Source organism: Tenrec ecaudatus, chromosome 12, assembly GCF_050624435.1.
Source record: "Tenrec ecaudatus isolate mTenEca1 chromosome 12, mTenEca1.hap1, whole genome shotgun sequence".
Lineage (NCBI taxonomy): Eukaryota > Metazoa > Chordata > Mammalia > Afrosoricida > Tenrecidae > Tenrec > Tenrec ecaudatus.
This window is the reverse complement of record NC_134541.1, coordinates 34,355,924-34,644,281: the sequence shown is the minus strand read 5'-3', so window position 1 is coordinate 34,644,281 and position 288,358 is coordinate 34,355,924. Positions and strand designations below refer to the sequence as shown.

The 288,358-nt window shown below is 45.5% G+C and overlaps 1 protein-coding gene and 1 pseudogene across 2 annotated transcripts; both read left to right on the top strand.

The window, feature by feature from the left end:
* The first annotated feature begins 52,210 nt into the window (after positions 1–52,210).
* LOC142422432 (non-homologous end-joining factor 1 pseudogene) lies at positions 52,211–53,135 on the top strand (annotated as a pseudogene).
* Positions 53,136–140,892: 87,757 nt separating this feature from the next.
* On the top strand, positions 140,893–273,478 carry DNAAF9 (dynein axonemal assembly factor 9). 2 transcript variants are annotated; one of them, XM_075563923.1, is made up of 37 exons: positions 140,893–141,078; positions 170,964–171,043; positions 174,516–174,635; positions 178,466–178,590; positions 179,237–179,333; positions 180,195–180,301; positions 185,451–185,528; positions 190,682–190,780; positions 191,385–191,440; positions 193,497–193,632; positions 197,899–197,980; positions 198,896–198,932; positions 202,851–202,935; positions 204,468–204,544; positions 206,441–206,485; positions 206,884–206,929; positions 208,258–208,369; positions 209,297–209,367; positions 210,120–210,170; positions 211,010–211,097; positions 219,318–219,421; positions 223,419–223,565; positions 224,734–224,822; positions 225,352–225,453; positions 225,702–225,819; positions 227,580–227,668; positions 229,913–230,071; positions 239,887–240,012; positions 248,722–248,759; positions 256,533–256,668; positions 258,876–258,962; positions 262,734–262,840; positions 263,220–263,294; positions 267,142–267,347; positions 268,434–268,499; positions 269,590–269,683; positions 270,216–273,478. In XM_075563923.1, exons 1-37 carry the CDS (start codon positions 140,996–140,998, stop codon positions 270,326–270,328), a joined length of 3,531 nt encoding a protein of 1,176 aa, XP_075420038.1. In that variant the 5' UTR covers positions 140,893–140,995; the 3' UTR covers positions 270,329–273,478. The 2 variants fall into 2 exon arrangements, with proteins under 2 accessions (XP_075420038.1, XP_075420037.1); XM_075563922.1 differs by having other exon boundaries at positions 202,848–202,935.
* Positions 273,479–288,358: the final 14,880 nt, after the last annotated feature.

The following is a 288,358-nucleotide window of genomic DNA, read 5'->3' as shown; positions in this document are numbered from 1 at the left end:
ATATCCCATTTATCAAGTTGTGCTTCCTCTCTGTTTGTGTCCTCTATTTCCAAAAGCCTAGGTATTCCCTACGTCAAAGTTCTTAAGTTTGTCCCAATTCGCCTACAGATGGCCCTAAGGTCTTGGGATTTTACCTCGAGGTCTGTGATCCATCTTGAGTTTAATCTTGTGCATGGAGGGAGGTAAGGGTTTCTTCAATTTTCTGCAGGGAGATATCCAATTTTTCTAGTAACACTTGTTGAAGAGGGCATCAGCTTCCCATTTGATAATTTTGGGGTCCTTATCAAAGATCAGTTGTCTCTGTGCTGATGATTTCATTTTTAGGTTTTCGTTCTATTCAATTGGTCTGAAGATCTGTCATTATAACAGTACCATGCGGTTTTCACCATGGTGGTTCAATCGTAGGTGCTAAAGTCAGGTGATGCAAGCCCTTCGAATTTATCCTTCTTCTTGAAGAGTTCCCTGAGAATTCTGGCCTTCTTCCCTTTCCATATGAAATTGCTAGTCAGTGCTTTCCAATTCATTGAAAAAGGATGTTGGTACATGTAGTAGGATACCATTACATTTGTCTAGTACCTTGGGCATGACAGAAATCTTTGCTATACTAAGTGTTCTGTTCCATGACCATGGGATATCCTTCCATTTCTGGAGGTCACTTTGAGGTTTCTTGTAAAAGTGTTCTGTAGTTCTCTGCATTCAAATCGTTTTGGGTTTTCTGGTTAGGTATATCCCTAGGTATTTAAATTTGTCAGTGTATCCAGCCCTTAACACATCATCAGGGGTTCAGGAGCAGGTCCATGGGTTGTGTTTGCTAAGCCTGTCCACTAGTCTCTTTTAATGGCTTAATTCAGTCCATTGATATTCTGTGATGTCAACTCATATTGTTTGTCTTGCTTATTTTCCTACTTTCCTTCTTGTCATTGCATTGTGTGAATGAGTGTATGGTTCATACTTGGCTTCTTTTCACCATTGAGGCCAGGATACCGTCTGGGCTATTTCAATGTGTGACCCCTGGGTGGAGTTTCCCTATGTGGTGGTCTCCTATTTCTGATTGGTGAGTGTTGTTCTTTTGACAACACTGGGTTGGCAAGGATTTTTTTTTTTTTTTGTAGAGGTGGGTTTCTTTGACTATGTTCTTTGAGTTATTTCTTATCTGGGAAAACAGTTACTTTACTATGTATCACGTTAATTTGGCTATTCAGAGGAAACTTGGTTTGCATGGTTTTCCTTCAACTCTCAGAAAATGGTACTCCACTCTCTCCTAGTTCTCATGGTGTCTGCTAATATGTCTGAGCATATTCTTATTTGGGGACCTTTATAGGTGACTCCCTTTTTTGATCTAACTGCGACAGATGGGGTTGCTGAAGAAGGTGAGAAAGCCCCACCGCTACTTGTGAATGTACAGTCCTACCAAGGGAACAGCCTTTCTGCTGTGGGCGGAGGTGTTAGGAGAAACCAAGAAAGGGCTCTCTGCCACAGGAGGGGGCTCCAGGCAACATTGGAAAAGCCTCGTTGTACTGGTGAAGGTTCCGGGTCACCATGGGGAAAGCCTGGTTCCTGTGTGAGTAGGTGATGGTGAAATGGGAGGGGTGACCTCTTGCCGTAGAAAAGGGTGTTAGATAACAGTAGGGAAAGCCCAACTGCTATAGGCGGGGCTGTGAGCACAAATGAGGGCAGCTGCGAGAGCCATGGACAGAAAATATGTGAGGGGATAGGTGAGCCCGCTGTCACACAGTGTAGGCTTGGGAGAGTAGGGAGCAGTTCATTGGGGAGACTACTAAGGGAGGACAGTGGGAGTACCACAGTAGTTGCAAGGGATTCAGTTGGACAGCTAGCTATCTCCTGCCACAGTGACCCAGCTCTGGGGGTTATTGGTGAGGGGTGGGAAAAATCTGCTATTGGTGACCTTGGTGGCATCTGAAATAGAGCGCCAATAGGGGCCTGGTTATCCCTGGGACACGGGCACAGAACCCCCAGGCTCTAGATCGAGTCTATAGGTGGGGAAATTGCATCCCAGAATAAGGAAGTACTGAGGTTGACATGGGGTGTTTTCACTTACCAGAACCTCTCCACTCGTCCTCCTGGACAGCAGGTTCACTCATCGCCATGGAGCTTCAATGTGGGCTTCTCACCAGGGCATCATGTGCCTGGACCACCTGCTGCCTTTTTATTCATTCTTTGCAGATGGGAAACACTATCTTTTTCTTAAAGCTCACTGGTTTGGCTTTCTTTTGCTTGACTCCTACTTTGTGAGTGATGTCTAATTCTGTTAGCTTAGTGTTAACCTCCTGGGTTTATATTTTTCTATTTTGTTCTTGAACGCGTTCAAATCTTTCATGTGATTTCAAAAGATTTCTTTCCATTATTTTCCCGTATTTCTATCAATCCTTAATGCATCCATTGAATGTATCTCAATTTGTTTTCTGAATGGACTTTATTGTAGTTGCAATATCTTTTCTTCCAGTGTGAGTTATGTTTTCATAATGGCAGGCTGTGTTTCAACCACAGTAGTTGACATTTCCCTGTCCGTATATGGATAACCTCTTCCAGTTGGAGGGTCTATTCCCATTTTAAACTCATCAATTCTTATCATGGTGGATCTCGAAGCAGTGATCTGTAGTCAATGCAAAGAGCTAGTGGAGTTGGAATCATTTTTATGGGGTCTATTTAAACTGTGGAGTAGGCTGAAAGGGACATTGAGGAAGTACTTCTTCAATGTAAGAGTTCTCCAAAGTAGCGACCTGTGTTCCTAGGAGATTCCCATGAGTGAATTGTAGCAGGCTGTGATCTGTCCTCCAAGAGGCCTATCACTGTGAATACATGGGGCCATGAGGAAAACATCAAATTATCTGGCAGATTGAGCGCTGAATGAGGAGTGATATAGATGCTCTCATGGTGAGAAGTGAAGTCTTTGCTATCCCCATGAAGGCCTTCCAAACAGGGCTTGGGAAGCTGAAGGAAGCTCATTTGAAAGGGTATGTATTGGATTGGGCCATTAACTCCTGAGGGTCTTCAGAGACCCTTTTTAATGCTCATCTCCAGATGGTGAAGTAAACAGGGCATCCCTTCAAAGAGGCATTCTGTGAGTCAAGAGATGTTCCGCGTGATGGAACAGATCAAACTTGAAAGTTTTCTGATAGATCCCAGATCTGCATTATTTAGGTTGTCATAAGTGATTCTTCGGAGGACTTGATTATTGTTCCGGGGACCTGAGTCACCAGTATGGCCTGTTGTAGCAGCAGTAGTATTGTCACTCATTACTTGGGGTGGGGGCCAAGCTTGCTTAGTCTCATAGAGGAGCCAGCCATAGGCAGGGCAGGGCAGAATATGTGGCCCCGATAGAAGTTAGTGAAAGGCCACTGAAATCACTGTGCCAATTGGCATAAGGTCTTGAGTCCTGTAGAACCAGAACCACAGTCAGCATGCAGACAACCAATGTGGGGGACTGGTGCATCAAGAGCATCTGGTACTGATTTACCTTCTGTAAGTGCCCCTCCAGGAAGGTGGAGTACACCTATCAGCAGAGATCTGATGTTTGTCATCGATTAGGTGTGAGAGTACTTCTTCAGGGTTTGAGGTCTCCAAAGTAGCCACAGTGGTTTCTAGGAGATTCCCATGAGTGAAGGGTAGCATGCTGTGATCTCTCCTCCATCAGTTTTATCACTGTGAATACATGGACCAATGCAGAAAACATCAGGGTTCATTGGGAGGCATGATTTATGCGTTGCCACTGCTGTGAGTTCATCATGGGAAAAAAGAGGGCCTCTGTAAGACTGGACACATATCCTGGCCTGGCATTGATTAAGAGGTATGACACAAGAAAGTAGATCCGGCGACATTGTGGTTCCCAAGGGACTTTGCTCCAATGGCCAAAGTGCCTGGCTTTCCTGTGGGGACCATGACGACTGCCAGTGGCCACCACCTGAGAATTATTGGATACAAGATTTTAAGGGAAGCTAAGCTGGAGGGTCACAGTTGAGTAAGGAATACAGCCCAAAGTGCAGCTTATGGTGCCAAGCAGAGGGCCTATGGGTACCGAGCTCGAGTGGACATGCATGCTCCCCAAAGTTTGCCAACATGTATGCTAGCAAACCTAGTTCAGTAAGGGACAATTTTGGTGATGTACTGCTCCCTGAGAGAGGGCAATAGGTGAAGAGCTTGTCCCTAGAGAGAGAGAGGGAGAGAGAGAGAAAGTAAAGAGAGGCCAGAGACCATTGCATGGGTGACAGTGGAAGTGTGTAGGTGTGAAAATGAGAGTCAGAGAGAGTGGTAGTGAGTGTGGCAGAAGACAGGAATGAGAGTGAGAGTGGAAGATATTGGGAGACTTGATCTCACGAGATAATGGGAGGGGCCCATTCAAGAACCCTAGTGCTATTCCTTTATGCACGATTAAATTCCTTGCACATATAAGGAATACAGGGGGGTACCATGCACATCAGCTCTACATCCCTGTCCAGCTGGAAGTAGCTACAGAAGTCAGACCTTTGCCCCTCAACTTCCCAAAGAATTTGGATGGTATCGTTTGAGGGGCTTGGTGGGTTGTAGTTGTGGGAGTGTGTGGGGTTTGTATGAGTGAGGGCTGAGGAGGGTAGTTGAGGGGTGGGATAAACAGGTGGAGGGTGGGAGGTAATAAACTCATTTAAAATATATCAAAACATGTCAGCCCATTTTTCAGAGATACAAATGACAATGAAAGTTGGAATGGTCATAAGGGAAATTACTAAGTTTCTGGAATAAAGACGATTTCACTTCCAAATTTATATAAGCCAGGAACAGAATAAAAAATAACATTTCATCAGAAGACAAAGTATTCAAAGCCTTAGATAGACTTTAATTGATGCATATTAACAATCAGATGTGAATATACTACCTACTCCATTTGAATGACAAAGATAGTAAGCTGGATCAAAGGAAAAAAATTTTTTAAGAGTCTATAGTATAACTAAGAGATACATATAAAATAGAAGTCTATATAAAAGTTGAAGTCAAAGGCTCAGAAATACATATTATGCATACGATGACCAAAATATTATAGCTAGGGTACTCATGAAGCTTTCAGACAGTGGAAGCCCTCATCATTTTCTCTCACAGTAGCTGGTGGTTTAGAACAGTTTTGCAGTGAGCAACCTAACACGAAAACCAGTAGGCCCATTTCTATGATGCCACCGTGAGAGGTAAACAAAAGTAAATATATAGGAGACCTTGTTGTATGTAAAGGATCCCTGATGACAGTGAGGGATCGGTATTGAGCTGTTTTCTTCAAGATGGGATGTTCACCTCATCAGATGTTCCACTGAAGATGAGTCTGTTGGGTCTCACATAGATCTGCAGACTTAGAAACCACATAAAGGGTTGATATGAGTCAGAATGAACACAAGGACCTTGTCGTTGGTTCAGTTGGTTGGCTTTTATGTAGTAGATAAAGGCCATATAAAAACTAAAAAACCCAATCTCACAGCTGTTCAGTTTATTTTAACTCATAGAGATCCTGCAAGATACGGTAAAAATGTCTCTGTTGGTTTCAAAGAATCTAAGTCTTTAGAAGAATAGATAGGCTCAGTAAAAAGAATCAACTAAAATTATTTATCAATAAACTGTACTACCACATGAAGTGGTTGTCTTAAAAATTTTCGTAGGTGGGGTAATGTATTCATAGGATTATAGGATAAAGGTATAGGTGTTACTTAACTGCAATGGTTAGAAATAGTGTATTTTTGTTTTGTTCACTTATAAAATGTTATGTTTAAATGAGGCTGGCTATGTTGAATTGCATGCATTTTAGTTTTATCCTGTTGGATACAGATATGATTTTATAGTTATTTATTTGAAAATAACATATGGTTACTGAGTTATGTGAATGTGTAAAATGGACTAGGGGTGGTCTGTGGTAGTTATGTAATTGTCAATGTAAGGATTAAGTGTGTAGGGTTGGAGTCTAGCCTGTCAATCAGGATAGAGCAAATGAGGCTTCTGTGTGCACATAGCTTTCCCCTACAGATTCTGGGAATTCAGGTATTTCCTCTTTGGAGGTGGAGACTGTCTGCTCACACCCTGGGTGTCATAGCAGCTGAGAAGACACATGGACCCATCCTGATGCAGCCCTGGGAAACCATGCAGAGACCCCTGCCAGCGCTGAGATGTTTCCACTCCCACTGGATCCAAACATTTTCTACCCACTGGCCTGTGATCATCTACATTTGGTGTCATTTCATGTGTTTCATGAGTCTAGGCTCATATCAGACTTATGGATTGATCTGGACTGGGCTGGGCTGGGATGTTTTCTCAATGTTTAATTGCTCTTTTATATAAATCTCTTTTTTATACACATGTGTGTCGTGTATTTGTTCCTCTATTCTACCCACAATAACACAATAACTAAGAAAAGGAATAATATTTTACAAGAAAAAAATCAGAAACATATTGTCTCAAAACTGTGTGTACCAAGTATTCTGAGAACATGCTAAACCAGTGGCAGTGTCTCCAGCATCACACCAACACACACGCCACCCCAGTAGCACAAAGTGACACACCAATGGTGGATAGCCATGCTACAACGTGGTTCTACTGGAAAATAGGATGTTAAAGGAAAGAAGTTATTTAGCATTCTAGTTAGCATCCCACTGATACCACAGTTAGGAAAATACTCAAAAATCTTGAGGGCAGATACGCATGCACCAATATTGAGAGTGGCATTAGCTATGGTTGCTTTATTATTCCATTCCTAGGCAAGTCCAAAGTAAGGTAAATTATAGAGGCAGAAACGAGATGACTAAGACTGTGAAAGGCTGGTGGATGCTGACGGAGATACGACTCCATTGATCATTTGACTTCTGTAAGCTCCACTGACTTCTGGGAACTCAAAACATTGTGTTCACCTGGAACTACGTGTCAATTCCCAAGCAGTGTCCAGTTATCCACCCGAAATATGACTCTTTCTGTTCCCCAGGAATACTCCTGAGTGTGAGAGGCTGTTGATCCATTTGAGGAAAGCTAGGAGAAAGACTAACAGTGTAAGCCACTGGTAGCACAGAGGGATCATTTCTCAATGGCACTTGACCTCCTCTTCACTCAAGAGTTTGAGAGTCTATAATGTGATTCAATTCTGGTACTTGATGGAGGAATCTTGACCTTTTTCTGGCGATTCCTGTTAGCCTTCTTTCACCTGATACAGAATTTTTCTGTGTGTGTAGTTCAAGTAACTATTTAATTTCCTCCCATCTATTTCCCAACTAGGCAATGCATAAGTCCATATCCATCAGGTTATTCTGCTTTTATTGAGGGAATATATTTCCCAACACCATTCTATATACCCTCAGAGCGTGCATGCATCCCTAACCACAGGTACCCAAGTGGGCTGTACTTTTACCCTAAAGATGCCTAGGTTCACTGGATGGATATATTCACATCAGTGCTGGGGACAGGTAGCGGGGAGTGACTATCTCCAGAGACTAGAGAGCAATAGCCCATTTCTGCTCCTGTAGCTTCAGCTTCACAACACTGAAGGAATTCACAGGGTAGAAGCACATTTGTAAATCCAAGTAACTCTTATGAAGGAAAGGAAAGTTTCAGGTATAACAGTCTGAAAAGTACGGGCTGCCTATGGAAGGCTTGCAAGCCCACATGGTGGGAGCCTTGGCAAAGTTCTTGATGGAAAATGGCTGGTTCAGGGGAGGGTGGACAAACACCTGGAAGGAATATTGGAACAGGATCAAGGAGTCATGGTGGGGAGCCATGACAGGGGATTCCCCAGAGATTGAGGGTGCCTCAGGTGGGAACCAGACCAGCACATGCCTACACATGTCCAGAGTGTCACCCTCAGATCTGCAAGCGTGTAACTGACTAAAACAGGCTGTGGCCTGCTTTTTTACCCTCCTGTCTTTACTGGATGGGGAGGCATGGTTGAAGGCACAGGTTGGTCTTTTTGGCTGAATTTAGGCTCACCTTTGTGAACCCATGTTGCTGGTGCCTAATTGGTGCTCCCAGGTCGACCTCCCTCTTGGGCATAGGGGACAGGTGTGAGCCTGCTCACCTTTTTGATTTTCCGAAAGATGTCTAATTAGTGTGCCTGATTTCTTTGCAACTCTTTATTGAGTTCCTGACAGCCAATTTCCACTAGGACAGGCATCAGGGTAGACAAAGCCCACTTTGTCCCTCTTCAAGTGATCTGTCAGGTCTGGTACTTCAACTTGACTTACTGTAGAGCATCTCCCAACTCATGATGCAGCCAATTAATCAAATAATTGACTACATCCTCTTCTAACCACACTAGCGAACACTCTGCACTCAGTAGGTGCATATCAATAAACTCAGACTTCTGAAAACTTAGAATTTTATACCATTAACCCACACCTTTACTCCCCATTGGCACACATATTCTCCAGGTGTCTGTGTGTACATTTTAGGAAAACCTAGCTGCTCTTTAGGAGTAGAGCAGACCTCTTTCTAGGTCAACACCTGGACCTCACTTTTGAAAATTCACTCTGACTTCAGTGTGGTTACAGGTCTATAGGCCACAAGGGGTGGGGAAGGTGTTTCCTGGGGCCATGCAGCTAATCTTGAAAGGCATCTGCATCAGGCAATGCCCCAGATACTGCCCCATATCAGCAAGCATCCTTATTCATGACCAGTGAGCCAATCTGAATCTTCAACATCCTTTCAGTCACAGTATAACTGCTCCTTTGTGTTTCTGAGACTATGATGCCTCATATTTTAGTGTAATACTTTTATTGACACAAATTTACACATCATAAATTAGATAGTTCAGTTGTTCAACTATGTCAAGGAGAACTGTATAATTATTACCATTTCCACTTTAGGACATTCACCCCACAGGCTGCCCCAGAGGTGAAATTGCCTTGACACTTAGTTGTGTAATCACAGTTCTAGTGATTCCCCACCCTGTCCTACCTTCACTTTTTATTCCTGAAATCACCTTTCCTTCCCTACCGTCCCCCTACCTCTGCATGGACAATCAATCCTCATATCTGTTATTAGACATCCACTTTTCCTGGCCATCACACACTGCAAAACCCAACAGAATCCATTTTAAAAATTGAAATAAAGCAGTAAGGATAAAATGATCATAATGTAAAGGTCAAAATCCAAATAATGAGGAAGAAAACTACAAATCAACGTTAAAAATGCCAGGGGGAAATTTCTGTCGTGGAATAAGTAAGGGATACTTTCACAAGGAACCAATTCAGATCGTGTCTATAGGAAGGTCTCTGGCCAAATATCGAGTTCCATTCAGCAAGTTCAAGATTAAATAGTCTCTGCCTGATAGTAAGGCTGTTGGATGCTCTTGCCTGTGGCTACAGTGGATCTGCCAGTGGCTCAGTGTGAATACATACTCTGCAGATGGGTTTTTGGTTCTTAATGTTCTCCATAGCATTCTGCAAATTGTGCGTTCATAATTTTAGATCTGATTCCTTTCCCTTTGCCATATTTGAATTTTGTACATGTCATTGGTGGATCACGCAAGCTGGTGTGCTTCATTTGTGTGGACTTAGTTGACTCCTCACCTATATATCTCTTTGTTTGAACACAAACCAGTAAGACCCCAGACACTATTCCCCAGACATTCTTCCAATTGATAGACAGGCACCACCTTTTTTCTTCACCACACTTTTGTAGCACCCTTATCTTCAGTGAGCCATTCATGAAGGTGAGTATCCAGCAGGTCTATGTTATCACAACTAAGTGTTCTTGAATTGGGGCTGCAGTTAAGTGGGAGCCCAGACTCCATCTGCTTGTTCAATGTGTTTGCACATCTCAGGTTAACTTTGGTGGTCTTAACATTGACAAAATCACAACCCTGTAATATTAACAGCATCAATAGAAGCCCATAAGTCAAGCTGCAGCTAAACAATAAGAAAACAAACACCCCCAAAGTAAAAACAAGTGAAAAAGCAAAGTATGCTACAAGAGGGAAACACAAAGACCCATAGAAACAAATACAGTGTTGTCAGTCAGCCCCCGGGTATGAGCTGCTTGCACTGTCGTCATCAACTTTCCCAAGGACCACGCACTCCAGACAGTGTCTGCAGGGGAGTCTATGCGAGTACAGTTCCACCTTGTCCTACACAGTTCGACCTCCCATTCGATTGGGCTCTGTTGACCCTAAGTCTGGGGGTTGACACCAGTGGGGGCCTACCCGGGTCAATGTTTCCAAGTGTCTACCCTGCTTGACGAGACTGTAACTCTGCATGGTACAACGCCTCATCGTTCTCCAGGGCTGTGTTTGTAACTGCTGCCGTGTTGGGGGCTGAAGGAGTAAGCACTGGCCTGTAGTGCTCCTCTCAGCGGCAGAGTCTGCTGAATCTCCTCAGACGTGTGTGCAGAGGGTGATGGTTGTATGGAGAGTGGATTCATCTTCGTATAGGGAGGACTAGTGCTGGTGGCTGGATGGGTCAATGCAGTCTAGGGGCTCAAAGCCCCATCTTCTGGATGCTCAGTCTATAGATCCCTAAGACACTGCTGCATGTTCCCTGTTCCAAGGTTCCATTTCTTTCCAACCAGTGTCCCCACTTTAATATCTGGCCTTTTCTAGTCTGAGGATTCGGGGGTGGGGGGGGTACTTCAGTCTCCGTGAGGATGACTCTGGGTTTGGTTTTCGGCAACATCAGTTTTGTTACTATAAGAATTCCTGACACAAGTAGACGCTGTGCGGTCTTTTCGGCTACATTTCAAGGAGCATTCCTTCATTCTGATTCTTTATTTTCCCGCCTAACCTAGAAGGACTCCTTGGGGCAAGTTTTCCAAACAAAATCTGTTCATTGACACTCTCATTCCACTCCAGTCAGTAATTTCTGTCATAATGGTGTCCAGACTGCAGCAGTGCACAGAAGCTGGGGATTGTAGCAGCACTGGGTTAAGCCAATCAACTTCTCAGCTGTGCCCTTCGCGGACCTGGTCAAGTGAGAGTCTGAAAGGGAACTTGTATGTCTATTGACATGAATCCACCAGCCCAGCGCGTCCAAAAGTCTGGTCGAGTCTATCACAGCTCGCACCATTGAGTCTTCTGTTCGTCTATCTCTGATCTTTAATGGTCCTAGGCTCAAAAGTTTAGCACAAAGTCACACCACTCTCTTGGACCACAGGGCCTGGGAGGCATTCAGTGGGAGAATGTATTCTTGTTCTGTAAACGCACTTCTTCCCTTTGGGATTTGACATTTTTTTAGGCTATTTGAGGAAGCTCCTTAAGTCTGTTAAGTCTGTCCAGAGACCGAATTTCACTCACCCTCCTACCATGGGTATATCCAGTCTAAACCACCCCAGTTTTCGCTTCTGAACGGTTTAATAGCAAATCTTAACCCAATGTGTCTCAAATCAATTATTGAACAAAACTGAAGATCTTCTGTAACGTTATCTGGACTGCGTACAAATTGTATGATAACAAAAAATGGCCATAAGATGGGATGCTCAATTTAAAAATCCAACAAGATCTTAACAATTTCTGCTAATGTAACAGCAGGTATTTCAGAATTCCCTGTTTGCAAACTCAGAATTCCCTGTTTGCGAACTTCTGTGTTCTTGAAAGAATTTAAATATCTCACTCAGCCATACGATTTTACCAGCATGATATCTATATAATTCTCACAACCACGTTAACCCCAGAATACAGGGAGAGAGCCTGGATAGCGGCACAACAGAGAGGGGATGAAATTCATGCCCCATCGCTGGAAAAAAGCAGTGGGTTCTGATGCTGTCCTCCACGAGACCCTAATTGGAACCATCAGCTCGGTCATGGGGACCTCACTCTCTAAGAGGACATGGCTAGTCATGTCATTTGCGACTTACAAAACACCGCGAATAAGGCAGTCAATTATGACAAAATCAGAGAAATCCTTCAGGAGCCCAAAGAAACCCCTGCTCAATTGTTATTTTGGCTTTCAGAGGGTCTGTCTATATAAGTACTCCCGAGTGGACCCTCGACACCAGCTGGGACTACTTGATGTCATTCACACCACATTCCACAGTCAGGACCTGACATAAAGAGAAGACTTGAGCAATCGCAGCCTGGCCCTGAGTCACCACAGCGAGACCTTCAAAGGGCAACGTTCACATTTTCAGTAACAGGGAGGATCACGAAAAGTTCAACCAACCACAAAGGGACAAACGTAAATATCAGATGCTGGCTAAAGACCTTACAGGTAGGATAAGTGTGTCCAAATCAACCGGACCCTCATTGAAGGATTTCCTGGTGGGACAATGAGCCCATCCTCCTTTTCTGCCAAAGCCTTGCCCACATTGCAGACAAGGAGGACATTGGGAATTGACTGCCCTCTCTGAAAGAAGGCGGGAAGGATCCCCTCTTCCATATCACATGAAGGACGTTCTGCTCAGGGCTGCTAGGACTGGCAATGGAGGATAGACAGTGCCCAGGGCTGAAGGGCCCCACTGAGATCACCCATCTCAAGCCCAGGGAAACTATCATCATCTCAGGTAAGCCGATTTCTTTACGTTTGACACATATTCCACTTCTTCAACCTGCCTTAACTTCAGGACACATTTCTTAGCACCCACTTCTCTAGTAGGAGTCTCAAGTATAATTTCACTACCCCTCATTACAGGACCACATTTTTTAAGGCCACATTGATGCAGTCTTTATAAGGTACCATTCTCACATCAGTTTCTAGTCATCTCCAAGTGCCCAGAGATATTCTGGGCAAGATATTCTTACTAACTTCACAACAGTGATAATTTTCATTCAGCAGAAGCTTCACAGACTTCAGGGTGGTTGCTTTTCTTCCAATCTGGGCCAGACACACTACTCGCCTCCATCTCTCCTCAAGATAATTCTAGGGGCCAGACAGCCTCCAATGATTCCTTTCTTTAAGACTTGCTCTAGTTAACCCACATGTTTCCGATGTCACCCGACCCTCCGTTATTTAGCACCACCAATTATTTACATCTGATTGAAAGGCTGTGTAGGTCCAGGTTGACCAGAGAAACAAATCCATGGATAGTTATATGTGCATACGAAAGTGGTGTACATCTAAAAGTGATTGTATACTAAGAAAACACCCAGCCCAATCCAGATCAAGTCCCTAAGTCCAATATTAGCCCATATGTCTGATACAAGTCTATAAATTCCTCTTCAGGTTCATGCAACATTGCAATAGCAGCAAATGCAGGAAGATCACAGGCCAGTGGTGGAAAATCTTGAGGATCCACTGGCAGTGGAAGTATCTCAGTGCTTTGTGGGTCTCCAATGGCTCCCCAAGCTCCAGGGCTCTGGCTCCATTTGGCTTGTCAAGAGGAATGTCTCCCAGGGAGAGTATGTGTCCCCACTCCAGGGAGGGAGATGGGAATTCCCAGAAACCCCAAAACAGAGGTAATATTGGGTCTGACCTGATTGACAGGAGAGTGTATAACTGCCACACCTAACTCTCCATTACCCTGATTTGTCGATGATGTAACTGCCACAAAGGACCTTCTACATTTCCTAAGTAACCCTAATACCTTACAGTTCTTCAATTCTTGAGAGGCCTTAAAACCATAATTCAGGTAAAACTGATGAAGCACCAAACAGATGGGGAAAACAGTAAAAACATGAATGATTGGTTTTCGAGGCCACTAGACTCACATAGCTCCAATGTCAGGGGCCCCATGGAAAAGCATTACGAAATGACACTGTCACAATCATTGACTGTGGGCCCCATGGAGATGTGATGAAACAATTAGTAGATGGTTTGGAGGGACGTGACCCACGTGTCTTGTTCAAACAGTTTGCATAGTGTAGGACCTAGGCTAACTGTGGTACTCTTGGTCATCGTTCTGTGCTTATAATGACATGCTCTTGCCATAGAACGCTTAGGTGGTTAAATAAGAATATTTAGCCTCAGCAGTGCTTTTCAATATTAGGCATTGGGCCTCAATTCATGAAATCCCTCAACACAAGAACACTTTGTTCTAAAAATTCGGCATTCTGTTCCTTCCCAACACAGTCACGGAAGACAAAATGGGTGCATAAGCAAATGTAGTGAAGGAAGCTGATGGTGCCCGACTATCAAAAGATACAACATCTGGGGTCTTAAAGCCTTGAAGGTAAACAAGCATCCACCTAGCTGAGAAGCAACAAAGCCCACATGGAAGAAGCACACCAGCCTGTATGATTACGCGGTATCGATGGGATCAAGTATCAGGCATCTAAGACCCAGAACAGAACCATGCCAATGTGAATGGGGTATTTGCCTGTGTGTGCAGTGGAGACCCAAAGTCCATCTGTAGATAATTGGACATCCCCTTACATAAGGGTCACAAGCAAGAGATGAGCCAGTCAGGGTGCAGTATAGCACTGATGAAACATACAACTGTCCTCCAGCTTTTTAATGCTTTCTCCACCCCACTATCATGTCCTCAATTATCCCTTACAAATCAGACTCAACCAGAACATGCACAGTGCTACAGATAAGAACCGCAACACAGGGAATTTAGGATAGATAAAGCCCACAGGACCAACAATGAGAATAGAGATACCAAGAGAATAAGGGGAAAGTGGGGGAAGAAAGGGGGAATCAAGCACAAGGATCAACATATAGCCCCCTCCTGGGGGATGAACAACAGAAAAGTGGGTGAAGGGTGACAGAGGACAATGTAAGATATGAAAATAATAATCTATAACTTAACAAAGGTTCATAAGGAAGGGAGAGAGGGGGATTATGAGGAGCTGATATCCAGGGCTCAAGTAGAGAAAAATGCTTTGAAAATGATGACAGACAGCAACATATGTATAAGTGTGCTTGACAATAATGGAAGAATGTGCAGACTGTGAGAAGAGAGGTAAGAGCCCCAATTAAAGTATTTAATTTTTAAAATATATGAACATAATAATTTATAATTTATCAAATATTCATGAGGAAGGGAGGTTGGGATAGGGAGGGAAAAAAGAGAAGCTGATACCAAAGGCTCAAGTAGAAGGAAAATGTATTGAAAAGGACAACAGCAACATATGTATGAATGTGCTTGATGCAATTACTGTATCTATTGTTATAAGACCTGTAAGATTCCCCTCACGTGAGCTGGAGGCACAGAGATTCCAGGGTGGACGATACCTTCAGGACCAGGGGTGTGAGGGGCGATGCTGGGAGAGTGGAAGGTGAGCGGGTTGGAAAAGGGGAACGGATTACAAGGATCCACATGTGACCTCCTCCCTGGGAGATGGAGGGCAGAGAAGGGGGGGAAGGGAGACTCCGGATAGGGCAAGAAATGACAAAATAACAATCTATAAATTATCAAGGGCTCATGAGGGAAGGGGTAGGGGGGAGGGAGGGGAAAAAAAGAGGACCTGATGCAAAGGGCTTAAGTAGAGAGCAAATGCTTTGAGAGTGATTAGGGTGAAGAATGTATAGATGTACTTTATACAATTGATGTATGTATATGTATGGATTGTGATAAGAGTTATATGAGCCCCTAATAAAATGTAAAAAAAAAAAGTAAATGTCTAGTAAAGAACAATGGCAATGTTTGTACAAATATGTCTGATAAAATTGATGTATGGATTGTAACAAGAGCTATAAGAGCCCCCAATAAAATGATCTTTAATTTAAAAAATAAAGATTCCCCTCATGCAATGATTTATAAAAAATAAAATAAAATTCTTTTAACTGAACTACTTCTTGCCTCTTTTATTATTTTTTCTTTTCTGAATCATTTATTTTGTTCTCATATTGATCATTTCTTTTCTTCTGTTGACTAAATGTTTTGCTGTTCTTATTCCAATTGATATAGATTTGTGGATAAGGTATTGATTTTGGTTTGTTCTTCTTTGATATGTGCATTTATTACTATTAATTGCCATTGATTTCTTTAAATACCCAGTGGATTTCAAGTAAGATGATGTGTAATTTCTATTTTGTTGATTGTTTTTGTGTGATCTTGTACTGATGTTTCTGGATTCTGCTTGCACGGGCACTGATTCTAGATGTAAGTAAAATGAAACTGTGGACAACTTCAGGCTTTCTTCTGTGTATCAAGATTTTGTCTATTAGGCTGTATCATCAAGATTTTGAATATTTCTTTCCTGGTTGATGTTGGGAACTTGAAATGGTTTTGATGCATGAAAATAGTTTCTTCCTGAAATTCTGCTTTCTGAACTTCATTCAGCTAAACTCTAGGATACATATAAAATGCCACCTTCTAAACAAGAGGTTAGAGGGATTGGCAACAGTAACATACTTGAGATGTACTCGCAACTAATTGGCATTTTATGAATGACACCAATAGAAATATCAGATTTTTGATGTTTAAAAAGGAATTATTTAAAATTCTTTATATGTTGTTTAGAAGGTACCGAGTATTGTTGAAGAAACATGTTACCAATATTACCTGCCTCCTGGGTTTTGTATATTTTATAGGCTAATCCACTGCTTGGCTGAAGGGTGACCTCTGGGAGTGACTTTGTCACTCAGTGCTATCAAGTCAATGCTGACTCATAGAAACCCCTGTGGATTAAACGCTGCAACTGTTTACAGGAGTAGAAAGCTCCAGCTTTCTCCCAAGCTGTTGGTGAACTACCAACCATGGGCAGCTTTAGTTCTACAATAAAGCATGTCTATGAGTGACAGTCTTAAAGATTTCTCCATTTCTATAAATCTGGTGAGTCAGGTCTTTCTTAATGAACTGGAGGTCATTCTACATTTTTCTCCCATTCTAACTAGGACTTGCTATTGGTTCTTAAATATATTGAATATCAGTTTTTGCACCATGCTTTTGAAATTCAAAATCAACAAATATCTTCTGCCTGCACTGGGGGAGTTGCTCTTCTGCTACCACCCTGATTTAATGAGTCTGTGAGAACTGGACTTCCCCCTGAATAGGTGTAGACAAGAATCATGACAGAGCTAATCCCTCATAAGAAAACGTTAACCAGCGAAAGATGAGATATAAGAAGAAGACAATAAATAATCTCCTTTACCTTTCACCAGTTAGATAACCATTCAAAAATAATGGTTTATTTTGCAAAACTTTCTGTAATACTCTTGTGGAACTAGACAAGCAGACAAGGTTGCTTGTGAAACTGTGGTCAGCTTAATAATGAACTATCTTGCAGTAATAATGAACCATCTTGTGATTGCTTTCCCTCCCAGTCTCGATACCTACCCTTTATTGCTCTCTCAGGAGCCCTAGTGGTGTTGTAATTATGCACTGGGCTGCTAACCACAAGGTCAGCAATTTGAAACCATCAGCCACAGAGAGAGAGAAAGACGAGGGTTTCTACTCCCACAGAGATTTACGGTCTTGGAAACACACAGGGGCAGTGCTGTCTTGTTGAAGGGCTGCTGGGAGTGGGAATCCACTCAATGGCTGTGAGATTATAGCTTTCATTGTCCTTGGATCCTAACTATCAATGAGAATTCACCATGACATTTTGTGACATAATTTTATTGCTAGTGAATTTAGATAGACCGTTTTCCAAGATCCTTTTCTTCAAAAAGGTGAAAAGCAGGGTTGGAAATGTATGTATTAATAAGAACTCCACTTGATTCTTAACACAGTAAAGATCTTCTCTACTGCTACCATAACGCAAATACCACAGTGGATGATGGCTTTCATAAACAAATTTATTTTCTCATGATTGGGGAGACTAGAACTCCAAATCCACCATTTGTCTGTTGGCTTGCCATACTGTGATTGCTGTACGTTGCTGTGATGCTGGAAACGATGCTACTGGTTCTTCAAAATACCAGCAGGATGCACCAGGGTGAACAAGTTTCAGCTGAGCTTCCAGACTAAGAACATATGACAAAGAAGAAATAGGCTCCCTACTTTTGAGAAGTTTGCCAATGAAAACGTTATGAATCCATCAGAACAGTGTCAGGCATGGAAAACCTCAGGAATAGCAGGGGAACCCTGTCAGCTGTGGTGACAGAAGATAAACCCTCCAAGTTTGAAGGCATTGAAAAGATAAGTGAGGAAGAATGGTTTTCTCAAAACAGAGTGCACCATAGTGCCATGGATGGAGTCAAGTTTGGGGACTGTCATCTGATGATAGAGCATAGCTCAAAAGTATAAGAAAGAGCTGCCAATAAAATGAGTAAAAAAGAAAGAGCTAAATATATTTATTATCAATTAAAATCTATTAACAAGTGGAAGGTATGAAGTATGAAGCCAGAAAAATTGGAAGTCATCAATAAATGAAAGGGAATGCATAACGATCAATATCCTAGGGATCAGTGAACTGAAATGGATTAGCATGGGTCATTTTGAATCACATAAACAGATGGGTGACTATTCCAGGGACGAGAAATTCAAGAGGAATGGTATTGCATTCACTATCACAGAGGACATTCAGAGATCTACCGGAAGTCTGGGAAGCAAGTTACCAGAGTAAAGCGGTTGTTGGCTGGCTGGTTTCGAAAGCAGAGCCATGGGGGGGTGGACGTGGTCCCTGATTTGGCCCATCTTAGAGCCTGTGCCTGCCCAAAGTGACTGGGATTTACACTCAAAGCAATCTTTTCCTTTGCTCAACATTTAAAAGAAGCACTTTTCATTGCTATCCCTTTTTGGGTCTTTCCTCATGAAACTTGCAAAGACATTTTAGGGCTGTCCACCTTTTCATTGACGGGGGTAGAGTATTTCAGCCAGTATTGCCACTTAAGTCACTGTAAGCATCATTTTCTGATAATAGTATAGATAGATAGATAGATAGAGGAAACTCCCATTTCTGCAATTTATTGGCAGAAGATGAGTATAGGACATTAAGACACTGTGACTAATCCGTCAGGTAGAGGTGGGAGTTGGCAGGACAGACAGGTGAAAAGATACTCAGAGCTGGTGATGGCACTTCAGGGATGCCGAAAGAGACCAGGCCTCCCAGACCCCTTCGGTGGCCTACTCAGCTCAGATGCAAGTGGCTGGCCATTGCAGATATCATTGAACATGGTTGCTTAGCTCAGGATCTGCAGACAACAAAGTTGCAGTGGAAAATCCCCCAGCTACTCCCTTCCCCAGACATGTGCTATAAAACCCTTTGCCCCTAGCCTGGATGACGTGACTTGTCAGGTCTCACGACCTCAGTTGGGAGCTCAGGATACCCTCGTCCTTTTCTCTGCTCTCCCTTCCCTCCCTGGTCACAGACCTTCTCTGGCCCCAAATTCAGGACCCATGAACCTCTCTCGGGAGCTCTGAAACACACCTTTGAAACTCTTTTCTATCTTCTTTCTTTCTTTCCCATGCCAAATCAACCTTACAAAATCAATACAATGATCAAATAGACCTGACGACCTATCAAGGATGTTTCCTTCTCCTGTTCTACAGAAGAAAAGACTGAGGGGCTCAATAGAATTACATTTCTTGTCCAAGGACCCATCTTCAGAAATGGGTAGAGGCAGGAAAGAGCAGGGGTTCTCTGGAACCCTGGAACCATTGATGCACATGGCCTGTGCCTGTCTGGGTGCACACTGCCAAGCCGAGGGCCACCAAAATCGGCTTGGTTTTTGAAGGCAGGATGCTCCATTGATGAGCAGCCAGTGGAGAGAGCAGGGAGGTCCTCTGCAGACAGGCTCAAAGGGGGCTCCCACCAAAAGGCAGGGCTGGAGGGGTGGAGCCAGATGGTTGAGGCGGGGCTTGAATATAACCACGCCCCTGATGCCCTCTGGTTCCTGGCTAGGGGCGTGGCACAGAATCTCCCATCAACAAGCTGAATCTGCAGGCCAGGCTGAACGACTGTTAACCGTCAATAACCGTCACTTTCCAGAACTGCTCTTGCTTCTCCTGGCCTGGAAGCCCCACAGTGAGAAGACAGCACAGATGGGCTGCAGGCCTGATCCCAGTTTTACCCATCTTGACCTCATGCTCCCAACCTCCGCGTTTCTGGCTCCAGTTAGCTTCTTCTCTTTGCTATGTCCCCTCTTCACCCTGGCCAGCCTCAACCCCACCTGCTTATCTCTCCTAAACCGCTGACCTTTGAGCATCTCTCCAGGCCACGGGTCCCCTCCTCCAACAGCCACCATGAATGCGGACCCCACACTGTCTGGCCTCACCTTGCTTGTGGCCCCCTGCAACCACCTGAAATTGCTAGCCCAGAATCAGGTAAGCGGGGCTCAGGTTGGGCTGGGCAGCCAGGACTGGGTGGTGGGAGGGCGGGGTTGGGTGAGGGTTCCTGCACAGGGTGAGGATCCACGGGGCTTCCTTGGTGGCAGTGGCCCAGGACACTGCTATGGGGACGTTCCCCTAACAACTGGGGCCTTTGCAGACGAGATAGACCACCTTACCAGGACTCCCTTGTCGAGACCCCCCTGACATCCTCACCTTGTAGAAAGATCATGGATGCTTCCCTGGGTACCCCGCCGACCGCCCCCATCCTGGTAGTACAGGAAGGATTCTACATCCGTGTGCATGGGGGATTGATCTGCAGACTCTTTCTTTCTTTCGTGTACTTTGTTGTTGGGATCAGGTGTGAGATTGGGAAGGCCTGAGGTAAGGCAGGGCTAGGGATCCCTGAGTCCCGAACTGAATGCCTTGAGGGAGATGGAAAGGAATCAGGAGCCGGAGGGGGGAGTCCTGGGACAGGAACAGCGCTGTGAGGATGAGTCAAGGCCAGTGTCCCGGGACAATGTCAGGGAGCTGGAGGAGCAAAGGCTGATGATGGCGCCTGGACCGTTAGTACTCCGCCTGAAGAGGATCCTGATGGATAACCATCAGGGAAGGCTGGGAATACGTTGGTTCTAAAGAAAATATTAAATATAGACATGTTAGGGAATGAAGAGTGAAGTCAGATTTGGGTTCTAGTTGGTGGAATCAGCCCTGAACAAGAAATTGGGCACCTCCCTGGGGTTGCTGGGCAGGAGAAAGGGCTCGTGGAGAGACTTGCGGGGCTCCTCAACCTACTGCCGGGGCCACATGCGGCCCACCGGGGACAGTGATCTGAACTGCCGTGTGTTTTTGCCCCGTTTTGTTTTTTATTTCAAAATAAGATATGTGCAAATTGGCACAAGAATTTGTTCATAGTGTTTTTTTAAATTATAGTCTGGCCCTCCAATGGGTCAGAGGGACCGTGAATTGGCCCCCTGTTTAAAAGTTTGAGGACCCCTGGTACAGAGCTTAGTGAGAGGACATGGCATTAGTGTCGGGGTTGGCTCTACTCAAACTTTGCGTGTCAGGAAGAGTCATACATGTGGGCTAATGGAATGTGGAGAGCTGCATGGAAATAGGAGAAAGCACTCTCTTGTGGACAGTCAGTCAACCGTGAGCCAGAACTTTCCTTCATTTAGGTCAGAGGTTCCCAAAGGAATTTGGCCTACTGCCAAATTTTCAGAAAAATACTAAATGTGTCCCAGCCTCCCCTGGCAATTACAAACATTTCTACTATAGGCCACAATCTGAGACACAACATAGCCACCTGCTTTTGAGGTTCCCTAAACAGTTACAGCATCCCCTCGGGGCCATTTGTCCCAATCTGGGAAACACAGCTTTAGCTCTCCAGACTAAGTTCTCTTTATTGTGTATTTTGTTGTTGTTGTCATTGCTTTTGAGAAACTCTGATGAGGACCACAGTGGAGGCAAATCGGTTTGGACAATATGCTGCTTTTAAAAAAATAATAGTTCTATAGAAATATCTTCCAAAATCCAATGTCTATTTATATACAATTCCATATTTCAATCCCATCCAGTGGAGTTATACAATCATCAATACTATCTGCTCCCCACTCCTCTCCCCTGTCCCCGCCCCCTCCTGTACCCTTAGGAAACCATTACTCCTGTAACTGTTTCTGCAGCTTTATCTATCCTGAGCTTCATGTACCGAAGGATCTTAAATACACAAATGAACATACACGAATCTAACATGATTAATGAGATAAAACAAATCACAGCCTGTCCTCTAAGGGAAGGAAATATTAACGAACCAGTGGATAAGCACGTGGTTCATGAGTACCATACCTTATCCTGACTTAATCATCCTTTCCCCTTTTAGTGTCTCCTTCTGAGAGGTACTGTGGGATTACTACTGGACAGGTGAGTTTTGCATCTCTAGTGCACCCATGCCGCTTCACATCAAGTTGGATGTGTGTTTCTGAACTTTTTTTACCTCCTCCCTTCGACATCTCATGGTCACACAGGCTGGTATGTTTCTTCTATGGGGCTTTTTCCCTCCCCTGCTAGATGACTGCTTGTTTAATTACCAGCCTTTAAGACCCCAGATGCTATATCTTTTGATAGCCAGGCATCATCAGCTTCCTTCACCACATTTGCTATGTGCTTATGCACCATTATGTGCTTATGCACCAATTTGTCTTCAGGGATCTTGGACACTCTTCGTGATAGTGCAAAAGATAAGATGCTAAAAGTCCTTCAAGCCAGGTGATAAGGCCCAGTCCTGCTCAGAATTGACCTGACCTTCCTATGCTCTGTTGACCCAGGACACCATTAACTATCTGATTGTGGTGTGTGTGTGTTTGTGTGTGTGTGTGTGCATGAACATGTGTGTGCGATTTTCTTATGACTGAGTGAAGTTTTACAAGGAAAATTAGTGTCCCACTTTACAGTTGATGAGCATTTAGTGTCCTGCATTGTTTGTAATCACTTCAGTGTAAGTTCACTTTTGCCAATTCATCTCTGTGTTCGAATTTATATTGCTCCACTTTCGTAACCCTTCTGAACACTGTCCCTGTGTAAATGCTGCCATTTTGACCTCACATGGTTGATTGTTCTATAGAATCCCTACTTCCCTGAAATTATTGTGACCCCCTAGAGACCTATTTTTATTTGGCTAAAAATCGAGCTTTTTCCAGATATCAAGGATTGCGAACGGCCATGGTGGAGTAGTGGTTATGCCTTGGGTTGCCATCTACAAGGCCAGCAGTTTGGAACCACTAGGGGTAAAGAGGGGCTTTCTACTCCTACAATTAGTTACACTTGGAAATTCACAGAGCAGTTCTACCCTGCCCTACTGGGTCACTATGAGTGAGAATTGACTTGATGGCAGCAAGTTTGTTTTGTTTTATTTTGTTAAAAATGGAGGCACATGAGTAAAATCCGCTCTAGACCTCAAGGATTTCTAAGGAGCACAATCGCCATAGTCCTGGGGCTTCAGTACTCTTTATCCAAGAAGTAAGCCTGTTTCCTGTGTTTGTTTGGGATCGTTAGTTTTATTTCACATTTGTATCTTGTTCTATCGAGGACCTTGACTATAATTCCTTCCAGAGCAGTTTGTTGTGTTAGTAGGACATCATCTAATCCTTCCGGACTCAGAGATGAGAAAGCTGATGTTCTGGGCCTTTACTCCATTGGGGTAATTGTTTCTCTATATCTTCAGTTTTCTTTAGTATCTTTACCTGGAGATGAGGAGAAACCAATCATGACACTTCAGTTGCTGCTCTCCAGCTATGAAGACCCCAGTCACTCTTGACCAAAGTAGGATGTAGGACATTGTCAAGTTTGCTATGCCTGTTGACCTTGGGTGTCCCCCAGGGATACATTTTCAGTAAAGGTATGTATACACGTAGAAGTATCTGTCAAATATATGTATGCACGTATGTACAATCCTACTCTCCCTCCACACTGGTTTTCCCATGTGTGTTGATCCATTCATTTACTGGGAAATCACTATAGTTGAATGATGTATATAACAATGTACCTCTATTACTGGTAACAGTTGCACTCCTGCCAGTGTTTTCTCTTGACTCCATCACTTTTGCTGACTTCACGCTTAATTGTATCTTGCCTTCTACTTCACCCAAGTTTATATAAGCATAACCTCTCATTAGTAATTTGCATTCCCACCACTTTTAACCCTAGCAACACTTGAAAGTTATTCTTTGAGTGTGAAAAGCTTTCCTTTTTATAACGTATCATCTAATAATGTTCCTCCAGGGTTGATTTATTTCATTCTGGAATATATATCTAGCAGTGGGATTCCTGGGTCCTATTGACAATCTGTTTTGTAATCAGCAGTTCATAGACTTAGTGTCAGACCAATCCTGAGACTAAGTTCACTCTCTACTAGAATATAGAAGAGAAGGAGCAATTACCAGTTTATTTATGGTTCAGACACCAAAACCAGACCAGGACTAGTTTCTACCCCTTCAGAAGGTGTTCCTCTTCCTGGTACCACCATTGTGCATCACAGGACACTACTCATCTTGCAGGGCTGTGTTGGCGCTCAAGGAGCTGGTTTCTGTTGTCATTGCAGCTGCAGCTAACTCTGCTGGGACTGAGCATCCTGATCCAAAGCAGCAAGTCTTGGCCAGATGGGACCCTCTGCATCCTAGGTTAGTGCTGTTCCACAAGATGGGACTCAGGGCTGGGGCATCCTGGCTTCCTAGTCACTGGGAAACATTGATAATAGTCTTGTCATGAGACCATGGTAAATTAGTGTCTTCCTGTCTCTTTCTGAAATTGTTTGCTGTTTTAATGAAGTTGAATGAGATTTCAGTGAGATAGGGAGCCTCTTCGTGGGGCCAATGCTTCGAACATGGGGTTTCACTTATTCTCACAGCCATCTTACAAGAAGCAGTGTTGCTCGCGTTTCACAGGTGAAGAAACTGAGTCTCTGAGAGATGATGTGGAGTTGATTAGGGCTACAAAGGAGAAGAATTTGGGACTTATTTGTTCTTTAAAATGGTTTTATTATTAGGAAGATCCATCACATAATTTGAAAACTAAAAATTTAAAGGAACAATTCCAGGCAATACAGGAGTATATCCTGGAAACCAACTTCTAGCATATCAAGTACCCTGTTCCCTCCAAGAGATAACATTGTCTTAGAATCCTTTCTTTAAAATAATAATAACAATCCAAACGGGAACCTGCTCTGCATACCATTGTTAACCTCGTGTTTGTCTGTTTTTGCTCCACAGTAACAGTAAATCTTGGAGGTGTTTGCCTTTGTTGGGTTTACATTGATCACATTCTTGATCTGCCTTTCACTTAGGTTCTCAGTATTGAGTAGTAGAAGTACAGTGGTTCGGGTAGGTGGTTTGTCCTCGGTCACCCAGTTTCCTTCTCAGAGCAAATGCCGCCATGAGTTTTTTGTGTCCTTCCTCAGATTCGTGTCAATTCATGGGAGGCAATGAGCAGGGTGGTTAAAACATGGACCCTGGCTGTTACAAAGAAAAAAATCAAGACAAAGGTTTTCATACCCAAGGAAACAACTTTGATGGTTACCAAGGGGATGAGAAGGAACGATGAAACATGGTGCCTGGCTATCAAAAGAGATAGTCTGGGGTCTTAAAGGCTTGAAGCTAAACAAGTGGTCATCTAGCTGAGAAGCAACAAAGCCCACATGGAAGAAACACATCAGCCTGTGTGATCATGAATTGTTAATGGGATCAAGTATCAGGCAGCTAAGCCCCAGAACAAAATCCTACCCAATGTGAATGGCGGGGAGGTTCACAATTGTACACACTTTCACGGAGGGGTCACAGGGAAGAGATGAGGCAGTATGGGTGCAGTATAGCACTGATGAAACACAGGACTTCCCTCTCATTTTTTGTGCTTCCTTCCCCCACTATCATGACTTCAATTCTACCTCACAAATCGGATTAGACCAGAGCATGCACACTGCTACAGATGAGAGCCCACAACACAAGGAATCCAGGACAGATCAACCCCTCAGGGCCAACAATGAGAGTAGAGATACTAGGAGGACTAGGGGCGGGTGGTCGGGAGAAAAGGAATTGATCACAAGGATCAACCTATAATCCCCTCCAAGTGGGATGAACAACAGGAAAATAGGTGATGGCTGACAGCAGAGGATGTAAGATATGAAAATAATATTCTATTAATTATCAACGGTTAGTGAGGGAGGGGAGGAGGGGAAGAAATGGGGACCTGATATCAAGGGCTCGAGTGGGAAGAGAATGCTTTGAAAATGGTGATGGCAGCATATGTGCAAATGTGCTTGACTCGTTGGATGAATCGTGGATTGTGATGAGATGCAAGAGCCCCCAATAAAAGTTTTTTTTTTTTAAAGAAAGAAGGAAAGAAGCAACAAGAGGTAGAAAAGTGTTCACTTGGGCAAGTGGAAGATAGCATTCCATAAGAGGGAGGGGAGAAATCAAATGAGGACAGCAGGGCAAGCTACTGCGTGTTTTGGTAAACAGTTTAAGTTGTTATGTACCAATCAGATGATCTGAAATGTAAATCTCCACTTAATTTACATTGAAAAATATTAAAAGAAAGAAAGAAACATGGACTCTGCAGCCAGATAATTTTAGGTTTGGAGGCTGCCTCCGTTACTCTTTTAACCCAGAAATTGGTGAGCCTTTGTAGAGATCGTTAGTGGGAAAGATTGTATTCAAGCCACGGACTTCAAAGTTCCTAAGCAGGAGGCTTTCTGACCCACTGAATTGCCTCTCTCTCTCCTGCTTTTGCATCCAGCAAGATAAAGGCGCTTTGGCTCTTATTTACCCCATAACTCACTCCCATCAAGTGCATTCCTGACCATAGTAACCCTTCAGGACAGAGTAGTGCTGCTCCTTAAGGTTTCTGAGACTGGATCTTTACAGGAAGAGAGCCGCATCTTTCTGCCATAGATTGGCTGGTGAGGTTGAACCTCTAAGCTGTGGTTATCAGCCCAATGCATAACCCACTGTGTCGTGAATTTATCTTAAATAAGAGCCCTTGTTGGTTACTGTGCATTACTATTAGCTCATTTACATAAAGCCTCACATAATAAAAATAACTAGCTGAAAATTCATTTAAATTCAAAAGCATTGAGAAAAGTTAAACCGAAAAGATTATTACATGGTCAAAGGTGTTTTTGTTGTTTGCTTTAAAACAAGTCAAGTATACTAAAGTTGCAGGCATTTTTTTGTGGTTAAACTTGGATGTGAAGGTGGAGATAAAAAGCTCATAAAATCCATGGACACAGGCTGCCAGCCGAGCTCAGCCGGACAGCTCTGGCCACGTGGCATAGTCACAACCAGCCTGGGTCCCGACAGCAGAAGGCCATCTGTCAACTGCAAATGTCTGTGTCACAGTAGAGACAGTTCAGGGTGACAAACTGCACGGCATGCACACATAGGCGCGTGTGCACACATGTACACACGCACAGGCACACAAATTTAATACAAACCAAAAGCCTAAAATAAACTCTAGTTCTTCAAAAAAAAAGCTCATAAAATCATGGACAAGGGGTGTGTTATATGAAAGTGAAGCAAGATCCTAGTGAGGGACTTGGATATTTTAACTTTCATCTGAGAAATATTAATGTCTATTTCTCTAAGTAATTAGAATTTATAAAACATTCAGATGCTACTGTAAATAGCCACGTGCCTCACTGGCCTCTTCTTCCAGCTCCGTGCTGCACTTTCATAGAAAAATCTCTTGATTAATAATAGCATATGTCCATCTTTGTTCTTGTTTCATTCGTATTCCTGTTTTAGAAAAGCCCCTTTGGTCCTGTGACAATCCTGTGAGCGGAAGGAGAAGGTTACGGCCTGCTGTGGAGAGTCAGCTTCAGGAACCCAGGGGTCATTCTACCTTGTCCTGTCGGATTGCCAGCAGGTGGAATCACCTCAATGGCAGTGATGCTGGTTTTCAGTCATGAGAATTGGCGTTGAGGTTCTTTGGTTCCTCTAACCTTCTAGACTCTGGGGGCCCCATTGCAACTGAAACCCAACTTGCCACCAATGTGTGTCATTTGGTTGTTCTGTTATAGAAAATGTTTGAACTGATCAGTGCCCAACACTATGCTGAATTTAAGAAAAAAAAACTTTTGGGTGGCCTAATTTATATATAATAAAGCAAATATGTTTCAAGTGTGGGAAGAGAGCTCAGCCTTTGGTTGGCTACACCTGCAGTCTCTTCTTTACCTTGGCCTTTGCTGGTTCAGAGCCGTCCCTCTCTCACCCATTAGTGTGCTTCAGCATTGCTGCCTGCTATTAACCACTTCTCTATCACAAGGAATTGATGAAGGGTTTCTGGCCAACTTACTCATTTAGTGGCTGAGTGGCACAAATGGTCCACCTCGTAGCCACAAGGTTTGTGAGCAATCCTCCAAAGACAGACCTGGTGACTTGGTCTTGAAAGGACAGACTTTTGATAGCCCTGTAGACCAGTTCTGCTCCACATGTGAGTTGCCGTGAGTTGGAATCAACTCCACAGAAATTGACAAGAGCAACCTGTAGGTCAGATAGATGCCAAACCTGGGTTCAGTCAGCTGTGGCCAGGATGACAGTTAAGATAACGTATGTCAATTTATGTCCCTAGATCTTTCAACAGGAGAAAGATTTGGTGGTCTCAGCTGTTGTAAAGACTCAGTCTCCGTTACTCCATATGGCATTAACCATAAACCCTAATCTAAGAACTGTTATTACACTGTGGCTCCATCCTTAAACTCATGAAGTGATCACTGAAGAGTTGGGTGCTAGAGAAAAGTGTGGGGAAGAAATCAGCTAGAGCCCTGCTATCAGCAACAATAGTCTCTAGCATGTAGTGTCTTAACAACTTGTCTTAGCAAGCAACCATCTAAGTGAAGTGCCAAAGTAGTCGTGCGATCCAAGGATTTTGAATAGTAGACTCTAAGATTAGAGGAGGGAATTATATTAGAGTTTAAATTCTGAAAACCTGGTTAGCAGAAGGCTAAGGATGACCGTGAAAGCCCCTCCATTTGCGTAGACCTCCTGTGCATTAAGCCTCTAGTTAATTCCCTCAGGTGATTGAACACCCGTGTAAACAATCTGGTCCACAGACAGGGTGAATTGGAAGGTGAATCGATGCAGATCAGGCATCAACAAATTTTTTTATATGCATGAGCCATCGCGGTACAAAACAATAATTTAAAAATTATTCAAGAGCTCTAAAATGTATTTCTAAATAAGGAAACATTTTAAGTAATATTATAAATGAAAGTATGATAGATTCATCTTCATTTTCAATTTTACATCATAGTCACATATCCATGCTGAACGAGCTGCATAGAACTTATAAGTTAGAGTTTTCTGACCCCTGCTGCAGGTATCGTTTGCTTTAATTATTTTAAATATTAACATTTTCCCCTTTTGATCCATTTTTTAATACTTTATTGGGGCTCTTAAATCTCTTATCACAATCCATACATTTCTCCAGTGTGTCAGGCACATTTGCACATAAAAATGCCATCGTCATTTTTAAATCTCTTCCCACCTGAGCCTCTGATATCTGCTCCCCATTTATTCCCCCACCTTCTCCTGGGAACCCTCCTTCATGAGCCCTTGATAAGTTACAGATCATTTTGTCCAAATCTTATATCGTCCTCCGTCGCCCCTCACCCACTTTTCTGTTCTTTGTCTCCCTGGGAGGCGGGTTCAAGGTTGATCCTTGCTTTTGACCCATTTTTAACCTGTCCTAGTTTTTATTACTTTTGCAATGAGACTGTTCTGTTCTATTTTATGGTTGCTATATTTTCCCATTTTGTATGATTTTCATAAGAAATTCAGGATAGGTAAACATATAGCTCAATAGGTTTTTTCTGACTACACTAGAAGACACAGTGGGACAGGAGATGCTAGTACTGATGGATGCAAAATGTAGAAAATACTCCAACATGGATTGTGGCAAAGATCGCACAATTCTTGATGTTTGAATCACTAATGTGTGTGATGTATGAGTTATATGATAATAAAATGTTAAAAGTACTAAAAGTAAAAGATAAAGAAATAATCTTATAAATTAAAAACATTAAAAATTAAATACATATTTCATTGATTTAGAAAAATGAGAGTTGGACATGCACTTTGAACTGTAGCACTGACTCAAGAATCTACAGTGAAGAATTATTTATAAAATATTTATTTGGACTTGTTACTTTTTTCAAAAGAAATTTGAAGAGATTTCAAAAAGTCATAGACATCAGAAAACTTCAAAGAAAGATCAGCATTTTCCTTCTTAATCACGCATACTTTCAGTTCCCTTTTCTAAAGCTGGTCAATGTTTTGAATTATTTCTCTATTTATGTAGGTTGTGGGCTTGTATTTTAATTTTTCATATTGGTATAAAATTTATATTGCCTAGTGTTATTTGCTTAGGAGAAACAAAATATATATGAACTGTTTTGAAAACTTGTTCTTATTTAAATATTCCTGAAACCAACCACCTCATCTCTCTCCACTGGAGTGAGGCACTATCCTGCCATTTCTAATAATCACTGAGTGTAGATGGATGCCTCTCTGATGTAGATTTTTGGTCCGATTTTGAAGGTTACATAAATGAACCCATACTTTTCTTCAATACGTGTTTGAGAGATGGATCTGTAGTTGATGTTACTGTCAGGGGCCATCAAGTTCATTCCTACTCCCAGCTCCCCAGAAGGAAACACACCACCTGGTCCTTCCTGTACCATCCTCCCACTTGTTCTTAGGGTGGAGTTCCCAGTGACACAGCTACTGTCAATCAATCTCGCCTACGGCCTTCCTCGTTTTGACAAAGACTCACCATCCTTGCCTCTAAGGAGCATTGTGGCTGTCCTTCTTCCAAGACTGGTCTGTTTGTTCTTCTGGCAGTCCATATATTCTCAGTACTCTTCTCCAACACCGTGGTTCAAGGGCACTGGATTTTCTTTGGTCTTCCTTTTTCAATGTGCAACTTTCACATGCATATTGGGCCACTGGAAAGACCATGGCTGAGGCCAAGCACACCTTAGTCCTCAGAGTAAAATCCTTGCTTCTCAATGCTTTAAACAGGGGTTGTATAGACTGACCCAATACAGCGTGTCGTTTGGTCTCTTGACGGATGCTTCCATGAGCATTGATTATGGATCCAAGCAAGATGAAATCCTTACCCACTTCAAATTTTATTCCATTTATTCCCTACTACCTATTGGTCCAGTTGTGAAGATTTGGGTTTTCCTTTCATAGAGTTGTAACCCATGCTGAAGGCTGCAGCCCTTGAACTTCATCAGCAAGTGTTTTAATCCCCCTCACTTTCGGCAAACAAGGTTGTCACCTGCATATCACAGGTTATTAATAAAGATTCCTCCAGTCCTGATGTGCATGCTTATTCAGTTAATCTAGCCTCTCTGAGTGCTTGCTCAGCATACAGATTGAGTAAGTACGGTTAGAGGAAGCAGGCCTGACACAAACCTTTGATGATGTTAAAGCACACAGTGTGCCCTTGTTCTCTCTCGTGACTTCCTCTTGAACCAGGCACAGGTTCTGCATGAGCACAGGGCAGTGTTCTGGAATTCCCATTCTTCACGGTGCGACCCATAATTTGTTATGATCAAGTATGTTTTTTTCTGTTGGACTTCTCATATAGTCTTTCAGAGTTCTAGCTCAATTCAACAAGTTTGATTTGGGGTGTCTGGGTTTGTTTTTGGTTTTGTTTCTTAGATTCTTAATGCTAAACAGCTCTATGCCTCTAGTTCTGCCCCCATGATTTCAACACTTGATATGGGCTTCTCACCCCTGGGCTTAAGTAATATCACCACATAGCGTTTTCATTAGCTCTTAGGGATGGTAACCACTTCTTACTACAACGGAACTCTTGGTCATCTCTACTAATTTAAATTTTTTTTCTTACATCTCTACTAATTTAATTTTTTTCCTGCTTTGCATTGAACTATATTGCCTGAGATTTTCCTATCTAAAACTCTCATTCAAATAAATGAGGGAAAATTAACCTACTAAAAAATAATAAATAAAATGGACATAGTAGCCTGTTCCTCTAATTATTTTGGTATATATCACCAATTTTTCATCTTCTTTTGGATTTTTTCTTCCCAGCAGTTTCTTTTAATATCTTTTCTTTTTATAAGCTTCTGCATAACGTTAAAATTTCCAAAAATCTCGTTCCTGGATGGCAGTGTATTGGTTTCTTTCCTGGTAGAAGGAACCTTGTTTATGTCCTCAGTATTGACCTCTGATTTTAGAGGGATGCACTTAGCTCTAATCTCCAGATATTTCTGGAGGTTTGCAACACAAATGGACTTTCTTCTTGTTGACTCGCCCACAACTATTGACAGAGCTGAGGAAAAAAATGAAAAATGCCACTTTTCATGAAAATTCTCATTTGAGGCAAATGTGAGCATTCAGTTAAGTTGTGCTTAATGAATGAAAGAAGAATCGGGGGTCAACAAAAGAAGGTGCTTTCGCAGTGCAAACAGATTGTGGGTGTTTGTGTGAATAGATCAACACACAGAGTAATAAGGTTAATCAAATTAATTTGCTAGTAAAGATTCCAAACGGGATCTTATAACCATAAGCTCTTTGTGCTTCCCTACTTGTAACCAAGTTACAAGATCACAGCACCTTGCAGGTTTCTAACACTGAACAATAATATTTTTGGAACAATAATTTCAAACGACCATCAACTATCTACTCCGTCATCAGTTGTGGATTCATCAGATACATTTATAGAGAGAGTTACATCACTCAGAAGTGCCAGCTGGGGTCAATTCCTGATACACAAAGTTCTGCTCTTATCAGAAAAGACTATGAGAAAACATTGTGTCTTATGAGGAATGAGGCGGTCCTCATTTTCCTTTTGTGCGCCACATTTGAACGTTCTCTTTCTCATCTGTGATCATTAGAATTTCTGTCAGCTGGACCTGTTTGGGTGAAGGTAGGGTTGGAGTTCAACCTACCAATCAGGCGTAAGTCCCATGAGCCCTCTTCTGGGTTGTGCTCTCTTTTATAAGAAGGATCCGATGCAGAAGCCAGCTTTGTCTTGCCCATTTCCCTTTGTCCACTTTTGGATTCTACATCTGGTTTGTCAGTTTCCTGTTATGTCATTTACACTAACCATCAGTAGAATGTCAACTTGGATTTATTCATCCAACCTCAGATTCACACAGCTCTACATTCTCCACCTGACACCATCATCCTGCATCTTCCTCTTTCCTGTCCATCAGTTCCTGTACCTCTATGAGTTAGGAGAAGCCTCAGGCTTATATATGACCTATGGACTTGAACCAAATTGGACTTACATGCTTCTACAAATGTTTAAGCCATTGTGGATATATATCTCTTCTTGGCATACATGTATAATACAAGTATCATTGGTCTTGCTTCCCTAGAGAACATTAGTGACATTGTTCAAAACCATGTGTTACACAACAGAAAAAGGAAGAAAATTTCTAATCCAGTAATAAATTACAGTCTCTGAAACCCACAGGAGAAGTTTACCCAGTTGTAGAGGGTTGCTACTGATCACAATTGACTTGAAGTGACCAAGAGGGGTTCTAAAGAAACAGAATGAGAAAAGAGGAGTTTTCTAAATTGGTTCTGATGTCTGATACAAGCCCTAAAGGGTACTGTATATACCCCATATCTGTCTTGGTAAGTTTTGATAAATTTATCACTACTAACCAAGAAGGTGTTTTTCATCCCTGGCCCTGATGGCACAGTGATCATCCTCAAAACACAAGAGCAGAAAGGTGAAACCAAGGGCAAAAAAACACAAGAGCAGAAAGGTGAAACCAAGGGCAGCTCCCCTAATGAAAGATGAGGTTTTCTTCTCTCATGAAGAATTACAATCTCAGAACCCACAGGAGCAGGTCTACTCTGTCCTGTAGGGTCCCCATGCATCCAAATGGACTCCATGACGGTGGGTTTGGGATGTGGGACGACAATGACAATGGTGCTTAGGCTGTATCTGGAGCATTTCCTGAGACAGATGCCTTACAAGACACCGCTGCATGGCCCTAGGAAACACCTCCCACCGATTATGGCCTCCAGACCTCTACCTAGACTTAACTCATAGCAAGTCCCCAAAGTGAAGCCCAGGTGTTGGGCGAGGAACAGCTATGCTCTACCCCGAACACTATTCTAGAACTCCTTAACTTGTACAGACAGAAAACTGGAGAATATGTGTCAAGGTGGTTATTAAGATAGTGCGTTAAGTGTGCAAGGAACATAAACTCTGTTAAGTCTCAGTTTATTAATGTGGTCCACTTAACACAGATTCTCTGTCCAGTATTTGAGCTTGCGGGGTTGATGTAGTCATTCATTGGTTGGACATCTACAGTAACTCCAGCGGAAGTATCAGACCTACCGTAGAATACTCTAGGAGAGGGATCCAAAGGCTCAGGGAAATTGGCATGGGAGAGTGGACTTCTCAGAACAAAGCCATAGATGCAAAATCTGAGAGCCATGAGGGCACACCTGTGAGCAGAACTGTAAGGAGCATATTTATGGAAGCAGCCCCAGCAGGGGGTCTGCAAAGGTAAGGCAAACAATTAAGCTGAGTGTGGTTTTCTGTTTGTCTGTTTTCCTTCAGCAAACCTCTGCAGGCAAGAAGGCAACGTGACAACATATATGAAACTTTAAAAGAAATAACTGCCAAGCAAGGATCTTACATCCAGCAAAATACAAAGGAGAAATAAGGGCATTTTCAGTCAAGGAGAATTCCAGAAATCTGAAAAGTGGAATGAGCTTTTAAAAAATACTAAGGATATTCTTTAGAATCAAAAGGAAGAGCAAACATAAACCTGTGATCAATGAGCAAGGCACTACCCACCAGATAGTAATGAAGGTAAAGCAGTTCTGCCAATATGACACAAGACGGAAAAGAGAGAGCTACAGATAACAATCTGCAATGGAGACAAACATGAAGCAAACAGGGGGAGAAAAGTACTTGCAAAGAAACTGTATGAAGAGAAAGGCAAGTAGTACACAAGAGAATAATGACCATCTTACACTATCTAAGAAAATAAAGATCGAGGGAATTTCATAGAAACAGAAACCCTAATCAAAATGAAGAAAATCCAAGTCAGTAGTAAAATAACAGCAAACCAAGAAGGACAAGAAAACCCACAAACAAAAGGAATCCAGCACAGAAATTTATGTAAAATAAACATACATAGACATCCTCTCCAAATGACTCCAGGTGGCTCTCAGGGTGCAGAAACCAAGTCAGCACCGCCCAGGCACGTGCTTGCTGTGCCTGAACTAAACCTTCGAGGCTTGTAAGGCTCTGCAGTCCAGTAGCCTCTGAGTCAAATTGTAACCAGGGTCACTAAGGGCTGCTGCATATTACATAATGATCTTTCGCCCTCCTCATGACTCTGGTTAGCTACTTTGGAAGGCTGCCCCCTATCCAAGCAGAGTGTCCTCCAGAATATTAGCCCAAGGGCTCTTCTCTGGAAAGACATCTCAAGAGTCTTCATCTGAAGACATCGCCACTGGAAAGGACCAAGAACCAGTTTACCTACCACCTGCCAGAGGGGTCTGTGCTAAGCTTTCCACACACACGTCATTCTGCTCCTCCATCTCGGATTCTAACCCCTTGATCTCGTGTGCCGATTGGCATCAGTTTTATGCCTCAGAATATTTTTACCCAGGAACAGGCATCTTGGGGGAAACCCTGCCTCACTTGAACCCCTCTTCACAACAGTTAGTACCCACGTGACAGGTGGCCCTATGGCACTTGGTGCCAACAAACTCTGGAAAGCAGGACACTCCCTTCTTAAGACCTTCTCATGTCACACCACCAGGACTCCAGATGTGCTGTCCCGTGTCACTACCCCCAGCCTGCTGTCCGCCCTCATCTCTGTGCAGTACAAACAGCTCTCCAACTCCTGTTGACCACTTACCACCCCATCATCACCCGCCCCGCCTACCTCACTCTCTTTGCAGACTCATGAACACTCCCTGTCTCCTTTCTCTAGACTCCCTTACTTTGCTGCTCCATCACCTACAGACACAGCTGATTGTTGTGACCCCTCTGAAAATCTACCGCCCTTTAAAATCTTTACTGCTGAAAACAAGACCCACATTTCTGACCCACTGAACCTACCTCCATGCAGACTCAGCCGTTGCCACCATTCACCGATTCCTTTCCTGAGCACACAGAAGCCTAAGGCAGCCTTGTGACTAGCGTCATCTCCTGAATATCCTCCTGAAGCTCTTTCCTCGCACTTGCACATGCTGACTCGCCACCATGGAGGGGCACTGGTTGCCTTTGCTCTGGAATCAGTAGCACCTGGTCCACACTCCATCACCCATGTGTCAGCACCCCTGTGGACAAATAACCTCAAAGCCACCACTCACTGACTCCATGCCATGCAGTCGATTGTGACCCAGAGCAACAGATTGAAACAGAGTAGACCTGCCCCTGTAGTTTCCAAGGCTCTGAATCTTTCCTGGACCTGAAGGCCTATCTTGCCGCACATAGTGGCGAGTGGGTTTGAACTCCTCACACTGAGGTTAGCAGCTCAATATGAACCCACTACAGCACCAGGTCTCCTGAGTTCGTGGTGGCTTCCACATGGATTTTCATTATGTAACCACTTTGAACCTCTGATTCAACCAAAGACGATTTTAGCCTCACCACCTTCCATGGCACTACGGCTTCACATGTCAGCCTTTGGAAGGAAATCAGCCCACTGTGCCACATAGACTCTATCAGCAATGAGTATTCCTCACTGGCCTGATGGAGCTCACTGTGACCACCACTGCCACCAGCCTTGGCTTCAGTATGGCCAACCAGTGAAACAGAACAAGTTATCCTACCTAGTCAACAACCACTAGAAACTCTGTGTTGACATGCTGAAAATGTGCACAAGGCCTTGAGTCACAACGATGGAAATCCCTGGAGGAGATGGTGCTGTTCCCTAACAAAGGAAGAGGAGTCTGTGTGTCTGGGTGATTCCTGCGGCACTCATGGGGAGAAGCTGAGCAGGGGAAGCCCTGTGGAAGAGCCATGGGCCCCTGTGGTTAAGTACTGTGCCGGGAACACAGGTCAGAGCTGCCAACCCACTGGCGGTCCAGCAGGAGAAAGCTGGTCCTCGGCTGTGGGGAAGTTATCCACTGAGTAGCCTGTGTAGTGGTGGAACCATGTCTCATAGGGTCTCTAAGTCAGAATTGACCTAACGGTATCTGCTTTTGTTTCCTTTGAACGACCACAGTCAAAGAGAAAGAGGACGGAGCCTTTTTGTGGGGGAGGAAAGCCTCTGGACCCATGTCACTCACTCCATGTTGTTCTGACTATTTGGGCTAGAAGTAACTTTACTTGAGGATAATTTTTTATTCAGAATCCACACCCACCCACTTGACAATCCACCACTCCCTCTGTCAGCAAGCATTCTTGGTGCTCATCCTCCTCTGTGGACGGAGTTGACACCAGGTCTCCTCAATCTGTTGGAGGGCACTTGTCTGTTCTTCCGCTGCTCCAGGACTGTGGGGGACAGCAGGAGCTTTGTGGATATGGCCCACACAGAGTGCACCAAAGGCCATCCTGGGAGGACGTCCATGCCGGGTAATCCTGTGAGCCCCAGCTTCAGGAGCCTGAGGCAGAGGAAATGGAACTGGTGGATGATCAGACAATTCCATCTGCTAAGCGGTTCTCTGCAGATGAGGAGCAGGATGCTTCCTCTTTGCTCTAGCCTTGCTTGGAAGCTTATGATTTTAGCACTCACAGGGATGTTGCCTGGATCAGCACTCTGGCTTTCCCTGGTATGCGGCCGTCAACCTGCCATCAAGTGATCCTGAATGGGTGAACTCCAGGGAATCTGCTGTGAGCGAGAGGACGCTGTGCCTCCGGGGTTAGGACATCTTAGGGTGGGTGCAGCATAGCCTGCGACTCATCTCATTGGCCTGGCTTTTCTGGGTCCCCCAACACTGACGGGTGCTTTGGCTCTGGGCGGCCCTGGTGTTCATTCTGAAGCCATTCTCTGTGCTTCTGAGTACTAGGGAACCCCTTTTGCCGGCCCGGGCTCACTATTCCTTAGAGGAAGCAGAAATGTGCGACTGGCTGTCTGCTTCTTAACCCCATGAGAGCAGCTGAAAGCCTCCATGTGGAGCGGCCAGTTTGGCAGTATTGCCTCCACGTGGGTCTCCCAAGGGTAATGGAGCTGGCCATGGCAGTGGTGAGGCGAGAGGCAGTGAAGGTCCAGAGGGAAGGACCGTGGGTCTAGCACTCAAGGTTACTGTTTGGTAGCAGATGTGCCTCAGTTGGATGTGGTGGCTAGACCTCTCCTGATGCTGACCTCATGATAGTCCTTGGGGTTGGCTCACCTCTCGTGGGCCTGGAGCCTGAGCCTGATGCTGGAACTGCCAGAGCCACTGTCTGCAGGGAGCTGTTGGAGCTGGTCGCTCCAGGCTCCTTGGAGGGGCTGGAGGGGCTGGGACTGGCAACCTGGGACTGCTCCAAGATGAATTGTATGGTCAGATGTGGGCTTTGAGCTGTAGAAGCCCAGCCCAAGCAGACTGGGGGCGTCTGTAGCAGGGGAGTGCTAGCCCTGATAGTGTCAGACCTTCTGAGCGAATGCTAGGCCCTGCTGCTGCTCAGAAGGAGCTGCTCAGAAGGGGCCGCATGCCTCGCGGTGACCCCTGGATGAGCCTCAGGATTCAGGGTTGGGGCTGTGTCACTACGACCCCTCAGCGAGCAGGTGGCTGGAAAGGAGGGGTCAGTGGACTTGGGTGTGACTTCACTGTAAACAGCAGGCTGGGGAGAAGCCTGCGGATGTACTGGTGGAGAACCTAATCCTGGGGGACGCAGATATTCCAGGCCAGAGCCTGCGGAAAGCTCAGCCCCCTGGTATGAAGAAGGAGGCCTGAGGAGGAGCCGGCAGAATTCACAGGTATTGATTTGGGTCGCTCTGACCTGCAGTGTGGGGAGGAGAGCTGCAGGAGCAGGCAGGTGAGAAGCTGGGTTTACCATTGTAGCATCCCCACTTGGTGCCCTGAGGTAGGTGCATCAGAGACTGGAGGCCCCACACACCAGGCAGCCCTGAGCCAGGGTGACAGTGGGATGACTGTAGGTACCACCAGAAAGAAAGGAGCTGAGAGGGGTGGTGGCCCTTATGAGAGGGGATTGCTGGACGTGGCATTTCCACAAGGCTTCAAGTCAAGCAATGGACCTTGAGCATCATTGAGGCCTTGGGAGGGGATTTCTGGACGGGGCGTGTCCACAAGACTTCAAGTCAACCAATGGACCTTGAACATCATTGAGGCCTTAGGAGGGGATTTCTGGACGGGGCATGTCCACAAGGCTTCAAGTCAACCAATGGACCTTGAATGTCATTGAGGCCTTGGGAGGGGATTTCTAGATGGGGCGTGTCCACAAGGCTTCAAGTCAACCAATGGACCTTGAATGTCATTGAGGCCTTGGGAGGGGAATGCTGGACGGGGCGTATCCACAGGCATCAAGTCAACCAATGGACCTTGAACGGCATTGAGGCCTTGGGAGGGGATTCCTGGAGGGGGCGTGTCCACAAGGCTTCAAGTCAAGCAATGGACCATGGGGGTCAATGAGGCCTTGGAGGGCTGGGTATCAGGCAGGAGGGCAGTGGCTGAAGGCTGCAGAGTGGTCCCCAGGTTCGCCTCCTGTGTCTGGTGGATGCGCTGGAGTACAGCCCTCTGATCCTCATCCCGGCGTTCCACAGAGACAGGATCACCTAGATCAGGAGCTGCAGGCAGCACCGGAGGGTCCCCTGTCCTCTGTCTCAGCAGGGCAAAACTGAGCTTCTTGGGCCTGGATGTTAGGGGTGTGGCTGAGCAGCCCTTGAGGTCTGTGTCTGCCTTGAGGTCATGTCTGACAATGGTTCAGCCAGGACGTTGCTCCCAAAAAGATTGCTCAGGAAAAACTATTTTGAGCTTGCTCATTTGTTTCACTGCTGTGGTAGAGAAACGTTGAGTGCAGATTTTCAATGAGGATCATTTGATTAGTAACTTGTTTCATTGGACCTAACCCGTTGTCGACATGGTCCCCCAGTGGGTAAGTCCTCAGCTATGACCTCAAAGGTCAGAGCTGCCAACCCACTGGCGGCCCCGCAGGAGAAAGGTGGTCGTCGGCTGCCGTGATGATATCCAGTAATGCCTGTGTCGTCAGTGTCCATGTCTCCTGGGGCTGTGAGTCGTCAGGATTGACCCAGTGGGTTCTGCTTTTGTGTGTCTTTTGTTGACCATCGAAGAAGGCAAAGAGAAAGAGGACAGAGCCTTTTGGAGTGGGGTAGGAAAGCCTCTGGACTCATGCCACTTACTCCATGCTTTCTGACTAGTTGGTCACAGAAGTAACTTCATGTGAGGACATTTTTTACTGAGAAACACCCCCCACCCCCCACACACATTTCCCATTCCCACCACTCACTCGGACTGCCAGCATTCTTCCCACTCATCCTTCTCTGTGGACTGAGTTGACACCAGGTCTCCTCGATCTGTTAGCGGGTACTTGTGTGTCCCTCCGGCTGCTCCAGGACTGTGGGGGACAGCAGGAGCTTTGTGGATGTGGCCCACACAGACTGCACAAAAGGCCATCCTGGCAGGAAGTCCATGCCGAGTAATCCTGTGAGCCCAGCTTCATGGAGCCTGAGGCAGAGGAAATGGAACTGGTGGATGATCCAACAATTCCATCTGCTAAATGATTCTCAGCAGAGGAGGGAGCCAGATGTTTCCTCTTTGCTCTAGCCTTGCTTGGAAGCTTATGATTTTGAGCACTAACAGAGATGTCTGGATCAGAACTCTGGCTTTCACTGTTACCTGGTGATCCACCTGCCATCAAGGAATCTGCTCAGAGGAATCTTGGTGAGCCCACGAGGAATCTGCTGTAACGTACAGGAAGTCTTTTTCTCCAAAGTTAGGACAATTTAGGATGTGTTCAAGATAGCCTGGCTTTTCTGGGTCCCCCAACTCTACTGGGGTGGTCTGGCCGTGGGCAAGCCCAATGTTCATTCCCAAGCCATTTTTTCCTTTTGTTGTTGTTGTTTTAAAGTGACACAGGCCCCCTTTGCCCAGGTTAACTGTTTCAGAGTGAAAGCAGAGATGGGAGACTAGCTGTCTGCTCCCCAAACCCATCAGGCCAGCTGAAAGCCACCACCTGGAATGGCTAGTTTGGCAGTATTGCCTCCTAGTCATCTCCAAATGGTAATGGAGCCAGCCATGGGGGTGGGGAGCCAGATGCCGTGATGGGTCCAGAGTGGAGGACCGCTAGTTAAAACTCAGTGTGCACTGTGGGAGCATATGTGTCCAACTTGGATGTGGTGACTAAGGCCTATACTGATGCTGACCTTGTGATAGCACTCGTGGTTGGCTGACCTCTAGTGTCGTTCGAGGCTGGGCCTGATGCTGGAGCTGCCAGCATTGCTGTCTGGAGTGGGATGTTGGAACTGGTGCTCCAGGCTGCTGTCCGTGGAGGACAGGGAATGTCGGTTGCGCGTGGCTCCAGGATGAGCGGCTAGGTTGGAGATGGTGTTTGAGCTGGGTACGCCCAGCACAGGCCCACTGTTGGCATGTGTGGCAGGGGCAGTGCTGCCAGTGATGAGTGTCTGAACTGTCTGAGTGAATGCCAGAGGTCCACTGCTGCTCAGAAGTGGCCTCAGAAGGAGAGGCTGGGGCTGCGGGATGGATCTCTTCCTGTGACCTGCATGTGAGCAGCAGAATGCAGGGATGGAGCAGTTTCCATGGGTGTGACCTCACTACCAGCATCAGGCTTTGGAGCAAGCCTGGAGATGTGCTGCTGGAGGACCTAGCCCTGGGGGAAGCAGCAGCAAACTTCAGGGCCAGAGCCGGAGGAGAGCTCTGCCTCCTGGATGGAGGAGGGAGGCCTGAGCAGGAGCCAGCAGGATCCATAGGCATTGCTTTGGGCAGCGCCATCCTGCAGGTGTGGAGCGGTGGGGAGGCAGGCGCAGGCAGGTGAGAAGCTGGGATTCCCATGGTCGAAACCACACTTGCTGCAGATGATGCAGGTGTGTCAGAGACTGAAGTCCCAAACAGCAGGAATCCCTGAGCTAGGGTGAGAGTGGGATGGCAGCAGGCAACCCCAGAATGTCTTGGCATAATAACAGTGAATAGATACCAGTGTCTGAGGGATGTGGTGGCCATGAGGGGAGAGGATTGCTTGACCAGGCATGTCCAGAACTCTTCAAGTCAGCCAGTGAGTCTTGGGGGTCCCACTTCTTCCTCCTAGTCTCCTGCTGCTACCTTGGGTGGGGCTGGGAGGGGCAGTGCTGGGGAGGTAGCCTGGGCAATCAGGCAGGAGGGCAGTACCTGAAGGCTGCCGTGCATGGCAGCCTGAGTTGCCCAGGCTCACCTTCACTGCCCGGTGGATGCGCTGGAGCACAGCCCTCTTGTCCTCATCCAGGTGTTCCTCAGAGACGGGTTAGCCAGGATCAGGAGCTGGAGGCAGCACCAGAGGCTCCCCTGTCCTCGGTCTCAGCAGGGGAATCCTGCGCTTCATCGGCCCCCATGTTTCATGCCTGAGTGTGCAGCCCCTCAGAGCGTGTGTCTGCCTTGAGGCCATGTCTGACAATAGTTCAGATGGGTCATTCCTGCCCAAAAGATTGTTAAACCAAAATTAATGCTGTGCTTTAACTGCTATTGTAGATACATGTTGTGAGTGTTATTTGAAAATAGGGTATCGTTCGATTACTCCCTTGCTTCTAAAGAGCCTTACCGCGTGTCCACAGGGCTCATTGGATTTGCCTTTTGACTTGGAGCCTTTGGAGATGATTTGTCGTCCTTGCTTGATTTCAACTGTGTCCCTTTCAACTAGGAAAATAGAACAGTGAGGGAGAGAATCGCACATGGAAGATTTTAGGGCAACATGGCTGTCAAAGTAGAAGGAAGACAGAATAACTGCTAGATGTGTACACACATTTCTTCAGAAGAAAACAAGTGCATTGTCTTAAAGCAGGATGTCTAGTTGTACCAGAATGTGAACCACTGCCAAAGCTGACTTATACGTGGGCAGTAAGATGTAGAAAGAAAGGAAAAATGAACTTTGCTTACATGTAGAAAACCAACAATGTAATGGTTTAAAACTTTTGTGATAGTAGATCAAATTTAGTATTTTCTTAAAATGGAAAAAGCCAGTCACCTCAAAATATTGCAGGATTGATGATAGGTTTTAATGGTAACCGTGAATTATATTTAATATATTTTCCAGTAGAAATACAGTTGAGCAGAGCTTGAAAACATACCCTTTCTAAAATATTCTCAGATGATAGACATTGTGTATCTGATAAACAATGACAGTTTTAATGTTTCACTTTTGTTAGTTAGGTGATATTATGTGAACTGGAAGATATATGAAAGTCTTGGGGTAGAATCCAAACTGTCAGTCAGGTCATAGCCTGATGATGCGTCCTTGGTGATGTGGACTCACTACAAAAGGAAAACCGAGAACCTCCCTCTCTCTCTGCCACTTTGCCTTCCTGCGTGCTGGGGCTGTGCCACTGACCTTCAGAGCTGCAGTCGTCCTGCCATGGCTCCTCCAACCTTGGATTCACCTGACTGCACCCACTGCCCCGAGACCTTCCTGCATTCTCTCTCCATCACTGCACGTGGCTGCAGGAGGAAGGACTTTGGGACTCGTATTGGGATTCAGGCCTTGAGTAGGCCTGGTCTGCGATGCCTTCTTCTATATAATTGCTTCTTGATATAAGGATCTGGGTTGTACACAGATGAGAGTCGCTGGCTTTGTTTCTCTAGACAAACCAGCCTAATGCAATATTCTGTAATGTAAGCGTTGTATTGTAAAGATATTTCCTCTGAGTCCAATGATATTCCTGACTTTTGATTGATGTTGTTTGGCTTTGCATTGTTTGGGGAATTTTTCAATGGAATCTTTCCGATCAGAGGTATGTACCATGTCTATCTGTAGTATATATGTAACCAGTCCCTGTGGTCATGGACTCCGGTCTCCCAGGGGCCTCACCCCCAGCTCTTCAGCCCACTGGTGAGGAAGCAAAGACCTGCTGGGTGTCAAGGGAATGTGGGTCCCGCTCCAGCAGCTCTCGCTGAACCACCCAAAGGGTTTGAAAGCTCAGAAGCGTGGGTTTCCCCGATGTCAGCTGTAGAGCCTCACCATGCTGCCGCCTTTCTCCCAAAGATGAATCATCCTACTCTGCTTACCTTACAGACAGCAGCATCTGCCAGACTCCTCCTTTCACTTTCACTTTGTCTCCTTCTAAAGTCCTTCCCAGAAATACATCCCCCTGAGAAGGCAGAGTGATTAGGTATCTGGTGATGGGAGAGAGATACAGCTAGGGTATAAATTCACCTCTGACATAGCCGGGTTTTACTTTGATAGGTGAGGTTTGTTCCTGATTCCCATAGTGTAAAATACACAATAATTGTAATAGTACTTGCCTCATGCATTCAGTTTGAGATTTGAAGCCATTAACACCAAGTGTTCAGAAAATTATCTGGTACATTAGGAATAATAAACAACCAATTATTATTATCTATTGAACTTAGTGAGACCTGCTTTTGTTTGTATTGGTTTCCAAGTTGCTTAACACAATGCCTGCAACCTCGACCAAGCTTAATTCATGATGGCTCATTGGCTGGCTAGATAAATTCAGCATGCATGAATGGTTGGAGAGTGACCTTCTCACATGTCTCCTATGCCCGTAGCTGGCACATGGCTTGAGGATGGACTTGAGGACAAGAGTACTTCTTGGTTGAGGCTTCTAGCCTCAGAGAACTAACCCTGATCTTGGCCAGAGGTGTCAAGCCTCAGTGTAGACTCTGCTTCCAGGCATATACCTCGCACAGATTGACAAGCTGGTTTATTTTCATTTCTTCCCCAGTCCATGACTCCACACTTTGTTGCCTATGAAATGGCCATGACAGTCGTCCTTTCCCAACACGAAGGAGCACAATCGTCAGAGAGTCTGTAGGTTTGTTGTTGTGTTTGCTCCTCAGGATAAAACAGACGCTAGAGGGGTACAAAGCCATAAAGCTGCTTGAAGTTTCTATCGTCTCTAATTGTTTTTGTTCTGAAAGTACAAATATTCTCTAATGGTTGATGTACTTATCTCAATGTGTAATACTTTATCATTTAATCTCTTTTCACCCATTTTAAAGTTGTTTCAGTTTAAAAATCAAATAGTTAAGGGAAAACATAGTGGTCTTCAGACCCCAACTTAAATCTTACCTCAGTTCAAGAACAGTTTGTTGTAAATCGTGTGGCCTTGTATAATACTCACTTCCCTGACACAATTGCCGAAGACAAAATTGGTGAAAAACCAAATGTGTTGAAAAGCTAAGGGTGCTGTGTTAGGGTTCTCTACAGAAACAAAAGCGGAATGCTAATAATTATATATATATATATAATAGATATATAACACAAAAATAAACAGTTAAATTATAAAGTAGTACAAATGGCTCAGTGCAACTCACATGAGACAGTTGTGAGACACTGGCAGTCCTTCTAGTTTGAGTCCTCTGTAGAGCAATTCAGTCTATCCGGGCACAGGCAGCAAACAGGTACAAGGCAGGTCACGAACAGTCAGCCAGATGACAGGGTTCAACTGTCCCCAGCTCAAGAGATGTAAATTCCAATGGTGTGGCGAAGCAGGTCTTGAAGGAACCTCAATTTTCACTGACACAGTCCACGGGTTATGTGTCTCACAAGTAGTGTAGCTTGCAAACTGAGGCAAAGAACAAGCAAGGTGCTGCACACTGGTCTGACGATCAAAGCGCAAGAGAGAAGAAAGGAAAAGCTCGCCGAGCCGTTTATCTCTCCGCCCTTCCATTAATCCCACATGGTTTTATCGGCCAGGTTGGCACAATAAACTAACTACCTCAGGTGCCCAGTTATTAAAAGATATAGCATCAGGCATCTTAAAGGCGTGTAGTTAAACATGGGCCATCTGGCAGGGAAGCAACAGCCCACGTGGAAGAAGCACACCAGCTTGTATGTTCATGAGATGTCGACGGGAAGTGGTGTCAAAAGTTTGCAAACAAATCAATGTGAAGAGATGTGGATGTAGTGGAGACCCAAAACTCACCTGTAAGATAAAAGGACAGTCCCTTTCAGAAAGGCCACGGAGAAGGGATGCTAAAGCTAGAGGGCGGGAAAGCACTGATGAGCCACGTAACTATCCTCTAGTTCTTTAATATTTCCTCCCCTTACTACTATGGCTTTTGTGCATTTTACCCCATTAATCATGTTACATTTGCATATGTACATATGTATATTTAAGATTGTTTGGGACATGAAAACTAAGAGAGATAACCCTTCAGAAACAGTAACAGAAATAATGATTCCCTGAGCATACGGGAAGGGGGTGGGCAGGGAGTAGGGAGTGGATTGCATTGATGGCAATACTAAACCACTCGATGGGTTCAAACAACAGAATTGTATGTGAATGGATATATTGAATTGTGTAAGATATGGCACACACAAAGAAGTATAGAGGAAAAAATCATAAGGGTTCCCAGGGGGTCGATGGGTAGTGAAGGGATAAAGGGGAGATGATATCAAAAGTTCAAGAAGAAAATGGTTTGAAACTGATTGTGGCAGCAATTGTACATTACTTCTTGATGTGATTGAACTACAGAATGTTAAGATATCTGTAAGAGCTCCCAATAAAATGATTAATAAGTTTTAAAAGAATTGTGTGCAAATTGTATATAAAGTCTCTGTACTGATCACAAAACAACCAATAAATCACCAGTTACAAACAGATTTTTTGAACATTTTGTGCTTCAAATAGCACTTAAGAAAAGAAAACCCATAGAATGAGAGAATTGGATGCATTTTCCAGATGAAAGCCCAAAGAATGGGGGAAAATGTTTGCAAATTATATACCTGATCGAGAATTTGTATGTAGAATATAGAAAGACCTACAAGTCAATGATGAAACACACAACTTTCCTATAGTTCCTAAATGCTTCCTCCCCTACCCCATGATCATGATCCCAATTCTACCTTATAAATCTGGCTAGACCAGAGGATGTACACAGGTACAGATAGGAACTTTAAACACAGGGAATCCAGGACGGATGATCATCCCTTCAGGACCAGTGGTGAGAGTGGCGATACCAGGAGGGTGGAGGGAGGGTGGGGTAGAAAGGGGGAACTGATTACAAAGATCTACATATAACCTCCTCCCTGGGGGATGGGCAACAGAAAAGTGGGCGAAGGAAGACAGTGCAAGATATGACAAAATAACTTGTAAATTATCAAGGGTTCATGAGGGAGGGGGGAACAGGGAGGAAGGGGAAAAAATGAGGAGCTAATGCCAGGGGCTTAACTGGAGAGCAAATGTATTGAGAATGATGAGGGCAATGAATGTGCTAATGTGCTTTACACAATTGATGTATTTATGGATTGTGATAAGAGTTGTATAAGCCCCTAATACAATGATTTTTTTAATTTAAAAAGACAAGACATGGAACAGAATGGGCAATACGCAACTTGAAATGATGTCCAACATCATTAGGCATCAGGAAAACACAAACCTAAACTAAGAGCTACCACTTCCCACTCACTTGGATGGCTGCAATCACGTGGACATGTGTACTGTTTGGTGAGGATGTGAAGGAACTGGAAAAATCCTACAATGAGGGAAGGAAAGGAAAACAGTGGAGTTGTTTTGGGAAAAGGGCTGGCAGCTCCTCAAAGGTTAAACAAAGACATATGTGTTAGTCCAGGTAGACTAGAGAAACAAATTCATAAACACACATATGTGTATAAGAATTTTATATAAAGGGTAATAGCAAATTAAGAAAGCCTCCCAACCCAGTCCAGTCCAAGCCCATAAGTCTGATATTAGCCTATATGTCCAATACCAATCTATAAAGTCCTCTTCAGACTCACGAAACACATGCAATGACGCTGTATGTAGGACGATCACATCCCAGTGAGTAGAAAGTCTTTGGATCCAGTGGCGTTGTAAGCACCTCAGCACTGACAGGGGTCTCTATGTGGCTTCTCCGGCTTCAGAGGCCTGGTTGCATCCAGGAAGGTCTATGTGGTTTCTCCAGTTCAGGGCACTAGCATACTTCCATGTGGCTTTTCATCTGCAATGTCTCCCAGGTAGTAAGCTGAGAGAGAACAAAATATCTCCCACCTCCTGGGAAGAAATACAGGATTTCCCAGAATTCTCAGGAGAAGGCAATACCCACAAGGAGGCCTCATTGGCTGTGCTCTGGTTCACAGGCTACACTCTACCCCTATACTCTTAATCCTCAAACTGACAAAGGATTATACAACTACCACAATATATGACTCAGAAATACCATGCATTTGAATATAACAACACATATGTCCACAAAAAAATTTGTATGTGAATGCTCATTGCTGCATTAGTCATAATAGTAAAACCTAGTACCAACTCATATGAATTCATAAATGAATAGTATTAGCAACTAAAGAAATTAAATGCTGACACATACTATAAAAAAGATGCCAGTCACCCAAGACCACAGCCCTATTTCGTTTCTGTCAACGTCTAGAAGCGGGAAATGCAAACAGATGAGTGCTAGTCTAGGACTGCAGTGATGGGAGCCAGGATGGCCAATGGGCGTTGAGTGTCACGTTGGAGGGATAAAAATGCCCCAAACTTGGTGATCAGGATGGCTGTACAGCCCCTGGATTATTTCTTTGGAAATAGTGATCCTAGAATGGAAAGATTTAATTGGATACTCCCATGGGTGCTCTTTGGGTCCATCTACAAATACAAATCACAATTGATATCAATCAGGAGCTCAATCGTTTAAAAGGTTGCAAACTTGCAATATATTGAACAGTCAATGACCAGAGGCCAAAATGAAAACCGAAAGGTGAGTTTCTGAGCTGCCTGCAAAGGAGAACTGTTCTGGTAGGGCGCAGTCCCTGAAGACAGACAGAGCGGATCCCATGTGAGGTTTTGAGATGCTTCAGGGTGGGTGGACTTTCAGAAAGAATGTGTTCTGCCATGGACAGCCCTGTGGCTCAGAGACCGTGGTCACTGGAGTGCTGTGCTGGAGGATAGCTGACGTGCAGAAGCTTAGCGCTGTTGGTGATTTACTAAGTGTGGGAAGCACAGTTACCAGAGTGAAGCTGTTGTTGGCGGGCTGGATTCAGAAGCAGAGTCATGAGAGGGAGGCGGTCCCTGCTCTGGATCGTATCAGAGCTTCCGCTGACCTAAAGGGATTGGGATTTAACCAGGAACCAAACGTTTCCTTTCCTAAATATTTAAAAGGAGTAGTTCCTATCCCCTCTTTGGGTATTTCCTCAGAGAACCCTGCAGGAGACAGCTTTGGACTTTCTGAATACTTATTGATGGAAGATTTAAGAAGCATTTTCAGCAAGTGTTGCCATTTAATTCATTTTAGTACCTCTTTCTAATACTCGTGAAAAACAGCTGGAAGTAATTTCTGTAATAGGGGCAGCAAATGATTACGGGACAGTTATGATATCCTGACAAAGACAGAACTCAGACAAGACCATCCAATAAGCCTGGCAACCCCATCTGCAGAGGAAACGACTGAGGCTGGTGGAATTACATGTCTTGTCGAAGACCCCGCCCTAGCAAATGGGTCCAGGCAATAAACAGCATGGGTCCTTAGGGACCCTGTGGTTCTTAATGTCCGTGACCCGCGCAGGCCTGGATGCACACTAAGCAGAGGGCCCCCCAAATGGACTGGGATTTTGAAGACAGGATGCTCCATTGATTAGCAGCTAGCGGGAGACAGGGAGGAGGTCCTTGGACCTTTGCAGAACATGACTAAGGCGGGGCTGGAGGTCTCCAGCCTGCTGCCTGGGGCCAGGCTTGAGCGAGGGCACGCCGGAGAGCGGGAACGCGTCCCTGGCAGAGCGTCCCCAGCACAGTGGGGACCCTGCTGGCGCGGCGGGCAGGCTGTGGGCAACCATCACTGGCCCGGAGGCCCCGCAGCGTCCAGAGGGCACCGCTGAGCCACAGCCCAGATCCCAGCTGGACCCCCGGCGCCCACCCGCGGCGTTCCCGGTGCAGGTCGGGTTCCGCTCTCGGCCCCGCCCATGGCCCCGCCCACCCTGCCAGCCCCGCCCCCGCCCGTCTCTCCGGAGCCGCGGGCCCGAGAGCGCCTCCTAGCGGCTCGGCGTCCTCCGCCAACAGCCACCGTGGATGTGGACCCCGCACCACCTGGGGTCGCCTCGCCTGTGGCCCCGGGTCAGCCCCGCATGGCTCTCCCTGGGTCAGGTACGCGGCGCCCGGGCCGGATGGGCAGCCACCCCCAGGGCAATGCCCTACAGGGCTTCCTCAGGGGCAGTGGTCCAGGATACGGGGCACTTTATAGACGAGAGGGACCACCTCACCAGGACTCTCTAGAAAGACCGACGCTGATTCCCTGGGTACCCCGCTGACCACCCCCATCCCGGTAGTACAGGAAAGACTTGTACATCCAGGTGCATGGTGGGGTTGATCTGCAGGACTCTATTTTGTGTACTTTGTTGTTGGGATCAGGTGTGAGCTTGGGAAGGCCTGAGGTAAGGCAGGGCTAGGGATCCCTGAGTCCTGAGCTGAATGCCTTGAGGGAGATGGAAGGGAATCAGGAGCCGGAGGGGAGAGTCCTGGGACAGGAACAGCGCTGTGAGGATGAGTGAAGGCCAGTGTCCCGGGACAGTGTCAGGGAGCTGGAGGAGCAAAGGCTGATGGTGGCGCCTGGAACCGTTAGTACTCCGCCTGAAGAGGATCCTGATGGATAGCCATCGGGGAAGGCTGACTCTCAGGCAAATATTAAATATAGAAACGTTAGGGAATGAAGAGTGAAGTCAGATCCCAGGCCTGGAAGTGGCAGAGATAGGCACGGTGGTAGGCTCAGTCCTGAGCAAGGAATACACCGTCTCTCTCTGGGGCTGCTGGGCAGGAGAGAGGGCTAGTGTAGGGAGGTTAATGAAGAGACACGACTCAGACTTTGCCTGGCAGGAAGAGTCATAGAAAGCGCTGAGGGAATATAGAGATCTGCATGGAAATGGGAGCATACACTCTCTGTGGACACTGCCCACAATGAATCACAGCTTCATTTAGGCCACAGGTTCCAAAGCTAATTTGGCCTAGACCCTGATTCAGGGGAAAAAAAAAAAAAGACTTTACTAACCTTTTCCCTCTCCCACCGATCAAATATCTTGTACTATATATCCCATAATCCCAAACAAAGTGTAGCCATCTGCCTTTTCAACTCCCCTGGGTGGTGTGTGCAGATCCCCAGAGGCAGCATGGCCCACTGTCAAAAACACTGATTTAGATGCCTAAACTAATTATTGTTTATTGTGTATTTTTTGCTTGCTTGTTTTTCAGAAAGATTGATAAGCCCCTCCCCCACGAGTCAAATAAATTTGGACACTCGTTGTTAATCCAGGAAATTGAGATGTTAGGTGTCCTGGAAGCCAGCTGATGAGGCCCAGCCTGCTCAGCCTTGACAGTGAGGTCTTTCATTCTAACCTCTGTTGAGCCAGAATAAATTGACTTGACTTTCTGTTTGTTTTCGTGTGTGTGTGTGTGTGTGTGTGTGTGTGCATTCAGATTCTTGTTATGAATTGGGTAGATGTTTACAAAGGAAAGTTGTTTTCCTTCAAAAGTTCATATACATTTTGTTTCGAATATTGTGTTTACCACAAGTAACCCCACTTATGTCACTTCCTCCCGGTATGTCGGTGTGTCCCACCATCCAGGGTCATAAGGTAAACATTAGGGTTTTGTTTATGCTTTAAAATTGCTTTGTTAAAAAAAATTGCTTTGTTATTGGGGAACTGATATCAGGGGCTCAAGTGGGAAGGGAATGCTTTGAAAATGATGATGGTGGCATGTGTGCAAATGTGCTTGACACACTGGATGAATGTATGGATTGTGATAGAGATGTAAGAGCCCCAATAAAAGTATTTTAATTGTTTTATTACTATGGAGATGTCACATAATTTATAATAGAAACATTTTAATGCACATTCACAATTTTGGATAATAGGTGAGTGCATCATGAAAGCATTTCCTAACCATGCCAGGAAGCCGGTTACCCCCAGATGGCATTGCCAGCTGTACCCTGTTTGCCTTGCATTCTTATCTTTTTTTAACACAAATGGGAATGTGTTCTGTGTACTATTGTTTATCTTGAGTTTGTCTATTTTTGCTCCACCGTGACAATTAATCTTGGAGATTTTTCCATGTTGGACTTAGATTAACCACAAATTTTATGCCCCATTTTATTTATACTTTTAGTGTAACATAATAGAAATGTAGTAGTCAGGTCAGAGGTTTGTCCTCAGCCACCCAATTTCTTTCTCAGAAGCAAATGCCACCATTCATTTCTGTTTCTTTGTTCCTCCAGCACATGTAAATTTAGCAGAGGCAACGTCCAGGCTGGTTATCAACATGGACTCTGAGCGTTGCAAAGAAAATAATCAAGTCAAAACTTTTCACATCCAACGAAAAAGACTAGGTGGCGCCCGTGGGGGAGGGGTGGGGAGCATGCCGCCACTCTAGGCCTTTCGGTCAGCCCGGGCGACTGCGGCGGGGAGGGTGGGAGATCTCGCGGCCGCTCACGAGCTGTGTTTCAGAAACTATGTTCTGGTTAGAAGAATCGCTTAGGCCGGGACAATGACTGGAAGAACAGCAAGAGGCTAATCAGACGGACGTTTTTCCTAAGGCTCCTCCCCAACACACATGGAGGAAGTGGAACAAGGCCTGTTGATGCAGCCATGGGCGTGGCTCCAGCTCGCAGAGAACTCCATCTTGGCTAAGGCGCATATCACCAAGCATGGCTAAGCCTTGCTGGTTTCTGATCTTCACCAAGTGTGGCACGAACAGGTGGATGTTGGTGCGGTAAACCAGCGAGCCAAGGAGCTGAACAAGCCCCGACGGCACCCCCAGAAGCTCTTCTCTGTCATTTGGAAGATCTGCTTTGCCCCTTGTTGAAGAATTCGCCACCCCCCAGTGAAGCCACCTTCTCCTGTGAGCATGTGGCAGAGACATTGACACTAAGAGTGCAGAGTCAGATCTCTGGTCTCCCCTTCTATTGGAATTTTCATTGCAACCTAGCTGGTCCTTCACTGGTCTCTCAACACTTGATTCGTCCTCTGATGGGCATGAGTCTGGCCCTGCAGTGCCAAGTAGGGAACTGGCGACATTGCTGCATATGAAAGACGCGGAGCTCCAGGACTACCGTGAGAGCGGGGCGACCCTGAGCCGAGATTGATTAAAGACAGAGCCGTTCGAAGACCAGTCCTTCTTGGAACAATTCATGGCAGAGAAACTACCAGAGGCATGCAGTGTTGGCAATGGAAGGCCTTTTGTCACAAATCTGCAGAGTCTGTATGTGGCAGTCACCAAGCAAGAGATCCAAATGGAGCAGAAGCATCAAGGCACTGGAGATCCTCACGCCTCAAGCAGCACAGCCCCACAAGGAGCTGAGAGCCACCTCCCGAACCACCCAGAAGAGCCAGTCCCAACGCCATGCCTCTCGGTACCTGAGACAGAGCCCACAGGCACTTCAGGCTCGGTGCCAAGGCCTCGGCTGTCAAAGGCCAAGAGGAAGAAGCCAATGGGGCTCTTCAGTTAATCTGACACTGCCTCGTTACTGAGGATGGACTTGGAGAGCAACTTCCTAAGGCCCTTGGAAGGAGCCTGTGTGGAAGTAGCATTCCTGTGACAGAGGGCACCACTGTAGGGCAAGATGACTACGTTTATGGTGAGGAGTCACCTGAGAGAGGACAGTCAGCCAAGGGAATCCTGACTCCAGCTTCTTACACACTGAATGGAAGCCAGCCTGTGGGAATCCCATACCCTTCTCTGTCTTCATGGAGATTCTCTGGATCCAGGCTCCTACCATGGACTTGGAGTCTGTCAGCTAAATCTGTCAGCAAAAAGGCACCCACAAGCTCAAGACACCTTGTCTACCTTCTCCCAGAGCTCCTAGCCAGGACTACATGTTCCGCAGAGACCCGTTTCTTCTCCTTCTGGAATGAAATAAAAAGTACTCGCAGCCCCCTAAAAAAAAAAAAAGACTTGGTGGCTGATAGAAATTACAGACTGGAATGGAAAGTGAGCATCTATGACCATGCTTTATTTGGAAAACTGGACCTGCGGACTAGTCCCTTCCGGACTAGAAGGGAGATCAGCGAATCAGAGTGAGGGAAGGTTAGGGTAGCAGAGTGAAAGGGGATTGGGGATGGAAGAGACAGGGTGGAGTGAATAGCCGGAGGCCAGGATGAGTATTGTGGAAACGGAGAAGAGAATAAGAAAGAGAAATAAAAGCCATGAGCAATAAGTGACAAAGAGAAGGAAACAAAGAAGTCGCACACTAATATACCCTCAGGGCTGTGAATACTAATGAGGTTTGTGTGTCTTCCTGATTGGGAAGTTTGAAGGTGCCTGGGCTGAGGTAAACTCAGGGATGCCTGGAAAGTCTTGGTGCTTGCTGAAGATGAAAGGGGTTATAGGAAAGAGACACTTGTAATCACTGGGAGCTGCTTCATGCTCACCTGGACCTATTATTCCTCCCTTTTGATAATAGGGACTAGAGCCAAAGGTCTCAGCTTCTTTAATTGCTTCCTGCAGGACAGGAGTGACGTCAGACCTATAGCAGCCTTGTCTCTGCATGGTCCAATGAGCGCCTTAGTGGTTGGCACCCAGCCAAATACAGCTCTGCGTGAGTTTGATTGGTGATGGCATGCGTGTGTTCCTGTGAAAAATTGTGAAAATGGCAAAACAGCAAAACACAGAACTATGCATATTAAACTAAGGGGTCCCGTGAATGGCAGGATCCATGGGGCCCAAGATTCCCAAGAGCCAAAGATATTTTCCCTTGTGGGTCCCAGGTCTCCTGATTTCTTTACATGATGTTGGATTTGTCTCTCAATTCCTCACATTTCCCTTTTCTGCATTATGCATATTATTGAAAAGAGCTGCTGAGACTAAATGACTTTTTAAAATCCACCGAAGCTTTCTATAGAAAGAGCATGTAATTATAAGGAGAAAAATGATGAGCAAGAGTAGCACAGGCTAGATCCTACATTATGCAAAATACTTTGAACCCTCCAAACCATCTACTAATTGTTTAATCACATCAAAGCTGGGGTATGCCTCTAACCCGCCCTAAATGTACTGAAATTTTCATTTTTTTAGCTGAATACCGTCTTAAGAAAAATTCCCCTAAATCCCTCCAAATGATTCCTAATTAAAACCAAATCATGTAAGATTGCAGTATATCTATAAGGAGTTACACAGAAATCAGTAACATTCCAATCACATGTTAGCTTTAATTGATGCTACAGTTCCATGATTTGACGTCCCAGCCACAGGCCAGTTTGTTAAAATTTAGGCACGGTCCCTTCTAGTTCGTCGTCTGTGTTTGTTGGCGTTCCCACAGTTGGTGTGAGTCCTCTCGCCACTTTTGCACAATGTGCTCAGTTTTAATAGGTTCCTGCGGGGCCGCTCCCGCCACCGGGCAGCAGTGGCAATCACTATGAGTCCAATGATGGCTGCAATGATCATACCCACGAGTCGACGAGATCTCTGTGTCATCTCCGACACTATCTGCAACACAGGGGATGGCTCTGCACTGCTTTCCCATCTGCGGCTCATCTGAACCAGGAGCCACACTCGCAGCTGGCTCTTGAAGATGAGGCGCTATCTTTAGAGAGGTTGATAAGCAGAGTGTGGTTAAGTCAAGTGTTCACTTCACAATTAGAGCATGTGGCACTGAGGGTAGCCTCGTCTATTATGATGTTTCCAACAGCAGCCACGTAAGGCATCCTTTCACCGGAAACTATATGTACCATACTTTTTATGGTAAGTGTATAGAGAACTAGACTGGTTGGTAATGGTAAACATTCCTATATCTCCTATTGAAGAGTTGGTGGCAAGAGGTATTTTCCATAAGCCCCACAGCTTGGTTCTTTTCCTAGGTTTTAACATCCAAGGAAGAAGAGGTGCAAATCCCCCTTCCTGCCACACCAGTAATTGTGACCACATGGCAACAATACCATCAGCGGATTCAAGCTATCTGCAGTTACTGACATAGTCACATGACATAAAATAAGATTCTTCATTGAAATTTGTTAGTAATTTTCCATGAGACCCCCCCACTCAATGATTGTGACAGTGTCATTTGTTTCTTTATACTTTTAAGTCTAGTGGCTTCAGGATGCCAATACCGTGTTTCCATTAAGTAAGACATTCCCCAAAAATAAGACCTATTTACAGTTTTGCCTTTTGCTGAAATATAAGGGCTCTCCCCAAAATAAGACCTCCCTGAAAATAAGCCCCCCCCCCAAGCTACCATAACTCTGGACCATAGCGGTGGGTGCCACCACGCAACTCACTGTTGGCTGCAGAGCAGACAGGAAGTGCAAGTTCTCTTTTAATAAAACAATAAATGTGTACCGTATTCTTCATGGAAAAATAAGATATCCCCTGAAAATAAGACTTAGCACATCTTTGGGAGCAAAATATTAATATAAGACACTGTCTTATTTTCGAGGAAACAGGGTAACTCGTGATTTTACAGGTTTCTGCATCTGCTCTGCCCTTCAAGGTAGTGAAGTTCTCCTATACTGTAAATGCATCTCCTACTATCATATTGAAGCCAAGGTCAGTCAGTGCTATTAAACATTAGCCAGTTATTTCAAGCTTCTGGTTTAAACAGTTAAACAGCTAGGGCTGGCACCTACACATAAAGGTAACACCTCAAAGCCTAGGGTAAAAGTAAATTCCCTGCCTCCTTCCTCATGATGCATGGCTACTCCATTTCCCACCAAGGGTCTGGGGTCCACACCAAGTCACTGACACATATGACAGGGCCTGTTTGAGTTCACTCCACAATTTCCAGCAGGCGCGGATGAGGAACATAAGCCCGATAAGCATAAGTAGCACATACCGTAGTGGTGCCAGATATAACTGTACTTACTGCTACAAACATACTTTGAGGGTCCATCAGTCTTCCAGTACTTTCTAGTATCACCTGTGTTCTGTGCTTCATCAGTTTTACATGTATTATGGTTTTAAGACATCTTACGTCTTAGACACCTGTAGAGTATTAGGAAACACTAGCAAATCTAGAAGGGTCTTTGTGGCAGTTACATAATCTGTCAACTTGAGGGAAGGGGTGGAGTCTAGCCTGTCAATCAGGTCATAGCCAATGAGGCCTTGGTGTGGGCATGGCCTTCTCCTAAGGATTCTGGAAAATCCTGTCTTACTCACTGGTTGCTAGACACACACTCTCACTGTGAGACATTGCTGTTGACAAGCCAGAGGGAGCTACACTGATGGAGCCAGAACCCTGGAACTGGAGGAACCACAGAGAAACCCACACCAGCACTGAGATGCTTCCACTGCCTGTGGGTCCACAAGATTTTCCTCCCACTGGTCTGTGATCTTCCTGCATTTGGCATCATTACATGTGTTGCATGGATCTGAAGAGGAATTGATGGACTGGTATGGGACATATGGGCTAATATCAGACTTATGGACTTGATCTGGACTGAGCTAAGATGTTCTGAATTTTTTAAGTTTTCTCTTTATGTCAGAAACTTACTGTGAAATGAAATGTGGATGAAGTAAAGTAGTCATAGTTGCTGTAGAGAGTTCTACTCTGGTGTACTTATATAGACCCTCTGAGAGTCGAGATAAAAATTAGGCAGGATTTTCTTTGGGGTCATGAAGGATTACTCTAATTTTGTCATAATTGACTGCCTTCTTGGCAGTTTTTGTAAGCCCACAATGAGATGAATAACCATGTCATGTCAGAGAGTGTGGTCACCATGACCAAGCTGATAATTCCAATTAGGGTCTCACTGGGGAACTGCATCAGAACCCACTGCTTTATCCCAATTCTGGGCATGAATTTCATCACATCTCTGTTGTACCGCTATCCAGACTCTCTCCCTGTAATCAGGGGTTAAAGTGGTTGTGAGAATTATATAGCTATCGTGTCAGGTTAATTCATATAACTGAATGAGATATTGGAACTCTTTAATAGAAGTGAATCAAAAGAAAAGCATCCCAGGCATTTTCTAGAGCAAATAAATCAGAAAGAGAGAAAGGGATATGTACTTTTAATTCTTCAGCGCCAGAAAACCCCACCTAGATGAAGGAGAGGGTTGGAATCTGAACATAGAAATCTTAGATACAAAGTAGCAGCTTTTGAGGAAGATGGCTGACCAGAGAAGAGAGAGAAGACAGGGTAGTGACAGATATCTTACAGAATGTGGCCTCTGAGGGTTTGGGAGGAGCTGGAGAGGTTGGGGATGGAGCAGGAAGAGGTTTGTAAAGGGGTAGTGAGAAGACTGATGCAGATAGAGGTGGAACTGTGATGACAGACATAGCTGCAAGCAGCTGAGTTTGATCTGAAGGGTGGAAGGTGATTCACTGTTTGGAAGGAGGAATTGATGGGTGGGACAATCTTGACATAAGTGGGGATGGGAAGGAAGAAAAAAGAAAGCTTGCAAATAGGGACTTTATAGATACTGATATGTTAGCAGAAATTGTTAAGATCTTGTTGGATTTTTAAATCAAGACTTCTATCGTGTGGCTTTTTTGAGTTATTATCCAAATTGCACAGAGGCCAGATTTTGTTGCATAAGAATATCAGATGATCTCATTCAATAATTGGTTCGAGATGCAGCACTTTAAGGTTTGTTATTAAACAGTCCAGAGGCAAATACTGGGGTGGTTTAGACTGAGTACACTCCATGGTAGTATGGTGTGGTGGCTACATAATCTGGTGTCAGTTTGAGGATTCAGAGTGAAGGGGTGAAGTCTAGCCTGTCAAACAGGTAGTAGCTTGATGACCTCATTTGGAGGTGCTAAGGAGATGACATCTTGCTGGAGGCAGGACACAGGCTAACTCCTTTGGAGACTCTACTAACAAGGCCCACTCTCTGGGAGACATTTCTGAGGACAACCCACATGAAGTTACCCAGAGGCAGAGTTTATCTTCTTCTGATAGTCTAATTATTGTCATGTTGTTCCTCTTCATAGCATCTAACATTGTTCTCAAGTATTCTTCAGTTTCATTGATTATCTTGTTTGACTGTCCTTCCCATTTGTGGAAGTCTGCCTAGCTATCCTCAAGGTCACTGATATGATTCTCAGCTTCTTTTAATCTAGTGTTGAAGCCTGTTAATTTGTTATTTGCTTTTGTTGCCTTATCCCTTAACTCTTGTATTTCCCTTTGGTCTGTGGCCTTTATTTCACCTATCATGTCATCCTTTTGTGTGTGTGTGGTTTATTCATCTCAGCATGTTACAAGATTCATCCATATTGTAACATGTATCATGACCCCATCCCTTTTTGTGATCTCATACTGTTGCGTTACAGGAGCTTGATGATGTAGTGGTTACTCCTGTAAGCAGTTACAGTCTTGGAATCTCATAGGGCCGTCCTACCCTGTCTTATAGGGTCACTATGAGTCGGCATCAACTCAATGTCAGTGAATATGGCTTTTTTTGGTTTGGAATATTCCACTGTTTGTTCAACCATATACCACATTATTGTTCATCAATTTGTCCATTGATGGGCACTTGGGTTGTTCCCACCCTTGGCCTGTCGTGACTAGAGCTGTTATGAACATTGGTGTAAAGATATCCATTGGAGCCCCACCTCCTGGGGGGATGGAGGTAGGGATAGCTCTCGGCACGGAGTGAGCTGGTTCAAGAGGTTCTCGGTTTAACTTTGTAAGGAACTGCCACAGGGGCCACACCGATGGAGGCACAGTCAAGGCAGCCACGGGGATTCCAGCTTGTCAGCCTCCTCACCAATCCTTCCTACTTCTGCATTGTGATGATAGTCTTCCCAGTGGGTGGGGAACTGGGATCCAACCACTGGCCGTGGCTTTGATTTGCATCTCCCTAAGGACCTGGGAAGGAGCCCTGGTGACGTAGTAAGTAAAAACCACCAGCCTCTCCAGGGGAGGACAACCAAGGCCTGTATTCCTGTAAAGATTCCATCTGGGAAACCCACGGGGCAGTTCTACTCAGTCTGATAGAGTCACTGTGAGTCAGAACCTACTCGGTGGCCTTGCAGTTAGCAACCTAACAGGAAACCCAGTAGACCCATTTCTTTGATGCCGTCATGAGAGGTAACCAAAACTAAATATATAGGAAACATTGTTGTGTGCAAAGGAGCCCTGATGACAGTGAGGGATCAGTATTGAGCTGTTTTCTTCAAGGTGGGATGTTCAAACCCATCAGATGGTTCCACTGGAAAAAGATGAGTCTGTTGGGTCTCACATAGATATACAGTCTTAGAAACCAAATAGAGGGTTGATGAGTCAGTGAATTCAATGACAGTATCTTTGGTTTAGTTGGTTTGCTTGTTTTGTGTGTAGTAAAGACCAAATTAAAAAAAAACAAATCCAAACTCACAGCCATTAAGTCTATTTCAACTCATAGAGATCCTGTAAGATAGGGTTAAAATGTCTGTCTGTTTCAGAGACCCAAACTCCTTATTTGTAGATAGACAGTAAAAAAAATCAATTAAAATTATTTATCAATAAATTGTGTTTTTTATGTAGAAAAAATAAATCCAATCATGTGGCATCATTTATAAAATATGAAAATAAGTTGAAATTATTTGAGAATATATGGCTAAGAGAAGGGAAGAATTTTTTACAAGAAAGAAATCAGAAAACTATTGCCTCAAAACTTGTCTACCCAATCGCTAAAGACAAAGCAGGTGCATAAGCAAATGTGAAGAAAGCTGATGGTTCTCGGCTATCAAAATATATAGTGCCTGGGGTCTTAAAGGCTTGAAGGTAAACAAGCAGCCATCTAGCTCAGAAGCAAAAAAAAAAAAACCCACAAGGAAGAAGCACACCAACCTGTGGGCTCACGAGGTGCCAAAGGGATAAGTTATCGGCCATCAAAGAACAAAAAAACAATATCATTGTATGCTCACCTCCCTAATACTATCGCTGAAGACAAATAGGTGCCTAAGCAAAGGTGCCTGGCTATCAAAAGATATAGCATCTAGGGCCTTAAAGACTTGAAGGTAAACAAGCGGCCATCTGGCTTGGAAGCAACAAAGCTCACATGGAAGAAGCACTAGCCTGTGCAATCATGAGATGTCGAAGGAATCAGGCATCATCAGAACAAAAAAATCATATCCTAGTGAATGAGGGGGAGTACGGAGGGAGACCCAAAGCCCATCTGAAGGCAACTGTACATCCCCTTACAGAAGGGTCGCAAGGAGGAGATGAGCCAGTCAAGGTACAATGTAGCAATGATGAAATGCAACTTTCCTTTAGTTCCTAAATGCTTCCCCACCTCACCCCACCCCCACTATCATGATCCCAATTCTACCTTACAAAGCTAGCTAGACAAGAGGATGTACACTGGTACAGATAGAAACTGGAAACACAGGGAATCCAGGACAGATGATCCCTTCAGGACCAGTGGTGAGAGTGGTGATACCTGGAGGGTGGAGGGGAAAGGGAGCACCGATTATAATGATTTACATATAACCTCCTCTCTTAGGGATGGACAACAGAAACGTGGGTAAAGGGAGATGTCAGACAGTGCAAGATATTAAAAAATAATAATTTATAAATTATCAAGGGTTCATGAGGGAGGGGAGAGCAGGGAGGGAAGGGAAAAAATGAGGAGCTGATTCCAGGAGCTTAAGTGGAGAGCAAATGTTTTGAAAATGATGAAAGCAATGAATGTACAAATGTGCTTTACACAATTGATGTATGTATGGATTGTGATTTTTTGGGGGGGGGTGGAGGGAGTGTCTGAATATGAACCAAGATCATGATTTTTTTTTAAAAAGAAATATCCATATTGTATCAAGTAGAAAGATAATGTTTTGAAGATGATGATGGCAACATGTGCACCAGTTTGCTTGATATAACTGATTTATGGATTGTTTTAACATCTGTAAGAACCACCAATAAAAAAAAAAAAGAACCACCAATAAAATGGTATTTTAATTGGAAAAAAACCACGTGTACCAACTATTCTTATAAACATACTAAACCAATGGCATAACTTCCAGCATCACAGCAACACACAAGCCACCCCAGTAGCACAAACTGACACACCAGTGGTGGATAGCCATGGTACAACATGGTTCTACTGGAAAATGGAATGCTAAATGAAAGAAGTTACTTTGGCATTCTGCTTAGCATCCCACCGGTTCCACTCTTAGAAATATACACAAAAGGCTTGAGAGCAGATACTCATGCACCAATATTGAGAGTGGCATTACCTACGAGTATTCCTAGGCAAGTTCAAATTAGGGTAAATAATAGAGACATAAAGTACATGACTATTTGCTAAGGGTTGGTGGATGCTGATGGAGCTATAACTCCATTGATCATTGGACTTCTGTAAGCTCCCACTGACTTATCAAATTTCAAATCACTTTTGTTCTCCTGGAATTAAGTGACAACTCCCAAGCAGTGTCCAGTCATCTGCCCAAAGTATGACTCTTTCCTGTTCCCCAGTGGAAAATCAGGAGTGTGAGAGGCTGTTGATCCATTTGGGAAATGCTAGGAGAAAGACTAACAGTATAAACCTTTGGTAGTACGGTGGGGTCCTTCCTCAAAGGCACTTGACCTCCTCTTCATTCCGGAGCTTGAGGGTCTATAACCTTCAAGTCTGGTGCTTGAGTCAGGAATCCTGACTGTTTTGTCTATTCTAATTAGTCTTCCCCTAACACAGAATTTTTCTGCTTGTATAGTTCAAGTAACTCTTTGTTTCTTCCCATCTATTTCACTCTTAGGACACGCTGCCCAAATAGTCAATGGCATAAGTCCATATCCATCAGGTTATTCTGCTTTAAATGTTCTGTTCATTAGGTTCATCAAGCTCACCTTGTCTCTGTTGAATGAGTGCTTCCACTTGGACCCCACACCCTTAGCCACTCTGTCCCGTGGCAGGAAAATGTGGAGTACCAACCCCCACAACCAAATATCTCCAAGGGGGAGGTTGTGTAATTGAGGGGTAAATTAAAGAGATATCAGGCAAGATAAAGCATGCAAGGGTTCACCTCAGCTGCCATGACTTCAGGAGCCAGATCCGTGCAGTTAGAGAGAAAATATTTCCCAACAATTTGTATACTCTCAGTGTGTGCAAACCACCCTAATTGCAAGTACAACCAAATGGGCTGTACTTTAATCTGAACGGTCCCTGAGTTCAGTGACGGAGTAACCGAACACCAGTGCTGGGGGCCGGTAAGGGGGAATGACTGGCTCTAGAGCCTAGAGAGCAATCGCACATTTCTGCTCCTGTAGCTTCAGCTTCGAAATGCTGAAAGGATCCACGCGTCAGAAACACATTTGTCAAATCCAAGTACCGGTAATTTTTATGGGGTTAAGGAAAGTTTCAGGTATTACTTCTCAAAAGTACACTATCTATGGAAGGCGTGCAAGGCCGCATTCTAGGGGTCGTGGGAAAGTTCTCAGCTCAAAATGGCTATTTCGGGGCTGCGGGGAACACTCGTGGAAGGAATGCTGAAAGAGCATCAAGGAACCAGACTGGGGAGCCAAGAGTAGAAAATCCCAAGAGAGTGAGCAGGCCACAAGCGGGCATGCGGGCATGTGGGCATTCTCACCCTCAGACCTGCAGGAGTGTACCTGCCAAGAGAAGAGGCTGTGGCCCGCCTGCAGCTTGTTTTTATCCACTCATCTCCACTGGCTGGGGAGACGTGGTTAAGGGTACTGGCTGATCTTATTGGCTGAGTTTAGACTCACCTGTGTGATTTCATGTCGCTGGTGCCTAGTCTGTATCTCCAGATGGACCTTCCTCTTGGGCCCAGGTGACTTGGGTGTGAGCATGCTCACCGATGGATTTCCCCATAGGTTTCTAATTAGTTTGCCTGATTTCTTTGCAACTCCTTTATTAAGGCCCTGCCAGCTGATTTCCACTAGGGCAGACATTCGGAGGACAACCCCAGTTTATCCCTAATCTAGTGACTTGTCGGGTCTGGTACTTCACCTTGATTTACTGTAGAGCATCTCCCAACCCATGATGCAGCCAACCAGTCAAATATTGGACTACATCCTCTTCTAACCTCACCAGCTCAAACACGGGGTGAACAATCTGTGCTGCATGGGTGCATATCAATATACTCAGAGTTTTGCAAATTTAGATTCTTATACCATTAACCCACACCTTTACTCCCCATTGGCACACATATTCTCCAGGTGTCTGGATTACACCAGTTGGTGTGCCTCTTCTGTGTGCACTTAGTTAACTCCTGGTCTACATGACTGCTTGTTTGTAGTCTTACACGTTTAGGTCTGAAACAAAGCTTTAAGACCCCAGATAGTATTCCCCACACACTTCTTCCAATGGATGGCCGGACATCATCTACTTTCTTCACCATGCTTTGCTATAGCACCCTTATCTTCAGTGGTCCTTTCATGAAGGTGAATATCAAGCAGGACCATGTTATCAGAACTTTTCCCAGTGACCCAGCACTCCAGACAGTGTCTGTATGAGGAGCCTATGCAAGCACAGTTCCACCTTGAGCCACGAGTTTTTGTTTTACACAATCTGATCGCTCATTTGATTGGGCTCTGTTAATCCTAAGTAATGGAATTGATACCAGTGAGGGCCTTCCTGGGTCATATCTTCCAAGTGTCAATCCTGCTCAATGAGACTCTTTACTGGAGCAAAAAGCTTCATCTTTCTCATAGACCAGGTTTGAAACTGCTGCGCTGGTTTGGAGCTCAGGGAGTAACCACTAGGCCTGCAGTGCTCCTCTCAGCAGGCAGAGTTGGCTGATTCACCTCAGACGTGTGTGCAGAGGGTGATGGCTGTAAGGAGAGTGGATTCATCTTCGCATAGGGAGGGCTAGTGCTGGTGACTGGATGGGTCGATGCAGTCTAGGGGCTACAAGCCCCATCTTCTGGATGCTCAGTCTATAGATCCCCAATATACTGCTGTATGTTTCAAGTTTCAGGTTTCATTTCTTTCCAACCAGTGCCCCCACTTTAATATCAGGCCCCTTTCTAGTCTGAGAAATAGGCTGGTATACTTCTGGGAGGATAAGAGTCTGTATTTGGCTTTCAGTACTATCAGTTTTGGTCTATAAGAAATGAGGCTTTCATTCATGGCACAACTGAAAGCTTTTAAGTGTTTTATGCTACATTTTCAGGGAGCCTTCCTTCACGTTCATTTTTTAACCTCCCTTCCAGTCTGGAAGGACTCCTCTGGTCACATTTTCCAAACAAAGGCTATTAATTGATACTCGCTTTCTGTTCCAGTCTGTAATTTCTGTCTTGATGGTGCCTAACTTGGGAAGTGGACATGGGCTGGGATAGCAGCACCACTGTTAAGTCAATTGACTTCCCAGCTGCACCCTTCCCAAACCTGACCAAGCGAGTATCTTAAAGGGACCTTCTATAGCAGATGGACATTGGTTCTCCACTCTAGTACTCCCTTAATGCAGGAACACTTTGCTCTATTAAATTGTCACTCCACAATGCTCACTTTTCTGATATGATCACTGAAGACAAAAAACATTGTATATAAGCACGTGTGGTGAAGAAAGCTGATGGTGCCTGGCTATCAAAGATACAACATCTGGGGGTCTTAAAGGCTTGAAGGTAAACAAGCGGCCATCTATCTCAGAAGCAACAAAGCCCACATGGAGAAGCACACCAGCCTGTGTGATCACGAGGTATCGAAGGGATCAGGTATCAGGCATCAAAGAACAAAAAATCATATCATTGTCAATGAGGGGGAGTGCAGGGTGGGGACCCAAAACCCATCTGTAGGCAACTGAACATCCCCTTACAGAAGGGTCGCGGGGAGGAGACGAGCCAGTCAGGGTGCAATGATGAAACATACAACTTTCCTCTAGTTCTTAAATTCTTCCTCTGCACCCCCCGGAACCCCCTACTATCATGATCCCAATTCTACCTTAAAAATCTGGCTAGACCAGAGGATGGATGTACACTGGTACAGATAGGAACCTGAAACACAGGGAATCTAGGACAGATGATTCCCTTCAGGACCAATAGTGAAAGTGGCGATACTGGGAGGGTAGAGAAGAAAGGTGGGGTAGAAAGGGGGAACTGGTTATAAGGATCTACATATAACCTCCTCCCTGGGGGATGGACAACAGAAAAATGGGTGAAGGGAGACATCGGACAGAGTAAGATATGACAAAATAATAATTTATAAATTATCAAGGGTACATGAGGGAGAGAGGAGCAGGGAGAAAGGGGGAAAATGGGGAACTGCTACCAAGGGCTCAAGTAGAAAGCAAATATTTTGAGAATGATGAGGGCAGCAAATGTACAAATGTGCTTGACATACAATGATGGATGTATTGATTGTGATGAGTTGTATGAGCCCCCAATAAAATGATTATTAAAAAGGGGGGACCTTCTATGACGCTGATATGAACCCACCATCCTAGCACTGGCAAAAATCTGAGACTATTTAAGCTCACACTCTTGCATCTTCTGTTCATCTTTCTACAGCATTTAAAGTTCCTTGAATGGAACATCTTAGCACTGAGTGGGATGACTCTCTCAGCCTCTAGGACCTGGGGGCCTTCCATGGGAGGATGCTTTCCTGTTTTTCCACCCCACTTTTTCTTTTTTTTTTTTTTGTATTTATTTATTTTATTTATTTTTTTAATATAAAGATCTTAATTATTCTTTTTTTTGAATTTTTTTTAATTTTTTTTATTTTAACAATTTATTGGGGCTCATACAATTCTTTTCACAGTTCATACATATACATACATCAATTGTATAAAGCACATCTGTACAGTCTTTGCCCTAATCATTTTTTTCTCTTTTCTTCTTTTACATTTTATTAGGGACTCAAACAACTCTTACCACAATCCATACATATACATACATCAATTGTATAAAGCACATCCATACATTCCCTGCCCCAATCATTCTCAAGGCATTTGCTCTCCACTTAAGCCCCTTGCATCAGGTCCTCTTTTTTTCCCCCCTCCCTCCCCATTCCCCCCTCCCTCATATGCCCTTGGTAATTTATACATCGTTATTTTGTCATATCTTGCCCTATCCGGAGTCTCCCTTCCCCCCTTCTCTGCTGTCCCTCTCCCAGGGAAGAGGTCACATGTGGATCCTTGTAATCAGTTCCCCCTTTCCAACCCACTCACCCTCCACTCTCCCAGCATCGTCCCTCACACCCTTGGTCCTGAAGGTATCATCCACCCTGGATTCCCTGTACCTCCAACCCTCATATGTACCAGTGTACAGCCTCTGTCCTATCCAGCCCTGCAAGGTAGAATTCGGATCATGGTAGTTGGGGGGAGGAAGCATCCAGGATCTGGGGGAAAGCTGTGTTCTTCATCGATACTACCTCACACCCTAATTAACCCATCTCCTCTCCTAAACCCCTCTATGAGGGGATCTCCATTGGCCGACACTTGGGCCTTGGGTCTCCACTCTGCACTTCCCCCTTTATTTAATGATATATATACATATATACACATACATATATACATATACACATATATACACATACATACACACACTTATATCTTTTTTTTTTTGCATGATGCCTTATATCTGGTACCTTGGGCACCTCGTGATCGCACTGGCCGGTGTGCTTCTTCCATGTGGGCTTATTTGCTTCTGAGCTAGATGGCCGCTTGTTCACCTTCAAGCCTTTAAGACCCCAGTCACTATCTCTTTTGATAGCCGGGCACCATCAGCTTTCTTCACCACATTTACTTGTTCACCCACTTTGGCTCCAGCCGTTGTGTCGGGAGAGTGAGCATCATAGAGTTCCAATTTAATAAAAGAAGGTATTCATGCATTGAGGGAGTGTTTGAGTAGAGGCCCAAGGTCCTTCCGCCACCTTAATACTTGACCTATAAATATAGACACATAGATCTATTTCCCCATCCTCCTATATATATTTGCATGTACATGTCTTTGTCTAGACCTCCATGAATGCCCTTTGACTCCTAGCTCTTTCCTCCATCTCCCTTGACCTTCCTCCTGCCCTACTACCATGCTTCATCGCCACCTGGGCTAGAGTATACCTCTTCTCTAAGCAACCTTACCCTTGATCATTTCCCACCAGGCCTGCCACTCCCCCTTCTCTACCATTTGGGGTCCCATGTTTTTCCCTTGTCCCTGGGTTTGTTAACACCACTTCCGTACCCCCCCTACCCCCCCCCACCCCAAGTCCCCCCGGAACTGTCGGTCCCGTTGTTTTTCCTCCAGATAGTTCATCCAGCCTGTCCTATTCAGACAGACCTGTGGAGTCACTAACATGCACGAAAACTAGACAGAGGGACGCAAAGCAACAGTATACAACCAGACAACAAAACAACCAAAACAAAGCACTGAAAAAGAACAGAACAAAACAGTTCACAAGAGAAAAGCTTGTAGTTAGTTCAGGGATCGTTTGCTGGCCCTTAGGAGCGTTTTCCAGTCCAGTCTGTTGGGGCACCACGCCCTGGCCCCAAAGTCCACTTTCAGCATTCCCTGGGGACCTTGCCACTCCATTCCCTTGCTGTTCCGCTGCACTCCCCCAGTGATTTGCCTCGGTCCCCACTTTTTCTTTTGGAATTAAATTTTATGGTCTTGTCGATGACACTCCATAAGTCTGTTAATTCTGTCAGGAGTTCAAAATTCACTCACCATCTATGTTAGTTCAGGTAGACTAAAGAAAGAAATCCATAGACACTCATATGTTTATAAGAAAAAGGTTTATATACAATAGCAATAGAATATTAAGATAACATCCCAGCCCAGTCCAGATCAAGTCCATAAGTCTGATATTAGCTCATATGTCCAATACCATTCTATAAAGTCCCTTTCAGACTCACTGAACACATGCAATAACACCAAATTCAGGAAGATCACAAGCCAGTGGGTTGGAAGTCTTGTAGATCCAGTGGCTATGGACGCATCTCAGCACTGGCATGGGTCTCCATGTGGCTCCTCCAGGTCCAGGATTCAACTCCATCAGTGTCTCCATGGGGCTTGTCAACAGGAAAACTCATAGGGAGTGTGTGTCCTGCCTGCAGGGAGCTATTTATCTCTTTAGCACCTCCAAATGAGGTTATCAAGCTGCAACCTGATTGACAGGCCAGACTCCACCCCTTCACTCTTAACTCTCAAATTGACAACAGATTATGTAACTACCACAGACCACCCCTTGTCAATTTGACACTTTCACACAACTCTTTAGCCATATATAATTTTCAAACAAACAATAATAAAATCACATCTGTTCCTAACAGGATAAAACTAAAATGCATACAATTTAATATGTGCCACACTCATTTAAACATAACCTATAAGTGAACAAAACAAAATATCATATGCCTAACAATTGCAGTTAAGTAACATCTACACCTTAATCCTATAATCCTAAACATATATTCCAACACCTATGAAAGTTTGTAAGCCAACCACTTCATGCCTTTATCCCCCCATTTTGGGTATCCAATTTCTATACTGCCCACTTACAGCAACCAGTGCTCTGAGGAGACAACCATATTATTTGATGTGAAGAATCTTCATTCCACTTGGAACCTTGTGAGTCTGCATCCATAAGCAAAGTCAAATCAGCACAGGCCGTCCATCGAATCTGCAGCAATATGCACCAATTCACAGGCTAAAAAATCTTCTCTTCATCTGGTCTGGTTCTGGCCAACTCAATACAAGCTGCATCAGCCTCACCAGGGTGCCCATTGGCTGCCTCGCCTTTAGACCATGGGCCCCATCACAAATGCTCAATAACTCTATCCCACTTGGGCTCTGTCATGAACTTCAGACCAGTCAACTGGCTCTCATCTTCTCCTCTAATTCCTGTAAACCACGTCCACAGGTGTCAGTGGCCACATTCAACCCGTCTTTTATTGAGCATTTCTCTCACTTCCACTCAACAAGTGGATCCCAGGTGTCACCTAACAGACATTTCAGCCTGCCCAGGGGCTCCCTTTATCAGTTCAGTCCTAGAGCAAAGAGTTTCTTCAGGGCTCCATATTTTTCTAACTTCTGGGGGAAAGCCACTAATTCAAACTTCAAAAATTCAAAGAACTCCTTTTTTCCCCCCTTCAATCTGTCAACAGCCCTTAGCATGCTTCTTTACTTTTGAATATCCTGAGTACTGAAGACACTGGTTGAGACTTATCTTTTCAGAGCCTTCTTTGCAGGCATACCCTAAACCCATTTAAAGATCAAATTTTAATGGCTCAAGGCAAGTGGACTTACAAGCTCCCTATTTTCATATTTACCAATAATCACTTCTATCAGTATATCAACAATAATAAGCAGAAGAAATCAGTATAAACTACGTAGGATCAGATACAGAATTCATTTCTTAAAACAGTCTAATTCAATTCTTATTTATATTATCTTAATCCTTATCTAAACTATTCAAACTATACAAAATTTTGCCTTAGGCTTCTACTGAATCAAGCCAGGCGTTCTGTCAGCCATTTTGACCTTCTGTCAGCAATTTTCCCTAAGAAACTCTGAGAAATTCAAGGGGTGATTTTTGTCCCCTGAGCACAAAATATGCATTAATCACATTCATCTTCATCATTTCACACAGGAATAACCAAAAACAACAACTAAACAAAATAATCAGAACTTTAACTTCCCACATTCTTTCCAGAAAACAACCCAGTAAACTGTATGGACATATCTGACCTCTGGCTAGACAAAGAAGAAAAACTACATGAGGCAGTGGTCAAAGAAGGATCCATTCACCATCTTTATTATTTATTTCCCTAGTACCTCACTACCAATGTACCATAATGGGTTCCTCCATGTGGCTTGTTATCAGCAATACCTCACAAGGGGGTGAGCGTGTGCCCCACCTCCAGAGAGATATTTATCTCCTTAGAGCCTCCAAATGAGGTCATCAAACTGTGACCTGATCGATAGGCCAGGCTCCACTCCTTCACACTTAAATTTCAAATTGACAACAGATTATGTAACTACCACATGGCCCCAATTACAAAAAGAAAGCAAGAATGAACCACACGCTCATTCACACAATGCACTGATAAGAAGGGAGGTAGGAAAACTCCCAGCCCAAAAGGTACCAGATAACACCAGAGTCCACTGATGGATGTTATACTTCTGAATATCAATGGACTGAACTCACCCAGTAAAAGAGAGAGACTAGCGGACTAGCTTAGAAAACACAACCCATTAATCTGCTGCTTACAAGAGACACATCTCAAGCATGCAGACAGACATAGGCTGAGAATACAAGGTTGTAGAAATATATACCAAGCAAGCAGCAATTTTTTAAAAAGTGGGTTGCAATCTAATCTCTGACAAAATTGATCTTAAGATGAAAGTCATAACAAGAGTTAAGGAGGGACACTTTATAATGCTCAAGAGATCAGTAGACCAAGAACCAGTCAGCATCATGAACATTTTCACACCCATTGATGGACCCCCTAAATTTGTCAATCGAATGCTCCAAAAGATTTTTTTTTAGAGAAATCACAGACTCAACAATCATAGTAGGTAACTTTAATACACCACTCTCTGAGAAAGATAGATCACAGGGAAAAAAGCTTAATAAGAAGCTACAGAATAAACTCTACAATTAGGTGACTTGACCTGATAGACAATTTGAGAGCTCTCCACCCAAATGGAGATAATTCACATTCTTTTTAAGTCCGCATGGCACATATTCAAAGATAGAACACATGCTGGGACACATGTGAAGTCTATGGAAATTCAAACACATAGAGGTCATTCAGACTTCGCTCTTAGATCACTATGCCATAAGGCTGAAGATCAACAAAAAAGAGGATTAAAAAAAACAAAAGCAAACAATTGGAGGGTGAATAAATCTCTACTGCAAAAGGAATGAGTATTGAACCAGATCACAGATGAAATCAGGAAGTTTCTAGAAACCGAGGAGAATTTGACATACCAAAATATTTGGGATATAGCAAAAGGGGTTATCAGAGGAAGTCTAATGGTGATAATAGTGATAAATGCACACATGAAAAAGAGAGGCTTATGATTGTTACGCTGACACAAAACTGCCAGTCATTAGAGCAGACTCAACAGGACAATCCTACGAATAGCAAAAGAAATAAAAATTAGGGGAACAGTCAACGAGTGGGAAAACAAGAAAACAATGCAAAAAAAAATGATGCAGCAAAAAGCTGGTTCTTTGAAAGGATTAACAGAATTGATAGACACTGTGAAATCTAACCAAAGAAAGAAAGGAACAAATATCAATAGTCAGGATGAGTGATGAAACAGGGGAAATTACGGTGGAACTTAACGAAGTTTAAAAGCTAATTACACAGTACTATGAAGACCAGAACCCCAAAGAATTCAACAACTTGGAAGACATGGACAAATCGTTGGAAAAACAATGCCTCCTTAGGCCCAGAGCAATAGAGGGAATAGATAAGGTTATTAAGGAAATGCCCACTAAAAATCCCCTGGGCCAGATGGCTTCACAGAAGAATTCTAGCAAGCATACAGGGAATATTTGATACCGACCCTCCACAAACTCTTTCAAAGCATGCAAAAAGGTGGAAAACTCTAAAACTCTTTCTATGATACTAGTATAACACTGATACTTAAAGTGGGCAATGATCTGACAAGATTTGATAACTACAGACTGATATATCTAATGCAATAAGGATGCATTATATCTAATCTATAAGGATGCACAATTCCTTAACAAAATACTGGCCCACAGAGTACAAAAGTTTATAAAATGAATAATTCACCATGACCAAATGGGATTCATTCTAAGGATGCCAGGATGGTTCAACATCTGAAATTCCATCAGCACTAGTTGGCACATTGGTAAGAAAGAGGGAAAAAAATCACATGATAATATCAATAGATGGAGAAAAAGCATTCGACAACATCCAACACCCATTCCTGTTTAAGACACTCAAGAAGATAGGAATGGAAGGAAATTTCCTCAATATAATACAAGTGATATATGAAAAGCCAATGGGCAACATGATAGTCAATGAGGAAACGATGAAAACAATCCCGCTGAAAAAGGGGACCAGACAAGGATCACCCTTGTCCCACTTTTATATAACATTGTACTGGAGGTCCTATTTAAGAACATAAAACAAAGGAAGACATCAATGGTATGTGTCTGAGGAAAGAAGAGATGAAATTATCTTTATTCGCAGATGATATGATTTTATACATGGAAAACCCCAAAAGCTACACAGAGGAGTGCTGAAAGTGATAGAGGAATGTGGCAGAGTGGAAGGATACAAGATCAACAAACAGAAGACTATCAGAATGCTGTAAACATCGAATGAGGCCATGCAAGAGGAGATCAGAAAGATAGTAACCTTCACAATAGCCCAGGGCAAATTGAAATATCTAGAAATATACCTAGCCAAACAAACAAAAGTTTTGTATTAGGAGAAACTATTGGACATAGTTACAAGAAACCAAAAGTGACCTCCAGAAATGGAAGGATATAGCATGCTTGAAGATCAGAAGACTTAATATAGTAAAGATGTCAGTCCTGCCCAAGGCACTATACAAGTTTAATGCTATCCTGATACAAATACCAACATCCTACTTCAAAGAATTGGGAAAAACTACTAACTTCATATGGAGAGAGAAGAACATATGGAGAGGGAAGAAGCCCAGAATTAGCAGAGAACTCCTCAAGAAGAAGGACAAAGTTGGAGGGCTTGTTTACCTGACTTTAGCGCCTACTATACAGTCACAGCGGTACTGGTATAATGACAGAACTTCAGACCAGTGGAAAAGATAAAGCCCCCCAAAATATCAATGGACAGCTGATGCCCTCTCTAACAAGTGGTGCGAGGAGAGATGGATATCTGCCTCCAAAAAAGTGAGTCAAGACCCTTGCCTCACTCCATGCATAAGAAAAAACTCAAGGTGGATCACAGACCTTGAGGTAAAACCCCAAACTATTAGGGCCATCAATGAAAGTATTGGGACAAACCTAAGAACTTTAGCGCAGGGAATACATAGGCTATCGGAAATAGGGAAAGACACAAATACAGAGGAGGCACAGATTGACAAGTGGGATATACTGAAGACAAAACACCTATGCGCATCAAAAGAATTCCCCAACTAATAAGTAATAAGAAAGCCCATAGAGGGGAAAACATCTTTAGCAATGGCATATCAGATAAAGGCCTTATTAATAAAATCTATAATACTCATCTAGCTACAATAAGAAAAAAAGAAATAACCCATTGAGGAGATGGGCAAAAGACCTGAACAGAAGTTTCACAAGGGCAGAAATCCAAATGGCCAACAAACATAGGAGAAAATGTTCCCGATCATTAGCCATAAGGGAAATGCAAATGAAAACAACTATGAGATACCACCTAACACCCTCAAAGATAGCCCGATTAAAAAATACAGAAAGCAACAAGTGTTTGAAGGGATGTCTCACCCACTGCTGGTGATCCTGTAAGTATGTGCAGCCATTATGGAAATCGATATGGTGATACCTAAAACAAATGGAAATTGGATTACCAGATGTCCCAACATTCCCCTATGGTCACATACCCAGAAGAAGTAAGAAACAGACCATGGCCACACATCTGTGTTCCAATGCAGTTCACACTCACAAAGAACTGGAAACAGCCTAAATTTCCATCAGTTGACAAATGCATTAAAAAACTGGTATATACATACAATGGAGTACTGTGCGCATTAAAGCACATTGACACATGGGAAGAGTTAGAGGAAATTATGCTAAGTGAAGTAAGTCAAGCACAAAAGGACAAGTACAACATGAGTCCACTGAGGTAAGCTTAAAAAGTACAACAGGCATAGGGGTAAAACCACCAAGTGCATAAATTCTTGGGCCGAGGTCCAGGCACTCTGGCAGGTGTTGGACCCATCCCAGGGATGCATATGGCAGCCAACTAAAGAGGAGGAGGAAAGGTGTGTTGGGGGGACAAATGGAGGATATGGATAGTGGGGAAGCAGGGCACTAACCCACACAAGGGGAGGGTATTGTTTATGTCTCCACAGGTAAGGGAGAGCTGGATTAGATCTCAACCTGGGGCACCAAGCCTCCAGGGCAACCTACCAGCATGAAGTAGTGAACTAACAGAAAAGTCTGAGGGAGCGGCTCCAGTCCTAGCTACTTCAAACCCCTCCCCAGAATTATGCCCTACAGAGGACAGCACTGAAGATACAGCCCATAAAGAGTGTCGGGCCTGCCCACACCACATGGGAGCAAACTAAACGGGAAAGAGAGGGACAGAGGACCACATCCTGGCCCACCAAACCTCAAGAATGACATTCCTGCTCAGAGCAGTCAATGCACAGAGAAGACTGTGGGACTGGCCCTACCACCAGACACAATGCACCCTCACTGACTTTCAGGGTGACATGGGACAGAAGTGGAGACAGAGTGGAAATTGTGCCACGTCTGATCCCCTACACCAGAGTGAAACATGAAGGGACTACAGAAGAACAGCAAGGGGGGCAAAACAATGAAGTTCCTAAAGAATCCCGAAAATCCACCTCAGAATCAGTGAGTAGGGTGTGGCACTTCACCAGAGCAGGTTCGAAAACATTCAGAAAGGTCAACAAGACAGACCTGTAACTATTTATAGGGTTGTTTGGGTTTTTATTTATTTATTTTAATTTTTTCCTTTCTTTTTTAATTTTCTTTTTCTCATGTCTATCCATATAGGATAGGCAGGATAACCAATCCCGAGGGGAAAACAATGGGGCCTACAGCTCTGAGGGGACATTGGAGAGAAAGAGGTGGGAGAAAGGGAGAGGGGAACCAACAACAAACCCAGGACAAGGGACAAATAAGAGATCTAAAATTGATGGTGAGGAGGGCTTGGAATGCCTGATGGTGTTTGATCAAGTGCAATGTAGATGAGAGAAAGTACTTAGAGTGGAATGAAGGTCGAACATGATAGTGAGACAGGAGGAAAGTAAAAAGAAATAGAGGGAAAAACTAGGAGACAAAAGACATTTATAGAGGTATAAATATAAGCATGCACATATGTAAATATATTAATATATAACGATAGGGATATAGCTCTATGTACATATAGCTAATTGTTAAGTATTAAGGTAGCAGATGGTCATTGGGTCTCTACTCAAGTACCCCCTCAATACAAGAACATTTTGTTCTAATAACCTGGCATTTTGCGATGCTCACCTTCCCAACACAATAGCTGGCATCAACAAATCATAAACAAATATGGTGAAGAAAGTTGATGGTGCCTGGACAGTAAAAGATATCATATCCAGAGTCTTAAAGGCTTGAAGTAAAACAAGCAATAATCTAGCAGGGAAGCAACAAAGCACACATGGAAGAAGCACACCATCATTGAATGAGGTGTCAACAGGATAAACTATCAGGTATCAGAAGACCCAGAATAAACAAATATACCAATGCAAATAATGGGGGTCAAAGTGGAGATCCAAAGCCCATCAGTAGACAATTGGACATTCCCTCACAGAAGGGTAACAAGGCAAGAAGGAGACAGCCAGTGTGCAGCATAACACCGGTGGAACACACAACATTCCTCTAGTTAGTTAATGCTTCCTCTCCCGCACTATCATGACCCAGTTCCACCTTACAATCTGGGTAAACTGGAGCATGTACCCTCATAGAGATAAGAGCTCTTGACGCAAGGAATCCAGGATAGATAAACATCTCAAAAATAATAATGAGAGTATCAATACCATGAGCTTCGGGGGAAGGTAGGGAACCAACTACAATGATCAATGTATAACTCTCCCTACTCCCCACGGGATGGACAATAGTAACGTGGGCAAAGGGAGACAGAGGATTGTGAGGAGCTAACACCAAGGGCTCAGACGGAAAGATAATACTTTGAAAATAATGATGGTGACATATGTATAAATGTGCTTGATACAATCGATGTACGGATTGTTGTAAGAGCCCCGAATAAAATGATTTGTTTTTAAAAAGCAGATAAGGCAAGATGAGGAAAGACAGATGCCAAGCCAAAAGGAGAACCTAAAAATAAGGTGAAAAGGAAGGTCCTGCACCCAGAATAACAGAGAGAAATGGCCTTGACCTAGAACTAATGCCCTGAATTCAGACTTCTAGCTTCTTAAACTGTGAGAAAATAAATTCCTGTTTGCTAGAGCCTTCCACTTATGGTCTTTCTGTTATGCGAACACTAGATAACTGAGACACTCCTCTTTTCCCTTGCAATTTATTTCTTGAAATAAAGATTGATCATCAGCCCCCAAAAAAGTATGCTGATGTAATGTGAAACACGTAGCCAATGTCATTGAATAATATGTATAGAGATTGTTTAATGGGATCTTAATTTGCTATGTAAATTCCCAACAAAACGCAATTACATATATTATATATAATTATATAACACAACTATATAAGATATATATCTTAAAGGTCAACAAACTGATGAAAGCATGAGAATTCTGTGGGACTATGCCTGATAGGCATTCCAGAACAGGAAAAAACAACAAAAATCCACCAAGCAAATAGTCCAGGAACTTCTGGAAGAAAACTTCCTTAACACCATAAAGTGGAGAAAATAACTATTCAAGAAGCTCAAAGGATGTCAAACAGGGCAGAACCCAAGAGAAAATCAAGATGACATATCTAATCCAACGGTCCAATATCAATCATAAGGAGAAAATCCAAAGAGCAGCTCGGAGGAACAAAGAAAAGTTACCTTTAATGGGAAAGCAAAAAGATTAAGTTCAGACTTTGTTTCTCTCAATAAAGCCAGGCAGGCAAGAAGGAAATAGGAGAACATATATGAAACTCTGGAAGAAAATAATTGCCAACCAAGAATCATATGTCCAGCAAAGTAGTCTCTGTTTGAAAGGGAAAGAAAGGTATTTTCAGAAAGGAGATATGAAAGGAATATGTACAAACCTGAGGAGCTTTACCCCAAAAAAGTATGAAAGAGGAGCTGTTTAGATAAAAAATCATGAACAGCAGCAAATGTAAACCTCAGACCAATGGACAAGACACCACCAGCCATATATCAATCCATTTGAAGTAATGCTCCAAATAAAACAAACTTTCAAAAGTGAAAATAGGTAGTAGAGATATCAATCTGTGATGGAGACAAACACACACAAAAAATTAGAGCGGGAAAAGTAGACACAAAGCAGTTGGATGGAGAGAAACGCAAGAGTACACAAGAAAGAACACATGATCTTAAACTAAAATGTGGGGGTGGGGGATAAAGAAGAAACTAAATAAACAGTTAATCACAAAGAAAATGGAAAACCTTCACGAAATCACAAAAGTCAGGTCAATAAAATTAAATAAGCCAGGTCAGTAAAATAAGAGCAAACAAGAGAGGAAAAAAAACCTCACAAACAAAAGGAATTCAGCACCGAAATGTATGTCAAACAAAGAAACCAAAAACACTACAAGGAACCATAGTAAAATGACAGCAACAAATCCCCACATATCAATATCAATGACATTAAATATATATGGTTTAAATACATCAGTTGACTGACGGTAGCAGACTACACAAAGAAGCAGGACCCATCAGTATACTGCATACAAGAAACAGACCTAAGACACAGTCAAAAATAAACTGAAACTCAAAAGACAGGAGAAAAAAATAAAGCTAATGGCAATCATAAAAGAACCTCCCCTTCAATTAGCAATCTAGGCAACTGTGCTCAAAGTGAGTCTCAAAATGAGTTCTTCGGGCTTTAAGAACTAAGACTTCTAAAGATCAGTCCTATAGGAGAACGCAGCTTCTTCCTGGCAGCTTCCTTCAGCCTCCTAAGCATTGTTTACAAGTCACCAAGGAGCATACTAAAGATTATACTCTGCAACAAGCAGACGTAGCTGGATGCTTAGGAGGAAGTGATCATGGCCCAAGCCATCCTAAATGATACACTTCCCATTCCTCACAGACTTTTCACCGAGCATGAATAAACAGACTCGGGTCAGTGGATCATCACTTCCCCATCTCAAGGCACAATCTGACAAGCTTGTTTAAATCAACCTGCTTTGAATTCAACAAGCCAACAACCTTGACAGGCTCTCAATCTGCACATATGTTTTCCTTTTGCCCTAAATTAAGATACAGATTCTAGCATTTCCATCATCAAGCATCTGAGAAAGTTTTGGGAAATAAGCTACTTCTTTGTGTCGAATACAGGGAACCACCAAGAAAGTTCCGTGGGAATGCTCTCCTAAGGACTCCAGGTGGAGGCCCACAAGCATGCAATGCAAGTCACAACAACCCAGACATGTGCTTGCTGTCACTAGATCAGCCTCCCAGGCTGGTAAACCCCTGCATGTCCAGTAGCCAACGAATCACATGGTTAACTAGGTCACAGAGGGCCACCATGGGTTATAGAATGTCCTTGCATCCTCAGCATCCCTCTGTGAGCTTCTCAGGGTGGGGTGGGGATGGGGGTGTCCACTAACCCAGCCGAGTATCCAGTGAAACCTCAGCCTCGCCCAAGAGCTCGTCGTTTTAAAACACATCTCAACACTTCACCTCAAGACATTGCTTCACCTTGAGACATCATCACTGGAAATGTCCAAGAGCCCGCTTACCACCCCCTGACCTGCTCGTTTTCCCAGGACTCGCCAATGACCTCTAGAGCAGGCTTTGGCACACATGTCATTCTGCGGCTCCACCTTCAATCCTGACCTCTGATCTTCTGTAACTGTTGACACCAGTTTGTGTCTCAGAGTAATCTTACCTAGAAACAGTTCAGCATCTTGAGGTCAAGCTCACTATTCACTCCCACAACGACCATTCTTTGTGCTCATCTTCCTCTCTGGACTCGGTTTACACCAGGTCTCCTCGATCAGTTAGATCGTACATGTCTGGCCCCTAGATTGCACCAGGATCAGAGTGTTCAGCAGGAGGTTTTAGGATATGGCTTAGACAGAGTACAAGAACGTCCCCCTGGGAGGAAGTACATACTGGCTACTTCCTCTTCGCCCCGCCTTCATGTATCTGAGTCGTCAGAGTAACTGGACCTGGTGCGAGGTCGCTTGTTGCCATCGGATAAGTGTTTCTTAGCAGCGGGTGAGGTAGCAGGAGTAGATAAGAGATGCTTGGTCTGTGTTTTGGACTTGTGAGGAGGCCCAGGATTTTGAGCATTAGCAGAGCTTGTGCTGGAACCAGAAGCCTGACTGTCACTGGTAGCCAGCCCTCCACCTGCAACCAAGGCGCCCTGCTTGGGCGAGCTCCCAGGAAGCTGCTGTCTGTTGGAGGTAGCTGTGGCTCCGGGGTGCTGGTGTTTTAGGGTGGGTGCAGAGGAGCCTGCAACCGCAGGGCTTGGCTTGCCTGGGCTGGATCCCACCTTCATTGTGGAGTGGCTCTGTGTACCAGTAGCTCTGGTGCTCATTCCCAAGCCTGTTCCGCTGCATTTTTGAAGGGGCCTCTTTGTGTCTGCCCCCAGGCTTATTGCCCCAAAGAGGGAGCAGAAATGTGAAATTGACTCTTTTCCCTGATCCCTTTAAAGCCAATGAAAGGCACCACCTGGTGCTCAAGTTGGATGTGGTGGCTAAAGTCCGTCCTGATGCTGACCTTGTGAGAGTGCTCAGGGCTGGCTGACCACTAGTGGAGCTTGATCCTGGGCCTGATGCTGGAGCTGCTGTCTGGAGTGAGTAGCTGGAGCTGGTTGGGCCAGGCAGCCCGTGGAGGGCTGAGGATGTCAGCCTGCGAGTGGCTCCACCATGAGTGCCTACTTTGGATGTGGTGATTGATCTGTAGGTGGTGGCATGTGTCACAGGGCCAATGCTGCCACTCATGGGCGTGTAAACCACCGGAGCAAATGATAGGGGCCCGCTGCTGCTTGAGTGGCCTCAGAAGGAGAGGCTGGGGGCACCTGGGATGTACCCATTGCTATGGCCCCATGCGAGCAGCAGGATGCAAGGATAGAAATATGTCCATCGCTATGACCCATGCATGAGCAGCTAGCTGGAGGATAGACCAGTTTCCATGGGAGTTACCTCACTGCCAGCAGCGAGCAAGGGGAGCAAGCTTACAGATGTACTGGTAGTAGATCCACCCCTGGGGAAGCAGCAGCAATTTTCAGGGCCAGACCACGATGAGCTCTCAGCATCCTAGTTGGAGGGGAGAGGCCTGAGGTGGAGGCAGCAGTATACACAGGCATTGCCTTGAGCAGCTCCGTCCTGCAGGTGTGGGGAGCCATGGAGAGGAGAGCTGCAGGACCAGGCAGGTAAGAAGGTGGGCTTCCCATGGTAGCACCACACTTGGTGCCGTGGGAGCAGGTGTGTGAGAGACTGGAGGCCCTGCAGACCAGGCAGCCCGGAGCCAGGATGACAGTGGGATGGCAGCAGGAATCACAGGATGAAAGGGGCAGAGGGCAGCGAGTACAAACCAGTGGCTGAGAGAAGTGGCCATGAGGAGAGGGGATTGCTGGAGCGGGCCAGTCCAGAAGGCTTCAAGTCAGCCCGTGGGTCTTGGGGATCCTGCTTCTTTCTAATCTCCTGTTGATGACTTGGGTGGGTGGGTGGCTTGCAGGGCTGGTGCTGGAGGAGCAGTCTGATCTTCAGGCAGAAGGGTAGTGCCTGAAGGCAGCAGGGCACTGCAGTCTGAGTTGGCACCTCTGTCACCCTCCAGTGGATATGCTGGAGTGCAGCCCTCTGTCCAAGTGTTCCACAGAGACGGGATAGCCTGAATCAGCAGCTGGAGGCAACACCAGAGGGTCCTCTGTCCTGATCTCAGCAGGGGAATCCTGTGCTGGTTGGGCCTGGATATTTCTGGGCGTGGGTGAGGACCCCTCAATGTTTGTGTCTGCCTTGAGGTCACTTATGACAATGGTTCACACCTATGATCCATCACTGGCCCCTAAAAGGCTGATTCCTGGGTATCCTCTTGAGCTTTTTGGGGGGACCTTGGTGGCAGCAACAGGGAATGTGGTGTGGCAGGAACCCTCTTGAGGGGTGAGAAGCCTCGGGAGGAGCTATAGGAGCTGTTGATGGTATTTCTTGTAGAGTAGAAGCTCAGGAAAAACGGGGTATGACTTATTGGAATAGCATCTTGTCCTGAGTTCCTGGGATGGAGGTGTCTTTTCCTGGACTCAGACCTGGAACAGGAGGAATGGTCCCCACCCGGCCATGCCAAGGCTGACAGAGGGAACACATCCTCCTGGTGCCACCAGGGCCCCTATTCCCACCAGCTGGCCCCTCTGGGATGGTGAGGTCTGTCTGCTGCCTGGACCTTTCCAACCTGCTCTCCCTCTGTACCCCTTCTGTGCTAGGACCTTGGACACCCCGGGGGCTTGGTGGCCGCAGAGATGTGACAGCCTGCTCGGGGACCCAAGATAGAATCCATTGACTCACGGCCCTGATGAAGCTGCGGGACACGTTGCGGTGGGGTGCAGCCCTCCCACGATTCCTCCAAGGGTGAAGACAGCCTACAGAGGTGTAGACCCTTAAGAAGGACCACAAGGTCTGAAAGATCACAGCCTTCGCCTCCAGATCGCTGGGATAAAGCGCCTAAGCAGGCGCCATGCTGGCACGGAGGATGGCCTGTGAGGCTGTCCACTGGCAGCCACAGCTGGGGGCCCTGGGCCATCCCAGACCCAGATGCCAACTCCGGGTGCCACCTGCAGGCTCCTGGGGCCCTGGAAGAGACCTGAGCACCTAGCACAGGGCACTGAGCCCAGTTTGCCCAGGGAGCTTCCCATTGGAGCGCTAGTCAAGAGGGCAGGTGGCAGCCCTTGATTAGAGGGCTGAGACTCAATACCCTTGGCTGGGGTCTCTAGAGTTTAGCCGAGAGTCCATATCTGAGCATACTCCTCTCGCTGCCAGGTCAGGCAAAGGTGGAGCACGCGCAGCTAGACCAGAGTCCAGGAATCATCGGTTAAATTAGTCCTCCTTGAAGGGGCGCGCGCGAGAAACGTTATCTGAGAGAGGGAATGTGCGCATGCGCTGTGTACTGTGACCCCCACCCCCGCCCAAGGCTGGAGGCCGCTGGAGTCTCGAGGACCAGGTGAGCTCTGGAGAACAGGCAGCGTGGTGAGAAGGATGCTCCCTGTGCAGGGGCGCGGCGACCAGGAGCATGAAACAAGGAACTTCAAGTCACAGGCTCTATAGCAAAGCTGACTCCTGGCCTGGGCCAGCTGGCTCTCCTGCATCCCCACCAGGTTGAAGAAGTGAGGCTTCCAGCAAAGGAGCATGTTTGCAGAGCAGGGCGTCTTCTCCCCCATCAGGCAGGAATTGTCAAGGACCAGCATATTTAATTGAACAGACATGAGAGAATGAGCTGGATGCTTCGCTCCAGGGACCCTAGTTCCTGCCAAGGAGGCAGCTTTGGGGTCAGTGCCTGTGTGACCCCGCCCACATCTTTCCACCGGGGACCCTGAAGGTGGGTGGCTGCTAAGCAGAAAAGGGGGAAGTAAGCTGATGCACTGGTACTGAGCACATGGTGGCCCCCAAGCCACGATGGGAGGAAAGGACTCCCCACAGATCCCAGCGAACCCACTCCTAGACAGTTCCCCAAGGGCAGGCAACATTTATGCTCCCACAGCACGCTGCATGCCCAGGTTCCCCGCCGCTCTATTCCTGCCTCCTGCAGGGCTTGGGGAAGGGGTCCGGTGCCTCTGATGGAGGTGATCTGCTTTTCACTGTTAACTATGCCTTTCCCAGCATAGACGGATCATTTCCAAGTGAATTATGAAGGTGTCCGGTGCCTCTGATCGAGTTCATTGTTGCTTTTTATTTCTTTTCTGGGGTTAACATAATGTATAGTAATAATTTCATGATCCAATTAAAGTGAACATTTTGCCAATTCTCATCAATGTTTGCATGTGGAGTTCTTTCTTTGTGTGCTTCTTTGTTTGATCGAAGGGATGAGATAGCATGTCACTGTAGACTAATTTTCATCTCTCCCTTGACTATTTATTGCATTCATTGTCCTGTATTTACTGTCTGGCTGAGTGTTGTCTATAGTTTATTGCCTATTCATCTCCGTTGACTCTTTTTAATACATGATATTTGAATGAGTTTTTTGACGCTAGTTTGTTGAGAAAGTTGAACTCCCATTTGACAGAATCTACTCACATTGTTCAGGGACATGAATCCCATGTAGCCCTCATTGTCCCTTCCATCTAGCTGGGGTCAACTCACATCAACCTGGGCAGTTGAGAACAGCTCTGTGGGTTTCCGAAACTGTAACTGTTAAGGGATTAGAAAGCCTCTCCCCAAGCCGCACACACCCTGGAAGGGGGCTAGTTTTAAACTGCCTACCTTGAAGATCACAGGCCAACTTATAAGCACTATATCACCAGGGCTCTATGGAACCAGTATGTTAATGTGCAACTGCCTCAGCGGGACCTCATTTTCTAGGATTACAGTTTGCCTGTGCTTTTGTATTTTTTTGTTTTTTGTTTGCTTTTTCAATAAGAATTTTGAGTCCTGCTGCACATTTTGCTGCCGTTCTATCCAGGAACAACTGTCTTGGTTATGGTGAGAATGGTCCATGGAGGTTGTGGGGCACCATCGAGTTTTGGATTTTACATAGCCAGGGCTGTGACTTGTGTCGATTTGTTTCTCCTGAGACTTCATTTAAGTTGACAGTGTGTGGAAACTGGCAGACCTCTACTGCTAGATTTGGATCTTGCACCTGGTTGGTCCAGCTCCTGTTATCTTGGCAGCAGCTCTCAGGAGCCATCCCAAGAGTACTGACCTTGGGTTCTCTGGGCTCATCTCTGCTTCATTCTGCTGGGCTTCCACCAACCTGTGCTCTACTTGCTTCATCTGCCTGTTTCCCTGTGTCAGTCCCTGCAGCTGCAGGTGTCAGGATAGGCCAGTAGCTTACATTGACCACCAGACTTGAGCCACCAGACTGGACGTCTCCACTTCAGCAACCACTTCGATATCACTCTCTGTCTGTTCACATGCACTGTCAAGCACCACGGGTCCTTCTCTAGAGTAGCCAGCTGAACACGTTTGGTCATAAGAATCATTTGAGAGAGAGCAAGTCATGAAGATGAGGTTTCTAAATTGCCTCTCAGTCTGATTAGGTCTAAATGCACTGAGAACTGAAATGCTCTATCTGTCAACAGATTATTTTGTGACTCTTCAGAAAGACGGGACTGTTAAACTTTGGCATGAGGTGGCAAGTTAATACCCAAATAGCACCACCAATACATGACATGTTGATTAGAGATTCTGGGTGATCTAAGTCTATTGTTTTCTTTTTTCTTTTTTAATCATTTTGGGGGGGCTCTTACTACTCTTATCACAATCTATACATCCATCCATTGTGTCAAGCTTATTTGTACATTTGTTGCCATCATCATTTTCAAAACATTTTCCTTCCACTTGAGTCCTTGGCATCAGCTTCTCATTTCCCCCCATCCATTCCCTATCCTCCCTCCATCAGCAATCCTTGATAATTTATAATTTTTTTCATGTCTTGCACTGTCTGATGCCTCCCTTCACCCACTTGTCTGTTGTCTGTCCCCCAGGGAGGACTTATATATACATCATTGTGATCAGTTCCTCCTATCTCCCCCAACTTTCCCTTACCCTCCTGGTATTGCTACTCTCATTATTGGTCCTGGGGGGTTATCTGTCCTAGATTCCCTGTGCTTCCAGTTCTTATCTGTACCAGAGTACGTCTTCTAGTCTAGCTGGATGTGTGAGGTAGAATTAGGATCATGAGAGTGGGGGAAAAGGAAGCATTCAAGAACTAGAGGAAAGTGGTAGGTTTCATTGTTGCTACGCTGCACCCTGGCTGGCTCATCTCCTCCCGGAGACCCTTCTGTAAGGGGATGTCCAGTTGCCTACAGATGGGCTTTGGGTCTCCACTCCACACTCCCCTCATTCACAATGATATGGTTTTTTTGTTCTGGGTCTTTGTTCCTACCTGATTCTTGATCCTATCAACACCTCATGATCACACAGGTCAGTGTGCTTCATCTATGTGGGCTTTGTTGATTCTCAGTTAGATGGCCGCTTGTTTATCTTCAAGCCTATATACATGCCTGTATTTAGACCTCTTTAAATGCCTTTTGACTCCTAGTTCTTTCCTCAATTTCCTTTTACTTTCCTCTTGTCCCTCTATCATGTTCAGGCTTCATTTGGATTTCACTAATTCCTCTCAGTTACATTGCCCTTGATCAAGCCCTACCAGGCATCCTGTGCCCCCATCATCATCAATCTTAGACCACTGGTTGTTCCTTTGCCCCTGGGTATGTTAACACCCACTTCCTTTCCCACACCTCCTCCTCTCCCATGGCCCCTGGAACCTCTGATCCAATTGTTTTATCCTCTGAATTGTTTATCCCACCTACCTTATCTAGGTAGACAATAATAAGCACAAAAACAAGACAGAGCAAAGCAAAACAGCAAAAAAACAACAACAACAAAGAAAACAACTAACGACATAAAAAAAAGTCTATAAATAGGTCAAGGTCTGTTTGTTGACATGTTTTCCAGTCATTTGCTGGGGTGCCGCACCCTGACCCAAAACTCTATTTTTGGTATTCCCTGGGGATGTCATTACTCTGCTCCCCTTGCTGTTCTTTTACACACTCTTAACGTTTTGCCCCAGTGTGGTAGGGTCAGATCAGGCACAATTCCTGCACTGTGTCTCCAGTGTTGTCCCTCATAGTGCTATGGGTTAGTGAGGGACGTCGTGTCTTGTAGCCGGTCCTAAGGTCCTCTCTGTGCATTGGCTGTTCTGAGCGGGGATATCGTCCTTAAGGCTTGGTGGCCCAGGATGTGCCCCACTCTCTCCGTCCCCCTTCATTTGCTCCTGTGTGCTCAGATCAGACATGTCCCTCTCCCTGAGCTGCAGCTTCAGTGCTGTCCTCTGAAGTGAATTCTTCTGGGGGGATGGGGGTGTGATATGGCTGTTTTACTAGAGGGTCTGTACCTCTCACCAAATGATTCCGTATGTCTATGTAAACAGGTTGTGTGTAAGTACCACTAAAGCCAGGACTGGTCAGCTTTCTTGACCACCTCCTTGGCTATCAGGGGCAGTTAGGCATCTTGGAAGAGCAAAGGGGAAAATCCAAGGACGTTTGAAGAGCACATTCAAGATCTGTGCCTGATGTGGCCGAGAACTGTGAAACCAGATGCATCAAAATCTGTTGCAGAGAGACTCAGAGGAGCAATGCGCAGACAGTGGTGGGAGGGGCTTGTCCTCAACTGGCCCTAGAGTATGGCACTGTGGGACAGGACAGCTCCCTTCCTGTCCCATGGAGGCAAAGGCCAAGGAACCATGTGGCTGAGCGACTGAGGTTCAAAGAGAGACTTGGCTGCCATGTAGCTGAGCGACTGAGTGGCTGAGAAGCAGAAAAAGAGAGATTTCATTTCTGCCTGAGGAGACCTGTGACTATAGCCTCACTAGTTGTTGATCCTGACTTGTGGTTTCTGATTAACTTCCCTAATAAACCCACTGAAGTGTGAAACAAGCAAACATCCTGTTCTTGGAGTAGCTGGGTAGTAAAAATATTTGAGGAACTCGGCAGCTAAGTAGGACACTGAGAAGGCAAGTGCACCCAGAGGCACCTTGGAAAAAAATACCTGGTAACTTCTTTCAGAAAAATCATCTGTTGAAAATATGCGGAGCATGGTTTTACTTAGACACCCACGGGGTCACCTTGAGTGGAACTTGACTTCATGAGAGTGGGAAGGGAAGGGAAACTTTACTTAGCATCTCCCATCTCCTGTCCCATAGGCAACCTCACTCACCCCTGAGCCCATAGCAAGTATTCGTCTACTTTGTCTTTAAGCAATAGTCATGTATTTTTTCCAAGTCCTGGAGGCTAACCAAGCTCAAATCAGGGTCTTAGCCATGTTAAGTCCTTATTGGCAATATTGGTCATCTTTGGTTCCTTGGCCATCCTCAGGGGGCATCTGCCACCCCCCTTGTGTGCTTGTCTCTGTCTATAACTCTATTTATGACTCTGATGCAATTATACTTAAAATCCAAACTCTTTAGCCATGCTCTAATTCATATAACTCAGAAACCTCTATTTCCAAGAAGCAATGCAGCCACAGGGATAACAGATACTACAGCTTAGTATCCTAACGTGAATTTTAGGACACAATTTAATTCATCACTACTAGTTTATAAAACTGGTCATCTATTTCTGATTAAGTTTATATATGACTACTCAATGGCCTCTTAGGTATTTACTCAGAAGAAATGTGTGTGTGTACATATAGCTACCAAAAGGAGTTGGAAAATCAAGTTTCTCACAGCTTTATTCATTAGAGTAAAACCCTGGAAATCATCAATAGTAGAATAGAAAAACTATGAATAGCATATGAATAGACAAAATAGGATAGTAGAATAGACATACTATGATATATTTATATAATTAAATATGACAACAAAAATCAATGAACTACTGGTATGCAACCACTAAGATGAATCTAGAAAACAATATAGACACTTTCTAGATTCATAGAGAATCTAGAAAATGATATCGAGTTTTCATTCATACGCATGAGCACCCCCTTTCCTCCAGCCTGCAAAGAACCCTGAATCTCAGGCAGTATCTCTAGCTCCAATGTGAAATTCCTTTGGTTCTTGTCAACTTGTCTTCTTCCTGGCTGCATTTCTATAAAAGAGGCTGTAGCCCAGTACAGCTGTGACTTCAGTCTCCCTTAGCCACTGTCTATTTCTTTTCCCTTCTGGCCAACTGAGATGCTCTTCTTGCTTGCAAGCACAGCTATTCCCTTTTTGAGGTTCACGGGTGGTCCGAGTGGTTAATGCCCTTGGCTGCTAACTGGAATGCTGTAGGCTGGAGTCTACCCAGAACTGCAGAAACATTGCTTGGTGATCTACTTCCAAAACACCAGCCACTGAAATCCCTGTGGAGCACGGTTCTGCTTTGACATGCCAAGTTGTCATCGACTGCATGGAGACCTGCTGGTTATTTCATTTTTAAGAATTGTGAACAATTGCTGTCTGATTTTATATTGATGACAAATGACTCATTTTTTATCATATCTTGCAAATGTTTCCATTTGTATAACCTTGAGATAGCAGGATCGAAAAGGTCAAGGGAAGGCAGAGAGTATGCGTCTCCCAAGTGGTGGAAAACAGCAATGCTGACAAGAGGGAGAGTCAACGTTAAAGGACCTGAAGACACAGCAGAGAAGCCAGGGACAAGATATAATGAACAAAGGAAGCAAAAAACAAACCACGACCAACAGGTGACAGTGGTGGACAGCAGACTCCAACACCCAACGCACAAAACGAAGAGAAGAGGATGACACTAATTCATGGAGCCCACAGTTCACTTTGTTATTGTTGTTTGTTCCCACTGACTTCCACCAGGATTATGTCATGAGGGCTGCAAGGGCAGGGAACGATTCAGCGTGGCTCTTCTTGCCAAAGTCGCTGACTCCCACCAGAGGACCTGTTCCTGCTTGGTCTAGAGAAGATGCTGATAGGACTCACCTGTGAGTAATTGCGGACTGAATTCCCTGGCAAGCCATCGGCTGTGTATGAAATGAGCCCTCAAGGAAGCAGGAAGAGAGTTCCTTACCAGAAAGAGGCAGGAGTGGGGTGCTTCCTGTGCCCCTTTGAAGCCTGCGCAGTGAACCTCCTGGATCCAGAAGACTATCACCTCAGAGGATCAGCAGAAGTAGGACCAGTAGCCAGAACATGAATCAGAAAGATGTATCCCCCAACCCACTAAATAAGTAAAACTGAGTGCTGCAGGACAGGAGGTTGGTTTGTGGCATGTGGTAACTCTGGACACTTAATTGGGAAGCTGGGTTGGATGACCCACAGGAGTGGAGCTGACTGTCTTTGGGATGATGCTTCCCTGACTGGGGCGCACCTCATCGCTTAATCCAGGGAGCTGGGTTTGCTGAGTCACAAAGCTTGAACTGAATGCCTTTGCGTTGCATTTTTTGCTCCTGCAGGTTAAGTGGAATGCCCCCCTTGGGCCTTTATTAGCAGCCCTGAAAGAATTTAATGACAAGTCCTGATTGACATCTGTAGTCTGACCATTTTCACTTGCATTACAAGGTGTCCGTTTCCATGATAAACCCTTTAGTCCTGAATATTGTATGTAATGTGTAGGCTGTACAATGGATATTAGAACTCAGAGAGAAAAAGAATACAAATGAAGATACTACAATGACTTCCTGAGTACCAGGACAAAACATAGCTGGTCTCGGAGCATCTTCATGATCATTGTATGCTTGAGTCCACTGCTGTGGGTGTTATGGTTTAATATTATATGTCACCTCATGTAGTGTTTCCCTCATTTCCCATGACCTTCTAATCTACCAAAGATGGTGTCTTTTTCTAGCAACTGGTCTTTCCTGATGTTGTGTTCAAACTAAGCAAACCAAAGGGTCACCACCTCCCTTATGAGGAACATATAGATTGTATTTCTCTCACGGTAGACCATCTGGGATACAACGAGCTTCCTAAGTTTCCATGTCCGAGAAAGAGCAAAAAGGAAAGATGCTACAGGGGTATACTGGCCAGGCCTGCTAGTGCCATGCGTCCTTTTACTAGAATTACTCACCTAGCCACACTTACATGGAGAGAATGCTGCACCACTTCTTTTTTTTTGTTTTTTTTTAAACATTTTATTAGGGGCTCATACAAGTCTTATCACAATCCATACATATACATACATCAATTGTATAAAGCACATCTGTACAGTCTTTGCCCTAATCATTTTTTTCCTTTTCTTTTTTTACATTTTATTAGGGGCTCATACAACTCTTATCACAATCCATACATGTACATACATCAATTGTATAAAGCACATCCGCACATTCCCTGCCCCAGCTGCACCACTTCTAAGCAACAGTTCTACCTCCTCAGGGAGGAGCATATGCCTTTGGTGAATACCTGGTTTCTTTTTTAACCAATGTGGGTGATTGATGGACTGGGGAAAAGTAAGCCTGCCATTAATCAAACCTGGAAATTTAGCGTAGCTCGGGATTTGGTCTCTTGAGATTCACGTTTTTAAAAGGGACCAAGGATGTGACAGCCCCATCCCCTAGTGTAAAAAATTCCCTATCATAAAAAATATTTCTTTTGAAACTGTTAATTATTCAAGGCCTGAACCTATTGCAAAACCCATTAATTACTTAAAGATGCGCTACTTCAGGGAAAGAGAAGCTGTGCCATTTACATAAGCAGTGGAGCATGAAACCTTAGTGGGTCCTGGTCTGGCAATCTGTGGAGTAATAAAGACAGGAATCCATGGTCTGATAAGTCCTTGGGGAAATTTCACCTATAAACCTTGCTCAGTTTTTCATTTGGGGTAGGAAAGGGAAAGGACCAAGCCATTTCTACCATATAATATTGTCCTGTGGTCACCCTAATTTAATAGACATTTCTACAACAATGTTTACTGAATTTTCTGGAAATTCATAACCAGAGAAGGTGGATTTAAGTCTGTTTCTGGGAAAGTAATTTCACTTCTATGGTTGGACAACCTGACTTTAGGTAAAACCTAACACTACTAGTATGGATCTTCCATCTAAAATCTACTCTGTATAGAGTTACTAATCATGCATTTCTAACTTAATTTGATGGTCTGGACTTTGGACTATAGGCTGTCTGAATTTTATCATTTGTCTTTTCAAAGTGTATAACCTAGAGGGCACTGGACTCCTTTTGGAAACCTAAATGAACTGGAAATTACCTTAAACACATCCATTTCAGGGGCAGGAAGGGAGAGGGAAAAACTGAGGAACTGCTGCCAAGGGCTCAAGTAGAAAGCAAATGTTCTGGGAATGTTGGTGGCAACAAATGTACAAATATGCTTGAAATAATGGATGAATGGATGGATGGATGGATGGATGGATGGATGGATGGATGGATGGATGGATTGTGATAAGAGCTGTACGAGCCCCCAATAAAATGATTTTTTAAAAGATACTGGTGCATGGAGAAGCGTGGTAAAGAAATCAGATGCCGGCCACCAGAAAGCATAGGGTCGGGGTTCTGAAAGGCTCGTCTCGAAACAAGTAGCTGACTCAGTGATGTGTCCACCAAGTCCACATGGAAGAAGCAGTCTACTGATCAAAGGATTATTAATAGGATAATCTATAATCAGAAGAAATAATTGTATTTGAGCTTAAATTATGACACTTCAGAAAGCTATGAGAGTGGGGCACAAATTACATTTAGAGTGTCCCCACATAAACTGACCTCTCTAGTGAGTTTCTTTGATCAGTAACTAAGGATGTAGCATTTAAACCAATCTTTTAGATATAATTTAGATAAGGAGTAAGGAGTCAAAGAGTTTGTTAGTAAGCAAACACTGAAAATGTAACATAGTTTTGGATTTGGTCTGTTGAGGTTTAGTTTGTCATAAGGGACCCAATGTGTAACAGTCCCAGCCCTAGAGTAAAAAAATTTTTATAGTGAAAAAACTTTTGAACCTGTTAATTATTCAAGACGTGGACCTTTTGGAAAACCTCTTAGTTATTCAAGGATGCTCTAATTCAGGAAAGGAGAAGCAGTGCCATTGAGATAAGCATGGAGCCTGGAACCTCACAGGACACTGGTCTAGAGAAACCTTGGCAGTGTGTACCGGTGTGAGAACCCTGGAGTAATGAAGACATGTATTGATAGTCTGATAATCCCTCAGTAAAATGTAAACTTACTCTGAATCTTACTCTCTTTTGTCCCATTGTTTGGCAGTCATCTCATCATTGAAAAACCTTTTCATTACCTCTGGGACTATTGAAAAATGTGTTTCTTGTCACAGTGTAAGGTATATAATTTGCTTGAATTGGACTGAATTTTTGAAGTTCTGTGTTGGTCTGGGTTGACTAGAGAAACAAATTAATAGACACTCATGTGTATAAGAAATAGCTTTATATAAAAGAGTAATTATATGTTAAGAAAACATCCTAGCCCAGTCCAGATCAAGTCCTTAAGTTTGATATTAGCCCATGTGTCCAATACCAGTCTAGAAACTCCTCTTCAGACTCGCATAACACATGCAATGATGCCGAATGCAGGAAGTTCACAGGCCAGTGGGTGGAAGTCTTGTGGATCCAGTGGCTGTGGAAGCATCTCAGTACTGGCATCTCCACGTGGTTCTTCCAGCTCCAGGGCTCTGGCTCCATCAATATAGCTCCAGGTGGCTTGTCAACAGGAATGTGTAGCAGAGAGTGTGGGTCTGTCCTCCCGTGAGCTCTTTATCTCAGAAGCAGCTCCAAATGTGGTCATCAAGCTGTGACGTGATTGAAAGGTTGAACTCCACCCCATTCACTCTTAATAGTCTCAAGTTGACACCAGATTATATAACTACCACAGGTTCAGTGGTAGTAAACCCAACTGTTTCATTTTGTCAGTACTTGTAGACATTAACTTGGAATTTCTTGAATTAACCTGGCCTCTGTCTTTTGCTGTAACAGTGGCAGGTTCTCCCGGACCTGTTGACAGTTAGCAACATAGTAGCATGTTCTTGGAGCTGTCTACCAAGGTAAGCAGGTACTAACAGAGAGGAATTCTGACAGACAGTATCTGAGCCCTGAATCCAAGCCTATGAAATGTTATCTGATGCCTTGTAGGTGTCATCAAGGCAATGTGTCCAAAGTTCAACTCACTTCCAAACCATCTTCTTCTGGGACATTTCTCTCTCTTCCATATTAGTTGAGAATTACCAATTGTAACAGCTATAGTAGCTGTGTAACAAATGACACCAAAACTTAGTGGTTTTGAGTAAGGATTTACTTTATTCCCATGTGTAAGTCATCAATTTAGGTTGTTGTAGCCTTGACTGGGCTTCCACACCCAACTGTGATCACTTGAGGTATAAGTAGGTGCGTTTTCTGAACTTACCTGGATTCTCTCACATGGAGCATCAGCTGGGATAGTTGGACCAGCTTGACTCTGCTCCACGTGGTCTCTCATCCTCCAGCAGGATAGCCTGGGCTTGATGGTGGTAACTGCAAAATTCCAAGAGTGAGTAACCCAAAGAATCTAATTGCCAGGAGGTCGATTCTGACACATAGCAACTCTATAGAACCCAGATAATTGCTAAAGCTGCAAATCTTTATGGAAATAGACTACTACATCCTTTTCCCACAGAGTGGTGGTGAGATTGAACTGCTGATCATTCAACTATCAGCCAAGCAGTGTAACCATGGTACCAGCATGACTCCTCAAGAAAGAGCTGAGATTTGCAAAACCTCTTGATGCCCAGACTGGAAGCAGACACAGTGTTACTTCTGCCCATCCTATTGACAATAGCGGTCAGAAATTTCTGGGTAGTGAATTTTTTTATGAACAAGGTTTATATAATATGATTTCCTGACCAAGGTCTTATAATTCTCACAAAATGATTGACTGGGACATGCAAACCAGGTGACTATGGGCCACAAATGAGATTGGTTAGTTTTGCCAGCTTTCTAGCCTTACAAAGAGTCAGTCCTAGAGATTGCAGAAGAATCTCACCAGCAGCAAAAAGAAGCACAGAGAGCAGAGCATGTCCTTTGGACCCAGGGTCCTTGTGTTGAGCACCTCCTAGAAGCAGGAGACAGGGAGCTAAAACACTGGAGAATTTTAACATTAGAGGGAGCAGCAGCATGGGGGAACCAGACAGCTGCAATGGATTGCCCAATCCCACTGAGCAATAGAAAGGTGAATGGGGTGAATCTGAGCACTCATAAGACAACTAACGAGCTGTAATGCTTGCGTGGGCAGGCCAGAAGCCAAGTCCTTAACAGAAACATGTCTACAGGTGTGGCCAAGATGTTGTCTTGATGGCAGAATTATATCATGAGCAATGGCTGTTGATCTTGATCTCGAATTGTACCTTGTTACTCCCCCAACCAACTCCAGAATTGTGACTGTGGTCTGTGAGTTCGGTATGACCGTTGCAAAGCATTATTCAACCTACCAAAGAAGTAGAGAGTGCCATGGAAGGGACAGCTGATATCAGATCAGATCTTTTTGTTTACAGGTCAAAAGTAGAATTATGTCTGGCTTCCACTTCGTAGTAATCAACTTTGCATTGAACTTGAGTCTCTTTTCTCCTGTAGAAACAGGATGAGGTTAAACACCAACATTTTCTAGAAGGCCAGCTCAGATGGAGTGGGGAATAGATTCCACTTCTTTATGGGGAAACTATAGAGTCACGTTGCAATGGGGCCAGGAGTGGTGGGCAATTCAAAGTGTTTTTCACTGGACCACACCAATTAACAAAAGCCTATATCTGAGGGTGTTTTTTTTTTTTTTCAATTTTTGCATGTTCCCTTTACCCAATTTCCACCCAACCCCCCTACACACACACACACACACACACACACACACACACACAAACTGTATCATGTCAGACACTAATTCAAATGAATTTCAAATTCCTTTCCATCTCCTGTGCTCTCATTCTTAGGGTTTTTTGGGAAAAGATGGAACATGAGGGAAAAATAGAAGAGGCTCAGGGAGGTCTGAGAAGTTACATTTTGATGTGATAATTTTTTTTTTGCTGTGCCATTAAAGATCACAATAACATTTAACTTATTTCTCACAAGAAAATACCTGCCCTGGTGCTTATTAAGCAAAGTCTGTTAATCTTTCTGTGCCTCCATTTCCTTATGTCTATAGTGGGGAATCTACCTAATTTCTACTTTACAGAACTATTGTAAGAATGTGTTTGCTCTCCACTGCAGCATCACAAATAGCCCCTGAATTTAGGGGCTTACAACAGCAATAACAACCCAAACCATTTATTTATTACCTTGTATAGATGTTGTGCATCTGGAATTTGGAAGCAGCTGAGCTGACTGAGTCTTGTTCAGGGTCTCTTCTGAGGCCCCAGTCAAGATGTGAACTGGAGCTGCAGCCCTCTGGAGGCTTGACTGAAATTGGAGGATCTGCTTCTAAAACAAGTCTGGGTAGTTGGTTCTAGTTTGGGCCAAGCGTCTCAGTATCTCACTACACAGGCCTCTCAATGGAACTGCTTGAGTGTTGTTATAAAATAAAAAGTTGCCTTTCCCCAGAGCAGGTGATTAAAGTAGTAGCAAAGTGAAAACTGTGTTTTTTTATGAGCAAGCTTATGAAGTCATACATTGAACTCCATGTGGGACTCCATACAGCCTCTCTTGGTTACAGTGCAGGCAAGATTCACTGTAAGAAGAGATGAAACAAAGGCATTACTACAAGAGGTGAAACTTATTGGGGAGCATCTTGGAATTTGACTGTCACAACAGATTAAATGAAAAGTGCTTAGAACACAGTGTTTCCAAACAATAGTTTTGCTTACTACCTTCCACTGGAAATGTGACTGAGACAGATCTGCTTTCTCTGAGTGGAGTTGACCATGATGACTTGAGTCAGGTAAAGCCTGTGGGAATGGAGTCCCACAGGATCTTCATTTGATGATTGATCAGAACTCAAGGTAAAGAGAAACAACTTTAAAAGTTTGCTAATAATCAATAGTTGGAGTGTGCAAAGTATAAATCTAGCAAAATTGGAAATTATCAAAAATGAAATGGAAATCATAAAAATCTATATCCTAGGTCTTAAGGATGGATAGTATTGACCATTTTTAATCAGAGAAAAATATGACTTACTATGCCAAGAATAACAATCAAGAGGCATGGCATGGCACTCATTGTTAAAAGAAGATATTGCAAAATCAATTTTGAAGAACAATGCTGTCTGTAGTATGATTATAGCTACCTTCCTTCAAAGAAATCCAATCAATATAATTATTATTCAAATTTATGCAGTAACCACAAAAACAAGTGATGTACAAATTGAAGAATTCTTCCCCAAACCTCAATCTGAAAATGATCAAAGATGCAATCAGGAGGCATTGGTAAGTATCAGTGATGGGAATGCAAAAGTTGGAATCAAAGAAGAACGGACAGCAGTTGGGAAATATTGAGCTATGATAGGAAATTGGCAATTGCCTGGAAGAATTTCATGAAGCTAAGGGCTTGTTCATAGTGATTACATTTTTCAACAGCGAGTCTACACAGGGACTACTCCAGATGGATCCATAGAAACAAAATGGACCGTCTCTGTGGGAAGACACGGGAGAAACTCAATAGCAGCAGCTAAAACCAGGCCGTAGGTTGACTGTGGAACAGACCACAAACTGATCGCCTGTAAGTTCAGGTTAAAGCAGAAGAAAATGAAAACAAATATATGTGAGCCGTATATTTGAGTCTGTCCCACCTGACTGATGAGCACATCTCCAGAACAGATTTGCCACAGTGAACACTAAGGAAAAAAGACCTGATGGGATGCGGGAGGACATCAAGACCATCATTCTTGACGAAAGCAAAAGGTCACTGAAAAGACAAAAATGAAACAGATGAAAGTAGATGTCAGAAGAAGCTCTGAAACTTGCTCTTACAGGTAGAGTAGCTAAAACAAATGAAGGAAATGATGACGTCAGAGGGCCACGTGAAGCATTTCAAAGGTCAGTGCAAACAGGAAAAGCCAAATATTCTAATGAAATGTGCGAAGACCTAGCATTAGAAAAGGGAAAGAACAGATAGTCCATCTTAAACTGAAAGAACTCAAGGAAAAAATTCAATTCTTGAGCTGCAATCTTGAAAGGGCCTTTGAGCAAACTATTGAGTGATGCCTGAAGCGTCAAAGGAAGATGGAGAGAGTCGTTTGTCGAGTCACTAGACCAAAAACAACTAGTGGACGTCCCACCAGTTCAAGATGTAGCATATGAGCAAACCCAATGGTGCTGAAAGAAGAAGTTCATGCTGCCCGGAGACAAAAGAAGCCTCCAGGAATTGATCGAATAGTACATGAAATGTCTCAACAAGCTGACGAAGCACTGGTCTATGCCAGGAAATTTAGAAGACAACTGCTTGGCCAACTGACTGGAAGAGATCTATATTTGTGCCCATTCCAAAGAAAGGGGAACCAACAGAATGTTCAAACTACAGAATAATATCGTTGATATTACGTGCCAGTTAATTTGTTCTGGCGCTCACCCAACAACTGTTGCAGCAGTCCATTGACTGGGAGCTGCTAGGGGTCCAGGCTGGATTCAGCAGAGAATGTGGACCAAGGACTATCCTTGTTGATGTCAGCTGTATCTTGGCTGAAAGCAGAGACTATCAGAAAGGTGTTTACTTGTGTTTTATTTACTATGTCAAGGCATAACATGGTCCATAACAAACTATGAATAACCTTGAGAAGACCCCAAAAAATGGAGACCCTCCATTGTGCCTTCTAGCAAGTACACATGGATCAAGAGGCCATTGTGCAAACAGAACAAGGGAATACTTCATGCTTTCAAAGAAGGAAAGGTATGAACCAGGGCTGTATCATTTTCACCATAATTATTCAAACTGTGTATTTTTATTTTAGTTTCTTATTTTGTTTCATGCTTTGTTCTCTAGTGAATTCAAATAAAAACAGTTTCCCGGGATCCTTTCCTTCAATAAGGTGAAAAAACAGAGGTGGAAATATATGTACCAATAAGAACTCCAAATGATTCTTAAGACAGTCAGTGTCTCAGTTACCTCCTTCTATATCTACAAGTGGATGATGACTTTAATGAACAAATTTATTTTCTCGCGTTTGTGGAGACTAGAAGTCCAAATCCATCACTTGTCTGTCAGATTGCCATACTGTGACTGCTGTGTGTTGTGAGGCTGGAAACGATGCTACTGGTTTTTTCAAAATACCAGCAGGATCACGCAGAGTAAACAAGTTTCAGCTGAGCTTCCAAAGATCATACGACAAAGAAGAAATAGGCTGTCTACTTTTGCAAAGTTTGCCAATGAAAACCTTATGAATCCATCAGAACAGTGTCAGGCATGGAAAACCTCAGGAATAGCAGGAGACCTTGTCAGCTGTGGTGACAGAAGATGAACCTTCAAGTTTGAAGGCATTTAAACTATAAGTGAGGAAGAACGGCTTTCTCAAAACAGAGCGCACCACAATGACATGGATGGAGTCAAGTTTGGGGACTGTCATCTGATGATACAGCATAGCTCCAAATTATAAGAAAGAGCTGAAAACATCTATTAATGACTGAAATCTATTAACAAGTGGAGTATGAATCTAGAACAATTGGACGTCATCACAAAATGAAAGAGAATGCATAACGATCGATATCCTAGGTATCAGTGAACTGAAATGGATTGGCATGGGCCATTTTGAATCAGATAAACAGATGGGTGACTATGCCAGGGACGAGGAATTCAAGAGGAATGGCATCGCATTCACGGTAACTGAGGACACTCGGACATCTACCCTGAAGTCTGGGAAGCACAGTTACCAGAGTGAAGCTGCTGTTGGCTGGCTGGCTTCAGAAGCAGAGCCCTGGGAGGGACGTGGTCCCTGATCTGGCCCATCTTAGAGCCTGTGCCTGCCTAAAGTGACTGGGATTTACACTCAAAGCAATCTTTTCCTTTGCTCAACATTTAAAAGAAGCACTTTTAATTGCTACCCCTTGAGTCTTTCCTCAGTGACCTGCACAGACATCTGAGGGCTGTCCACCTTTTCATTGACGGGGGTAGAATATTTCAGCCAGTATTGCCACTTAAGTCATTGTAAGCATCATTTTCCCATAATAGTAAGATAGATAGATAGATAGATAGATAGATAGATAGATAGATAGATAGATAGATAGATAGATAGATAGATAGATAAAACTCCAGTTTTTGTAATTTATTGGCAGAAGATGAGTACAGGACATTTAAGACATCCTGATAAAGTCAATACAGGATTCACATCAAATTGATCAAATAGACCTGACAACCTATCAAGGAAATGTCATTCTCTTGTTCTGCAGAAGAAAAGACTGAGGGGCTCAGTGGAATCACATTTCTTGTCCAAGGACCCACCTTCAGAAATGGGTAGAGGCAGGAAAGAACAGACGTTTCTCTGGAACCCTGTACCCTTTAAGGCACACAGCCTGCGCCTGTCTGGGTGTACACTGCCAACCAGAGGGCCACCAAAATCTGTTTGTTTGCTTGTTTGTTTGTTTCAAAATCTGGTTTTGTGAAGACAGGATGCTACATGGATTAGCGGCTAGTGGGGAGGCTGGAGGAGGTCCTCCGCAGAGACTCACAGGGCTCCCACCACAAGGTGGGGCTCGAGGCCTGGAGCCCGATGGTGGGGCGGGGCCTGAGCGTGACCACGCCCCCGATACGTCCGGGTCCCTGGCTGAGGGGCTGCGGAGAACGTGCCGTCGGCACGAGGAACCTGCACCGTTAGGCTGAGCGACCGTTAGGCAACCGTCACCGTCCAGAACTGCGCTTGCTTTTCCTGCTCTGGACGCCCGGCAACGAAAAGAGGGCACGGGTGGGTTGCCGCCCGTTCAGAGCACGACCCCACTCTCCCAACCCGCCCCCCGAGTTTCCTCTCCACTGTGCCAGCCTCCCGCCCCGCTCGCGCCTGTCCGCCCGTCTCTCCGGAGCCGCGGGCCCGAGAGCGCCTCCTAGCGGCTCGGCGTCCTCCGCCAACAGCCACCGTGGATGTGGACCCCGCACCACCTGGGGTCGCCTCGCCTGTGGCCCCGGGTCAGCCCCGCATGGCTCTCCCTGGGTCAGGTACGCGGCGCCCGGGCCGGATGGGCAGCCGGGAGACTTCCAGCCCCGGGGCGAGGTCCGACAGGGCTTCCTCCAGGGCAGTGGTCCAGGACACTGCGATGGGGACGTTTCCCTGACAACCGGGGACCTTTGTAGACAAACTGGACCGGCTTCCCAGGACTCCCTAGTGGAGACCCCCCTGACATCCTCACCGCGTAGAAAGCCCGACGCCACTTCCCTGGGCACCGCACTGGCCGCCCCCACAGTACAGGATGGATTTTACATCCAGGTCCATGGTGGGGTTGATCTGCAGGACTCTATTTTGTGTACTTTGTTGTTGGGATCAGGTGTGAGCTTGGGAAGGCCTGAGGTAAGGCAGGGCTAGGGATCCCTGAGTCCCGAACTGAATGCCTTGAGGGAGATGGAAGGGAATCAGGAGCCGGAGGGGGGAGTCCTGGGACAGGAACAGCGCTGTGAGGATGAGTGAAGGCCAGTGTCCCGGACAGTGTCAGGGAGCTGGAGGAGCAAAGGCTGATGATGGCGCCTGGAACCGTTAGTACTCCGCCTGAAGAGGATGCTGATGGATAGCCATCGGGGAAGGCTGGGAATACGTTGACTCTAAGGCAAATATTAATATAGGGAATGAAGAGTGGAGTCAGATTTTGCGCCTAGTGGGGAGAATCATCCCTGAGCAAGAAATTGGACACCATTCTCTGGGGCTGTTGGGCAGGCGAGAGGGCTAGTGTAGAGGTTAGTGAAGAGGAGTCCTTAGACACGATATTCATGTCTGGGTGGCTCCTCTCAAACTTTGCTTGGCAGGAAGAGTCACATATGTAGGGCTGGAGGAATATAGAGATCTGCATGGAAACGGGAGAAAGTACTTTCTGTGGACACTCGGTCCACATATGTCAGAGCTTCGTGTAGGTCAGAGGTTCCCAAAGTAAGTCGGTCCAAGGCCAAAATTTCAGAAAAATACTAAATGCACCTCCATCCTCCCTCTGGCAATTAAACACTTTTGTGGAATAGTCCAAAATCCAAAATAAAATATAGACATCTGCTTTTGCGATTCCCCTAGACAGTTCCAGCATGGCTCAGGGGAGAGTATGCCCCACTTTGTGAAACACTGATTTAGATCTCCAGACTAAGTTTTCTTTATTGTGTATTTTTGTTTGTTGTTTTTAAGAAACTGATGAGGACCCAAGTTGAGGTAAGTCATTTTGGACACTCTTCCTCTTCTTTTTTTTTAATGATAGTTTTATGCCTATTTATGTACAATTCTGGAGTGGAGTTATACAATCATCAATGCTGTCAGCTCTCCATTCCTCCCCAGCCCCTCCTGTACCCTTAGGGAACCATTATTCCTGTAACTGTTTCGGAAGGGTTATCTATCTTGAGTTTCATGAACCAAATGATCCTTAAATACACAAAAGAACATACACAAATCTAACACGATTAATGAGGTAAAACAAATAACAGCCTTTATTGTAAGGGGAGGAAATATTAAAGAACTAGCAAATAACTGTGTGGTTCATGAGTGCCATATTGCACCCAGGATTTTTCATACTTTCCATGTGGCCCTTCTAAGAGGGACTGTCAGGGATTACCTTACAGGTGAGTTTTGGGTCTATAACATCCTTTCACATTGAGTTGGTTGCATGTTTTTGAACTTCTGATACCTCTTTCCTTTGGCATCTAATGACTACACAGACGGGGGTGTTATTTCCATATGGGCCTGTTGCTTCCCTGCTAGATGATAACCACTTGTTTAATTACAAGCCTAGATGCTATCTCTTTTGATAACCAGACACCATCAGCTTCTTTCACTACATTTACTTATGCACCCATTTTGTCATCAGCAATTGTGGACAATCTTCGTGATAGTCCACAAAATTTAGATGCTAAAAGTCCGTGAAGTCAGCTGATGAGGCCCAGTCCTGCTCAACACTGACCATGAGAACTTTGGTTCTATTCTCTGTTGACCAGAACATTATTGGCTATATCTGTTTGTCGTGTGTGTGTGTGTGTGTATGACTTTATTATGACTTGACTGAAGGTTTACAGAGCAAATTAGTGTCCCATTCAACGGTTGATATACATTTTGTTTCCTGTCATTGATTGTAATCACCACAGTGTCAGCTCACTCTCGCCACTTCATCCCTGTGTTTCCCATTTGCATTCCTCCTCTGTCCAAGCCCTTCTGAACTTTGTCTTTGAGTAAATACTGCTATTTTGATCTCAAGTGGTTGATCATTCTATGGAATCCCTACTTCCCTGCTATTATTGTGACCCCTAGAGACCTGTCTTTTATTTGGGTGAAAACTGAGCCAATTTCAAACCTCAAGGACTGCTAAAGGCCATGGTGGAGTAGTGGTTATGCATTGGGGTGCAATCTACAAGGTCAGCAGTTCCAAACCACTAGCTTCTCAGAGGGGTAAAGAAGGGCTTTCTACTCCTATAAAGAGTTACACTTGGAACTCACAGCACAATTCTCCCCTGTCCTGTGGGGTCACTATGAGTTGGGATTGACTTGATGGCAGTGAGTTTGTTTTGTTTTGTGAACCTGTCTTTTATTTGGTTGAAAATGGAGCCACAGGAGTAAAAGCAGTTCCAGACCTCAAGGATCACTAAATACGATAATCTCCATAGTCCTGGGGCATCACCAATCTTTATCCAACCAGTAAGCCTATTTTGGTTTTTTGTTTGTTTGCTTGTGATCCTGTTTTATATCACATTTCAATCTCAGTTTATCTAGAACCTTCTAATGTAATTCCTGTCAGAGCAGTTTGTTATGCTAGTCAGATATCATCTAATAATGCTTGTGGACTCAGCAACATGAAAGCTGATGTTCTGAGCCATTACTCCGATGGAATAATTATTTCTATACATCTTCAATTTTCTTTAGTATCCATCCCTCCAGACGAGGAGAAGCCAAGAGTTTCACTTCAGTTCATCCCTCGTGAGCCATGAAGACCCCAGTCACTCTTCACCCAAGTAGGATGTAGAACATTGTCACGTATGTTCCCAGTTAAGCTCGGTTGTTCCCCCATGGATATGATTGCTGTAAAGGTAAATATACATTTATATGCATTTACTGAGAGATCACCATTGTTGAATGATGTCTATAGCAATGTACCTCTATTACTGTTAACTCTTGCACTCCTGCCAGTGTTTTCTCTTGCCTCCATCATTTTTACTGACCTCACTCTTAATCGTATCTTGCCTTCTACTTCACCCAAGTTTATATAAGTCTACCCTGTAGTTAGTAATTTACCTTCCCACCTCTCTTACCCATAGTAATACTTGAAAGATATTTCTCTGAGTGTAAAAAAGCTTTCCTTTTTTAAAATGTCGCATCTAATAATGTTCTTCTAGGGTTGATTAATTTCATTCTGGAATATATACCTAGTAATGGGATTCCTGGGTCCTATTGACAATCTGGTTTTTTTGTGTGTGTGTGTGTATAGGAAAGACCTTTATATACAAGAACAGTTGTATATTGAGAAAGCATTCCAGCCCAACCAAGATCAAGTCCATAAGTCCAATATTAGCCCATGTCTGATATCAATCTATAATGTTCTCTTCAGACTCATGAAACACCTTCAATGACCCCAAATGCAGGAAGATCACAGGTCAGTAGTTGCAAAGTCTTCTGCATCCAGTGGTGGTAGAAGCATCTCAGCTTTGGCAGGGTCTCCATGTGGCTCCTCCAGTTCCCAGGGCATGGGTTCTATCAGTGTGGTGCCATGTGTCTTGTTAGTAGGACATCTCTCAGGGAATGAGCAGAAAGATAGTCTGCTGCCTCCAAGGAGGAAAGACCAGATTTCCCAGAACCCTGACGGGAAGGCCAGGCCCACAAAGAGGCCTCATTGGCCATAACCCAATAGAGAGACTAGAGTCTACCCCTTCACTCTTAATCCTCTCAAGTCCCAAATTGACACCAGATTGTATAACTACAACAGACCACCCCTTGTCCATTTGACATTTTCACAAAATTCTTTAGCCGTATATAATTTCAAAACAATAATAGAATCATATCAGTATCTAACAGTATAATATGAAAATGCGTACATTTCACTGTGTGCCACCCTCCTTTAAACATAATATTCTGTAAGTGATGAAACAAAAATATCCTATGCTTAACAATTGCAGGTAAGGTACACCCACATATTAATCCTATAATTCTATGAATATATTCCAGTATCTATGAAATCTTGTAAGCTAGACACTTCACGCCTTTATCTGGCCCATTTTGGCTATCCAGTTTCTCTACTGCCTACTTCCATCAACCCAGTGCTCTGAGGAGACAATCATATTCTTCAATATAAAGAGTCTTCATGCCAGTTGGAACCTTGTGAAGTCCACATCCACAAGAAAGTCAAAGCAGGACAGTTCGTCTATACAGTCTGCAGCAGTATATACCAGTGCACAGGCTCAACATTCTTCTCTTCATCTGGTCGGGTTCGGGTCAAGTCAATGTGGGCTCCCTCTCTTGGCCTCACCTCAGTGTCCATTGGTCGCATTGCCTTTAGGCCTTGGCCCCATCACCAATTCTCCACAACTCTAGTCCCCTCAGAGTAGGTCATGGACTTCAAACGAGTCAACCTGCTCTCATCTTCTTCTCTACTGCCTGTAAACCAGGTCCACGAGTGTCAGTGGTCAGAATGAACCCGCTGCTCTATTGCTGCTATTCTGCCACTTTCACTCAACAAGCAGATCCAGGTGGTCACCTAGCAATCATTTCAGGCTTCTACAGGCTCCCTTGAATGTTCAGTACTAGAAAGGAGTTTCTTCAGGCTTTGAGATTTTTTCCAGTTTCTGACAAAAACCACTATTCAAAATTCAAATATTACAAAAGTTCCCTATTAATGCACATGAAGCTCTTCCTCACAGTGGGAGCAGTGCACAGAAACGGACCTTGATGCTGGGCTGCTCTGTGCGTGCTTTGGTCAGTTGGGAGCTGCTGATTCACAGATTCACTTCACGTGGATGAAGATGCTTGTTTGCTTCCCCGTGAGTTTATCGCGCTTCAACAGAGAAGAACCCTGTTCTTGGGTTTTGCCTCTGCCTTGCTCCTAGCACCGCCTTTCTACTCTGCTGGGAGGGGTTGTCCATTCAGGTCTAGGATGGATAAGGTTGAGGTGGTCCAGGAGATGGTGGTCCTAGAGGTGGCACACTTGGTTCAGAGGGCTTGGTAACTTGAGAACTTCTGCAGCTGCTGTAAATCAAAGCGCTTCCAATATTGAAACATCGATCCCACATTGGCCGCCATCTTGAGACATATTGAGACGGAGTGAGAGGCTGATAGAGAGGGGACTGGAGTTCAGGAGCCGCCAGGAGGCAGCAGGCGGGCGGCGCCAAAACCCGGCCTGGAGCCGGCCGCCGCCACAGAGGAGCGCGGACTCCTCCTCACGGCGCCACCGCCGCCAGGGCGAGCCGAGCCGGAGCCGGAGTCGGAGGCCGAGGGCGCGGCGGCAGCTGGCCCGGCCTCGCGCGCGGCCGCCCGGCCCCCGCCCCCCGCCAGCGGCCGAACGAGCGACCCGCCCGCGACCCCCGCCCCTCCCAACCCCCAGCCCCGGCCGGCGGCCGCCCAGCTCGGCGCGGCCCGGCCCCGAGGGGGCGCTGGAGGGCGGCGAGAGGGCAGCCCCGCGGCCCGCCGAGGCCCAGGCCCGGCTCCGACAATCTGTTTTGTAATCAGCAGTTCATAGACTTAGTGTCAGACCAATCCTGAGACTAAGATCACTCTCTACCAGAATATAGAAGAGAAGGGGCAATTACCAGTTTATTTATGGTTCAGACACCAAAACCAGACCAGGACTAGTTCCTACCCCTTCAGAAGGCTTTCCTCTTCCCGGTACCACCATTGTGCATCACAGGACACTACTCACTCATCTTGTATAGCTATGTTGGCATTCAAGGAGCTGGTTTCTGTTGTCATTGCAGCTGCAGCTAACTCTGCTGGGACTGAGCATCCTGATCCAAAGCAGCAAGTCTTGGCCAGATGGGACCCTCTGCATCCTAGGTTAGTGCTGTTCCACAAGATGGGACTCAGGACTGGGGCATCCTGGCTTCCTAGTCACTGGGAAACATGAATAATAGTCTTGTCGTGAGACTGTGGTGAGTTAATGTCTTTCTCATCTCTTTCTGAAATCGTTTGCTGTTTTAATGAAATTGAATGAGATTTCAGTGAGATAGGGAGCCTCTTCGTGGGGCCAACACTTAGTACATGGGGTCTCATTTCTTCTCACAGCGACCTTACAAGGAAGCAGTGTTACTCCTGTTTCATGGGTGAAGAAACTGAGTCTCTGAGAGATGATGTGGAGTTGATTAGGGCTACAAAGGAGAAGAATTTGGGACTTACTTGTTCTTTAAAATTGTTTTATTATTAGGAAGATTCAGCACATAATTCAAAAACAAAATTTAAATGAACATTTGCAGGCAACACATGAGCATATCCTGGAAAGCAATTTCTAACCATGTCAGGTACCCTGTTCCCCCCAAGAGATAACATTGTCTTAGAATCCTTTCTTTAAAATAATAACAATCCAAACGGGAACGTGCTCTGCATACCATTGTTAACCTCGTGTTTGTCTGTCTGGTTTTGCTCCACAGTAACAGTAAATCTTGGAGGTGTTCTCCTTCGTCGGGTTTACATGGATCACATTCTTGATCTCCTTTTCACTGAGGTGTTCAGTATTGAGTATTGGAAGTACCGTGGTTCGGGCAGGTGGCTTGTCCTCAGTCACCCAGTTTCCTTCTCAGAGCAAATGCCACCATGAGTTTTATGTGTTCTTTCTCAGACACATGTCAATTCATGAGAGGCAATGAACAGGGTGGTTAAAAACAAGGAACTATGGCTGTTATAAAGAAAAAAATCAAGACAATGTTTTCCATACCCAAGGAAGCAGGCTTTGATGGTTACCATGGTCATGAGGAAAGACGATGAAACAAGGTGGGGGGGAGAGAAGTGTTAACTTGGGTGAAGTGGAAGCTAGCATTCCATTAGAGGGAGGGGAGAGGAGGACAGCAGGGCAAGCTACTGAGTGTTTGGGTAAGTAGTTTAAGTTGTTAAGTACCAGTTGGATGATCTGAAATGCAAATCTCCACTTAATTTATATTTAAAATATTTTAATAAAATAAAGACACGGTCGACTCGAAGATTAGAGGAGGGAATTATATTAAAGTTTAAATTCTAAAAACCTGGTTAGCAGAAGGCTAAGGATGACAGTGAAAGCCCCATCCATTTGCGTAGACCTCCTGTGCGTTAAGCCTCTAGTTAATTCCCTCAGGTGATTGAACACCCGTGTAAACAATCTGGTCCGCAGACAGGGTGAATTGGAAGGTGAATCGATGCAGATCAGGGGTCGACAAGTTTTTAAGATAGATGAGCCAAGGTCTATGTATTGTCCTTTATAAGTGTTTTCCAGTCAAGTCTGATGGGGCACTATGTCCTGGCCCCAAAGTCTGTTTTTGGTGTTCCCTGGGGACTTCATTCTGCTCCCCTTGCTGCTCTGTTGCACGCTCCCAGCGCCTCGCCTCCATGTGGTGAGGTCAGGGCCGGCACAATTCCCGCCGTGTGTCTCCAGTGTTGTCCCCCGTGATGCAATGGGTCAGTGAGGATTGTCGTGGCTCATTGTGGGGTTGACCCTATGGTCCTCTCTGTGCATTGGCTTCTCTGAACAGAAATCTTGTTCTCAGGGCTTGATGGGCCAGGATGTGGTTCACTCTTTTTTCCTCCCTCCTGGTTTGCTCCCGTGTGCTTTGATCAGACACGTCCCTCGCCTGGAGCTGGAGCTTCAGTGCTGTCCTCTGAAATGAATTCTTCTGGGGGAAGGGGGACTGTCCACTTAGTTGGTAATGGAGAGATTGATGACTTTTAATTGTAAGTTTTAGGTCCGATTTTGAAGGTTACACAAATGAACCCATACTTTTCTTCAATACGTGTTTGAGAGATTGATCTGTAGTTGATGTTGCTGTCAGGGGCCATCAAGTTCATTCCTACTCCCAGCTCCCCAGAAGGAAACACACCACCTGGTCCTTCCTGTACCATCCTCCCACTTGTTCTTAGGGTGGAGTTCCCAGTGACACAGCTACTGTCAATCAATCTCACCTACGGCCTCCCTCGTTTTGACAAAGACTCACCATCCTTGCCTCTAAGGAGCATTCTGGCTGTCCTTCTTCCAAGACTGGTCTGTTTGTTCTTCTGGCAGTCCATATACTCTCAGTACTCTTCTCCAACACCGTGGTTCAAGGGCACTGGATTTTCTTTGGTCTTCCTTTTTCAATGTGCACCTTAGTCCTCAGAATAACATACATGTAGATTAACCCAATACAAAGTGTAGTTCAGTCTCTTGACGGCTGCTTCCATCAGCATTGATTATGGGCCCAAGCAAAATGAAATCCTTACCAACTTCAATTTTACTTCATTCATCATGATACTACCTATTGGTCCAGTTGTGAGAACTTGGGTTTTCCTTTCATAGAGTTGTAACCCATGCTGAAGGCTGCAGCCCTTGAACTTCATCAGCAAGTGTTTTAATCCCCCTCACTTTCGACAAACAAGGTTGTCATCTGAATATCACAGGTTATTAGTAAAGATGCCTCCAGTCCCGATGTGCATGCTTATTCATATAATCCAGCTTCTCTGGGTATTTGCGCAGCATACATATTGAGTATGGTGAGAGAATACAAGCATAATGCAAACCTTTGATGATGTTAAACCACAGAGCATCCCTTGTTCTCTTTGCACGGCTACCTCTTGAACCAGGTACAGCTTCTACATGAGCACAATGAAGTGTTCTTGAATTCCCATTCTTGACCGTGCTACCCATAGTTTGTTGTGATCAACAGTTATTTTTTCTGCTTGTCTTTCTCATATATGATCATAGAGTTCTAGCTGAATTCAACGTGTTTTTGTTGTGGACGTTGAAAATACTATCACTAAACAACTCTGTGCTACCAGTTCTGCCCCCATGATTTCAACACTCGGTATGGGCTTCCAGCTCCTGGACTTAAGTACCATCACCTCATAGCATTTTCGCGAGCTCCTAAGTTTGGTAACAGCTTCTTGCTACAACTGAATTATAGGACATCTCTACTAATTTAATTTTTTTCTTACAATTCTTCTGCCACTAAAGTATTTAATTCCCTGGACTCATTTGTTTGCATTGAACTATATTGTCTGCAATTTTCCTGTCTTAAATTCTCATTCAAAGGAATGAGGGGAAATGGACCTCCTCTGTTAATCTGGGTAGACTGGAGAAACAAATCCAGGGAGACTCAAGGTGTCTAAGAAAGAGCTTTCTATACAAGAGCAGTTGAATGTTGAGAAACAATCACAGCCCATTCCAGATCAAGTCCATAAGCCTGATATTAGCCATATGTCCAATATCAATCTATGAAGTCCTCTTCAGACTCGCTAAACACATGCAATGATGCCAAATACAAGATTGCAGGCCAGTGGGTGGAAAATCTTGTGGATCCAGTGGCAGTGTAAGCATCTCAGTGCTGGTGTAGTTCTCGACGTGGTTCCTTCAGCTCCAGGGCTCGAGCATGGCTTCACGTGTCCTGTCAGCAGGAATATCTTACAGGGAGTGGCCCTGTCCCACCTCCAGGGAGCTATTTATCTCTGTCAGCCTCCAAACGAGGTCACCAAGCTGAGACCTGATTAACGGGCTAAACGCCACTCCTTCACTCTTAATAGTCAAAAATTGACAGCAGATTATGTTACTACCACACCTACTAAAAAATAATTTTTAAATGGACCTACTAGACTGTTCCTCCAATTATTTTATTATTTCTTGCCAATTTTTAAAATCTTTTTTGACTTCTTGTTCTCTTAGTGGAGACTCTTTTAATATCATCTCTTTTTATTTTTTTAAGCTTCTGCTATAAAATTTCCATTTCTAAAATCTCTTCCTGGATGGCAATGTGTTGTTTTCTTTCCTGGTAGAAGGAGCCTTGTTTATGTCCTCAAGTTTCAAAACCAGTATTGACCTCTGACTTCAGAGGTATGTAGTTAGCTCTAGTCTCCAGACGTTTCTGGAGGTTTTCAACACAAATGAGCTATATTCTTGTTGACTCACCCACAACTATGTTGCAGAGCTAGGGGAAAAATGAAGCCACTGTTCAGCAAAATTCTGTGTGAGGCAATTGTGAGCATTCAGTAATGTGCAACAAAAGAAGGTGGTTTTACAGTGCGTACAGATTATGTGTGTTTGTGTGAATAGGTCAACACACAGTATCAAGGTTGAGCAAATTAATTTGCTAATAAAGATTCAAAACTGATTCTTAGAACCATAAGCTTTTCTGTGCTTCACTATTAAACCAAGTTACAATAACACAGCACCTAACTGGTTTCTGAAGTTGAACTATAATGTCATAGGACCATCAACAGTCTGCTCCTTCATCAGGTGTGGATTCATCCGATACATTTATAGAGAGAGTTAATCCCTCAGCAGTGCCAGATGGGGTCCGTTCCTGAGACAAAGTCCTCAAAGTATTGAGAAAAGACTGGGAGAAAGCATTCCGTCGTGTGAGGGATGAGACTACCCTACGACTCTGATTGACCTTTCTCCACTGCATTTGAATGTTCTCTTTCTCCCCCATGATGGTCAGGGTATCTGTTCACTGAACCTGTCTGGGTGAAGGTAGGGTTGGAGCTCAACCTAGCAATCACATCTAAGCTTAATGAGCCCTCTTCTGGGGTGTGGTCACTTGTATAAGGGGGGCCCTAAGCAGAATCCAGCTTTGTCTTGCCCATTTGCCTTTAGCTGGTTCTGGATCCTACATCTGGTTTATCAATTTCCTGTTATGTCACTTACTGATCACACAAACCATCAGTGGAATGCCGACTTGGATGTTTTTCATCTAACCTCAGATTCCCACAGCTCTGCCTTCCCCACCTGAGACCCTCTTACTGCATCTTCCTCTTTCCTGTCCATCAGTTCCTGTAGCTCGAGGAGTCAGGAGAAGCCCCCAGCTTATATCTGACCTATGGACTTGAACCAAATGGGATTTACCTACTTCTACAACTGTTTAAGCCATTGTGGATAGAAATCTCTTTTTGTCCATACACATATAAGTATCATTGGTCTTGCTTCCCTAGAAAACCTTGGTACATAGTGGTTATGCATTGGCTACTAATGTCAAGGTCAGTAGTTCAAAACCAAATGCTGCTCCACCGACAAAAGATGAGCATTTCTATCCAGTAATGAATTACAGTCTCCCAAACCCACAGGGGAAGCTTCCCCTGTTTTGTAGGGTTGCTATGGGTTAGGATTGACTGGAAGTCAATTCTAAAGAATTGGAGTGGTCTAAAGAAAGAAAATGAGAAAAAAAATAAGTCTTCTGAATTGGTTCTCAAGTTTGATACAAGCCCTAAAGGTACTGTATATACCCCACATCTGTCTTTGTAAGTATTGATAAATCTATTACTATTCATCAAAGAGGCATTGTTAATCCATGGTATAGGTCAAAAAGCTAATACCCAAAATAGCATCACAGACAGATGAACTGTTGGTGAAGAGTGAGGCTCTGAGTGAACATGGGTTTGGTAGCTTTCTACAATTTTTTAAGTATGAGAAGTTTTGTGAAGTTGATTGGTTATTTCCACTTACGATAGACAAACTGGTAAAGCAAATAAATGGATGCACATTTAGAAGCCTGGCTCAAATGTGGCATGCCAAAAAGAAGCCAAACTCACTGCCATACAGTCAATTCTGATTCATAGGGAGCCAAGGAGAAAGAGATGAATTGCCCCTGTGGGTTGTCTTAGATTTGAACTCTTTATGGGTATAGAAAACCTCCATTGTTTTCCATGAAGCAATTGGTGGTTTTGAACTGCTCACCTTGTGGATAGTAGGCCAATGTATAACCAATGAATTAAAAGGCAAAATTATAAAGATGAGTTTTCTTAGTTGGTTCGCAAGTCTGATTACATAGCTTAACAACCATTGCATCACCAGGACTCCTTTCTGTGTGGCAGAAAAAATCTCCAAGCTTCTACCTGTGGCAGGGAAGAAAGCCTTATCACTTCTGTAACAGATGTGCTGTTGCTAAAAACCAAACCCAGAGTTTTATCGTCTTAGTAGCTGAATTATAACACCCACTTAATTCTCAACTTAGAAAACTGTCTGCTATTAAAGTGAGAGCACTGATTGGAAAGAATTGGGACCCTGGCACTTGGGATGGGGATATATGGACTGATAATGCAGAAGGTGGAGGGTCTGAGCCCCTAGACGCCATTGAGCCACTCCAAGCACCCCAACTAGCAGCATGCACCCTCCCATCTGAAGAGATTAATCCACTCTGAGTAAGACCATTATCTGCCCCCCACCACCACACACACACACACACACACACACACACAGACACATTTGAGGAGATTAGGCTCACTCTGCTTGCGGAGAGGAGCCCTTATGGCACAGAGATCATCCTTTGGGCTCCAAACCACAGGAGCAGCAATGTGACCCCTGCAGCAGCCCCCCTAGAGAGAGATGAGGTTTTCTGTCCTCATAACGAATTATAGTCTCAGAGCAGTTTTACTCTGTCCTGCAGGCTCCCAATGTGCCAGAATGGACTCCCTGACAATTTGGGATGTGTGCAGGTAATGTTGCATAGACTATATCTGGAGCAGGGTCCTCAAACTACAGCCTGCGGGCCACATGCGGCCCACCAAGGACATTTATCCGGCCCTCCGGGTGTTTTCGCCCCATTTGTTTTTCCCTTCAAAATAAGATATATGCAGTGTGCAAAGGAATTTATTCATAGTGTTTTTTTAAACCTATAGTCTGGCCCTCCAACGGGTCTGAGGGACAGTGAACTGGCCCCCTGTTTACAAAGTCTGAGGACCCCTGATCTCTGGAGCATTACCTGAGACAGATGCCTTACAAGACACTGCTGCATTGCCCCAGGAAACACCTCCCACCCATTATGGCCTCCAGACCCTAACTAGACTTAACTCATAGCAAGTCCCCAAAGTGAAGCCCAGGTGTTGGGCCAGGAACAGCTATTCTCTACCCCGAACAATATTCTAGAATTCCTTAACTTGTGCAGACAGAAACCTGCAGAATATGTGTTGGGATCGTTATAAAGGTTGTGGGATTATTGTGCAAGGAACATAAACTCTGATAAGTCTCAGTTTATTGATATGGCCCACTCAGCACAGATTCTCTGTCCAGTATTGGAGCTGTGGGGTTGATGTAGTCATTCATTGGTTGGACATCTACGGTAAGTCAAGCGGAAGTATCAGACCTACCGTAGCATACCCTAGGAGAGGGATCCAAAGGCTCAGGGAAAATGGCATGGGAGAGTGGACTTCTCAGAATAAAGCCATAGATGCAAAATCTGAGGAGCCATGAGGGCACGCCTGTGAGCAGAACTGTAAGGAGCATATTTATGGAGGCAGCCCCAGCAGGGGGTCTGCAAAGGGAAAGTAAACAATTAAGCTGAGTGTGGTTTTCTGTTTGTTTGTTTTCCTTCAACAAACCTCTGCAGGCAAGAAGGCAACGTGACAACATATATGAAACTTTAAAAGAAATAACTGCCAAGCAAGGATCTTACATCCAGCAAAATATAAAGGAGAAATAAGGGCATTTTCAGTCAAGGAGAATTCCAGAAAGCTGTCAAAGCAGAATGAGCTTTTTAAAAATACTTAGGGAGTTCTTTGGACAGAGAATCAAAAGTAACAGCAACGATCATAAAGCTGAGATCAATGGACAAGACACTACCCACCAAATATCAACCAAGGTGAAGCAGTTCTCCAAATATGGCACAAGTCTGAAAAGAGAGAGCTACAAATAACAATCTGCAATGGAGACAAACACGAAGCAAATAGAGGAGGAAAGGTACATGCAAAGCAATTGTACGGAGAGGAAGGCAAGTAGTACACAAGAGAAAATAGACCATCTTACACTAGATAAGAAAATAAATATCAAGGGAATCTCAGAAAATAGAAAACCCTTTTCAAAATGAAGAAACCCGTAAGAGCTGTCAGTAGTAAAATAACAGCAAACCAAGAAGGACAAGAAAACCCACAAACAAATGGAATCCATCACAGAAATGTATGTGGAACAAAGAAAACAATAACACCACAAAGACACATGCAGTAAAATAACAGCGACAAATCCACACAAAGCAATATTGTGTGTGGATGAAATGTGCTAGTCAAGAGACAATAGCAGACTGGATAGGAAAATAGGACTTATCAATATGCTCGTTATGAGAAACACACCTTAGATGCAAAGGCAAAAATATAGAATAAAAATCAAAGGATGTGGGAAAAATAAAGCTAATGGATGTCAAAAAAGTACCTTAAATTGACAATCTGGAAATGATCTTCAAAATGGGTCTCTGATATGCTCGGGATATCCCCTACAGGCAGCACATACCTCTTGAGAGGAGCTTCCTTCAACTTCCTAAGCATCGCTTGCAAGTCTTCAAGGGATATCAAGACTTCATTGCAAAACCAGCAGAAGGACCTGCATGCTTTAGAGGAGCTGGAGTGGTCAGAGGCTGTCCTAAGTTACACATTTCCCGTGCACCTTTCACCCAAACAGGTGTGTGCGCACTGAGGCCACGTGTAGCGTCACTTCGAAATCTCCTGGCACAGTTTGACAAGCTTGCTTGAATCAACCTGGTTTCAATTCAAGCACAAACTCGACAAGTCTCTCAACCCGCACATACACTAGACTCCTGTCCCCATCTGAATCTACACCTCCTCACACACCTATGCTCTAGAGCCTCATAGACAGTCTTGGAAAATTAGTCTTTGTTTTGAGTACAGAGAGGCACCTAGAAACGTCCATAGAAATGCTCTTCAAATGACTCCAGGTGGCTCTCAAGGTGCAGAACCCAAGTCAGCACTGCCCAGGCACGTGCTTGCTGTGCCTGAAGTAAACCTCCTAGGCTTGTAAGGCTCTGCAGTCCAGTAGCCTCTGAGTCAAATTGTAACCAGGGTCACTAAGGGCTACTACATATTACATAATGATCTTTCGCCCTACTCATGACTCTGGTTAGCTACTTTGGAAGGCTGTCCCCTATCCAAGCAGAGTGTCCTCCAGAATATTAGCCCAAGGGCTCTTCTCTGGAAAAGACATCTCAAGAGTCTTCATCTGAAGACATCGCCACTGGAAAGGACCAAGAACCAGTTTACCTACCACCTGCCAGAGGGGTCTGTGCTAAGCTTTCCACACACACGTCATTCTGCTCCTCCATCTCTGATTCTAACCCCTTGATCTCGTGTGCCGATTGGCATCAGTTTTATGCCTCAGAATATTTTTACCCAGGAACAGGCATCTTGGGGGAAACCCTGTCTCACTTGAACCCCTCTTCACAACAGTTAGTACCCACGTGGCAGGTGGCCCTATGGCACTTGGTGCCAACAACCCCTCTGGAAAGCAGGACACTCCCTCCCTAAGACCTTCTCAAGTCACACCACCAGGACTCCAGATGTGCTGTCCCGTGTCGCTACCCTCAGCCTGCTGTCAGCCTTCATCTCTGTGCAGTACAAACAGCTCTCCAACTCCTGTTGACCACTTAACACCCCATCAACACCCGCCCCTCCTACCTCACTCTCTTTGCAGACTCATGAACACTCCCTGTCTCCTTTCTCTAGACTCCCTTACTTTGCTGCTCCATCACCTACAGACACAGCTGATGGTTGTAACCCCTCTGAAAATCTACCACCCTTTAAGATCTTTACTGCTGAAAACAAGACCCACATTTCTGGCCCACTAAACCTACCTCCATGCAGACTCAGCCGTTGCCACCATTCACCGATTCCTTTCCTGAGCACACAGAAGCCTAAGGCAGCCTTGTGACTAGCGTCATCTCCTGAATTTCCTCCTGAAGCTCTTTCCTCGCACTTGCACATGCTGACTCGCCACCATGGAGGGGCACTGGTTGCCTTTGCTCTGGAATCAGTAGCACCTGGTCCACACTCCATCACCCACGTGTCAGCACCCCTGTGGACAAATAACCTCAAAGCCACCACTCACTCACTCCATGCCATGGAGTCGATTGTGACCCAGAGCAACAGATTGAAACAGAGTAGACCTGCCCCTGTAATTTCCAAGGCTCTGAATCTTTTCTGGAGCTGAAGGCCTATCTTGCCGCACATAGTGGCGAGTGGGTTTGAACTCCTCACACTGAGGTTAGCAGCTCAATATGAACCCACTACAGCACCAGGTCTCCTGAGTTCGTGGTGGCTTCCACATGGATTGTCAACATGTAACCCCTTTGAACCTCTGATTCAACCAAAGACGATTTTAGCCTCACCACCTTCCATGGCACTACGGCTTCACATGTCAGCCTTTGGAAGGAAATCAGCCCACTGTGCCACATAGACTCTATCAGCAACGAGTATTCCTCACTGGCCTGATGGAGCTCGCTGTGACTACCACTGCCACCAGCCTTGGCTTCTGTATGGCCACCCAGAGAAACAGAACAAGTTATCCTACCTAGTCAACAACCACTAGAAACTCTGTGTTGACATGCTGAAAATGTGCACAAGGCCTTGAGTCACAACGATGGAAATCCCTGAAGGAGATGGTCCCGTTACCCAACAAAGGAAGAGGAGTCTGTGTGTCTGGGTGATTCCTGCGGCACTCATGGGGAGAAGCTGAGCAGGGGAAGCCCTGTGGAAGAGCCATGGTCCCCTGTGGTTGAGTACTGTGCCGGGAACACAGGTCAGAGCTGCCAACCCACTGGCGGTCCAGCAGGAGAAAGCTGGTCCTCGGCTGTGGGGAAGCTATCCACTGAGTAGCCTGTGTAGTAGTGGAACCATGTCTCTTGGGGGCTGTGAGTCAGAATTGACTGAATGGTATCTGCTTGTAAGCGAATATAGTAATAGACATTGAGAAAGAAGACATCCTTTTTGAGTGGAGTAGGAAAACCTTTGGACTCATGTCACTTACTCCATGTTTTTCTGACTAGTTTGTCATAGAAGTAACTTCATTTGAGGACATTTTTTTTCTAAGAACCCCCATCCACCCTCTCACACACCCACTTGACATTCTCCCACTCCCTCTGTCAGCAAGCATTCTTGGTGCTCATCCTCCTCTGTGGACGGAGTTGACATCAGGTCTCCTCGATCTGTTGGAGGGCACTTGTCTGTCCCTCAGACTGCTCCAGGACTGTGGGGGACAGCAGGAGCTTTGTGGATGTGGCCTACACAGACTGCACCAAAGGCCAACCTGGGAGGAAGTCAATGCCGGGTACTTCCTCTGAGACACCCCTCCCCACCCCCCCACCCCCCAATGGATCCTGAGGCAGAGGAAATGGGACTGGTGGATGATCCGACAATTCCATCTGCTAAATGATTCTCAGCAGAGGAGGGAGCCAGATGTTTCCTCTTTGCTCTGGTCTTCCTTGGAAGCTTATGATTTTGAGCACCAACAAGGATGTTCTTTGGATCAGAACTCTGGCATTTTCACTGGTACCTGGCGATCCACCTGCCATCAAGGGTCCCTGAGTGAACTTCCAGGAATCTTCTGTAAGCTACAGGATGTTGTGCCTCCAGGGTTAGGACATTTTAGGATGTGTGCAGGATAGCCTGGCTTTTCTGGGTCCCCCATCTCTAATGGGTGCTCTGGCCATGGGCAGCCCTGGTGTCCACTCCCAAGCCATTCTCTGTTTCTTTGAGTGCTAGGGACCCCCTTGCACCTGGGCTGGGCTCACTGTTCCAGAGAGGAAGCAGAGATGGGAGACTGGCTGTCTGCCCCCTAAGCCCATGATGCTTAGAGGGTATTTGCCTGAAAGCCATCACCTGGAATGGCTAGTTTGGCAGTGTTGCCTCCCTGTGGATATCCCATGGGGGTGGGGAGCCAGATGCCGTGATGGGTCCAGAGTGGAGGACCGCTAGTTAAAACTCAGTGTGCACTGTGGGAGCATATGTGTCCAACTTGGATGTGGTGACTAAGGCCTATGCTGATGCTGACCTTATGATAGCACTCGTGGTTGGCTGACCTCTAGTGTCGTTCGAGGCTGGGCCTGATGCTGCAGTTGCCAGCATTGCTGTCTGGAGTGGGATGTTGGAGCTAGTGCTCCAGGCTGCTGTCCGTGGAGGACAGGGAATGTCGGTTGCGCGTGGCTCCAGGATGAGCGGCTAGGTTGGAGATGGTGTTTGAGCTGGGTACGCCCACCACAGGCCCACTGTTGGCATGTGTGGCAGGGGCAGTGCTGCCACTGATGAGTGTCTGAACTGTCTGAGTGAATGCTAGAGGTCCGTTGCTGCTCAGAAGTGGCCTCAGAAGGAGAGGCTGGGGCTCCGAGATGGATCTCTTCCTGTGACCCGCATGTGAGCAGCAGAATGCAGGGATGGACCAGTTTCCATGGGTGTGACCTCACTACCAGCATCAGGCTTTGGAGCAAGCCTGGAGATGTGCTGCTGGAGGACCTAGCCCTGGGGGAAGCAGCAGCAAACTTCTGGACCAGAGGCCAAGGAGAGCTCTGCCTCCTGGATGGAGGAGGGAGGCCTGAGCAGGAGCCAGCAGAATCCATAGGCATTGCTTTGGGTAGCGCCATCCTGCCATGGTGTGGGGAGTAGTCGGGAGGAGAGCGGCAGGGGCAGGCAGGTGAGAAACTGGGATTCCCATGGTAGCAACCACAATTGGTCTAGGTGCTGCCAGTGTGATTGAAGAATGAAGCCCGCACACACCAGGAAGCCCTGTGCTAAGGTGAGAGTGAGATGGCAGCAGGCACTACCAGGATGAAAGGGACAGAGGGTATTGGGTGTGAGCCAGTGTCTGAGAGATGTGGTGGCCATGAGGAGAGGGGATTGCTTGACAGGGCATGTCCAGAACTCTTCATGTCAGCCAGTGGACCTTGGGGGTCCCACTTCTTTCTCCAAGTCTCCTGCTGCTACCTTGGGTGGGGCAGTGCTGGGGAGGTAGCCTGGGCAATCAGGCAGGAGGGCAGTACCTGAAGGCTGCAGGGCACAGCAGCCTGAGTTGCCCAGGGTCACCCCCACTGCCTGGTGGATGCGCTGGAGCACAGCCCTCTTGTTCTCATTCAGGTGTTCCTCAGAGTGGGATTTGCCTGGATCAGGAGTTGTAGACAGCACCAGAGGGTCCCCTGTCCTCGGTCTCAGCAGGGGAAACCTGCCCTTTTGGGACCCCTATGTTTCAGGTATGGGTGAGCAGCACCTCAAGGTGTGTGTCTGCTCTGAGGTCATGTCTGACAATGATTCAGATGACCCTTTCCTCTGAGCCACAGCTGACTCCGATAGGACCCATTCCTGGGTCTCATCTTGAGCTCTTTTCGGGGACGTTGGTGGCAGCAACAGGGAATGAGGTGTGGCAGGAACCCTCCTCCTCTTGACGGGTGGGAAGCCTCAGGAGGGGCTATTGGAGCTGTTGATGGAATTTCTTTTAGAGCAGGAGTTCAGGAATGGCATCTTGTCCTGAGTTCCTGGGATGGAGGTGTCTTTTCCTGGCCATGCCAGGGCTGACAGACTGAACACATCCTCTTGGGGCCACCAGGGCCCTTATTCAGACTAGCTGACCCCTCTGGGATGGTGAGGTCTCTCTGCTGACTGGACCTCTCCAACCTGCTCTCTCTCTGGACTTCCTCTGTGCCAGGACCTTGGACACTCCAGGGGCTTTCTGGCTGCAGAGGTGTGACAGCCTGATATTAGATCAAATTTAGTATTTTCTTAAAATGGAAAAAGATTAGTCAATCACCACAAAATATTGTGTATGGTTATCAATTTTAATAGTGACTGAATTGTCATATTTAATATATTTGGCTAGTGGAAGTACAGTTGAGCAGAAATGTAAAATATATCCTTCTAAAATGTTCTTAGATGATAAATTTTGTATAGCTGGTAAACAAAATGACAGGTTTAGTGACAGGTATAATATTTCACTTGTGTAAGGTGATATTATGTGAACTGGAAGATGTGTGAAAGTCTAGGGGTAGAATACAACCTGTCAATCAGGTCATAGCCTGATGATGCGTCCTTGGTGACGTGGCCTCACTGTAAAAGGAAAACCGAGAACCTCCCTCTCTCTCTGCCACTTTGCCTTCCTGCGTGCTGGGGCTGTGCCACTGACCTTCAGAGCTACAGTCGCCCTGCTATGGCTCCTTCAACCTTGGATCCACCCGACTGCACCCACTGCCCCGAGACCTTCCTGCATTCTCTCTCCATCACTGCACGTGGCTGCAGGAGGAAGGACTTTGGGACTCGTATTGGGATTCAGGTCTTGAGTAGGCCTGGTCTGGGATGCCTTCTTCTATATAATTGCTTCTTGATATAAGGATCTGGGTTGTACACAGATGAGAGTCGCTGGCTTTGTTTCTCTAGACAAACCAGCCTAATGCAATATTCTGTAATGTAAGCGTTGTATTATAAAGATATTTCCTCTGAGTCCAATGATATTCCTGACTTTTGATTGATGTTGTTTGGCTTTGCATTGTTTGGGGAATTTTTCAATTGAATCTTTCCGATCAGAGGTATGTACCATGTCTATCTGTAGTATATATGTAACCAGTCCCTGTGGTCATGGACTCCGGTCTCCCAGGGGCCTCACCCCCAGCTCTTCAGCCCACTGGTGAGGAAGCAAAGACCTGCTGGGTGTCGAGGGAATATGGGTCCCGCTCCAGCAGCTCTTGCTGAACCACCTAAAGGGTTTGAAAGCTCAGAAGCGTGGGTTTCCCCGATGTCAGCTGTAGAGCCTCACCATGCTGCCGCCTTTCTCCCAAAGATGAATCATCCTACTCTGCTTACCTTACAGACAGCAGCATCTGCCAGACTCCTCCTTTCACTTTCACTTTGTCTCCTTCTAAAGTCCTTCCCAGAAATACATCCCCCCGGAGAAGGCAGAGTGATTAGGTATCTGGTGATGGGAGAGAGATACAGCTAGGGTATAAATTCACCTCTGACATAGCCGGATTTTACTTTGATAGGTGAGGTTTGTTCCCGATTCCCATAGTGTAAAATACACAGTAATTGCAATAGCACTTGCCTCATGGATTTAGTGTGAGGATTGAAGCTATTAATCCAAAGTATACAGAAAACTATCTGGTACATCAGAAATAAGTAACCAATTATCTATTGAAATTAATAAGATATCCTTTTGTTTTGGTTTCCAAGTTGCTTAACATTGGTCTGCAACCTAGAACAAACTTAATCCATGATGGCTGGTTCGCTGGCTGGAGAAATGCATGCGTGAATGAATGGTTGGAGAGTAACATTCTCACATGCCACCTCTGACCATGGAAGACTTACGGCTTGAGGATGGGCAGCATCAGGACTTGAGGGCAAGAATGCTTCTTGGTTGAGGATTCTAGCCTCAGAGAGCTAACCCTGATCTTGGCCAGAGGTGTCAAGCCTCAGGGTAGACTCTCATTCCAGGCACATACCTCGCACAGATTGACAATCTGGTTTATTTTCATTTCTTCCCCAGTCCGTGACTCCACACTTTGTTGCCTATGAAATGGCCATGACAGTCGTCCTTTCCCAACACAAAGGAGCACAATCGTCAGAGAGTCTGTAGGTTTGTTGTTGTGTTTTGTTTCTCATGATAAAACAGACTCTAAAGGGGTACAAAACCATAAAAATGTTTCTTGAAGTCTCTATCTCTTTTTTTTAGTTCTGAAAGAAACTTCAGTTTGGCCAGATGAAGTTAACTTAATGTGTAATATTTTAACATTTTATCTCTTCACCCATTTTAAAGTTGTTTCAGTTTAAAAAACAAAAAGTTATGGGAAAAACACAAGTGGATTAAGTCTCCAGTGAATCCCTCAGACCCACAAGTTGCATGAAGAGACTGTCCTCCTCCCGCAAATCACAATAGCTCTGTCTGGAGACTTGCAACACAGCCAATTGGCCAACTGACAGAGTCATATTTTTGCCTGTCCCAAAGAAAGGTGAACAATGGGGAAATGGCTAAGTAATATAGGTGCACAATATTACTATCACAAGCTGAAGGTAATATGACATAGCTGCTGCAGTTCATAAATAAGGAACCCCAGAAAAGTCAAGCTGAAATCAGACGAGGACTCGGCTCAAGAGATATCACTGCTGACATCAGGCATGTCTTGGCTGAAAGCAGAGACTACCAGGAAGATGACTGCAAATTCATTCCCCATTGTGGGTCACAGTGAACAATATTGTGTAACTTTGGGAAGAATGACAATTCCAGGAATATTTAACAGTGCTCATATAAAACCTGCACATAATGGTGTATATACTGAATGGTTTAAAATCAGGGGAAAGTGTTTGTTAGGAACACGCCATCAGGATTGGCAAAAATCAGTCTTGGAAGAAAGGCATCTAGCATGCTCCTTAGATGTGATTAACACAGGGGCTGCAACACGAGGCTCAGGCACACAGTTGTGAGGGTGCTGCGGGACCAGGGTGGGACCAGGGAGTGTTCTGTTCGATGTAGGTCACTATTCAGCAGAACCAGTTCCATGTCACCTACCACCAACAACAATGAATGCCCACTCTTGAAAATGTGTCTGAAATTCATAGTTGCCTATAGGTATTTTGTGGTTCAAATAAGTGTGAGTAAAAATAGGATATGTGATTGATTTTCAAAAAGGGTGCCAAGACCATTCAATGGAGAAAGAATCTATTCTCCATCTATCACCATTGCCATCAAGTGGATGCAAAAGCATCGTGACCCTATAGAACACGATAGAAATGTCCCATTGAGTTTCTGAGACTATACATCTTTATAGGAGTAGAAGACAAGTCTTTTTCCCACAGAGCAGCTAATGAGTTAATAAAATGTAATCTTGCAGTTAGCATCCCGATGGGTAACCACTATGCCATCTGGGCTCCTTGGTCAAAGAATAGACAGTTCTAACAATGGCGCTGAAGCAACTGGATTTTCACATGCAAAAGAATAAAGACCCATAATTTTACTGTGTAGAAAAAGTTACCCAAAGTGAGTCTAGAATTCAAAGGCAAGAGCTAAAACGATCTAAATCATAGAAAATAGCCCAAGAGTGAAAATTCAGTCTTGGATGAGGTAAGGGTTTCTTAGATATGACATCGAAAGGTAAGACAGAAAGTCAAATTGAATATCATTAATATGTGAAAGTTTTGCACTGTCCGCCCTGAAGGTCTTAGCAGCTGCAATGAGTACCACAGCTGCAGTCACCAGGCAACCCAGCTCAGTGAAAGATCTGGGCCAGACATGGACCACAGGCACCTGGCAAGCACCCTCCTCACAGCCAAGATGCCCAAAAGGATGGCTGGCTAGGCTGTAGGTGAAGGAGGAGCTTGCCGGGTTTGTCAGCCAAACCTTTTCCTGCAAAAGCGGAGAGGAAGCCAAAGAAGGCAGCTAGGAAGACTCTAACTTTAGGCAAAACAGTACAAGTCAAAGGGGCAAAGGACAGGTCAAGTTCAAGTGACTAACCAGAAGACTGAAGATTTACCCGTGGAAAATAGAGAAACCCAAAGAGGAGGGAAATCCACCCTCTGATGAAGTAGGACACAAGAAGCCAAGTCTGATTCACGTTGACCTATCATGTCTTAACAGTGGGTACGGTTACCTTCCTTCTTGTACAATCCAGAGGAATTTTTGTTGTTGTTGTTTTGTTTTTTTAATCATTAGAGGATTGTTTTTCATTTAGGTCCCAGATGAGGTCAAAAACCATTGATGTTTTAATAACATACACTGAGTTAATAAAATGTACACTGATTATCCTAAAGCTAGTCTGTAGCACCAGCAAGTGTAATCAACTCAAAACGAGAGGCAACAGTTACAAGATATCCTCCATGGCGAAAATTAGCAGGAGTAGGTTTAAATGCAAACCATCAACAAAAGGATTAAACATGGAGTAGCAAGGGGACTGAATTATAACCAAGTGTCCCAGATGGGAAAAACTTTCTTATCAAGCATAGCTTTTCTTATACATATCTTTTTCATTTAAATCATTTTATTGGGGACTCATACAATTCTTATCACAATCCATACATGCATCCATTGTGTCAAGCACATACGTACATTTGTTGCCATCTTCATTCTCAAAACATTTGCTTTCTACTTGAGCCCTTAATATCCACTCCTCATTTTCCCTTTCCTCCCCACTACCCCCTCCCTCATGAACCCTTCATAATTCATAAATTATTATTTTGTCATATCTTACACTGTCCGATGTCTGCCCCCGCCCTCTTCTCTGCTGTCCATCCCCCCAGGGAGGAGGCTATATGTAGATTCTTGTAATCAGTTCCCCCTTTCCATCCCATATTCCCTCCACCCTCCAGGCGTCACCACTCTCACCACTGGGCCTGAAGGGGTCATCTGTCCTGGATTCCCTGTGTTTCCAGTTCCTATCTGTACCTATGTACATCCTCTGGTCTAATTGGGATCATGATAGTGGGGGGGGAGCATTTATGAACTAGTGGAAAGTTATGTTTCATCATTGCTACCCTGCACCCTGACTGGCTCATCTGCTCCCCACAACCATTCAGAAAGGGGTGTCCAGTTGCCTACCAATGGGCTTTGGGTCTCCACTCTGCACTTACCCTCTTTTACAATGATATGATTTTTTGTTCTTTGATGCTTGATACCTGATCCCTTCAACAGCTCATGGTCACACAGGCAGGCGTGTTTCTTCCATGTTGGCTTTGTTGCTTCAGAGCTAGATGGCCGCTTGTTTATCTTCAAGCCTTTAAGACCACAGATGCTATATCTTTTGATAGCTGGGCACCATTTGCTTTCTTCACCACATTTGCTAATGCACACATTTGTCTTCAGTGTCAGGAAGCTGTGCATCATGGAATGCCAATTTAGTAGAACAATGTGTTCTTGCATTGAGTAAATACTTGAGTGGAGGCCCAATGTCCATCTGCTGCCTTACTACAAACTTATAAATATATACACATAAATCTATTTCCCCATCATCCTATATAAATATATTAACATATGTACATGCCTGTATTTAGACCTTTATAATTGCCCTTTGCCTCCTAGTTCTTTCCTCTATTTCCATTTACTTTCCTCTTGTCCCACTATCATACTCAGCCTTCATTTGGGTTTCAGTAATTTCTCTCGGTTACATTGCCCTTGCCGAATCCCTACCAGGCTTCTCACACCCTCCTTGTCACTAATTTTGGATCGCTTGTTGCTCCCCTGTCCCTGGGTTGGTCAGCACACCTCCTTACCACCGCCTCACCCTCTCCCATGTCCCCCCAGAACCATTGGTCCCGTTGTTTTCTCCTCCAGACTATTCATGCAGCCTATCTGATCTAGATAGATCTCTAGAGATAATGATTTGCACTAAAAATCAAGCCATATCAAGATAGGCAACAAATGAGAACACAGCGATGACAACAAAAAAGGAAACCAATGACCCATAAAAGAATAAATTAATTAAAAGAAAAAAAAATTTAAAGAAAGAAAAACCTGTAAATAGATCAAGGTCTGATTTTTGTTCTCTAGGCGTGTCCTTCAGTGAGGTCCGATGGGGTGTCACGCTCAGGCCCCAGGTCTGTCCTTTGTACTCCCTCGGGGACTCCCTGCTCTGCTCCCACGTTTTCTCTGCCACACACCTTTAATTGTTTGCCTCCATGTCACAGGGTCACTCCGGGCCAGTCCCAATACTGAGTCTCCAGTGTTGTCCCCCTTAGGGCCCTGGGCCAGCGAGGGATGGCGTGTCTCGTGGTGGGATCAACCATATGGTCTACTCTGTTCATTGGCTGTTCAGAGTGGGGATGTGGTCCTCCAGGCCTGGTGGGCAAGGATGTGCTCCACTCTCTCTTCCTCCCTCTTTCATTTGCTCCCGTGTGCTCTGATCAGACATGCCCCTCCCCCCTAGCTGCAGCTTCAGTGCCATCCTCTCAAGTAAATTCTCCTGGGGTGAGGAGCAGTTGTCCATGTAGCTGGTATGGGGGCTGAGCTCTCAGGCCCCTCCACTGGCTCCCCACTCCTTGCTGGCACGCTGCTTTAAGTCTGGCCCCTCTTTCCCTGTGGAGACACAAACAATACCCTCCCCTTGGGTGAGTCAGTGCCCTATTCCCCTGCCACACAACAGGGTTTTTTTTTCCCCTTTCCTTCCCCCTCCTTTTTTTAGTTGGCTACCAGATGTACCCCTGGATTTGGTCTCTGGTCCCTGCCATACTACCTGGACCTCACCCCTGGAGTGTTTGTATACAGTAGCTTTTTCCTTGTGCCCCTTTTTCATTTACTTTTCTGTTCTTTCTTTTTGCACATATATAAACTTACCTCAGTGGCTTACTTCACTTAGCATAATTTGCTCCAGTTTTTCCCATGGGGCAATATGCTTCATGCGGTCATCGCTGCTTTTTAGCGATGCATAGTACTCCATTGTATGTATGTATCACCGGCTTTTAATCCATTCATCTGTTGATGGAAATTTGAGTTGTTTTCAACTCCTTGCGATTGTGAACTGTGCCGCAAGGAGCATTGGAGCACAGATGTCTGACCGTGGTGTTTTTCTTGCCTCTTCTGGGTAGGAATATTTTTTATCAGTGGTTTTGTAAAAGCAAGTTTTTTGGTAACACTAGAAGAATTTTTTCACAAAATAAATATTTTATTTGTCACCATTAAAATCTGGATTTTAAACAGATTCATGAACTGGTGTCTCATAAGCATCAGCTCATTCCACTTTAGCACCCGTCTCATCACCAATAGTTTTCTCCGCCCAACTACCTTCACCTTGAAGCTCCATGATATTCCCCAATTCAAACAGGGGCTTCTGTGGATTTATATAATATGTTGTCAACTTGAAACTGAAGAGTGAAAGGGTAGAATTTAGCCTGTCAATCAGGTCACAGCTGGATGACCTCTCATTTGGAGAGACTAGAGATAAATAGCTCGCTGGAGGTGGGACACAGACTCTCTGCTTGGTCTCCCTGCCAGACATTCCTGTTGACAAGCCACGTGGAGACACACGGAGGGAGCCAGAGCCGTGGAGCTGGAGAAGCCACTAGATCTACAAGGCTTTCCACCCACTGGCCTGTGATCCTCCTGCATTTGATATCATTGCATGACTGCACGAGTCTAAAGAGGAATGTATGGACTAGTGTTGGACATATGGGCTAATATTGGACTTAAGGACTTGATCTGGGCTGGGATGTTCCTCAATATACAATTACTCTTTATAGAAAGCTCTTATATGCATATGAATGTCTATGAATTTTGTTTCTCTAGTCTACCCAGACTAACACAGCCTCTTCAGGTTTTCACTTTTCAGAGGAGCCCATCATGGAGAGGATAGACAGACTGGCAAGCCTTTTCTATGTCTTTCTCAATGCTGCCTGTAATTATTTTTGATCACTTCCTTTAAATTATTTGCACATTTGGGGCCATGTGTTTTACAGATCTGTTGGTGCTGAGTATAAAAGGTCTTTGAATCTGATTGTTGCACATTTTTTTTAGTAAATCCAATACCGAACTGATGAAGCACATAACCACTGGTCGTCTTAACTTCAGCATGAGCTCCAATCCTGGTCTGCCCTATTTTACCATGGAGCACATTTCGTCACGTGTAACTTCCATGCCACAGAAGTTGGCAGGGCAGTTTTTGCCCTGAGAGTCCTCAACAATTATCTTGGATTTTCTAAATGTAACTTCATCATTCTGCAGATCAACAAAGCTCAATTCAAAAATGCCACCTGAGAAGCCATCAGATGCAATTTTGGTTCCTTGAGTCCTGATGACTAGTGTTTCCCAAGATTTCTGATATTGAACGTGCTTTCACATCCGACCGGTCTTTCTAAGAAAATGGATCGACCCTTAATTCTTGGCACCTTTTTTTCCACCTTTTGTAAGGTGCTTGTTCTTCCCAACAGCCACAGTGCTGCTCACAACACCAAAAGGGAGAAGAATTTTAAGCAGGGGGAAATCTCACTTCATCCCATTGTAGAAGCATAAATGCCTTTAGATATGAAATCTCTTACTGGTTTATTTTTTGGTTCAACCAGAAAACAGTGGGGTGTTGAATTGTTAGAAGACTTGATGTAACATTCATGTAACGTTCCACATAATGGGGGAAGTTTTTCTATCTCTACTACAAAACCCCCTTGGCTGTCAGTTTGTCCTAGAGTGGTGGCTTGTGTGTTGTTGTGATGCTGGAAGCCGTGTCACTCACTGGTGTTCCACACACCAGCAGGTTTACACAAAGGAAACAGGTTTCAGCAGGGCTTCTAGACTAACACAGACACTGCAGAAGGACTCAGCTCCTCAACTCAGAAGGAGCATCTGAAACCTTAGCATAGCAGCTGTGCCAAAGCTTCCAAACCTTGTCTGTGCCGCGGCCGGGAGCCTGGGCGATATCGCCACCGGCTTTCTATAACAAGCAGGGTCGGTTTTCAATCAAAATTTTAAAAAGTATGGAGGTGAGATCCAGTGAGCTGGTACTGACGGGCATAAGATTACAGACAATGAGGAACTGAAGACCAGAAAATCAAGAGAATGTGGAGCAGGCCAGAGACTTGTGAGCAGGCGCGTAACCCATCAGTAAGGCGGAGATGTAGAGCAGCCAGAGACCCATGAGCAGGCTGGAGACCTGTGAGCAGGCCAGATATCTGGAGCCAGCTGGAGATCCCAAGCAGGCTCGCTCTCTGGAGCAGGGTGGAGATCCAGAGCAGGCTCGCTCTCTGGAGCAGGGTGGAGATCCGGAGCAGGCTCGCTCTCTGGAGCAGGGTGGAGATCCGGAGCAGGCCACCGATCTGGAGAAGGGGAGCTCTTGTCTTCTCCTGGCTGTGGATACTGCGCGGAGACAGCTTCTGAGAACATCCTCAGCTACTGGCAGCAAGGCATCAACCTGCCTGCTCCCTCATCCTCTTCCAAGCCCAGACATCAAAATCACAGCCCTGAGAGCACAGGAAGAGGGGGTAGGGGTGGGGAATGGGGAACTGCTGCATGGGTGACTGTATAACCCCTCAAGGGGAGTGAACAACAGAATTGTATGCAAAAAGAGATTGTGGATAGAGTAAGATATTGCAAAAACAAATAAATGAGGGTTCCTGGGGGGTTGGGCAGCAGAAGGAGGGGATAACGGGGAGCTGATATCAAGGAGTGCAAGAAGAAAGAAAGTGTTCTGAAATTGATTGCGGCAGCAGTGGTACATACTGCTGCATGTGAGTAAACTATCAAGAGGTATGATGTCTGTAAAAGCTCCCAATTAAAAAAAATTATCGGATATTGAAGGCCTAGTGAATGAAAACAGAACACTGTTGGGGATCATGGCAGAGGATGGGTCCCTTGTGTCTGAGCACACTTGAAATCTGACTGGAGGGTAGCTGCTTTCTCAGAGTGGAGTCAACCATGGTGACTTGAGTCAGGTAAAACCTGTGAGAGTGGAACCTTCGTGATCTTCATTTAATGATGGTGTGTGTGTGTGTGTGTGTGTGTGTGTGTGTGTGTGTGTGTGTGTAACAACTGGGAAGAGAGTGTATGCAGGCAAACTCTCAACATTCATAAATTAAGGAGTCTAGGAGGCCAAAGCTCCTGTGGAGGAAACCTTCAAGTTTGTGGGTTAGAAATGACTCCCACTCATAATCTCCTAAGTAAAAGTCATTCCCTTCAATGTCCCCCAAGAATAAAGCCAAATTTAAGGTGCTGTTTGCAAACACCTGGTCTCTTACTATATGCCTGAAGGTCAACTGCATAAAGGCCATCTGCTTGGAGGTTATCTGCCGATGAGACCCTATTGTCTGTCCCACCCTAAGTACCGCTCACTCCCTTCTGATAAGGATCAGAGATTGTTCCCAGCAGAAGAGCCCAAGGACACCTAAGGGCAAGCCAGCTCAGAGCCTGCCCATCTTGTTACATATGTACATTACTGTCACATGTCTACCACCACTAGCTTGTCCCTCTCTTGTTACATGTATGCTTCTTGTGCAACACCTTTCTGTTATGTATGTGCTTACCATCGCCTGGGTGGCCAAGATTATATCAACTCTTGAATACAATAAGCTTGTTTTCTCAACTCGGACCTAGCCCCTGAAGTCCTGACTGCAGAGGTGAGCGCTTTATCTTGTCTGATTGTTCTTTAATTTACCCCTCAATTATACGACCACCCCTTGGACCCAATTGGTTGTGGGAGGCTGGTCCCCAACATGGGGGAAGACTTCAGGGTAAGATGAAACAGCTACAAAAATCTGCTAGTGGTCAGAACACAGAAAGTGTGAAGTATGAAATCCAAGAAAAATGAGTCTTCAAAAATGAAATATAATTCAAAAAGTTCCGTATCCTAGGCATTAGTGAGAGGAAATGGCCTGATATTGACCATTTTTATTTAGAAAATAATGATTTACTATACTAGGAATAACACAGTCAAGGGGAATAGCATGGAATTCATTGACAAAAAGGACATTGCAAAATGAATCATGAAGTATAATGCTTTGTGTGACAGAATTGTGTCCACTCACTTTCAAGGAAACACAATCAATACAAATATTATTCAAATTTATGCACCAACCACAAAGCTAGTGATGAAAACATTCAAGAATTCTTTCAATGACTTCAGTTGGAAATTGATAAAAGATGTAACCAAAATGCACTGAGAATAATTGGTGTTTGGAATTCAAAAGATGGAACCAAAGAGAAAGAAATAGTTGCTGGGCAATTTAGATGGTGATAGAAACTAAGCTGGAGATCACATGATAGAATTTTGGAAAACCAATTACTCCTTCATAGTAAATACATTACAGCAACCACACAAAAAAAACTATATGCATGGACTTCTCTAGGTGAAAATCACAGAGATCAAATTTTCTACATCTGTGGGAAGAGTCACTGGAGAAGCTTAATCGAACCAGCTAAACCAGGCCAAGGGCTGACTATGGAAGAGACCACCAATTGCTCATGTATAAGTTCATATTAAAGCTGGCGAAAAGGAAAACAAGGCAGCACCAAAATATTGCCTTTAGTCTATCCCAACCGGATTTCCAGAGCACCTTTGCTGAGAGAAGGCCTGAGAGTTGTGGGAAGACATCAAGAACATCATGAGGAACGGACAAGGCCATTTAAAGGACAAGATCAAAGTGGATGTGACAGGAGACTCTGAATTTGCTCTTAGTCATAGAGCAGCTGGAGCAAATGAAAGAAAGGATGAAGTCAAGAGGTGAATAGAAATTTTCCCCAAAAATGTCAAAGGCCAGCTCAAGAACACATAGAAAAATATTATACTGTAATGTGCAAGGTGTGTAATTAGAAATCCAAAAGGGAACAACACACTTAGCTTATCTTAAGCTGAAAGAACTCAAGAATATGTCAAGTCCTGAACTGCAATGCTGAAGGATTCTATGAGCAAAATATTGAATGATTGAAGAAACATCGGAACATGGAAAAAATACACAGTCATTGTACCAAGAAGAACTAGTTGACATTCCACCATTTCAGAAGGTAGGTAGCATATGAGCAACAACCAGTGATACTGAAGGAAGAAGTCCAAGCTGTACTGAAAGAATTAGCACAAAAGAAGGCTCCAGGAATTGATGGAATAGCAATTGAAATGTTTCAATAGGCTAATGAAGCACTCGCTCATCTATGCCTGGAAAATTGGAAGAGAGTTACGTGGCCTGCTGAGTGGAAGGAAGGCTTATTGGTGCCCATTAAATTTCACAACTTTATTGTTATCATGTGGAACTTGTACATGGCTCAAGAGGCAGGTGTGTAAACAAAAGAAGGGAATCATGCCGTCTTCAGAAAAGCTGGGCCTCAAGGTTGTACCCTCTTACCATACTTGTTGAATCTGAATGCTGAGCAAATCATCAGAGAAGCTGCATTAGATGAAGAAGAATGCGACCTCAGGATTGGAGGAAGGCTGGTTAACAACCTGCAATATTCAGATGACGCCACCTTTTTTGCTGAATGTGAGGAGGACTTGAAGCACTTGCTGCTGAAGATCAAGGACTGCAGCTTCAGTGTGGATGACAACTCAATGTAAAGAGACAAAAATCCTCACAACTGGACAATAGGTAACATCATGATAAATGGAGAAAGGATTGAAATTGTCGAGGATTTTGTGTTGCTTGGATCAACAATCAATGCGCAAGGAAGCAGCAGTGAAGAAATCAAAAGACACGTTGCATCAAGTAACTCTGCTGTAAATGATGTTACTTAAGAGAGCTAAAATGCACCTGACTGAAGCCATGGTATTCTCCATCGCCTCATATGCATGTGCAAACAGGACATTGACTAAGGAAGACCAAAGAAGAATCAGTGTACTTGAAATGTGGCACTGGGGAAGGATATTGAAAGTACCGTGAACTGCTCAATGTACAAACAAATCTGTCTTGGAACACATAAGCCCAAAGTGCTCCTTAGAGTCAAGTTCATATTACATACTTTGGATGTAATATCAGAAACGTCCCATCCCTGGAGAAGGACATCGTGCAGCGACAAAAGAGGAGGACCTCCGTGAACTAGAGTGACACTGTGGTTTCAACAAGGGACTCACGTACAGGAACGTGCAGTGTTTCCTTCTGTTACGCATAGGGTTACTGTGGGTTGGAACTGACTGCAAGGTACCTAACAACAGTAACAACCATACAAAACTTACTTAATGGTTATGTGGAGTCACCAGCATGGATTTGTATTATCTGGACATTTTAATTCGGTTTCCAGGTTGTTGTTTTAGTACAAGTTTGTCTCCTCCCTCCTCTGTCCCCCCTCCCTCATGAGCCCTTGGTAATTTATAGGTTGTTAAAAAAAGAGGACCTGATGCAAAGGGCTTAAGTGGAGAGCAGATGCTTTGAAAATGATTAGGGCAAAGAATGTATGGATGTGCTTTATACAATTGATGTATGTATATGTATGGATTGTGATAAGAGTTGTATGAGCCCCTAGTAAAATGTAAATTTTTTTAAAAGTTTGTCTCAAAACCATTCCTTCTTCGTGGCTTTCTTTCCAGAACTGTGTGCATTGTGCAACACCTTTCATTGTGGTGTGTTGGTCTGGGTAGACTAGAGAAACAAATTCATAGACACTCGTGTATAAGAGAGAGTTTTATATAAAAGAGCAACTGTATATTGAGAAAACATCCCAGCCAATCCAGATCAAGTCCAGCATTCCAAAATTACCCCATATGTTGATACTAGTCCATAAATTCCTCTTTAGACTCCTGCAGCCATGCAATGATGCTGAATGCAAGAAGATCGCAGGCCAGTGGGTGAAAAGTCTTGTGGATCCAGTAGCATTGTAAGGATTTCAGCGCTGGCAGCGGTCTCCACGTGGCTCCTTCTGCTCCAGGGTTCTAGTGTAACTCCATGTGTCTTGTCAGCAGGAATGGTTCACAGGGAGTGAGCCTGTGTCCTGCCTCCAGCAAGCTATTTATCTCCTTAGCACTTCCAAATGAGGTCATCAAGTTGTAACCTGATTGACAGACTAGACTCCACCCCTTCCCTCTTAAGTCTCAAACTGACAACAGATTATGCAACTACCACACATGGCAATCCAGTTTTCCTAGTAGCTTTGTTATGATCTATGAGAGGTGGAAAATTTGAGTAAGTTGTATATGTGACATTAAAATGTGAATTAGAAGGACTTGTGATGTAACAACTTACCAGCATGTGAAGATAATGGTAACTGATATTCTCTTAAGGAAAATTTGCCTCCAAATTTAAAGCTAGAATCTCACTGGAATTTAAAACAGAATTGTTTCTATATGCCATTTTAGGATTTCAGTGTGTGCATTAAGAATTGTGTCAATAATGACAATAGCAGTGCCAGGAGGTAAGGGGAAAGTTGGGGGAGAAAGTGGGAAGCGATCGCAATGATCTACATATAACCCCTTCCTTGGGACAGACAACAGAAAAGTGGTGAAGGGAAACAGTCGTTGGTGTCAGACATGAAAAAAATTATAAATTATCAAGGGTTCATGAGGGAGGGAGGAGGAAATGAGGAGCTGATAGGAAGGGCTCAGATAGAAAATGTTTTTTAAATGATGATGGCAACATGAATAAATGTGCTTGACACAATGGATATATGTATGGATTGTGATAAGAGCTGTAAGAGGCCCCAATAAAATGATTTTTTAAAAGAATTGTGTACACAATGGAATACTAAACACCCCCCCAAAAAAAAGTAGTAATGAAATGATGAAACACCTCATCCCATGGAAAGAGTTGGAGGATATTATGCTGAATGAAGTTAGTCAAGCACAAAGGGTCAAGTACAACATGAGTAGTCCACTGAGGTAAGTCCAAACAACAGAATGGACATAAAGGGGAAATGCACACAATTCCCCGGCTGAGGACCAGATAGTGCAGCGTGAGCCAGATCAAACCCAATGAAAAATAGATGCAGAGAGCAAATAGCACCTGTGCTAAAAGATATCTTTCCCCCCTTCTCTCCTAAGTCTTTAAGAACTACCATGGGGTGGGAAAAGAAAAATGACAGCAATGGGGGGTCAGGGCACCAACCCACCCAAGGAGAGGGTGTTGTTTATATCTCCACAGGGAAGGGAGAGCAAAAGTAGGCCTCGTTCAGGTGTGCCAATCCTTGAGGACAATGTTCCTGCTCAGAGCAGCTCCTTCCCAGAGATGACTGCAGGGCTGGCCTCAACTCGAGTCTTGATGTCCGGTCCTCTCCCTACAGGACAGTGCTGCAGTGGACAGCACTGAAGGTACCGTTTGGGAGAGTGAGTGGCCAGTTTAGGGGCAAGTCAAGGGGGCAGTGCCACAGGCCAGTGATGAGAGTGAAGTCACGGAGTCCCTGGGGAATCCTGATTCCAGACTTCTGACTCAGGGCAACACCTGGAAGCCCATCTGAACTGGTCAAGGGTTACTCACAAGGAGACCACATTGAGAGTCTAAAGGTGGAATGGGGTGGGGGAAAGGTGGGGCTACTAGATGGCTCCATCTGTGCCTGCAGGAATAGCAATGGGGACTTTAAGCATGTGTGCCATTTGAAAACAAAAGCTGATGACCGAAAAGGTATATAAGGGGGTATCCAAATAAAACCAGACTTTTTTAAAGCTATGTATTTCTTTTCTTTTCTTTTTTTTTTTACAAAGAAAACATCATCTTCAAAGTACTCGCCATTTGTCAAATCTGTCATTCCATGCTTGGAAACATTTTTCAAACGCATGTTTGGATGGCTCATAACACCTCCCCCATTTTTTCCTTTACCTCTTATGTGTCATCAAACCACAGTCCTTTCGTGTCCCTCTTCATTCTTGGAAACAAAAAGAAATCACACGGAGCGAAGTTAGGTGAGAAGGATGCACGTGGAAAGAGAAGCACCCTGTTTTTTGCCCAACACTGGCACACTGAGATGACTGTGTGAGCAGGTGCATTGTCATGGTGGCAAACCCAGACCCCCATCTGCCACAAATCCGAGCTTTTCTGTCACACACTGTTACACATTCTATTCAGAACATCTAAATAGAAAGTTCGACTAACAGTCTGACCTGGAGGAAGGAACTCCAAATCCACTATCCCCCCTGACATCAAAAACAACACAAAACCAAACCAAATGAGCACCATCTTGATCTTTGATTTCACTTGACAAGCTGCTTGGGGTGAGGTGATGATGGCATCTTCCGCTGGCTTGACTGATGTTTGCTTTCGTGGTCATAAGAAGAGCACCATGTCTTGTCACCAGTAATGATCTTGGGTAAAAAGTCTGGGTCGCTTTGGACCTGTTCTCTTTTTCCTGGTCAGTCAGAATCCGGGGCACAAATTTCTCAGCGACCCATCGCATTTTCAAATCTCCTGTTAAAATTCACTGAACTGAGTTCCAAGATAGTCCAGATCACTTCTGCATCTCTTCAACGGTCCGTTGTTGTCTTTGAGCACAAGTGCGCAAATTTTTCATTTCCATCCATTCGGGGAAGATGACACATGTCGAGAACAAGGTTTGTCATCAATATACATATCATCTTTTTTGAAATGAAGAAAACACTCGTACACTTGAGTTTTTCCCCATGGTGCTGTACTTGTAAACTGTGTTCTACATCACACGTTTCTGTGGCATTTTTTCCAGGCCAGAAACAAAATTTCAGTCATACACAGTGCTCTTAAATCGGCCATCAGAAAAAGAGAGGTTTCGAGTGAAACCGCTTTTCCGAAAAAATACACTGACCAGAGAGAATCTTCCCAGGCGAGGACAATGGGTGCACTAACTCACGTGAGCTGCTCCATACTTGCCTAGCAGGAAAAATGCATGCTACAAAAGCTCTGCCCAGCAGAGTAGTTTTCTTTTTCTTTTTGTTACCCCTCGTATGTGTTGTTAGGGAAAAAGGACTTAAGATATGTAATCCTGAAAGAAATGGGGACTAGACTGGTGGCTTATAGCTTGTCCTTCTCTCTATTTAACAGAGAGACAATTCATCTGCTCTGTGTCAGATTCCAGGTTAGTCTTCTGACTCTCTGTATGTTGATTTACTTATCTACTTATTTATTCTTTTTGGTGTCTATCTATACAAATAGGTAGGATAGGCTATCTTACAAAGGCAACGACTAGTCTGACAGTTCCAGGGGGGCAGGGGCAGGGAGGGGAGGGGCCAGGGGAGATGAGCCAGGAGTCAATGACAGGTACAGGAAAGAGTAAGTGTTCTAAAATTGACGACGACGAGGAGGGTGTAGCTTTTCTGGGGTGATTGATCAATCGAAATGCATCAGAGAGGAATTAATGAGAGGTGAATGACAGGAAAACATGATAGTGGGCAGGAGGAAAAAAATAAGAATGGGAAAAATACATGTATGTATAAATGCAACTATATGAATATGTGTATTTGTTTGCATATGTATATATGAGCAAAAGCAACAAGGAAACAGATGGACTTTGGGCCCCTACTTAAATCTTACCTCAGTACAAGAACAGTTTATTTTAACAATGTGGCATTGTATGATACTCACTTTCCTGACACAATTGCTGAAGAAAAAAATCAGTACATAGTCAAATGTGGTGAATAAAGCTTAGGGTGCTCAATAGTTAAAAGGTATAGTGTCTGGGTCTTACAGGCTTCTAGTTAAACATGAGTCCGTCTAGCAGGAAAGCAACAAAGCCCACATGGAAGAAGCACACAGGTTGTGTGATCATGAGGTGTCGACGGGAAGAGGTATCAGAAGTTCAAAACCAAGCAAACAAGTCAATGTGAAGGGTCGTGGATGTAGTGGAGACCCAAACCAACCTGTAAGATAATTGGACAGTCCTTTTCAGAAAGGCCACAGGAAGGGGATGACAAAGTGAGGGTGCAGTAAGCACTGATGAGCCACGTAACTATCCTCTAGTTCTTTAATATTTCCTCCCCTGACCGTTATGGTTTTTATCCATTTTATCCCATTAATCATGTTACATCTGCATAGTACATCTTTATATTTAAGATTATTTGGCACATGAAAACCAAGAGAGATAACCCTTCAGAAACAGAAATAGGAGTAATGGTTCACTGAGGGTTTGGGGAAGAGGGGTGGGGGGGTGGGGGGGCTAGGGTATGGATAGCCCTGATGACTATACAATCCCATGCGGTGGGTTTAAACAACAGGATTGTATGTGAATGAATATACTGAATTTTGTAAGATATAGCACACACTCAAAAAAAAAACTTTATAGAAAAAAATAACAAAGGTTCCAAGGGGGTAGGTGGGTAAAGAAAAGATAAAGGGGACCTGATATCAAGGAGATCAAGAAGAAATAAAAAGGATTGAAACTGATTGTGGTAGTAATTATACATTACTTCTTGATGTGATTGAACTAAGGAATGTTATAATAATTTGATAATCTCTTAAGATGATTAATTTTAAAATTTGTGTACAAGTTGGTTATAAAGTCTTTGTACTGATCACAAAATGACCAATAAATCACCAGTTACGAACAAAAATTTATTTGAACTTTTTGTGCTTCAAAGGACACTGAAGAAATGAAAACCCATAGAATGAGAGAAGTGCATGCATTTTCCAGATGAAGGCCCCAAAAATGAGGGAAATGTTTGCAAATTATATACCTGATTGAGAATATAGAAAGGCCTAGAAGTAAAATTTTAAAAACAATGGATGGAACAAAATGGGCAATAAACAACTTGACATGATGCCCAACATCATTAGGCATCAGGAAAACGCAAACCTCAACCATGAGCTGCCACTTCCCACTCAGCGGGATGGCTGCAGTCACGTGGACAAGTGTGCAGTTTGATGAGGATGCGAACAAGTGGAGCCATCATCCAATGAGGGTAGGGAAGGACAACGGGGTAGGTGTTTTGGAAAAGAGGCTGGCAGCTCCTCAAAGGTTAAACGAAGACATACGTCTCAGAAATACCATGCCTTCATATCTATAACAACAACCAAACACATACGTCCACACAAAAATTTGTATGAAAATGCTCATTGCAGTATTAGTCATAAAAGTAAAATCTAGTACTAACTCATATGAATTCATAAATGAACAAATAATATATGGAACAGTTACCGAATACAATAGTATTGACAACTAAAGAAATTAAATGCTGACACATACTTCAAAAGGGATGCAAGTCACCCAAGAGTATAGCCCTATTTCGTTTCCATCAACGGCTAGAAGAGGCAAATGCAAACAGAAAGATGAGTGGTAGTCTCAGACTGCAGTGATGGGAGCCAGAATGGCCAAAGGGCATTGAGTGTCGTGTTGCAGGGATAAAAATGCCCCAAACTTGGTGGTCGGGATGGCTGTACAGCCCCTGGATTATTTCTTTGGAAGTAGTGATCCTAGAATGGAAAGATTTAATTGGATACTCCCATGGGTGCTCTTTGGGTCCATCTACAAATACAAATCACAATTGATATCAATCAGGAGCTCAATCATTTAAAAGGTCGCAAACTTGCAATACATTGAACAGTCAATGATCAGAGGCCAAAATGAAAACCAAAAGGGGTTTCTTAAACGGCGTAACATAGACATATGACTCAGGAACCTCATCGCCTGCTATATAAACATGTCCACACAAAAACTTGTATATGAATGCTCACAGCAGCATTATTCCTAATAGTAAAAATGGAAACAACCCAAAGCAATTAATTCTAGGATGATTAAAACATGGGACATCCATATCCTAGAACATTATTACCAATCAAAAGGAATGAAACACTGCCACACACTACAAAACGGATGCTAATCACCAAGACCATAGGATAGGCAAATTCGTGAAGAAAGAAATATTAGTGATAGTCTAGGACTAGTCAGATTGGGGAGAAATGACTGCTAGTGGGTATGGAGTTTCCTGTTGGGGCGACAGACATTTTCCAAAACTCGTGATAGTCGCACAACCACTGAATTGGGTTTTTGGATTTACTGGCTTTTAAGTAATAATCATAGAGTTGAAAGATTTAATTAGGTAATCTCTTGGATACTCACTGGGTTCATGTACAAATCTAAGCTCATAACTAATCTTAAGGTGGCACTGAATATTTGAAATTGTTGTGAACGTACGAACTAGCATGACATTTAAGTCACTATCTAAGGCAAAAAGAAAAAGATTAATTTCTCAGCAGTCTGCAAAAAGCAGAACTGTTCTCGAAATGACAGCCCCTGAACAAAACCAGAGTGTATCTCAGGAGGTTTTAACCCTTTCAGGAATTGATGGTCCTTCAGCAACAGGAAGTATTCTGCTGATTGACAGAATTTCCGTGGAAATGCCTTGGCCACTGGGGCAATGAATGCATCAACAGGAAGGCTGAGCTTCAGAAGCCTGGTCACTGGACTAAGGCACTGGCTGATTGGCTGTAGTCCGGAGGCTTTGTTCTGCCACCCATTGGCTGGTTTTCAGAAGTTTAGCGCTGTTGTTGATTTACTAACTCTCGGAAGCATAGTTACCAGGATGTAGCTGTGGCTAACTGGCTGGTTTTCAGCAGGGGAGCCAGTGGAGTGAGGCTGTCCCTGAGCAGCTCGTTTTCAGTGTGTGCTTACCGCCTGAAGTTATTTCTAAATAACTCTGGTTACCTGATCACGACTTGGGATTTTAACTCAAAAGCAATCTTTTCCTTTCCCAAATATTTAAAAGAGGTACTTTTAATTCCAATGGTCTCTTTGGGTCTTTCCTCAGAGAAACCTGCAGGCAACTGTCCAGATTTATTCCTGGAGGTAAGAGTTTTCAGTTAGCATTGCTATTTCAGTGATTTAAACCCCAATTTCTTAATCCTAGCGAAAAAATAGCTGGGACTATTTTTGCAAATATTTTTGGCAGAAGATGGTAAAACATCTTGACAAAATCAATACAGGACCCAGGGCAAAATCATCAAATGGTCTTGGCGACGCTATCAAGGAGGTATTCTCCCTTCTGCAGACTTTAAGGCTGACGCTCGGTGGAATTAACGTGGGCAGAGGTCCTCTGGGACCCCGTGGCCTGTAAACGCTCATGCTCTGCGTAGGTCTGGGTGCACACTGCTAAGCGGAGGGCCGCCGAAATCCACTGGGTTTTTGAAAACAGGATGCGCCATTGAATAGCAGCTAGCAGAGACTGCAGCGAGGCCACCTCGGAAGCGAAGCCAGCCCAGCCCTCTAACGCGGAGCGCGACGTTTGCGTAACATTTAATTATGACATTTATTATAAATCCATGGATGCATGTGACAATTTGGTTACCTTTAAAAATCATTGCACATTTTATATTTTTCATATATTTTGGTTGTTATATATATTGATAACTATGAAAGTAAAGAATAAAAACAATTTTTCCCCGGAAATTCAAAATTCAAGTGTTATGGGGCTAGAACCGGAGAGATGCTCACACCCTAAGGCGGAGCTGGAGAGCTAAACCAGATGGGCGGGGCGGGGCCTGAGCGAGGCCACGCCCAGGGGTGCGTCCGAATCCATGGTGGGGAGGGGCGCTGCAGAGTATCCACCACCACCAGGCGGAACCTCCGGGCAGGGCTGGGCAACTGGACGGCTGCGGCCACTTTGCAGACTCGCTTCTGCTCGCCTGGAGGGTCCGCGGCTTCAAGAGGGCGCAGTTGTTCCGCCGCCCTCATCCCACGCCGACCCCACGCCCCCCCCCAGCGTTCCTTGCGCGCGCCCGGCCCCGCCCCTGGATCCGCCCCGGCTCCGCCCCCTTGCGTCCCCCTGCGTGCCGCGCCCCCCGCCCACCGGCTGAGCCCCGCTACCCCGCCCGGCCAAAGCGGGCCTGAGGCGCCGGCTGGACATCGGTCCCCAGCAGCGGCACGGGTCCCCTCCTCCGCCCGGCGCCATGGATATTTACCCCCCGCACCGGCTGGAGACGCCTCGCAAGCGGCCCCCGGGCGGCTCCCACCGCGGCTCGCCTTTCGTCAGGTACGCGGGGGCCGCGGCCGCAGAGCGCTGCCCGGCAGGGGGGTGCTGGCTAGCGGGTTTGGGCGGCGCCTCCCGCCGCAGGGCGTGGTCCGACATGGCTTCCTCGCGGGCCCTTCTCCCCGAAACGGCTCTCGGGGACTTTCTCCCGGAGCTGGGCCCTCCGTAGAGACGCCCACAATGGCTTCTCTGCAGACCACCCCTTAATGACTCCCTTGTGGAGACCCCCTACCATGACATCCTCACCCCTCAGAAGTTTTCCCCGGGCCCGACGCACCTTCCCCAGATACCCTACCTACACTCGCCTTCCGTGTCGCGCAGAAAAGGCTGCCTTTAGAGAACCCCCCCCCACACACACACACAATAGATCCCCTGAATAAAACCCGAAGTGGGCTTTCCTATAAATAAAGACCCCTACTGCTGATCTTCTCGAGAGCTTTCCCCCTTGACAGCAGCTTCCCAGAATTCCCCGTCCCCCCTCGGCCCCCCAAAATCAATCACACTAACAGCAGCTCCTCTATTGCGTATCTCCCCAACTCTGGGATCCTGACTGCCTGGGGACACCTTCCCCACCCCCAGTTTATAATAGCGACAGCTCAGTTATTGGAAGGTGGGGGTCTTTCGGGTCACAGGAGACAAAACAACTGCATGGAGAGGGGATTGAGGCGTAGAATTCCCTGTAGTGGCCTGATCCTAGACACAGAGCACCTGGTGGCTTCAGAATGGGTAAGATACTAGGGAGCACTTCGCCGTTGCCACCAACACTCCCACCCCCCCACCCCTCACCCCAGCCCCTTTGGGTCTTGTTATCTCATGGTAGGAAGATAACGTTTCTGATTTCCACTCCCTATGCCCTTTGGGCCTGACCTTGATAGTCTGGGCATTGTTAGTGATTGAAAGTGGTGTGTGGCCCACAGCAGGATGTGGAGGCTGGAATGTAGGAGGGGCTGCAGCAGAAGGAGTTGAGAGGAGGAGGGAGAAAGAACAAGAAAGAAATGAGCTTTGGCGTAGTCAACTGTCATTAGCCCCAAAGAGGCTCTTTTAATTCTAGCCAGTTAGGCAAATCTGGTACTCTTTCCTTGAAAGGAGATTGTCAATTTACATGTTAGGACAGCTTTTCTTATATTCATTCTTAAGATGTTTAAGGCACTGTGCTTTAACATTTTAGTCGCCAATCCGCTTTTTAGAAACCAAGAGCTAAATCTTAAAACCTTTTCGCTCTCTTAAGTCATAGAACACACCCTCCATTCATACACATTTGTTGGATGGGGACGGGGATGAGAGTGGTCAGACTGGATACAGAGGAAACCAAGCATGTATGAGTCCTGATTTGCATCTTCATCAACTTCACCACAGTGGTTATAGGTTCATTTGCTTAGTTGGCAGGTGAAGGTGTTTGAATTGCTGCTGGGCCTTTCAAGAGTATGCCAGGGGGAGGGGCGCGTCACAGTTCAAAGTGTGCAGCCAGGTCTCTCCAGTCCCTGTTTCTGGCAGACAGACTCCAGTTTTGCAGTTAGAAAATATTTGACCTTTGTCTAGGAACTACAGAGGGACTTTAGCACGGGGGAATGCATACGTGAAATCTAGGCTCTGTGTAAACCTGAGGTCATCACAGACCACCTCGAGTTTCAGACTCTTGAGACAACTCTCTTTCAGCCAGTCTTTGCAGCTTTTAGAGAAAGATTCGCTTTAAGACAATCATATGTATCTAAAGTAATCGCTACTTTCATTGTCTTTAAGGTCCCGGGTGGCACAGTTTACAGTGAACACCTTACGGTCCGGTAATTTGAACCTGCCATGAGGTGTCACAGAAGAAAAGCCTAGTAAAGATTCCAGCCAAGAAAACCGTATGCATGGTTCTGACTGTAGCCCATGGGGCCACCAGGAGTCAGCCTCAGCTTTGATAACACGGGTGGTGTTTCCCCCGCCTTGTTTTATTTTTCAAAAAAAGAAAGAAAACAATTCGCTGCCATTGAGTCCGTCCCCACTCATCGAGGCCCTAAAGTGCAGGGTAGACCTGCTCTCATCTTTCCCCTGAGGAACAACTGGTCACTCGAAGCTCCTGACCTTGTGGGTGGTGGCCTAAGAGGGCAACCCGCTCTGCCACCAGGGCTCCTTGTTTTAGTAGCGTGCTTTTGTTGTTGTTGCTTTGGGTAGTCTTTTTATGTCAAAAAAGGAGAATGTTGGCTGACATTACTGATCATATGTCTATCGAGTAGTGTGAGTGAAACTTAGACATCGGATGAGAGGTAGTAGTGCAAGCAACTCCCAGGTCTGGCTGTTACGTGCTTTTGAAAGAAAAATTGGCAGAGTACCATTTCTACATAGCATACGTTTCTTAGCTGTTCTTTTCCAACCTTTCCCTTGCTGGTGACATTGAACTTTCAAGCAGCCTTGGGCTCAGGACTTTCCCTCACCCATATTTGGCGGCTTTGCTGTGTTCTCTTCTCTCTCCTTCTGTGGGTGATGAAAGAGGCAGGCCTAACTGGTGAGGTTGCATTCCTGAAGACCCAGAGGTAGGACTTCGCAGTGGAGCTAATTTTCGTACATGGGGAATGGAGATTGTCATAGATGGGCAGTGCTGTTGCTCAGAACTCGGACCTTCCTTTTCACGTTAGGGTAGTTTGTTCCTGCCCTTGGGCGTGTGGTAGAATTGCACTTGTTTGCACCTTGAAGTTAGAGTATAGCCCTGTGAGTGGCTCTTGGCCAGTGAAATGTGAGAATAGTAGTGATACCTACCGTATATACTCGGGTATAAGCCGACCCGAATATCAGCTGAGGTACCTAAATTTTACCACAAAAATGGCATTAAAAATGTGCTGCAGAACTCGGCTTAAACACAAGTGTATATGGTACCTCTTCGTGGTCCAAGCTTCTGGTATACGATTTGCCATTCTTTCCCCTCTGCCATCAGTGCTCCAGAGGATGGCTGCTCCAGTGACCCTCATGAGACCTATGATGAGTTCCAAGGTACCTTTTTTGGGGGGGAGGGGGGCTACAGAAAAAGTTCATTAAAAAAATGGAATTAAAAGATAATGGCATTTTCCCACAAACTTTTTGAAGCCCTTAACATCTGTTTGAAGTAAACAAGAAATAAACCTTTGTTGTGTCAAGGATCTGGGAGTTTGAAGTTACGACCAAGGTATAACCCAGCCTGTCTTGATTAGTACTAAGTAACCATTGAACACCTAGCTGAAGTCTACTTTCCTTTTTGAAAATAATTTTCTATACAGGATCCATCCAGTTCCCTTGGAACTTGCTTAACAGTTGAAATGTTATTGTCTCTTTATATAGGCCCTCTGGTGACACTGTCAGGACTTCTAACCACAAAGTTGATGGTTCAAACCCACCAGCTGCTCTGTAAGAGAAAGATGAAGCTGTCTGCTCCTATAAAGATTTATAGTCACAGAAACCCTATATAGGGTCATTATGAGTGGGAAGGACGTCATGGCAGTGAGGGGTGGGGCTGCCTCTTTATACAAATGAACCAGTATCTTTTAATTCCATTTTCCCACAAACTTTTTTTTAAACATTTTATTAGGGGCGCATACAACTCTTATCACAATCCATACACATACATACATCAATTGTATAAAGCACATCTGTACATTCTTTGCCCTAATCATTTTTTTCCTTTCTTTTTTTATATTTTATTAGGGGCTCATACAACTCTTATCACAATCCACACATATACATACATCAATTGTATAAAGCACATCCCTACATTCTTTGCCCTAATCACTCTCAAAGCATTTGCTCTCCACTTAAGCCCTCTGCTTCAGGTCCTCTTTTTTTTTTTTCCCCTCCCTCCCTTCCCACAAACTTTTAAAAGACACCTGGTACCTTGTGGTAGGTGCTGTGGATTCAAAAAAAATATGGCCTTGAAGGAACTCTTGTATAAATTGGTAAGTGACAAAAAGAGTAAAAATCTTAATACAGAATGATAGAGAGACAAGTGCTGAGGAAGAAATAGCGCTGGAAGAATAAAAATGCCAAGGAGGTATTGTTGGCTTTGTCCTCACCTGTTGGGAAATGGGCTTCGTATGTACAGTTGATGGGAGCAGTAAAAGAGTGGGTGGGAGAGGAGAATCAAAAGTTCCACTTGGGCCTTGTTCATTTTGTCTAGTAGCGAGCTCTAGGAGGTTGTGCATTGGGCTGTTAAACACAAGGCCAGCAGTTGGAAACTATCAGCCACTTCACAGGAAAAAGATGAGACCTTCTAAATCTGTAAAGAATTATGGTCTAAGTGGGTGAAGGGAGACGTCGGACAGTGCAAGATATGACAAAATAATAATTTGTAAATTATCAAGGGTGCATGAGGGTGTGGGGAGGAGGGAGGGGAAAAATGAGCTGATGCCAGGGGCTTGGGTGGAGAGCGGATGTTTTGAGAATGATGAGGGCAATGAATGTACAAATGCGCTTTACACTATTGATGTATGTATGGATTATGATAAAGAGTTGTATGAGCCCCTAATAAAATGATTTTTAAAAAATAATTAGGTCTTGGAAACCCACGGGGAAAGTTCTACCCTGTCCTGTAGAGCTCTGGCTTGATAGCAGTGAGTTTGGGTTTTTGTATAGCTATCTAAATGGAGATACTGCATCTGGATCTAGTTGTTTAGAATTCAGGAGAGAAGGTGGGGCTAGAGATACCACTTGTTTAGCTAGTGATCCTGTAACAAATACCACAAATGGGTGGACTTTAACAAACAGAAATAAAGTTTCTCAGAGTTGAGGCTAAAAGTCCAAATCTGGAGCTCCCTCGCCCAGGGAAGGCTTTCTCCCTTGGCTGGCTCTAGAAGAGAACGTCCCTATCTCCATGCTTGTGCCCCTGGGTGATCTCTCTGTGGCTTTTAGTCATTGCTCACCCCGTGCCCCCCTTTCCCCCACCCCACCAGCCCCCTTTATTTGCTTGTTTAATCTCTGTTTACATCTGAAAAGAAATTGACTGAAGATATAAACCCTGTACTAACCTGTCTCATAAGAACCCTGTCTGCGTAGTGATTACATGTTGGGCTGCTAAGCAAAAGGGCAGCAGTTTGCCATCTCAGTCTTGGGAACTCACCAGTACACCTCTACCCTGTCTCACAAGGCCACTGTGAGTCAGAGTAACCTTCATGGCTCGGAATGGGGTTCTGGTTTTGTAGCCTGTCTCATTGCCACAAAGACAAATCAGTCCCAAATGGGATTATAACCACAGGTTTAGAGGTTAGGATTTAGAACACATTTTTGAGGGACACAGTTCAACCCACACCACTCCATCCTTTGACCCCACAAATTTTTGTTTTTCCTACATGCTAGCCATTCACCCCATCACATTATCACAGAAGCCGCTCTTCAACCCAAGTCCAAAATCTCATCGTTTGAAATCATCTCAAGTGTGCATGAGACTTCAAGTGTATTTTCGATGGGTAAAGTCCATTTTCATCTGTGAACCTGTGAAATCTGGATGGAAGTGTCAGTTTTCAAAGAACAGTGGTGGGGCAGGAACAAGCTAGAGAGTCCCGTACAAACGGGAGTAGTGAAGGGGAAAGAAGGGGCAATTATCAGACCCAACTGGTAGATTTCACGTGTGGGAAATACCACGGATCTTGGCTTCGCACAAGAAAGGATTGATGCCGCCAAAGCCTGGTTTGTGATCGAAGTAGGTTTTGATAAAGGACAGAAGTTTCAGGTTTTACCGTCTCAAAAGAGTCCACGCTCTTTCGGGAAGCGTGGGGTGTGAAGGGTGGGGGTGTGAAGGGTGGCTGTCCAGCCTTAAGGTATTTAAACTTCAGACTGGGGAGGCATGGTTGAAGGTATTGGTTGACCCCATTGGCTGAATTAAGACCACCTGGACCTACTTTGGGCCCCCCAGGTATACCGCCCACCTGGCTGAATTGGAGCATGCCCAGTTAAAGTCTTTATGGTTGGCTAAGGCTCCCCTGATTCTCTTCCAACCTCTAGGGGGCCTGGTGCAGGCATGGGGAGGGGCAACCCCCTTTCGCCCTATTCTGCTACCTAACACAACCAAGTCCCAAAGTCAGAAATGTTTACATTAGGGCTCGGTGTTTAAAACAGTCTTCTGTTCTTTGGGACCATCTGGACTACCCCACCCTCCAGATTGAAGTGTTGGCTACACTCTGGTTCTGGGTAGAGGTCCCTCAGCCTCGGGCTTCAGACATGCCATCCAGACCCACTGGAACAGCAACTCTGCTCCCCTGGCTGTGGACTGCCCCATTCTTCTAGCCCATCTGAATCGTGACCCACCCTTCTGCCTAGACTGCCCGTAGCAGATGGCAGTCTTTCCCCTCGGCTTGTTTCTCTCCACCTTAAGGACAGCCATTCGCACTCTGGAACCACACTGGGAAAGAGCGGACTCTGAAACCTGGGAGGCAGTGGCCCCACCAGGCATTGCCACTGTGGTAGCTTATGGCATCATACCACCCCGACGCCCAAGGACCTCATCTAGTAGCAGCCCGTACAGAAGCCTAAGTAATGTTTTAGTGTTAAAAACAATTTTTTACCTAATTGACTACTATAAAAAACATCACAATTTAAACCAGCGTGTGCTCATAAATGAAAGCCATGTGAATTGAAGTGTCGTCGTAAATGAGCAGTCATTAAAAGGTTCAAAAAGGAAATGACCATGGAGTGTTAGCTTTGTGATGATGTTGCTGCATATAAACAGGGTTATGGAAAGCGCTTTTGGTTTTTTAGCTACAGGGATATGTTTATTTTTGAAAATAACATTTCTTATGAAACACTGCACATACATTTTTTTCTGGGAGGACAGAAAAGGTAGCCCTTTTGACCTGTTCCCTGCCTATGGAATTCCAAGAAGCAGATAACGTTGAATTTGCTTTCCCTTCATTCTTTGTCCCCTTTAGTCTAAGCTGATGGGGCTTCTGCTGTGGTAATTGGTTAACTCCATCAGTCACTGACTTAAATCACTGTAATGGAATATTGCATAGTCACATCTTGTGAACATTCTAAGACACATGTCTTTGATTTGTACAACAGAAAATTCTAAATATTTCAAGTCCTGTTTTCATTTTACACAGTTCATTTTTAAGTCTTTCACATTCCTCTTGCATGGTACTGTTGGTGGCAGGGAGAAACCATGCAGCCCCTGTGAGCTCTAGCTTAGGAATCTCCTTAGAGACACCCAGGTCCATCACGCACAGCTCTGCCTTCCATCAAACATTTGGATATAATTCAGCTTTTTTAAAAGTTCTTTGCCACTGCATAAAATGCATTGCCTTTCCTACCTTGTCCAATCACATGTTCATCATAGCACGTTTGATGTCCACATTTCAGAATGTTGCTAGTACCTTGTGTGATATCTAAGATGTTGAGAGACTTGTTCTATGGCTCCTCTCTTCCTACTGATCTTTCACTTTAATTACCTTTGGTATTCATAATTCTGCAGTCTCTTCAAGGCAATCTAGGCTTTTACTATTTAAAAACTCACTTATAGAAACCCTGTATAGGCTTTCTGAGTCTGTAAATCTACGGGAGCAGATAGCCTCATCTTTTTCCAGTGGAACCGGTTGGTGGGTTTGAACTACCAACCTTCTGGTTAACAGTTCATTCAACAGCACCCCCAGGGCTCTGTGGATGGCTTTTACTATTAGGTACCTCAAACCTCTCCCCGCTTCTGCCCTTTACGCCTTTCCAAAGCCATTTCCAAATTGTAGGTATTTGTCAGAGCAGCACCCACTCCCAATTCCAAACTCCGCCTCACTTACCTAGTATTGGTACAGCAGTAATACCACAGATGGGTGGCTCTTTACAAACAGATTTATTTTCTCACAGTGTAGGAGGCCAGAAGTCCAAATTGTGAGCATCAGCTTTAGGGGAAGACTTTCTTCCTCTTTTGACTCTGGAAGAAGAGCCTTCTGTCTTTGAATTTCTGCTCCTACATGATCTTAATGTGACTGGCATCTCTCTCCCATCCCTGCTTTTCCACTTAAACTTGTGTAATCTCTTTGTATATCTGAAAAGAGAAAGGGGAAACCCATCCCAAGATTGGATATATAACACGCCCCCCAGGGGAGCAAATAGAAATGTGGGTGAAGGGAGACAATGGACAGTATAAGATACGAATAAAACAATATATATGTGACCAAGAATACACGGGGGGGAGGGGGAGGGAAGGGTAAAAAAGGGGAGCTTATACCAAGGGCTTAAGTAGAAAATGTTTTGGAAATGATGTTGGCAACATATGTACAAATATGCTTGATACAATTGATGTATGGGATGTTGTAAGAGCCGGAAGAGCCCCCAATAAAATGATTTTAAAAAGAGAGATTGACTTGGGACATACCCTGTCTTGCTTAATATGCCAAAGACAACCCATTCCAAAATGGGGTTATAACCTTAGGCATAGATGTCCTGATCTACAAAACTTACTTGGGGGAGGGGACACAGTTCAATTCATAGTGCCATCAATATGTTCACTGTTAATTTGTCTTTAATTGTAGTAAAATATATGTGAGAGGGCTTCAAAAAGGATTTTTTAAATCTAATTTTTCCACAAAATTTTTAACAGTTTATTGGCACTTAAGTCACATATCCCACAATTCAGTAGTTCAGTCATATTATGAACAATTGTACAATCATTCCCACAGTCAGTTTCAGAACATTTTCTCTCCCCCCTCCTCCCAAATTTTTTTAAGTCCCCTAGAATCATGCACAGGAGCCTGGTGATTAGGCTGCTAGTTACAAGGTCAGCAATTCGCAATCACCAACCTCTCTGAGAAGGAGGAGGCTTTCTACTTCCATAGTTACAGTCTCAAGCCCACAGGGGCATTCTCCCCTGCCCTATAAGGTCACGGGTGAGTTGGAATTGACTTACTGCCAGTGAGTGGATATCACTCTCCTGATAAATGTTGTTTCTGTGTACTTCCTGCTCTAGATATTCCATATAAGTGGAATAATAGCAATATTTGTCCTTTTGAGTCTGACATATTTTGCTTAGCATAATGTTCTCAAGGTTCATCTTTGTCTTAATGTGTATCAGAAATTCATTTGTCTTTATGGCTGAATACTCCATTCTATGCATAGAGTGCATTTTGAATACCCATTCATTTGCTGGTGAACATTTGGATTGTTTTCGGAAACCTTGGCTATTGTGCATAATGCTACAATAAACATTGTTTAAAAGTATTTGTGTGAGTTCCTCATACTTGGGAGTGGAATTGCTGAGTCGTATAATAATTCTGTGTTTAATTTTTTGAGGGCCTGGCAAACTGTCTACACGGTGGTGGTACGATTTTACATTCCCACCAGCAATGATCGAGGGTTCCATTTTCTCCACATCCCCTAAGACCTGTTACTTTCCAGTTTTCTAGTAGGAGTGTCTTCATTGTGGTTTTGCTTTTTGTCTCCCTAATGAATGTTAAGGAAAGTGGCTCCTTCAGACGAAGACATGACACCTCTAAGGATAGCCATGGAAATCCAAATAATAAAATATTATTAATAGACTGATGAGGTCTAATAATAAAATTCACTCACTGCTCACTTAATCAGAAAGGCTGTGTTTCAAAAACCAAAGTGTTATGCAGAAATCAGTGTCATATGAAATTGTAGGATGACCACATCAGATTATAAAATCAAGGATGGCTCTCTCATTACATAACTTCCAAGCCAATGGTATGGCCCAGCTAATTCAAAACATAACTTTCACCATCACAGCCAGGGTTGCTCTAGCTTCTCACCTCAGAGATTGTTTCTGCCAAATGTAAGTTATTAATGTGTAAAGTAACCGGATAGATGTTTTTACTGTGGTTCTGTGAAATGGGGATAGTGCTGTGGCCCGTCATCAGTAGAGAGCAGGTGCCTTCAATTGGATAATGTGGAGATCACTCTGTGACCTTGATGAAGGCAGTTTGAGGACATTCGAAAAGAAAATGGGAGCAGAATGGAAGACTGAGTACAGATGCAGCTTTCAAAGATGGTGCATTATTTCAAGCAGTAATGGGACTATTGCTGGAAGGGGCAAAAGAACTCTTACTGTTTTTGTTTGTTTACTTTTTATTTATTTTTCTTTTAAAAATCATTTTATTGGGGGCTCGTACAACTCTTATCACAATCCATACATCCATACATTGTGTCAAGCACATCTGCACAACTACTGCCATCATCATTCTCAAAATATTTTCCTTCTACTTGAGCCCTTAATATCAGTTCCTCATTTTTTCCCTCTCTCCTTCCCCCTCCACACGAACCGTTGATAATTTATCAATTATTATTATTTTGTCATGTCTTTCACTGTCCAGCATCTCCCTTCACCCACTTTTCTGTTGTTCATCCCCCAGGGAGGGGGGTTATATGTAGATCCTTATTATCAGTTTCCCCTTTCTACCCCACCTTCCCTTTACCCTCCTGGTATCGCTACTCTCATTATTGGTCCTGAAGAGTTTATCTGTCCTGGATTCCTTGTGTTTTTAGTTGTTATCTGTACCAGTGCACATCCTCTGGTCCAGCTGGATTTGTCAGGTAGAATTGGGATCATGATAGTGTAGGGTAGGTAGCATTAAAGGACTAGAGGACAGTTGTATGTTTCATCAGTGTTCTACTGCATCCTGACTGGCTCGACTCATCCCCATGACCCTTCTGTAAAGGGATGTCCAGTTGCCTACAGATGGGCCCTGGGTCTCCACTCTGCACTCCCCCTTATTCACAATGATAGGATTTTTTGTTCTTTGATGCCTGATACCTAATCCCATAGACACCTTGGGATCACACAGGCTGGTGTGCTTCTTCCATGTGGACTTTGTGGCTTCTGAGCTAGATGGCCGCTTGTTTACCTTCAAGCCTTTAAGACCCCAGATGCTATATCTTTTGATAGCCAGGCACCACTAGCTTTCTTCACCACATTTGCTTATGCTTTGTCTTCAATGATCATGTAAGGAAGATGAGCATCATGGAATGCCAGTTTTAAAAGGACAAAGTGTCCTTGCATTGAGGGAGTACTTGAGTAGAGGCCCAATGTCCATCAGCTACATTGATGTTTGTTTACTTTTTAAAAAGAGTAGATATAATAGTGTGTTTATAATCAGTAGGAAGTAAAAAAGTGATGGCAGAGAGAAAAAGAACAATTTGAGGAGTAAAATCCTTGAGTAGGTGAGAGGAAGTGTGATTTAGAGCATAAGTGAATGTATTGACTTAGATTAAATAGATGCATGGATAGTTTATCTGTGGCAGATCATATGAACTCAAACACTAATTGACTGTGGGGACCAGCTTCCCTAAAACTAAATGGGTCTAAGGGGCAGTTCTGTAATTGAGGGGTAAATTAAAGAGACATCAGGCAAGAGAAAGCATGCAAGGGCTCACCTCTCATGACTTAAGGAGCCAGGTCCAAGCAGAGAGAGAGGGGTGTAATCTCAGGAGTTTCCACAATCTTGGACACACAGGCCACAGTAAGCACATACGTAACAGGAAGGGGTTGTACAAGAGGTACACACATAACATGAGATGGTGGGCTAGGGGTGTACACGCAATAGGAATGGGTTGTAAGGGAGGCACACATGTGACAGCAAGGCACAAACATAGCAAGATGGGAGGGCTTTAAAGCCAAGATAGCAGCCTAATCTTGGTCATCTGAGTTGGCGTGACCTTAGGTGTCTTTTAGCTCTTCTATGATCCTTATCGGACGAGAGTGGGCCCTACTTAGAGTGGGACAGACATAGGGTCTGATTGCTCTACATGGCAGACAGCCTTCAGGCAGGCAGATGACCTTCAAGCAGTTGACCCTCAAGAGTATAGTGAGCAACCATGTGTTTGCACATAGCACTTTATATTTGGCATTATTATGGGGGGACGTTGTGGGGAATAATGTTTACTTAGGACAATGTGAGTGGGATGCATCTCCAACTCACGAGCATGAGGGTTTCCTTCACTGGAGCCTTAGGCTCCCAGACTCTTAACGTAGGAATGTTGAGAGTTTGTCCTCATACGCTTTCATCCCGGTTCCATTTCCCACATTGGATTAATAGCTTAGTAATGGGAGGATGTAAACATTTTCTTCTGATTACTTCTATAGTCTTCAAGTATGAAGATAAGGAAATGTAGTGGTATTGCCCTATCTCACCAAGGGCTCATTTGATGCCTATGAGTATAAATTTACAGTCAAACTTAGCATAGTCGTATGCTTTTCCGCCTGCCGTGTTCAGCTGATGGATGTGGGCACTATTCCAGGGAGTGCAGAGGTATAGTTAAGGACCACACCTTTGGAAGGGGATCAAGGAACTGAGGGGTCAGGAGAGTGGAAGGATTATCTCGGTGCTGATTGACATCAGTGTGAATTAGGGTACGGAGTAGCAATAGCAGAGAAGCTCTGGTGGCAGAGTGGTTACACGTTGGCTGCTAACTTCAGGGTCAGCAATTCAAAACCACCAACCACTCCACAGAAGAAAGATGGGGCTTTCTGCTCCCATGAAGAGTTAAGTCTCAGAAACTCACAGGGGCAGTTCTGCCCTGCCCTATAAGGTTGCCATGAGTCAGCATCGACTTGATGACAGTGAATTTTGTTTGGGTTTGAATAATAGCAAATGCAGTAGTAATCCAGAAGCTAATCAAGTGGCCCAGAGGTTTATAGGTGTCTAGGATAGTGGATGGTTATCTCATGTTAGCATGCAGAGGGCATCCAAGAAAGTGATAACAATAACATTCACGGAACCAAAGGACACAAGTTTCCAGATTAAAAGGACTTGCCAAGGATCTATCACAATTAATCAAAAAATACATTGATGCCAAGGTGAACACATTGATGCCAAGGTGAACTTCTTGCATATACCAAAGACAAAAGAACATTTTCAAGTCGTGTGGATAGGGTCAGGAATAATACGATTCCTTCAGGATTGGAAGCTTCTAAAAGACAATGTGTTCCTGCCCAGAATTCTGTATCCAGCCAAACTGTCAAGATAGGTGTCAGGGCAGGATACAGGTAGTTTCACACATGCACCCTTTGTTAAGAACCACTAGAAAATGTGCTTAAAGCATGTTAGGCTGGTTAAAGAGTTCTTGTGTTGGGGCCTCTCTATACTGTCAAAGACTCCTAGGAAAAATCTCTTTTATCACCCCTTGGAACTAACCAAAGGACAAGGGACCACATTTTAATGCCGTTTTCCACATTGCTTTCCTCTGGTGCTTAGATCCTTGTATAGCACATAATCAGCATACACTGAGTACAAACTGCTATTGCACTTAGCTATCATGAAGCACAAGGAAACCCCAATGGTGCCATCGGGTAGGTGTTGGACTGCTAAACGCAAGATCAGAGGTTCAAACATTCTAGCTGCTTCAAGTGAGAAAGATGAGGCTCTTTGTTCTCATGAAGGTTTACAGCCTCAGGAACTGTATAGGGGAACGCTGTGATGAGTGAGAATCCCTTGGACACAGTGGGTTTGGTTTGGATTATGCAAAACAATGGCACTATTGTTTTATTGTGTTAATAGTCATTACAGGTCAACCTGTGGCCTGTGTTCAATGTCATGGATGGTCAGAAAATGAATGGCCATAGTTGTGAGCTGGGTGGTGAGAAGGTGGCTCATGATAGATGTGTTCTTTATTGAAGCCTCTCAGGGTAAGTTCTCACTTCAGGTCATACATATTGCCCGTTTCACAATCCTCATGGTTCCCTGTCAGGTTTGCAGATCTGAGATGTAATAACTGCTGTTGTAATATAAATGTTCCCTGTCATAAGAGAACGTAAAATCTAAAGCAAGACCGGGAGCCCTTGCATTTCTGAAAATATGAAGTTGCTTGCTTAGAAGATGGCCAGGGAGGTTTTATGGCACCTGTAGAAGCAGAAAAGGTTTCCGTAGGCTTTTATGGCTTTTACTTCCGGCCCAGGGGTGGAGGCCTCGGTCTCTTCCTTTCCACTGAAGTCTGGATGACAGACTAATAGGGGCTATGAATGCAGTGAGTATTGTCTTATTAATATTGCATAATGTCCCGACAATGTGTTCTAGCTCTTGGGTTCTTCTGTAATGTTCTACCCCTTAGAACGGGGAAGCAAATGAGATGCAGATGCCCATAGTCACATGGCATAAGTGGTTGTAAAGACTTTAAACAAAAGAGGGTGGTGTGTTAATCTGAGTACTTAGAGAAACAAATCCACAGAAACTCATGTATAAGAGAGAGTTTTATATAAAGGGTAAGTGCACATCAAGAAAACAACCCAACCCAGTGCTGCCCAAGCCCACAAGTCCAACATTTACCCATTAACCCATATGTCCAACACCAATCCACAAAGTCCTCCTCCATCTCACAAAACACATACTATGATGCCGACTGCAGGAGGAAAGCCAAATCAGTGAACATGAAACATCTCAGCGCTGGCAGGGGTCTCCACACGGCTGCTCCAGCATCCAGGGCTGCATCGAGGTAGGTCCATGTGGCTTCTCCTCAGGGATGTCTTGCCGTGAGTGAGACTTGCCAGCTGAAACAGGGAACTGACTAAGGCAGCTGCACCCTAGTCCGACCATCAGAAAGCAAGAGACCCGAGAACTAGAAAGGCGAGGCTCACCGTGCCATTTATCCCTCCGCCCTTCAAATAGCCCCACATGTGTTATTGGCCAGGTTGGCACAATAAATAACTACCTCAGGTGGGGAGCAGTGTTTGCAAGTTGGATTTTTTACATTTGATCTTAGCCAAAAGGCCAAGAAGTGATGCAAGTTGGATGTTTTTAAAAGCATTTTATGTGCCTTAAGTCCTAGCTAGAGGATAGGGCAGTTAATTAAGCATTCCTTCTTAATTTGAAAAACTTTTTGATTTATCTAAAAGGTATCAATCTGGTACCTAGTGTTTCTCTATACCTTTCACTCATCTTTTTTTTTTAAACATTTTATTAGGGGCTCACACAACTCTTATCACAATCCATACATATACATACATCAATTGTATAAAGCACATCCGCACATTCCCTGCCCCAATCATTCTCAAAGCATTTGCTCTCCACTTAAGCCCTTTGCATCAGGTCCTCTTTTTTTTTCCCCTCCCTCCCCGCTTCCCCCTCCCTCATGTGCCCTTGGTAATTTATACGTTGTTATTTTGTCATATCTTGCCCTATCCGGAGTCTCCCTTCCCCCCCTTCTCTGCCGTCCATCTCCCAGGGCGGAGGTCACATGTGTGTCCTTGTAATCATTTCCCCCTTTCCAACCCACTCACCCTCCACTCTCCCAGCATCGCCCCTCACACTCTTGGTCCTGAAAGTATCATCCACCCTGGATTCCCACCTTTCACTCATCTTCTTGTGATGTTAACATCATACTACAACCATGTTGCATTTAGCAAAACTAAGAAATTAATATTGGTACAGGACCTTCGTTTGTTATAAGGAGCCCTGGTGGTGGTATGGTTTCAAGTTGGGCTGTGAGCCACGTGTTAGGCAGTTCAAAACCACCAGCAGCTCCTCAGAGAAAGACCGGGCTTTCTACTTCTCAAAAGTTACAGTCAAATGATGATGGCAACATAAGTACAAGTGTGCTTGATGGACTTGATGTAAAGATTGTTAGAAGAGCTGTAAGAGCCCCAATAAAATGACTTTTAAAAATAGTTACAGTCTTGGAAACCCATGGGGTCACTATCCGTCAGCAGTTGAATGTTTGGGTTAGTTTGTTGTTGTTAGGTGCCTTCGAATTGGTTCCCACTCTCAGTGACACCACGTGCAATTGTTATTTATCCCCTCGTTGCTTACTGGTCCGGTTGTGGGAATTTTTCTTCTTTTTATATTGAGGTGTAATTTATACGGAAGATTGTATTCTTTGACCTTCATCAGTAAATGCTCCCAGTCCATTTTACTCTCAGCTAGCCAGCCCGTGTCATCTGCATAGCAAAGCTTGTCAGTGAGTCAGTCTTCTTCTGATCCTGAGGCCACACTCTTCGTCATGTAGTTCAGCATCTCAGATCTTTGCTCCTAGTGCAAACTGAGTAAGTACAGCGAAGGGCTATGACCTTGACACATGCCTTTCCTGACTGTAAGCCACACAGTGTTTGTGGCCTTGCTCTGTTTGAATGACTGCCTCTTGGTTCTGCATCAGCACGATTAAGTGTTCTAGAAAGCTCATTCTTCATAATGCTATTCATAATTTGTTAAGAATCACTCAGTTGAGTGCCTTTGCATAGTCAATAAGATACAAGTAAGCATCTTTGCTGGCAGCGAAGATCCATCTGACATTAGCAGTGATAGACCTCATTCCATGTCTTCTGAATCAGACACGAATCTCTGGTGGTTCTCTGTGGATGGACTGCTGCATCTATTTTGAAGTTATTTTCAGCAAAATTTTACTTGTGTCTTATATTAAATTCAGATTTTATTTTAATTTCCCAAGGTTATCCACTGATGACCTCACCTCTTTCTACTCCAGGATCCAATTGAGGATTCTACATTGCATTTAGATTTGGTATACTTTAAATAGTCAAAGTCATTAGGGAAAGTAATTGTGGATGTTTTCTGAATGAAGGCATATGAAACTGACTTTACAAAGAGCCGTTTGTGTGGGGGAAATGTCAGAGAAAGCCAAAGAGTAGGATGGAAATGGAAAGTTTAGCATTATCACACTGGAATATAAGGAGCAAGCTGCCAGATGACATTTCGCATTTGTGATGGTAGCATTTCTGGAGTTCTAGTCTGTGGAATGCTTCACAGCCCTTTAAACACGTGTCGGGATAAATTGCAACTGGGTACTAGTTATAGCCATTTTAGCTAAGGGTTCCTATCGGTGATTACATTTAGCTGCTAGTAAAAGATGCTTGACAATAATTATTTAAGTTAGAGATTTCACGTTTTGTATTAGTTATGGAGGAAAAAACAATGAAACACAACAATTTCAGTCTTCTCCACTGTATCCCAAGGGAGTCAGGATAATGACCAGACAAGCAAAGAGAACCTCACACCTGGTTATTTGCTTAATAATTGTCACGAAGGCCGTGTTCAATAAATTAGCTATTTCCCGTAAAATAGAATAAGGAAGGAGCGAAGTGACTGCTTAGCCTTCCTAAGTACTGTGCCTGTGGCTAACGTTATTGCCCAGAGAATGGCGAGATGCAGCATGGAAAAGGAGTTCTGACTCTGATGAGTCGGACGTGAGGCCGTTCATCCATCCTCTCTCTCAGCCCTCTGGGATCTTGGGGAAACTGCAGTGGTGCAGGCCTTGGTGTCTTCGTCTTGCCGTCCGTGCACGTCTAAAATTCTGAATGTGAATCTAGTTAATGCCGCAAAGAATAGTGTGAGTGCAGCGTGTGTGACATAAGCTACTTTATAGGGTCCGTTGAGCTTAGCTGTCTTCTGAAGGAGAGCTTTATAAAGTTCTGTGGCAGTCCTGCTCAGGTAGACCAGAAGCTGGAGGGCAGTGAGCCACTGGGTCCATGTGTGTGAGAGAGTTGCCACTGACAAAAGAAGAGCACGGTTGGACTGATGCACAGCAAGCTCATGGTCATGACCTGTGGGGTGAAGGTCAGTGAACACTAGTTTTATGTAAAATACTAGGTAAATTAATATTTACCTGCATAATCTTTAAAAAGCACTCATGCAGATAAAAGCTAGTCAGAAAACATGCCAAACATTCTTTTCTTTTTTTTTCTTTCAGATTTCTAGAGTCATTTTATAAGTTTGTAACAAGTTTAGTAGTTCAGGGACAAGTTGTTCATTTTCTGGTTAAAAATTAGGTTTGAAAAGCAAGAAAATACACCAAGGAAAAAATAACTGAATTGATTTTTACCTATTTGAGAAGAAAATGTGAACCATTAAATAAACCATGTTTTTTACCCTGGATAGTGCCATGTCTTTCTACATTGTGTAGGCTCCACTTACACAAGATTTCTGTAGAGAAGAAACTTTCTTTTTGCTTCTGTTTTCAACATTGTCTTGGCTTCCCATAGCTGTAGAGGCCAGTTGTTTCCATGGTCACATGGCCTATTCATGTTTTTTGTCACTGGCTGGTTGAAAGTTTGAAAATCAAAGCACTCTTGGCACCCTTGGCAGTTAGACAGCCTCTGTCCAGACAGGCTGGGAAATGGGCCAAAGGACCAACATGATGAAATGTTTCTAGTGCAAAGAAGGACTCCAAGGTCAGTCTTCTGTTAAGCAAGAAAAAATGGAGAGGCAAGCATTTGCCATTTCCCAAGAACGCAGTTTCCCGCTTTCATCTTCTTGGTTTTGCCGTTTCTGCTCCTTCAGTCACTCACTCCACAGATCACTCTCTTCCAGAAACCCTAATTTTTATTACGAAATGTTCACATAGTATAAAAATGTGGATGAGTAATATAGTGAATATTTCATACCCACCTATTACATTCAACCATTACTGACACTTAAAATACACGTTTTTGTTATGAATTGGGGGGATGGTGTTTACATTTCACATCATCCTTTTTGTATTCAATGTAAACAACTTATGACACCCTCAGGAGCTTGCCCTGGCCCTCCTCTCCCCGCTCTTCTCCCTCTTAGAGGACCATATCTTCCCTTCCCCTTTGGTGACACCTGCCTACCCCCTAGCCCATTGCTTCCTCTTCCTTCCTTCCCTTCCCAACACTGGTCACCAACCAAGCCTGTTTCTTTTGAGATGAAAACCTTGATCTTGATTTTTCTCTTTTATAATTAATAGTTGCCCTTCTGTGATTGGCTAACTTCATTCAGCATAATCTCCTCGATGTTTCACAGTTTCATCTTTACTCATTAGCGATGCATGATACTCCGTTCTTTGTATGTACCAAAGTTTGTTTATCCATTCTGCCCCTGTTGGGCAGTTAGATTGTCTCCGTCTTCTTTCCCTTGTAGCTAGTGCTGCGATGAACGTGGGTGTACATAGACCCATTCACATTCTGGCTCTCATTTTTTGAGGGTATATATCAAGTAAAGGGACTGCTGGATCGTAAGGTACTTGTATCCCCAGTTGTTTGAGGAAGCACATACCACTTTCCACGGGGATTGTGTTCAGGGTATCGCCTCTCCAGTCTCTGCACTCTCTCCCGCATTTGTTATTTTCTAGTTTTTGAATTTTACTATCAATGCCAGGTGAGGTAGTTGCTCATTGTCCGCAGCTACTAATAGTTCACTGTATGTGCTTTACCTTTGTTTTCCTTTTTATTTTCTGCTCGGGATTTTATTAAGCACGTGACAGCCTTCGTGGCACTTCACTCCTAAGTTCTTCAGCAGCGTCTGCTGAGGAAATGGCCACTGCACATCACATCACCACGGCACTGTCTCCCTTAGAAAACTAGCAGGAGTGCCCTGGTGTCATCCAATACTGATCCATATTAAAAGCATCCCATATGACTCCTCTGTTTCTTTTTAAAAGTTAAGGTCATACATTGCATTTGGTTCCTCTGCCTTTTTTCTCTCTTATTTGTACTGCTTGGCACAGTATTCCACTCCATGTTTATTGAAATAAGCCATTGATTGCTTCGTTCCTGGTAAATAAGAATAAAGGCCTTTTACTTCAGTGATAGGAAATATATATATTTTTAATCATTTTATTGGGGGCTCGTACAACTCTTACCACAATCCATACATCAATTGAATCAGGCATATTTGTACGTATGTTGCCCTCATTCTCTTCCAGACATTTACTTTGTACTGAGCCCTTGGTCCAGCTCTTTTTCCTCCCCATGTTCCCCCACAGCCCCCAATGGATTGTACGTTGTGATTATTTTCATTACTCACACCGACCGCTGTCTCCCTTCCCCCAAAGGAAATATATATACATTTTCAAACTGAATGGAAATAAAAGTCATTTGTTTTGGTGCATTTCAAAATAAATCGCAGGCATTCATGCACTTGACCCTGAATGGTTCAGCATGCACATCATTAACGAGAGTTCAGTAATTGTTGATGGCTTTGGTTCCCTTTGATGTAAACTGTTCATACAGAGAACTGCACAAATCTTACACATACATTTGCTGGCATAGAATATTGCCATTGCCTCAGATATTAATTCTTTTCAACATTAATGCAACAGCTAGGTCTATCATTCACATTTCATATGATAACACATAAAAATGGAGGCTCCTAGTATATAGCTTGAAAGTCCTAAACAATAGTCCAGGACAGGCATATTGTAGACATCAATCTGGAAATTATAAGTATATGATATTTGAAGCTGTGGCGTTGATGAGCTCATTGAAAGAATAAATGTAAAGAAAGAAGTACAAGTGGCTTTGAGGGGACATAGTCTGTCTTAGACTTCTAGTGCTGCTCTGTCTGAAATACCGCAGTAGGTTCCTTGAGGAACAGAAATCTGTTTTCTCACAGTGCTGGAGGCTTTTAAAAGTTAAAATTGGGATATCAGTGTGCCAGTTCCTTCCTTCTTTGTTGCCTCTTTGGTTCCTTGGCTTCTAGAAGTTACTTACTTGGCATCTGTGGTATCTGTCTTGTATGTATGCCTATATCTTGATGTCTAATCTCTTTTTTCACCCTACCAATTAATAATCTGCTCTTTTAAAACTCAGAAGTGATTAGATTCAGAACCCACCCTAGTTGGGTATGATCTAATGAACACCAAGAAAACTCAGTTTCCAAGGAGATACATCCTCAGGCATCAGGGTTTGGATTCTAATACATATTTGGAGGCACACAGTTCAATCCACAAACCGTTTTTTAGTTCTCTAGTATTGCTAAACAAGTAGGCATTTGTTTTCTCACGCTTTAGGAGACTATCCTGTTTCCCCGAAAATAAGACAGTGTCTTACATTAATTTTTGCTCCCAAAGATGCGCTAGGTCTTATTTCAGGGGATGTCTTATTTTTCCATGAAGAAGAATATGGTACACATTTATTGTTTATTGTTTTATTAAAAGAGACCTCGCACTTCCTGTGTGCTCCGGCTGCGCTGCGGCCAACAGTGAGCTGTGCAGTGGTGCCCACCTCTACAGTCCAGAGTTCAGAGTTATGGCAGCTATGGGGAGCTTATGTTCAGGGGGGTCTTATTTTCGAGGGGATGCCTTATATTTCAGCGAGAGCCAAAACTGTAAGTAGGTCTTGTTTTCGGGGGATGTCTTACTTTCAGGGAAACAGGGTAGAAGTCTAAATTCAGCTCAAGGGAAAGCCTGACTTTCATCTCTGGGGAAAGGTCTCTTGTCAGCTTCTCTTCCTTGGCTATCTTTATGTGGTGTGAATCTTGGTGTATGCTTCCTTCTCTAGGCCTAATCTGCTCTTTTTATATCTCAAGCAATTGGCTTAAGAGACACCTTATACCAGTATGATTTCATTAACATTACAAATAAAGCCTTGTTCCCAACTGGGATCGCATCAACAGGTCTAGGAGTCTAGAATTTACCACACATATATTTTTTGGCGGGGGGTGGGGGAGACAGTTCAAATTATAATAGTACCCCTTGTGTTACGAGTGATGGGGATCAAAGGAGACCCTGGAGGATTGGATGAGAGGTGCCCATGCACTCCTATCTCACAGATGCATTAGCCCTTACTTTGTGCCTGGCACTGGGTGGCAACTAGACTGGCAGGGCGCCTTCTCCAGCACGTTAGTTCAGTGTGGAAGGTAGATACAATGCATCCTGTGAGAATTGGCATGTGAGGTCAGGGTGCTCAAAGAATGGATGGCAGGAGTCTCTGGCTTAGCCTGGGAGAGTCCTAGAGCTGCTAAGAGAAGGTGCTCCCTGAGCTAAGGTCTCAAGAATGAGTATAACTTAGTCAAATGAAGGTGAGAAGAAGGTAGCAGGGCGTGTTTGGTGGCATGGAGTGCTTCCCACATGCTCAAAGCACTGAAAAGTCAGATCTGGCTGGAAATAAGGTGCAGTAGGGAAAGCGGTGGGATCTGAGGTTCAGAGGTAGATAGGGTCTGCACATAAAGGGGCTCTGAGGCCAGCTAGGTACACAGTGGATTAGAGCAGTGGTTCTCAACCTTCCTCATGCCTCCACCCTTTAATACAGTTCCTCCTGTTGTGGTGACCCCCCAACCATAAAATTATTTTCATTGCTACTTCACTATAATTTTGATATTGTTATGAATCGTCATGTAAATATCTGATATGCAGGATGTATTTGCATTGTTACAAATTGAACATAATTAAAGCATAGTGATTAATCACAAAAACAATATGTAATTATATATTGTGAAGTATTTATTTCTAATTACAAATAAATGAAATTTTGTCACATAGCCTGGGTAACAGTCTTCACCCAGGTACTTGTATGTGGGTGTAGCTGCATATGGGTGTACCCGCCTGGAGACAGAGGAACAGTGTCTCAGTTCCTAAAACCATTGGAAATATATGTTTTCCAATGGTCTTAGGGGACCCCTGTGAAAGGGTCATTCAACCTCCCCAAAGGGGTTGCGACCCACACGTTGAGAACCGCTGGCCTAGGCGATCCAATTTCACTATTGCCGTTTCTAAAAAGAAGATTCCTTCCTCCATTGAATTACTTTTGCACTTTTGTCAACAATTAGTTTGGCATTGTTAAGTCTTGGAGTGCTTAAATGTAAGGTCACCAGTTCAAATGCACCAGTTCTCTTTGGGGAAAAAGCTGAGGCTATGTATTCCCATAAAGATTGATAGCCCCAGAAACCATAGTGTCAGTCAGGGTTTACTAGAGAAACAAATCCAGAGACACTCATATGTGTATAGGAACGAGCTTTATGTTAAGAGTGATTGTACATTACAAAAACATCCCAGCCCAGTCCAGATCAAGTCCATAAGTCCAATATTAGCCCATATACCATTGCATAAGTTCCTCCTCAGATTCCCACAACACACACAATGACCTTGGGTGCAGGAAGATCCATCACAGGCCAGTGGGTGGAAAGTCTTATGGATCCAGTGACGGTGGAAGCCTCTTAGCACTGGCATGGGTCTCCACGTGGCTCCTCCAACTCACAGGCTCTGGCTCCATCAGTGTGTCTCCATGTGGCTTGTTGTCAGTAATGTCTCACAGGGAGTGAGTGAGTGAGTCTGTGTCCTGCCTCCAAATGAGGTCATCAAGCTGCGACCTTATTGACAGCCTAAACTCCACCCCTTCACTCTTAAGTCTTAAATTGACAGCAGATTATATAACTACCACACCATATGTAGGGTCACCATGAATCAGAATTAACTTGATGGCAGTAGGTTTGCTTTTTCGCTGGGGGGACAGTTGGGTGGATCTGTATCTGACTTTTATTTTTTGCCATGGATTTAGGTGTCAGCTAATGCCACTCAGTTGATAACTTGAATAAGTGTTGAAATCTGGTAGACTTATTTCTCCTCCTCATTTGTTTCTTTTTTTCCCCTCATTTGTTTCTTAAAATGTTTTGATATATTTTAGCTCCTTGAGCTTTATAAATTTTAGAATACTTCTATCTGTGTACAAAAAATATCTTATGGGAATTTTGCTTGGGATTACATTAAGCTTGTATATCAGTCAGTTTGGGGAGAATTGACATCTGCCCCATATTGAGTCTTTCAGTCCCTTTCCATTTATTTAGGTTTTTAAATTTTATCTCATCGGCATTTTATAGGTTTTAGCCTGTGGTTAATGTATGTTTTGTTATATGCAAACATAAATGTTGTATCTTTTTGAGAGATTGCAAGTGGTATTATATAAGTGCACTTCAGAAAATTCATGGAAATATGGATTTAAAAGATACTGAAATTTTTCCTCTAAAGAACCCTTTCATATATAAAATTTTCTCCACATGCTGTTATATTATTGAAATGCAGTTTTTATTTGTCAATTTAGTATCCTGCTACTAAACCCCTTTTTTTAGTTCTGGGAACCTTTTGTATATTCCTTGGAATCTCTGAGTAAACTGTCATCCCATCTGCAAAGAGAGGCAATTGTTTCTCTGCCTTTCCCATCCACATGCCTTTTGTCTTATTTTCTTGCCATAGTCTCTGGCTTCTAGTGTTCTGTTGAATAGGAGTGGTGAGAGTGACATCTTTCTCTTATTCCCGATTGGAGATCTTAAAAAATAAAGTTGAGGAAGGTCCCAACTCTTTCTTATATAGTGAGCATTTTTATCAGGAGTTGAATTTTGTCAGTTGATATTTCTGCATCAATTATAGTTTGATTTTTCTTCTATGGCCTGTTTATGTGATGAATTATGTTGATCGATTTATGATTATTAAATTAGTCTTATATTCCTGATCTATAATTATTTTCCTATGTTGCTGAATTTTATTGGCTAATCTTTTCTTAAGGATTTTATATCTATGTTCATAATGAGTATTGATCTGTAGGTTACTTTCTTTTGTATACTATTACTTTTTTTTTTGTATCGGGTATAATTAAGAAAGCCTCGAGGTAAGGCAGTGTTAATGAGCCCAAAGCATGAAGTGAATGACTTGCGGATGAGGAAAACTAATTCAAGGATGAGCCGAAGGGAAGAATCTTGCGAAGGGGAAGAGTGTGGTTAGCATGAGCGTAGGGCCGTGTCCCAGGGCACTGCCAGTGAGGCATGGAAGCAGCTCTGATCGTGGCGGCTGGAACAGTTAGTGCGCTCTGCCTAAGAGGACCCTAGTTTATAAGAATCTGGTAAGGCTGGGCATATGTTGACTAGGTCAGGAGGGGTTAAATATAGAAATGTAGGGCTAGGGTAAAGGCTGAATTTAGACATTTTGAGGAATGAGTAATAAAGGCAGATCCTGCCCTTAAAGGTGATAGAGAGAGGCCTGGTAGGAGAATCAATCCTAAGCAGGAAATTGGACACCAATTTTTAGGGCATTGGACTGCAATAGACAGTTCAAAACCAACAGCTCCTCAGGAGAAAGACTGGGCTTTCAACTCCCAAAAAGAGTTACATTCTCAAAAACCCAGGTGGGGAGGGGGTCACTATGAGTCAGCATTGACTCAATAGCAGTGAGTTTGGCTATGGTTTTTTGATGGGAAGGAGAATGTGTTAGTGTAGAGAGAACGTCCTTAGACATGATACGCATGTCTGGAGGTGCCCCTTCTCAGCCTTGCTTGGCAGGAAGAGTCATATACTAGGGCCGAAGGAATATAGAGGTCTGCATGGAAAGGGAGAAAGTACTGTCCTGTGGACACCCTGCCCTGATCATGTTGTGTTTCAAGACTTCCAGAAATTCAGAAGAAAAAAAAAATCATTGCCCACATCCCTGGCTATTGAAAACTAGTATTATGATAAAAACCTTTGTAGAGTGTAGCTATTTGGTTTTGTCGCCCCCACCCCCCTGGTATTACCAACACTGGGAACCACTGATTCAATCTTTAGACTACGTTTTGTTTTCTTTTTTGAGGAAGACTGATGAGGACCTCAGTTAAGGCAAATCCATTTGGACGCTCTTCTTTTTTAAAAAAGTCATTTTATTGGGGCTCGTACAATTCTTATCACAATCCATAATACATCCATTGTGTCAAGCACATTTGTACATTTGTTGCCATCATCATTCTCAAAACATTTGCCTTCTACTTGAGCCCTTAATACCTGCTGCTCATTTTCCCCCTCCCTCACCACTCCCCCCTACCTCATGAACCCTTCATCATTCATAAATCATTATTATTTTGTCATATGTTACACTGTCCAACGTCTCCCCTCGCCTTCTTTTCTGCTGTCCCTCCCCAGAGAGGAGGCTATACGTAGATTCTTGTAATCAGTTCCCCCTTTCTACCCCACATTCTCTCCACCCTCCAGACATCGCCAATCTCACCACTGATCCTGAAGACGTCATCTGTCCTGGATTCCCAGTGTTTCCAGTTGCTATCTGGTCTAGCTAGATTTGTAAGTTAGAATTGGGATCATGATAGTGGGGGGCGGAAGTATTTAAGAACTAGAGGAAAGTTATATGTTTCATCGTTCTTATCTGCACCCTGCCTGGTTCATCTCCTCCCCACAACCCTTCAGTAAGGGGTGTCCGATTGGCTACCATTGGGCTTTGAGTCTCCGCTCTGCACTCACCCACATTTTCAATGATATGATTTTTTTGTTCCTTGATGCTTAATACCTGATCCCTTCGACAGCTTGTGGTCACACCGGCTGGTGTGTTTCTTCCATGTGGGCTTTGTTGCTTCTGAGCTAGATGGCCACTTGTTTATCTTTGAGCCTTTAAGACCCCAGACTCTTATCTCTTTTGATAGCTGGGCACCATCCGCTTTCTTCACCACATTTGCTTATGCGCACGTTTGTCTTCATTGATCATGCACAAAATGGAGTTGTTAGAGGTCCTTGAAGTCAGCTGATGAGATTCAATCCTATTCAGCATTAGCCATGAAAAACCTTTGGTTTCATTCTCTGTTGAGCCAGGGCACCATTGACCAACCATCTGTGTGTGTGGTGTGATGTGTGTGTGTGTGTGTGTGTTTAACTTGTATTGTAAATTGGGAGGTGGTTTATATGGCCAATTAGTTTTTCATTAAGCAGTTTATATACGTTTGTTTCCTGGTATTGATTGTGGTCACCACAGTTTAGCATCCCACTTGGTCCCTCTTTCCCAGTTGCATTCCTCCTCTGTCCTAACCCTTCCAAACTTTGTCTTTGAGTGAATGCTGCTACTTTGATCTCAAGTGGTTGATTGTCCTATGGAATCTGTACTTCCCGGTATTATTGTGACCCCTACAAACCTATCTTTTATTTGGCTCAAAATTGAGCCAGTTCCAGACCTCAGGAATTGCTAAGGGCCCTAGTCTTCATAGTCTTGGGAGTCTACCAGTCTTTATCCAGAAAGCTTAGAATTATTTTTAATGATTTTTGAGTTTTATTTCACATTTTTCTCCCACTCTGTCTAGTACTTTCTAATGGATCCCTTTCAGAGCAATTGGTTATAACAGAAAACTATGCAGCTCTTCTGGTCTCAGCATCACAGAGGCTGCTGTTCTGGTCCATTGCTCCATTAGAGTAACTGTTCCCATACATCTTCAATTTTCTTCAGCCTGCCTACCTCCAGATGGAAGAGACCAATAATTTGTGTTTTAAATAGCTGCTGAGTAGCTTTTGAGTCCCCAGTCACTACTCACTAAAGTAGGATAGAGAACATTGTCTTTGTAAGTTGATAGGCCAATTGACCTAGGTGTCTCCTGAGACCGTAGTCCAACAAACTCTTAGACCATATGACTCATACCTTCAAGGTCTTTAGCTATGTCTAAAAAATTTTCATAACTTTGTTCTCTGTATTCTCTACCACATTCATGGGTGTATTTGCAGCAAAGTAAATATACATGGAGAAGTGTCCTCTATCAAACCTTCGTGTATATAGGGGTAATCCAACTGCCCCTCCCACACTGGCTCATCCTGTGTGCTTATCCATGTATGTACTTGTAGATCACCATTGTGTAGGATTTTGTATGTAACTGTGTGTACTATGCTGCCTTTAACTCTTGCACCTCTCCCAGTATCTCCCCTTGCCCCCATCATACTTTGATGACCTCCTCACCCAAGTTTGCCTTCACCGTCTCCCAAATTAATTTGTCTACCCTCTGGTTAATAATTTACCCTCCCCTCCCACATACCCCTGGTAACCCTTGAATAATGTTTCTTTAGTGCGAAAACCTTTAGTTGACTTTTTTTAAAAAACATTTTATTAGGGGCTCATACAGCTCTTATCACAATCCATATATACATCAATTGTGTAAAGCACATCTGTACATTCTTTGCCCTCATCATTTTCAAAGCATTTGTTCTCCGCTTAAGCCCTTTGCATCAGGTCCTCTTTTTTTCCCCTCCTTCCCCTCTCCCCCTCCCTCATGAACCCTTGATAATTTATAAATCATTATTTTGCCATATCTGACCCTGTCCGACGTCTCCCTTCACCCCCTTTTCTGTTGTCTGTCCCCCAGGGAGGAGGTCACTTGTAGATCCTTGTAATCAGTTCCCTCTTTCCAACCCCCTACCCTCCCAGTATCGCCCTCTACCCTCCCAGTATCGCCACTCACACCCCTGGTCCTGAAGGTATCATCCGCCCTGGATTCCCTGTGCCTTCAGCTCCTATCTGCACCAGTGTACATCCTCTGCTCTATCCAGACTTGCAAGGTAGAATTCAGATCATGATAGTTGGGGGGTGATGGGAGGAAGCATTTAGGAACTGGAGGAAAGCTGTATTCTTCATCGGTGCTACATCGCACCCTGACTGACTCATCTCCTCCCCTAGACCCCTCTGCAAAGGGATCTCTAGTGGCCGACAAATGGGCTTTGGGTCTCCTCTCTGCACTTCCCCCTTCATTCACTATGGTAAGATTTTTTTTGTTCTGATGATGCCTTATACCTGATCCCTTTGACACCTCGTGATCGCACAGGCTGGTGTGCTTCTTCCATGTGGGCTTTGTTTCTTCTGAGCTAGATGGCCACTTGTTTAACTTCAAGCCTTTAAGACCCCAGACGCTATCTCTTTTGATAGCCGGGCACCATCAGCTTTCTTCACCACATTTGCTTATGCACCCATTTGTCTTCAGCGAACGTATTCTGGAGGTGTGCATCCATTGATGTAATTTTTTGTTCTTTGATGCCTGATAACTGATCCCTCAGAACCACGTGATCACACAGGCTGGTGCGTTCTTCCGTGTGGGCTTTGTTGCTTCTGAGCTAGATGGCTGCTTGTTTATCTTCAAACTTTTAAGACCCCAGTCACTATATTTTTTGAAGCTGGGCACCATCAGCTTTCTTCACCACATTTGCTTGTTCGCCTGCTTTGTCTTCAGTGGTTGTGTTGGGACAGTGAGCATCATAGAATGCCAATTTAATAGAAGAAAGTATTCTTGCATTGAGGGAGTACTTCAGTGGAGGCCCAATGTCCTTCCACCACCTTAATACTAAACCTATAAACATAGGCACATAAATCTCTTTCCCCAACCTCATATATATATTTTCATATGTACATGTCTTTGTCTAAACCTCTATAAATTCCCTTTGCCTCCCAACTCTTTCCTCTATTTCCCTTGACTTTCCTTCTGTCCCACTATCATGCTCCGTCTCCACCTGGGTTTCAGCTATACCTCTTAGTTATATTACCCTTGATCATGCCCTACCATGCCTGCCACACCCACCTCACCACCAATTTGGATCACTTGTTGTTCCCTTGTCCCTGGGTTTGTCAACACCATTCCCTTTCCCCCCAACTTCCCCTATCCCATGTTCCTCCGGAACTGTTGGTCCCATTGTTTTTCCTCCAGATTGTTCATCCAGCCTGTCTTATTTAGACAGACCCGCGGAGATAATAATATGCACAAAAACAAGACAGAGCAAAACCAAGCAACAACATACAACAAAACAACAACAACAAACCACTGACAAAGAGCAAAGCAAAACTCAACAAGAAAGAAAAGCTTGTAGTTAGTTCAAGGGTTGTTTGTTGGCCTTTAAGAGTGTTTTGCAGTCCAGTCTGTTGGGGTACCACGCCCTGGCCACAAAGTGCACTTTCAGCATTCCCTGGGGACCTCGCTGCTCCATTCCCTTGCTGTTCCGCTGCTCTCCTTGTTGACTTTTTATAAGACCCCATCCAGTGTTACAGTCAGCACAATGTCCTCCAGGTTCATCCATGCATAAAGTATTTTATAGGTTCTTTGTTACTGTTTTAACACTGTTTGTACGTATATATCCTGGTGTGTGTACTTGTTCTTCCATTGATGGACATTTACGTTGTTTACACCTTTTTGCTATTGCGAATAGTGCTACAGTGAACATGGATGTGCATACGTGTGTTCATATCATTTCTTCTATTTCTCTGGAATATATACCTAGTAGTGGGATTACTGGATCATATTGACCATCTGTTTTGTAATCAGCAGTTCTCAGACTGTCAAATTCTGCCAAATCCCTTGTAAAAAATAGAAGGGAGAAAGTGCACGTTTATTTATTTATTGTTCAGATACTAACATTAAACCAGGGTTAATTTCTATCCTTCCACAACAATTGCTCTTCACAGCACAGTCACCATGCAGCCTTCACACAGGAAACCCCACTTCTCGTGAGGCTTGCTGGCACTCAGGGAGCTGTTTTCTGTTCTCATTGCAGTTGCAGCCGACTCCGCTGGGTCCAGAGCATCCTGACCCAAAGCAGCAAGTCTCAGCCGGACGGGATCCTATGCATCTTAGGTCAGTGCTGTTGTACAAGATGGGACTCAGGACTGGGGCAACCTGGCTTCCTATTCTCTGGAAAACTTTAATGATAGTCTCGTTGTGAGACCCTTGTGAGTTAGTGAGATAGTTTATTGTGCCAGCCTGGCTGATAAACACATGTGGGATTAATTGAAGGGCAGAGAGATATAAATGGCTTGGCGAGCCTCGCTTTTCTTGTCTCTCGCTCTTCGATCGCTGGACCAGTGTGTGGCTGCCTTGCTTGTTCTGTGCCTCAATTTGCAAGCTACACTACCTTTGGGACACCTAACCTGTGAACTGTGTCGCTATAATTTGAGGTCCCTTTAAGACTTGCCTTGCCAGAGAATTGGAATGTACATCTATGGAGCTGGGGACTGACGGTTGGTGACCTTCCTTGCTATTTGCTGCCTGTGCTGGGATAGCCTAGCTCTCTCTCTCTCTGCAGAGGACTACCTGGTGGCCCTCAAGACTAGAAGGACTGCCAGTGTCTCATAACTCTCTCACAGGAGTGACTCGCATGGAGGCATTTGTACTGCTTTATGATTTAACTGTTCATTTCTTGTATTATATATCTATCTGTATATAATTTAACAGTTCATTTCTTGTGTTTTATATCTATTTATCTTTATAAATATATATATAATTATTAGCAATCTAGTTTTGTCTCTCTAGAGAACCCTGTCTAACACAGTTAGTGTCTTCCCTGTCAAGTTCCCCAGAAATCTCTTGCTGTTTTAATGAAGTGGGGTGAGATTTCTGTGAGATAGGGAGCCTCTACCTGGGGCCAGTGCATGGTATCTCGTTTCTTCCCGCAGCGACCTTACAAGGAAGCAGTTTTACTCCTGTTTCACAGGTGAAGAAACTGAGACTCTGGGAGATGACATGAACTCAGAGTCATGAGATAGAAGAAATGGGGATTTATTTGTTCTTTAAAATTATTTTATTTTGAAAATGTGTCACATAATTTATAAATGAAAAATTTAAATAAACAACTTGGGCAATATGTGACTATATCATGGAAAGCAATTCTTTTGTTGTTGTTAAAATCATTTTATTGGAGGCACGTTCAACTCAGCACAATCTATACTTTAAAAAATCATTTATTGGGAGCTCTTACAGATATAACATTCCTTAGTTCAATCATTTCATGCAGTACTGTACAGTTGTTACCAGTCAGTTTCAAAGCATTTCGGAAAGCAGTTCTTAACCATGACAGTTACCCAGTTAATCCCCAGAGATAACACTGTCAACTGCAACCTTAAAAAAAAATACAAATGGAACCGTGCTGTCATGCTGTTGTTAACCGCGTGTTTGTCCGCCCATTCTTGCTCCACCATGGCAATCACTCTGACAGGACTTTTGTGTTGGACTTCGATTGATCACATTCTTTATGTCCCTTTCATTTATGTTCTTGGTATTGAGTCGTAGAGATACGGTAAATTGGTTTGTCCTCAGCCACCCAGTTTTCTTCTTTGAAGCAAATGTCTCTGTTAGTTTTTTGTTTGTCCCCAGACACATGAATTTGTGAGAGACAGCACTCAGAGTGGTTGAAAACATGGACTGGCTGCTTTAAAGAAGAAAATCAGGACAAAGGTCTTCATAGCCAAGGAAACAGACTTCGATGGTTGCCAAGTGGGGTGGAAGGGAAGATGCAGCACTGGAGGGCAGATAGGTGTATTGACTTGGCTGCAGGGGAAGAGAGTATTCCCTAAGAGAGAAACTAGGAAACAAAGGAGGATGGTAGGACAAGCTTTTGAGTTTGCTAAGTCGTTTAAGTCATTTAATACAACATTGATTATCTGAAATGTAAAGCCCCACCTAAGTCACAATAAAATATTACATAAAACAAAAAGCCATGAACTCTGGTGGCAGGTAGGTTTTGGGTTTGAACCCCAGCTCCACTCCTCCCTTAACCCAGACACTGGAGAGGCAGTTAGTGGTAGGGCTGGTATTCAAGCCAAAAGCTTCAAAATGCTTAAACAAGTGATGTTCTAACTCACTCACCAGATTCTCTTAGCTGTTGTCATCGGGAAGATGGAAGCTCAATTTGCTATGAATTTACCCTAAAACTCACTGCCATCAAGTTGATTCCTGCTCATAGCAACCTGAGAGTACATAGTCCACTGGTTATATAATTCTATAGCCTTTTCAACTTTCAGTCCTGGATAGAACCAAGCCATTCCTGCTTTTGATTCTCTTTCACTTTTGCCTTCATGGGATTGAGGAGCCATGGTGAGATGGTGCGTTTAGTGATGGGCTATTAACCAAAAGTAGGCAATTTGTGCCACTCACTCCATGGGAGAAAGATGAAGCTATCTGCTTCCATAAATGTTTGCTGTCTTGGAAATTCTTTGGAGTAGTTCTACTATGTCCAGTGGCAGGAGGAATCACACAAGTGTTGAATGGGATAGAACAAAGCTGTGCTGTTTGGATCTTAGCTAAGTTTCTGTCATATGCAGCCCCCAGCACCCTCTTACTTGTCTCTGGTCTCAATGTCTAGTCTAAGTTCTCGCCAGTCTCCAGTTGAATTTCCATTCTTGGAATTCCCTTTTGCTTCACGGAAACAGCGACCTACTGCCCTTGACAATTTCTCTTGCCTGTACTTAACGTTAAAGGCCTTTACCCAGGAACCAGCTAGTATGTATTGCCCAAGCTGTTGAAGTAGTAGTGAAGATAGTATTGTTTAATTTCCTATTCATTTGTCCCTAACTCAGTTCCACTGAACTCCTGGTAGTTATGCTCCCTACTTCCACCAGCTTGCAACACAGAGCCCCACCTCAAGCCTTAAAAAATCCTTATGAAATGAACGTGTTTATGGTTTATATTTTTCTTTGGGTCCAGCCCACTTTAAATGTCTTTATTTGATCATATGTGTTTATTTGGGGGGCGGGGTTTAAGATCTCTTTGAAAAAGAAATATCTCTGTGATCCTTATTCAAGGATCCTGGTGGCTCAGTAATCAAGTGCTTGGCCATTAACAAAAAGGGCAGCAATAAGAACCCACTAGCTGTTCCATGGGAGACAGATGTGGTGGTCAGTTTCCATAAAGATTTACAACTTTGGAAACCATATGAGGACACGTCTGCTCTGTCCTGTTGAGTCAGCATGAGTCAAAATCAACTCGATGTCAATAGGGTTGAATTGTGTTTTGTTTTGCTTACCTAATATATCAAAGAATATTGGCAGAGTTGGACCACATATTCTGGTTCTATCTTCAAGATTTAGTTTTTGAAAATAAGTGTTTCAGTGATCTGTACTGTTGGCTTGTCTCAACTCTTAAATCTATGAATCCATGTTAGGACACTTGATGCTGACATTTTTTCACAGAGAGTTGCCTCCTTTAGTTTCTGGTACAAAATCAAAGACCTTTAACGTGACCATCAAGTTTTGCAGAGCAAGAGCAAGTGATTTAGGCTCATGTGCACGCAGAGTACATAGTACAGCTCATCAGAGCCCCCTTTGCTTTGCAGGAATCGACAGCAGGTACAATGAAGGCTGCAGAGAGCTGGCAAATTACCTCCTGTTTGGTTTGTACAATCAGAATGGCAGTGATTTTGAGAAGACCGGGTTTTCAGAAGAAGTTCTAGATGGTAAGTATATTTGGGGAAATGCAGCGTGTAGGGAGCTTATTTTTTCTGGTCCTTATCTCCTAGTCTTTTTCTGGGAAACTATAATGAAGTTTTAAGCAGCCTAAATAAACCCCAGTAATTTTTTTGCCTTTTATTAACAAAAACAATATTTCTTCTTTGCTGGTATTTTAAGAAACCTCCTCTTGTTAGTCATATGGTTGATAACAGAGAATAAGGGACAAGCTATTTTGAGACCATGCAAGCTTTAGGGAAAAGCAAGGACAGGAATCGCTGTTCGACTTAACTTCTGGGCAAGATGATCTGTCTGTCTCCCCCTTTACGATTATGGGGTTTATTAGGGAAGTTAAGTTATGATTCAGGATCAGAAATGTGAAAGGACACGGTTTTGTCTGCAATGCCAGAGTTCTCTCTTGGTGCCCACTGCCTCTACATGCCAGGAGGCTCGGATTGTGGGCCATTGCCCTTTGAAAATCCGTACAGTTGTGAGTCAAGGGTGAGCCTGCAGGCTGTGCCTACAAGGACGACTTCTTGTGGCTCCCCAGCTTAGAAATAAAGGCTCTTTGTCCTGCTATGTCATTGGGAATTGTTTTCTGTGAGACTTTAATTCATGACGATGCGGATGGCGACAATGCAGACTTTCTGCCTGCATCCCCGCTCCCCAGCTCTGAGACACTCGTCCTGTGTTGGCGCTGCTGTGGGCTGTTGCCCAGGAGCCAGCTCTGATATCGCACACTGCACATCATGCCTTGTCTGCCAGATGGGCCAGGAGACACAGGAATAGACAAACAGAACTAGGCAGAAGACAGGCAGCCCTTGTGAAGCAGCTGTGGGAGATGTGAAAGCACACAGCTGATGTTGAAATAATCCAGGCCGGCTTTCCCAGGGGCAGGGGCAGTGTTTGCCCCCAGGGGGCATTTGGCGTTATCTGGAGACATTTTATGGTTATCCTGGGGCAAGGATGCTACTGGCATGAGTGATTAGAGGACGGGGACGGCTGCTGACCCTCCCACAATGTACAGGCAGCACCCAGCATCCTAGAAGTATCTGATCTAAACTCCTAATAGTGCTGAGATTGAGAACCCCTGCCCTAGTGTATGTGAAATTTCTGTTTGTTCTTTTAGCTTGATGAAAGGTTTCCTTTTCATTAGAAAGTGCAGGGATAGTAGGCTAAAATTATAATTATAATTTAGTTTCAGAGTTTGAATTTCAAAGACAGTTCCTAAATTTAAGTTATAGAATAGAAAACGGATTTGCTCTATAAGTCTTCACCCAGTGGACAATAAAACCTTTTGTTGTCATTTCTTAATGTTCCTAAAAAGACCATTTCTTTACACTAACTTCACTGGTCTCAAAAAAGATGGTTCTTACTAGGTCAATTAGAGAGTTATAAAAATATATTAGATATACAGAAAGATGTTTGTACCAGCGATACATTTTACTTCCAGTACATTATAGCCTGAAATGGAGTATAGAAATACTAAGTCCTTAAAGGTGTGTCATTTTTCTTTGATCATTTCACTATTACCTAGGTGCTTACGAAATAAGTATTTTCCTCCAGATAGCGGTTCTCAACCTGTGGGTCACAACCCTTTGGGGGTTGAACAACCCTTTCACAAGGGTCGCCTGATTCATAACAGTAGCAAAATTACAGTTATGAGGTAGCAACAAAATAATTTTATGATGGAGGGGGGTGCCCCACAACATGAGGAACTGTATTAAAGGGTTGCAGTATTAGGAAGGTTGAGAACCACTGCTTTACATTAAGAAACTTGTTTTATACAAATCCAAGTGGCTACAAACAGGTCACCAGATTTATTAAGCTTCTACATTTTGATCTCCAATTATATGAGAGAAAAGGAGTCACCAGGGATTTCTTTGTAAAAGATACTTTTATTTATTTATTTTTAAATATTTTATTGGGAGCTCTTACATATATCATAACATTCCATCAATCACATAAAACAGTATTGTACAATTGCTACCACAGTCAGCTTCAAGCATTTTCTTTATTTTTTTACATAGATGGCATATAATATTTTTAAGATACCATTAAACAATGTATTATTTAAGGTTAAGTATAATATGAGGGGATTTTTTTAAGTGTAGAAAAAATGAATTAAAATATAATGGCATCTTCCCACTTTCCCCCACTAAAAGATACGTTTAGAGTTTGTCTAAATTCTGTCACACTTTCTCCTATCACCTGTACGTTTTTAAACTTGTTCATGGGATGACAGAATCCTGTGAGGTCCTGACGATGCTTCGTTAGGTTCCGTAGGTGCTGTTGAACCCTGAGTCTTCAGTGTGCAGTAGTGTAGGGTACATGCATAGGAAGCCCTCGATCGATCGATGGATGGATGGATCCCCACGAACTGAATCCTCAGCAAGAAAGAGGTCCTCGGATGACCCGGAGAGCACGCTCTGGGAGGGGAGGCGTGAGGGGGAGAAAGGAGCCCTCATTCTCACAGCTTGCCCACTTTTTTCTAAGGAAAACTTGCTAAACTCATTTTTTAATTTTAAAAGGGATCAATAATTTTAGCAGTACGGCTAAAATCGCTGTGTAAAATACCTTGTTCATTAGCATACCCAACCTTTTCTTATTCAGAATAGAGAAATCATGGACTTGCTAACCTAGAGACCCAAGAAATGCCTTGCTAGACATTAAGTCTGATGGACACATAATTCATGGACCTTGCAATTCCATGGGTTACACACGGTACAGGAGTTGTGCACACACGTCCACTGTGGACTGCAGCCCTGACTCAAGAATCCACAGTGAAGAGCCTGCTCCATGCTAGCTGTCCTCGGACACGTGCATGCCTCCAGGGGTGGAGCCCAGAGTGGCTCAGAAAGCCAGTTTTTCCAAGGCTTTCTTTTAGGAGACCACCCAGCTGTGTGGCTGGGTGTGGTCAGTGCTCACCGGGCTTATAATACGTGCTCCTAGGGCTCTGTCACACTGCTACTGTGTTGGCCGAGCTCCGAACCTGCTGTCATGACTGCTCCCCGCTCTCATACACTTTTCTCAGCTCCACCACCTCTTCTAACCACTTCGCTAGCTTTTCTTACTAAAGGAAAGCCTAGTGCACTGAGTCCGGAAGCGCCAGGGACTGGAGCCTCCCCTTTTCTTCTGAAAGGTCTTCTTACTGCCTTCTTCCATGTTGAAAGCACCCCATTCCCGCCTCCTCTGATTGTTTACTTGGGTTTGTTTACACACTTGTGCTTGCTTTATTTTCTTACCTCACCAACAGCTGGTGGTTATCCCTTAAATCTGTGAGCTGCTGATCCATTTATAGAAGTCCTTCTGTGTGTCTCCACTTCCTGCCTCCCAGCCTTTCCTGTGTATAAAATTCAGCACACAAAGTAGCCCTTCCCAAAGCCGACAGGCAGTGTTTTAAGGTCCACAATTGGCTTGAACCTGGGGAGACAACAGCCAAGAGCTGTAGACACTGATGCCTGCTGGAGACCCAGTCCGTAGCCGTAGTGGGTCTTATTTTCCTGCTCTGGTATCGGTAGGGTATGGGGCTTCCACGTGACATTCTCTCTTCACTGGAGGATGCAGCTGAGTTGGGTCCCACAGATTGACTGCTGAACACAGTATGATGCTGAGTAGCAGAAGGCTAGTCTTTTGGCCTATCTGTGTTGCCATAACCAGCTCTGGAGAGCTGTACGTTTGCTTTGATACATGTTTCCTAATTAAGAAATATTCAAGTTAGTGTTTGTTGCATTGTCCCTGAAGCAGTTTTAATGATTTTACGATTTATGGGGCAGAAAATTTCTAAAGAAAATGCTCGTGGTGATATTGCTCATGTTCTGATTGTTTTTCCTTGCAGATATGATTATACTGATTAAGTCAGATTGTGTTCATCTCTACTGTAATCCTGTAAACTATCGCTATCTCTTACCCCATGTGGCACATTGGAAGAACCTGCATTTCCACTGCATGACTGAAAATGAGGTGAGAAGGAAAGGTAGAATTAGGCCCTTTGGAGACTGTCTAAGAACACTCTTTCTGCAACAGAAAGCTTCTCAAAACATCAAATCACACAGTGTGGCTGCACACACAGAAATGGAAAGTTTCATATTTCCTCACGAGGCCATGAGTAAATTGTCTGCCTGAAGGAGGCAAAGGGAATGGTGACAGTGGCACAAACGGTGTCAGCAGCCAGCCCGGCCCGGGCAGCCTGCCTCTCAGAGGTCGCAGGCTTGGGAACGCACGGAGCAGTTCTGCTCTGCACACGTGAGTCAACGGGAGCCAGAACTGACTCAGCACCGAAGAGCAACAGGTAGACTCAGGGACCTACTTCCTCGGTCTGCTGTTTAGTCACCAGCCCGAGCCCAGTTTCTCGGGCCTCGTGCCAAGAGAATTTTATAAGCTTTATGACATTTCGTGCTTGGAATTTCTTGGCATCTACTTTTGCTTCCTTTGGGGCTTTTTAAAAGGATTTGGCTGGAAACCAGATTGGGACTTGAGATTGGAAATTTCATGGGAAGTTGCGACCCAGTATTGAACTCAAGAACTGTCAGCTTTTGAGGATTATTTAGGACTAGTTTTATCTCTTACATTTAGGTCTCTGTTTTCCTTTCAATGCCCTGCTTTATAGTATGACGATGAGGAAGCTGCAGAAGAATTTAAAATTGCCAGCTTTGTGGACATGGTTCGAGACTGTAGTAGAATTGGCATTCCGTACAGCTCCCAAGGTGAGTAGCTAGCAGGAAGCTATCTGGAAGGTCGCTTGGGTTGTGGGAATTCACTGCCCCTAATCTAGTGTCAGTGGAGGCATTCAGCTGGGAAGCTCATAGATTCCTTTGTATTAAGGCAAAGGAGTCAAGCGGAATGCAGTTAGATCATTCCACCCTGGCTTGTCTTCCTAAGGGGGGTTTCTGCAGCAGCGCCACAGGCCGTGGTCTGAGCTGAGAAGGGGTTTCCCACACCTGCTGTAGCACTTACTGGACAGGAGGTGTAGACGCGGGGCCTCTAGGTAATTGGAATAGAAATTTGATACCTGTTAATTTTTTAAATGCTGATGTAGTGAGGTTCAAAAATGATGCGTAAAATAACGGGGGGCAGGAAACAGTTTTAGTAATGCTTGTGTCTTTTTTAAAATTAAAAATCTTTTCACGTGGAGGCCATTACTCTAACAAAGGAAAACTCTTCGATTGGGTAATCTTCCCTGGAGGAAGTTAATTGGCTATGTTTCATGAGAGAGAGGAGCCAAGTTTGTGTCTCCTCGTAATTATAGCTACTGGATGATGCAAGGCAGCTGTAATAAGCCTCTCTTTATTTATTTATCGACTTCCTTCCTTCCTTAGGAAACCAGAATGTGAAAATATTCTCTGAGGAAATCTGAATGCATGTGAATTCTTTGTGGCCTGATTTTTCTCTGGCTTTCACGTTGTAGTTTCAATTTCTGTCCGTTTTTTGGAGTTTCCATTTGATTTTGCTTGATGAGGCTTGGTGAGGGTGTGAGAAATGATGCTTGTCCGACGACATGAGATCAGGTTTAGACTGTTCTCCCCAGGATGGTATTTGATATGTGCTGTTGTGTTTGATTCCTCTAGGTCACCTGCAGATATTTGATATGTTTGTAGTGGAGAAATGGCCGATTGTGCAGGCCTTTGCACTTGAGGGCATTGGAGGGGATGGCTTTTTTACCATGAAATATGAGGTTTGTATGAAAAGTCGTTTGCTTGGTTTTTGTGCGCCCCCACCCCCCGGGTTGCTCCTGTGAAGGGTCCCCCATGTGAGTCTGTGTTGCCAAAACTCCTCAGAAAGCTGGCAGTGACCTCCCACGGGCCTGTGGCAAGTTAGGCAAACACTTGGAATGGAAAGCAATTTTCCCCAAGCTGAGTTCCCATGACCTCTCTCCTGGGACTTTCTCTCTGTCTCCCCTCCTCTCCTTTCCCCATGGTCTACTACCTCCCTGTCTGCTCCTATAGCACCCTGAACGGACTCTTTTCATGCTTTTATGTTATTTTACATTTATCACTCACCCCTGTTCACCCACCTACCCACCCCTGGCCTTGAACTTGGAGCTCCTTGACAACATCAATAATCTTTTTGTTGTTATTTGGATGTCAGAAATTCATGTAATTTGAAACTTATTCAAGATAAATCAAAGGAACAACACAGAATTTTGCACAAGTACAGTATACCAGAGGAATAAAAGGGTTAGCTTTTAAGTTAAGAGCCAGGTCTTCTGTTTCAACATTCGTGGCACTTAGATGACCAATCAATGTTTGTTAGGCCTGGTGGTCTAGTGGGTTATGTGCTGGACTGCAACAAGGTCAGCAGTTCAACTGCACAAGCCACTTCAAGGGGGAAGGATAAGACTTTCTGCTCCACAATGATTTACAGCCTTGGAAACCCACAGGGGTCGTTCTGCTCGGCCTCTGGGTCACTGTGAGTTAATTGACTTGATCCAGGGCAGTGAGGGTGTGTGTGTGTGTGTGTGTGTGTGTGTGTGTGTGTGTGTGTGTGTGTGTGTGTGTGTGTGTGTGTGTGTGTGTGTGTGAATTATTGAAGAGTGATTTAATGGGAGTGAATTTTTAGTGAATTAATAGGAGAAGGGCTGCCCAGAGTATAGCTTAGGAAGGGTGGCTGGGAGGTTGACAGTGTGATCACAGACATCTGAGTGCCCCAGAAGGATCCCCAGAGAAATGACCTGCTCCTAGCGCTAGAAACCAGAGAGGAAGAGGGATATTCTGTTAGGATTAGAGCCCATACAACCTTTGGAGCAAGGCAGGGGCCACTTATGGGCTTCTGTAGTGCTCCTAGGAAATGACTGGAGGCTGGCCTGGTCGAACTAAACTGCTTCCTTGACTGTAGAGGAGCATGACCAGGGGCCCAAGGGAAGTGTGCCGCTTAGACTCACTTTTCCTGTTTGAAAACTGCCTTGTGGTCACACTGGCAATAAGTCAAGGCAGACCATAGGTTAGAAAAGCTTACAATTTTATCATGGTGATGTATCTTTTTAATTATTTATTGTACGAGGGGGCTTCAAAGAGTTCATGGAGAAAGTTCATTATCTTTTTATTCCATTTTTCCATGAAGCGTTTTGAAGCTCCCTTGGAAAATATATAATTATGTTGTTATATATAAAATGTAATCTATAATTATATGTAAAAGTTACTGTATAATTATGCATAATATGTTATGTATTATACATAATTATATTATTAACTAGGCGTTTATAGAGTGCCTACTATATGACTGGAACCTATATGAGCCAGCTGATTAATTCTTAGAATAACCCTCTGAGTTGGATACCATTGTTATTCCTATTTTGTAGAGTGGTTTAATAAATTCCCTAACGTTACAGAGCTTGTGAATTTTAGGGCTGGAGCCAGGTGCAAACCGTCTGGCTGCAGAGCCTGCGCTCCTAACCCCTGGGCTACAGATAGGATAGCATTTCAAAGCAGTGTAACGAGAAGCCGAGGGGCTGATGCAAGCCAAGTGAGACAGGCCTTCACTTTGTCCTTAAGTGCGGCACATCCAAAAGGGGAAAAAAATCCCCTTCCCCAAACCTTTGATAGGTAATGTAGCTCTTTACTGTGAGTGGCTTTTTAGGAGGTAGGGTAGCCAATGAATGTGAAGCAGCACCCAACATCTAGGAGAACTCAAACGCCACCTCAGTGCCCTTCTGTCGAGTCCAACTCAGAGCAACCCTTCAGGACAGAGCCCGACTGCCCGCAGGGTTTCCAGGCCTGCACAGCTACGGGAGCACAACCTCATCCTCCTGCCGCAGTGAGGCTGGCGGGTCTGACTGCTTTCCTTATGCTCGGCAGCCCGACCGGGAAGCCAGTACACCATCAGAGATCCTCATGGAGTAAGAGCGACCATAAGTCTCCTCTTGAGGTCACTTTCTCCAGCTCCTGCCTTTTCTCCAGCTACTAATTTTAAGCACTTTTCCTGCCATCTAGTCCCATCAACCTCCTACCTGAGTTCTCTTCTTGACCCTGTCACTCCCAGTGCTTGAAGGTACAGAGCAGTGTGGCCAACTGATGGACACAGCCTAGTCCTCTAGTCCTCTAGTCCTCTCTGATTCACTCTGTAAGGGAGACCTGGGAACTACTTGAGCTAGAAAGGCTCGTGCTGGTGCCAAAGGGATCAGTTATCAGGCATCAAAGAATAAAAAATCACATCATTGTGTGCTTACCTACCCCATAAGATCACTGGAGACAAATGAGTGCATAAGCAAATGTGATGAAGAAAGCTGATGGTGCCTAGCTATCAAAAGATACAGCGTGTGGGGTCTTAAAGACTTGAAGGTAAATAAGCAGCCATCTAGCTCAGAAGCAACAGCCCACATGGAAGAAGCACACCAGCCTGTGCGATCACGAGGTGTCGAAGGGATCAGGTATCAGGCATCATCAGAACAAAAAATCAAATCATTGTGAATGAGGGGAAGTGCAGATTGGGGACCCAAGACTCATCTCTAGGCAACTGGACATCCCCTTACAGAAGGGTTGAGACGAGCCAGTCAGGGTGCAGTGTAGCAACAATGAAACATATAACTTTCCTCTAGTTCCTAAATGCTTCCTCTTCCCCCCGCCATCATGATCCTAGTTCTACCTTACAAATCTGGCTAGACCAGAGGATGTGCACTGGTACAGATAGGAACTGGAAACACAGGGAAAACAGGACAGATGATCCCTTCAGGACCAGTGGTGCGAGTGGTGATACCAGGAGGGTAGAGGGAGGGTGGGGTGGAAAGGGGGATCTGATTACAAGGATCTACATATAGCCTCCTCCCTGAGGAATGAAAAACAGAAAAGAGGGTGAAGGGACAGTGTAAGATATGACAAAATAATAATAATTTATAAAATATCAAGGGTTCATGAGGGAGGGGGAGCGGGGAGAAAGGGGGAAAATGAGCAGATACCAAGGGCTCAAGCAGAAAGCAAATGTTTTGAGAATCATGATTAGCAACAAATGTACAAATGTGCTTCACATAATGGATGGATGGATTGTGATAAGAATTGTTCAAGCCCCCAATAAAATGATTTTTTTTTTAAAAAGAAAGGCTCGTGCTGGCTTGGGATGTCAAGAGAAGACCTACAGATACTTACAGCTGAATTCATTAAAGCTTCTGTCTTATTACATGACTATCCCCAGAAGGAAGTCCTTAACTCAGAAAGTTTTTGTGCATGATGCGGCAGCACGAGGAAGGAAGCCAGGCCCAACCAGAGCTTTCACTTGGCAGGGAGGCTGCGCCAAACTGAATTCTCCTCAGAAACAGCCGGGAAGTTCCTCTGCTGGGGCTTTCCCTGCCCCCAGCTTCCTCTTCAGCTCTAGACCTGTGACCTGGCAATACCATTTTATACCAACTCGCTTTGTGAGGGGAAGATACGGATAGCAAGCTTCTGGTCATTCAGAGTAAGCATAGAGCATTCACCTACTTGTATATGGACAAACAAGATCCTCATGTTTAAAAGTTGAACAAACGAGACTTGTGAAGCAAGATATAAGAAAGAGGCAAGGCTAGATGAACATGGGTTTATTTTATTGTGTTTGTTTATTAAACACTTATTGGGGGCTCCCACATCTCCCATCGCAATCCACACATTCACCCAGTGTGTCAGGCACACTTGCACACACGCTGGCACCCTCCTCCTCAAAGCATTCCCTTCCCACTTGAGCCCCTGATATCAGCTCCCCATTTCCTCCCTCTCCCTCCCCCGAAGAACATGTTTTTAATGAAGATTTTCTCCAAGAAACAAAGCGAACTTGAGAAAAAGCTCCGTTTTGTACTTTTTAAAAATCCAGTTGTAAAACAGAAAATGGGTACAGCAGATCAAGCCAGCAGAACCAAAAAGGAAGATGATGACACATAGGAAAAATCAGAAGTCTCCCCGTTCCTGATGGAACGAAAGTGTGCATTAAAAGTCTAACTCACATAGCTGACCTATACTTATATAATTTCCTTTTTTCGACAGTGTTTTAAATTCTATTTAAATTCATTAAACCAGTGACACACTATCAGTACATAGTGGGTATGCATTGGGCTGCTAATCACAAGGTCAGCAGTTCAAAACCACCAGCCAGCTCTGCAGGGGGAAGAAGAGGCTTTCTACTGTGAAGATTTGCCGTCTTGGAGACTCAGAGGGACAGTTCTACCCTGTCTTATAGGTTTGTCATGAGTCAGCTTTGCCTTGTTGGCAGTGGAAGTGTTGCCCCAGGGGAATGATTGGTAATGTTCTCTGACATAAAATGACAACACTATTTAAACCACAGATAGATGAATGGATTTTACGCTTGCACTTAATTTTTAGCCCCAATCTATGAAAAATTAATTCTTATGACACGGCCCTGCGTGGCGCTCACCCTCATGAAGAGGGGGCCTTCTGCTCCTGTGAGGGCCCACAGCCTCCGGACTCACAGAGGCAGGTGTACTGGCTCACAGCTGGAATTGACAACATGGCAGTGAGTGTGGGCTTGTGGTTTTTTTTTAAATTTTAAATCATGGGCAGGTATTTAAAATTTTTATTGTAGACAAAGGCAAAATATACACATATGAGGGCCTTCAGAAGTTTGTTAGATAATTCCATTGACTTTAAATTTCATTATTCGTGTTCTTTTTGAAGCCCCCCATACATGTATGTTGGTCTGAGTATCGCCACTGAAGATACTCAATGGTTCTGAAAAGATCATTTGTGGAATGAGATAGCATTTATCAGTGTGCACAAATTCTGATATTGATACACTTGTATTTATTATTCCACCAAGATGGTCATTTCTGAATATCAGAAAGTAAATTCAGATCATCTTAATATTAATTCATTAATTGTTTCAATGCTCTTGCCCTTGTGTTGCAGTTGCAGGATGTGAGTTTGAACTTATGGAACGTCTACAGCAAGACGGATCCTCTGTCTCTGGAGAATTTGCTTTCAGAAGTAAGGAACCAACGTATAAAGTATGGCCTGTTCATCTATCTACTTAGAATACTGCAGTTCCAGAAATGCAAGCTGCATTGAGTTCACATTAGTCAAAGACCAAAGCAATGTCTTCCTTGATTGTTGTCCAGACTCCTTGGGGTGCAGGGAGCTGAAGTAGTGACTCTTGTACTTCCACAGTTGGGAAACCGCTGTTTAAGGCAAGACAAACGAAGCTCTCGAGCTCAGATTTTCACCCAAAGATGTCCTTTCAGTCGGGTCGGATTGGAGGGTAAGAGGAAAAATACAGAGGCTATCTTTTTATACCCTATGTGGAGCAATAGAAAAAGACTTGTGGTTGTTTTTAAAGATGAGAGAGAGATGGCTTAAAGGAATCAAGAAGTCATAGAAGAGACAGTAGCCTTTTTCCTATAAAGAGCTAAACAGGAATATGTTCTCCTTAGGTGCCCTTTAGTCTCTGGCAGCTGCTCAGCAATGGCTTTGCTGTATGATGACAGCAGTAGACGAGGCTTAAGTGATGGATGTGTCTGTGTCCCCAGGTTGGCTTTGCTGTATGATGACAGCAGTAGACGAGGCTTAAGTGATGGATGTGTCTGTGTCCCCAGAAAACCTTATTCACAAAACTAGTGACCTCCCCAAAATCAGGATTGGCCAGCTCCAAGATTAGAGAGTCTGGCAGTAATTGTTCATCTTAACTTGGAAAAAAAAAAATTGGTGGTGTGGGGGAATTACTTGGCAATGAAGAATAATAAACAACATTCAGGCAGAAATAATTACTGGTTAAGCAACTCGGTAGTGCCTCCCAGTGGCCATGGAAGGGCATGCATAGTCGTGGAGAACAGTGTGTTTGACTTTTAAAAAGAGGAGTTTACCTGCTGAATCCTCTGCAGTGTGTCCTTTATACAGTAGATGGGATTTCCTGTCATTTTCACAGCCAGCTGTAGTTCCAAAGTAAAGATGCCTAAGACAGATTTGTTGGGAGGTTGCAAGAAGAAAATTAGAATGTCTTTATACAGATAAGCCTTCGTGGCACCATGGGATAGCCATTGGACTGCTAACCACAATGTCAGCGGTTCAAACCTACCAGCCACTCTGGGGCAGAAAGAGGAGGTGGTCTCAGACTTGCAGTCTAGCTGCCCCACACAGGGGCTTTATGAGTTAGAGTCGACCCAGTGCCAGTGGGGTATGCTTGCAGGTAGTCCCCAACCCATGCTGTATTCAAGATACTCTGAAGTGTACTTAGGACGATTAATTAGGTTTTGTTTTCTGTACATCTTACCATACAATGTTAAAATATGCCTGTATGCTTATATGTAATGTTTCCAAACCCCAAAGACAAAGATCTAAATTATAAAAATACTGATAATAAAAGAGAGTAATAATGAACATTTTAAAAAAGTAGATGCTCGACTTACCTCAGAACCATCTTCTGACAGTCATCAGAAAGGAACTCATCTTCAATTGGGGACTTCTTGCGCATTTATTTCTATCTCAGTGAGGAAAGAAACTAAGCTTTGCTGATATCTAAACACAGACTAACACTGCCATCTTGGCACCGTCCACCTGTAGATGGTCACGTGTCATACTGTGCCTGGTCTACAGTAAGAGAGAGGTGTCCACCAGTAACCCGCTCTTGTCCCTTTCCCTGGGCAGATACGGTTGTCTACAGTCTTGTGATTTGTGTGTGCAAGGTGACTGTAATGGGGTCAGTTTTCTTTAAAAAAAGATGACTTGAGGTGGTCTAGAATGACCATGAAAATCTTTGGTACCATTCAGATTATCAGTGATTGTCTCATGGTACAGTAAAGTATCTGTAAATATAATTTTAAAATAAGAATACATATATTGAGGAAGAAGCTCAAACATTTCTACTGATAATGTGTCTATAAGGGAGATTGGAGAAGTACCCTTTGACAATTCTTTCAGAAGATTTACGAAACTTGAGATTTTCCACAACTAGAACAAGGGAAACAACACAAACCCTCCAACAACAGAAGGAAAGAAACCATAAAGATTAGAGCGGACATAGACAAATTGGAAAACTGAAAAACGGTGAAAAAAATCAACAAGACAAGAAGTTAGTTTTTTGAAAGGAGTAGCAAAATTGACAAACTGCTGGCAAACTAACGGGAAGCGAAAGAGGGGATGCAAATATCCAGAATGAGATGAAAAGAGTGACATCATGGATGCAAATGAAATAAAAAGAGTAGTAACAGTAATGAAAGATTGTACTCCACCAAGTGTATAACCTAGAAGAAATGGACAAACACCAAGAAATGCACCATCTTCCCACATTAATGCAGGTCATCAAGAAACATCCAACTGAGAAAAGCCCAGGACCAGATGGCTGCACGGGGGATTCAGAAAATCATATGCTTTACTCTGCTGGGAGTGACACAGCCAAGAGGAGTGATACTGCATTCACCACCACAAAGGACATTTTAAGATCTTGAAGTAAAATGATGTCTGTAATAGGATTCCGTCTACCCACATTCAGGGAAATCCAATCAATAAAACTATTACTCAGGTTTATGCACTAACTACTAAACCTCATGTTGAATAAATTGAATTCTATCATCTTCAGTCTGGAATTGATCAAACGTGCAATCAAGATGCATTGATAATTATTGGCAATTGGAATGTAAACAGGAAATAACAGTAGTTGGGAAATATGGCCTTGGTGATAGAAATGAAGTTGGAGATCTCATAAGAGAATTTTGCAAGACCAACCGCTTGTTCATAGCAAATAATTTAATAACAATTCATTCCCTTGACATGTTCCTACTTGGTACTTGCCTTCATGAAGAGATTGCTGAAGATAAGAGTGCTATACCAAAAGTGTGGTGAAAAAAAATCAGATGGCGCCCAGCTATCAGAAAGAATACCATCTGTGATTTTAAAGGCTTGTCTTAAAACAGTGGTTCTCAACCTTCCTGATGCCGTGACCCTTTAATACAGTTCCTCATGTTGTGACCCCTAACCATAAAATTACTTTCATTGCTGCTTCATAACTGTAAGTTTGCTACTGTTATGAATCATAATGTGAATATCAGATATGCAGGATGTATTAGGCGACCCCTGTGAAAGGGTCATTTGACACCCCCCCCAAGGGGTCGCAACCCGCAGGTTGAGAACCGCTGTCTTAAAACAACCAGCTCTCTAAGCAAGGTGACAGCTAAATCCACCCTGAAGAATCATACTAGCCTTGTGTGATCCAAGAATTCTAAATCCCTAGATCCAGTACTAAAGGAGAGAACCGGATTAGAGCTTAAATTCTGAGCACTTGGGTTGCAGCGGGCCATGGCTGACCGTGAAGGCCAGAATCCATTTACAAGGTCCCCAGGTGGCTTAAGCCTTACATGAGTTCCTTCTGACTGTTGCCCGGGGTTGTGAGTGGCCTTGATACCAGAGAGTACACTGGAAAGTGGGCTAATGCGATGTGGTTAGGTTAAAATGTAACACCTTATCATCTGTTCCCCCTTTTGACCTATGTGAAATTTGTTCTACTCTTTATTATCTGTAATCTTTTCAACTGAGGTTTTCCAGTCTTTTATTTTATTAACTGGATTTGGGGGGTGGTGGTGGTGGCTATTTTCTTTGTTTGCTTTGCTGTTTCCATCCTTTTTCTAATTCAGGATAGATAAATCTATAAAGACAATAACTGGATTAATAGTTTCTTAGGGTATGGCAGGGGAGGTGGGAGGAATGGTGGTTAATAACAACGAGTATAAGAAAGAAGATGTTCTAAAATGTATTGTGGTGACGATTGTACAGCTCCTTTTAATGTGTTCAAGTGATTGAACTACACAATACATGAAGTATAAGCCACTTATAATTCTAAGCATTCAGTTTGCAGAGGGCTATGGCTGACGGTGAAAGTCCAAAGTCCATTTAAATAAAACTTTAAATTGTTAATAATTGGATATTTCACAGACTAAAAGTTGTATAAAACACATACACACAACAAACTAAATCTACTGATTGAATTGGCTCCGTCTCACAGTGACCCTCTCACTCACATCTCCATCTCACAGAGGACAGAGTAGAACTCCTCGTTACGGTCTCAACTGTAAACAGAGCAAAGAGCCTCATCTTTTTCCTGAGCGGTGGCTGGTGGGTTTGAACTGCTTACCTTGAAGTTTAGCAGTCCACTGTGTAACCCACTACGCCAAAATGTAAAATTAGAATGAGAGACTATTTCCAAAAATATTGACAGTGATTTTTTATTCTATATTTGTATTTCTTGAATTTTCTGTTGCTGTTAATTGCCATCAAATCCATTCTGATCCAAAGGGACCATGTACAACAGAACAAAACACTGCCCAGACCTGCAGCATCCTCACAACTGTTCTCTTTGAACCCAGTGTCCACCCACTGTGCTCCTCCACCTTGTCAGGGCTCTTCATCGATTTCACTGCGCTGCTACTGTACCAGACATGCTCTCCTTTTGCAGGACTGTCTCTCCTGATCCACTTGTCCAAATAGATGAGATGCAGTCTCGCCGTCCTCACGGCCAAGGAGCACTCTGGCTGTGATAAGCATTTATGTCCTTGAATAGAAAGAACTTCATTGATTTGATGTAGTACCAGCCTCGGGGTGCCTCATAAGGAACTTCCTTCTTGTAATAAGGGTTGCTAAAGGTAACCACTGGAGACTGACCATTGCTCCTTTTTAAAAACCGCTTTATTGAGAGCTAATTTACATAAGGTATCACTCTCTCATCTTAAGTATACTAGTCAATGTTATTGAGGCAGTAGAGGTTTACAGAGTTGTAAAATTGTCACCACATTTGAATTGTGGAATATTTCTATCAACCAGAAAAATCCCTCAGGCCCACTGGCTGTCAATCTCCATTCTCACTTCTAGACCCAGGCCAACAATAATCTAGTTTCTCTCTCTCTCGATGTGCCTTTTCTGGATGCGTCACACAAATGGAGTCAAGTACCAAGTAGTCTTTTGTGTCCGCTTCTCACTTGACATGCATTTTTGAGGTTGTCTTTGTAATGGCATGTATCAGTAGTTCAGTCAACCTTCAAAACAGCACATTTAAATATTCTGCTATTTGAGGATAAGATGCAGTTCCATGGTATTCTTTTGCTAACGTATCCTCATTTGATAACCAAACAGATTATCTTTTTCCATTTTCTTCCTAGGATTTAGTGACTTTCGAACGCCAGTGGACTACCTTCTTTGCTAATTTCGACACTGAAATTCCTTTCCTCCTGGAACTTTCTGAATCTCAAGCGGGTGAAGTATGTAAAGGAAGGGGGTCTAATCCTATATATTCTATGGATATTCTAGAGAAGAAAGATAATGGACCGAAATAAAATCGTGTGCCAGATGATGCTACAGCAGTTTCCAGAGCTTATAGGTTGTTTTTGTTGTGTTCTATGGTCAGCATCTATTTACTTAATGAGAGAACATAATTATTAGGCAGTTAAAATTTGCTTTTGAAATTTTGAACCCTTAAAAAGATTTTTTAAATTAATTCAAGTGTATTTAATATGCCATTTGGCAATTTTGGCAGCACTTTTGACTACTCAGTAAAAACTGCTTTCTCTCATAAATGTTGAACCCTGTGATGCTACACCTGGCACGTTAGTGTATAGCCTAGTACTATGCACAGAAAGTAAGAATTACTCCTGGATTTCCTGATAATTTTTCATCGATATCCTGAAAGTTTCTTAACTTCACGCTGGTTCGACTTTTTTAAAGAAGAGATATGCACATATCACAATGTCTATTGTGTGTGTGTGTGTGTGTGTGTGTGTGTACAAATGTAGACAACTGATAACTTTTTATGATTGCTTTATAAAGTTGTGGTCCTGACATAAACAATGTTGGCTTCTTTTTTAGCCATTCAGAAGTTACTTCAGTCATGGACTCATCTCCAGCCATATAACTGAAAACAGGTAAAGTTCTCAGAGAAAGGTGAATGGCACTAGAAACATGGGGCTAGACCAAGGATTTTAGGGTAAGGTGACCAGACGTCCCGCTTTTGGCGGGACAGTCCCGATTTTTAACAATTTTTCCCACATCCTGCAGCATTTTTTAAAAGTCCCAATTTTTGGAAAGAATGCACGACAAGCTAGGGTATATGGTTTTCAGCTGCCATGTGGGTATTTTGCCAGGATATGAGTTTTATCAATGGTGTCCCGCTTTACCAATGTTAAAATCTGGTCACCGTATTTTAGGGGGAAAGGGGACCTCTAGGTCCAGAAGCCATGAGTCAGGAGAATCTGTAGGTCAGCTTCAGTCAACAGAAACTAAGAAATGCATGCTCGCCAGCTTTCTGTTTCACTGCTTTTTCTGCATCTTTGTTTGAATTTTCTGTCATTTCATTTCTATTAAATGAACTTTTGAAACATTTAGTGAGCATTAAATGTGACACAATGACAACAAAAAAAGTTATCCTTTTTGTATGGAGTGTGATTAGAGTTGTATGAGCCCCCATACAATGGTTTCAAAAAGAAAGTTATCCTTTTTGTATGGATTGTGGTTAGAGTTGTATGAGCCCCCAGTACAATGGTTTCAAAAAGAAAGTTATCCTTTTATATTGCCAAGCGTATGTAACCCATTTTTGCATGTTCTCAAGATGAACAATAGCTGGTCCTCCAGGAAGGGGACTTGACAGCACCTTCTGCCATGCATAATTCGTCTAGAGCAGCGGCACTCAACCTGTGGGTGCAACCCCTTTGGGGGTCAAATGACCCTTTCACAGGGGTCGCCCCAATTCATAACAGTAGCAGAATTACAGTTATGAAGTAGCAACGAAAATAATGTTGTGGCTGGGGGTCACCACAACATGTATCAAAGGATCGCGGCATTAGGAAGGTTGAGAACCACTGGTTTAGATTCATTTGATAATTAGGGTAGCTTTTTGCTCATTCCTTTTGCTAAAGGATAAAAAGTGTTCAAGCAGCAGCCAGATCTGAGAAGAAGTTCCACAGTGGGCTGTCTGTGCTACGGCAGCAGGAACACAATGCGAAAGCATTGCAGTCTGCCAGGGAAGAAACGATGGTCGTGTGTACTAGGGTTGTGGTCATGTGGATGGAGAGAGATGTGGACAAATAGAAATGAAACTTAGATTTAGGGAGGGAGCAGGACAATTCAAGGAAACCTTGCAGGCCTGGACTGGTCTCTGGATGGATGGGGATTCCATTTATGGAGAGGAAATCGGTTTAGGCAGTAGATCATAAGAGAGGAGTGGGAAGGAGTAGATGGTGGAGATAAAACTCTACCTACATTCAGAGGCCAAGGAGAAGGGGAGACGGACGGAGAGGTGACAGCTCTCGGGATGAGGAATGTCCTTGCATTGGCGACATGCTACATAAAAGTCATTGGGTGATCTTTGCAAGAGCTCTTTGAATAAAATCACTGAGGGCATAGATCAGCATGGACGCAGGAGTGAGCAGAAAGTGGAAGAGGGGGAAAAAGGGAACAAAAAAGTGTAGCCAAGACAAAAAGGAGGAGGAGCTAGAGACAGGTGTAAGCTCAGGTAGGTGTGTTGGTGAGTACATTTTCAACCATCCTCTCTCCCTTTCCTCCTGAAAAAGTTATTAAAGAATTGATACCTACTCTATAATTGGAGTACCATAGCTAGTCTCATTCTTTAATATATCTAAGTGCTATTTTTAAAAATTTGGATTTTGCTCATCACTGCCAAATGAGCTACAGATGTGTAGAACTTATTCCTTAAGAAGTAGGACCAGCCAAAAATGTTATCCTGGCTTGGGTTTACTTATCACCCTGAATGGCTTATTCCCTGGTGGTCAGTAGCGGGTGTCAGAGACAGCTGGCATTCCTGCCCAGCCAGCCAAGAGTGTTAGATGTGGACCATTCGGCTCACTTTCCTCCGACTCCAGGATACCACCCATGAAAGTCCAAGGATTTACTCAGAACATGGGAACTTGCCTCCGTGGCCTAGAATTACTTTTCTAATCACATGTTTTTCACTTACTACTCTAGCCCTAATAGGCAGCCATTTGTTCTCTTTGGTAATCACTCCACACGAGAAAATCTGAATGCTGGCAACTTTAACTTCCCTTCCGAAGGGCACCTGATCCGCAGCACTGGCCCTGGTGGGAGCTTTGCCAAACACATGGTGAGTCCCGTGACTACTCAGTGCATGCTTAGATTTATTATCAGATTGTGGGGGGAGGGGGGACTTCTCCAGTTAGTATGTTGATTCAACCCTCAACTTTGAAATTGTTTAGGAGTGAAAAGAAATTATTGGAGACTTATTGCATGTATTTTTGCCTTGATCCTAGGTATAATTTGAAAATCTATTCAAAGCCCTGGTTGTCCATAGTACACAGCCTAGGCCATCAGGGGTTGAATTCAAGCTAGGCTAAAAGTGTTTAATTGAATACATGATATGGGGCTCATGTTCACCTTGGTGGTCCATATGCTTAAAGTTGAGCGTTTCTCCTAATGGCATGCCGCCTAGCTGATTGATGCGCCGACTGAAGTGAAGTCGTCAAGGACTGCCACACCTGTTCCCTTGAATCGGTTGGTGGGTTGGAACCACACTGTTAGTTAGCAATGCAGTGCTTTAAACACTGTACCACCAAGGCTCCTAAAAGCATCATACCGAGACCACGACCATTGAGTTGATTCTGATTCATAGCAGCCCTATAGGACCGTCTAACTGCCTCTGCGGGTTCCAAGACTGTCGCTTTCTATGGGCGTAGAAAGCCTTGTCTTTATCTTGTAAAAAGCAGTATAGAGGAAATTATCTTTCCTGTTCTTAATTATCTAAAAGATAATTGAGTGAACCCCAGACATAAGAAACCTAAAGATAGCACGCGAAGGCACGTTAGGATCAAACGTCTGAAGAGAATGAAGAAAGAATTTTGAGGACAGCCAGAGAAGAAGCGTTTTCCTTTAAGACATACTAAATTATGTTCAGTGACGCATAGTTGCCCTACAGAACAGAGTAGACCTGCCTCTGTGGGTTTCCAAGGCTATAAACCTTTTTAAAAATCATTTTATTGGGGGCTTATACAACTCTCATCACAATCCATGCATACATCCATTGTGTCAAGCACATTTGTATATTTGTTGCCATCATCATTCTCAAAACATTTGCTTTCTACTTGAGCCCTTAGTATCAGCTCATTTTTTCCCTTCCTTCCTCACTCCCCCCTCCCTCATGAACCCTTGATAATTTATAAATTATTATTATTTTGTCATATCTTACGCTGTCCGACGTCTCCCTTCACCCACTTTTCTGTTGTCCATCCCCCAGGGAGGAAGTTATATGTAGATCCTTGTGATCAGTTCCCCCTTTCCAACCCACCCTTCCTCCACCCTCCCGGCAATAACTCTTCATGGGAGCAAAAAGACTCACATTTCTCCCTGCTAAGGGCACGTGGTTTTGACCTGCTGGTCTTGCAGTTGGCAGCCCAACTCAGAACCTGCTATACCACCAAGGCTCCTGCTGGGAGAAGTCGTTCAAATGACACTGGATTTCTCATCAGAAAGCTTGGAGGCCAGCACTACGTGGCCCAGGTTTCAAGTGCTGAAAGAGAAGAGCTGTCAACCTAGAATTCTATATCCAATGAAAATGTCCTTCAGAAACGAAGGGGATAGCAAGGTATTCTCAGATTAACGGAAACAGAAAGACAGCAGAACTAAGAATGACTAAAAGAAGTTCTCTCTAAATGGGAATGGATACGGGATCTGAGAACATCAGGAAGGAAGGAAGTAGGATAAAACCAACGCACCCCTGGACTGTATATTTCTAAATGGCCTTTTGTTGGGTGAATTTTAGCTCATGAAAAAGTGCACATCCAGATTGTAAATGATATAACCAATCTTTGTTCTTCAACCCGTGTGACTGTGAAGCCAGTTGCTGGCATTCGTTAATTTAGCAGCCCTAATTGGGTGGGCACTGGGTGCCATTCACTGGGCAGGCTGCAGGGTGACTCCCTTCAGGAGTTTCACAGACCAGGAGACACAGTGAGGATGGTGCTCCAAAACGTTAGGAGCATTAATTTAGCTGCGCTCTTACACAATTTTCTATAATAATTGACAGGTCTTGTTATCGGATCTTTTTTATATATATAAACACAGAAATTCAGTGAAGTCAAGAGACTTCTGTGAGATGACAGATCTGGTCCTGGGGACTCCGGGGTCCTGGATTATGAACTGTCATCTTCACCTCTAGTCCTTAGGACCGTGCCCACCCTTTCCATTTCTGTGCCATTTGTGACAGAGTTACATACAGATAAGTGTCTTGTAAGGAGTCCTGGTGGTGTAGTGGTTGCAGGTTGGGCTGTTAACTGTAAGGTTAGCTGTTTGAAACCACCAGCCACTCCTTGGGAGAAAGATGAAACTTTCTACTCCTATAAAAAGTTACAGTTTTGGTAACTCGTAGGGGCAGTTCTCAAAGAACTCAAGAAAAAAAATTGAAGCTTCTGCTTGCAGTATTGAAAGATTTGTATGGATAAAATGTTGAATGATGTAGGAAGTATCAAAAGAAGATGGAAATAATGCACAGAGCCATGGTACCAAGAAGAACTAGTAGTCAGTCAACCATTTCAGGTGCTAATGTGAGTAAGAACCAATGGTGCTGAAGGAGGAAGTTCAAGCTTCACTGAGACCAAGGTTCCAGGATTCAATGGAATCCCCATTGAAGTCTTTCACCAAGCTGATAAGGCGCTGCAAGTACTCACCCATGCCAGGAAATTTAGAAGACAGCGACTTGGCCAACTGACTGGAAAAGATGCAAATGTGTACCCATGTCAAAGAGGTGACTCAACAGAATAGTCAAACTATTGAGCAATATCATTAATATCACATTCGAGTAAAATTTTGCTGGAAACCATCCAGAGGTTGCAGTAGTGCACTGACGGGGGTGCCAGTGGCTCAGGCCGGACTCAGAATGGTGGGGAACAGGGGGTATCACTGCCGATGGCAGATGGATCCTGGCTCAAAGCAGAGAATACCGGAACCATGTGTACTTGTGTTTTATTGGCAATGCGAAGGCGTGTGACTAAGTGGATCGTGACAAACACTGAATAACCCTGAGAAGAATGGGAAGTGCAAACCCCGTGATTGTGCTCCTGTGAAACTTGTGCATGACTCAAGAGGCAGTTGTGCAAACAGCACAGGGAGCTACTGCATGAATCAAAATCAGGAAAGGTGTGCATCAGGGTTGTATCCTTCTTCAATCCGGATGCTGAGCACATCATCAGGGGAACTGGATTTTATGGGGGGATGTGGCATCAGGATTAGAGGAGGGCTTATTAACAATATGGGATGTGCAGATGACACACCCTTGCTTGCTAAAAGTGAGGAGCACTTGAAGCACTTGCTGATGACAGCTTTTTGTCTTGCTTGGATACACAATCCATGCTCATGGAAGTAGCATTCCAGAGATCAAATGACACATTGTATTGGGTAAATCTGCACAAGACCTCTTGAAACGCAGGCAAAGAATATTGAAAGTACCATGAGCCACCAAAAGTTAACAAACAAACTTCTTTTGGAAAAAGTACAACCAGAATGTTCCTTAGAGGGAAGGATGGCTAGACTTCATGTCACATCATTTGGACATGTTGTCAGGAGCGAGAGTCCCTGTGGAGGGACATTATCCTGGCCAGCAAAAAGGCAAGTCCTCCACAGGGTGGACTGGCACAGTGGCTGCAATGGGCTCGAACATAAGAGCTGTGAGGGCGGCACAGGACCCGGCAGTAGAGCCTTCTGTTGAACCTGGGCTTGCCGTGATTCAGAACCGGCTCAACCTGACAGCATCCTAGCAACTCCCATGAGAAGATGCGAGATTTTCAAAATAGGATGGCATCTGTTCCCACCTCTGTGTAAATGAACAAGTAAATGAAAAAGAAACCAAGAAGATAGAGAGCACCTTTTACTCTGCAAGGTGTCGTGTACAGCAGTGAGATACAGGTGAGAGCCAGGGGCCCACCATTCTCTCCTGCATGGATGTACCCTGAATATGCACTGCCATTTCACCCAAGAATTCAAAACCCCAATACATTGCCTCTTCTTTGTCTTCTGAGTTGTGAATGTACCAGTAACCTGATCTGACTGAGTACCCAACAGCAACCACAGAAAATAGCCACAGTTCTAAAGACACCGAGACATGCATTGATGTTAGGAGGGAAGGAGGAGACCCCACCTCCACCCCTGTACCTTTTTTTAAAAAATTATTATTCCTTAGTTAAATGTGGTGATCTTGGATCTTGCAAAAAAATTTTGCAAATTTATTTATTCACCCCTGTACCTTTAATAAATTGATAAATGAAATTGGTTTCCATTAACTGTATACTTTTTGTATCTAAAGTAGTAAGTTATACTTTAGAAACCCCCAATTTGTGTGTGTTGTTGTTGTTTTGACATCCAGGTGGCACAGTGTGTCTCACCAAAGGGACCCCTTGCTTGCTCGAGGACATACTTTTTTGGAGCTACTCACATTCCGTACTTGGGTAAGTCATCCCTCCCATATCATAGGTTCTTCCATAGACTAGGAGTTGACTCATCATTACTGCTTTGCTCAGACAAATAAAAGGTACTTAACCTGTGTCTCACAGACGTCATTTAGGAGAAAAAGCCAATAAGTTCAATATGAACTATACCTAGCCGTATATAAGATCCTGTGCTCAGCATGATAAAGGCCAAGCTAAATTAAGAGACCTAATTTGTGACGCCATGTGGCAGTCTGACTGTTCTTGTGTGTAAAGGGGTACCAGGAGCTATGAGCCTTCACAGAAGCAAGGGCTCTGTCCTGCGGACCATCCAGAAAGGCTGGGCTGATTGGGACTCCCAACCCGCTAAGTGACTGGAGCTGCATTCACAGAGGGACATGGAGGAGGATCCCAGCCCAGCTGCGTAGTGCCCCCCTAAACCTGGTTTTTCTCCTGGTGCTCTGTAAGTGAGGAAACGCTAGAAAGAAGTGTGATGTGGGTGGGGGCATTGAGCAGATGAAGGACAGGCGGAGGTGAGCACCTGGGGAACACAGGCCTTCCCTGCATGGAGGAGCCTGGCACATCACCTGCCTTTGCCCCAGAGCTCTGGGCTGAGTGGCAATGGAATTCAAAAGCTGCTTACTTTGACCTCCTATTTTTACAAACAAAAAATGAAGGCAAACCGCCTGCTCTGGTGTTTGATGGTAACATTGGGTGGGTGGGTGGTCAGAGAGGAAAAGTCACACTAAAAGGTAAAGCTCAGGAGGATCCCAGGACAGGTGATGTTTCAATGTTGTTTGTGCTTCTACTGTATTAAAAAAAAAAATAGCTCGTGATCTCTCCTTGTAATGAAATGACGAAATCCTAGCTTACTTGTGAAATGTTTGCATAGCCTGTGATCTTGCCACATTCTTAATCCACAATATTCTTTCACAGGTGATGACAACAAGCCACCCAAGAAAACTGAGCCAATGTAAGTCTTCATTTCGCTTTTATTTTTTCTTGCCTAAAGTTGATCCTGTCCACCGATGGTGGCTGTCATTGTCCCTTGTGAGCTATACAGTAGTTAGGACACCTGGCTTATGAGGTCCATAAACCGCTCTGGCATTTGATGGTAACATTGGGTGGGTGGGTGGTCAGTGAGGAAAATGTCAGACGAAAAGGTAAAGATCAGGAGGATCCCAGGACAGGTGACGTTTCAGTGTTGTTTGTGCTTCAATTGTATTAAAAAAAAAAAAAAAAGCTTGTGATCTCTCCTTGTAATGAAATGAAGAAATCTTAGCTTCCTTGTGAAATGTCTGCATAGCCTGTGATCTTGCCACATTCTTAATCCACAATATTCTGTGTACCTGTTTATGAGGTACACAGCGCTGCATCACTTTCCAGCAGATGCCCAGTGGCTGCCTCTGGACTTGGAGGCCAGGCCAGAGGACCCTGCCAGCTTTGCCATCTGCTCCTTCCTACAGGACTTGCTACCTGAGCACCTATGCATACCCATTATGTAATTATTCTTCATGTTTTCTACAGAGAGTTTTTGTGTTGTTTTAATTGAATACTTTCCTTAAAAATAAAACATCCCGAAACTCATTGAGACAATCTATGTGAAACCCCATCTGGTCTCAGAAGTATCTTCTCTGGATTTGACATCCAGGCTTCAGGAGCAGAGCTGGGGAAGGAGCCCAGATTGTGCCCGCCTAGAAAGGTCTAGTGTTGATGAGGGCAACGTTGAGAAAACTTCTTAAATATAACCAGACCCTCGCGGGAATGAGGAACAGGTTCTGAGAGCTCAAAACCATATTCTCAGCACACCAAGGCCCACTGGCAGAGTCACAAAGGCAGTGTTCAGCATCCTGCTTTGGTGAGTTGAGAACTGGGACAGCCACCGATGGTGCGGTTATTGGTGAGTGGTCATCTAAGTGCATCCTGTGGTCTCTCTGTCTCCAAAGGAGGGAAGAAAACGGAATGGCACGTGCAAACAATTTGTCCGATGGACCAGAACCAGAGAGTGCCTGGCTACTACTCCCATTTGCCCCGAAAGGATCCCATTATAAGGTCTTAGCTAATGTGGGAGAAAAACACGAAACAGAATTCAAAATCAGAAGTGAGACCGGGCTTACTGGGCAGAAAAAAACTGGAGGAGCGCGCCATGACTATGGCCTTTTGTCGTCCTTCAGATCTGGAAATAAACTCTCCCCTGCGGCTCGGTTTACACACAGGGTAGAAGGCCCTGTGAGGGGAACAAGACCACGAGGATGTGCACACTCCTTAGAATAACCAAAGCATCTACTCAAGGACAAAATTCCGGAAAGCAAGAATTGTTCGTCAAGGAGGAGGAATGGAAACTGGAAACACAGGGCGGAAGTGGGACTAGTTGCTACAATGAGAGATGGCCGTCAGGACCTGAAGCAAAATGTGTCTGTATTGCTGAATGGGAAACTGATTTGCTCTATAAACTTTCACCCAATTCACAGCAAAAAGTTTTTTTTTTTTTAATGAAAGAAAGTCTCTCTCCCCTTCTTTCTCTTTCTTTACATGCAGCAGGAAACCAATGACACAAAATCAATTCCTCACTCATGCTAAAGCTACTGAATCCCAAAACAGATTCCCCTTCAGAAATAGGCATAATACTGCAGTTCATTATTGTTTCGCTGAATATCCCAGTAGGAGAGAGTCGGCCTTCTAAGGACCAGCACCATGAGCCATAGAGGACCCATGAATAGTACAAGCTGTAGGTTCCTCTGGCTCAATTCCAGAGCTACAGAATCCAACATTTCTGAAGGTAGGGTCCATAACAATCATGAAAAAAAAATTACCCAACTAATATAACCACACTCCAGAAAAAGTTCTTTTTTTAAAAAAAGAAAACAATATTAGCCGTTGTGCCTCCTTTGGGGCACTACCTTTGTTATCTTCATCATGTCATCCCCTTATGCATTTAGATTTTTCCATAGCTACAGTCATAACACGTGTAGTTTCTTGGAGGGTTTTTTTACTTCAACACCAGATCAACCCTTTCCTCTTGTGTTAGTGGATGCAGTCTTGCTTTGTACTGCGTTGCCTTCCTTGCCGAGTACTCAGCTACTTCTAAGAACCTCTTTCCAGACCCTAGACATTTTCCCTCGTCTCTTCTGAGTTAAGACTTCCTCAGTCCTGCCGGACACCTCCACCTGCCTTCTAGAGGCTCCTGGGTGTGCCCCTTTGGTGACCTGTTTCAGGGCCTGGTGTGGACAAGGAGCAGAGCCCACTTCAGGACACCTGACTGATCCAGACTGATGGGCCTTGGGCCTTGTGGAGTCTAGTGAGGGCGACGGCAACACCTGCAGGCAGAGAGCAGCTCTCCCTGCCCTCCTTGTCAGAGTTCTTTTTGTTTGTTTGTTGTTTTTTCCTTGTCATAGTTCTTGATCACCCATTCAGACCATTGCATGTGACAGTAGCCAAGTTACTTATGGTTTCAGCTCTGAGGGTCTGTGTAAGTCAGAAGATGGAACAGGAGGAGCAGGGAACACTTGACTGGTATTAGAACTTTGGGATGTTTTCATTAAACTGGAGATTTGCTTCACATGTGTTTGGGGTTGGCCTCTAATAAAACTTCACCGATAGTGGCAAAATCTGAAGGATCCTGTCTCCTGAAAGTGGCCAAGGCCTTGTCAGTGTCCCTGCAGGGTTCCTTCCTCCAGAGTACTAGCCCTCTGCCCTGGCCATTCATCTCTGGGATATGTTGCACATCCTTGGAGCTGGCATTTGAGTATAAGTGCCTTCTACTGCCCCTTGTGTCCTCCTCCCCAATTCAAGTCTCTTACATCACATGTGGTGGTTATAAAGCGTCAGGCTGAGCACTCCTGAATCTGGGCCTGCCATTAATTTGCTGTGGCCTTGAACAGCCGTAGCCTACCTCCATCGGCCTTCGCTGCTTCATCGGTAAAGTGAGAGATGGGACTGGATCACTTCTGTGTTTCCTTCTGGCCGTCAAGCTCTATCACCTTCTTTTAGCTGTTGCAAGATTCTCCCAGGTGTGAAAATAGACATCGTGTTAGGAAAGGCTTAATCAGTTCTTTCCCCCATACCTCTCCTTCCCTAAAGGTCCTCCCATCCCCACCCCCATGAGACATTTGCCAGTGTCCATTTAGAGACATTGTGGGTTGTCACAACTCAGGGATCCTAATAGTATCTATTGGGTAGGGGCCCGAAATGCCATCAAACATCTAACAGTGCTTAGGGCATCCCCCCAACAAAGAACAATCTGGCCCCAAATACGGCTGAGGTTGAAAACCCCTGGCCTAAAGGAAAGCAGCCTTGGATTTTCTGAGAACCTTTCTGGCGATCCTCAATCCCAGCTCTAGCAGAGAAAAAGCTTCTTACGATGGGAAGTAAGACATCAGAGAGCAAAGTTTGGCCAAGAAGCAAGTAAGAAATCTCAGAAGCATCCTCTGTTCTTCAAATCAGGCAAGCTTCTTGGGGTGTGGTCTGCAGCTATTTTGTTGTAATTGACATTGTACCCAGCCTCCCCTCAGTTGGGTAATCTCTCTTGCCCCCGGAGTTCCCGGGAGCCAGCCTGCAGCAGGACTGGTGAGGGGGTGGCATGAAGCTATGGTGCCCTAAGGGGATCAACCCCACCCCCACCCTAGTCGTTTTCTCATGTTGGTTCAGTCTGTTGGGCATCAGAGGAGCTGGTTTTTCTGAGGATGGATCAAGGAGAAGAAATTCCGAACCATTTGGGGCACATGGTTTTTAAAAGGTTTAGAAGCCAATGATTTCCATTTTCACATTTTATATTGGTTTGTTTTTCATTCTGTTTAGAATTCAGTTCTGGAGTGAATGGTGTTTTTGTGCTTACAGCTTTTGATGGAACACTGAGGCGGTGGCTAACCTGTCCTTTGTCTTTTTAAAGTAGGCTCTTATCCCAGATCTATGCTGCTGTTGTTGAGGCTGTGCTGGCTGGCATTGCATGCTATGCGCAAACTTCCAGTCTAACCAAGGTAATGTCAAGGCCATGGTTCTTTCCTGAGGGTTATGCTAACGTGAAACTTCCTGACCCTCTGTTGGTTCTCGGCGTGACCCGTGTGAGATTGGGCCTTGAGGGAGCTGGCACCAGGCGAAGATGCCTTCAGAATGCTGAGCTTATGCCGCCTGTGGCTGCTGCTGTTTTCTGAGGGACAGCTAACCAGCACTGCTTGTGGACCTTGGGGTGTGTTAACGACACGCTGTCCCATGACGTACGAGGGGGCTTCGAAAAGTTCGTAGGAAAAATGTCATTGTCTTTTTTATTTTCCCACACACTTTTGGAAGCCTCTTCCTATTATTCTGTTTCATTGTTTTCATTAGTCTTTTAAAAGTATAAAAACTTTAAAAATAAAGAAGATTCTGCTGAGAACGTAGACTAAAGCTAGGTAAGTTTGTTTAGAGCTATGTAATGTAAGACCCTGTAAGTCAGTGTTAGGACAGAAAGAAAAAGAGCCTGAAGAACAGAAACCGTGACGTGCTTTCCCAGACTCTCCTGTGTGTTCTCATTCTCTGACCCTTCTCTTCCTGGCTGTCTGGCGGTTAGCCTGCCCTGCTGAGTTGGGTTCCTATATCTGACCCAGTAAGGAGATGCGGAGAGTCGGCCTGATGCCTCCCAATGCCAATAGGACCTTTCCTGAAGGAAGCCATTTGACTTGGAAAGGTTGTGTATGATGTAGCTGTCTGAGAGACTGTAGCCATAGCCATCAGCTCCTTACCATCCCCCTCCCCACTGAACTTGAATCCCTGGGACTGTCATGGGACTTGCTCCGGAGCTGCCCTGGGACAGAAAGCTTTGCAATGCGATGGGGTGTCCTACAATATCAGTACTCACACTTTTGTGTTTTTAACTGATCTTTTGTCATCTGAGGGGCCCCGGTAGTGTCATGAGTCACACATTGGGCTGCCAAGCAAGAGGTCAGCACCTCTAATCCATGAGGTGATCTCCTGGAGGAAGATGAGGCTGTCTGCTCCTCTAAGTATTAACAGCCTCCGAAACCTTGCGGAGCAGTTCTGCCCTCTCCTGTAGGGTCGCTATGAGTCAGAATGAGCTCCATGGCAGTGGGTTTGGCTTGGCTAGGACTTGTAACTCTAGCTCTCTGACTATGCTTGGCATCCGGCAGAGACTGAGGGCAGTGGCCTCCTCGGGCAGGGAGAGGGGTGGGGGAGTGCAGGAGAAAGCCTGGACCCAAGGCCCCTTCAGCACTCTCCTAGACTCAAGTTCTTTCTGATGCTCAATGTCTCAAGGGTCCACTGGCACCAACCCAGCAGGTTCCACCTCTCTCAGGTGGGTCAAGTTCCAGTGCCCACCTGTCCAAATGAAGTATTTTCCCTGTGAGCTTGTAACAATACACTTTCATTTTAGTGGTGTTGATGTGTAGGAAATAGTCACGTAGAGGGGTGGAGCACGTGCTAGAGTCTCTCTCTCTCTCTCTCTCTCTCTCTCTCTCTCTCTCTCTCTCTCTGCTGGGAACCCTAATTGCCTCTGTTTGTGTCATTGGTTTTACAGGCCAAGGAAGTGGCAGAGCAAACCCTGGGATCTGAATTAGACGCCTATGAGTTGATGCCATTTAAGACAGCGCTACGGTAGGCAATGCTTAGTATTTTCTAAAAGTTGGGTCATAAAAACACACGCACTTTTCTCTTCTGCTTTTATTCTTGGTCTCCTCTTGGAGAAATATTCTGGTAAATGAACAGGCTATTTGAAAGAAGACCATTCATCATTAGGGCGTTATATGGCAAACCAAGGTACCAGAGCTAGAAGAACAGCATGAGACGCATCTGCCACGTGTTAGGAGGCTAGCTGTGAGGCCAAGTAGTACCAGAATCTCAGGAGCCTGGTGGCTTCAGAGGCTGCAGAGATCAGGGAGGGGAAACTGAAGATGTGAGGGGTGAGGTTTGTTAGGGACAGAGGCATGGCCTCCTATGCTTCACAGATTGGAGAAACCCGGGACCTGGGAGCGTCTTGGAGTCTAGATAGTCTGGGAATCTGACTTCCTGGCAGGTACGTAGTCCCAGTGAGTCTCTGTTCTGTAGCTCAACGTCCGCTGACCCAGTTCATTCACCCACTGCATCACCTTAGGACCACTTTGTGCACTTTTATGCAAAGGTACCAATGTTGGGGATTTCCTTAAAAGCACATCTGGGATGTGCATTGTTTCCTCAGTGCCATGCCCCCCGATTTCATAGATACGCAGCCCTGCACAGTGGGAAGGGACATTTGGAAGATGGCAGTCCTTGGCTCTGCCAGGGAGAGTTGTATTGCTGCAGCTCCCACAGTGGAACAAAGAGCCCGAACTCTAAAGGGCTTCCCGCTCCGCCATGGGGCTCCTACACAAAGTCCCCATGCCCACTGCCAACTGAGTCACACTGCTCTCCTACCCATGACGATCTCGAGTAGCCCTCGGGTGCTGTTCAGCTTACTTCAGGCCTCCTTTGCCCGGGGTCTTCTGGATCATGTTTCTCTGTCTAGGAAAGACCTGCACTGCCTATGGCTAGGAGCCCTGGTTTGAGACTGCGCCTTTACTTTCCACCTGTGTGACCTTTAGCAAGTCAGGCAGCTCTCTGTGCATCTGGAAAGGGGGGCTGAGTTGCTTGTAGAGTGGTAGGGAGTCCAGGGTCTGCCGTGTCAGCATCAGCTGCTAGTGCAGCGGGCTCTCCTCTGTGGCCTGGAGATGGCCAACATCAGCATTCCCTTCCCCTTTTCCTTGGGGTGGTGCCCACTCCACCCTCTTAGGGCAGGCCTCCTCTCGATCCAGGTCCCCTGGCCTGGGCATACCTCCCTCAGTGGAGGAAGGAACGCAAAGAAAGTACCAGACAGTGAGAAGAGAGTCTCTCCGGCTAGTCTTCCCCCCTAGCACCCCACCTTCTTCCCTCCACAAGGGCTACGTCACTAAGTGCACTCGAATGCCATCTGATAGGTAAGACTCACCCTGAGAGGGTAAGAAGGGAGTCGCCTTGAATTTACACAAGTTAGTAGGTGACTGGCCAGGGCTTGTTAAGGTAAGAAATGGAACTTATGAGTGAGTTTTCTGATGATTATTCTGTGTGTTGAGTCTTACCACTCTCCCTGGCCGTGCCCATCATCCCACTGAAGTTGAGTGTGGGTCAAAGAAACTGACCTCAGCTCTCAGGACAGGGATCACAAATTGACCCAAAAGGGGTGAATCTACAGTGGACATCAGTCTTGTCACACCGTTCCCTCCTGCTCTGGTCTAAAACTCAAGACAGCCCTGAGAATCTGCACACAAGTGAGGCCCTGGCTGGAGTCACATGCAGGCCCCACACCTGCCAGTGGTGTGCGGCCCCTGGAGAGATGACGGATGCATCTAGGGCTAACTCTGCATAGCAGGAGGTCAGCAGACCTTACTGGGTGGCTGTCAGGGTCCCAAGCAGATTTACTTCAGAAGCAAGTGTGTGTAAAGGGTATTAACAAAGTAGTCAGCAAGAGCAGGCTGACTTTTGTTTGTTTGTGCTTTGCAGCTCCAAGATGGCTTTTCATATACATGCTGTGAATAATCAGGGAAGGTACGTATATGGCTGTCATTTGCCCTCTTTTGGAGCAAGTTTAGGAACAAAAAGGGAGGGGAGAGGCCAGCCTTGTAACAGCTGGCGTAGGTGTTTCCATGGTTGGCCACCTATCTCTGCTCACATGGAGACCCTCCACCCTGAGGACTTCCTACTGAGGGACTGGGCACAGGACACAGTTCATCCCATACAGCCTTCGTTTCCATTCTGCATGCATGAAACACATTGTTATGAAATCCCGGAGGGAAAGAAATCTGGGCCATGATCAAAGTGAAAGAGAACAAAATTAATGTCAGTGCAATTAATAATTCTTTAATATCTCTCTCTCTCTCTCTCTCTCTCTCTCTCTCTCTCTCTCTCTCTCTCTCTCTCTCTCCCTTTTTCTCTTTCTCCTCTAGAATTGTTCGTCTAGACAGTGAAGATAGCTTATACTTTGTGAAGACGGTAAGCAGAGTTGTTACAGGTCAGAAGACTGGGAATGGCCCACAGAGGGGCAGTGGGTGGTGGGCGGTCTTGGCCAGCACATCCCTTATCTAAAGAAGCTGGCGTGTTCTCAGGACCGTCCAAGCAGAGCATTGGTGGACCAGAATTTTCTAAGGTTACCCAGACAGTTGTGCCTGGCCCACCCATATCCACATGCCCATGGCTAGGCTGTCTCAGGCCCGAGTCTTAACTGGGGTGGGATACTTCTTTCTGAGTTGATGAAGACTTCCTCCAAGTAATGGAAGTTGCTCTAGCATGAAATGGAGATGTAGCTTCTGAGGTAATAAACTAGCCTCAACACAGACCAGCAAATGGGGGTCTATGTGTCCAAGGTCTTCATCGACGTCCTTCCCAGAGGCCTGGTACTCCAGCTATGCGAACTTCCTGTGTGCTGAATGCATACTTATAGGCCTGGGAAGGGGTTTAGACATGCACCGCGATCCTGGTCTCCTCTCTCTCTGCTGGCTTGGCCCAGGGGAGCAGAGGTCCCAAGCCGGATGTTGGTTCCCTGCCACAAGCCAAGGCTTTCACTTACCACGGTATGCCCTGCTTCACACACGTTTCATGAGAGGAGGACGTACGTCCAACCAAGGTTCTGGTAGTAACCTGAGCGGCCACAAGTTACACCTTGCATCTCTTCTTGGCCACTGCCTGAATCTTCACTCTGATGAACTCCTGGTTTGGAGGAAGTGGGGGCAAGTGTGGGTGGCTCAGTGCAAGGGCACCCCACCACCAGAACCAGTGGAAGATCAGCTCAAAGTGTCTGTGAGATGCCATCAACAGAGTAAACTAGGCAACAAAAGTGACTTCTTAAGGTTATAATTTACATTTTTGGAATAGGCGTGCCCCTTTTGTTGGTGTTCGTTTAGAACCAGTTTAGCCCCTTTTGTAACATCATGACATTGGGAAATGCTTACTGGCATGTAGGCGGTCACATTACTCTCTCTGCCACACTTGAAACTCCCGGACTTCCCTCCTCGGGATCTTCGCAGTTCTTTGGAAGGCGCCTTGCAAATCACTAATGGAGTCCAGCCGACTTGTAGTGTTGATTTCAGGAATCCATTCAGAGCACCCAGTGAAATCAGAAGGAAAGATGGGAAGTTGGTACTTTCTGTCCCAATCCTGTTCTTGCTTCCAAGCAGAGCTGGATAGTTGGCTCCTCTCTGAGCCCCCAGTATGTGTTCACAGTGTACCTCCGTGCAGTTCTTCATGAACCCTCCCTTGCCAGTCTCTTCCTGAAGGCGTGGTGGGGCTGGCGCTGGCCGACTCTGCTCTCTCGTTTGACACAGGCCTGCATGGCTATCTACGATATTCCTGACGTGCTGGGAAGAAGAGGGTGCTTAGGATCTGTGGTCTTCTCAGAATCGTTTCTAACATCTCAGATCTTGGTTAAAGAAAAGGGTAAGTGGTCTTTGGAAAGCAAAACTTGAACCTCTGGTGAAAAGGAGGGGAGGGGGCAAAGCAAACCATAAACTAAGCCCAAAGAACAGTAGTAAACTGGTAAATATTAGAACATTTATGATAAAGGTTGTGGATCCTAATTTGTAAACAGCTCTTATTAGTTAGAGAAATCCCAGCTACCCGAGGGAGGGTGGAAGGCAGGCAGACACACGGGAGCTTCAAAAAGTTGGTGGAAATTTATGTTATCTTTTCATTTTAGTGTTCCACCAACTTTTTGAAGCCCCTTTGTTTATGTGCATGTACATTTATATGTTGGCTAGAATACAGCCTCACTAATCGTCGCTTCTAATCCATTGTTATCAAGTCGATTCCAACTCATAGCAACCCTATATAGGTTCTCCGAGGCCGTAAGTCTTCACAGGAGCAGACAGCCTCATCTTTCTCCCAGAGAGTAGCTGGTGGGTTTCAACTGCTGATCTTGTGGTTGTCAGCCCAATGGGTAGCCCATTACACCACCAGGCCTCGAAAAGGAGCAACTAACATCTATAATTAACTAGCTACCATTTTTCATCTATTATGTTGACCCCAAAAATCATATCCAGTGTGGGATGATGCCCCTGATGGTTTGAGTTTTAATAGATAAACATGTTCTACTTCTAGAAAAATTAAAAGTAAAACTTTCTAAAAGAACTAATTCCCACAATTCTTCATTTTGATATATTTTTAATTGTTGTGGAAAATACTAAAGTTCATCAAGTGAGCACGCCATTCTTCATCCTCTCATCCCTGTCCCCAGAAAAGGCAGTTTTCAGCGTTTGAGGGCATCCCACTCCAGCAGATGGAGAAGCGCTGGCTCCTGACAAAGTATCTGGGGCGGCAGGAGTGGGGCGGGGGGTAGGAATTCACATGTCTGCGGTCTTCCTACAGATGGCACTGTTACCACAGAAACCAGCTCCATTATCCTGACCGAGGCCATCCCCAGATTCTGCTCCTGGATGGTTAGTTTCACTCATCTGAAGGAAGTGACAGAACCGTGAGGGAACCAGGAACTTTTTTGGAAAAGCCTCTCTATTGGGTCCCTGGTGGGCTGTCAAATCCAGAACTAGCTTTCTCTTGATGCAAAGAAATCTAGTTTACTGACCACTTTCACGATGTTGGAAAAGGCATGAAGGAACTCAGTTATCTGGGTCTGTGTTAAAATGTGAAAGGAAGAAGTGAACACAGCCATTGTAGAGATGAACAGACTGAGGCTCAGACATGAACGGTTTGCCCAAGGTCACTCAGAGAGAAGGGAAACAGGTGGTGACTGCAGAGTCCTGACTATAGTGTCCCTACATGAGAAGGCATGGCACTGGGTGATGGGGGCCCAGAAAGCATAAGAGCAGCAGCTCTGTCATGGTCTCAGCCCTTACCCTAGAATCAGTTCATGTTCCACCTCTGGGGTTCCCATCTGGATAGGAAAGGAGGAGAGTCATCTCTGTCTTTGGAGATATCATGAGCCTGTTTAACTAGACCTCAGGTCCCAATGAGAGAGCCACATGGCTTCAGTCCCTGGCCCCTGATGACCAGCAGGCAGTTCAAGCAGCTGTGCCAAGGCCTAAAGGACGGCGTGGAAGGGTGGGGAGGGCGCCCAGGGCTCGGTGGAGAGGCTGCTGGGTCAGTGTCCTGGAACAGGGGGACACAGGGAGGGAGCAAGCAAGGCTTTGCCTTTCGTGGAGTAAACTCAGAATCTGTGCTCCTTTGCAAACAGGTAGAAGATAATGAAATAAAATTGTCAGAGAAAACCCAGCAAGCACTGAAGGTAAGCAACCAAGCAACCTTCTTCTTCTCAATGGAATCTATAGAAGGTAAAGGATACAGAACAGAGAGGCACACGGCTTCATCCGACTGCTAATTAAAGGGTTTGTGTGCCTTTGTGTTCACTTCCTATTTGCATTCTTCTCACTCCCAGCAAGTTTTAAAAAATAACCTTTTCAAAAAATTTTGGGAGGAAGGTCTAAAATCGGATTCTTTTTGCCTTGTAGATATTACCAGTGTTTTTTGGAGTTTTGTTTTTTAATAACCAACTAGTACTTTCTAACTTTCCTTTAAAAATTGTAAGTTTGCAGAGAACATGCGTTTCCCATTCAATAACTTATCCTTTGTTGGTTTGTTTGTTTCCTGGCATTGCTTGCAGTCCCCTCAGCATGACAGCACTCTTCCCGCTTCCTCGAGTGTCGAGGTTCTGTTGGCTTCTCTGTCCCCTCCCACCTTCTGGACTTTGTTTTGGGGTAAATGTTGCTCTTTGAGCCTGTGTCAGTAAGCAGTTCCAAGCTGGCCTCCGCAGCTAGTGAGTGGTGAGAGGTCGGAACTTCGGGCCAAGGAAAAGGGGCCTCCGATTTCACAGTCAGAGGAAGTAAATCAGCAGAACATGGACAGATCCAGTAGCCCTCAGTGCATGGACTGGCAGAGAACGTAATGTTCCCTTTCTCAGCACAAGTCAGGGATGCTGGAAGCATGCTCACCAGGCAGGCGGCCACAGATGATGGGAATAGAGTGGATTTGAGTTTAGATTCGGCAGCCTTTACTGCCTGGGCCCAACGTTTGGTTCTGTGGGCGATTGTGCTCATTATCACCTGTCCTGTTTGTCTTGCTTTAAAGGAAGATGAGTGTTTCCTGGGCACTTTCCTAACAGGAGGAGAAGGGGCATATCTTTACTCCGGCGACCTGCAGTCCTGGCCTGAGGAAGGTAAGTGGCTCTGACTTTTCTATTCTTGAATAAGCCCCGGTGCCCCTTCCTGCGGGGAGCAGCATGCGTACTGTGATTAGTAATACACCTGATACTCGTTGGTGGAGAAGTGCTTTCTTGGAGCTTTCCTCCTCGGATCCACCCACTTGGCAGCTGAAGAAACTTCCGTTAGGAAGGGCTGGCCCCAGAACCTTGTCCAGTCCCCTCGCAGCTCCTGACGCTGGCAAGAGCAGCATGGCCAGAATTCCAAGCTGTGGGCCCAGACACAAATCTGAATTGGCTTATTGCTGTATAACAGATTGTTACAACTATAAGGACTTAAAATAACGTCCATTTTTGTTCAGCTGTTCTGTCGGCCGGCCGGCCCACTTGAGCGTGTTCTTTGCGCAGGGCCTCACAGGTTGGAGTGAGGGTGTCAGCCATACTGGATTCTCACCTGGAGGCTCTGGAGAGGAACAGGCTCCCAAGTTGTTGGCACAATCCAGTCTTTACGATGTAGCGATAAAGTCCCCGTCTTCTTGCTGCATGAGCACTTCGCTCAACTCTCACTTCCAGAGGTCTTTGCCTGGTGACCCCCCACATCTCAGCAATTAAGATCCATCCTTATGTCAGGTACCTCTCGTGTTTTGAATCACTGCAACTTCTTTTGCCACCAGCCAGGAAAACAACGCAGAATGAAGCTCTGCTTATAAAAGGCTCATGTGATTAGAGTAGGCCTGCCCAGATAATCTCTCTTTCGCCTTATATTGTAACACGATCACCACGGGTACACACCATGGGGTGAAGGTTATAGGGCCCTCTAACCTTTCTCCCTACCACAATCAACCTGCTGGTCCCCATGACTCATGCCCTCCCCCTTGCAGAAAACACTCACCTCCCACACAAGTCCTACTCCATTATGGACGTCAGTCAAGTTCCAAATCTCATCTGCTCCAAAATCCAAAATTCCATCATCTAGATCTTCTAACCACCACTTGTCTGTCAGTTTGGATTGCAAGTCAATGTAAGGAAGACCACAATCCTCACAACTGGACCAATAGATAGTTAACATCATGATCAATGGAGAAAAGGTTGAAGTTGTCAAAGATTTTGCCTTCCTTGAATCCACAATCAACGCTCATAGAAGCAGAAGTCAAAAGATAAAAGACATATTGCATAGGTAAATCTGCTGCACAAGACCTCTTTTTTTATTATTTTAATAAATCATTTTATTGGGTGTTCTTACAGTTCTTATAACAGTCCATACATCAATTGTATCAAGCACATCTATACATATGTTGCCATTATCATTTCCAGAACATTTTCTTTCTACTTGAACCCTTGGTATCAGTACCTCTTTTTTCCCTTCCCCTCCATCACCACCACCCCCCTCCCACCAACAAGACCTCTTTAGAGTCTTGAAGAGCAAAGATGCTACTTTGAGGACTAAGTAACACCACCCAAGCCATGGTATTCTCCATTGCATCACAGATGCATGTGAGTTGTGGTGCTGGAGAAGAATGTTGAAAGTACCACGTCTGCTCACAGGACGACCCGCTCTGTGTTGGAAGGAGGGCCAGAGAGCTCCTTAGAGGCAAGGGTGGCAACACTTGGTCTTACATGCTTTGGATGTGTTTTCAGGAGAGACCAGTCCCTGGAGAGGACATCGTGCATGGTAAAGTAGAAGGGCAGTGGACAAGAGGAAGGCCCTCCCTGAGATGGATGGACACAGGGCTGCCTCCGTAGCCTCAGGCACAGGAAGCATTGTGAAGTTAGCACAGTGCAGGTTTGGTTCTGTGGTGCACAGGTTCACTCGGGGTTGGAGCCCACTCAGTGGCACCCAGCAACGACAATGATGGCAGAGCTTCTCAAGCAAATGTCGACAAGCTCCTCCAGAGAGTAACCTACTCAGGACAGTCCCTGAGCACCATTCATCGCCATCTGTGAACCTGCGACTAAAGAGAGGAGGTGTCTCTCTCAACTCTGCACACATACAAGGTGATAGCAGCATTCAGGTTAAGAGAGGAGGAAATGAGAGGTAAAGAGGAGTCTTCAGTCTAAACCCGTTTTGAATTCGCACTAGGTGGATCCCAGTTTCTTACGTAGGTTTCCAGACCAGGAAACAGTCATCCCTAGTGCCCGGCTCTCCTGCCTCAGCTGTTGGTTTTGCTCTCTGGACGCATGGTCCTGGCATCTGTCACTTCCCTTTGTTCATGAACAGTAGCACATGTTTTCCCCTGAGTAGTTTCATCAACCTGCTTCCTGCCAGTAGACAAGAAGGGGGCAGTCAGCAGCCTTCTTTCCTCTGAGCTCCCTGAATCTTTCAGTCCATGGTGATGGTGTTTTTACGGATGCAAAATTCTCCAGAGTCATGTGGATCTTGCTTGGATTTCACTGGGGTTCACCTCCATATTCCTGTTGTGACTCCCTCCAAATACCACTTTCTTATCGTGTAGCTTTCTGTGGAGGCAGAGCCCCGACTTACTCCACACACTGCCCAGCCTCTAGTAAGCAAATCCTCTTTCTGGCTAATTTGTTCTTCTGCTTGAAAATATTCTGCCCAGTGGCAAATTCCTCTCCCTGTTTTTGGATCACTGGTTCAGCTTCTCCTCCTTCCACAAGGAAGACAGAGCACAAGGACTTCTGGTTTCTTATCCACTTCATGTTGAGATGGTGATAGAATTTCTTATCGAGCCTGTGGACCATACAGCCCCTGCATTCTGCCTCTGCAGGTTTGAATGCAGAAGGCTGTGGAGCTGGGAATATTTGCTGAAGAAAGAAGTGTGTGGCAGTGCTTCCTGCTTTGCACGGTGCTTTAAAAGCTGGTTGTGGGCACAACACAGAGGTGGTTGTGCTTTGGTATAGTGCAGCCAATTATAATATTTAGTAAGGATGTTTGCCAAAATTAGTTTGTACTTACTTAGCAAAGTGCCTTGGTAGGAGAATAATCTTGCCTTGTATTGAGTTATCCAGCTGGCTATTCCGTGTGTCCTGAGGTCCTGAGCAAGAATAAGGGACACAGCCAGTGACTTTCAGCACCTCGGTAGTAGTCGCTCTTTCCACAAGCTGAGAGTTCAAACTTTCATAGTTCCTGAGGGAAATCTACTCTGAATTAGGCGATGGTTTTCTGAAGCAGGAAAATTCAGTAGAATCAGAAGATTTTCAACGCCATTGTGTTAGGCTGAGTTCTCCAGTGGAGCAAAACCAATGGCACTTGTGTGTATGGAAGAAGGAAATTTCTCTGAGGCGAGAATAGCCGACAGAGCTGTCGAAGCGAGCAAGCCCAGCTCAGCTCACGTTAATGGCAACATCAGGAAAGGAGTCAGGTCTTCTGATTTTTCACTTCAGTTGTTTCACCTCGCTACTTATGGATAAGACCTAATTCCAACACCAAACTTACTGTCACTGAGTGGATTCTAACATAGAGTGACCCTTTATAGAGATTTTAAATCTTCACAGAAACAGACAGCCTCATCTTCATCTCAGGGAATAGCTGGTGGATTTGAACCTCTGACCTTGTGGTTTACAGCTCTCTTTATAACCTACGGTGCCACCACTGTCCCTATGGATAAGAAGGGTATTTCCTTTATTATCCTCCAGAACCTTTTCACTTCCCTTACAGGCTTCTGGCCAGTGGGGTGTTTTTTTTTGGGGGGGGGTTGTTTGTTTGGGGCTTCCCTTCACTCCTGCCCTTGATTTTCCCTTCTGGCATTGACCCAGCAAACTGTCTAGTACCTGGGCCTCAGAAATGTGCTTTCAAGTTTTACCACACATGATCCTATATCCCCAAAGTCTTGTTTTTGAACATAATTAATACAAAAGTCTGAGTATTCCTCTGCTTAATACTGTGCTCCTGACAGGTCATCTGTAGCATGCCTCTTCATGTTGTTTATTCATTGTTTCTTTGGGATGATTTGTCTTTTTCTTGTTGATTGTAGAGTTGTGTATAAATTTGGGATGTAAATCCTGTCAGTTATGTATACTAGAAATATTTTCTTCCACTATGACTTGTCATTTGATTTAATTTGTGATCATTTCTGTGGGTTTTTTAAACCTTTTATTGTGAACTGGGTGAGTGCAGTAAAACAGGGCTGCAGTCATAGCTGCCCTCCTCTGGCTTCGCTCTTGCCACAAGGCAGGGGTCAGGCATGCCTCCACCCGCCGTCCTCTTTACCTATTCTCACACCAACTGTTCTTCCCAAGGTACTCTACTTCTGGGCTCAGTTCACACAGAACTCACAGACAATACTCAAACTCAAGGGGATATTTTAGGGAAGTTACCACAAGTCAGTATCGGCAAACAGTAAGGACACAATCATTGGTCCACAGCAGTAGCCAAGTCTCTCTCCAGTCCTCTGACTCTCAGCCATGCAGTCCCCTGACCTCTGCCTCTCTGGACCAGGAATTCTGCCTCTTACTCTGCCTTACAGTCTCATAGTCTCAGCTCTGCTTCTCGGTTCTGACTCATCATCTTTTTCCCTTGTCCTCTCGTCTCTGGCTCCTTTGTTCTGGCCCATGGTCTCCATGTAAAAGTTCCTGGTGCCTCTGGTCTTTGCCTCCAACAGAGATCTCCAATGTGCTCTTTTTCCAGTGGTCTGGGGGTTTCTCTCTGAACGTTCTGCTTCTGAGATGGCCTTAATACATAAGGAATGGTTTGAAAGGTGTGGTTTTTATCTTTCAACAGACCATACCCCAAGAGAACAAAGGGTGTGATTTAGTTCACACCCTCTACTAAGGTAGAAACTTAATCTCCCCTTAGCAGGGAACTCCCTCCAAGTGGAATAACACAGACAGAGAGACATACCTCACGCAAGGGTTTATGGCTACAGGGGTTGTGGCTAGAAGTGCCATATTAAGTAATTGACTCTTATTTAAGTAAAGATTTACAGAGCTAATCCATTTTCTATTCAATAATTCATATGTTTATTACAGATCATTGATTTCTGGTGTCTTTTTAATGAATAAAGGTTCTTAGTTTTAACTTCTCTCTTTGTAGTCTATATGCTTTGGATCAGTTAAGAAAACTTCATCTTGCAATCTCAAAGATATTATCATATTGACTTCTAAAAATATAGATTTTTCCAGAACCTACCTGGATTTATCTTTGAGAGTGATGAGCCAGAAGTACAATTTTATTTTGTTTTCAATATAGATAATATGTCTTAGGCCGGGCACCATCTAGTTCTTCTGGTCTTGGAATGTTGGAAGATGGGGTTCACATGAACCAGTATTCCTTTGGATTAAGTGTTTCCTGTATCTTTTATTTGCTCCATGTGGGAGAAGCCCATAATTTCTCCTTAGATAGTTGCTCACAAGCTTTTAAGACCTCAGACTAAAAAAAAAAAAAAAAGACCTCAGTCTCTAGTCACCAAAGTAGGATGCAGTGCATTGTTGTACCACTTGACCTTGATGTCCCCTGAGACTATGATTCTGAGCCCTCTAGGCCCAATGACTCATTCTCTCAAGGGGTATGGCTAAGTTTTAATAACTTTGCCCTTTGTATGCTCGACTATGTTCATTGGCAAGTTTGCAGTACATATGAATATATAGCTAGAAATAACCTTTGTCAAACCTTTGTATATTGTGGGTGCTGTTCCATTCTCCTTCCTGCTCCTGTTTAGCTTAGATGTCTGTCCACTTGTCCTATATTGTTATTTCCAGGATTGGGTGTGTAGTGCTCTTTACCTTTGTTGCTTTTAACACTTAATGTTCCTCCCAGTGTCTTCCTTTGCCTTGACCGTGCTGTGCTAGCCTTGCCCTTAAGTCTCTCCCTTCACCCAGGTCCATCCGGGCCTACCCTCTAGTTAATTATTATTTCCCTTTGCCCTCCCACCCCTAGTAGCCTTCAAAACGAAGGTTTCTTTCTGTGAGTAAACCTTTTCCATTTACAGTACTGGTCTGATATGCTACTTTTCCTTTTGTGATTAACTATAATCTCTCTCAGCATACCATTCTCTAGATTCATCGGTGTTATGAGGTGTTTTGCAGACTCCTCATGATTCTTGTGTGTGTGTGTGTGTGTGTGTGTGTGTGTAGCACATCCTGGGGACTCTGGTAAACAAGCTGAATTGTACCACTACATGATGAGAAACCCTGGCAATGATCAGCCATCCACTGTGTGCTGTCTCAATTCTAGACCCTCCTCTTTGGCTTTGTGTCCGTGTTGAAGCTATTGAGAGACACTTCCAAAAGAAAGTTCTTTATAGCAGTGAGCATGAATGAATTCCATAGCTGTATACTACCTCCCACATGACTAAGTCTCAGAACAGAACACTGAGATAATCTTAGAATTCCGTTTCTGTAAAAGCAAAAACAGACTAACCTAAATAATACCTAGATTTGGGGCACGTATGACTGGTGAAATGATCCCTAATCCACACAGTTAGTTCCTTCGTTGGGGAGAGAGGAATGAGTGGGGTACTAGTGCTCTCGACGGAATGCAGGGTCGACCTTTCCGGGGTCGGACATTCTGGGTTTTGTGTCATGCAGCAGAGTCGGCATCAAGGAGAAGCGAGGCCAGGGCATGTGATGGGCCTTCCTCCCACACTCATAGGAATGGTGGTCCTGACTCCGGAAGGAAAGATTGTGAATGTGCTAAAACGATATCGCGAACATTGTGGCGTGATAGGGGCAGTCGGTATGTGCTTGTGCTGGAATGGAGAACATGCCTGGGAGCAGCAGTGAGGAACCATGGGGTTGGTACGGAAACAGGGATCTCATCGTGTCAAGAGGGTCCCAGGGCAAAGCTGTGTCCAAGGAAAAGCAGCCTTGACTCTTTGAGGGACAGGAGATTCCCGAGGCTTGAACCGGAATATCGGAGTGGGGCTGGCGGGTGACTGCCCAGACGGTGAAGTTGGCCCTGGTAGCCTCTGACTGCACATCTGGTCCTCACCACTGACAGTTAACTCCAACCTTCTTCTTGTAACTAGGAAACCGCTGCCACCTCCCCCAGCCCCAACCCCCTCTTCACACACACCTTCCCTTTTTCTGAAACCGTATTTCCTAAGCAAGTCCTCAAAAGGTGCCGTACCCCCAATTCCTCATCCATGAGAAAAAGACAGCCCCCAAACTCGTTGCTTTTGCTCATCGTTACAACCACTTCCAGAACTTGGAGCAGCCTTCCTAGAGCTACCGCGTGAGGATTCTCCTGCTGCTTCAGTCCCTTCCCGTTCTTCCCTGTCCTCCGAGTTCCCGGGATACTTCATCTCTGCTCTCTGTGAAACCGTGAAGAGAAACGTAACAGAAAGGATCCAACCTCACGCGGTTGCAGAAAGCAACTTCCCTGAGAGCTGAGGCTCTGGGTGCTTCGTTAGAGTCCCTAAAGCAACGGGCGCATCCTGGTCCCTTTTCATCCTATTTGTCCTTCTTGCCTGTCTTTTGCTCCCTTCGGCCATACTAAGCTCCTCTGTACGACCTTGGCCATCGAGAAGCAGAAACTCCCCTGGGGCTTGAGTCTCTTGTCCTCAGGAGCCCATGTCCAGGGTTCGCCTCCTTGTTTTTGTGAACGACAACAAGCAGCCTATGCTGTAGAACCCTTCTCTTGCCTAGCAAGACATCACATTTTCGTCTCTGTCTTCCATACAAAGAGCCCTGACGGCACAGCAGATCCATGGTGCTTAAGCATTCAGCTGCAGGAGAGCGCTGTGGCAGTCTGCTCCCGTAAAGGTGACAGCCTTGGTAATGCTACGTGGTAGTTCTACTCTGCCCTGTAGGGCTCTCCTGAGTTAGAATCAGCTGGATGACAATGGTTTTGACCGAAGGCTCCTGTCACCAGGACTTCCACTGACACGTTAGTGCTTGCTCTTGAGCTCTCATGAGGGACGTGGTCTAGGGCTGAGCCAGCCTCTGCCAAGATGGGAGGAAGGAGGATCCATAAACATAGTAATAGAACAGGCATGCAGTAGTGTTTTTAGAATGTTTCCCTGGGAGACCTATAAGGAAGTGTGAATTTTTGCTTCCTATCATCAACTCTCAGTTTATATACTCGTTGGTTTTATCCCCCTAATTCTTAAGCAAAGATTGTATCTGATATCTCATTTCTCTCTGAAGCCCTCGGGGGGTGGGGGGGACATTGGCCTCCCTGGAATACAGGGTTCGGTGTCCACAATCATGTAAAGTAAGTGCTACTGATACTGGGCTCTGGTTACCTCCGTGCAGGCCCTGGTGTCTGTGAGGAGAACGTTGGGATCTGAAGCCCAGGATGTAGCGCTCCTGCTCTGACCAGCTCTCTTTGCCTTTCAGGGAAAGTGCAGTTCTTCTCCAGTGGCCTTCTGTTTTCTCACCGTCACCATGGAAGTATCATCATTTCCAAGAATCACATGAATTCCATTTCCTTCTATGATGGGGTAGGTGTTTTACCGGCCCATGTCTTTACTGTTCAGGAAAATACTCATGCTTCTGAGAGGAAAAGGCAGATAACTCACTTTCTCTTCAACACCACCATGGGGCCAGCAATCCGAGCTGCCCTAGAGAGGCGGGCAGGCAGGGAGGTCATGGGCAGGCCTGGGTGCCCTCAGGTCTTGTCACTTTCTGTGCTCTGCTAAAGGCTCAGCCAAAAAAGGCTTCTGGGTCAGGACAGCCGGTAGCTACCCATGTCCAGTTCCCATACCCTAAAGGGGACCGGGAAGAAGGCTAAGGAAGGTCTCAAGTGGCCTCTAGCCCAAGGATACAAAGGCTCACCCACTTGCGAACTAAAGAGAAGCTGCACTGATGAGGGACCCATTTATCCATCAGCACAAGAAAGACTTGTAAGTGAGCCGAAGACAGAGAGAACTGGGTAGCTTTTCCCGTGCGGAGCTTACCACACCCCACTCACCTGCTCAGCTGTTAGAACCCTCGAGCTCCCCCGTGGAACCATTCTTTAACTTGACCAGCCTGTGCCAGCACGTCCCCTTTGGGGGAGGAGTTGCCGGTATGAGTTCCCTTCCCTGTAGTCGCTGGCCAAGGTGCACCACAAGAGCAACCTCCACTCGACTGGTTTGGGCCTGTGTGGGAGCCAGGACAGAGACTAAGTGAGGTGCTGTAATGAAACTTCAGTGTGTTCGTAGGAAAATTCCATGTGACTACTTTTCATTCCATTTTCCCAGGGACTGTATGAAGCCTTCCCATGCCCTCCCTTTATGATCAGATGTCTCAGGAAACAAATTCTAATATGTGAGCAAGTCTGTCTCCCACTTGGAGCCAAAGGGCAGGCCAACCAGCCTGAGAGATTCATGGGCCCTATGTGATAAATCTGTAGGCAACTGGACATCCCCTTACAGAGGGTTTGCGGGGAGGAGACGAGCCAGTCGGTGCAGTGTAGCAACAATGACACATGTAACTCTGCTCTAGTTCCTGAATGCTTCCTCCTCTCCACTATCATGATCCCAATTCTACCTTACAAATCTGTCTAGACCAGAGGATATACACTTGTACTGATAGGAACTGGAAACTCAGGGAATCCAGGACAGGTAATCCCTTCAGAACCAGTGCTGAGAGTGACAATACCGGGAAGGTAGAGGGAGGGTGGGGTAGAAAGGCAGAACTGATTATAAGGATCTACATATAACCACCTCCCTAGGGGACAGACAACAGAAAAGTGGGTGAAGGGAGATGTCAGACAATATAAGACAAGACAAAATAATAATTTATAAATTATCAAGAGTTCATGAGGGAGGGGGAAGGGAAGGGAAAGGGAAAAATGAGCTGATACCAAGGGCTCAAATAGAAAGCAAATGTTTTGAGAATGATGATGGCAACAAATGTACAAATGTGCTTGACACAATGGTTGGATGTATGGATTGTGATAAGAGTTGTACCAGCCCCCATTAAAATGGTGTTTTTTTAAAGTCTTAATAATAGGCTAAAGAGTCTTCCAACATCAAGAAAGAAAGGACAGATCCTTCAAGAACAAAGCCAGGACAATGTTTAGTGCCATAGAATCCATCCCAGTCATAACGATTCTAGGTGCTGCCCCATGGGCTTCCCAGGCTGCAATCTTTACAGGAGCCGATCACCAGGCCTTGTCTCCAAGGAGCCACTGGTGCGTTCAAACTGCCAGTCTTTCAATTCAAAGCCAAGTGCTTAACCTTTGCACCACCAGGAAGGGCTCCCTTGTTAGGCTAGTACAACCAAAATAAACAAATAAATGAAACTCACTGCCATTGAGTTAATTCTGACTTGGAGCAACCCTATAGGACAGGGTGGAACTGCCCTTGGGGTCTGTGAGACTGTAACTCTGCATGGGCGTAAAAGACCTCCATTGCCTCCCGAGGAGTGGCTGGTGCTGTTGAACTACTGGCCTTGCGATTAGCAGCAGCCCAACGTGTACCCACTATGCCACCAGATAAAAACAACTACACCCACTGTCCTCCCACAATTTGATGAGCGTGTGCGCATAGTGGCTCATACAGAACAATTGGGTCGTGCTGCGTGGACAGGAATAGGAGGGGCCTTCTAGCATAAGTGAAAAAGCCCACTGCCCTCAACTTTCCAAGTGTCCAGCCACTTCCACTGCCCACTGTGTCCTGGCTTCCCTCAAAGATGCCCACCTGAATCAGAGGGCACCTAAACTGCTGTAGATGCTAAGGTTCATCTGAAGAACAAGACCCCGGCCCTCCAGGAGACAGCCTAGGACTGTTTCAGTCTTCATGAAGACTGGCATCCACTGAAAAAGCACAATTTTCAACACAGTTATACTAGATGTGTTTGTGTGTTGTGATCCAAGTGCCTGGCTCCCTGCTGGCCTGACGCAGTAATGAGTGTTAGCTTTTTCTACTATCTAGAATCATGGCCAACCATCTTCTCTTCCGAGTGCCGTGTCCCTCCACTGAGCTTATGAGGAATACTGACTGGTTGGGACAACAGGATGGGCTCCAGACAGGTGCTGGAAGTGCCAGCTCTTCTCTGCAACTTCTTCCTCGTCATCAACTTCCCCGGGTTCTGGAAGAGCGGGTGCAGGGGTGCAGGTAGTGGGAAGCAAGCAGGCTCTGCTAGGGGAAGGTGGTGAGAGGAGGGAGTGTCTTGGCTTCTGGGTGCTGACCCTGCTCCCTCTGGACCACAGGTCTGATCCACTGGGATTTAGTAAAGGGGGTTTGGGGATTTATCCTGTTCCACATAAGGGTAATCTCTTCTACCCCTTCTCTTGGTGGCCGCTTTTCCTCAGGCCCCTGGAGTAGAGGGAAGTGGAAAACTAGTCAGACCTACGGCATTCCACAGTCTCATCCAGCAGAGAACAGCATCAGGTTTGGCCCGCGACCCCACTCTAGAGGCGCAGCACCCTCAGAGCTGAGGCTGCCGTAACCTCCTGTTAGAGACCCAGGGCTGGAAAGCTCCAAGGCTTCCAGGTTTGAGATGTGCCCTGAGCTCAGTCTCACCTCTTCCACTCCCCCGCCCCTGTGTCTGTACAGAGCACCTTTCTCTCTCTCGCTTTCTCTCTGCTTGTTAGCGCTTTGATAGTAAGTAGCGGAGTTTGGGGTGAAAGGGGCATTCTAAATGTCCCTTTCCAGGAGAAAGGTAATTAAGGGCTCTTCCATCAAAATGCAATGTCTTAAAAAAATGTTGTTGTTGTTAAATAAAAAGACAAATGTCAAAAATAAAATTTAAAAAAATACAAAGGTCTTTTCTTACCTATAACTTCCAGTCTTTGCACATGTCTCACTTTTTTTTTCATGTCTCACTTTTTTATCCAGCCTGCCTTGACACCCCTGGTTCGTGGGATAGCCTGCCCACTCCCCAGTACCTCCATTTCCCTTACCGACTTTCTCCTTTTGTCTTAGCACTTACCCTGCCTTCTAACGCACTGCCCCATTCAGTCATTCATTCTGCTCCCCGCCTCTCACCATCCCCACAAGGACAGGGATCCTTATCTGTTAGCGTCAGTGCTGATTCCTGAGCTTCTAGTTGCGTTTGGCACATAACAGGCACAACGCTGAGTAAACATTTGATGGCTGAATGAATGAAAAGAAAGAAATGTGGTGTGACCTCCATTTATTACTGAGTAGATGACTTAACTGCATAGGTATGTTACTGGACTCTATTCTAACACAATGCCTGTCACATAATAGGGCTCGGGAGGTGTTGGTTAAATGAATGAACAACCTAGAAGGTTAAAGAGTGTCCTCAGCATTGTTGGTTGAGTTGGAACATAAATGGAATCTCATTGTTCTGGAAAGAATCTTAAGACGACATTTTTTGTTTAGGAGAAAAAAACCATGTACTGCCATTCTTTCCTGTAACTGGATATTAGGAAATTTATTCTACTGAACCCCACAAAGCGACACTTCAAGAAAAGACTTGCCCTTGTGTTGGAGGGCTGGTACCACAGAAATAGCTTTCCTCATGGATGCCCCTCTGTCCTTTCAGGATTCCACCAGTGTTGTGGCTGCCCTTCTGGTAAACTTCAAAAGCTCCTTGCTGCCTCATCTCCCAGTGCATTTCCACGGATCGAACAATTTTCTGATGATCGCCCTTTTCCCCAGATCAAAGATATACCAAACATTCTATTCAGAGGTAAACATCCATCATTCTTCAGCAAAGCAGTGACTACCTTTTCTCCGTCGCAACTTAGATGGCGGGGCGATGTCTGAGCTAACAGTGAAGTGATACCTGGCACAGGTGGGAAGGGTGGGTGGGGGCGGGGCCAGGGAGCTCCTTCTCTTTCCTTCAGCTCCTAGAATTGGGTTCTCCTCAGGGAGAGCTGAGAGCCTGCAGGAACCAAATGAAGAGCTTTTGACTTCTAAAAACCTTCTCCTTTGTCCTCTTTAAATTCTAATTAGACGCAGTTCCCTTCTCATTGCTTTATAGAATTATTGGGCTTTACCCATTGAGCTCCCGTCAGTGCTGCTGACCACAAGTTTGGCAATTCAAATCCACTAACTGCTCCTCGAGAGAAAATGAGACTGTCTGCTCTCGTAAAGATTTACTGTCTCAAAAACCCGGCATAGGGTCCCTGAGTCAGAACCAACTCAGTGGCAATGGGTTTGATTTTGAGTTTGAGGAGCCACGGAAGCCAAGCTCTACCCGACTCTATGCTCTGCTTCCCGCCTATAGTTCACAGCCACCCCACAAATGCTGCCACCTGGCAACCGCATTGCGTACGCACTCAACTCGGGCTTTGCGTGAGTGAGGGAGCTTATGGCAAATTACACGACCAAGCAATAACCACAGTGAAAAGGGCGGCCAACCTGGTGACTGGTGGGAATGCTTCTCTGCCCGGTCTGTGCCTTCTTTTCCTCACTGCTTGCTGGCCTCCCTGCCTCCTGGTGGCTGTCCTTTTAATCTGGAGACCCAGAGACTAGCCTTGTTTCACCCATTGATTTCATCCATTCCCCTGCGGCAAGTGCTGTTCAAACCATTCCTGTCTGCCTACCCCTCCCACTAGGGTAGAAGCTTTCCCTTCTGCCACAACATTGGTACCTGATCCCTTCCTCTGTGTCTCCTGACCTCTGAAGGAGCAGAATCCCTGAGGAGAAGGGACCCAGAAAGAGATTCTGGTGTTTGAAAAACACAGAACAAAATTGCTCCTAGCCCCTAATTGTGCAGCACAGCTTGTTTGTTATAATAGTTTTTCTTCTCTGTACTGACCATCTAGATTTTCAACAACTATCAAATCCCATGTGGGTCCCACATCCTGTTGTTGGGTTTAAAGTGTTCTTTGCTCAGATTCTGTTTTGTTTAGGTCTTCTCCCCCTGGCAACGGCAGGCGAACTCAGGGCTCTCTTTAAAAGTGATCCAGGAAGATGGATTATCTGTGGAACAAAGGAGATTGTAAGTGGCTGCCTCCAGTGTTTATGCTTGCTTCCCTGAGCTTTGTGTGTGCTCTCCCTGCGGGATGACTTGTGTTATGTAACGCAGGGGTTGGGGTTTCTAAAAGGGCCAACACAACCATTTCAGGGCTGCCAGTCTACAGGTAACCCCAGTGCCTGGGGGAAGTAGAAAGCAAGAGAGATGAAATCAACTAAGAATCAGAAACCCCTAATGTTGCCAAGGGGTTTCTAACCAACCTTCCTATGTGGGCATAGCATCTCAGTTGGCCCTTTGCCAAGCTCAATCATGACCACTCACTCACTCTGCCAGGCTGCTCGAGAGAGGTGAAGGAAATATCTCCACTCTGAAGATAATTAGCGCAAGGTCATCGTGTATTAACACCACGTTTTGTTTTAAGTCAGGGAAGTGCTTATTTTGGAAGCGCACAGACTGTCACAGGACTCTGGCTCAAAAGCAGGAAAGCAAGATGCAGAGCGTCCGTGTGCTGTAGGGAGACAGAATTGTAATCTGTGGGCTTGTGGTATTGCAGGCATGCCAGCGCACAGAAGCTGTTCAACGCCCTGAGCCACCCTGCGGGCGAGAACTGGAGTCCTCTGAAGCTGCTCTCAGCCAGACTCCCAGCGCTGGACTGGTGAGCCCGGGTCTCTGTTGGTAGATGGGGTTTCAAGGGCGTTGGTCCTTTCTGAGCTCCTCTTTCTTTCCAACTTCTCAGGGGGCCATGGTCAAAGCAATAGTGACATGCCATTTAACACGTTTTTAAGCAGAGAGAAGCTCTCTAAAGGTTTCTTTTTCAGCAGTTGAGTAAGAACTTTCTCATGTGAATTGGCACATCCAGGCCACCCTGACAAAAGTAGCACAAGAGCAATGGCTATTTTCCAGGTTTCTCCAGCATTTTGCCGTCGGCAGCGTTAGTCGGGAGCCTGTGATGAGGACCCATCTTCCTGTCTTGCTGCAGCAGTCGGAAAGCAAGCCTCCTCTCCGAGTGGGAAATGACAAGGTAGAGTTGCTCACTGAATATACTGGGAATTCACGGGAAGACAATCCTGCGAGCCTGCCCGCGGATCGTGTGTGTCCATTAACAAAAGGAACTCAGGTGGACTTCCCTTCCAAGACTCTCCGCCTCCTGGGATACAGATGCCATGGTACACATGAGACTCACTCTGCACAATGACAGTGTCCTACAGCGACGTTAACCCTGGCCAGGTTCCTTGACAGTGATACAGCCCTGGCACCTGGCCCTGCCCTCCCCTTTGCTTCTCCACGTCTTTCACACCCTTCCTTGTTTCTCTCGTGCCATCAGTTCTTTCTCTCTGTGACAAGGACTTAACTGGCACGTTGTGCTTAGTAAGGGGGAGGGAGCCCATGTTGTATGGGTCTTGCATCCCCAGGGTAAGGTGATACTTCACAAACATCCTTTTCCCAAGAGCGGACCTTAATCTGCTCCCAGCTCACACTTCCCTCCTCTTCACCCGCCTCCCACCATTCCTTTGGAATCATATGCTGTAATATACTCACTCAAATAAGGGTGTTTATTTTGTTGTGCAAATCATGAAGACACTCGGCTGCAAAAGACAGTGGAAGCACTAAGACATCAGGAGCATCACTTTTCCCTTTGGCAAGAGTTTTCAGAGCCTGAAAATGCCAGCTTGTTATATTTTGTTAAAATGATACACCAGGACTGACCATAAAGTCGGAGACCTCGGGCCGTAAGCATCCATGCAGTGATGGGAGCGGCTGAGTGCTAGTCTGTGAGGAGGAGAAACAAAAGGCACCTGCATGGAGTAAACCCAAGGGGACACAAAGGGACCCAAAGTCAGGGTCCTAGTCAGCCAGCACAAGGGCGGAGCTTCAGGTTTCCAAAGAAGAGGCATCCCTGGCCAGCTGTGTGCTGATGTGACCAGTTCAAAGACTGAGTGCCCCCAAGGTTAACTTTAGTAGAAGTCATCTGTGACTGAGCCTGTCCTAGGGAATCTTGGATGTGGTGGGATAAAGCATAATCTCAGAGCTCTTGTCATATGCAGAGACATACTTAAGGTTATGTAGCTCATGACTCCCTTGTTGACTTCTCCTTTTTTCAATGAATTTCTTCAAGTTGCTTTGGAACTAACTACCTGACAAGCAGCTGGTTTCCATGTGGTTGCATAAGAAGGTTAGGACAATCCACCCTGGCTCCTTTCTCAAGAACCCCAGCATTTCCCACCCCCATGGGTTGTGACCTAGCCCTGCCATGTGGCTTAGCAGGCACGGCAGCCAGCCACCGCTCTCCTCGGCTGCGCTTACCACATGCTCAGACCTTTCCTCCAGACTCCTTCCTGCCCACGATTTGTTACAGAGAAGCCATGTTCACCCTAATGTCTGCTCTGCAGAGTAGTGTGGTCTCACACACTTCGGCTCTTGTAGTTTGTTGTTGTATTTTAATTGACCTTCCTACAACCCACCAAAAGCCAGCTCCACAGAAATTTTTATAGGAACGCTACCAGGGTACTTCAGAAAGTTTGTGGAAAAAATGGAATTCTAAGATAATGGAAATTTTCCACACACTTATTGAAGCTCCCTGGTACTCTCTGTTCTAAGCCAGGCACTCTTCTGAGCACTAAACACACATGTGTATGAGGTCAGCACATCCTCCCATCCACCCTGCAGCACCCCGGAGCTGGGTGACTTGAAAACCACAAAAGCCTAGATCCAGAGTCATCTCTTGACTCACACGACGCCGCAGGCTCTCAGTGGGCTGCCATGCGATGTTTCTTTCCCTAGGTTGTTATCAACATTGTCACGGGCCTCCCAGGCTGTCATGCTAGCGAGCTCTCCGCTTTTCTGGTCACACTGCATAAGGAATATGGCAGGTGAGTATGGCTGCTGCGGCTGTTTTGGGGGGAGGCATTCATCGCTTGGGCTTAGACACGCACAGGTTCCCCACTATGAATCCTCTCGTAAGCCAAAATGATGTAAAGTGAAAAGCAATGGCCATTAATTTATATGGGGAAATATCTTGAACATTCCCGTACCCCAAAGACAATCTACCAAGTCATACGCAATGACCCAGAAAACCTAAAATAGCACTAATGTGTAGTGTTCACGGGGAGTCCTGGTGGCATCGTAGTTATACATTGGTCTGCTAACCCAGCGGCTCTCAACCTGTGGGTCACGACCCCTGTCACAGGGGTCACCTGGTTCATAACAGTAGCAAAATGACAGTGGTGAAGTAGCAATGAAAATCATTTTATGGTTGGAGGTCACCACAACATGAGGAATCATATTAAAGGGTTGCAGCACTAGGAAGGTTGAGGATCACTGTGCTAAACGAAAGGTCAGCAGTTCAAAACCACCAGCCACTCCATGGGAGAAAGATTGGGCTATCTGGCTGCTGCAGAAAGTGACCGTCTTGGGAGCCTGCGGGGTTAGTCCTACCTTGTCCTATAGGGTCATTATGAGTCAGAAAGAGTTGAATGACACGATTTGGGTTTGTTTGGGTTGGGGGTGGGGGGTCTTGGTGGTGGTCTCAGACACGGTCCACAGATCTGGCTGAGACACACTGAGTGTAGTTCTCTGGCAGGAGCTTGGGGACGCCGGACTCGCTGCTCAGGGGTGGCTCTTTAACAGCTCACTGCAGAACAAATGCTGACGGCGAGTCTTCACTGTTTGCCGTCTTTAGTAAGAGCAAACACCTTTTGGATTTCTTTGAGTTAGCGACAACAGGCACTAACACAGGTGGTTTGTTAAAATGAAGCAGCATACGAGCCCCCAACAAAATGCTCTCGTAATAAGAGAGCATTTAACAATGAAGCAGCATTAAGAGAACTTTCAAAAAGCAGGGACTAGCTGTACTAACCTGGGGTGTCATGGTATCAGCATAGTAGCCCTCTATCCACATTTAACACATTCGCTCTGCCCATGCCCTGTATGCCAAGCATGGATCTCTTAAGCTTAACCGTCTGAATAGATACAGATATCACAGTCCTCAGATTTCATTCTAGTTTGGGGAGACAGACAGTTAGCCAGATCCGCAAATCAGAGTACATCAGGCTTTGGAAAGGGCTGTGGAGAAGGTAGCAGCGGTGAGGACTGTAGGGGATGGGGGAGGTGGCTGGAATTCCAAGTCTACACGACATGTTCAGGGTCGCTCTCACCAAGAAGTTGGCATTTGAGCGATGGCCTGAGGCTGTAAAGGATGACACACTACATACATGTAGAAGGAAAGCATTTTCGCAGCAGGACCTGCAAGTGCAAAGACCCAAGAGCTTGCCTGGTCCCTCGGGAAATTGGGAGTCAGTAGATATGGTGATCCTTCCAACACCACAAGGAGTCTGTCTGTGGAGCTCAGGTGCAGCCTGGCCCACGTTGGTCCAGATGACTATGGGGGAAAAAAGGCCACTCATCCACCACCCACCTGGCTGGCCAGTTATGAAAAAACCCTTGCAGGTTAAACCAGGTATTCACTCTCTAGTGAGTCAGCCCCAATATACAGCATCCTGTAAGAAGCCATCCAAGAACTGAGAAGAATGAAATTGCCTAAGGAATTGAGAATTTGGGGCGGGAGATGGAAGGCCTGGGCGAGTTTTGGAGAGATGTTCAGGGACTGTCAGAACTTAGAGAAGTGCTAAGTGACGAATCAGTTCTCCCCACTAGTGTCTGCTGTGCTGCTGCTGGGTGACAGAGGAGAGGCTTGCCTAGACTGGCCTCTGTGGGAACAGGTTCTCACCTTGTGGGGAGCAGCTGAGCCTTGCGCCCATCCACCAAGGCCCCTTTGTCCTTCCGCAAACATTCTGGAGTTCTCCGCTTTGCAGCGCTGGACACCACACTGAAGCATCTGATCAGGAAGGAGCCGCTTGGCCAGAGGGTGTTTCTCTCAGTTCTGACACCTGTTGGTCATGCGCTTCCTGACCTCGTTCCCTGTGGCAAAGGGTTTCTTATCAGCCAGGACTGGGCTCTCACCAGCCATGGCCCTCCACCTTGTTCTGTAGTGCCAGGAGTGCTCTCCTGGTACAGGTCACGTCTGAATCTGCTATGGGAACTCGCTGAGTCCACAGGCCAGGCCAGCAGGTGCTCGCCCCTCTCCGCACAGCTGAGATTGCATTTGTCATTTCCAGGTGGATGGTGTACCGCCAACTTATGGACAGCTCCGAATGTTTCCATGCTGCCCACTTCCAGAGATACCTTTCCAGCGCCTTGGAGGCCCAGCAGAACCGCTCTGCCCGCCAGTCAGCCTACACCCGCAAGAAGACCAGACTGCTGGTGGTGCTACAAGGGTGAGCATTTAGGGTCTACAGGGACAATGGCGTAGGAGCGGCACCCTTTCATTTACTAATTTTGCATGTGTGCAAACCGGGCACAGAGCAAACTGCATAGGAGCCTGGGGGTGTCTGTGCTACACAGAGTCACCTTAATAGAGCCAGGACTTCAGCTGCCATCCTGTGGCCTAGAGTCCCTGGTGTCGCTTGTGCACAAGTTTGACGTTTGCCTTTTTCATCATACTATTCCCAAAGGAGGGCAGTTGGAAGGAGGCTTTCTGGGCTAGGCTCTTTGCTCATCTGATAACAATAATGGGCCTTAGACCTATTCCTACATCCTCTGGATGAAGGGGCTTCACCCATTTCAGTCCTTCCTCCTGTGAAATTACCAAGATGGCCCTATATTCTGCCATCTCCAAACACATCGTGCCTGAGATTAGATGGCTTGCTTGCCTGGGAGGGTTCCCTAGGACCTTCAGTGAGGGCCGTGAATAGTCCAGCTGGGTGAGGACCTCCCCTTTCCTGATTATGCGCAGAGCTGTGAATGTAGGGTCCCTGACTGATGGAGGCCCTGTGTGCACAGAATTACCACGAGACGTGACATGGAATGGCAGCTTTGACTATGTGTGCGGCTCGGCTCCCGGGCCCCAGGCTGTTGGGTTGATGGGGTTCCCGATACTCTTAACGGGTCCTAAGGCTTGACTTCGTGATTATGAAAAATATTAAAGACAGTGGGACACAGGGGCTCCCCGCCCCATGTCAGGACTGAGAGAGTGAATCTGTTTTCCAATGGGGATATCTAATGGAGCTTACAGATCTTTCATAAGGCATGCACGTCATACAGCTAACACATAGTCAACGGGTAATATCATAAGCGGGTGACATCATAAACAAGCAGTGACGTGACCTAGTACTAGTGGACCTCACCACCCCCAGCCCTCCCCAGGAGTTTGCTACATTTTATGGTGGTTTATCTATAGAACCCGATTGCTCTTATCTACAGATAACCTCAGGCATAGTGAAGTAGGCAGACACAGAAATGATTCATCTATATTGTAGCTCCAGGGACAGTGTCCAGTCTTGAGAATGTATATTAAGATTTGTTTATATCTCACAACCATGAGGGTCTTTCCCCCACCAGGGTCGGCTTTCCAGACCTGTAATTATGAGCATGGATGATTTAGCTGCATTACATTCTCATCCCGTCCCTCAAATTACCACACCAGGCTGCAAGGGAGCTTCCCTTGGCCTGTTCTAAGACCTTCCAGGGAGGAGCTCCCAGCTGGCCAGCCCATCCGCACACCAGGCCAGGGGGGAGCAGGCCTGGTCAGGGAAAACATGGGCTATGCTTTCCACTAGTGTCATTAGAATAGCTAATAAAGCAGCTTTGGGCAGTCCGCACAAAGTACTTTTATTCTATGCTGGGTTTTGTGCTAGTAATAATTAATATTTGCAATTGGCTAGTTATTTCCAGTAACAAATGGGCCCAGCTCCCAAACCCTGTAGTCTCCTGGCTGTGATGATGAGAAGTGAAAGTAAGGCGAGTGATCCTGAGGCAGGAGGCAGTGATAGGAATGTGCTGCTGCCCCCCGCCCCCTCAGGCCACTGTTCCATGTCTTCAGACCTTGTCCTCAGACCTCTGCTCAGCCTTCTCTTCTGTCAGCCTACACGGGTCCTACAGAGGGCCGGCCCAAGGTTGTGGAAGCACAAAAGAAGAATCTGGGCCTGAAGCCACTTGTTTTTTATTGCTTCCTATAGTCAGAAAAAAAAAAAGGCTTGGCCCAATTCTATCCCCTTCTTCTGCCGGAGTTGGAGGTGTGGACCTGCAGGCGAAGTGGGCAGCCTGAAGCTGTACAGCTGAGATTATTTCATCTTCCTTTACTTCTGAGGGCATTGCTGACCCCTTCTCTCTGACTTTATCACGCCACAGAAGCGTCACCTGACCCACTGCTGCTAGACTGCCAGGGCATCACATGACCTAGCCCGCTGCTGCCCTCAGTCTTAGCGGACCCTGGGACCTCGGATTTCCTGCCACACTCCCATCAGACTAGCAGCAGCTACTGTGACTCCACCCTCCCTCGGACTCACTTGGCAGGAGCATAGAGCAGCTTCCTTTGCAGCAGGCCCATCTCCTGGCACAGACCTTCCAAGCACATTATTGAGGTTGCTGATCAAAGAGACCCCAGACGATTCCCCAGTTTGTAATTGTGCTCCCCAAGCATGGCTTGTCGGGAGAAATCGGTGGGGTGGTGCGAGGTAGACTTTTCTCCTACCCCGAGTGGCTGTGTGCCAGCTGACTTCCTCCAGCAGCATGGGAAGTGAGCTTTGACACCCCGTGTACCGCCAGGGAGTGTCTTGAAATTTGAATCACTGCATTTGGATCCATTTTGAAATGACAAAAATTTAGAAGTGGAAGACAGATTCTTGCTTGTGAGGAGTTAGAGATGGGGACAGAAAATGTGGGAGGCTAAAAGGGCCACACGAGGGGTCCAGGTGGCGTTATAAGGGCTGAGTGCCTTGATGGTGGCAGTCAGTGGTAGGAGACCTACTCTCGGATGACAAGAGCATAGAACTTAATGCTCACACAGACACATGTGAGGAAAAGTAAAACTGAGATGACCCAAAGTTTTCAAAATTAATTTTAAGGACTTCTTTGGTGGGGAGCGAACACATGGGATCTCCATGAGTCAGAATTGACTCAGTGGCAACAGATTTGATTGTTCTTTGTGCGTGTGTGTGTGTGCTTACACCCTGGAGTGTGGTAGAAGTTATTCTTTACAATTTCTACGTTAAAAGCCAACTGTCTCTCAAAATAAAAAGGGGATTAATGGCACACACATGCCCAGTCAAATAGCAGTACTTATGTTGCAAACAGAAAACCACCCAACAGAGTCTTGAATGGAATCTCTGTTGTCTCAGGAAAGAAAGTAAAGTTCCTGCTCAGTTTGGTTTGGGTATGTTTTTTGTTTTTGTTTTTAGTAAAGATTACTGACAAGCAGACAAACAAGAAAAGCCAGTTCTTTCCTTCGTTATACAGTCAGCACGTTAGCCAGAGTGGCCCTGGTGCAGCTCTGGCGACTGGGGAGCCAGGCTTCCTTGGGGGCTGAGGGCGGGCTCCTTCCGCCTGCAGACGGGTCCAGGGTGGAGCCCTGCGAGGGCCACAGCTGCTGAGGGAGCCCCTTCATTTCTGTTGCTTTGTTCCCCTGGATCCTTTTATTTATTTATTTATTCTAGTTGTTGTGTATATATACACACACACAGAGTGTACAATTCAGTGACATTAATTATATTCACCGTGTTGTGCTAACAGCTCCACCGTCCATTTCCAAACCCTTGTCATTACCCCACACAGACTCAGACGCCCTCTTCCACAACTCCTCCCTGCCCCTTCCCCAGCCCTCATGAACCACGAATGAAGTTTTATCTCTATATGAATGTATCTCACGACATACCTCATTTCAGTGGGGTCCTATCTTTGTCCTTTTGTGCTTGGCTTATTTCTGCATAATGGTTGAAAGGCTCGTCCATGTTACAGCATGTATCCCATTTCCCTGACTGATAAGCCATCGTATGTCTACCACATTTTATTTATTGATCTCCTGATGGACATTTGGCTTGTTGCTGTCTCTTGCCTCTTGTGAATAGTAATGGTACAGTGAGCATTGGTGTACAAGTATCTGATTGAATCTGGCTTTCCATTTGAGTATCTACTTTGGAGTGAGTCATATGGTAATTCTGTGCTTAAAACCCAAACGCACGGCCAGGGCATTGGTGCTGACTCCAAGCAACCCCCTTTGGGTTTCCGAAACTAACTGTTTACGGAGCTGCTGGTGGTATCGAACTGCTAACCATGCAAATTACAGCCCAGTGCTTAACCGGTCGACCACCAGGGCTGCTTTTGCAGAAGTACCTACTTGTTTTCCACAGTTTGGAAAGTGACTCTTAATGAGTAGATTACATTAGCAAGGCCCTCTTCTCTTGGCACCTGTAGGCTCCTGGCTGCAGTCTCTCCACATGTGTTGCCCTATTTTTCACTCGAACCTGTTTCCATTAAAATTAATGAAGATTAATGAAGTGCTCTGAAAAGCTGGGAAATTCCTAGCCATTTTTTCTAAGGGAAATTCTGTTGCATTAAAATGACCCAAGTCCTCAATCTTTGGCTTATAAGTCTTTCAACCTCCATTTCTACGCTATGAAATGAGAGTGTATATTCTCATACTGAACTTATAAAATAAAAAGCTCAAAATGCTTTGGGGTTTGTTTGTTTGTTTGTTTGTTTGTTTGTTTGAAGAGTACAAAAGCTAATGCTGAGGAGCAAGGCTGAAGCAATGAAGCACATCAAATCCATTGGACGCTTCCAAGAAGAGACTAGAGGGAGCCCTGAGGGTGTGGTAGTCATATGTTGGGCTGCATTGCACAAGGTCAGCAGCTCAAAACCATCAGCCTCTCCTTGGGAGAAAGTCCAGACTTTCTACTCCTAGAAACAGTTAGTCTTCGAAACCCACAGGGGCAGTTCTACCCTGTCCTATAGGGTTGCTTTAAGTCAGCATCGACTCGATGGTAACAAGAGAGAGATAGAGGAGATTGAGGCAGTATGTGTCAGCCTGGTTTACTTCGTGCTAGGCAGTGTGCTGGTGTGTGGGATGTTCTGGCCACCAGGTCTACCCGAGCACTGCCCACTCTGGGGAAAGATCCCCACCCGGTGACATACACACATACCTGGGCAGAAGAAGTGTTTACAAGGTCCAAGGGAACAGAAAGACTTTCTGTCTGGCAGGCACTTGTGTGGGGTTGGGGTGAGGTAAGTGTAGGGGTGTTGTTGTTGTTGTTGTTGTTGTTGTTGTTGTCATTGATAGGTGCCGTGAGTTGGCTCCAACCAGATCAGCCCTGTGTACAACAGAATGAAAACTTGCACGGTCCTCTATACGATCCTCACAGTTGTTCCTGTGTCTGAGCCCAGTGATGCAGCCCCTGTGTCAATCTATCTCATTGAGGGCCTGCCCTTTTTTTTTTTGCTGTCCCTCCACTTTCCCAAGAATGATGTCCTCCAGGAACTAGGCTCTCCTAACAATATGTCCGAAGTATGTAAGGCGAAGTCATCCTTGCCTCTGAGGGCACTCTGGCCTTATTTCTTCCACACAGATTGCCTTGTCTTTTTAGCAGACCATGGTACTTTCAATATTCTTTGGGAGCACCATAATTCAAATGTATCAATTGTTCTTCCATATTCAATGTCCAGTTTTCACATGCACATGATACATGGCTTGGGTCAGGCACACGTTAGTCCTCAAAGTAACATTCTTGATCTTCAATACTCTAAAGAGGTTTTGTGCAGCAGATTTACCGAATGCAATCTGTCTTTTGATCTCTTGACTTCTGCTCTCTTGAGCATTGATTGTGGATCCAAGCAAGACAAAATCCTTGACAACTTCACCCTTCTCTCCATTTACCATGATGTTACCTATTGGTGCAGTTGTGAGGATGGTGGTTGACTAGAGAAACAAATTCATAGATACTCATACGTGTATAAGAAAGAGCTTTATATAAAGAGTACATGTATATTTAAAAATAACAGTCCAGATCAAGTCCATGAGTCCAATATTAGCCCATATGTCCCTTAACAGTCTATGAATTCCTCTTCAGACTCACAATGATGTCAGCCAAATGCAGGAAGATCACAGGCCAGTGGGTGGAAGTCTTGTGGATCCACTGGCGTTGGAAGCATCTCATTGCTGGTGTCGGTCTCCATGTGGCTCATCCAACTCTAGGGCTCTGGGGCTCTGGCCTAACTCCATATAGCTTGTCATCAGGAATGTCAAGCAGAAAGGGTGTGTTCTGCCTCCATGGAAGAAGACAGGAGTTCCCAGAATCCTCAGGAAAAGACCATGCTCACACAGAAGCCTGGCTGACTATGACCTGATTGGCAGGCTAGACTCCACCCCTTCGCAAGGTGACAGGAGATTACTTAACTGCCACAATGTTCTTCCTTACATTGAGTTGTAATCCATACTAAAGGCTACAATCCTTGATCTTCATCAGCAAGATCTTCAATTCCTCCTTCCAGCAAGCCAGGTTGTGTCATCTACATAGCTCAGGTTAATAAGCCTTCCTCCAAACCTGATGCTGCATTCTTCTTCATAGACTCCAGCTCCTCTGATGAGGTGCTTACCATACAAATTGAACAAGTATGTTGAGACGGAACTATCCTGATTTTAACCATGCCGTATTCCCTGTTCTATTCGCACAACTGCTTCTTGATTCAGGTTCCTCGTGAACACAATGAAGTGAGGTATTGCTCAGTGTGTAGAATTTCTGTTCCCAGTTGTTTGAAGTAGTGCTAGATCCCTTTCCATGGTGGCGGTACAAATGTGTACTCCCACCAGTTGTGGATGAAGGTACTGATCTCTCCACATCCTCCCCAACATTTGTTGTTTGCTATTTGGTTTTTCATTTGGCTGTCATTGTCAGTGTAACATGCTATCTCATAGTGAGTTTGATGTGCATCTCTCGGATGGCTAGTGATCATGAGCATTTTTCATACATTTGTTGGTCATTTGGATGTCAGCTTTGGCGAACTGCCTTATTCATGTCATTTGCCCACTTTTTAGTTGGGCTATTCATCTTTCTTATTGAGGTGTTGCCATCTTATTTAGATTTTAGAGATGAATCCCTTGTCCACTGTATTGCTGCCAGAAGTTGTTTCCCACTCTGCATCTCTTTTCCCCTGTTGAGGCACATGCACGTCTTATTTTTGGTCAACCTCAGTCATCTGTCTTGTCTTCTGTGTGTGTCCTTCTTTATATCTTCTTTATATGAAGGGCCCTTAAGTGTGTGCCTATTTTCTCATGGATGGTCTTTATGGGTTTACATGGAGGTCTTTGCTCCATCTGGAGTCATTTTTTAATATGGGCTGAGGTATGAGTCTTGTTTGATTCTTCTGCAGATGGAGATCCAATTTTGCCAGCACTGTTTGAAAACACTTGCCTCTTTGCTATGTGATATTTTTGGCCCTTTGTCAAAGATCAGTTTTCTGTAGGTGGATAGATTTTATTTCTAGACTCTTCATTCTGTTCCATTGGTCTGTGTATCTACCGTTGTGCCAGCACCAGGCTGTTTTCAACGACTATGACTGTGAATAGGTTTTGAGGTCGGGTAGTGTGAGACTTCACGTTTTGTACTTCTTCGGAGATTTTTGCTTCTCCTAGGTCTCTTCCCTCTCCATATAAAGTTCTCGCTTCAGTTTTCTATTTCTTTAAACATTCCTAATGCTGTGACCCTTTAATACAGTTCCTCATGTTGGGACCCCTGCCCAACCATAAAATTATTTTCATTGCTACTTCATAACTGTAATTTTGCTACTGTTATGAATCGGGCAACCCCTGTAAAGGGCTATTACACACACACAAAGGGGTTGAGACCCACAGGTTGAGATCCTCTGCTTTAAAAAGTGAAGCTGAGATCTGGGTCAGAATTTTGTTGTATTTATAGATTGGTTTGGGTAGTATTGACATTTTCACAATATTAAGTTTTCATGTCCATGAACATGGACTATTCTCCCACTGAGGTATCATATATACTCATGTATAAACCGAGGGGTTTTTTGTTTTTGTAATTTTTTAAGAACAATTTCCACTTTATTTCCTTTCAGGTTTTTCTTCAGCTTCTAATCTTTACATAGGCTTTGGAGGAGGTCATGGGGCAGCACCTGCAGGTCTAACTTGAGCGGGGGGCGGGTTCGGTCCTTCCGGCCTTCGTGTGACCGGTTCCGGACCACCTTGCTGTGAAGGCACAACTCACACAGTCAGGCGGCTTCATGTGCAGCTTGGGAAGCCTTATGCGTCAGACACTCGCTGCAGATATGTCTCGAAGGTCACGGCCTCCTCTATGTGTCTTAGGACGAACTTCTTCATGGCCTTGGCTTTGGGCGCCCAGCAGGCGCACATGGCCGCGGCCTTTCTTAGCACGGCTGTTGTTACGCCTTTCCTTTGTCATCTCAGAAGCAAGGAAGCGAGAGAAAAGATAAACTGAGTTTTTCAGCACATTTATTATGCAGGTTTTGTGATAAAAGTAGGTGCCTCGGCTTATACTTGAGTATATACGGTAGGCCTCTTTTGGTTTCTTGAAGTAGTGTTATTTTTTATCTCTGGCTGGGCTTAGTTAGAATATTTCATCCTTTGCTTGGCTATTATAAATGGCATTGTTTTCTTGATTTCTTTTTCAGAGCTCTCTTCCTTAGAGGAATCCAATTGATTTTTGTATGCTAATTTTGTATCCTGCCACATTGTCGAATCTTTTGATTGTTTCCAACAATTTTTTTGTCAAGTCTTTGGGAAGCCAGGTCTCTTTTTATAGATGAATTGTTTATAGAAACTCGGGAAATGTCTCTGGCCGGCTATACCTATCCTCTCCCACCCACTGGTCTCCCAAGGACACAGGCAGGCCCCCTTGATCTACAAGGTTACCCACCCATTTTGTATTCTCTTCATAAGAACAACGTTTCTGGGCCAGTTGGGGAAATAGACTCCACATGATAAAGAGGGTCTGTCCAAGATGTCATGTCCAGTTCTCTCATCCGCTTTTGCTTTTTGGCACTGAACATCTTAGCGAGAGTACAGTGAAAATACCGCATAGGCTGCTGCTGATCAGTGTTTGAGAACACAAATGAGGTGGGGTTGGGGAGCAGTGGCGAGTGCCAGAGGGAGGGCTGCTGTTTTCATGGGGATGGAGAGTTTCAGATGGCCTGTCTCATAAGAGGCAGTGTGAGCAGAGGGTAAAAAAGGTGAGGGATTGAGCAGGGAGATAATCTGAGAAGAACATTGTAGGCAGGACAGTGACTGTAAAGGTGGGAGCATGTTCAGAGAACAGCAAAGAAGCCAAGGTGGCTGGATTATAATCAGTTAAAGAACAGTAGGAGAAGGGCCTTTTCCACGTCTCGTGGGAGGCTGATCTCAGGGGGTCATGCGGGCCATCCAGAGGATATTGGCTTGCTCACTGGGATGGAGCCGGTTGAGGGTTTGAGCGTAAGAGTGACATGATCTGACTGAGTTTGAAGGCTCCCTCTGACTTCTGGGTTGAAACAGACTAGAGAGGCAAGGATGGAAGGGAAGTTGATCACAAGAGAGGTAGCACTGAGGACCAAGTGGGAGCTGTGATCCCATTCTAGGTCTATGTTGAAGACAGAGCTGGCACAAGTGTACTCATAGACTAGACCGTGGTGTAAGAGGGAAAATGGGGTCAAAGACGACTCCAAATAAATCTTTTGCTCTAGCCGCTAAAAGTGTAGAATCCCCTCTGGGGAAAGGGACAAAAGCCTTGGGAGAGCAGCAGTTGTGGGGGGTTGGGTCATGAACAGAAATGAAGATGCCAAACTGGATCTGTACATTTGAAATTTGGAAGGAGCCCCAGGCAGGAGTATTTGACTTGAGGTTCCTGATGCTCTGCCACACCCTCCTTATCCCCCTCCCACATTGTCTCTACCTGTCTGTTCCGTGAGGTGATAAGGAAAGGAAACTATAAAAGAAACCAGAGACCAAGGCAAGAACTTCTAGCTTGCTTAGAAACAGACCCTGTGACTGAGTCCCGCCCTCAGAGTCCCGATGTCACCTGCAGGCTTGCTTTCTTGCACAGTTAAGAGGCACAGAGAAACTCCACTGCCAACAGGCTGTGCACACTCCCGGGGCTCTAAGTCACACCCAGTAGCCCTACCAAGGGCTTCTTTGTGTTTCCTTCCACCCTTGCTCACTCCCCCACACAGCTTGCCCCCTTTCTCAATCCTGCAACTCCAATCTACATCTAACACCTACCCCCCCACCCCACTTCTTTTTTTCTTCCAGCTATACAGATGTTATTGATGTTGTCCAGGCCTTGCAGACCCATCCAGACTCCAGTGTCAAGTCCTCCTTCACCATTGGTGCCATAACGGTGTGTGTGGAGCCTCTGAGCTGCTACATGGAGCACAGGTAATATTTAGGACCGCCTCCAGCCATCAGGATGGGTGTTGAGGTGTACAGAAAGTGAGTTTTTCTCCACCCACCAGGAAGAAGTGTACATCTTTATAGTGTGTTTGTCTGAGGAGCACATCGGTAGAGCTTATATATAGTAGATGGTCACTCATTCTTCCATTAGTGCAAGTTTCTCAAAAAAAAAAAAAAAGAGAAAGAACCCACATTTGGCCTGGCAGCTTCTCTTCAGCTCTCTCTCTCTCTCTCTCTCTGTGCACTGAGGAGTTGTCCATCTAGGAAGTGGGACTTGAAATGGATTCTCCTAGAAGGAAAGATCTGCCTATGGTTGTCTTTCCTTTTTACTGTAAGGGAAAGAGCTTGCATCCCGAGCACGGTCTGTGAAGTATCACAAAGTTCCTGGGTCACAATGTAATTACACTTTGATTGATTTGTCAAGAATAATCATTCTGTTGTATGGTTGAAGTAATTGCCTTGGCCATTTTCCCACCTCCATTAGTCATAAAGGATATCTCTAGTTTTTCACTGTCATAAATAATGCTGGGGAAAACATAGTTCCCCTGACAATTTTTGCAAATTTTAGATTCTTTCCTTAGACTAGATCCCTCCAAAGAGATATTAATCAGATTGTTTCATCAACTTCATTGCTCATTACTCACATTCCCAAATTGTTTTTTGAATGGGTTTTACGGTTTACACTGCCCAGTAGAGGCAGTAGCTATTTCACCATCAAAGAACTCTCTGGGCAAAATGTCAACTATTGTATTGTCCCTTCGTAGAGCTGTTTGTCTTCCTCTCCCTTTAGCCCACTGGAATGTGCCCAGGTCTGTAATCATGTGTTTTTTCTGGCTATTTCATATCAGTATCTGCTCCTGAATGCTCTATCCTTAGACCTTCATCTGAAAAAGTTCCCTTCCTACATGTTCTCCAAGTTCATATCTTTAAGCTCCTGCTGGAAATTACCTTAGTGGCTGCTTCCTTAATTACCTTAGTTGACCTCTAGAAATGTCACCCCGTTCACCTGTGATGTAGATTTTGCTTCCCCGACCCCCAAATAAGAAAGCCGAGTGGTCTGGTTTCCGTCGTGTGTGAGGTGCGGAGTGAAAGCCCAGCTGACAGCACCGTATTCTGTTTGAGTGCCATGTTCACTCTCAGTGTCCCTCCTGCCGTCCGTGTCTCTCCGTCCCCCAGGTGTTCCCAGATGACTGCTACAGCAAAGGTAGTCTGACGTGCACTACATACTACCAAAGGGGTTGTCACGAGAAGGTAGGAGAGTAATAAGAAGGAGTGGATGGAGATAGAATTATCCCAGACAAGTACTTTTCTACAATGTCCAAAGATGTTAAGGCAGAGAAACCTTAAAGAGGAAATGTAAAAGGTCCAAGGAAACGGCCACAAGTTTCTTTTTGTTTTTCCTCCCCAGCATCCCGTTTCCTCCCTCTCCTTCCCACCCTAGCCCAGCCTCCTCATAGTCTTCCGTCTTTTCCCTTGGTGTCAAAACCCCACCTCTGGTGGCCCCTTGTTTCCTTTTTATTTCTTGAAAATAATGGTATCAGGAAATACTTCTCTATGTTTGGCAGACTCCTCGGGGTTTTTAAGGATACACACTATTCCAGTGGGTGTGCCAGAGTTTACCATCTCCTCCACAGGAAGAGGTTTTTCATTATCTCTGTCTTTTTGCTATTACAGAAATTGACATAAACGCGGGTGTGCATCTATCTGTGTTTTATTCTTTATTTCTTCAGGGTATATACCTCGTTGAGAGATTGCAGGATCGTGTGATTTATATTCAGATATGTTTGAGGAAGCTCCATACTGTTTTCCAAAGTGGTTGTACAATTCTCTGATCCCACCAGCAATGTATGAATGTTCTGGTCTCTCCACATCCTCTCCAGCATTGGTTATTTTCTGTTGTTGTTTTCCTTTTAATTTTACTAACACTGTCGGTGTGAGCTGGTAGTATCCCATTAGTTTTAATTTTACATCTAATTGCAACTAATGCTCTTGAGCATGTCTTCATAGCATCCTTGGATGCCTGGGTGTTATCTTTAGTAAATCATCTACTTGTATCTGTGCCCATATTTTAACTGGGTTATTTGTGTTTTTCTTAAGGTATTGTAGTTTCTTATAGATTATTTTAAAATTAGCCTTTTTTCTGATTTGTCATTGTCAAATGTTTTTCCCCAATCTGTGGGTTTCCTTTGAACTCTTTTGATGTACATAAATGTCCTATGTATATTTACAAGATCCCACTCCTTTTTTTTGTCTTCTGTAGTGTGAATGTAGGAACCCTTGTGGTAGAGTGGTTATGCACCAGACTGGGATCAGTAAGGTCAGGTGTTTGAAACCTCAAGCAGCTCCACAGGAAACAGACAGGGCTTTCTACTCCCATAGCAAGTTACAGTAACAGAAACTCACAAGGGCAGTTCTACCCTGTCCTGTAGGCTCGCTGTGTGTTGCATCAACTCAACAGTGAGTTTGGTTTTTGGTTTCAGTGTGTGGGTTTTGTTTTTTTTTTTCTTCATTATGTGCCTTATATGAAAACCTTTTAGTTTTTCTCTCTCTTTTTTATAATTGATGATCCTTACAGCTCTAGGGTTTGTAGATAGGTCTTTAATCCATATTGAATTTGTTTTTGTACATGATATGAGGTATGGGTCTTGTATCATTTTTTCAGAGGGATGGGTATGATTCTTTTGCATGTAGAGATCAAGCTTTTTCAGCACTATTTATTGAGTCTCTCTTCCCCATTTAATGTGTTTTAATCCTTTATCAAAATTCAGGTGTCTGTAGGTGCTTGGCTGTGTTACTAGGTTCTCATCAGTTTTAATCCATTGGTCAACATGTCTGTCATACCAACCGCTGTGATTATGATGGCTAAAGAATAGATTTTGATATCTGGGAGTTAAAGGCCTCCAACTTCGGTGGTTTGTTTGTTTTTTTGTGTGTGTGTTTTTTAAATAGTTTTTTTTCTAACCATTTTATTGGGGGCTCATCCAACTCTTACAACAATCCATCCATTCATCCATTGTATCAAGCACATTTGACATTTGTTGCCATCATCATTCTCAAAACAGTTTCTTTCTACTTGAGCCCTTGGTATCAGCTTCTCATTTCCCCTCCCTCCCTCATGTACCCTTGATAATTTATAAGTTATTATTTTTTCATTTGTTACACTGACCAATGTCTCCCTTCACCCACTTTTCTGTTGTCCATCCCCCTGGGAGGGGGTTATATGTTGATCATTGTGATTGGTTCCCCCCACCTTCTCCTTTCCCTTCTGGTATGACTAATCTCAATATTGGTCCTGAGGGATTTATCTGTCCTGGATTCCCTGTGTTTCCAGTTCCTATCTGTACCAGTTTACATGCTCTGGTGTAGCCAGATTGGTAAGGTAGAATTGGGGTCATGATAGTCGCGGGGGAAGAAGCATTACAGAACTAGAGGAAAGATGTATGCTTCATCTGTGCTATACTGCACTCTGACTGGCTCATTTTTTTTTTTAATAAATCATTTTATTGGGGCTCATACAACTCTTATCACAATGGCTCACCTTTTTTTAATACTTTTTGTTTATCCTGGGTGTCTTTACTTTCCATATAAAGTTGCTGAGCGTCAGGATATTTTTGGGGGGGGGTGACAAATTGAATTGTGGTAATAGTTGCATACGTCTGTTAATTTACATTAAATATCATTGGGTTTAAATGAGTGAATTCCATGGTAAGCAGATGGTAAGTCAGTAGAGGTCTTAAATTTTTTTTGTAATCTGAGGTAAAAGGAGCCAACAAAAACTGATGGAAAATAAACTATTAAAGCTCTAGAAAAGAAATAAAGATTATATATAGTAAAATTACTATAGAAATAAGATGCCATTTGAAATAGTGCAAAGGAGCTGCTTGAGAAGATAAATTGAAGAGGAAATAAACAGAGGAACTATCATTGAGAAAAAGAGAAGACAGGCTTAGCTTTTGAGAAAACAAGAACCAGTCGGGTCTGTGATTGCCTAGTACATACTGAGTGTTTATTTTTATATGTTTTATATGTTTGGCTAGATGAGTATTTCAACATGTGTGCATTAGGTGTCTTTGAAGAGAAGTAGTTAAGATAGAAAAGGACTGAAGTGTCTATAATCTGTCCAAATAGAGAAATAAGGCTAAAATTAAGTAAATTATAGGTATGGAATATTAAAAGTATATGTAACAAAATCGAGAGTAAGTGATGGGAAATGTGAGTATACTAATTTTTTTGTATTAGGAAGTACTATTTAAGTCAATAAATCAAAATTACCAATTTGCTTATTTTCTAGATATTAAAGATTGGTTTCTAAATTTATCTCTGAATGTCTTCCTGGAAGTAATTTCTTATAGTGATTCACTGATGTCCTGCTAAGAAGTTAATTATTCTCCAAGAATGTACATAAATAGAATTAGAGAATTATGGGACCTGTGATTAAAGAAAAACTAGGAAATTATGAAAGCCTGTATAATTTTTAAAATTATTAAAACCCATTCAATTAAAAAGAATGTAGCTAACCAACTGTGATAGGAAAATGTGGCCAACAAAAAGCACCCCGGCCCCACCACACCCCCGCCCTTCCATCAAAAGTCAGGATCTGCAGGGGGACATCAAAAAGTTCATGGAAAAATTCCATTATCTTAACATTTTTACAAGCTTTTGAAGACTTGATAGTCCTCATCCTTCGAATTGGGACTTGGTGATGTGTCTTATTTAAACAAATGGGGCATAAGCAGACAGACATGAAACTAGCAGAGACTTGGAAACGCATGTTGGGCTTTTGCTCTCTTGCTTGAAATAGGCTCTTGGAGGATGAGAGACCCCAAGGAGAGAGACCCAGGAATCTGTCTTAAATACTCTGTACCATTTGAGCTATTTTAGACCAAAGAACTGCCTGGCCAGCTCAGAATCATGAGAAAGAATGAGCGTCACTGAGTTTGGGAATGGTATAGTAAGCAACAGGAGTCCATCGGTGGTGTAACAAGTTAGCACACTCAGCTAGTTAACAGTTCAGGACTACTCACAGGTGCCTTGGAAGAAAGGTCTAATGATCTACTTCCAAAAAGTTGGCCATTGAAAACGCTAAGGAGCAGAGGCCTACTCTAACACCCATGGGATCTCCAGAAATTAGAATCAACTCAATGACAACATATATACTGATAGCACGTAGCAAGAATATGGAAAACTACATACATTCACACACTGTTAACAGGAATGTAAGATGGTAACTCTTTGGAGGTAAATTTGGCCCTTCCATTAGTAGAATTTTTATCATACCACTGTATTTGTACAGATGTGCAGAAATATATAAAAGGACTTCAAAGAGTTCATGGGGAAAAATAGAATGAAAAGCTCATTTTTCATGTGAAGAAAGCTGATGGAGCCTGGCTAACAAAAGATATAGCATCTGGGGTCTTAAAGACTTGAAGGTAAACAAGTGGCCATCTAGCCCAGAAGCAACAAAGCCCACCTGGAAGAAGCACACCAGCCTGTGTGATCATGAGTTGCTGAAGGGATCAGTTATCAGGCATCAAAGAACAAAAAAATCATATCATTGTGTGCTCACCTTCCCGATAGATCACTGAAGACAAATGAGTGCATAAGCAAATGTGGTAAAGAAAGCTGATGGTGCCCGGCTATCAAAAGATATAGCATCTGGGGTCTTAAAGGTTTGAAGGTAAACAAGTTGCCATCTAGCTCAGAAGCAACGAAGCCCACATGGAAGAATAACACCAGCCAGTGTGATCACAAGGTGTCGAAGGGATCAAGTATCAGGCATCAAAGAACAAAACAATTAAATCATTGTGAATGAGGGGGAGTGCAGATTGGGGTCCCAAGATCCATCTGTAGACAACTAGACATCCCCGAACAGAAGATGTCACGGGGAGAGGAGTCAGTCAGGGTGCAGTGTAGCAATGATGAAACATACAACTTTCCTCTAGTTTCTAAATGCTTTCCCCTTCCCCCTGCTTCCCCCCACCCCCACAGCATGATACCAATTCTCCCTTACAAATCTGGCTAGACCAGAGGATGTACACTAGTACAGATAAAGACTGTGGAAACACAAGGAATCCAGGACAGATAATCCCTTCAGGACCAGTGCTGAGAGTACTGATACCAGGAGGGTGGAAGGAGGGTAGGGTAGAAAGGGGGAACCGATTACAAGGATCTACATATAACATATAACCTCCCTGGGGGATGGACAACAGAAAAGTGGGTGAAGGGAGATGTCAGACAGTGTAAGATATGACAAAATAATAATAATTTATAAATTATCAAGGGTTCATGAGGGAGAGGGGAGCAAGGGGGTAAGGGGAATTGAGGTAATACCAAGGGTTCAAACAGAAAACAAATGTTTTGAGGATGATGATGGCAACAAATGTACAAATGTGCTTGACACCATGGATGAATGTTTGGATTGTGATAAAGAGTTGTACAAGCCCCCAATAAAATGGTTTTTTTAAATAAATAAAAAATAAAATCTAATTTTTCCATGAACTTTTTGAAGCCCCCTCTTATATGTATATGGGTGTCTGCTGCCACAGGGATTCCAAGTTTCAAACAATTGAACCCATTCAGGCACTTTCCATAGAAGGGGTTTATTCAAGAACAGAACAATAATTAGATAGGATCCAGAATCTCTAGGAAGGTCAGTGAGTCAGGGCTGTCTCCGTGGAGCTGTCGGGAACACACTCAAATCTCTGTCAGACTACCAGGAATGGGGGCGTCTCCACTGCCTCCTTCAACCAAAAACAGAGCCAGCTTACCACCTGCGTCCTCATTCATCTGGCGCACTGCAGAATCGTGCCGTTCTTAAAGAAGGTGGAACATGGGCGCCAAGGAAGTCTGGAGAGCTGTTTTCTACCAGGAAATGAACTTCCGAAGCCCACCCCTAAGAAAAGTGTCCAACAGCCATGGCCAGTGTGCTCCGCAATGTTCAGAATAGTAATGCTTACAATGTCAGAGCAGGTGTGGCCCTGATTACATCAGTCATTATGTAGCCATATAGTAACATAAAATGTTACATAACCTACGGATTGTGGGAAGAGTTAGATGAGCCCCCAATAAAATGATTTTTAATGGTACATAACCATTTTTTAACATTACATAGCTATTCATGTGCTCACATGACAAATTTGCATAAGTGAGAAAAGCAAATTGCCAAACCAGTATATATTTCTTAAATGTTTATTTGTATATGTGCAGAAAATACCTAGGAAAATCCACACCAGACTGATAACCAGGGGCTCTTTCTGTGGAGATTGCTTTGGGGGAGGGGGAGTGTTGGATGAACAGGGGGTCATTTGACATTTTCTAGCATGTATGTGTATACTATGTATCCATGCCGGAAATGACAGATTAAAAGGAAGGGCATCACATCAGTAAGAACAGTCCAACATCTACCCTCGAGTAAAAGGCTGTCAGTGGTAGAATAATATCCACCTGTCGGCAAAGAAACTGGCTAATAGAACTGTGATTCAGATTTATGCATCAACCACTTATGCCAAAGATGAAGAACTTTACCAGCTTGTGCAGTCTGAAATTGGTCCAACATGCACTGAAGATGCACTGATAATTACTGGAGATCACCCCTCAAAAGTTGGAAACAAGAAGGCTCGGGAGTTGGAAAATATGGCCTTGATAATGGAAATGACTACAAGAGATAATATGACAAAATTTTGAAAAAGACCAATAACTTATCCACTAGGAAGCCATCTGGTAATTGTTTCACTCTGAGGGGCACCAAACTGTTTCAAGAAGCAGTAGCACCTGCCAGATGGGTAACTTCAGCGGGAGCGGGGGAACACACAGCCAGCTGTGTAGTGCCGAACGTACCTGGGTTTCTGTCTTAGTCCCGTCACAGGTGTGCGACCTTGAGAAAAGTGTGTATTCGATTTAGCCCTCCCAAACCCATCTGTGACATAGCGTGTGGACATGAGGACAGAGCCAGATGCACAATGCTTGCTTGTGCAATGCCCACGTGCACTCGGTAAAAGGAAGTTATTCTCATTCATGAACTTGTCCCCGCCCGGAACCGTGTGATGTGCAGTGTGAGGTCAGGGATTTGAAACCCCGCAGGCTATATTGAGGTTTTTCTCTGGAGCTTGCTGCAGTGTTACAGTGGTTAACAGGCTCGTCTGCTCCTGCTTCACGTTTGGTCTAGACGGCCATTTCCCCTCTCTGCGTTGACTCTTTGAGATAAAGGACGAGACCGAGGGGCACTGGGACTCTGCTGTGCACCTAAAGGGAAGTGTGACAGCCTTGACACTCAAGAGCCATGAATGTAATTCCTCTCATTTCCCCTTGAAGTGTCCTGTTCACCATCGGGACAGTATCTCTTTCATCAAAGACCAGCTCGCTCCATCTCCTACAGTGTAAGAGCTGACCCAGACCCCGGTTTCCAACTCATCACCATTCCGCCAAGAGCTGTCCACCTGGGGACTTCCAAGGGGCGTAGACCACTGTGGAAGCTCCTGGCTTCCGGAGCCTTTTGTTTTAGGATGGCTTTGTCGTCGTTCTTGGAGCCTTTCCCGCTGTTTGACTAATGACAACTGTCTGTCATGCCCAGTACTCCCAGTAGCTTCTCCCATGAATTAAGTCAGCTTGCACATCGGTCGCATTCAGGTTTTTGTGAGAAATAAGCAGAGACAGCTCTGAAATTAATGTTTTTTAAATGTTTCCTTTTCCCTCTAGATTCCTGTTTCCTAAATGCCTTGACCAGTGTTCACAAGGTAAGCCACATACGTTACTTTCTGTTACCTGCCATTCACATTCTGTGCAGATGCAAAAGAACTTTCTTCATGCTCCTACCTACCATCCCAATATCTAAAAGAAACGAAATTGCCTTGGGGAAAATGAGCATATTTTACTTTTTTTTTTAATCATTGTATTGGGGGCTCATACAACTCTTATCACAATCCATACATACATTCATTGTGTCAAGGCATTTGTACATTTGTTGCCATCATCATTCTCAAAACGTTTTCTTTCTACTTGAGCCCTTAATATCAGCTTCTCATTTTCCCCCCTCCCTATCCCGCCCTCACTCCCTCCCTTCCTCCCTCCCTCCCTCCTTCATGAACCCTTGATAATTTATAAAATTTCTTTTCTTCTCTTACACTGACTGATGTCTCCCTTCACCCACTTTTCTGTTGTCCATTCCCTTGGGAGGGGGTTGGTTATATATCAATCATTGTGATCAGTTCCCCCTTTCTCCCCGCACCTTCCCCCCTGGTATGGCTACTCTCAATATTGGTCCTGAGGGGTCTATCTGTCCTGGATTCTGTGTTTCCAGCTCTTATCTGTACTTATGAACAGAGCATATGTTACTTTTGTTATATTTGAGAGGCAGACTTCTTCTAAGAGTTTGTCAATTCATGGCAGTAAATCGCCATGACAACACCTCTGTTGAACTGGCTGTAAGACTGCCCTGCCCTTGCAGCTAACACCACTGAGGGGGATTCCCAGCCTCTGGGCCAACAAGATCTTCATGGACGTCTCTTGCCCCAAGAGTGCAATGTGTCCAGCAGGACCTGCCTCCCTGAAGCTCTCCCTGATGCACATTGGAATTGTCCACATCTCCCTGATAACGTTCATAAAAACCCACCCGTCGGTGGGTTGCACTCCACTGCACATTGGCCTCCTCTCTGGCAGCCCTGGGAGCAGCACTGTTTAGTCATAATGTCTATGGTGGCTGGACACTCCCAGAATAAACTCTTAAGTTCCCTAGAGTATGAAATACTCATTGCTGTCAGAAGATATACCTGGGGTCTGGGCTTCCTGAGCCAGCCCAGTAAGCAGAAATCACCAGGCAGAAAACAACTTACTGTCCCCGGGTCATTTGGCCCTGCTGATCCCATTGCCCGTCCACAGGAAGCAGAGACAACAGAGCATTCCAGAGCTGTTGTCTTGAGCAGCCCAGGGCAGGATGCCAGCTCACTGAAGGGACGAGTGTGTATGGTGGACTGCTATGCCAGGGAGTCTCAGTCCTGCTTTCAGAAGCTGCTGTTGCTTTCCAGGCAGTACACCCCAAAGAAGGGTGGGCTGGTGGCTGGCTAGGCCCCTGCACAATTAGGCACCCCAGGTAAATTAGGGAGATTTATATGGCGAATGAGTCAGGAGGATCTGGTAACAGACGAGATTCAGAGGCGTGAGGGAAAAGGCAGTATCTGGGTGACACCTATCTGTCCAGCCTGGGAGATTGGGAAGGTTGGTAGCACCTAGCCTCGAAATAGCATGGAAGGAGGGGGGAGATGGGAGATGGTGTATGTGCTCTTGCTGGAACTGGGGTAGGGGCATGAAAGAGGGGGAATCCAGTGGCTGGTTGGCTCTGTAAATTCAGAACTGAGGGAAGCTGCCTGAATCTTAGGTGCATGTTTGGAAATCATGATCAAAGCCATGACTGGTCAGCTGGCGGCTGGCCAGTTGCAGAGTTGAAATGGACAGAAAGTCAGAAATGTGAAGGGAGAGAAGTCCAGGCCCTCGGAAAGAGAAACAAAGAGCTCAGTGGTATTGACTGTGGCAGAGATCTTAAGGGGAGAATGCAAACGTCTGAGGCTTTTGCCAGTGTGAAGGACGCCGGAAGCTCCACAGGAGAATCTGAGTGGAGCCATGTTGCCACGGCCCAGTCTGAGTGGGCCGGTGACAGCAAGGCACAGGAGCCAGCGCGCATGGATGCTGCTTTAGGGTCGATGGAGTGACAGCAGAGAGAAAAGGTGATAGAAGGGAATGGTTTCCAAGAGGGAAAGGATCACACATCTTTATGTGCTGAGGAATAGTGGGTTTGGCTCTGGACAGCTGACCGAAAGGGGACTGGTTTGAACCACCAGCTGCCCCCCAGGAGAAGAGGCTTCTGTAAAAATGTGCGGTGTGGGAAACCCTGTGGAGCATTTCTCCTTTGCTCTCTCAGGTCCCTGGGAACGGGAGTCACGCAATGGCAGGGGTTAGGTTTGGAGGAAGCCCGTGAGCCAGAGAGAGGCATTAGGCATGATGGAGTGGGCCTGAGGGGCCGTGGTGTGGGGTCGGGAAGCTCAGACTGGGGGTAGTGAAGGTGGACTTGGAGGAAGCGGTGGGAGGAAAAGGTGAGGAAGTTTTGGTTCATAGCCTCTTTGACAGTACTGGCCAATAATCGTAGCTGGAGTTTTGCTCAACTGTCCAACCCTGGGCCATGTCTTACTCTAATTAACGCTGATGTCCCCTCTCCCTTCCGAGGCGCGCATCAAGTGCGTGATCGTGGCTAAGCCGTTGCTTGGCTCTTCTGCATCTTTGCAGGAGGGACAGGCACAGATGGTCAGGCTACCCTGAGGGAGTGCTGTCTTCACTGCCGAGCCTGTGAACTTGGGACAGGCCAAGAGAAATGCCCCTTTGAGCTAGAGCTCTTTTACCAGCACTGACTATGTTCTCTCTAGCACTTGGTATAGGCACATTTCATTAACACTTCCATCCAATTCATTGCTCAGAGGAAACCTGTTCTCCAATTCTAAGCGTACAGAAAACCAGGGCTGTGGTGAGCTATGACAAAGCCCTTGCGGCTGTATGTTCTGGTTCCTAAACTCCCGAGGGAGGGTGGGTCAGTCTGGTTTGGCTACCTCTTCCCCTTGCATCTGGGCCCAGGGAACCTAGGGGCTAACCTGATCCGGCTTGCCATGGCCATGGGCTACCCGGGCGGGAGATCAAAGACAAGCATTTCTTCTTTCCCAGGAGATTTGATGACTTACTTGGTAGTGGGATCTGCCACCAGTGGGCAAGCTCTTCGAGTCCAGAGGGAGCTTACGGCCTCCCTTTCAAAAGTCAGCCTCCCTGATAGAGGCTTTTGACAATAGAGGTTTATTCCATAATGGGGGAGGGGCTGTGTTGCAGGTCCAAGATGATCTGAGGACTGGGAGACCCTCTCAGTGCTTCAAAGCAAACCAGGTGCACTGTACCACGCACTGGAAAGCAGTGAAGGCATTTACCACCCTGCTGTGCTTCTGGAAGTCCCTGTAGATAGACGAAAGGAGTGAGCTTTGTTTTCTCCTGGGCCGCCAGAAAGCCTTTCATCCTAAAATGGTCTGACAGACCTGATCTGTTCCTCCGCCTTTGGGAACGGGCCAGGTCAGGCTGCCTGCTTTACTCACTGCCTGGTCTAGTGAGATCTTGGCTCGATCTAGGGTCCCACTCCTTGAGACAGAACAGAAGGAAGCTCCCGGCCCAAACACGATGAAGCCGCCCGCCGTGGCCTCTTCGCCCTGTGCTCCAGATTGCTGTCGTACCTGCTTCAGAGTTGGCATTTCCTCTTGGCAGGTGACAGTTTACTTAGCTGGCCTGAGGAATGCCGGGGATAATCCTCCGGCTTGTTTGCCTACAAGGCAAAGCCCTTTCCATCTGCACAGTTCCTCCAGGCTGTGTCCATTTGGTGTTCATGCAACAGACGGGACTTTGGGCCAGCTGTCTGTCAGAGACCCAGACGCCAGTCTTCTCTTACACGACCTGGCTTGCACTTGTGACCTTGCTGTGTACTGCTTGAGTTAGCATGTTTAAATTCGTCTGACTCCACACTTTTGTTTGCCCAAGCATGTACCAAACAAGAGTCTCAAGGCCTTTATAAGTCTCCCCTCGGCCTTTCCTGGCTCCTCACTGCAAGAACCACCATGACGGCTCTTATCTTCCACCCCTGGGAATCTCGGGCTCTTTGCAGGATCTGGATCCCCGGTTTGCCACCTCCGGAATGTGCTGAGCCTTCTAGGATCCTGCCTGCTTCCCCACTGTGCACATTCTGGACCTGGCCTCATCTTACTCAGTTCCAAGGCCCCCATTCGCTTCCTGTGGCTGCACCAGGACACGGGGTTCTGGCAGCAGGCCCTTCACACTGGCCTCCCTACCTCCCCTGCAGCCTCCAGGGTGCCCTTTCCAAACGGGCATGGGCACACAGGCCCCACCGGTGTCACCTTCCTTGGGGCAGTGGCCAAGGAAGTTCCCTCAGCATGTTAAAGCTTCTGAGCAGGAAGAATGTGTGAGGAATTGTTTCAAAGCTGAGTCAACACAGTTCTAGAGCCTTCTCCATTTGAATTCCTTTAGTCATATGCTGTTACCACAACTAGGTCATCCAGGGCGACCTTGAGGATAGAGGTTTTGAGCTCTTCAGAAAACTTGACTCTGCATATTCCTGATACCTGTATGCGCACAGTGTCCAAGGAAAAACACCCCAAAAGCTGGTTATCAGCTAGGGAAAAGCGCTCGATCCCAGGGTACCAGAGGAGGAAGGAGGGAGATGGCTTTTTACTGAATACCATCCTGCACGCCAAAAAAAATTCACCAATGAAAAATCAGTTGTTTAAAAGGTTGAGAATACTTTAAGATGTCTGAGAAACCTTTTAAGCTGCCTCGGGTCACGTGAGTTGCGTGTGTCCTATTAGACCTGGTTCACTCATTCATTTCCTCAGCGACTCCTGGTCCCGGAGCATTAGGAAATGCTTCCCAGAGGAGGTGCTAGTCAAGGTGCCACACTCAGGGAGGACGGGAAAGATGGTTCCAGGCAGGAGACCAGCAAGAGTGGAGGCCACGCGGTGACGCCAGCACGCACAGGCCTTTGAGAAAGTCCAATGAGGCGGAGAGGGCAGGCCAAGCCGAGAGGAAGCTGACCCAGTGGAATACTGTAAGAAGGGAAGTCACATGATTGGTTTCATGCTTTTGAAAGGTGGTTCTGCCTACAGTGGGAAGATTGAGTTGCAGGAAAGAAAGCCTGGAAGTAGAGACTGAGCAGTGAAGACAAGAGTAAAGGTCCTGAGGAAGCAAAGGGGAGAAGGGGGTGGGGGAGCGGAGAATGACTCCCCGAGCTTTTGTGTCCCCTGCCTTGTTGAGGGCTGATGTGTGGGAGGAGAGGGAGGGCTGAGAGGTAACTCCACAGCCCAGAATACCTCTGACCACGTGGCCAGAAGAGGAGGAGGAGCTGCAGCCGCTCCTTGGATGTCAGGACAAAGCTGCTGAGGACAGACCCTTGAATCCCTGGAGGTTTCCCAAGCCTGGTACAGAGACCATCTCTGCCTAAGGCTGACATACTCGCCTTGTAGTACTAGCAAGCGCCTGAGAAGAGTAGGGCCCATGTCTCAAGTCAAGAGGTAAGTTGACCCCAAACGGTCGACAGGTACTGAGGGAGCCTGTTCTGACAGCTCCCGATATAATGCATTGTCGCCTTTGCGCGTGCCCTTCTCCCCACTGTAACGTGACCGTGGGCTTTAGCATTTCTGGTCCCTATCTGCGGTCTTAAATGGCGTTCATCCGAGTGGATCTGTAACGTCAGATTCCGTCTTTATAGGTCTGGTACGCCCTCTTTCTGTGTATGTATGGTTGGTGGAAGGAAGTAGGCAGGAGGCCGGGAGACCTGGAAGTTGCCTTCAAACTAGTGATTGCCACTCATCTTCTGAGCCATGAACTTGGGAGTCACTTGACTTGGCCTCCCACTGTTTGAGATGGTTGAGGCCCCCTTAGCCATAGACCCCACTGTCTGTGTGAAGAATGGATCGGTCCAGGCTCGTTGTACACAGGGCTAAGTCCTGTCCTCAGACTGACTAATGCTCACTTTGCAGCGGCGGTGGTGGTGATAGGTGGCACTTCAGGGAGTTGTGAGCCAAGTGTAGGCCCTATAATAGCACTTTTCTGACAGCCTGAAGGTCAGTGTTAATGTTCTTATTTATCAGAGGAGGAAATTCTGACTCGGAGAGAAGGTTGGGCAGTTTGTCTCCTGTTACCTTCGGTTATGAAGGAAGCCCCAAATTCAGAGTCTCCGTTTCCCTGGGCCCAGAACCCTTGCTCTTAGTCTCCACGTGATGCTGTTTTTCATATATACGAAGCAGTCGAGTCTTATTTTATGTGTGCTGCCCGTGTCACTCAAGGGCTTTCGTCTCCCGAGAAAGTGAGAGAGCAAGGTGGCATGCAGAGCATGTGGGGATGGGGAATGAAGGAAGGTTTTAAGGAAGAAGTAAGATTCACCACAATTAAAAAGTTAAAAGCTTAGGTGAGAAAAACAGGGCTCAGAACCGTGTGTGCAGTCTGCCACTACTCGGGGTGCGGGGAGAGGGCAGACTAGCCACGCGGGTTTTACTCCCCCACCCTCGTCCCATCCTCGTCCCATTCAGCAGCTCCGTGGAAGAAGGTGGAAGAACTTGACAACGGTGCTTGCCTTCAGAGAGGGAACACGATAGCTGGAGAGAGAAAAAGAATTGATGTTCTCTGTGACCCTTATATTACATGGTGAGGTTTGTTCCCCAAAAAAACTAAATTTAAGAAAACTAAACCCTTGGCTAGAGTAAATCATGTTAGTACAGAAAGGCCATTCATTATTCAGGATCCCACACTTATAGGAGCCCTGGTGGCACCGTGGGTTAAGCATTGGGTTGGTGACTTCCGTATCCACCACTGAGGAGCCTGCAGGGCTCGGAGGCGGGGCTTGTCTGCCATTGCTCTGCTCACCCTCCACCCACCCCAGCTCCGTAGCCACACACAGCACCCATCTCTCTGCCATTTCCACCTTCCTTCACTGACCACGCTCCATCCCCAGGACCTTTGGGCCCTCCCCTGGTCCACCTGAGAACCTCATGTCATCCTATCATCTCCCTGTACCCCCATGGGCACACCAATACACTGCAGAAAAATGGGAGGTGGCCCATGGCCAGGTGGCAGCAGTCCCTCATAGAGCCTGGGCATCACCTCTGCAGATTGCACTGTTCTCGCCTGGTCCTCGGGCTTGGTGAATAGCGTGGTGTTCACCAGCATATCTTTTGAAATGGCCCATGGAGGGAACCCTGGCCCGGCCACAGTCCAGGGTTCTGAGGCCATCAGAAACCCTGCCTGCAAGTTTTTCAAAGTTGTCCTAGATGTGAAATGTCAATTAATGAGCTTGTAGCTAAATGAGGAATAGTTGTATTATAATTATGTTGAACTGGTGGAATGTCATCGTTTTACTGATTTCCAAATTTTCTGTAGTGTGTAGTTGCACAAGAAAGTTGAGCGTGATCGTGGCCCACTCTCTAGCCACTCGTTCCATGGCCTCCCCAGCCTTCCCCAGGCACCGTGGGAGCATGTGTGTTAGCCCTTGTCTGGGAACGGCAGTTCCACCGTGACCTACATGGCCATGGGCCCGCGGAGAACATACTGGTTAGAGCCTGGCATTGGTTAGTGTTTGGTCACATCTGTGTCTGAACTGGTGACGGTCGGCAGGTGCCAATGAGTGAAGAACAGGCTGTGGCAAGAGCCCTCTGACAGAGAGGTGCTTGTTATCAAGCAGAAAGCAGAGTCAGAGAAAAGAGCTTAGGAGGTCAGGTCGTTGCAGAGGTAAGACTATTCTGTACAGAAGGCGGCAGTGCCAGGATGGAGCCAATGATGTCTGTGTCTGTCGGCACTGTGGTGTAAGTGTGTCTGTACACGGAGGATCCTGGAGCTCGGGGGAGAAAGCAAGGGCCCACGTCCGTGTGAGCCCTTGGCCCCAGTCACAACTCTGCTGACTGAACTGTCTTCGGTCTGATCCCTAGGTTTGGTGAATAACGTGGTGTTTACCAGTCACACTGCGGAACAGAGGCACCCCCTCCTTGTTCAGCTGCAGAGCCTCATCAGGGCAGCGAATCCTGCCGCAGCCTTCATTCTCGCCGAGAATGGGATCGTCACCAGGTAAATGCTTCCGCAGACCACCCCACCCCACTGGCTACTGGGCTACAGTGCTCTGACCCACAGCGTCTCCTTGCGGTGCCTGAGGCCGGAGCATGAGCTCCTCTAGAAATCTGTTGGGTGGAGGCTCTGAAAATCACCAAGGAGACACAGGGTGTCAATATCCTATGCCTTTTTTTCATTGGTTTTTTTAAGTGTACTTTTTATCCATTAAAGGATAGAAGTCAAGAATCTCTCACTGTTCCTTGTGGTTCTGTGTGAGAGACAGTGTCTCACATTTGAAATATACAAAAGCGATAAATTGGTGATTTGGGGCATGTGTGTATATGTACATGAAGAAAATGCCACACATGGCCATTTACCAGTTTTGTTTGCTCAGTCAGAAAATGTGCAGGTTGAGATTTTACATAAACTTTGCTGTTGAACTGTACAATTATTGTACATATTTCAAAGTATATCAGTAGGAGGGGAAATAAATACAAATGAAAGACCTTTTGCTCATGAGCCTCTCTTAGCACCCTAATTTCAAACAACATCACCAAATGAACAAGGAGAGTTACAAATATGAAGTAGGTATATAATGAGGGAAACAAACTGCAAATGCTGGGTTTGAATTGAGGGAGTCAAATATAAATTCATGAGTTAAAAAAAATTCACAGGTATGTAATGTGTATACCTGGCCTTGAAAGCTGGGATTCTAAGTCCCATTCCCTACTAAAAGGAATCAGGGCTTCTTGGAGAATTGACTGAGCACGGATCTAGGCATGGAAAGTAGAGGGTGAGTCTGATACACTATATGACCCCCTCCCCCCCCAAAAGCAGAGTATTCGAAATTAGTAGAGGCTTGTCGGAGGGGTATGGGGATACACTTAAGAAGTTCCAAGTAGGCGACTTGGGGAGAATGTGGATATGAGAATGGACCATGATAGTAATGGGCTATACCCTGGAATCAAATGAGTCCGTGGTGATATTTTTAAAATATGGAGATGCAGAACAGGAAAGCTCTTTACAGAGGAGTGTCAACTAAAGTAATCGATGGGGCTCATAGGATCAGACAAGCACCAGTTTCTAATCTTCGGTGCAGTTGGCTGAGGCAAGGACTAGCAGTGGGTGCTAAATAAAGGCAGTGCGTGAGCGTTCACTGAGAAAAGCGATAGTAACTCATTTGAAACCATTGCTCCACAGTAATTACCGGGGGGGGGGGGGTGCGTACCGCGGAGAGGTCTAGTAGCCCGTGTATTGCACAAATGATTAAATTCAGCAAGACCACTTGGGGGACAAATCGGCACCATTTGCCCCATGTGGCACAGGGGAAGGACCCAGCATCACCTGTGTCTTAGTCTTGTCAAAAATGTGTACCCATTCAGATAAATCCAGGTCCATGGGACACAAGACCATCTACCTAGCACATGCGCTCTTAAAATGTCCATGCTATGAACCCCAAAAAACAGGCCTGACCCAGAGAAGCCCTAGAGGACAGGGTAGAAATGTCCTTTTGGGGGGTTTCCAAGGCTGTACGTCTTCATGGGAGCAGAAAGCCTCATCTTTCTCCCTCAGAGCTGATGATGGGTTCAAACTGCTGACCTTATGGTTAGCAGCTCAACACGTAATCTGCTTCGATACCAGACCTTCTAGTGGCCATGACATCTACCTACTCCCTCTGCGCTTGCCGCAAAGGGAAAAAAAGGAAATGTTCTAGAATAAAAGCTCATAAAGATTGTAATTCAGTGAGTGATTCTCATTGAAAATGGCTATATGCTAAATTATTGCTTCTTCAATTTTATTATGTATATACGTCTCCTGGGGATCTTATTAAAATGAGGAGTTGATTCAGCAGATCTGGGTTGGGACTTGAGAGTCTTCATTTCTGACAAGCTCCCGCCTAACACTGAATCTGCTGGACTGTAGTGTTAAAGTCTCGGAGGGCAATGATCGCCTTGTGACTGGGTAAGAGAATGTCCTGGTTCTCAGGAGATGCATCTGGAAGTAATTAGGAGTGACACGTCATGATGCCTACAACCCTGTCAGGTAGTGTGCCAGGACAAAAGCTTCATGCGTGCACACTTTTACATAGGTGTATGCATAGATGCTCAATCCTAACTCTACTGCCATCCAGCCCATTCTGACCCATAGCAACCCTAGATAGGCTGCAAGCCGCAAGCCAAGATTGCTAGGCCTAATTAACCTGGGTCTTTTGTTTGCATTCGAAGGAATGAAGACATTGAACTGATCCTCTCAGAAAATAGTTTTTCAAGTCCTCAGATGCTACGAGCTCGATATTTAATGTACCCTGGCTGGCAAGTATCACTATCGAACAGTATCTAAGATGTCTTTGTAAATCCAATGTTTTCTTTACAGAGGAAGAAAAAGTAGAAAGATGAAAAGCTCCCATGTGCTTTCCACAGGTGCCCATGGCAGTAGGGGGCCCGGCCTGGCCTGCCGTGCTCAGTCTCACGGGAGCCCAGCACTCCACACACGGCTCCAGCACGGGAGCTTGCCGGCTTGGGGAGAGTTAGGAAGTCGTCCTGTGGGTGCCACGCACAGCATAGCCCCGACGAGGGCACGGGGGCGGGCACGGAACAGAGGAGTGAAAGCCTTCCTGGGTGGGAGCCATCAGTTCATCGTCTGGGGCGCTCTGAGAAGCAAGTTCCCTGCTAGGGTGGTCTGTGGGCTCCTCAGTCTGTGACCTTCTCCTCCAGAGGGGCAGGGCAGAGGAAAGGGTGCCACAGGGACTGTAGTAGTGCTAATAGCTGCATCGTTCTAGCACTTTATTAATTTTAAATTAATAAAATTGAATGAAAAATTCAGTCCCATAAACCCTGTTTCAAATCCTGAGGAGCCATATGTGCCTAGCAGCTATTGTCTTGGCCAATGCAGGCCCAGAGCGTTCCCCTCATCACAGAAAGTGGTCTCGGAAAATCATGTTTTAAGCGCTTTGCCTGCATTTGTCTTCACACCAAGCCAACAAGGTAGATTGTATTGCCTTCCTCGTTTTGCAGGTAGGAAACTGTACAGCAAGGCAGTAGAAGACTTGTCCATGGCCGTGTATCTCATACCTGCCAGAACTGGATTTCAGGCTGGGCTGCTCACTCACTGTATAGAAGGGATAACTACTTTCTGCTCTGTTGAGGCAACAGTCATTAAAAGTTGGCCTAATTTTTTTTTTAACAAATGCACAATTTTATTTATTTACTTTTAAGTTTAAATTCTTGAGGGGTACAGCATCACACGGATTCTGTGTCCAATAGCCTTAGCAGGCAGGTTGCTCCGGAATTTGGCCCGAACCATGCCACTGTTTCCATGGGCACGAGTTACCTTTCCCCAGATTGTTCTTTGCTTTGTACACATAAGCACATCTCTTGCCTAAATAAAATTCCGTTTCATCTCGGGCGTAAACACCTTCAATTTTAAGAAGAGCCGTGTGCTCCCTCTGGTTCCGTAGACCCCGTTTGTAGCCAGCAAAGATGGCCTTGGACCACAGCCTTCCAGACATATTTGCCGTTTAGAAGTCCTGTTCCCAGCAGGCCTCCACAGGCTCCAATATAAAAAGTTGGCCTGATTTAAATGACCATGTTTATTTGAATTCTCTTTGTTAGCCTGACTCATTTCCCCCAGACCTCTCCCTCTTTCCTCTACACTATCCCGTACCCACCAATGATTTGGATTGAACAAATACTGGTGGTACTTTGTTTGCCTTATAAAATCCCAAGGAGCCCATGTGTAAAGCCAGGTTTGGGGGCGTCTTCTTAGAAAGCACCGCTGAGGGGGACCACACCACACTTGCAAGCACTGGGAAAGTGGGCCTTTCCTCAGGCGGACACACGAAGATGACAGCTTAGCTAAAAAGAAACGTGGCACTTCTGGATCGAGCATCTCTCGCACTACCGTTCTACTGACCCTTTTACCACCTGTACTCGGGGCCTGGGCCCCAGACGACTCCGGCACCTTATTGACTCCGGGCCTGGCTCAGGACAGTAGACTTGGCTGGAGGCAGACTGGTCTGGGAGAGAGCAGGAAGTAAGGACCTCCTTAAAATGCAAAAACCCTCGCTGGCTGCCAGGACTCTCAGGAACCTTATAGGACAGGGTTCCGCAGGGTGGAGTGCTCCTGTGCGTGTCGAAACTGTAACTGTTGACAGAGTAGAAAGCCCTGTCTTTCTCCCGAAGACCTCTTCAGAAGACTGCAGTCTAGTGCCTGGATCCTTTCTCTGTCAGGAAATAGTTCAGTGCTCATGAAAAATCGGAGATAAAAGGGCCTCAAAGTCCACCCTTCAATAAGCTAGTCACTAACACCAAAATCCAGACCCATTGCCACCAAGTTCATTCCAACTCCTGTGACCCTCTCGGAGCCATTAGAGCTGCCCCACAGGCCTTCCAAGGCTGTACTCTCTGGGGAAGCTGACCGCCACGTCTTTCTCCTGTGGAGCCGCTGCTGGGTCTGAACCACCAGCCTTTTGGTGTGCGGCTGAGCACTTTAACCACTGTGCCACCAGGGAGCCCTTAGTTATAGATGATCATTAAGTATGAAATAATCCCGCTTTTATGAAACAGCTAGACAAAGTAAGTCTGTAGAGATCAAAGTTGAAGAGTGAACCAGTAGTGGGTGGCAAGGGACAGGGGAAAAAGACATAACACTGAGCTTTGAGTGTGTGTGATGGAAAAATTAAGCAGTTAATTAAGTGGTTCCTGGTGATGATTGAACAACATGGTAAACACATTTAATGTCCCTGAGGTGTTCATCTGAAGATTGCTGAAATGGCCAGCCTTTTGTCCCTACATAGTTATCACCCAGAAGAAATCACCCATCAGGGCCCTTTGGAGAATGAGATCACAATCTTTTTAACGGTGACAGTGACCAGTCTTCCCCTACTTGTGCCTGTACGTAGCTTGCTCCCACCACCAGGATGCGCTCGGCTATGTGTTGTGCAGTTTCTCAGCCCTTCCCATCCCTTGACCCTCTCTGTTCTCCTCCCCTACCACCCTCTTCCTAGCACAGGGGCACCTTGCTCTCTTCCCTTGGCCCCTAGGAGCTCGGGTGCACAACCTCCATGTGATGGCTGGGGGGCTGTAATAAAAGCCTGTCTGTCTGGCACAAACGTGACGCCACCACCTTACTTGAGAGAGATGGCAAAGGGGAAGATCCTTTGAATGATAGGCGTTTCAAAACCTCAGTGCTCCACGGAGGACCAAGCCCACCTGGGGGCAGAGGCCAAGTGCAGGCCGCACAGAGACACAAAGTGCAGCAGACTGGGGAGCATGTTGCATCAAATGGCGAAATCACCAAGTTCCCATAGATAAAGACAAATGGTTCATCTAATCTAAGAGCAGTCATCTGCAGCTGGGGGCAGTGTAACTTGTTGCCCATGAGATGGGCAGTCTCTCCTCCCCCTCTCCCTCAAGGGATTCCAGTCACAAGGCAAGAACTCACACGAGAAGGAACTGTAGATGCTGTATGTGGGTAGACAGGGCTCACTGTCCATAATGAAAAGCTACGTGTTTTTACATTTCTCCAGATATAACCATGTTCCTAAGAACTCTGTGGCAGGCAGCACGAGGGGGCTCCTAACAGTTCATGGGGTAGAGCAACTACAGGATAGTGGAATGTTTCCAGGAACTTTTTAAAGTCTCCTCCTGTATCTGCTGATCTCAAAGCTAAGAAACTCGAGCGGAGTTTCTCACGTGAAAGGCCTTTTAATTTCTTCTGGAAAGAGTGTACACGTTCAAATAGGCAGCCTCCGTTGAGCTGGCCACGATGAGGCGGCAAGCGCCGAGGAAGGAGCAGGAAGATCTGCAGAGGGAGAGCTCCGGGGGACCAGGAAGGACCCCAGCTTGAGCGGGAGGCACTAGCGGGCTCCCGGGGAGGAACTTCTTGTCGGGGGTTCACGCTGCCTTCCTCAGAAAGCCGCCAGGATGAGAGAGGTTTGTCCACACTGAATGCGAATTCTGTGGCCATACAAATGAGGGAATTGAGGTAATCGTGGATAAATCATATGGAACCCATCCCAGAATAGCATGCGGTGCTGCTCAAGCCCCTATCACTTACACTTGAAATGTCTTAAACCTTTTCAGGTGTGAAGGGAGATTTGATTCGGGGTCAGTCTTTCCACTAATGGTTCAGATCTGCGTGTGGTTTGCTCGGCCCTTGGAGAAGACTCGCTTTGTGGCCAAGTGCAAAGGTAAGCCTCGGCCGCAGTGTGCCCTAGACGCTGGTGCAGGGACACCCCGAAGCGTCTGTTCCTGACACTGTGTCCGCTTCCGTGTGTTGTCTCCCTTCGGTTCCACGAAGGAACCAAAGCAGGCAGAGAGATTGGAGGGCCAAGGAGTCCTCCTACCACTGACCTTCGGCGCCCACTCAGTTTGATCACCACTCCCTTGAAAGAGTTTCCCCACTCCTGGGAACAGTGGCAGAGCCCCTGGAGAGGACTGGGAATTGGGGGTACAGCCTGTGAACCTTGGCTGAGGTTTCTCCCCAGCCCCCAGCCTTCCCAGCCATGCCGCCCTGAACTTGGTCTTTGCTCCTCGTGGGTGACAACCTTATCCCTCTTCCTCCACCAGCAATCCAGTCCTCCATCAAGCCAAGTCCCTTCTCTGGAAACATCTACCACATCCTGGGCAAAGTGAAGTTTTCAGGTAACTGGGGGGATTGGATTTGGGGACAGTGTACTGTGAAGCGCTCAGCTCTCATACCACACACTGCCGCCACCACTGACCCCACCCCAGCTGCACTTATGAAAGATTCAGAATCTGCCAAGTTCACAGCCACCGTGAGTGATCTGCAGACCACCAGTGCCTCCCTGCTTTCCCTCAGAAGCCCGCCCTCCTGCTGGTGGGCTTCTTCCAGGCAGCCAAGGCCTTACCGTTCTCCGTAGTCGTCCTGCTCTGCAGCGGAGGGCTTGTCCCTTCCTCTGGCCAACCTGCCTGGGCCTCCCTTTGACTTCCAGGTCTGAGACTCACCCCACCCTTCTTAAGCCCCCATCATTTCTGTCACTGGGAGCGAGCCCATGGCTGAGCTCCTGTCCCTTTTCAAGCCGAGTCGCCAGGCTCTCCACATGCCTTCTCTGTTCAGTGGGCATGCCTAAGCCTTAGATATTTGGAGTCATCGTGACCTATTCATTTATCCCAATCTGAGAATCAGGGAAGGCCTCGAACACAAGTAGAAACTGGGAGAATGAAGGTTGGAAAAGGGGAGACTATTTGAAGGAAAAGCAGCAGCATGTGCTGTGGTCCTGAGGCAGAAAGGGCACATTTGAGACGCCAAGAAGGATTAACTCGGATTGGGGCCCAGGGGTCTGAGGGAGTGTGTTCATCAGGACATACATATTCAGCCAGTAGAACAGAAAGCCCCAATCCAACCGGCAGAGTGGTGGAGTGTAACAGGACGGGGAGCAGTCATCTGGAGTGACCCAGGTAGTGTGTGCTCACATTCACTGTGTCACTTAGTCCTCAAGCTGCCTCCCCTCGTGACTGCCAAGTGGCTAGAGCAGTTAGGTGTCCCATCAGACACGGGCTCTGGATGTTGCAAGAAGAGCCATCCAGAACCCTGAAATCCCTGTCCCCTACAATTCCTCAGCAGGCTCCTCTCACTGGCCAGGGTGCCGTTGTCATGCCTTCCTGGGCCCAACACCCAAGGGACTTGGAATTAGGGGGAGAGGGGCTACTGGGTCGTCATCGGGAAGGAGCTACTGGGGGTTGCGCGTGGCACTGTCGTGGTTCAGATGGGCGAGTCAGTGACCTATAGAAAAGACCGCCTGGGCCCTTAGCGCATTCCTGGAGCTGCTTGTGTGCTTATTGAAACTGAAACATCGGCCCTCCTGCCCTGAGTCAAGCCCACTTCTCGGGGCTCCAGCAGAAAGCCCAATGCCTTTATTCTCCTTCCTGCCACCTTCGCACCCATCATCACCTCTTTTTCTTCTCTTGAGTGAGCATGTCTATATGTTTGTCTACCTGCATTACCATTAGGCAGCTTATATCGAGACACAGACACCCTCTGGCATCAACCATTCCATCTGCCATCTACGTTGAGGTTCAGCACACAGGACGCTTACGCAGTGTGATTATCTATAGAAGGCAAACAGTAGACAAGGAGAGGTGTTCACCTTTCCCCAATTACACATTTCCTTTTTTTTTCAGTTGGGATTTAATACATATATCATTTCATATTTCAATCATGTCAAGTAGAATGTACACTTGCTAACACAGTCAGTTTCTAAACATTCTTTTTCTACATGGACTCCTTCATGTCATCTCCCTTTTGCCCCTCCTTCACCACTGTATCCCCCCCCCACCCTGAAAACTCATATTCTACTTCCTGTCCCTCTACGGACATCAATCCTGGGTTTCATAAATCAAAAAAGTATGTAACACAGCTTCAAGACGGTGACCTCCGTTGATTTGATACCTCTGAGATGCACTATTAATTTGACCAAACAAAAACTAAGGAACATAATACAAACCCCAAATACAGAAAATTTTGGAAACCTGATCAGCGCCAGCCAGCACCGTGTGTGTGGTAGGCGGGGGAACAATCTGATAAAGTTTTTATTGTTCTGGTCAGATTGATGCCTTTGACCTTCTGTGCTCCTCTCTTCCAAGCACTCTGTTTAGTGACCACTCCCTCCCATCTTTCCATTTTAGATAGGGCGGCTCTGTGGAGGCCTACATGTCCATTCTTAATGCTGACCGGATTCGGGCCAGATGTTGTGTTCATGTTACTGCTGCCTCCAGTGACGACCCTGCCTCTGAGCCTCGCTGGGTGGGCCTCACCTTGCTGGCAGGAAGACCCTGCCCAGGAGCCTCTAAAGTTCCCACACCCAGGGCACGCTCAGGCCTCAGCTCTGCTTGGGCAAGTGCTACAGCTCTCCTGGCTCGGCCAGCAACCCTCCCGTCACAGGCACGCAACTTGCACTCCGTGCACTGTCACTGTCTCAGTCCGCTGCCAGCGCTAGCTCTCTCCTCTGGGTTTTCAACTCGGGAACCCTGGTTCTTGGCCCCCAGAACATCCCCTGTATCAGGCTTTTCCTGATAGTAGTTAGGTCCCCCTCCGCCTCTGTGGGATTAACCTTTCTAAGCAGATAGAAAGGTGACCAGGGGGCCTTGGTAGGTCCCCTGTCATTATGTACATAGTCCCTGCCACTCTGTGGGAACTACCAGACCATTGCTAGAAAGGCCATACACAAGGGCCACACCCACTGCTGGCCACCTCTTTCCAAGCTTAGCCTCTTTCACCTGCATCCCTTTCTCAGGCTGCCTTTGGGCGCCTTCGCCCTCTTCCTGTGGCTTCAGCTACCGGCTCCTCAGCCTGTTCAGTGTTCCCGCACTCCCAGTCCTCACCTGGTGGGTCCTCCTCCTCCTCCACCCTCGGACCTTCCTCCCAGGCCCCTGCCACCCAGCGGGTTTTCTTGGCTTCTCCTCAACCCCCTTCCACATCGGCAGCTCCGCCTCCTCGTGACCACATCGGTGCCTATTCAGGGCCTTGCAGTCTTTCCATTCCCACCGGTACAACATCAAAGGCCCTTTCTTTTGTTATTGACCACGTTATTGGGGGCTCAGTCCATAAGCCAGTTACATCAGGCAGACTTGCACAGATGCTGTCATCACTTCAGAACATTCTCCTTCTACTAGAGCCCCAGGGCATCATTTCTTTATTCCCCACTTCCCCACACTACCACCCTCGTGAGCCCGTAATAAATTGTATTCTGTATATTCATATCGTATACCATCCAGTGTATCCCTTCACCCACAGTTCTGTTCTCCATCCCACTCGAGGGGTGTTGTACATCTGTCATGGCTATCAGTTCCCCTTTCCCCTTTTCCACCCCATCCCTTCTCATACCCTCACAAAAATCATTACTACCTTTACTGGGCTGTGTCTAAGCCTCTTATCTGTACCAATGTACATATGCCAGCCGCGGATTTGTGAGGTCGAACTGGGGCCATAATACTGAGGGGTGGAAGCATTAAAGAACTAGAGGAATGTTGTGTTTCATCAGTGCTACACTGCACCCTGGATGAGTCGGCCCTTCTGTGAGGGAGTTTCCAATGATCAACAGATGGGCTTTGGGTCTCCACTCTGATCCCTCCCCTTCACAACACTATGCTTGTCTTTGATCTTCTGATACTGATCCCGTTGACATCTCACGATCACATGGGCTTCTTCCGTGTGGACTTTGTTGCTTCCCTGCTGCATGGCCTCTTGTTCAAAGTACTTTTCTTCCCCCAACTAACTGCTACCTTTTCTTCGTCTTGTACCCCACTTCGGGGTGAGGGCATCCACCTCATCAGCCAAGCCAGAAACTTGTTCTATCCCTCCCTCTCTGACTTCATCCTTTCTCATGGGCCACTGGCCATGCCAGGCCTACCGCTGGCATCTGTGTCATGAAGCTGCCCCACAGTTTATCAGCTGCACCCTTGCGATCTTGATGCAGCCTCGTCGCTCAGGGACCAGCACCTTGGGGACTCACGTGTGTTCTTTCTGCAGACTCCGAGAAGACCATGGAGGTCTGCCATAACACGCTGACCAACTCCTTAAGCATCGTGCCGGTGTTGGAGGGGCCTACCCCACCACCCGCCTCCAGAAGCGCGCCTCACGACGGCAGCGGGCAGCAGGAGTGCTACCTCGTGTTCATCGGCTGCTCCCTGAAGGAAGAGAGTGTTAAGGACTGGTTGCGGCAGTCAGCAAAGCAGGTGATTCCTGCAGGCCAGACAGACCAGTGCTCCCAGAGGCAGATCTCCCCTCGGACCCACCCGGACAGGCCGGTTGGAGCCTTCGGGGTACTGGGAACAAAGTCTAGGCAGCTAGGGTAGGCGTCCCACCCTGGGCACCCAGCTTCTCCCGGCCACTTCCACAGGCGACTGGAGCCCCAGGGGTTCACCTGGGACCTGGATTCAGTCTCAGTTCCATAGGCTCTTGGGTCTGCCTGGTGTTCCAAACCCCAAACACCTAATGCCATAACTCCTGTTCCGAGCCCACACTCTCCCGTGCTTGCGTTCTGCCCCCAGAAAGGAGTAACAGCGAAGTTAGGTGTAGCGCTGCTTACCACCGAAGACTCCGAGTGTGGCCAGCCCTGAAGGCAGGCAGGGGAGGCTGGCATCTTCAGCCTAAGGCTGCAGAGAAGAGCCCAGCTGAATTAAAGTCCTTCAGCTGGAGAAAGGAGACTTTCGACTCAGAAACCCTGAAGGGTCACTATGGCCGTGATTTGGTTTGGGGGTTGGTGACTCTCCTGACTCTGGCCTCGATAAATTCAGGTTGTCTCAAGTAACAATAATTTGTAAATGCTCAAGGGTTCAGGAGGGAGGGTAGGGTAGGAGGGAGAGCAACAAATGAGGAGCTGATCTGATACCAAGTAGAAAGCAAATGTTTTGAGGATGATGATGGCAACAAATGTGCTTGACACGATGGATGGAGTGTGTTAAGAGTTGTACAAACCCCCAGTAAAAAGTTTTTTTAAAAAAATTCAGGTTGTCCCTTTATCAGCCTGTCTGCCATTGATGAGACTCCGGGGTGAGAAGCTAAAGAGAAGCAGGAACACAGCCGCTTGCACAAGCCCTGGCACCACCCTGCCCTTGATCCCGGGCACTTGGGGCTTTGTAGTGGGAAGGTAGTCTTCCTGAGGCTGGCCGGCCCAGCTATTAGGCCAGCCAAGAGAATTTATGTTCTTTCCTCTCTGCTGGGGTCTTAGTGGTGTAGCTGCCCCCAACCCCCAAGAGTTTACCCACTCATGTCTTCCCCCGTCTGCTCTCCTGGGACCTGACCCCTCCATCTCTGCACAGAAGCCTCAGAGGAAAGCCCTGAAGACCAGAGGGATGCTGACTCAGCAGGAGATCCGGACCATCCACGTGAGTGCCTTCTGAGCCTGACTCCCCTCGTGTTCCACGGCTGCCCTTCTAGGCTTACCGAGCTCCACCCGCGAGGACTTGCTGCAGGAGGGGGCTAGGTGTAGGCCATGCTGGTATCCTGGCTTCTCTTCAGCCAGAGGGCAACTGGCTAAAGAGGAATTCGGTCACTTCAATGAGGAGGAGAGTAGGGCAACCTCCCATGTGACCTTGGTGTGAGGAGAGCCAGTGCCTGCTGGAGGAATCTGTGCGGTGGTGTGACGTGATGTGATGTGATATGTGTGTGTCACTGCATTGTCATCCTGACAAAAAGCCACCGCAGCCCTTTGCTCTCCCTCTGCCAGGGCCCCGAGAGAAGCTGTCTACATCTAGAAGTTGCATATAGGAAGATGGTAGAATCCAGAAAGATGAACCCTCTCTCTCTCTCCAAGCTGCTCTGGCCTCTGCCCCAGCCCCTGGGCCCTCACTGTAGCCTTTGCCTATGGAGCATAGAGGCAAAGGTTAAGAGGAGCACTAAGCAGACCCCAGGGTGGGCTGCGTCACCAGTTCCAATAATGAGTGGGTGGCACAGGACAGCGCTACTCTGGTCCCCCCGAGCCCATGCTTATCTTCGAGGAGATCCCTTCGTTCTGACTCCTGCTGCGTCTGGATAACCCATCGTGCTGGAAACTGTGTGTGTGTGTGTGTGTGTGTGTGTGTGTGTGTGTGTGTGTGTGTGCGCGCGCGCGCCCAGGAATAGACCCTGAGCAAGGATCTGCGTGTGGACAGGTGCTTGGGAGGGAAGTAAAAGAGGAGAGGGAAGGAGAGACACACAAAAGAAAATGTGCTGTCAGACTGGTCCCTTGTGGACAGCAAGGGGCCTGGTCCCTTAAGAACTCCAGCTCCCAGAGGCCTCCTCTCAGAGGTGGGAACCTCTGTCAGCCTTTGCTTGAGGGCTGTTGGGAGGATATCGAGTCCCTGGGCCTTTGAGCCTTCCACAGGGCAGTGTGCATACCTTGCTGGGGGAACAGAGTGCTTGGTTGGCTTTTAATGAGTGAATGGATGGCAGAAAGTGGTTTCTGGTAATATTAATCGAACTCTTTTTTTCCTACAGGTGAAACGCCACCTGGACCCCCTACCTGCAGGCTACTTTTATAATGGAACTCAGTTTGTCAACTTCTTCGGTGACAAGACTGATTTTCATCCCCGTATCCTTGGTGCACTTGGTCCCTGGGTGAAGGTGGGGTGAGGGTGAGCAAGCTTGTAAAGGGGGTATTGGCCTGAGCCCCTGGAGCAATCCAAAAGGACAGACTTGTAAGGTCAGTAGAATGGGACCCTCCATCCGGTGTCTGTGGACTGACCAAGGCTAGTGCTCGTTTAGCTGCTGCCCCGATGGGTGACCCAACTCCTGGAAAGCTCAGATGACGGCCACGAAGTAGGAAAGTGCCGGGTTACACTGACCTGGAGAGTCCACGAGAGGCTGCTTGCTGTAAAAGGTAAGGTGCTGCTCTGCGCTGAAAACAGCCCAAGAGCTCCCTTCCAGGTCCTCCTGAAGGACTCTGCCAACCCCTGTCCACCTTCCATAATGCCATCACTCTGAAGAGCCCGCGAGGCACCTCCATGGGGCCGGCCACTAGCTGCCTCAGTGCCCCCCAGCCCCCACCCACTGGTCCCTCTGAGTCCAAGGCAGGCTCCCTGGACTTCTGGGCTCAGGGTTTATCTTCCTTAACGAGATGCCAGTCATGGACCAGTTCATGAACGACTACGTGGAGGAAGCCAACCGGGAGATTGAGAAGTACAACCGCGAGCTGGAGCAGCAGGAGTATCATGACCTCTTTGAGAAGAAGCCCTAGAGGAGAGCTAGCCTCGTGCCCCTGCAGACTGTCTGTCCCTCCCTGCAGGAGCTGCCTTTGTTCCCTGGGCTGTGTATGCTGGCTGGAGCGTGTGTGGTCTTCATTCTGCATGCTGCGTGCAGCGCTGAAGAGCTTCTGCCGTGGGGGGAGGGGTCCACATGGAGGGTGAACAAACGAGTTGTGTGGAGCTGGCAGTCCACTGTCTCTGGGTCTCTGCTAACAGTGCCTCCTTTAGGCTCCTGAGGTACTGTGTGAGGGTGCAGAGAGACTTTGGGGCTCCGTGGAGATCCTGACTGCCCACACTGTGGCTGTGCCTGGTGGGCCCGAGGGCTATAGGCCTCAGGTCCCAGACACTGCCCCAGGAGAACCCTCATCCTCAGTGGAGGGAGGGCCTGCTTCCTTTGCCTAGGTCCTTTATCTTGCAGGAGCTGGCCCTGGGCCCAGGCCTGGGGTGAGCAGGACAAGCCCTGCCCAGCCCAGCCCAGCCCACAGAGGCGGCAGCTTGGGTGAGATCAACAGCTTGTTCCAAAATAAGGGGATTTCCTTATGGACCAAACTGAGGGGAAAGACACATACTTTTCCAGAGTGTGTGTGACTGAGTTGTGACTGGCTCCTAAGCTCTCCATGTGGCATCATTCTGGTGCTCCCAACTCAAGGACCAGAGCTCCCCAGCTGCTCCAGCCTTCCCTGTGGAGGGAGCATACTGGGGAGTCGCAGGCTCAGGAGTCTGGCCCCTGGTGGAGTATTCTAGAAGGGGCTTCAGTCTCTCTCCAGCACCCAGCCCTTCCATCAGCCTGGCAAGGGCAGGCCTAGTTCCCAGACACAAAGTCCAGGAATCCATGCCCCCAAGTATTGTTGCTGGCCCTGGCCTTGTTTGGCTCCTGAGGACCAGGAATTTTAAATCCCAATGCCCATGTTACAATTCCTTCCAGGAGCTTTCTTTTCCACTGAGCATAAAGCAGAAGGGAATTACAAGTGTGCCCCTCGCCTGAGCTCCGGGATTAGTGCGGGAGAGGAGAGCACGCTGAGATTCAGGTCCGGCCTTGGAGGACGGTAGCGCCTCAGCAGCCTGGATTGTAAATGCTTTCGGAACGTCACGTTATCTTTGCATGCCTTAGGGATAAGCACATAGGTGAACCCAGCAACGAGTTGCCAGTAATGTAGCGAGAGGGGTCTGTGAGAAAGACCCTGAGTGCAGAGGAGAGCCGGGCAGGATGGCCTGGGTACCTACCTGAACATGCAGAGGCCCTCAGCAGGCAGCTAAAGCCACTGTCAAGGGCTTCTCAGACAGGATCCTTGGAATAGAAAGAAACCATTTGTATTGGAAGCCAAAGGAACAAAAGCCCAAATTCAGATGAATACAAAATCTTGCATCAGAAAGGACTTCTGAAAAGGCCCTTGCGCTCCAGCCCTAGCTCTGAAAGCTGCTTGTCCAGGACCCCCTGCTGAGGGAGCCCCCTCCCTTCTGGCTGGCCAGGATGCTGGGGGTCCACGGCAGGCCTGTCTCTGCCTAAGAATCATTAACTTGTATGTAGGTTTTAAGTGCAATTGATTAAATAAGCAATGAGTTACTGTAGCTTCCTTTAGCTCAACTGAACTCTCTTTAAAAACTCAAACTTGAGCAGCCTTGGAAAAGGAGGGGTGGGGGTGGGGGTGGGGTGGGGTCATTTCCTCCAGGTGGGTTGCTGTGAAGTTTTAAATAAAAGCTCTGGGTCCAGGAGCTAGAGCCATTTCCTGGTCTGCCTTGACCTGGCAGTCTGGCTGCTGACAAAAGAGTTTTTAAAGAGGGGTCGGCACCGCTGTGAGAGTGAGTCTTCCCACCACGTAGGGCTGTGCTGCGTGGTGGTCTTGGTTTCTGACCATTGTCCATAGAAATGCTCTCTCACCAACCTGCCCCACTGTCCTAAATCCTCTCCTTTAAGAGGACAAACTGTGATACCTCAACTTGAAGATGAAACTGTGATTGAAGGGGGGGGGGGGAGTCAAAACGTTAAATTTTAAAGCCAAAAAAGGCAAAAATTGGCCGAAGCCTGTGTTAGACGCTCCTCAGCCTGCTCAGGAGTGTGAGGGGCACATTGGCGAGAGGGCATTCCTCGGCACACTTGCTGTGCCCCCTGTGGGTACTGTGTGAGCTCTTGGAGGACTGAGGCCGGAGGATGAGTCTGCCGGCGCTGCCCCTTCCGGAGTCTGCAGGGGCCTCCTGGTTCTGTGAACGTTTAATATCCACTTGAGCCCTCCCAGCTCCAGGTCCTCGGCTGTCTCCAGAGGACAGGCCATGGCACTGTGTTTATTGAGCCTGTGACCTTAGAGACCAAGTGGATATGGGGACCCAGCCCAGGCTTCGGTGTGGTTCCTGGGGGCAGGAGAGTCCTCCAGGGGTTACATGCTTTTTGCCGACCTTCCTGTTAGCAGCTTCAGTCTTGTATCACCCAGAATGAGTGTGATGACGTTGAAGTCGCTGAAGTTATAGATTTAACGTTTTAATGTGGGAGTTTTCTTGTTCTGATTGGAGGAAGGAGGTAGAAATTGGAGAAGACGGCTCCTCCTAGGAAGGGCCCCTGGCACAGGGACAGCGGTGCCCACCCCAGGGGCTCTCTGACCTGAGGCTTGAATACTGGGCCTTCAGGTTGCAAGAAAAAGTAACCCTCCCAAATTCTTTGTGAATTGTGGAGAATTTTTGCACAGTAATAAGCTCTGGGCTACTCTTTGGGCTTCTCAAAAGGGAAACATTCACCTCAAAGATTGTAAACTCGTAAGTATTTCAGCCGTGTTGCTGGCCTAGTTGGATAATTGTACCTCAAAAAGTGGGTGAGAAATGACTCCTCGTTGTCCCAGGTTGTCAAACACTAATGACAGAAGAGCTCACTTACGTGCCAAAATTCACTTTTATACTCGTTTTTCAGTGCTTTAATATTTGTAACTTAAAATTTAAAACACTACTGTAACTTCAGTGAAACTGAATTGTGTGATTGAAGCTTTTGGCTTATTATAGTATTTATTACACTACTTACTTCAGTAAATATATAAAAGTATCCTTCAATTTATTTTTTTATTATTTTACACGATTTTACCTGCAGTTGTGTATGTGAATTTGCCTTGGTAACTGAGCTGTAATGCTAAGGACCAATAAACCAATAACTAAACACACAAGCACCCCCTAGAGGGCTGTGACTACGGACCCAGGTGTGAGGAAAGCCCCACTCGGGCCTGGCTTGCAGCCTCGTTGGGGCACAGGCACCTCATTGCCCGGCTGCTATAACAGGGAGGCTTGGGGAAGCTGGCTCTGGGCACAGGGCTTTTGGGCATCAGAGAGAAGTCGTCCCATCTCCTCCTCCCCCTCCCCACTTCATGGATTCCCCAGAGGGCCCTTGCCCCACAGGGTCCCTGGTCCTTTGACGGAGGTGCACAGTATCCTTTGCTGTGCCTCATCCCCCAGGGCCCGGCTGCAGGAGCCATTGCCCTTACATGTCTGTCGGTTTATTCAGCACTCACAAGGGCTCCTCCAGGTGGCCGCTCTGCCCTACTTTACAAATGGGAGACAACCAAGGCACAAAGCATTCCCCAGAGGAGTTCAGCCCTCAGTGAGGTCGTTCCCGCTGTGGAGCCAGATAGAACCACAGATTGCAAGTGGGTGCTTGGCTAAGGACCTGCACCAGAGGGTCAGGGAGAGATGCGCCAGGCTCCTGGCAGTCTCAGAGTACTCACCTGCAGCCCAGGCCGGGACTGAACAGGCTTTAGCAGCATGCTTCTGGCCTCAGGTGGTGTGGGCTCCGGGAGGCCAGGGCACGGCACTGGGCTAAGGACACACCGGGCTCCTGCTGGGCAGCCATGTTCACCTACAGCCTGCCTGCCATGTTCATCCCACGCACTGTCAGTTTCTGTGCAGTGTAAAGGACAGAGCAGTCGGGGAGGCAGCACCTGCCTGAGTCAGTAGGTCAATGGAGACTGTCCCTGTCACATCCAAGACACATCTCAGACAGAGGGGAAGGTACAGCCCACACAAGGTGCCTGTGATGGTGTCGCTGTGAACAAGGATCTGGGGCTGCCTCATTGTTTCAGCCAAAAACAGGGACCAGGTTGAGTTTAGAAACTGTGAAGTTCATTCTGAAAATCAAGACAAAAGGAAACAATGGGGTTTGCTGCTTCCAAACTGCTTCCAAAAATTAAAACAATGTACCCTAAACTCTGTGACAAAAGCAGGCTTTTTGCAATGATCACGGAAACAGTTGATGCCCCAAACAATGTGGCACACGCACACACAAATAAAAACAACAGGTTTTTCTGTGCTCACGGAAAACAATGACCAATCCCTACATTTGTCCCCGTGTTCACAAACCCTCCTGAAGCAGCGGCATCATGCTCCATTGCTTATCTAACGGAAGGCCGTTTCGCACCTAGTGACTTATCTTACTGCCCTTGCTTACCATCTTCCTCAGGCAGGTGTTACTGTAAGGAGCTGTTACATTTGGGTTTACAACACCTAAATGGTAAACTGTATTATAATTCTAATATTTTGTTTAAGGTGAAAATACTGTTGCTTTCAGCATGGCTGGTGACTATGCCACCTCCTGTACTGTCCTTCTATGGTGATCTCCATTAAGGCAACCCCCTGAGCTGGATGGAGATGTGCTCTGCCTGACAGCAATGTTATCTGCCTCCTTGGCTAGTGAGCACTAACCGAGTGAGCACTAACTTCATCTAAGTGGGCACTCTACAAATGGATTTTGGGCTTTTACTGTTAATAGCCTTCTGCAAAGAGGGTGCAAACGAGGCACTCGGAATTTAAGTTGTAGTACAACTCTCCCTTCTGATTCTCAAATAGTATCAAAACTCTGATCCTACAGGCTGCGCTGTTTGTTCTATGTGGACTAGCTGACAGCTCTCGTAGACGGCTTCTTGTTCAGACAAGCCATGAAGAGCCCGGCAGCCACCATCTGACTGCCTCACCACCCTGGGCCCATGTCCTCAGTGACCACTTCATCAGGGCTACTTTCAAGCAGGGCCTCATCATGGAAACCAAAGTGAGATCTCAAAACTCCATTTGTATGTCTATGTCCATGGTCCAGTTTAGAGGCCACTTTATCAGCTTGAGAAATAACCTCCGTGGGACATTCGATAATTCTGAGAATCATATCATTACTGTAGCCAATGGTATAGAATTTAAAATACTAGTAAATGAAAACCTTTTAGACAAATACATGGAACATTCACTTGTACAGATTGAAGAAAAGTGACAGAACTGACACTTAAGTGACAAGGGTTAGATGTGAGGCAACAATTTCAATAATAAGGCAAAACTGTTTGTAGGACAAAGGCACGTCACAAAAAGCAAAGAAAGTACGGAAATAATAAACATGGTAAGTCTCAGGTTGTCAATTACTGGGCAACCTCAAAGCAATAGATTCGAACCAAAGTCCAATGACTTCAAAGTCTCCCATTTGGGATCGCCAGCTCTCTTCTTCTCACACTTAAAGTTTCATTTCAGCTGTAAGCCCAGTGGAATGGTTTGCTTTTAATCTGCAACAGGTGTGTTCAGTAATTGGCAAAGTCCAGTTCCCCTAGGGAGGTTTCCAAATCGGGTCATTCTGTTGGGACCTATGGAGAATACTGTACACATCAGAAAGACACAATCTGAAATCCAGGATCACCCAAAGGCAGAAAGTAAGTTTTGTCAAAACTGCGTGATTAGAACATTACACAGGGTGGATGTTTGCATCGACTGTCCATACTAACAATGTTAGCGTTTTCACCAAAGGTCGTTTGCCCTGGTCTGCTTCACTCATGAACAGAAGTGAAATCACCTCCTCAGAGACAGCCTTAACACCCCACTCACTGCACATTAGTAAGAGGATCTATTAGGGTGACTGGGACAAACGGCAGGACCTCTCCTCCTGTCCCACTCTCACCCATAATGAAAAATTAGCTGAGGTGCAGCCGCCTTTGAAGACTTGGTTTTTAAGATGTGCAGATAAGGGAGTCATAAAAGGCTTATAAGCATTTGACAGACACATCATAACATTGCTGGAGAAACCAGATTAAATGGATACATGACCTGCCCTACACCCAAATGACTAGTCTGATTTCCTTTTTTGGAGTCTGTTCCTTTAACCAGACTGAATTCCTGGATTCTTCAACAGGGCACAATGCTCAGGGCAAAATGGTCTCTCTTTCTGGACCATCATTCAAATTCAAAATGGCTGTCAGGCCCCACTTTGGGGGTTTTGGTCTATTTTTAACATCCAACCTTTGCCTAAGCCGCGCCAGACGAGGGACGGACATTCATGGGGGATGGGACTGCTCTTCTCGCTCTATCCTGGGGCCAAAAAAAAAATCCAACCTTTGCCAGTGTTGGGGTGGGGGGTGTCATGATATTCACACACAGGTTATCCCAGCTCCCAAAAAAGCCAGAGACAGAACAAAAATCATGTTAGGCCAAATGTCTGAAAATAAGCCTGAGAACAATATTGTGAGGCATTTACTATATATAAATTAACAGCAATCGGAGCCTCTATTTAGACCGTTTCTTTGGAATTTAGCAGGAAAGCTTCCTATAATTCTAATTTTGTACCCCATAGCTCAAATATCACTAGCTTCTCTAATCAGGATTTGTATGATTTGTTAAATTTGCCAACAGAAGCTCTCAATTTGAGATTAATATTTAAAACCATAAATTAAACCAAATTAGTAAGTTTATGTTAGACAACTTCCCGTGAAATGTTAGCCTGTCGGGAATGAGCCGAGAAATGTTGGAAATTCTGTTTTGAAAGACCAGGTATTTTGTTAAATCCCCTCTACTTTTTACCTGGAAGCCAAACTATTCAAAGAATGGCTTAGACTTTCAAATTAGTAATCAAAGAAATATGTTTTTTTCCAATGACAAGAAACCTAACTCTTTGCTATACTTTTAAACTTTGTCAGGCAGGTAAAGTTTTGGTTATGTCAAACAATTCTTCAACCATTGTATATCTTATAATAACTTTAAAATTGGGACAAATGACTAAATTTATAAAAGATAATATTTTCAAAATGTGTGCTAATCACAATAAGCATCTGTTAGCTCCATTTTGATATCAACAAATCACTTAAAAGGTCTTAAAATGATCACAAACACTGCAAAAATGCTTGTTTTTAATTATTCCTTTTTTTTTAAACCTTTTATTAGGGACTCATACAACTCTTATCACAATCCATACATGTACATACATCAATTGTATAAAGCACATCTATACATTCTTTGCCCTAATCATTTTCAAAGCAGTTGCTCTCCACTTAAACCCTTTGCATCAAGTCCTCTTTTTTTCCCCTCCCTCCCCGCTCCCCCTCCCTCATGAGCCCTTGATAATTTATAAATTGTTATTTTGTCATTATCTTGCCCTATCCGGCGTCTCCCTTCACCCCCTTTTCTGTTGTCCATCCCCCAATTTTTCCTTATTTAAACTTCGCTTTCTTAGAGATAATAAGAGTCACTGGATGCCAACCTTTGAGTTTTCTGTCTTTGGAACCCCGTGTTTGGGTTGGTGACCCAAGGCTCGGCTCACGGTGCCACCTGGAGTAACTGAAATTAACCCCATGCACGTGCATCTCTGAACTAGCTTAGACTGAGCAAAGTCAAAAAACTGGCTTTTCTTCTAAAATCCCTTTTGTTTTTTGGAAACACTGAAGTCACCTGTGGAGGTCTTGATTCTAAGGTTGATATCTACAAACAAAAGCCTGTTAAAATGAACCCTTTCATTAATAAAAGCTTCTACATAAGGAATGTCTTCCCATTTACCTGACCGCTGCAAAACAAAATTGTAAAATAGTATGATCATTTAGAGAACAATTGAGGGGCCATTTCTCCCGGGAATCCAGATAAATACAAAGATCAAACATGGTTACAGTAAACCGCCATCTTTTCTTAGTCATGGATTGTAAATTGAGGAAGACCAACCAAACTGAATACACCCCAGCAGACTTTTCTCCAGGACACTTTGGAGCCTGTCATAAGCACCCAAATGCAGATTACAGGTGAGACCTCAGACACAGTTGCCAGGTGCGATAGCCCTGTGAGCTCCAGCTTTTCAGGGTCTTCTGATAACAAGTGCACTCACCAGGTGGAGCCAGAACCTTAAGAACAAAATCCAAAAGTGAAGGTGCCGAGATGGCGAGTGGCAGCCCAAGAGCTCACGAAGACCTTCAGTGATGGCTAGAGGCCTCCGGTACGTCCACGCACAGTCCTTTAGTCCAGGCAGTCCACGGGCCCTCCACCCCCAAAAGGAAGGCTCCCTAAAGGTTCCCGGTTTACCAGGTCTCGTAGAGTTCCAGAAGGCGACCGCCAAATACGCTGCCATGAATAAGCGTCCTGGACTGACCATCACTGTTTCAACCAGAGAGACCAGGTTGATCCAGGACATAATGTAATCTGCAAGCACAAGACAAGGAAACAGTAGGGTTTGCTAGCCCAAAATTCCAGTGAAAATCAAGAAAGTTTTATACTGTGTGACGAGCAGGTTTTGTAATGATCACAGGAAAGAATATCCCCAAACAATGTGACAGTTTTCCAGTGATCAGCGGAAACAACTGGTACCACAAATAATGTGACAAGAAAAAACAAACCAGGTTTCGCAATGACCACAGGAAACAATGATCTATCCTTACATCTCTGGGAGGTACCACAACATCTCTTGAAGCATTATGCTCCATTGCTGATCTAAATGGACGATGCTTTGTACCTACCTGGTTACCTCTCTCCATAGCCTTGCTTACCACCTTCCTGAATCAGAACATCTCTACTGAGTCAGCATGGACGGGATTTTCACCACGAGGGAGGGAGCGGTTACGTTTTGGATTCCCAACAACTAAATCTTAGTTTGTATTATGTTTCCCGTCTTTGAATGAGCAGCAGCCTCGCTCTCTGTGGAGGCAGATCTCATCTTTCTTCCTTGGAGATGTGGGTTAGCAGCCCTGGCCCAGGGCTTTTCTTTAATTAAAGAAAGAAAAGTTTTTCACTGAAAATACTCTGTCCAGCTGATACCAAAGGCTCAAGCAGAAAGAAAATGTTTTGAGGATGATGGCAACAAATGTACAAATGTGCTTGACACAATGGATGGATGTATGGAGTGTGATGAGAGTTGTACGAGCCCCTAATAAAATGATTTTTTTAAATAATTAATTGCAGATTAAAAAAAAAAGTTTGCCCAAATGTGGCTTCCAAAGGCAAGGAGGAAGCTCAGCACCACCACCAGGAATACAGGCAGATGGAGAGAATTGAGTTCAAATGGCTGGAAGGGCACGAAAAGCAGGCAAGTTCTGTGCCCCTGGAGCGCCCACACTGGCGTGTGTGATCGGGGTCACAGGCATCAGTGGTCTGGGCCCAAAGGTTTGAAAGTGTTGCAGCTTCTTCACTTCGTTCACGGGGATGCACACACCTGAAGTCAGTGGATGAACTAATCTACAGAATGCATTGCCCTGACAGATAACACTTTGATTACACGATCTCTTGGTCAATATGGCGTCATCTGCAGAGTGGATCGGATTCATGAGATCTACAGTTAGGAAACGCTTCAATGTTTCGTGGGAAACTTCCTGTGGCCCTTCAAGTGATCGTCTCCACGCGGTGGATGAAGAAGACCACCCATTTCGTAGAAGGTGGAAATGCTGCCAAGAGGGAAGTTTTGGTTATATCAAATGAGTTCTTCAACCATTGTATATCCTATAATAACTTTAAAATTGGGATAAATAACTAAATTTATAAAAGATAATATTTTAAAAATGTGTACTAATCACAATAAGCATCTATTAGCTCAATTTTTATATCAACAAATCACTTAAAAGGTCTTAAAATGATCACATACACTGCAAAAATTCTTGTTTTTAATTTTTCCTTATTTAAACTTCTCTTTCTTAGAGATAATGAGAGTCACTGGATGCCAACCTTTGGGTTTTCTGTCTTTGAAACCCTGTGTTTGGGTTGGAGGCCCAAGGGTCAGCTCACGGTGCCACCTGGAGTAACTGAAATTAACCCAATGCACGTGCATCTCTGAACTAAGGTGCTTGCCATCATTATTTTTATTTTATTTTATTGGGGGCTTTTACAGCTCTTATAACATTCCATACATCAGTTGTATTAATATTTGTTGCCATCATTTTTTTTAATATTTGCTTTCTGTTTGAGCCCTTGGAATCAGCTCCTCTTTTTGCCCTCCCTCATGACCCCTTGATAAATTATAAATTATTGTTTTCGTATCTTACACCGATCACTGTCTCCCTTCACCCATGTTCCTGTTGTTCATCGCCAACAGGGGGGATTATGCATCATCATAGTGATCTCTCAACAATGTTTTTTCCTTTTGTTTTTGGTCTTCTGGTACCTGTTACCTGATTCCATTGACACCTCATGATCACACAGACTGGTGTGCTTCTTCCAGTGAGGTCTAGTTGCTTCTCTGCTAGCCATTTGTTTAACTTCAAGTCTTTAAGACTTCAGATGCTATATCTTTTGATAGCTGGGCACCATCCACTCTCTTCACCACATTTGCTTATACACCCATGTTTTCTTCAAGGATCATGTCAGGAGGGTGAGCAACACAGAATGCTGGGTTGTTAGAACAAAGTTTTCTTGCATTGAGGCAGGCCTTGAGCAGAGGCCCAATGTCCGTCCATTTCCCCAATGTATTGCCACATAAATATATGTGCATAGGCCAATACCTCTATTTTTATAATTAATGTATTTACATATGTACACACCTATCTTTATACTTCTATCCATAGCTTTGCTTCCTAGATCTTTCCTGTTTCCTTTTACCTTCCTCCTGCCCCACTGTCACACACACCCTTCTGCCTCTTAGTAATTCCTCTCTGCTAGATTGCTGTTTCTCCACTGTCACACACACCCTTCTGCCTCTTAGTAATTCCTCTCTGCTAGATTGCTGTTTCTCCAACACCCCCAGGAGCTCTACATCCTCTTTGTTGTTGCTTTTAATTCCCTAGTTGTTCCCCTGTTGTTTCCTCACCACTCCCCCTCCTCCCACCCAAGTCCCTTCGGAACGTTAGGTCCTGTTGCTTTCTCCTTGGGCTTGCTTCCCATGCCTCTGTTAATTTTCTGATCTAACAGCAGGTGATTCTACCTGGACACTATCTTGACTCCTGCCATGACTATTTTTGTGATGTGGTCAGTTAATAAAACAGTACCTGCTTTCAAATGGGAAAGGGAAAAAAAGGTGGTGGGAAAATACCATATTCTTTCAAATCTATTTTATCATGAATTCTTTGGAAGCCCCTCATTCCATAGGAGTTTGCTTCAGAAATGTTATTACTGACTGTCACAGAGGACTGTCACAGAGGAATGGCTCCCTGACATGAGGGTGCTGGCCTCTTGAGGCTGCTCACATTGGGTGGGGGCGAAAAGGGAACCAGCTAGAGGGCCATTTTGCAGGAACAATTGACAAGACGTATGAGTAATCCATCAAGAGTGGAGGGGATGGCCCCCACATAGAAGTGGAAAAAACCCAAGTGGAAAACAACCCAACCGTTTGAAACAATTCCAAAAATACTTTTTGTTGTTTCATTCGCCACAAATTTCCAGAAAAATACATTTGTTTTTTCACAAATAATTCCTGTTTTTCTCTGACCCTCTGCATTGCTAAGCTAAAATAATTTGGTAAAAAAGAATTGCATCAGGGTTAATAAATTTCATGTCAAACTAGTAAGTGGCAATAAATCTGTTTAAAAAAAAACAATAACAAAAACCAGCTCCCCAAAGAAAGCATGATCAGTGTTCCATTTTTATCCTACGGCATGACCGCTTTTGCCACATCAACAAGAAGTGTTTGGGTTGCTTTGTTTTGCCTCCTGTGGCTTCCAATTGTTAAGACACTTTACATGACTCCTCTGAAATTTCATGCCTGGATGGACGTACAAATAAAAGGAAAATGAAAACGGGAAGGGGAACGATGGCCTGATAGGAAGATTCATTCCGTGTGAGATGAAAAAAAACCTTGTGGAATGTTCTAGCTAAAACGACTCTGTGTTAACATGTTTGTTTTACAGATAACAATCATGTGAATCCAGAGGCTACAGCCCTTCCAGTGTCAACACTGGGCCTTCCCAGTGTCTCCCCCTTAGAAGGGGCCTTGGGGAAGTGCTGCAGGTGGTGGGAAGGGTGGCCTAGGGTACACCTTTGGGCAGTGTCTTCCCAGGATGGACTGGAGGCTCCTGGACAGGTCCTTGAGCCTCTTGACCCAAAGACAATGAAAGCCGTGTGTAGGGGGGCGGACAAAATGGAGTGGCTGAGAGGGGCAAGGATGGCCAGGAAGGTGGCAGGCTACCCAGAGAACAGCTTCGTGTCATCAGTTCCAAGTCGTCAGGTGGCAGGTGTTTGGATTCCAATGGAATAGGGCCTGGAGATAGATGTGGGTACAGGGCTACTCCACTGGCCGTCTGTCCCCAAGCTTACTGCATCAGCATCATCTGGGACTCCAGGCACCTCAGCCCCGCTTGGATCTACCCAATGACAACCCCCAGACCTGAGGAGCTGCATTTCCGAAAGTTCGTATTACATGATATGCATCTGCCTTGGGAGTGTGTGTCAGGGACAGGAGTGGCCTGGGTGAAAGTCATTGCTTCCTTCCTCCTGCCACAGGTTTCTTGTCTGAGAAGTTGGGTAAAGGTGAAGGCAGGGCTGGGGAACTTGAACTGGGGGCAGAGGGTGGAGGAGGCTGACATGCATGCAGCAGGACAGTGTCAGCACCTTGCCACCCACCAGTCTGCTGTCCAGGTAGAATTAGAGAGCAGTTAGACCGCTGGCCAGCGCTGGATTCTGAGAGTGTGACTGAACAGCGGAGTAAAGGATGCCGTCTAGAAAAGGGGGAGGTTCCTGGTCCTCCCCCCTTTCAGCTGCTCTTGCAGGAGGAGCCTGGAGCTTCAGTAGGGGGTAGGTAGCTACTGGGAGAGGGCTAGCTGCTTATTGGCTGGGCACCGAAAGTTCCTCCTCCTGCTCACCTGTTTGGCCTGGAGATGCCCCTCAAAGAAAGGGAGGCCATGTCCCCTCCCTCAGCTCCCACCAGCACAGACACACATTCCCAATCTTATGGGCCAGGGACACTCCTGAGGATCTAAAGCAAAAGCTGGAGAAGGGGGGAAGGCTGACAGGGTGGAAGAGCTAAACAAAGGTTTAGAGTAGGCAGGATGGCTGCTGGGGACCACTTAGATCACCCGGGAGTGGCGGGAGTCAAGCCTGGTCCAGAGTACTTAGGAAGCTCCCACAAAGTGACCATCTCAAATGACAAGTCCTCACTCCCAGAGGGCTGGCTCCTCCCTGGAACAGCGAGGGGAAGTGCAGCTATCACTGGCAAAGGAAAGGGAGGCGCTTGGAAGACCATTGAGGGCTGCCTCCATTGTGCAGCCAGAGCCCCAAGAGGCTTGCTGAGCATGGGTGACTTGAAAATCAGCCAACTGCACAGTATGGGAGACTGCAATTGTGAAGACGCCACGAAGTTAGGTCAACTGGCAGAGACAGGAGTTAAAGTCCTTGGGGATGTCTGTCCATCTGAGGAGTCGGGTGAGAGGAGGGAAGCAGGTGGGAAACCTGAGCCAGCATGGAGGACAGAGGGTGAGAAGAAAGTCACCGAGCTTGGTTTGAAAATTGGGAAGCATCCATAAAGGTGTGCACCGTGCACTCCACACATCCCGGGTTTACTGAGTTCTTGCTCGGTGAGATGCTGCTCTGCTTCGAGGGTCCCTCACACAGCCCTAGTCCCCGGGAGTTCACAGGCTAGCCAGGGGAATGGCGTGTACGTGAGGAAGGTCTAGAACCTGCCATTTGGAGGGGAGGAAGGATAGCGGGAGCCAGAGATATGATGGTGTGATCAGGAAAGGCTTCCTGGAGGCAGTGAGCTGTAGGATAAACTGAGCCAGGGTGAGACAAAGGATAAGCCTGCCTGACAGTATACAGACAATTAGACTTGGGTTCAGGAACATGGCTGGAGGCACACTTAGGGGCAGGAAGTGGAAGATGAAGTGAGTGAATAGACTGGGTTTGGACACAGGCACATACACAGTCACAGCAGAGGGTTTGGAAGCCCTTGGTGATTGGGGAATGGCTTCTGGGAGGGAGGTGAGGAAACAACAGAGCAGGCTGGGAAAGGTATCAGTGGAAGCTCAAGACATTGGCAGACTCTCGCTGTCTTTTGAAGGTAGACCCCCAAACACTCGCTGGTGGACTGATTGCATGTGGATGATGAGAGCCAGTGCGTCCGGGTAACTCCCAGGTCTTGAACAACTGAGTCCGCCAGGTTGTTGTTTGTTGTACTTCTTACTCCAGCTTGGGTGAACCTTTGCAGGGTGAATTCGTGTATCATTGGACGATTACCCGTTTTGTCATGCCTTACAATCCCTTCCACGTCACAGCACCTGTCCTCCTTCCTCCCCCTCTGCCGTCTCTCCAGCCCCTTCCTGCCTTCTGAACTTGGGTCTCTCCAGCCCCTTCCTGCCTTCTGAACTTGGTTTTGGGGCAAATGCTGCCTCTGGGTCTCCTGTGGTTGATTGTATGGAGACCATTACTCCCTGGGGTTGGTGTTCACTTCAGAGGCTCCTCTGTTGTTTGGCTGAAACTTGATCCCCAAGGGTGGATGCAATGCCAGGCTTGAAGGGTGTCCAGACCACAGGCCTCAGAGGTCCCGCCAGTCTCGATCAGACCAGTAAGTCTGGTCTTTTTGCATGATTTCGAATTTCATCCCGCATTTTTTACCTCCTTCCCTTGTTCTGATCCGAATGATCAGCAGTGGTAGTAAACAAGGACCACCGCGTTCTACTGGTGTCAGGATGGTGGGCCAGGCTGTGGTTCTCCAGATCCGCTAGTCCTTGGGATTGCTTCCTGCAATTCTTGGTTTGCTTCTCTCTTCTTTGCTCTGGACGAGGCAAGACTAATAGAGTCACATCTTAGACCCATGATTGCATGCTTTTAAGATCCCAGTTATTAAGATGCAGAACCTGGGCTTTCTGGACTGTGTTTTGCCAGTTGACTTAGATGCCCACCCTCCCCAAGACTGTGGTCCTAAGTCCCCAAGCCCGAAGAGCCCTTCTCTCAAGGTGTTTGGTTATGGCGAAGACATTTTCAGAACTTTGCCCCCCTGTATGTTCCACAATGTCCTGGGATGAGAAGCATCATTCACGTGAATGTCATTTGAATTGTCGGTTAGCGACCTGCACTTGTTTGTTTGGGGGAGGGGGGCGGTGGGGAGGGAAAAGGAGGCCAGGAGCTCAAGGAGTGGAGATAGGGCTTTTGCTGGTCCCACTATGGATGTGGAGAAAGAGCCTTGGGGCCAAACACTCCCAGCTGCGTCTGAGCAGGGGCTGGGAGGACGATGCGATAGTTCATCGTGTGAGTTGCCTGAGAAAAGAAGGATGGTTGGTACTGAGTGCTGCTGAGGAGAACACATGGAGGCAACAGAGATGAAGGCGGGTGACCTGACAAGAGCTTTTTCTAACCGCTAGCCAGTGAGCCCACACTAAATCTTTTGTTTGTTGTTTTGTTTTTAAAAATCATTTTATTGGGGGCTCATACAACTCTTATCACAATCCATACGTACTGATGTGCTTCGTCCATGTGAACTCCGTTGATGCTTCACTGAGATGGCTGCTTGATTTTTATTTTTTTTTTTTCCACACTAAATCTTTATTGTAGCAGACAGCCTCAGCTTTCTCCCAGCAGGCAGTCTGTGCATTTGAATCACTGACTGCTGGGGTTAGCAGCCCTCCTTTCCCTGAGAGTGGTGAGGACAAGAGGCAGGATGGAAGAAGGACAACGGAAGGAGACAGCTGTGGAAGTAGCACCTCAGACAGGCTGCTCCTGCAGTCCAGGGTGAAGTCTTAGAAGGCGTGGGCTGGGAGGGTCCGATGTGGGGGAGCTGCTGGTGGCTTTTCAAGGGGTCCAGCCCCTGTGCCTCCCACCTAGCCTTGCTCCCAAGACAAGTTGGTCCTTCTGTTTGTCCGCACCACTACTTCTGGATTTGGGGAGTCTGTTCCAGGTGCTGAAGGTCTAGCTAGTGGGTTTTCAGAACAGGTCCTAAAGGGTGGTGGGTGGAGATGGAGAGTAGGGAGGCTCAGGCAAATGAGCCCGTCTCCTCCCAGGGACGGCTCATCAGAACGTAAGAAACTTTCAACCAGCCACTTCCTTCCTCCTCAGGGCAAAGCCCCAGTGGGTGTCTGCAGCAGCAACCCCCTACAGGTGAGAAGAGCGCTCGGGGCCCCATCGCCAAAGGTGGCACCCACAGCCTTCTCGGCTGGACAGCAGCCCGGTCAGCCTCGCCCCTCCGGTGGTGTGCATGGAGGTCCCCACAACTCGCAGAGCAGAGGTGGGATCATCCTCGGTCTGCCTCGCCTGCCCTTTTAAGCCTGAGGGTCAATGGCAAGGGCACAGTCCCAGCAGGGATGGGGAGGAGGGTAAGGCGGGAATTGCTGCTAGCCTGATTGGCTGGAGGCCTGAATTGTGGAGAGACAAGGAGGTCTACACACGGGGGAGGAGGGGAGGGAGTCGAAGGGCGGTCCTGAGTCAATCTGACGCCAGAGCGTCCGTCCAGGGGCGCATCACGCGGGTTGCATTGGTAGGAACCCCGTTGGCGCGCACAGGCCACCGCCTCCCCACCCCCCACGGCTCGCAGGAGCCGAGGCGCCAGAGAAGGCGCGTCCCGGGCTGGGCTCCCGCCAGTCCAGGAAGGCAGCCGGGGCCATCTTAGGAAGGAAAGAAGCTGCAAGTCACGACCTTGACCCGAGAGAAGGCTGCGGGGTGCAACGAGGACAGAGAGGGGCTCTGCACGAGGTGCGCAGCCAGCACACTCGACGCCGCCGCGGCCGGGCGGCGGTGCAGGGCGGAGCCAGCAAGCGCGGCGCGAGCCTGGTGCGCCTAGTCTGGTCCGTCGGGGTGTGCTTCCTGGAGGAGGAGGAGGAGGGTGTGAGGCCCCAGCAGGGCGGGGCAGGGGCGGGCGGGGCAGTGAGGAGGCCCCCGGCCCCGGGGCGGGGAGGCGGGCCGGTAGGACACATAAAGCACGCGGGGCCGCAGCCCTCCCCGGCCATTGCGAGGTGAGTCCGGGCCCGTCTCTCCCCGCGGCTCCGCCAGCGGCCCCTGGCTGGGCGCACGCAGGCTCGCGGGCACCGGGTCGGCCCCGTCTGGCCAGGCGCCCGCAGGCTCCGTCGGGTAGCTCCCGAGCGCGGGTCGAAGGCGCCCGGCCGACCCCGCCCGTCCAAGTCTCCGCGGGCTCGCGGGCGGCGGGGTAAGGGCCCGGGGACCCGCGCGGCGACCCCGCCCCGGTGGCACTCCGCCTGCGCCGGGCGGGGCGCGGCGTCCGACCGGCATTAGGACCCAGGCGCCGCCCGGGGGGGGGAGTGTGGGGGTGTCGCCGGCTCCCGCCGCCCGCTCGCGGCTGGCTGGGCGCGCCGTGCAGTGTGGAGCCGGGAGGCGCGGGAGTGCCGGGTGCCGATCCCCGGGGCGCGCGTGTGCATCTCGCAGCGGCGCAGCTCCGGGCCCCCACGGCCTCGGCCCACAGGCGCTGCTGCCAACGCCAGGGATGCGGTGGGTGCCGAGCCCGCGTGCTGGCGGCGGAGCCGTCGGGGCACCCCGCAGCCGGGCGGCCCGAGGGTGTGGGGAGCCCGGGGCCCGAGGGCTGCGAGTGCGGGTGCGGCTGGGCTCCTGGGCCCGGTGCGTTGAGCGAAGGCGTTGCCAGCACCCACTTTTAAGTCTGCACCCGACTTTTAAACGAATGATCGGCCGGGCAGCGGGGACGGGGCTCAGCGGCGGGCGGGCGGGGCGAGTCCTTCGAGCCGACGCAGGCGCTGTCCACTTGGAAAAGCCTTCTTCGACCTTCCCGAGCCTCTGTCCCGGGACTCAGGAGCCGGGGTTTGTCCAGCCACCGACCCGCGAGTGGAGCACCAGCCTCTCCCCCGTGCGGCCTCTCGCCACCCTGGGGCGCCGTCCACGCCGGCGGCCTCGGGCGCTCGCTTCCCTGCTCCCTTGTGGATGCAGCCAGGCCCCCGCCCGTCTGCGGGCATCCTGCCCCT

What these genes read in the sequence shown, in the direction of transcription:
- DNAAF9 (XM_075563922.1), top strand. Translation starts at nt 140,996, where the DNA reads ATGGATATTTACCCCCCGCACCGGCTGGAGACGCCTCGCAAGCGGCCC. An exon ending in ACCAAACATTCTATTCAGAG is followed by an intron (nt 223,566 to 224,733) that starts GTAAACATCCAT and finishes TGTTTTGTTTAG; the next exon opens with GTCTTCTCCCCCTGGCAACG. An exon ending in CTGCTGGTGGTGCTACAAGG is followed by an intron (nt 230,072 to 239,886) that starts GTGAGCATTTAG and finishes TTTTTCTTCCAG; the next exon opens with CTATACAGATGTTATTGATG.